General features: G+C 35.5%; 3 protein-coding genes across 5 annotated transcripts; 1 reads left to right on the top strand and 2 right to left on the bottom strand.

The window, feature by feature from the left end:
• Nucleotides 1-31,165: 31,165 nt before the first annotated feature.
• On the bottom strand, nt 31,166-79,012 carry LOC137405520 (nephrocystin-4-like). The gene is made up of 30 exons (XM_068091819.1): nt 78,869-79,012; nt 77,993-78,136; nt 77,651-77,829; nt 72,418-72,641; nt 71,026-71,216; nt 69,421-69,548; nt 65,459-65,597; nt 64,723-64,818; nt 61,845-61,982; nt 58,376-58,533; nt 56,771-56,851; nt 56,076-56,181; nt 54,049-54,204; nt 53,822-53,918; nt 51,817-52,015; nt 50,178-50,388; nt 49,688-49,831; nt 48,424-48,607; nt 48,089-48,229; nt 45,860-46,065; nt 44,363-44,441; nt 43,370-43,517; nt 42,290-42,378; nt 40,459-40,665; nt 39,960-40,216; nt 38,019-38,185; nt 35,627-35,742; nt 34,215-34,361; nt 33,890-34,043; nt 31,166-31,435 (listed from the first exon to the last, which is right to left on the bottom strand). Exons 1-30 carry the CDS (start codon nt 79,010-79,012, stop codon nt 31,312-31,314), a joined length of 4,554 nt encoding a protein of 1,517 aa, XP_067947920.1. The 3' UTR covers nt 31,166-31,311.
• Nucleotides 79,013-79,113: 101 nt separating this feature from the next.
• Nucleotides 79,114-119,544, top strand: LOC137403975 (uncharacterized). 3 transcript variants are annotated; one of them, XM_068090122.1, is made up of 14 exons: nt 79,114-79,161; nt 91,495-91,589; nt 94,951-95,100; nt 99,048-99,076; nt 99,634-99,680; nt 100,123-100,416; nt 101,786-101,955; nt 102,858-102,987; nt 103,132-103,310; nt 106,495-106,673; nt 111,653-111,810; nt 113,409-113,560; nt 115,313-115,405; nt 119,156-119,544. In XM_068090122.1, exons 2-14 carry the CDS (start codon nt 91,500-91,502, stop codon nt 119,201-119,203), a joined length of 1,719 nt encoding a protein of 572 aa, XP_067946223.1. In that variant the 5' UTR covers nt 79,114-79,161; nt 91,495-91,499; the 3' UTR covers nt 119,204-119,544. The 3 variants fall into 3 exon arrangements, with proteins under 3 accessions (XP_067946223.1, XP_067946222.1, XP_067946224.1); XM_068090121.1 differs by having other exon boundaries at nt 100,072-100,416; XM_068090123.1 differs by lacking the exons at nt 79,114-79,161; nt 91,495-91,589; nt 94,951-95,100; nt 99,048-99,076; nt 99,634-99,680 and adding an exon at nt 99,853-99,903 and having other exon boundaries at nt 100,072-100,416.
• A 4,355-nt stretch (nt 119,545-123,899) lies between these two features.
• LOC137404970 (androglobin-like) lies at nt 123,900-205,975 on the bottom strand. The gene is made up of 41 exons (XM_068091198.1): nt 205,650-205,975; nt 201,005-201,086; nt 199,753-199,800; nt 199,458-199,556; nt 198,611-198,691; nt 196,954-197,178; nt 194,907-195,046; nt 189,175-189,264; nt 185,555-185,720; nt 182,856-182,964; nt 181,665-181,801; nt 180,377-180,621; nt 178,712-178,847; nt 178,418-178,477; nt 177,439-177,585; nt 176,062-176,298; nt 175,327-175,431; nt 170,545-170,662; nt 169,527-169,707; nt 167,132-167,198; nt 165,468-165,552; nt 164,381-164,608; nt 163,759-163,873; nt 163,531-163,672; nt 162,485-162,652; nt 161,786-161,930; nt 158,564-158,629; nt 157,303-157,528; nt 155,666-155,855; nt 155,194-155,302; nt 153,230-153,419; nt 145,276-145,484; nt 145,034-145,095; nt 144,496-144,522; nt 142,303-142,486; nt 140,029-140,043; nt 136,957-137,180; nt 129,927-130,022; nt 128,450-128,646; nt 125,465-125,648; nt 123,900-124,297 (listed from the first exon to the last, which is right to left on the bottom strand). The coding sequence occupies exons 1-41, from the start codon at nt 205,973-205,975 to the stop codon at nt 124,085-124,087; spliced, it is 5,874 nt and encodes a 1,957-aa protein (XP_067947299.1). The 3' UTR covers nt 123,900-124,084.
• Nucleotides 205,976-236,965: the final 30,990 nt, after the last annotated feature.

Genomic DNA, 236,965 nt, shown 5'->3' with positions numbered 1-236,965 from the left:
GGCAGCAAAAATCAAGAAGGCTCCTCATTCATGTGACAAACAGAACATGAACAGACAAACAGCGTGAACCAGAAAGCACAGCTCACGGTTCAATTGAAGGCAATTCCGTCATGTGCTAGTTCTCCAACCAAGCGGCTCTAAGGTGCTGAAAATACTTTGAAGGACAAGGATTTTTATGAGATGTTCATCAGATGAGTTAATCAGTAACATCATATAAAGTTGCATGTCAGCTGCACAATAATCCAAAGAGAGGAGCTCACATGTTCTGGCTGGTTGAAAAAATCGTTGCTTCGTCAAACCTTGGTCTCACACCAACCAAAGACAACTTGTCAGATGAAGCTAAAGAAGGACCATAGAAGATCAGAGACTACTTACTGTTTATTGAGCAGAGACAGCGCGCTTCTAATTTAGCATAGATCCATGTTGCCAATAAGACTACCATCTACTTGGCTTACTCGAGCAGTCTAACAGTTGAAAATAAGGAAGTATGACAGTTTCCTGTGAAGAACGGCAGTCATTCAAACTGTTCCTTATTGTCATGCTGACCGCTCATTCTAACGGATTTAATGTTGATCATACAATTTACCCAGGAGCAACCAATCGATTGAGGGTATCATCATCAAGTTCATAAATATTTTCCACCTTTGATGTGCTGGCTGCACCTTTTTCAACTGACCTAACTTCGGAGTTTCTGCGGGAGATCATTGTTTTTTATGTCTATAAAGTGCCCTTTTGCCGATGCAACAACATCATTGCCACAAACAAATAATTTAAGAAGATCCAGGTTGATATATCGGCAATTCCAGGAAGCTGCACTAAATTCATGCAGGCTTCCAACATTTACTGGAATGCCCATTTAAGGCTAAATTCCCACAGTGCTTTAAGATCTGGGTGTTGCTCAGTTGCTCTTTGGTGTAGCTCTGATGAGCTACACCAAATGAGCTACACGAAACATGCAAGTACCAGAAATGGATGATTATTTGAAGTGGATAGTCGATGTTTAGGATCAGCTGCTGAATAAACCAATCATCAAATCATTCAAGAGATATAGATTGATCAACCACCTAGATGGCTCAGAGGATTGCAGAAGAAGATCTCAATCCAGATGAACCAATTTAGACTGAGACTTCTCAAGCAAGAGCAGGCATTACAGGTGAGCAGGAGCTTATTCAACAACTCATCCTTAATGTAACAGTAATCTACTATATTCACTAATTTTATTGGTGACTTTGTGATTACTTACCAGTAATCACTCAGCAATGATGTATTCTGCCAATTATTTGTATATAAATGTTTTTGATGTTTTTCTTATTAGTAACATATTTTATTTATAAATTCAGTCTAGCTCATTGAAAAATATGGCACCACACTCTAATCAAATGTCCCCTCTAATCAAACTATCGCCTGTCACGGTTGAGGTCTTTCCTCCTGGCAATAATCGAGAGTAAACTTTTCTTAGTGTTGTATGAAATATTTTTTTAAATCAATATCTAAAATTGAAGAAAAAAGCCAAGTCCTAAAAAGGTTTGTGTATAATAAGCAGGCATAAAATAATTAAAATCACATTCAACAATAGAAAAAAGAGATAGGACATAGTTAACATCAAGTTCATGTGAAAATTTTCAATGTGTTCTTGAATGGGTTCTTCATTCCCGATAAAGTATGACAAGATGCTCTTACACCAGACTGAGATTAAACATATAGAACATATGTTCACCACAGAGAAGTAAGCCAAACCTGGGTAACATACATGATCAAAACACATGCCAGAAAACACAGCCAACATCATTTGTAGAGCCAAAATGTTGGAAGACCAACAAAAGATAGCAAATCCATTTAAACCATGCCAGTTTAATTAGGCACTCAATGAAAAAGAACCCATCTCGACACATGAAGTATAGAATCAAAAATTCACAAAAGTAGCATCTCGATACATGAAATATCTACTTAAAGATCCGCTAAAAGTTTAGGAGCTGAAATTATATGTCATAATAATAAAATTTGAAGCAGCAAACACCGTCATTGATGGTTGCAGAGAGGTATTTGCTTGAAATATTGTTTTTTAAATAGTTTTCAGCAATAACACAGTTTACTACCTAAGCACAAAGTTTGAAGAAATTGCTTCAGTAAAAAATCTAAACATACCACATCATTATTTTACTTTTCTAATGGTATGGCAGAATCAGCTGCAAATATTGTCAATAAGATATTGAAGACTACGGCGGATCAATTAAAAGTAAAACAGGCACAATGACTTAGGATGATGGTACAGTGGCCAGAAGAAACTAAGATGGCACAAACTTTTCATCCTAATGATATAGTTGTGACACAAGGACAAAAACAAAGCTCATGACCCTGTTTTTGCCAGAGAATTCAAAGTTGGAGCGGCGAACATGGACAACCAATACTGTGAGTCAGGTGAACGCCAGAGCTGTGAATTAGAGATCAGGTAACATATTGGAGCCAATTTCCATTAAATCATGTTTTTGTGGAATGACCGAAGGAACATTGTGAGAAAGAACAGAGTAGACATTCAAGCACCACTACATCCCTAAAGATAACTTACTGGCCAATACCAATCACAGGTCACGACAAAAACCAAAAGGGAGCTTCTTCAAAATTTCTCATGAGCAAAAACAAAAACTAAGTGAGGCGATCGAATTGTCCTGAGTTCCAATACTATTGAATGGAAGATGTGGCAAGAGCAATTAAGTTTGTATTCCACTGTTCAGCAAGTTAAGCCGAACCATTATAAAAATGTTACATGTGATTCAGCTGATTGGAACAATCTACTTACGATGCTCAGCTTATATTATACACACCATCGCCAAAACACCAACAACTTCCGACACTTACATTACATACATAAAAATAATCATTTAACTAAATTCGATCGAATAGTGAGAGGAAATAATAATAACCTGTAACAAGAGGTAATGTTACCTTTAATACTAAAGTGAAGTTAAATGCTACCTCTAGATAAAACAACTTCTTTAGTTATAATGACCAAAATGAAGGCTTCTACCAAACACGCAACTTCAAGAATCCAACCCAGCTTCCTCTCACACATCAAACAACACTAATTCATGCCTCATTATCTAGACATATATAGAGCTGGAAATATAATTACTCTTCTCTAACTTTAAGCCAGCAACGTTCCTAATTATTTTTGAGCTTCCATAAAATCCTGCTTCGTAACTCCTTTAAAAGTGATTTAATACCTTGGCTGAGCTAAATAAACAAGGTAGTACGCGTATCTTCTCGCCGATGGTTACAAGCCAAAGTGTGTTAGCCACATCATCATATGTCTAAATACATTTTTCTATACTAATAGGTGTTTAGCTATTTATGAATAATATGTAATAAACAAAAAATCGTTACATTGTACAGTGCAATGTTACGTTCGTTGTTATTATTCGGTATTATGTAGAAATAATTGTGCTTCGGTACATTTAAAAATGTGCATAACTGAGCGCTAGTAATGAAGTTATTCGCACTCAAAAACTATAAATTATTTTGCCAGATTTACCTAAAGCTAATCAAGTTACGTTACATTAGATAATGATTAAGTTGCTCAAAAATACGTAGTCTGGACCCAATGAAAATGAAAAACGCAACAAAACATGAGATACCAAGAATGTATTTTGTAGGGAAATCCCAGTTTCGTTTCAGCGTTGCATCACGAACATTTGAGACGGATACTTGTACGCGATCATTCTATGGTCCACAAAATAACCAAAATATTTTACAAGAAAGGACAACTCAAAAATACCGACAAACGATCGTATCGTAGGTTTTTGCGTGAGAGATAGCAAGCAATACGTAAGCATATATATGTAGCTGTTTAAGACCAGGAACAGTGTTGGAATAACAAATGAAATTTACTACAACTGTAATCTACTTGCCCTGCCAAAATGAATAAAATAGAATAATCTCAGCAAAATTTGCTAGCAATGACTCAAATCGCAAAATCAAAAAGCCTCTGTCTAATTTATGTAACATAAATTACCAAACATGTGCTATTAAACCCTTGAAAAACTTACATGAGTTTTTAAAGAACATAAGAAAAAAAACGCGTTATTGATTTTCCTTGCACATCCTAATGGTCACAAATTCAAGCTGGTTACTTGGTGCTGTAATTGTCAGCAATGTTAGGCTACTTTCTACTGACTATTATGGCTAGTAGCACAGTCTGCAATATCAAAAATGTGGCAACGCAGAGTGAGTAAAAGATTTCAAGCTAACCCTTTACTTAACCACATCAAGATAGCTCCAGCATTTGTCAATATCAATAATATGTTTGTCTACGAAATTAAGTATATAACAATTGGTAATTTATAAGTAATAGTCACACCAAAAAAAGCAATAACTGTTTGATCAAACATCTACAATCTATCTGCTCACTTATCGCAAAATAAAAAGATCAATCAATGTCAATAAAATGTCAGGGTTGTAAAGGGGTCAAAGGTGTTGACTGCTTTGATACTTTCTCACAACTACTAGATTTACATCTCTCACATTGTTTTTCTTGCGCCAATTATGCAAATTTGGAATGTTGGCACATGTTAAGTTTGAGTTTGTTGAGTTTGTTGAGAAAACTCAACATGTTGAGTTTTCATGCATTTTATTTCAATAAGCATTTGCATGTTGCGGATTAATGCAAGCGTTTTGTTAAAAAATATAAGGATTTTATGTCAGAGGTCATAGCAGCACATTCCGAATTGGCTTAAGTGTAGAAGATGCTTAAAGTGGAATAGCTTGCGCAGTATTTTTATTGCACTTCATTTGTAAGTGCTGTTTTCATCTTTCAAATGAAACGTTCGATAAAAATTGGTGAGTGGCAAAATTTGGTTGACTTGCAGATTTTGCTGTTTACATTTAACGGATACACAAACTTTCAGATCAATTGGAAAAATAGTGTTTATGAGCTTTACTGCAGCTACAGCTAGTCTGCAGCTGCAGATACATCAACAATACCTCAACTTCCTTCTCTGCTGCGTAGACGCAGATATCTTTAACCACCACCTAGATTTGAACGCACTGATCCTGAGATGAGCATTTTTACCTGACATCAGCAAATTTTATTTTCCGACTTGAGCTAGAAAGTACATGAACTGTCTCAGTTTTAGATTAACTGTAACATGACCTACAGTTTAGAAAGTACTGTAGGCCTATCCAAATAATTGGAGAAAAACACAAGCCACCTGCTCACGATTAAAATAACTAATAGAATACTGGCTGGTTACTGCAACTCAGATTGTGATAGAGATGTGAACAATCGATAATGAAGTCTTCAAATTTGGAGATGATGAAACTGCTGGAAGCTGGAAGCCCATAATATCGCCTATTGTGGCGTTCTCTTCGTGCAAAGCTGCGTTGATGGAATTTCAGTCTCATCGTTCAAAGCTGCTAAAATCCTTCAGGTCTCTGAACTATATTACCATTGTATCTGTATGCTTGCTCACAACCTGTACTATACCAGTCGTTTTCTCTTTACAACTGACTCTAAAGCTAAAACTCTCTCTCACGCTGGCTCTTGCTCTACTCATAGACCTTTTCTCAATCTACCATTCCCAGCATCTACTTAAACACCTGGATATCGTCAGCCTTCGTACCAAGCATCAGAAGCATGTAGTCAGGCACCTGCTGACACCTGCTGACATCCAAGGAATCAAATACTTTAATCTATTTCGATCAGTCTCAAGGTGGCACCTGCTGTTGAGGCTAGAGTAGTCTGTGCATCACTGCGACGTCTCTATCTCTTGTAAATTGCCATGATTTTTACTAATATGAGCCCACTACTAGTAGCTACTACTACCACTACTAGTAGCTACTACTACCACTACTAGTAGCTACTACTACCACTACTAGTAGCTACTACTACCACTACTAGTAGCTACTACTACCACTACTGAGCTCATATTAGTAAAAACTATGCTAACTAGCCAACTAAGCTCTGCACTTCGATTAGCCAAGCTATTGTAAACACAGGACCTTTGTCAGTAATTTTTAGGATGTATTTTTTAGCAATTGTTTTACTTGACAAAAAAAATTCAATTCAACTAATAACAAATTTTTTCTAACCAGTCTCTAGTTTTATCTATTATAAAACTTATAATAAATATTTAGATATTATCTTATAAATCTATTACTATATAAAGTATAGTAAATAGATTTTTAAGTTTTATCCTCTAGTTTTTATGCCAAAAATTGATACCACACACGCACCATGCATTGCTATTACTCGCACTATGCTTGCTATTACTCGCACTATGCTTGCTATTACTCGCACTATGCTTGCTATTACTCTACTTCTTCAGAGAGCAATCAGCGCATTCAGTGCTGGTAGGTATGTTGTACAAAGGCAACAAAAATCTCACTGACTGTGTGATCAAGCCTCTATGTAAACTCTATGTAAACTCCATTGCTCACTTTGGCATGTAGGCTGAAACAGTTGGCAACAAAAAACTCGTTTTAAACTACTGTAGTTTACTAGATACACTAGAGTTGTTTCCTCTTGTTTAATGTTAAGACAACCCTTTCCATTTTTTGCTATTTCATAGCCACGCCTGCAGTTTTATGGTACTGTTATTAAAAACTAGCTACTGGGAATGGGGCGGGGTAATGTGATACCTTTTTTCTATTTTTTGGTAAGAAAAAATGGCGTGGAAGTGAAAACATATCTCTGCTAGTACAATCTTGCTTTATCGACCACAGCATAAACCATGCAAAAGACATACATGTAGATCAATAAATAGGCTTGCTTACAGTAAAAGGTTGTACACTGATAGGGATATAGCTGAAGTTATACGCCCACAGTGCACCGCTTACAAGTGATATAGGAAACACATTTAACATTATTGCATGACTGTAATAAAATATTTTACTGATGCTTTTGAGGCTTTTATTTGATCATGTTGAAATAAAAACAGTAAAGAATGTGCTGTAGTTCAGCGCAGTTAAAAGTCTGTTACATAACCTAGACATTCTTCAACTATTAGCTAGTAATATGTTTATATATTATATTAATTATTATTTTACTATATTATGTAACTATATTAATATATATTAACAAATATTAATTTGTCAGAATAACAATATTAGTTGAATGCCAGGCATCGCAGAGGTAAGAAAATAATTACTCAATGTATTTGAGTAACTTAACCTAGTACTTATGCTAGTCTAAATCTTTACTATAATAGGAGCTGTGAAGCCAGCTTGACACATCATGACATCAAGCATCATGGTCTTCAAGCGTAATCAATAGCAACTAACAGTATTTTCGCAAGCATACCATAAGTATATGCACAATTATACCGTAGTACGACAAAGACAATGTAGTGTAGCGGTTTAGCATGCCTGTCTACAGACCGGGAGGTTCATTTTTCGGGATGCCGGTTCATTGACCGAGAGGCAGGTTTTTCATGCTTAGATTTAAATCGCTTCAACTAAACACACTGACAGAATGAACAGATGACAGGAAGACAAATATTGAGATTTGTAGACATATTAATATAACTATATTTATGTAATGTTCTCAATTTGCTAGGAAGTTTTGTAAGCACCTTGTAACATGCAATTCTTTTGGTCACTTTTTCATTCTTCATGTTCAAGTTTTTCCTTTTGGTTTTCGATTGTCAATTTAAAGTCTTCTATCATAATGATCAATAATAATCAATAATCGATGTGAAATGTAGGAAACTTGTTTTAGTTTTCAGCACCCACAGCAAGCCTTGAATGTTCAAGTTTAATAGGCAACAAGACCCAGCAGTAAAGATCTTAGTTTTCTCAACAGATTTGGTGAGCTATACATGGTACAGTGTGATCTATATGCATGTATATAAACCTCAGTGTTTGTCTGTTTGTCCGTCTGTATTTCATATGTCCAGTTATAGTGATAAAGTTAGAGGAACAAAAAATCCATTTCACAATGACATGTAGCTCAAAACCTCTGGGTTTGCAGAGAGACGCTCTATCCACTAAGCCACACTGCCTACTCGCGATGCAATAGATTTCTTGTACACATAGTCATTACACCGGTAAAAATACCCATGCTAAAAGTGCTTGCAAAAAACGTTATTGGTTACTACTAGCACACTTGAAGAACATGATTGGTCGCTAAGAGAGATCATTAAGCGTAACAATAACATCTGGCTTCGCGGCTCTTATTATAGTAAAGATTTAGACAAGCCTAATTTACTAGCTTAAGTTACTCAAATTAACCAGTTTGCTGGTTTTGTCATTGACTAATTAGTCAACATAGCTAATAGCAACTACATTACCTGCCACTGTTTATAAGCTGTTTTTTATTACTAATGCAACGCTGGGTGTTCACCTAGTATTTACTATAATCTTTACAGTAATAAGAGCCATGTCTGTCTGTCTGTCCAAAGCCATGCTAAGAACAATAACAACCATGTCCGTCTGTCTGTCCAAAGCCATGCTAAGAACAATAACAACCATGTCTGTCTGTCTGTCCAAAGCCATGCTGAGAACAATAAGTAAAAATTGCCTCGGATGGGATTTGAACTCGGATAATCCATTTTGCCGACAAGCAGGCAATCAACTGCACTACTCAATATTCTTCTGGGTTGAAGAATATTTGTACATATAGTTATTACACCTGATGATCTCTCCCATAAGGCTGTGAGAGATCATCAGCTCATAGGGCTGCCAGTGTACTTATAGCTATAACATTTAGAAAACATATCTGTTCGTACCAATGGTGTGAGTGTGCATATAAGAAGCCTACAGTTTATTTTAAATGACAGGCGCATTACTAGTTCAGCTGACACAGTAAGTTAAACTCATGTAGCTTGAGTTCTAATGAAGTAGATCTGCTTAGATTGATATGTGGTACAAGTTGCATTTAACAAAAAATAGTTTTTTTTCTAAAATAAGAGTGTGTCCGTCTGTTTGTCCAAAGCCATGGTTAGATATAGGAAATAGATTGTACGGCACAGAATTTTAATTTGCACATCCGACCTCGCAGTAAAGCATGCTACCTTTTGCACCACGCAACCCCATTTCTACATTTTGGAATAATTTTATGTATAGTTATTATGATGATCTCTCATGGCACACTGAACTGTCAGGGTACTAGTTATCACTAGTTATCATGATCACCCTCGGAGCAATGATGTACCATTATTTGATGCCGGCAGCCATATACTATTAATAAAATTTTGTAGAACTATTTGTACCCAAATCTGATTTGATATTTGTGGCATTATTAAATATATTTTCTTATTTTTTCTTGTTTTGGAACTCAGTGTTGTCTCCTTGGTTTTGAGATGTCCCCAGTATTTGCTAATATGGCACCATATTAGATTGAATTGAAAGTGGAGCATTCTTGTCTTTCATCTTTTTAGTTTTGAAAAGAGCTAGAAAAATGTGTCTAGTAAAGAAAAGGCTTATAAACATAATGCATCAACATAATTGCAGACAAAACATTAAATATGCAATAAACACCATTAAGAATCCATCAAGCACATAACTAGCAAATGAAAATTCGTCAAATATTGATAACATTTTAGTAATTGCGATGCCTTTTAGAGAATGTCCATCAAGATGTGAAGATTCTGAACCCTGCTGAGCTATTGCTATTGAACTGTTCAGAAATGTTAGACTGCTTTAAAGTTTATATTTTTATTATTTCAATTAATCAACAAACTGAATATTATATAAATATTGTAATTTTTCTTAGGTAGCTGTCATAAAGAGAGTTGTCTGCACAGTACTACAAAGAAGGACGAATCTTGGATTAACGAACTCTGGTCATCTATTCAATTAACACTTACATGTATGTTTAAGTCACGTTGCAATTATACAGGTATGTGATTAGCCTTTCTGGTAACGCTGGTTTTTTGTGTCTTTGTCATGCTTATTTACTTAGCTTGTTTATACTAAATACTATAAATATATATAATAATATTTTATGTCAAATGTGGTTTCATTATTGTATTCAGTCAAATTTTAATATTGCGACTTTTTTTTCTTTTGGACTAGAACGTTTCTGTATTAGTACCAAACCTCTATGGTTTGGCTGCTTTTAAATTTTTCTATTGACTTTATGTAAGCCTTTGTGTATTGGCTTAACACTACTTGTTCTATCTTAAACCACCATATTTTGTTGGTTAATTAATAACAAACCAGATAGATGTTTATCAATATTTAGAGCTAAATGTAGCCACTTCAAACAACAAGCTATAGTTGGTAGAAAACAGGCTTATGTGAATTAAACTCAATCCTATTGAGAGAACAGGGGGTTGGTTTATGAAAGAGGTTCTATGAAGATTTGAGAGGCACGAATATTTTAGTTTTAGCGCGAACCATGTTCCTAATAGTTACTAATTCTTCGTGTAGTAAACCAGAATAGCAATATACCAGAATAGTAATAAACCAGATTAGTGATATACCAGAATAGGGATATACCAGAATAGTGATATACCAAAATAGTGATATACCAGAATAGTGATATACCAGAATAGTAATATACCAGATTAGTAATATACCAGAATAGTCATATACCAGAATAGTCATATACCAGAATAGTCATATACCAGAATAGTCATATACCAGAATAGTCATATACCAGAATAGTCATATACCAGAATAGTCATATACCAGAATAGTCATATACCAGAATAGTGATATACCAGAATAGTCATATACCAGAATAGTGATATACCAGAATAGTCATATACCAGAATAGTGATATACCAGAATAGTCATATACCAGAATAGCAGCATTCCAAGACTTCTCTTGGCTCTTCGTGTTCTGAGCCCCGGGTCAATTTCCTCTATTTGATGTATTTACTTTATTTGCTGTATTTACTCTATTTACTGTATTTACTGTATTTACTCTATTTACTGTATTTACTGTATTTACTCTATTTACTCTATTTACTCTATTTACTGTATTTACTGTATTTACTCTATTTACTGTATTTACTCTATTTACTCTATTTACTGTATTTACTCTATTTACTCTATTTACTCTATTTACTCTATTTACTGTATTTACTCTATTTACTCTATTTACTCTATTTACTCTATTTACTCTATTTACTGTATTTACTCTATTTACTCTATTTGCTGTATTTACTCTATTTACTCTATTTACTGTATTTACTCTATTTACTGTATTTACTCTATTTACTGTATTTACTCTATTTACTCTATTTACTGTATTTACTCTATTTACTGTATTTACTGTATTTACTCTATTTACTGTATTTACTCTATTTACTCTATTTACTCTATTTACTCTATTTACTCTATTTACTCTATTTACTCTATTTACTCTATTTACTCTATTTACTGTATTTACTCTATTTACTCTATTTACTCTATTTACTGTATTTACTCTATTTACTCTATTTACTCTATTTACTCTATTTACTGTATTTACTCTATTTACTCTATTTACTCTATTTACTGTATTTACTCTATTTACTGTATTTACTGTATTTACTCTATTTACTGTATTTACTCTATTTACTCTATTTACTCTATTTACTCTATTTACTGTATTTACTCTATTTACTGTATTTACTCTATTTACTGTATTTACTGTATTTACTCTATTTACTGTATTTACTGTATTTACTGTATTTACTCTATTTACTCTATTTACTCTATTTACTCTATTTACTCTATTTACTCTATTTACTCTATTTACTCTATTTACTCTATTTACTCTATTTACTCTATTTGCTGTATTTACTCTATTTACTCTATTTACTCTATTTACTCTATTTACTGTATTTACTCTATTTACTCTATTTGCTGTATTTACTCTATTTACTCTATTTACTGTATTTACTCTATTTACTCTATTTACTCTATTTACTCTATTTACTGTATTTACTCTATTTACTCTATTTACTCTATTTACTCTATTTACTCTATTTACTGTATTTACTCTATTTACTCTATTTACTCTATTTACTCTATTTACTGTATTTACTGTATTTACTCTCTTTACTCTATTTACTGTATTTACTCTATTTACTCTATGTACTCTATTTACTGTATTTACTCTATTTACTCTATTTACTCTATTTACTGTATTTACTCTATTTACTCTATTTACTCTATTTACTCTATTTACTCTATTTACTCTATTTACTCTATTTACTGTATTTACTGTATTTACTCTATTTACTGTATTTACTCTATTTACTCTATTTACTGTATTTACTGTATTTACTCTATTTACTGTATTTACTGTATTTACTCTATTTACTGTATTTACTCTATTTACTCTATTTACTGTATTTACTCTATTTACTTTATCTACTGTATTTTTTCTATTTACTGTGTTTACTCTATTTACTCTATTTACTGTGTTTACTGTATTTACTGTATTTACTCTATTTACTCTATTTACTGTATTTACTCTATTTACTCTATTTACTCTATTTACTCTATTTACTCTATTTACTCTATTTACTCTATTTACTCTATTTACTGTATTTACTGTATTTACTCTATTTACTGTATTTACTCTATTTACTCTATTTACTGTATTTACTCTATTTACTTTATCTACTGTATTTTTTCTATTTACTGTGTTTACTCTATTTACTCTATTTACTGTATTTACTCTATTTACTCTATTTACTCTATTTACTCTATTTACTCTATTTACTCTATTTACTGTATTTACTGTATTTACTCTATTTACTGTATTTACTCTATTTACTCTATTTACTGTATTTACTCTATTTACTTTATCTACTGTATTTTTTCTATTTACTGTGTTTACTCTATTTACTCTATTTACTGTATTTACTCTATTTACTCTATTTACTCTATTTACTGTATTTACTCTATTTACTGTATTTACTGTATTTACTCTATTTACTGTATTTACTCTATTTACTCTATTTACTGTATTTACTGTATTTACTCTATTTACTGTATTTACTGTATTTACTCTATTTACTGTATTTACTCTATTTACTCTATTTACTGTATTTACTCTATTTACTTTATCTACTGTATTTTTTCTATTTACTGTGTTTACTCTATTTACTCTATTTACTGTGTTTACTGTATTTACTGTATTTACTCTCTTTACTTTATCTACTGTATTTTTTCTATTTACTGTATTTACTCTATTTACTCTATTTACTCTCTTTACTCTATTTACTCTATTTACTCTATTTACTCTATTTACTCTATTTACTCTATTTACTGTATTTACTCTATTTACTCTATTTACTCTATTTACTCTATTTACTCTATTTACTCTATTTACTCTATTTACTGTATTTACTGTATTTACTCTATTTACTCTCTTTACTCTATTTACTGTATTTACTCTATTTACTCTATTTACTCTATTTACTGTATTTACTCTATTTACTGTATTTACTCTATTTACTCTATTTACTCTATTTACTCTATTTACTCTATTTACTCTATTTACTCTATTTACTCTATTTACTGTATTTACTCTATTTACTCTATTTACTGTATTTACTCTATTTACTCTATTTACTCTATTTACTCTATTTACTCTATTTACTCTATTTACTCTATTTACTGTATTTACTCTATTTACTCTATTTACTCTATTTACTCTATTTACACTATTTACTCTATTTACTCTATTTACTCTATTTACTCTATTTACTCTATTTACTCTATTTACTCTATTTACTGTATTTACTCTATTTACTCTATTTACTCTATTTACTCTATTTACTCTATTTACTCTATTTACTCTATTTACTCTATTTACTCTATTTACTCTATTTACTCTATTTACTCTATTTACTCTATTTACTCTATTTACTCTATTTACTCTATTTACTCTATTTACTCTATTTACTCTATTTACTCTATTTACTCTATTTACTCTATTTACTCTATTTACTCTATTTACTCTATTTACTCTATTTACTCTATTTACTCTATTTACTCTATTTACTCTATTTACTCTATTTACTCTATTTACTCTATTTACTCTATTTACTCTATTTACTCTATTTACTCTATTTACTCTATTTACTCTATTTACTCTATTTACTCTATTTACTCTATTTACTCTATTTACTCTATTTACTCTATTTACTCTATTTACTCTATTTACTCTATTTACTCTATTTACTCTATTTACTCTATTTACTCTATTTACTCTATTTACTCTATTTACTCTATTTACTCTATTTACTCTATTTACTCTATTTACTCTATTTACTCTATTTACTCTATTTACTCTATTTACTCTATTTACTGTATTTACTGTATTTACTCTATTTACTGTATTTACTCTATTTACTCTATTTACTGTATTTACTGTATTTACTCTATTTACTGTATTTACTGTATTTACTCTATTTACTGTATTTACTCTATTTACTCTATTTACTGTATTTACTCTATTTACTTTATCTACTGTATTTTTTCTATTTACTGTGTTTACTCTATTTACTCTATTTACTGTGTTTACTGTATTTACTGTATTTACTCTCTTTACTTTATCTACTGTATTTTTTCTATTTACTGTATTTACTCTATTTACTCTATTTACTCTATTTACTCTATTTACTCTATTTACTCTATTTACTCTATTTACTGTATTTACTCTATTTACTCTATTTACTCTATTTACTGTATTTACTGTATTTACTGTATTTACTCTATTTACTGTATTTACTGTATTTACTCTATTTACTCTATTTACTGTATTTACTCTATTTACTCTATTTACTCTATTTACTCTATTTACTCTATTTACTCTATTTACTCTATTTACTCTATTTACTGTATTTACTGTATTTACTGTATTTACTGTATTTACTGTATTTACTCTATTTACTCTATTTACTCTATTTACTCTATTTACTCTATTTACTCTATTTACTCTATTTACTCTATTTACTCTATTTACTGTATTTACTCTATTTACTCTATTTACTCTATTTACTGTATTTACTGTATTTACTCTATTTACTCTATTTACTCTATTTACTCTATTTACTCTATTTACTCTATTTACTCTATTTACTCTATTTACTCTATTTACTCTATTTACTCTATTTACTCTATTTACTCTATTTACTCTATTTACTCTATTTACTCTATTTACTCTATTTACTCTATTTACTCTATTTACTCTATTTACTCTATTTACTCTATTTACTCTATTTACTCTATTTACTCTATTTACTCTATTTACTCTATTTACTGTATTTACTCTATTTACTCTATTTACTCTATTTACTCTATTTACTCTATTTACTCTATTTACTGTATTTACTCTATTTACTCTATTTACTCTATTTACTCTATTTACTCTATTTACTCTATTTACTCTATTTACTCTATTTACTCTATTTACTCTATTTACTCTATTTACTCTATTTACTCTATTTACTCTATTTACTCTATTTACTCTATTTACTCTATTTACTCTATTTACTCTATTTACTCTATTTACTCTATTTACTCTATTTACTCTATTTACTCTATTTACTCTATTTACTCTATTTACTCTATTTACTCTATTTACTCTATTTACTCTATTTACTCTATTTACTCTATTTACTCTATTTACTCTATTTACTCTATTTACTCTATTTACTCTATTTACTCTATTTACTCTATTTACTCTATTTACTCTATTTACTCTATTTACTCTATTTACTCTATTTACTCTATTTACTCTATTTACTCTATTTACTCTATTTACTCTATTTACTCTAATTACTCTATTTACTCTATTTACTCTATTTACTCTATTTACTCTATTTACTGTATTTACTCTATTTACTGTATTTACTGTATTTACTGTATTTACTCTATTTACTCTATTTACTCTATTTACTCTATTTACTCTATTTACTCTATTTACTCTATTTACTCTATTTACTCTATTTACTCTATTTACTCTATTTACTCTATTTACTCTATTTACTCTATTTACTCTATTTACTGTATTTACTCTATTTACTCTATTTACTCTATTTACTCTATTTACTCTATTTACTCTATTTACTCTATTTACTCTATTTACTCTATTTACTCTATTTACTCTATTTACTCTATTTACTCTATTTACTCTATTTACTCTATTTACTCTATTTACTCTATTTACTCTATTTACTCTATTTACTCTATTTACTCTATTTACTCTATTTACTCTATTTACTCTATTTACTCTATTTACTCTATTTACTCTATTTACTCTATTTACTCTATTTACTCTATTTACTCTATTTACTCTATTTACTCTATTTACTCTATTTACTCTATTTACTCTATTTACTCTATTTACTCTATTTACTCTATTTACTCTATTTACTCTATTTACTCTATTTACTCTATTTACTCTATTTACTCTATTTACTGTATTTACTGTATTTACTGTATTTACTGTATTTACTCTATTTACTCTATTTACTCTATTTACTCTATTTACTCTATTTACTCTATTAACTCTATTTACTCTATTTACTCTATTTACTGTATTTACTCTATTTACTCTATATACTCTATTTACTCTATTTACTGTATTTACTCTATTTACTCTATTTGCTGTATTTACTGTATTTACTCTATTTACTCTATTTACTGTATTTACTCTATTTACTGTATTTACTCTATTTACTCTATTTACTCTATTTACTCTATTTACTCTATTTACTGTATTTACTCTATTTACTCTATTTACTCTATTTACTCTCTTTACTCTATTTACTCTATTTACTGTATTTACTCTATTTACTCTATTTACTCTATTTACTCTATTTACTCTATTTACTCTATTTACTCTATTTACTGTATTTACTGTATTTACTGTATTTACTCTATTTACTCTATTTACTCTATTTACTCTATTTACTCTATTTACTCTATTAACTCTATTTACTCTATTTACTGTATTTACTCTATTTACTCTATTTACTCTATTTACTCTATTTACTCTATTTACTCTATTTACTCTATTTACTGTATTTACTCTATTTACTCTATTTACTGTATTTACTGTATTTACTCTATTTACTGTATTTACTGTATTTACTCTATTTACTGTATTTACTCTATTTACTCTATTTACTGTATTTACTCTATTTACTTTATCTACTGTATTTTTTCTATTTACTGTGTTTACTCTATTTACTCTATTTACTGTGTTTACTGTATTTACTGTATTTACTCTCTTTACTTTATCTACTGTATTTTTTCTATTTACTGTATTTACTCTATTTACTCTATTTACTCTCTTTACTCTATTTACTCTATTTACTCTATTTACTCTATTTACTCTATTTACTCTATTTACTCTATTTACTCTATTTACTCTATTTACTCTATTTACTCTATTTACTGTATTTACTGTATTTACTGTATTTACTCTATTTACTCTATTTACTCTATTTACTCTATTTACTCTATTTACTCTATTTACTCTATTTACTGTATTTACTCTATTTACTCTATTTACTGTATTTACTCTATTTACTCTATTTACTCTATTTACTCTATTTACTCTATTTACTCTATTTACTCTATTTACTCTATTTACTGTATTTACTGTATTTACTCTATTTACTGTATTTACTCTATTTACTCTATTTACTGTATTTACTGTATTTACTCTATTTACTGTATTTACTGTGTTTACTGTATTTACTGTATTTACTCTCTTTACTTTATTTACTCTATTTACTCTATTTACTCTATTTACTCTATTTACTGTATTTACTCTATTTACTCTATTTACTCTATTTACTGTATTTACTCTATTTACTGTGTTTACTGTATTTACTGTATTTACTCTCTTTACTTTATCTACTGTATTTTTTCTATTTACTGTATTTACTCTATTTACTCTATTTACTCTATTTACTCTATTTACTCTATTTACTGTATTTACTCTATTTACTCTATTTACTGTATTTACTCTATTTACTGTGTTTACTGTATTTACTGTATTTACTCTCTTTACTTTATCTACTGTATTTTTTCTATTTACTGTATTTACTCTATTTACTCTATTTACTCTATTTACTCTATTTACTCTATTTACTGTATTTACTCTATTTACTCTATTTACTGTATTTACTCTATTTACTCTATTTACTGTATTTACTCTATTTACTCTATTTACTCTATTTACTGTATTTACTCTATTTACTGTGTTTACTGTATTTACTGTATTTACTCTCTTTACTTTATCTACTGTATTTTTTCTATTTACTGTATTTACTCTATTTACTCTATTTACTCTATTTACTCTATTTACTCTATTTACTGTATTTACTCTATTTACTCTATTTACTCTATTTACTCTATTTACTCTATTTACTCTATTTACTCTATTTACTCTATTTACTCTATTTACTGTATTTACTGTATTTACTCTATTTACTCTATTTACTGTATTTACTCGATTTACTCTCTTTACTCTATTTACTCTATTTACTCTATTTACTCTATTTACTCTATTTACTCTATTTACTCTATTTACTCTATTTACTCTATTTACTCTATTTACTCTATTTACTCTATTTACTCTATTTACTCTATTTACTCTATTTACTCTATTTACTCTATTTACTCTATTTACTCTATTTACTCTATTTACTCTATTTACTCTATTTACTCTATTTACTCTATTTACTCTATTTACTCTATTTACTCTATTTACTCTATTTACTCTATTTACTCTATTTACTCTATTTACTCTATTTACTCTATTTACTCTATTTACTCTATTTACTCTATTTACTCTATTTACTCTATTTACTCTATTTACTCTATTTACTCTATTTACTCTATTTACTCTATTTACTCTATTTACTCTATTTACTCTATTTACTCTATTTACTCTATTTACTCTATTTACTCTATTTACTCTATTTACTCTATTTACTCTATTTACTCTATTTACTCTATTTACTCTATTTACTCTATTTACTCTATTTACTCTATTTACTCTATTTACTCTATTTACTCTATTTACTCTATTTACTCTATTTACTCTATTTACTCTATTTACTCTATTTACTCTATTTACTCTATTTACTCTATTTACTCTATTTACTCTATTTACTCTATTTACTCTATTTACTCTATTTACTCTATTTACTCTATTTACTCTATTTACTCTATTTACTCTATTTACTCTATTTACTCTATTTACTCTATTTACTCTATTTACTCTATTTACTCTATTTACTCTATTTACTCTATTTACTCTATTTACTCTATTTACTCTATTTACTCTATTTACTCTATTTACTCTATTTACTCTATTTACTCTATTTACTCTATTTACTCTATTTACTCTATTTACTCTATTTACTCTATTTACTCTATTTACTCTATTTACTCTATTTACTCTATTTACTCTATTTACTCTATTTACTCTATTTACTCTATTTACTCTATTTACTCTATTTACTCTATTTACTCTATTTACTCTATTTACTCTATTTACTCTATTTACTCTATTTACTCTATTTACTCTATTTACTCTATTTACTCTATTTACTCTATTTACTCTATTTACTCTATTTACTCTATTTACTCTATTTACTCTATTTACTCTATTTACTCTATTTACTCTATTTACTCTATTTACTCTATTTACTCTATTTACTCTATTTACTCTATTTACTCTATTTACTCTATTTACTCTATTTACTCTATTTACTCTATTTACTCTATTTACTCTATTTACTCTATTTACTCTATTTACTCTATTTACTCTATTTACTCTATTTACTGTATTTACTGTATTTACTCTATTTACTGTATTTACTCTATTTACTGTATTTACTGTATTTACTCTATTTACTGTATTTACTGTGTTTACTGTATTTACTGTATTTACTCTCTTTACTTTATTTACTCTATTTACTCTATTTACTCTATTTACTCTATTTACTGTATTTACTCTATTTACTCTATTTACTCTATTTACTGTATTTACTCTATTTACTGTGTTTACTGTATTTACTGTATTTACTCTCTTTACTTTATCTACTGTATTTTTTCTATTTACTGTATTTACTCTATTTACTCTATTTACTCTATTTACTCTATTTACTCTATTTACTGTATTTACTCTATTTACTCTATTTACTGTATTTACTCTATTTACTCTATTTACTCTATTTACTGTATTTACTCTATTTACTCTATTTACTCTATTTACTGTATTTAATCTATTTACTCTATTTACTCTATTTACTCTATTTACTCTATTTACTGTATTTACTCTATTTACTCTATTTACTCTATTTACTCTATTTACTCTATTTACTCTATTTACTCTATTTACTCTATTTACTCTATTTACTGTATTTACTCTATTTACTCTATTTACTGTATTTACTGTATTTACTCTATTTACTCTATTTACTGTATTTACTGTATTTACTCTATTTACTCTATTTACTGTATTTACTCTATTTACTCTATTTACTGTATTTACTGTATTTACTGTATTTACTCTATTTACTCTATTTACTGTGTTTACTCTATTTACTCTATTTACTCTATTTACTCTATTTACTGTATTTACTCTATTTACTCTATTTACTCTATTTACTCTATTTACTGTATTTACTCTATTTACTCTATTTACTGTATTTACTCTATTTACTCTCTTTACTCTATTTACTCTATTTACTCTATTTACTGTATTTACTCTATTTACTCTATTTACTCTATTTACTCTATTTACTCTATTTACTCTATTTACTCTATTTACTCTATTTACTGTATTTACTCTATTTACTGTATTTACTCTATTTACTGTATTTACTCTAATTACTCTATTTACTGTATTTACTGTATTTACTCTATTTACTGTATTTACTGTATTTACTGTATTTACTCTATTTACTCTATTTACTGTGTTTACTCTATTTACTCTATTTACTCTATTTACTCTCTTTACTCTATTTACTCTATTTACTGTATTAACTCTATTTACTCTATTTACTCTATTTACTCTATTTACTGTATTTACTCTATTTCCTCTATTTACTGTATTTACTCTATTTACTCTCTTTACTCTATTTACTCTATTTACTCTATTTACTCTATTTACTGTATTTACTCTATTTACTCTCTTTACTCTATTTACTCTATTTACTCTATTTACTCTATTTACTGTATTTACTCTATTTACTCTATTTACTCTATTTACTCTATTTACTCTATTTACTCTATTTACTCTATTTACTCTATTTGCTGTATTTACTCTATTTACTCTATTTACTGTATTTACTGTATTTACTCTATTTACTCTATTTACTCTATTTACTCTATTTACTCTATTTACTCTATTTACTCTATTTACTCTCTTTACTCTATTTACTCTATTTACTCTATTTACTCTATTTACTCTATTTACTGTATTTACTCTATTTACTCTATTTACTCTATTTACTCTATTTACTCTATTTACTCTATTTACTCTATTTACTCTATTTACTCTATTTACTGTATTTACTCTATTTACTCTCTTTACTCTATTTACTCTATTTACTCTATTTACTCTCTTTACTCTATTTACTCTATTTACTCTATTTACTGTATTTACTCTATTTACTCTATTTACTCTATTTACTCTATTTACTCTATTTACTCTATTTACTCTATTTACTCTATTTACTCTATTTACTGTATTTACTCTATTTACTCTATTTACTGTATTTACTGTATTTACTCTATTTACTGTATTTACTGTATTTACTGTATTTACTCTATTTACTCTATTTACTGTATTTACTGTATTTACTCTATTTACTCTATTTACTCTATTTACTCTATTTACTGTATTTACTCTATTTACTCTATTTACTGTATTTACTCTATTTACTCTCTTTACTCTATTTACTCTATTTACTCTATTTACTCTATTTACTGTATTTACTCTATTTACTCTCTTTACTCTATTTACTCTATTTACTCTATTTACTGTATTTACTGTATTTACTCTATTTACTCTATTTACTGTATTTACTCTATTTACTGTTTTTACTCTATTTACTCTATTTACTCTATTTACTGTATTTACTCTATTTGCTCTATTTACTCTATTTACTGTATTTACTCTATTTACTGTATTTACTCTATTTACTCTATTTACTCTATTTACTGTATTTACTCTATTTACTGTATTTACTCTATTTACTCTATTTACTGTATTTACTCTATTTACTCTATTTACTCTATTTACTCTATTTACTCTATTTACTGTATTTACTCTATTTACTCTATTTACTCTATTTACTCTATTTACTGTATTTACTCTATTTACTCTATTTACTCTATTTACTCTATTTACTCTATTTACTCTATTTACTCTATTTACTCTATTTACTGTATTTACTCTATTTACTCTATTTACTCTATTTACTGTATTTACTCTATTTACTCTATTTACTCTATTTACTGTATTTACTCTATTTACTCTATTTACTCTATTTACTCTATTTACTCTATTTACTCTATTTACTCTATTTACTGTATTTACTCTATTTACTCTCTTTACTCTATTTACTCTATTTACTCTATTTACTCTATTTACTCTATTTACTGTATTTACTCTATTTACTCTATTTACTCTATTTACTCTATTTACTGTATTTACTGTATTTACTCTATTTACTGTATTTACTGTGTTTACTGTATTTACTGTATTTACTCTCTTTACTTTATTTACTCTATTTACTCTATTTACTCTATTTACTCTATTTACTGTATTTACTCTATTTACTCTATTTACTCTATTTACTGTATTTACTCTATTTACTCTATTTACTCTATTTACTGTATTTACTCTATTTACTCTATTTACTCTATTTACTCTATTTACTCTATTTACTGTATTTACTCTATTTACTCTATTTACTCTCTTTACTGTATTTACTCTATTTACTCTATTTACTCTATTTACTGTATTTACTGTGTTTACTGTATTTACTGTATTTACTCTCTTTACTTTATTTACTCTATTTACTCTATTTACTGTATTTACTCTATTTACTGTATTTACTCTATTTACTCTATTTACTCGATTTACTGTATTTACTCTATTTACTGTGTTTACTCTATTTACTGTATTTACTCTATTTACTCTATTTACTGTATTTACTGTATTTACTCTCTTTACTGTATTTACTCTATTTACTCTATTTACTCTATTTACTGTATTTACTGTGTTTACTGTATTTACTGTATTTACTCTCTTTACTTTATTTACTCTATTTACTCTATTTACTCTATTTACTCTATTTACTGTATTTACTCTATTTACTCTATTTACTCTATTTACTGTATTTACTCTATTTACTGTATTTACTCTATTTACTCTATTTACTCTATTTACTCTATTTACTGTATTTACTGTATTTACTCTATTTACTCTATTTACTGTATTTACTCTATTTACTGTGTTTACTCTATTTACTGTATTTACTCTATTTACTCTATTTACTGTATTTACTGTATTTACTCTCTTTACTGTATTTACTCTATTTACTCTATTTACTCTATTTACTGTATTTACTGTGTTTACTGTATTTACTGTATTTACTCTCTTTACTTTATTTACTCTATTTACTCTATTTACTCTATTTACTCTATTTACTGTACTTACTCTCTTTACTGTATTTACTCTATTTACTCTATTTACTCTATTTACTGTATTTACTGTGTTTACTGTATTTACTGTATTTACTCTCTTTACTTTATTTACTCTATTTACTCTATTTACTCTATTTACTCTATTTACTCTATTTACTGTATTTACTCTATTTACTCTATTTACTCTATTTACTGTATTTACTCTATTTACTCTATTTATTCTATTTACTCTATTTACTGTGTTTACTGTATTTACTGTATTTACTGTATTTACTCTCTTTACTTTATTTACTCTATTTACTCTATTTACTCTATTTACTCTATTTACTGTATTTACTCTATTTACTCTATTTACTCTATTTACTGTATTTACTCTATTTACTCTATTTACTCTATTTGCTGTATTTACTCTATTTACTCTATTTACTGTATTTACTCTATTTACTCTATTTACTCTATTTACTGTATTTACTCGATTTACTGTATTTACTCTATTTACTCTATTTACTCTATTTACTGTATTTACTCTATTTACTCTATTTACTCTATTTACTGTATTTACTGTATTTACTCTATTTACTCTATTTACTGTATTTACTCTATTTACTCTATTTACTCTATTTACTGTATTTACTCTATTTACTCTATTTACTGTATTTACTGTATTTACTCTATTTACTCTATTTACTCTATTTACTCTATTTACTGTATTTACTCTATTTACTCTATTTACTCTATTTACTGTATTTACTCTATTTACTCTATTTACTGTATTTACTGTATTTACTCTCTTTACTTTATTTACTCTATTTACTGTATTACTAACTCAAGTCAATACTGTTGTCAAAAATATAGTTGATAATATTCAGAAATCTTCCAAATATACTTTCTGCATAAAAGTACAGAAAACTTGACATCAGTGTCAGACATCAGTATCACTTATCAGCTGTAAATATTTTGCTGTCAGGTGACCTTGGTGACATTATCCGTGTGACATTTCTCTATAGAAGCAAACTAAAGTTGTCCGTTTTTGTTCATGATAATCTCAGGTGCACAGCTATTTTTAATTGTAGCCTGTTACAATACTCAACTTAAGCAGGAATGCTGTTAATGCCATTCATGATCCCGCTCAAGTTTACACTTAGAACTACAGGTTTACCTAACAACAACTTAACTAGAATGGTTGCAAAGTATATAACTTCTTCCACTTGTGTTGTAGCGATTGACAATACTGTCATATTCTGACCTGTCTTACTCGGTGTATGCTTGCTTTTCAATCTCACATAAAAAAGATGATTAAACGGGTCATTGCATGAGGTAATGGAGTAATTGATATAATCTGTAAATCTCTATATATGATCAGTCACAGCTAGACACTGAATGAGCATGTGCCTAGTAGTTCTTACTCTTAGATACTTATAAGAATGCTTGACAACTCTTTACACCTGTACCTTATGCAGATATAATACTTGTCTTTATTTAAGTTCAGGTTGAAATTTATTCTGTGACAAAAACCAAATTTGAAGCTTACAACAATCACAAACATGGACCTAGCCTATGTTTATTTTTAAAGTTTAGCGAGCTTTAGCGGGTTTCTAATTGTAGTTTATCACTTAGAGTGATCAACTTCTTTTTTACAATGTTTGATCTAGCAAAGCACACAAGTATTATCCTTTATTAGTCTTTAGTATTAGTCCTGTGTTAGTCCAGCTGTCCAGTTCAAAAAGAGTGGACGATGATTGAGCTGGATCATCACGTATCGTCCACACTTTTACGAAAAATGATGCTTAGACCTTCAATTATTTTTTCAGTCACACTAATTGTAGAGGAGCTGGAGCTGGATCCTCTATCTGTGTAGTTATGGTGCTGCGGAGTCACAGGGGACCACCCTACAGCAATCAATGTATATAAATATCAGTGTTTGTCGTCTGTCATTCGGCTGTCCAGTTACAGCGATTAAAAGATAGGAATGATAAACCCGCATCGCACTGCATTTGAACTCATCACCTCAAAGTCTACAGACAGGCGTGGCTAGTCACTATGCTAAACTGTCCTTCTCATCTGTAATTGTCTCATCTCATTGTCTCATTTGTAATCATTGCAGCAAGACAGACTTTATCTAGCCATTGCTTGCTTCTCATTTTATATTTAAACACCTTTAAAGTTGTTTTATTTTTTTTCTAAATTTATTTGAATTGTACGAAACACTTTTCTCATAATATCAAATTTAAAAATTAGAATGGCAAATTTTGTATAGATATGCTAAATAAATCTTTGCAGAAATTTATTTATTACCTGAGCAACACCGGGCATTCATTTTTTCTATCAATTTAAACCTCAGCTTTTGTTGTTCGTCTGTCTAGTTGGAGCATTACTTTAGCAATGAAGTTTAGGAATGAAAAATCCGTGTTGCCCTGACTTTGAACTCAGACCTTTCAGGTCTCCAGCAAACTAATCGACTACACTACGTTGTTTTTACCATCCAATGGTATAATTTGGCAAATACTTATGAATCGCTTGCAAAAATACTTTCCAGCTTTAAATTCATAATTGCATTATAGATCATTATGCGTAGTGTCTTGTCACAGTGTCACATTATGCTTAATGTACTGTCACAGTGTCACATTATGCTTAACGTACTGTCACAGTGTCACATTATGCTTAACGTACTGTCACAGTGTCACATTATGCTTAACGTACTGTCACAGTGTCACATTATGCTTAACGTACTGTCACAGTGTCACATTATGCTTAACGTACTGTCACAGTGTCACATTATGCTTAATGTACTGTCACAGTGTCACATTATGCTTAATGTACTGTCACAGTGTCACATTATGCTTAATGTACTGTCACAGTGTCACATTATGCTTAGTGTACTGTCACAGTGTCACATTATGCTTAGTGTACTGTCACAGTGTCACATTATGCTTAATGTACTGTCACAGTGTCACATTATGCTTAAAGTACTGTCACAAGCTGGCTTTAAATGTACGACACAGCTCTTATTACAGCAAGTTATTAGCTTTACTAGCTAATAACTTGTATTAGCTAAAAAGTTTGTTTTAAATTAAACTTAAATTAAAAAGTTTCTCAAATTCCTTGGGTAATTATTTTATTACCCATAATGCTGCAGTGAACTATTGCTATAATAAATATTTTTCATAGCTAGTTAGTCTATGCATATACATGCCAATATTATATACAATTTTGTCTCCCATGAGCTAAGTTAAGTGTAGTTACACAGTAAATTATATTTGCCCGAGTTCCGATTTAAACACACACTTTTAGTAATAGATTGATTAAATGGTGTAAATCATACATTTTGCTGTCCTTGTTGATGGCTGAAATGTTTCCTCTTGCACAATTACAGCGCAACCATCTTTACGAAGCATTCTACAATGGAAAAAGTGTTTGATTACTAATATGATAATGCTCCCGCCTGTGTTTCAAATTATGATAGTTGTCTGATGACATTTAACAACTAGAAAATATTAAACCTGTGAACTCTCAAAAACTCTGCAAGCTTATAGCAAATGGAGTGAAGCTCAGAACAAATTTGGCAGTCACACTAGAGTTGGAGTAAGTTTAACTCAAATATGCACATGTATCTTAACACCTCGGTTAGGCTAACGCTAACTGTTGATATATCATACTACTCACTTGCCTCTCAATTGACTCTGATAAGTTTTTGTTAGAGCGAAGAAGCTTGACAGCGCTCTGCTTTGTCTAAAAGAGCTGGCAGGGTTTTATAGGTACAATTACGTCATGTATTGACTTATTGCAATTGTTTTGAGTAGCTTGTGTCCCTTCACTTCGCACAGTACTTCCTGCTTGCTAACACCTCCCCTTAAGCCTTTTACATCAAGTTCATTGACCATAGTCTAAAAACAACCAATCAGGTTTTACTTAAGTAATGAGGCTAGCAAAGGTTTTCGAGGAGTGACACCAAAAACACCGCTCTTGTGTTTATTGTGCAAATCTCTGAACCAATCAAGCTATGTATCTCATTTGAAAACGTTCAGGTGTCAAGAAAACTTTGGCTTCAGAGAAATAGTCAATATCAATACACTCACAGCTAATTATTACCTTTTATAAGAAGTACATTCAAATTTTCTATTTAATACAATCAAACCTATTAATACCAAATACTAGAAACTAGCTTGTAAACTGATTCTGCTAAGTTTTACACATCTAAAGACGCTTTATTAAATATTTAGTATGGTTTATTTTAATTTAGTATATGGTGTTGAGTAGACCACTGTTTAGTATATAGTGTTGAGTAGACTACTATTTAGTATATAGTGTTGCGTAGACTACTATTTAGTATATGATGTTGAGTAGACTACTGTTTAGTATATGGTGTTGAGTAGACTACTGTTTAGTATATAATGTTGAGTAGACTACTGTTTAGTATATAATGTTAAGTAGACTACTGTTTAGTATATATTGTTGAGTAGACTACTGTTTAGTATATAATGTTGAGTAGACTACTGTTTAGTATATAATGTTGAGTAAACTACTGTTTAGTATATCGTGTTAAGTAGACTACTGTTTAGTATATAATGTTGAGTAGACTACGGTTTAATATATGGTGTTGAGTAGACTACTGTTTAATATATGGTGTTGAGCAGACTACTGTTTAGTATATGGTGTTGAGTAAACTACTGTTTAGTATATGGTGTTGAATGAACTATTGTTTAGTATATAATGTTGAGTAGACTACTGTTTAGTGTATAGTGTTGAGTAGATTACTGTTTAGTATATGGTGTTAAGTAGACTACTGTTTAGTATATAATGTTGAGTAAACTACTGTTTAGTATACGGTGTTAAGCAGACTACTGTTTAGTATATAATGTTGAGTAGACTAGTGTTTAATATATGGTGTTGAGTAGATTACTGTTTACTATATGGGGTTGAGTAGACTACTGTTTAGTATATGGTGTTGAGTAGACTACTGTTTAGTATATGGCGTTGAGTAGACTATTGTTTAGTACCTAGTTTTTGGCCAGCTTCTGTTTGATGAAGCAGAAAACAGAATTGTGTTTAAGAATGCTGCATTTCAACCTCAAACTTGCAGATGTCCAATTTTTTAAACATGATCCATGCCCCAATGCCAACTTTTGTTACCGGTGTTTGTTGTACTTCAGTACTTGGTAGCTACTCAGCTTCTTCTTAAAGTTCTTTTTGAGCTTTTAAGAGCTTCTTAAAAAGCTTCACATTTCCACATATTTTGCACCTACAATGTACAAATCTTTTGATACCAAATAATTGTAATGTGAATTTTGTTGCAAGATAACTTTTAAGTATTCTAAAACTATCTCATTGTTTCATCTCTATTCATGTTAAACTCTACACCTTCAGTGAAAGTCTGCTGTGAACTTTATGATTGCGACTGCTTCTGAATCTTTCACTGAATTCTCATTCGATGTCAGCGACAAATTTACACTTTATTTTCTAAGTAAAGTTAAAGGTGAAGGACATGTTATTAGTTGCAGGAGTTGTGGGATAGTATTGTATCACACAAGGCCTTTAGCTTTCAGCCATAATTAGTTTTTAACTTAGAGACAGTATAGAGTCTGATTGGTGGTATACAGAGCGTAATATCACTGATTTTTAATATTACACATTCTTCTTTAATCAAAACTTTGAACCACCAGCAGTTGATGTAGGCATTAGGCAACAACAATTTCATTTCTTTCAGCTGCAAGCCTTACATTGTTCTTAATCTAATGATCAACTGTAAGGTAATATCAATCAGTCAATATAATCAATCAATATCAATAGCCTTATTATTACTATAATACTCTATTGATCGGTACACTAACTTTCCCTTCTTACATGGAAATCTGTTGAGGTTTCCATAATCCATGGAAAACTTCACACAAGTTTTTATGACTCATAAAATCCTTGTGGAAAACGAATGTTTGTTAAAACATGAATAGATATGAAATGGAGGGATTTATTTTCACAGGCATGAGTTAGATGATTACTAACAAGACTCTAGTCAGCACAGCTAATATATCATGAGGACTTTTGAAAAATCAAAGTTTTTGATTGTGTATCAACCCTATAAACTATATGAACTGATCTATCAACTTATTCAAAGCTTGCTATTAGCTTTATGATTCCGTTGAAAGGCAAACAGGTCTAGTAAGGCAGGACAGACAAGGGCAGTATTGTCAATCAGTACAACACAAGTAGAGGAAACTATATATGAACTTTGTAAACATTTTAGTTAAGTCGTTGTTAGGTAAGCCTGTGGTTCAAAGTGTAGACTTGAGCAGGTACACGGATGCTATTAACATCAGCACAACTTCAGGCTACATTGTACAAGGCTACTATTTGCAATATTCTTTGCACCTGAGATTTTCCATTAAGAAATGCTGACAGTTTCAGTTTGTTTCGAGGGAGATATAAGTCACCTGATGACATGCTGGTCAATGGATCAATCAGGCGCAACACAATGGTTGATTAAAGAGTCTTTAAGAAACTGCAAGTGGTTGGAATAACTCTCAATATTGAGAACTGCGAATATGTAGTGTCGCAGATCACTTTTTAGGTGATGTTTTAGGTGATTTTAGCAGGAAAAATACAGTTGATCCGGAAAGCCTGAGGCTGTTGTCACGCTTTCTGTCTTTTCCAGCAGAAGATGAGTTTGATGATTATTACCATCACCAACAATCTTTTTGACAAGGTAATAATTAGTGTCGGAAGAGAAGTAGTAGAAAGAAGCAAAACGAGCGGTAAAGAAGCAGGTAGTTTAAAAACAGAACAATTATGAATGAAAGGGAGTACAGCGTTTCGAAAAGGTGGGTGATGCATTGTTGCCTTAGTTTGATACACATTGTCATGATGTTTTGTTTTGTACAGAATAAATTTTTTCAAGAATTAAAGTAGATGAATTTATATCACCGCGCAATAAAATAAGTACGTCGTCCCACAGAAAACACAGAATATGGTTTGTCCAACGTTGTATGTGATACATGTACATTGTATGATAACTCCAAATTATGCAACTAATAAAGCAAACTTGCTGTCTACTGATTTTCGCGAGCGAATAAAACTGAATAAAACGTGTCATGTATTACTCCGCAGCCACAAGAAGCATACAGGCCAAAAATATGACACAAACAAGCCAATATACGAAAGGTCTTTCTACCTCTCATATTTAAAAAACCTTTCGCAAGCTGAAGCAAAATAAGTCTTTCGTCAGTAAAGGTTCCACTATATACTGTATCGTAAATCTAGGCATGGACAAACAGTAAGGATGGAACATTACAAAGTAATTTTATTTGTAAATATGAAATGACAGATAGAATGAGCATGTAATAAATACAAACACTATAAACATTTAAATGCTGTCACGCTGACCTCTGATGAGAAGACTAATAGCTGATTACCCACACAATAAATACTAAAAATAAACATTAAAATCATAATAACTAACATCCTAAGGACTGCAGAATGTCAATAGAAATCATAATAACTAACATCCTATGGACTGCAGAATGTCAATAGAACTCAGACTGGGTTTAGATGCAATTGAGGAACTACTCAAATTTTTACAAGAACTCCAAATAATTTAATATTTTAAATACAGTCAAGAATATGTGTGATGGATAGCGGTATTTCTAAACAATATATCTGGAAACGAAAAGAACTGGAAGAACTTTCTGGAAGAACTGTTTAATCTTCATCTTCTTCAAGGATGTAGTTGACTTTCACAGAAAATGTCTCCTCATTCTTATCCTCATCATCATTGATAAAAACCAAGAGCTCTACAGAGCCTGTGGTTAAAGCTGGCATAAACCTGTACACAACATAAATAACATCAATATCAATAACAACATAGATAACATTGTTTATCAATATTTATAGTAAGATATAAGACAATATGTACACTTGTATTGTATTGGGCTTAGTGCAACCTGTGAGCACACTCCTACTAGCTCTTACCTACAGCCCGGTTGCTACTGTATATATTTAAACCTGAAAATACTGCATCAATTTAACAATCTAAAGTCTGGCCTCGAGACAACTCGAGGAAATTTTTTTCTAACCTGATCCTACGCCGAAGTAAACTTGTTTTTCCATATGTCCGGTTTACGTAAGATTACAAGGTTTCGGTCGCTCTGTGCAGTATACGTTTTTAGTAGAGTTCTGAAGTTTCATATCAATTGGATGGTTACTTCTTGAGACAAAAACTGAGGCACTTTTAGTCGGCTGAAAAATTGCTACTGACAGAACATCAGTTTCTAATGACAGACTGATTGAAATTCTTACTAATAAAGGATTAAAAATAGACAAAGGCTAGAAAGCTTCTCCTCAGCAGCAAGAGCTTTAGACTAAAACTTTGTTGTTCTATCCATAACAGATACACATTCTATCAGACTCAGTGTACTACAATCATTATGTTTCTTCAGATATCTCTGAAACAGTCCTTTGAAAGAGTGTAAAATACAAACTATTTACTTTATTTGTTTTCTGTTTTTTTTCTTGGAATTTATAAGCTTGGAGATTTAAATTGATACACAGTTGAAAAGGAATTGTGCTATTCTCAGTGATTGATACACAGTTCAAAAGGAATTGTGCTATTCTCAGTGATTGATACACAGTTCAAAAGGAATTGTGCTATTCTCAGTGATTGATACACAGTTCAAAAGGAATTGTGCTATTCTCAGTGATTGATACACAGTTGAAAAGGAATTGTGCTATTCTCAGTGATTGATACACAGTTCAAAAGGAATTGTGCTATTCTCAGTGATTGATACACAGTTCAAAAGGAATTGTGCTATTCTCAGTGATTGATACACAGTTGAAAAGGAATTGTGCTATTCTCAGTGATTGATACACAGTTCAAAAGGAATTGTGCTATTCTCAGTGATTGATACACAGTTCAAAAGGAATTGTGCTATTCTCAGTGATTGATACACAGTTGAAAAGGAATTGTGCTATTCTCAGTGATTGATACACAGTTCAAAAGGAATTGTGCTATTCTCAGTGATTGATACACAGTTCAAAAGGAATTGTGCTATTCTCAGTGATTGATACACAGTTGAAAAGGAATTGTGCTATTCTCAGTGATTGATACACAGTTCAAAAGGAGTTGTGCTATTCTCAGTGATTGATACACAGTTGAAAAGGAGTTGTGCTATTCTCAGTGATTGATACACAGTTCAAAAGGAGTTGTGCTATTCTCAGTGATTTCACAGTTGATTGAAAGTTGTTATTACAGTCTTTCATTAGAGAACTTGCTTGTGTATACATGGTTAGGCTTCCAAGTGTTAATCATGTAATAAACAGAAGAAGCCTTCAGAGCATTCAGAGGAATAGATATAAATAGCTAGTAGTGAGTTACCTAGTAGTAAATAGCTAGTAGTGAGTTACCTAGTAGTAAATAGCTAGTAGTGAGTTATCAAGTAGTAAATAGCTAGTAGTGAGTTACCTAGTAGTAAATAGCTAGTAGTGAGTTACCTAGTAGTAAATAGCTAGTAGAGAGTTACCTAGTAGTAAATAGCTAGTAGTGAGTTACCCAAGTAGTAAATAGCTAGTAGTGAGTTACCTAGTAGTAAATAGCTAGTAGTGAGTTACCCAAGTAGTAAATAGCTAGTAGTGAGTTACCTAGTAGTAAATAGCTAGTAGTGAATTACCTAGTAGTAAATAGCTAGTAGTAAGTTACCAAGTAGTAAATAGCTAGTAGTGAGTTACCAAGTAGTAAATAGCTAGTAGTGAGTTACCCCTAGTAGTAAATAGCTAGTATTGAGTTACCCCTAATAGTAAATAGCTAGTAGTGAGTTACCAAGTAGTAAATAGCTAGTAGTGAGTTACCCCTAGTAGTAAATAGCTAGTAGTGAGTTACTAAGTAGTAAATAGCTAGTAGTGAGCTACCCAAGTAGTAAATAGCTAGTAGTGAGTTACCCCTAGTAGTAAATAGCTAGTAGTGAGTTACCAAGTAGTAAATAGCTAGTAGTGAGTTACCCCAAGTAGTAAATAGCTAGTAGTGAGCTACCCAAGTAGTAAATAGCTAGTAGTGATTTACCCCTAATAGTAAATAGCTAGTAGTGAGTTACCAAGTAGTAAATAGCTAGTAGTGAGTTACCCCTAGTAGTAAATAGCTAGTAGTGAGTTACTAAGTAGTAAATAGCTAGTAGTGAGCTACCCAAGTAGTAAATAGCTAGTAGTGAGTTACCCAAGTAGTAGTCATCCAATTAACGTCTATTAGTTTTATTTGTTTTAAAATATACAAAAAAGGAAGAGAACTAACCGGAGGCCAATGACTCTCGTTTCCTTAGGATGCATGTCCAGTCGTGTCTCTTTGAACTGGAGAAGGTCATTGCGATTATTTGTCAGCACGAACGTTTTGGCTTGCGAATACGGATTCGTATAGCTTATTCTTTTGTTGCTCCCTTTGCCACCACCTATGCCATAGACATAAAACAATAAATAACAAAAGCATGATGTCTAGAGGTATGAATTCATGTCTATGTCTATAAGAATGATAAGGTAATTACATTAATAGGCAAGATCTGCAGCAAGCATTTAATCTTGCTCTAGGTGATGAGCAAAACAACAAGACATACTGCAGGTACCTGCTGGCAGGTGTAGCTCAAATGTTTTGCTGATGACAGGAAGAGAGCAGGTGACACAGATTAGCCAGTTTCTTATCAGTTGGTGGCACTCGATATCCACTATGTTTAAATAGAAGAACTTGCTGCCACTCTGTAATGGCTTCACTCCTAAATGTAAGAGCGTAATATATTAATGAAAACATGAAAACATACGTTCATGAAATATTAAAAACATACAATATAAGTGAAAAAATAGCAGGCTGCACAAGCATGGCTATGCCATTTTAGAAAGGCCACAATTGCAAATGTGTGAAGGCTTCATCTGTACCCAATTAGAGCAATTTAAAAGATTAAGCCTTTGTGTTCCCTACACAGAGGTATAGAATTAGGGTACAGATGAGGCCTTTAATTTCAAACTGGCCAATTGTACAGGCTCAGAAAATGTTTGGCACATTTTTGCCTTGATTGGAGTACACGAGGGTGTGTGATACCCGAGTCGCATAGAGTCAGCTGACAGCGGATCAGCACATATTGAGACCCAAGAGTTTTATAAATATTATAATGATTTTGGGTTAAGTGATTTGTATTGTTGTGGCAGAGAAATAATCTTTTACTAATAATGATATTAATAAATATTCTAATAATGGATCGCTTCAGAGCTAAATATTCATATATTCCACTAGCTTTTTCATTCCCAGTAAGATTTGATCAGCTAGAATACTTTGGAGATAGATAAAAGATGCTCCCTGCATCACTGCAGATCAATATAGAACAAATTGTGTACAAATCTAAAAGATTTGCAAATTAGTAATAAATAAGCTTTCTTTTTCCCTTTTTCCCTTCTGCCAGAGATTCACAAAGTTCGAAAGTTGAAAAACGTTACTTTTTCTCAAAACTATTAGGTTGCCCTGTTGACAACTGCTAGCGAGTACTGTTTCACTTTTAGTATTAAAATTTGGGACCCACTTGATGATGCTAAAATTGCAATATAGGTCGGGAGAAAGCACCGTACTTTTTATTTTCAAATCTTTAAATAGTACTTTTTTAAATGTAGGTAGGCCTGACTATACTTTCTAAATACCATAGAGCATATATTTGAGTGTCATTGCTATTGAACACCACCTCTAATTGAACATCACCTCTAATTGAACATCACTTCTAATTGAACATCACTCTTTAAGAAAGGATTGAAAAACAAAGCACTGCCTTCTAATTGATTGTCACTTCGTGAATTCATCTACTTTGGCAATATTTACAGCTGAAATCTCTTCATAAAGTGTAAGGGAAGAATGATTTACTGAATTGCACATGTATTTTTAGACACTAGAAAGTACACCAAGATTATTTGTAACAAAGTAAGTGTGTGATGATCTTCAATGATTGCAAAAATGAGGCTTGTCATAAAATGAGAAGACAACTCAAATATAGCATACCGACATAGAGCTCGTGGACAGCACCTGCTGCTAGCATAAATGGCTCATTGGGAGACACCTGCATTTGTTCTGCGTGCGAGGAGAAACACTGAACCAACCTCGATGACTGCGTGCCTCTGTAAAAAGAATACTAATAATTATCAATATATCTACAAAGATGGTATACTATTTGAATGGGCACTGGAATATTAAGCATTCTTAATATTCCTTATTTCTGTGTAGTTGTAGAAATGTTGATTTATACAGATGTAGGTTTTTCAAGCAGAGGCACCACACTTGTAATTTTTTGTCTGCGAGCTCAAGCAGAGCTCTTGTTAAAACAAAAATCAAATAGCTATATTTTGACCAATAAAAATGTAAAAAACAAAATCCCTACCAATAAAAATGCAGATAAAGACCTAAATCAATACAAACACAAAATTATTATTGCGTTATAACACATGGCAATATTCACAACCACACTTAATAGCCGACAGGATTACAGTCAGTAGAAATGCAGCAAACACAACCTTAACCAATGAATGTATAGACTATGAATCTTCAATAAAAAATTTAAAGCATTGAATAATTGTACCTTTGAAAAATGAAACATTCCGAGGTTGCTATATTGGAACACGACTCAGCCCCAAGTCTCTGACTACCAGTTCAAACTTGACTTCATCCAATCAATTAGACAAACACAGAAATCTCAATGTATGATGTATTAATACTGTAGCCGTGTTTGATTCAGCATGTTTAATAATATATTTTTTGAAATAGGAGATGTCTAAGGCTAGTCTCTTACCAACTTACAGTTATTTAAGTTGAACTATTCAATATATAATTAATACCATTTCAGACATCAAAAACTACTCTATATTTTCCTTTGTTCTACATTATCATTGCAGTTGGATATGCACAGCCTAACCTCAACACACTACAGTAAAACCTCAACATACTACAGTCGAACCCCAATATATACTATAGTCAAGCCTCAGCATAATACAACAAAACTTCAGCACAGTAAAAACTAAATTACTACACAATAACAGTCGGTAAACAGTTTTTTACGTTACTTTAAACGCTACTATACGGAGGAAGATGTGGGTGGGTAAAAGAGTGAGTGAGAAAAACATATGACATCATATGTCAGCTTCCTCTAACTAACGCTGATTATAAATTAAAATGACTGCATTTGTCCTATATTTTTCGTTTTATTAGTAATTGCTACCGTCTCTTCATATTCTTTTACTTTCAATGCTATAATATTACAAAAATTACTATGATTTTACAAAAAACAAAATTTTGCTCGAATTTTGCATGTATGTTAAAAGATTCGCATGGATTAAGCGAAGGTTTGACTCAAAAACAAACTGTTGTTACGGATGAGCTGCTTGAAACAGATTATAACAACAGAAAGCATTTACAAGAATTAACAGACACTTGAAAACAGTTAATAATAGCTAATGATTTGTTAAGATGCTAAGAATTGAGATGCTAATTGATACTAAGAACAATTGTGCACATAGTTATTACACATGACGGTCTCTCAGGGCACACGGGACTGACAGAGTACTAGTTATTTGAGTATATCATTTTTTCTACACCTAAATGGTCTCAAGAGGCCAAAAAAGCTCCACTAATTGTCGAGATAGAGTCCAAGATACTTCAAAAAGCATATTTGACTAAAGCTCTGTTTATGTTGAAATGTTGGATGAAAGCGAGGTACAGCATATTATAGACAGCAGTAAACGGCTTAAAACTGAACAGATCACAAAGAGTATAACAAACAAGAAAATGACAAAAACATGCCAGAAAAAACAAAGTGTTGAAGATGAAAGACAAAAGATAAAATAAGCAAAGACAGGGTTGAGTTTCAACAACCTCAAGATGAACATACCTAAAATTTCATTGGATTTTATCCCAAAGTACAAAGTATCGGTATTTTTCTATCTTTTGCGATTGTTTTGATGTTTGAGGTGATCCGACTGTCAGGATGTTTCAAGATTAAAATCAACAAAACAATTAAATCTGTTGAAATGCTCAGAACAAAAAAATGTGCAAAATGCGGTCACTAGTTGCTATCATTGCTATAGTTGCTATCATTGCTATCATTGCTATAGTTGCTATCATTGCTATAGTTGCTATCATTGCTATAGTGAATATCAGCTGACACGTTCAAGCTGCAGCACTATACGACTCTATTCTGTTGGTCTCTTAGCAACTATATTTAGATGCCATAATCGCGTTTTAATCTGAGCGTTTTAACCGTGATAAAGTTTTGTTGATTTTAATCTTGAAACATCCTGACAGTCAGGTCACCTCAAACATAAAAAACAATCACAAATGATAGAAGAATACGGATACTTTCTGATAAAACCAACTTAAGTTTTGTGTCAGTCATTAAGTATACCTGAGTATAAGACTAAGTCGGGTAGTCTGGCCCTGCACACAGCTCACATCCACCCTCTGCAAAGCGTGTACGTAGAACTGCCAGATTTGATCTGGTTTACTCATGAATGGGTCCGAGTAGATGCATATGAAAAACCTTTTTTGCTGAGGTGAAGAGCCAACAGCCGCCTGCAAAGACCAAATAAGAACTTTTATTTGCTGTAAACATTAAAGAGTAATAAATTTATAGCGCAAGTAAATACAGGAGCCAGTATTCATATCGATTATAAGCTTGTAATATATTAGAGCAAGACAAAGATAGCTCTTACAAAGTAGATGGCACATACTGGTCGTAAGTTATATAAAAGTGTTTCGAGCAGTGTATGTAATTTGAAACCATTTTTCAGTATATCTGAATAGGTTTGTTTTTGAGGAGAGAAATATGTGAGATATATTACTTAATCGAGCGAGTCTATACCTTGAATAAGCAACATCGGCAACAGAATTGCCAATGTTGATTATTCAAAGTATATTAACTTGACTTTAACTCGTATAACAACGTTGTACAAGTTAAAAGTTATGGTCAAGTGCTGCCAATAACTCCAACAGCATCTTGTATATCTTGTAATTTAACTAGATAACCTCATTATAACTCTGACTAATCTAGATAACCTCATTATACCTCTGACTTATCTAGATAACCTCATTATAACTCTGACTTATCTAGATAACCTCATTATAACTCTGAGTTATCTAGATAACCTCATTATAACTCTGACTTATTTAGATAACCTCATTATAACTCTGACTGATCTAGATAACCTCATTATAACTCTGACTTATCTAGATAACCCCATTATAACTCTGACTTATCTAGATAACCTCATTATGACTTTGACTTATCTAGATAACCTCATTATAACTCTGACTTATCTAGATAACCTCATTATAACTCTAAGGAGCATTAGATGTCTATTTATATTTCTTCTCCGTTGATAATTTTATAATACATGTATTGGTGGTTGTGCAACCAGGCTAAAACAATTGTAAAGCCATTCTAAAATGGGTTTGTAAGTACTGTAGTTAAAACACTTTCACACTACTGGTGGCTGAGTAATTAATCAAGTGTGCATTGTCTTCAATCACAAGAGCTAAGTGATATTAGACCGCTGAAGCAGCTACCTGAATGTTGTCTTAAATAATTATCCATTAATCACAAGTACCTTTATGAAGTCACAAGTACCTTTATGAAGTCACAAATACCTTTATGAAAACATAAGTACCTTTATGAAGTCACAAAGACCTTTATGAAAACACAAGTACCTTTATGAAGTCACAAGTGCCTTTTTGAAGTCACAAGTACCTTTATAAAGACAAAAGTCCCTTTATGAAGTCACAAGTACCTTTATGAAGTCACAAATACCTTTATGAAGACACAAGTACCTTTATGAAGTCACAAGTACCTTTATGAAGTCACAAGTACCTTTATGAAGACACAAGCACCTTTATGAAGTCACAAGTACCTTTATGTAGTCACAAGTACCTTTATGAAGTCACAAGTATCTTTATGAAGTCACAAGTACCTTTATGAAGTCACAAATACCTTTATGAAGTCACAAGTACCTTTATGAAGACACAAATACCTTTATGAAGTCACAACTACTTTTATGAAGTCACCAGTACCTTTATGAAGTCACAAGTACCTTTATGAAGTCACAAGTATTTTTATGAAGTCACAAGTACCTTTATGAAGTCACAAGTACCTTTATGAAGTCACAAGTATCTTTATGAAGTCACAAGTACCTTTATGAAGTCACAAGTACCTTTATGAAGTTACAAGTACATTTATGAAGTCACAAGTACCTTTATGAAGTCACAAGTACCTTTATGAAGTCACAAGTACCGTTATGAAGTCACAAGTACCTTTATGAAGTCACAAGTACCTTTACGAAGTCACAAGTACCTTTATGAAGACATCCTGTGGTTCACCAGTCTGGCGCTTGTAACTCTCACAGACCACACTCGCATCACTACACTTGACAAGTAGCTGGTTGTAACCACCCCGATCCATCAGACCTCCGACCATGTTCTGGAAAGGAGGGAGGCGAATGGACTTCTTAAGGAAGCTCTGCTCAGGCTGCTGGAATCTAAAGGTCTGATCAATGACATGCGGCTCTGGCTCGACCTTGAGAGCAAGGATGGCTATTAGCTTGTTGTCACCTACAAGTAAAAAGTAGTGGGCAGACGATAGAATGTGTGATAACTACCATAATAACCCAAGTATAATGCTCGCTTTTGCATCCCCAATTCCAACATCAAAACTTATGGGAGCCTTATACTTGAGCATGTCAAAAATGCAAAGTTTTCAATTTAAAAGTGGGGGAGTCAGTATACTTGGGTGATTACTGTAACCATGTCAAGGCCAAGTGTACAACAAGCCAAGCAGTGATAACTCCGCCTACCGATTGCATTGAAGTAAACCTTGTGCATCTTTGACTGCATAGTTTTGTTGAGGCCGGCAGCGTTAGTGCTCCTCATGGCAGCGTTGATGTCGGATGCACCAGGTGATTCAGGTGCGCAAGCATGGTTGGCCTCATAGCTGACGTATTTCATTGGAATGTAGACAGTCTCCTTTGGCCTCAAGAAAACTTGAGGGTCTCTCTTGGTTACTAGACGCAGAGAGAGCAGCCAATGTCAACATTCTTACTAGCTAACTAGTAACTTTTACAAACAACCGCTCTGAGAAAGTTTAACAGATTTGAGTAGACACCATCAATTTGAATTAATTTCTCACTATAAATAAATAAATGATATGCAAGCATCCATTAGACCAACAAACAAAAACGGTAGTGAATGACTTTATTAATCTTATCAAAAGATATAAATAACAAGTTAAACAGATGAAGTCTTCATGTGTTTGATAAGCAATAACAACTGCTGCTAAGATGCTGTCAGCAATGACAACTACTGCTAAGACGCTGTCAGCAATGACAACTACTGCTAAGACGCTGTCAGCAATGACAACTACTGCTAAGACGCTGTCAGCAATAACAACTACTGCTAAGATGCTGTCAGCAATGACAACTACTGCTAAGACGCTGTCAGCAATGACAACTACTGCTAAAACGCTGTCAGCAATGACAACTACTGCTAAGACGCTGTCAGCAATGACAACTACTGCTAAGACGCTGTCAGCAATAACAACTACTGCTAAGACGCTGTCAGCAATGACAACTACTGCTAAGACGCTGTCAGCAATGACAACTACTGCTAAGACGCTGTCAGCAATGACAACTACTGCTAAGACGCTGTCAGCAATGACAACTACTGCTAAGACGCTGTCAGCAATGACAACTACTGCTAAGACGCTGTCAGCAATGACAACTGTGAAATAATTGTACTCGGTCAAAACAACAAACCAATCGACAGTGAGGTGTCCAATTACCAATTTACGGCAAACTTCACCCGCCTTGTATATGACAAAATGCACCGAGTAAACTCTTTTTGGTTTTATTACAGGTAACAATAAAACATCTTAGATAGAAAAAACAGGACAAATTTCCAACGAATGATGGCGGGCATAGCAGCAGTTGAGCACCGAGTAAAAGATTAATGATGCCAACTTGAAATGATTTACATACGAATAGCCCGAGTACCATAGAGTATAGACTATCACTAACGCTGATGTGACCAAAAATATACCAAACAAGACACAAGTTCAGTTACATAGCACGTTTTACCACCATAGGCAGACTTGGTCTAATAACTTTAACAAGACGTAAAAGAGAGTAGGTAAAAGAGAGTAGGTAAAAGAGAGTAGGTAAAAGAGAGTAGGTAAAAGAGAGTAGGTAAAAGAGAGTAGGTAAAAGAGAGTAGGTAAAAGAGAGTAGGTAAAAGAGAGTAGGTAAAAGAGAGTAGGTAAAAGAGAGTAGGTAAAAGAGAGTAGGTAAAAGAGAGTAGGTAAAAGAGAGTAGGTAAAAGAGAGTAGGTAAAAGAGAGTAGGTAAAAGAGAGTAGGTAAAAGAGAGTAGGTAAAAGAGAGTAGGTAAAAGAGAGTAGGTCAAAGAGAGTAGGTAAAAGAGAGTAGGTAAAAGAGAGTAGGTAAAAGAGAGTAGGTAAAAGAGAGTAGGTAAAAGAGAGTAGGTAAAAGAGAGTAGGTAAAAGAGAGTAGGTAAAAGAGAGTAGGTCAAAGAGAGTAGGTCAAAGAGAGTAGGTAAAAGAGAGTAGGTAAAAGAGAGTAGGTAAAAGAGAGTTGGTAAAAGAGAGTAGGTAAAAGGGATGACGTATAAAATACCTTCGGTGTTAAACATTCCCTCCTCTATAGGAGTGTCCAGCTTGTAGAGCTGTTTGAAGTGACGCCACTCACGTGCATCAGTGATCACTCTATAAAAATAGTACTGTATCACTTTATAACAAAACACAGAAAATAGTCAATCAGAAAACGATGTTTACAAATACCAATCACGGCGTTTCCATGCTTTGAATAAGTTCAGAGTTGCTTCCACTCTGAATCATATAAACAGTAAATCGAAACGCATTCAACGCAGTTTCGCTTCGATAGATTTGTGCGAAGGTATTTTCTGCGAGAGTATTTCGACATGATAACAATACTCACTGCATATGGATCTGAGTCTATAATACTCGGCTAAGTTCTGCTCAGTGGAGGTAAAAATATTTTAGCACGCAATCATGCGGGTATCTGCTTCGAAAACATTCTATTGCTAATCACTACTGCTTCTGCTTGACTTTTAGCCATTCCATTCAAGGTTGACTTGCAACAAAATTCACATTACAGTTATTTTGAATCAAAAGATTCACCATGTCTTACTCTGTTGTGTTGTAGGTGCCAAATATGTGGAAATGTGATTACAAGCTCTTAGAAGCTCAAAAACGAACAATTAATCGCACCCATCATGAAAACGTGTAGTATTTCTGTATTTTGAATCTCAGTGTTTTCCCAGTTATAGCTACAAAGTTTTAGATTTGAACTCGCAACCTCCAGGTCTGCAGACCAGTAAACTAATCCACTATACTACGTAGTCTTTGCCATACTATTGCATAATAGGGCACATACTTATGTATCGCTTGCAAAAAATACTAGCATGCTTCAAGTTCATGATCGCATCATAGATGATTACGCGTCACGTGATGCCAGAAGCTAGTAGCAGATGTATGACACAGCTCTTATTACAGTAAGTTACTAGCTTAAGTTACTAGCTTTACTAGCCAAGTTACTCAAATTCATTGGGCAATTATTTTATTACACAACACAGGGTATTCAGTTAGTCCTTGATATGGTCATTGGTACATGAAGTGACACGCAAATGATTTTACAAATAGCTACAATCAAGCCGACCCTATATGTAGAACTCACGAGATCTCGTCGCAGTCGACCCGTATTGTGATAGTGGCCTCGGTATTATTAGGGTTGGTCAGCTGGTATTCCAAGAAATCTACCGTGCCCATAGATGGATGAATTGTGTGCTCGGTCGTTATAGCCTGATTTAACATGTTCTTAATACCTGTAATAGACAAGTTGATTAGTGTTGAGTAGACTAGTGGTACTAAGGCTAGATTGCAAACTTCTTGTCAGCTAAAGCTCAGAGATAAAAAAAACTTGTCATAAAAAACTTGCGATTCGCTGTCTTGTCAGCATGTTCTGAGCGTTAGAGCTAGAAATACATATTTCTGGGTTTATAGTCTGTGCGCTTTAGTCGATAATTTAATACTGTGCTCTATTTGTCTCCTCAAAACACTTACCATCAACCTTAAGGAGTGGTCACAGGATGGTCGAAATGAACTAAACAACGCAAACCGGCGTCGGTGTCAGTTGTAAACTCTTCGGCCGAAGACATTTCTGGCTAAAACAAACCATTTCGGACGTGCTCGTAATTTTGTGGCCAAATCGCTGCTCTTATTGGCTGGTTAAAATTCTGGTGAGCACGTTTCACATTTTTCCACACACGTGAGTTAAATTAAAAAAGTGTCAATCTTCAACCTGACGCTGACTTCATTCCTAGTCATATTCATAGGATGTACCGAATACTCTCTCTCTGTCTCATGCCTATCTCTTTGTCTGAGAAAGATGTAGGTGTAAACTAGAAAGCAAGTAAATGCAAGAATAATATCTATACCTTCATCAATGACATCCATTGTATCAATTTCAGACATAGACAGGAAGTGAAGTGATTTCGGCTGTCGTGTGACATGTGAGCTGAGCCGAACTGAAACAACCTCCGAACCCAACCAAACTTAAGTCGGTTCGGCCATCGTGTGACCACCTCTTTAGGCTGCGCTTTATTTGTCTCCTCGAAATACTTACCACCAATGTTAGACTGTGTTCTGAATGTTTTTATGAAATACATACCATCAGCTTTAGACTGTGTTCTATAAGCTTCCATTATTTTCAAATCACGGGCCCTCTCTGCTTTTTGGTGTTTAAAGCTCTATAAGAAACAAACACAAATTTAAATAAAAATTACAGTGTTTTTCAAATGAGTGAATCAGATAAGACTTCAAAAAACTGCCATTTCCTAAACACTTTCACAACTGTTACAAGATGTTCTAGAAAGACGCTATTCGGTGTCTTCCTATATAATTCCCGTACCAGATCCACTACTTCAATTCCACTGGCTAACAATACAAACCTATTTTATACTGACAAATATAATAATTTTTATATAATCATTTTTAAACTAGTGTAGCTTTGCTAGTCTTGCCTTGGCTCCATAACTCGCAAGAGATTTCCGCTTAAATACACCCTTAAAAACAATAGCTCTTTTGCTTGTGAGGAAAGAATTAAGCCATTTGAGACAAAGGGTCATAAATCTGTGCTCCAAGTTTCATATAGGAAACCTGTGATATCGAACTCAACAAGGTTTACATCTGCTGTACTCTGTCTTAATATATTTACCTCTGAGTTAAGGCAGTCCATATAACAGTTCTATTCACAGTAAACTAATTCGTTATAGGTGGTCCTCATGCAAACCTATTGTTCAGAGTCAGAGTCATCTCTCCTCCCCCTCTTTCTCCCTAACCTAATCTAACATGTTACAACCATTTCCAATCATAAACCTCATTTTATCTAACACTGAAACAATTTTCTTTAGAATCCCTGATTTTAGCCTCAGATAATACAAAAGGGTGTTTCAATGCAGTTATTTGTCTGGATACTGGACTAACAACTTATGTCACAGGCTACTGGACTAGCAACTCGTCATAGGCTACTAGACTAGCAACTCATGTCACAGGCTACCGGACTAGCAACTCATGTCACAGGCTACTGGACTAGCAACTCATGTCACAGGCTACTGGACTGGCAACTCATGTCACAGGCTGCTGGACTAGCAACTCATGTCACAGGCTACTGGCCTAGCAACTCATGTCACAGGCTACTGGACTGGCAACTCATGTCACAGGCTGCTGGACTAGCAACTCATGTCACAGGCTACTGGCCTAGCAACTCGTGTCACAGGCTACTGGACTAGCAACTCATGTCACAGGCTACTGGACTGGCAACTCATGTCACAGGCTACTGGACTAGCAAATCATGTCACAGGCTACTGGACTAGCAACTCATGTCACAGGCTACTGGACTAGCAACTCATGTCACAGGCTACTGGACTGGCAACTTATGTCACAGGCTACTGGACTAGTGACTCATGTCACAGGCCACTGCGACAATGGAGTCTAACCTCGGACCTTTGTTCACTCTCTATTTAGTTGAGCTTTACAATTTTGTAAGTTTTGGGTGAAGTCAAACCAAGAGGTGAAAACAAACATGGTATGCAGCAGGTAGAAACCATCAGTAAGTGTTTGTCAATAAGAAATTATTTTCGGTGAAATTCCCCAGCTGCGTTATTACCAGTAATGATTGGACAGCCCGATTCTCATCCCCGTTGGCTGTTTGGTTCATTTGCTCTCTTAGAGCAGCCATCCTAGCCAACTTTCTGTTTCGCTTGGCAGAACTCTGGTCATCCTCCATGTCATGATGACGAGAGTGCAAAAGAGAAGATAACTCTGTGTTTGTGTGAGCTAAATGGTCGGCCTTGGCAGATCGTCGGTGAAGTTCTAAAGATGTAGTACTCTATATGTTACTACGACATCAAGTAAAATAATTCTATATAATATTTACATGAATCTCAGTGTATGTCGTTTGTCTGTTTGTTGGTCTGTCATGCTTGTATCCAGTTATAATGATAACGTTTTAGGAATGAAAACATCCACTTTACATTGGATTTAAACTCGGAGCCTCCAGGTCTATAGACAGATGTTCTATCCATTAAGCTAAGTGATTATATTGTTACATATATAAAATGGTTGTGGTCATACTCATTACATCGGTTAAAATACACACACATTAAGAGCTTGCGAAAATATTATTGGCTACTGCTAGCATGCTTGAAGATCTTCATTGTGTGTGAAAGAGAGAGATCATGACACGTAACATCACACGTAACAATTACATGGCTTCATGGCTCTTATTATAGTAAAGATTTAGACAAGCTTAAGTTACTAGCTTAAGTTACCCAAATTAATTAATTTCGTAATTTTGCCATTGGCCAATTAGTCAACTTAGCCAATAGCAACTATATTACATGCCACTACTTATCCATCGTTTTTTTTATGTCATCAAGCCGTTTGCACATGCGCTCGTTCACGAAAAAGCCGCCATATTTGTAGAAAACGATCGTTTTTCCTTTAACCCTTTTTGGTGTTGTTTTGATACTATAATAAGAAAATGCAAACAAAAGCATCGTTTTCAAACATTTATTGCAAAAGCTTCGTCTTTTTAACGATAAAATTGTCTATAAAAATAGCCAAAAACGATAAAATGAAGTCACTAAAACCATGCTTTGAACAAAATATGAACTCGTGATCTTTGACCTGGTAGACTGGCATTCTACCCCTGCACCACTCATGCCACTTGCAATTTTCTGGAAAAATTGTGCAGGCAGTTGTTACACATGACGATCTCTCAGCAGACTACCAGAGTACTAGGACTAGAAATTCCACTGTCATACAGCCCACGACCAAAGAGATAATGGAAAAAAAGAAAGGGTACTGATGGTTGAGAAATGCAATATTAGCAGTCAAATGGCACTGCAGTGCAATAGGATAACTGCAATGGTAGCTGTAATGTACTGGGTGTGGGTGTTATTATATACAACAAACAGCAATAATGAAAGGAGAAGATTATATGTTTATATCTCTCCCCCTCCAATATGAGAAATGAATATTGGCCAATATTAGAAGTAAAATGCATTGATATTATTAGAATAACCAATATTATTATATAGTAATAATATAAAACCAATGCACAATTTTGTTTACATTTCAAAACGTCATAGCTAGCAATATCAAGAAGTGATATTTATGTAGATTTTTAGAAAATCTGTACTACGTAGTCATTGTTCTGTAGTCATCCAAACTTATAATTAAATATTGTAATAACCTCATAAGGATTGTTACAAAATAATCATCGTCATTTCCTTTACTTACACTGCGTTGGACATCAGTTAGAATACCAAAGCACTCAAGAGTGTCTAAAATGTCAGTTACTTTGAAATCGGCAAAAATGAAACTTTCATGAAATGATTTCAGTACTATGTTAATTACAGAAACCTTCGGCCATTCGACAATGCTATAGACTGGTGAAATGTGCACGTTATTTTTCCGTGAAATGCGCACGACTTAATCGTTCTATTCTCTGTCGGTCGGCGTTTCAATTTCCGGTCTTAACTTTTATTAAACCAAGCTTGTCAAGCGTTTTGTGAAAAATTTCAGCCAAATTAATTTGTCTATTTGTGTATAATCCGATCAGATGGTTAAGTTTTAAGATAATGCCGACGGTATACAAAGACTTGGTAATATATTTAAATAGGCTTATGTGTTTTGTATCGTTATTATACTTTAACGACTCTACAAAACGATGGTTAAATTTGTTGAAGAGATTTCAAGACAAGGGTTCGTCTCATTGTTGATGAATAATTTTCGTAAGTTGTGTGCACATGCATTTATCATAAAAACTCTCAAACTTCGCATCCGCTTGTTTGGACGTGGGATTATATAAGGGTTACGGGGCATAACTAACCTCCAGTATTCTGTATGTTACTCAAACTTCCTCCAGTGAATGATCCTTGCATTTCTCCTTTCTCAGGTTTAATCACGGAGCTGGCGAGACTGTTAGGAAGAGTTCGACTTTTTGGCAGGTATTTCACGTCTACTGGATGCCCTGTTAAAAGATGCAAGCGTGTTGTCACTGACAGTTGTCAAGTTGTCACTGACAGCTGTCAAGTTGTCCTTGACAGCTGTCAAGTTGTCCTTGACAGCTGTCAAGTTGATACTGACAGCAATGCTAAAAACGCTTAAGAAAATCCATAGCAAATCACTAGAACAATATCACTTGAGCAAGAAAGTACAACATACCAATATTAGCGAGCCTCAGATGCAATTTGCCCCTAAGTGAGGTATGAACTCCTATGGGACGTACGCTCCCTCCCCGTGATAGATCACCAGTAAAGCTGCTGCCTCTCTCCTCACTCACCTCAGAGGCCATTATGTCCAGCTCATAGGTGACCTGCACACCTTCCCTGCCTTGCCGACACAGGTGCTACAACGCAGCATCGAGCAACTGTTTAACAACCCACCAATAGCATACAGTATGAAGTTACGGCTGCCAGTGTTTTAAATAGAGCATTTTCTCATCAACTAAAATCTGATTTATACGTGTTTCAAAATACAGGCAATTTAAAAAAGACAACACATTTCATCTGACATGAGAGTTTAGATATTCTGTACTTATACGCTAAGTATGTGTCACTATAAATATCCATATTGCAGCGGCATGCTTACAGCTGATGTAAACCAGTGCCACCGTATCAAGTAACAAACTCTGTGAATTTTAGTACTAGGAACAGTCAGCCATCATTCAGATTATCAGTCTTCAGTTACAGTATTCTAATCATATTCAATGTCTTACAGCTTTCTCTTTTTTATTCTGACTGTCACTAATTTATATTAGATAAAACTTGTTCAAAGTTAAATATGTTGGTTTCCAAGAAGGCAGACTGATATTTTGCCTACATGTAGTTATGTTTTCTTCCATCTGTATAAACCTTACATTGGCTCCTTACTAACCTCTTGCCTTCATTCTAGTTGAGAGGCTTTCTAGTTGTTTAGTTCTAGTTGTTTAGTAATGTTCAGACATATCTTGTGATACACTAAACCTTTTTTCTAGTCCTCTCTCAGATGCAGATTGTTTCAACATCTATTGAAACAATCTCTCATCTTTATGTTAGAGAAAAATTATGTTATTTCTTATTCTTCGAATAATTTCCTAAAACTGAAAGGGGATATATCTATGCAACATGAGAAAATCTACAATATAATTGTTGCCATTACACTTACTAAGTATGCCTTTTCCTTACCTATTGATACGTACCTACTATACGTACCTTAGAGAAAGAGTATTGCTTAAAGAAAAAAATATCTATTATACAGCTTACTTATCATGCCTGGCAATAATATGTAGATGGTCTATATATTAATCTGGTGTGTGTAACACTTCTCTGCCGTTAGTTTGAGAAAAAAGAATGATATAAGCAGGATTCGAACCCACGATATTCTGTATTGTAGACAAGCCCTCTGTCACAGCACTATTCAAGCATCGAGTGTGTATAAACAACCTTACCTTGAGTTCCACGGCTGCAGAACCTATGAGTAGAAGAGAGTCACCGTCCCAAACATCAATATGTAGTGTTTGCTGAGAAAGATGTCTAACAAACAAGCTACCTTCACCAGGTTTCATATGCGTTGGGTCAACTATGTACTTTATCTGCAATAACAAGGGTAATGAAAGGTCAACTATGCACTTTATCTGCAATAACAAGGGTAATGCAGGGTCAGCTATGTACTTTATCTGTAATAACAAGGGTAATGAAAGGACAACTATGTACTTTATTTGCAATAACAAGGGTATGGAGGGTCAACTATGTACTTATCTGCAATAACAAGGGTAATGAAAGGACAACTATGTACTTTATCTGCAATAACAAGGATAATGCAGGGTCAACTATGTACTTTATCTGTAATAATAAGGGTGATGAAGGGTAATGAATGAATGCTGTTACAATTCAATCATCTGTATTTGTGGGTAACTCAAGTATTGTCAGCCTGTGTACCTGGTAACCGGCCGGGCCTTGTTTCATCTTGCCATCGGCAGCGAGTCTACGAAGGATGCAAGGCTGGGCAAGTCTGTCAGCGGTGAGCTGTTGTTCAGGTTCGGCTAGAAGCAGCCTCTCCGTTGTTATGTGTGGAAACTTGTAGAATTGGAAAGTGAAAAAGACTGTAGAATGGTTCTCCAAGCCTCCTTCAGCTCTCATCACTGACATCCTACAAAACATACGGTTTCAACCTGATGTAAGCTTTTTAGCCTTTTTAGCTTTTAGCCTTAACAAATATCTGAAATTTTATTGGTCATGTTGACAGCAATTATCCCGACACAGTGTAAGCAGCTAAATGGTGAGTAAAAGAGGACCATCCACAAGAGCAACATTTTGTTGCTGAAGAAGTGCTTAAAGAGCTGAACTTGAGGTTTGCGGACAGTCTGGAAAGAAATAAAAACCTTTCACCTTGACATAAACTGAATCGTGTGAGAATAGACAAGACCTACAGTTAGGTGTCAGGAAATTAACAGAATGGCTATTACTAGACACATTTAGCCGTCTGCTTCCACTAAGCAACTACTTGATTGGTGTATGACAAAGTCTCCGAATGGTGACATTAAGTTAACTGTTTAACCAGTCAGATTACTGAATGCTGCTAGTATTGACTGCACTGTCTAGCCAATCAGGTTACTGAATGCTGCTAGTATTGACTGCACTGTCTAGCCAATCAGATTACTGAATGCTGCTAGTATTGACTGCAGTGTCTAGCCAATCAGATTACTGAATGCTGCTAGTATTGACTGCACGGTCTAGCCAATCCAATGAGCTAAACTGAATACGAATGCAGAACAATAAATAAAAACTAAAGAAGTGCTCTCAAGATGTAGCTGGTGCATTGCCTTAAACTAGTACAATATATGAAATCCACTACACACAGTATATGGAACGCACTACACACAGTACATGGAATGCACTACACACAGTACATGGAATGCACTACACACAGTACATGGAATACACTACACACAGTACATAAACAGTACAGTATATCAATGGGTGCAGTATCAATCAATTAATTTTTAATTCATTTAAAAATTAATAAAAATTGTACAAGTATAGAAAATAAAATATACAATATATATAAAATACACAAATCTCTTGTATAATCCGACCCGGTAAAATTCCTCAGTGAGCATCATTGGGCTAGAAGCCGTCACAGTTCCCTATTTTCCTGTTACGTTTTGCATCACATAAAACTGCAATGTGCTTGTGACGCCCTTTATTGTGTTCCTTCATCGCCCACAACCCTCGAAACTGTCCATTGAACGATTGAAAAGAGAAAATATTTACGATTAAAAAGTGACATTATTAGATTGTCTTATTGAGTTTATTACTTTCTATTTCACTTATCGAGGGAAGAGAATATTTGGGTCAAATGCAGGTAAGAACGTGGGTCAAATAGTGGTAAGAATGTGGGTCAAACGCAGGTAAGAATGTGGGTCAAATACAGGTAAGAATGTGGGTTAAGTCAGATTGATGATGAAAAAAGTTGGCACAGAAACTAGACAAAGCCAACTAAAATGGAGTTGAAGCCTTAGGACAGGGGAAGAGGTAGTTCAGCTTAGAAAATAAGTACAAATCTGCGAATAAGTACCTGGAGAAGGCGAGGAACTGGAGTATGAGTTCATTACACTGCAGCTGGTCAGACTCTTCCCGTGCCATCACAAAGTTTAAGTAATCATTAGGATTGACAACTTCCGCTTCCTGTTTGTGTCGGTCGAGGATCGGTGGAAAGTTAGCGGCGTAGAGTCTGGCATACGCAGCACGAGATAATCTTGAGCCTGTGTTGCTGCCTGAAAAATGAGCAGACAATTTCAACCTTACATATGCAGTTGGGTTCCCTACACATATCCCTCTATGGTACACTCCCTATTCATATCCCTCTGTGGTACACTACCTATTTATATCCCTCTGTGGTACACTACCTATTCATATCCCCCTGTGGTACACTCTCTATTCATATCCCTCTGTGGTACACTACCTATTCATATCCTCTAAGGTACACTCTCTATTCATATCCATCTGCGGTACACTCTCTATTCATATCCCTCTGTGGTACACTACCTATTCATATCCCTCTGTGGTACACTACCTATTTATATCCCTCTGTGGTACACTACCTATTCATATCCCCCTGTGGTACACTCTCTATTCATATCCCTCTGTGGTACACTACCTATTCATATCCTCTAAGGTACACTCTCTATTCATATCCATCTGCGGTACACTCTCTATTCATATCCCTCTGTGGTACACTACCTATTCATATCCTCTAAGGTACACTCTCTATTCATATCCATCTGCGGTACACTCTCTATTCATATCCCTCTGTGGTACACTCTCTATTCATATTCCTCTGTGGTACACTACCTATTCATATCCCTCTAAGGTACACTACCTATTCATATCCATCTGCGGTACACTCCCTACTCATATCCCTCTGTGGTACACTACCTATTCACATCCCTCTGTGATACACTCCCTACTCATATCCCTCTGTGGTACACTCCCCACTCATATCCCTCTGTGGTACACTCCCCACTCATATCCCTCTGCGGTACACTACCTATTCATATCCCTCTAAGGTACACTACCTATTCACATCCCTCTGTGATACACTCCCTACACACATCCCTCTGTGATACACTCCCTACACACATCCCTCTGTGATACACTCCCTACAGATATCCCTCTGTGATACACTCCCCACTCATATCTCTTTGTGGTACACTCCCCACTCATATCCCTCTGAGCTATACATGTACACACACAAAATCTGTTGTTAAATGGAGTACAAGAAAAATCTTTGAGGCCTGCAAGCGTCTATAAACTTGGGAGTTGTTCTTTCTACAGCATTTCAGTTGATATATGATCGATGCGGTAATTACTCTATCGATCCAAGTACAACCTATTGATAACTCTAATAAAAATACGTTCAACATCTACAAAGATATTAAACTACAGTTTTCAATGTTGTCAATAAGCCATCTACCATTTCATACCCAATAATCGTGGAAACTAACGTAATAAACGCTGAGTGATTAGAGTTCAAATGAAATACCTGTACCCCAATGCAAACCCTTTATGCAGGGAATTCAAGAGTCTACTTGGACATGGTAGGTCATTTTACTAGTATTCTATATAAAAAGGCACCAGCTACCATAACAAGGCTATGAAACAAGAACTCGAGCAGCAAAAATAACTCGATAAACTGGAAGTTGTTTCTGCCTCAAACTGCAGCTACTGCAGCTACAATAGCACCGACGTGCTCAGTACGTGTTCCTGATGGTATCATGCTTCTTACCAATACGCTTGCAAGTCGCGCTTCACTCGAGTGCAAACGGTCAACTTCTGTTCTCAACCGATATAATCTTTCATTATGAGTTATCAGAGACATTAAACTCGTAATTACAATTCTATCTTGCATAATTAAAGATAACTGCGAATATGAAGCATGATTGGACCATCTATTGCCACAAGAAAAAACGTAATTGGAACAGCGAGTAGAGGAAGACACACACATAAGCTGCTACTAAAATATATTTAAAACCTCCTTTGCTTAAAATTGGCACCTAGGGCACTGGCCTTAAACGTAATACCTGGAGGAACAGCCATGATAGTGGCATGGACTGGGGTGAATGGCAGCTCCTCCAACTCTACATCACCACCAGCTGAAGGATCCCCGGCCGTAATAGACTATACAAAAAGAAACTATGTGTCTTTAACATGGATAAAGAAAATGTTTAAGCATGCAAGATAACTCCCAATATGAAATGATAACTCCCAATATGAAATGAGTGCCACATGTCCAACAGAATCAACGTACATTGGAAAGATGTCTTATTTCCATAGGATAGCCTACTGGTCCTGTATGATAGCCTGAAGGTGGTGGGGGAAGTGACATAACATGCCCTTGATATTGTTGCATCTGCATTTGTTGCTGTGAGTAGGCAGGATCCACTTGAGATTGATAAGGTGAATACTGGAACAGATCAGAAAGTTAAGAGCAGCAATATTTTGATACTAAGTAAATATCAGCACTGCTGACAAGGAATAAATATCAGCACTGCTGACAAGTAGTAAATATCAGCACTGCTGACAAGGAATAAATATCAGCACTGCTGACAAGTAGTAAATATCAGCAATGCTGACAAGGAGTAAATATCAGCACTGCTGACAAGTAGTAAATATCAGCACTGCTGACAAGGAATAAATATCAGCACTGCTGACAAGTAGTAAATATCAGCAATGCTGACAAGGAGTAAATATCAGCACTGCTGACAAGTAGTAAATATCAGCACTGCTGACAAGGAATAAATATCAGCACTGCTGACAAGGAGGAAATATCAGCAATGCTGACAAGTAGTAAATGTCAGCACTGCTGACAAGGAGTAAATATCAGCATTGCTGGCAAAGAATAAATATCAGCACTGCTGACATTTACTTCTTTTCAGCAATGAAGCAAAGAGCCAATGAAAACATTTTGTTGGAATTGTATAGCTGGTCAAACACAACCGTCATTGCAGTGTTGTACTCAACTCAGCATATGACATGTTTTGTCTTACATCAAACTCAGTATTGGTATAAAAAAGGAGCGATCTTAACAGTGGACACACAGTGGACACACAGGGTCACTCATGTCAAATTTAAAGGATTTCATCCAAAAGTATGTATACTTTCTATCATTTGCAATATTCTTTGATGTCTGAGGCCAGTATGTTTTAGTCTGAGAACAGTATGTTTCAAGTCTGAGGCCAGTATGTTTCAAGTCTGAGGCCAGTATGTTTCAAGATTAAAATTGGCAAAACTTGATCACAATTAGAATGCTCAGGTAAAAGGCGTACCAAGACTTCCTAAGTCAGTAGTTAAACAGTATATGTATATATATTATATATATATATATATTATATATATATATACATGTATATATATATATTTATACAGTTTATAAGTGATAACTACATGGTCTCATTGGCATTAGATTTACATATGCATTTGTATGCATTATGCATTATACATATGCATTAAAGTATTTTGAAAAAAATAATGGTAAAATTCCTAACTAACCTATTTCTAGATATTTTGAGCTATTATTACATGTATATCACAAGGTATCTAATGCTATACTTAAAGTTTTATTCCAACCATCAGTAACAAAACAAAAAAAAAATATGCAAACAGAGACTCATAACCATAGATATAGTAAACCATAGATATAGTAAACCATAGATATAGTAAACCATAGATATAGTAAACCATAGAAATAGTAAACCATAGATATAGTAAACCATAGATATAGTAAACCATAGATATAGTAAACCATAGATATATTAACCATAGATATAGTAAACCATAGATATAGTAATCCATAGATATTGTAAACCATAGATATAGTAAACCATAGATATAGTAAACCATAGATATAGTAAACCATAGATATATTAACCATAGATATAGTAAACCATAGATATATTAACCATAGATATAGTAAACCATAGATATAGTAAACCATAGATATAGTAAACCATAGATATATTAACCATAGATATAGTAAACCATAGATATAGTAATCCATAGATATTGTAAACCATAGATATAGTAAACCATAGATATAGTAAACCATAGATATAGTAAACCATAGATATATTAACCATAGATATAGTAAACCATAGATATAGTAAACCATAGATATAGTAAGCCATAGATATAGTAAACCATAGATATAGTAAACTTTTATTATGTTAAAATGATACCATGTTTATAATACAGTATTTTAAGCAGTACAAGTGTAAGTTCAAACCACATTCAATGAGTACTTTTTTTCTGTAGAGACAAATAAGAAAGGTGAAAAACCTGCTGTGGCTGCTGTTGGTAAAGTGGTAGAGTGGTACTCGGATACTGAGCAGACGATTGAGGGGGATAATTCATGCCTCCAATAGAAGACGGTGGCCTTGGAGACCTGTATAATGCAGAAGATACTAAAGAGCTCGCTTGACTATTAATCGTCAGGAGTCTCACATAAAGTCAGCCTTCATATATTTCATCTTAGTTTAGCTGATAAACGCGCGTTAGAACTATTATAAACCATCTGAGTGATCGAGGTGAAGAGGCAACAGGACAACCACACTGAGGCAGAGGAAAAAAGAGATGCAAACACAGCACTCGCATGCATTGCTGCACTATTGAGTTCAAGATAGATTTCCAGCGAGTGCAAATGCCATACGTAACACAGTGATCAAGAAAGCGATCAAGAGATGATAACTCCCAAAGTTATATTTACCCAAAACAGTCTGAACTGCTATGACAATATAAACCAAGCAAGAGATACATTCAATTTAGCATAAAAAAGCTTTCAGCTGTAAGCTGATGTTAGAACACAAGCTAAATTTTGGGTATTTTATTAGGGTCTTCATATGCAGTAAATACTGCAAAGCGATCTCAAAGTGCGAAATTGCGACTATTTTAATAAGCGTGCTTAGCCTAGAATCTATGGCAGCTGCAACATATGAGACAAACACAGCCTCGATTAAAGCACTGCAGCTACATACTGAGAGGGTGGCTCTACAAGAGCCCGTCTTTCATGGCTAGGGCTAGACTGAGAGATTAAGCTATGATGCTTTGGTGAGCCTCTAAAACATGGACAGAACGTTTAGTTACTTTCAACTTGTCAAAACTACTGAGCTAAGACAGTCTCTATGACAGATGGAATCAGACAAGTGACAGTTTCTATGACAGATGGAATTAGACAAGTGACAATATCTTAAAACTGGAAAGCCTGAAAGGCAAGCTGACCTACAGTTCTGTATATAAAAGCAGTAATCCTTGACAGTGTACAATAACAAATCTAAAAATATGACCATAATATGTTTTTGTATAAGTAAAAATCTGTTGGTCTGCCATCTCTATGTTCAGTTATGGCAAGCAAAAGATAGGATTGAAAAACCTGCATCGCGCTGGATTTCAACTCTGAACCTCATAGTCTACAGACAGGCGTGTCTAACCATTATGCTAAGCAATCCTCATTCTCAATTATCTTATCTATCCTTAGAGCCATTGCGGGTTACAAGCTAAGTACTTCTTATTAATTAGTATTATCTTTTGTCTGTTTTTCTTTTAGAAATATTTTTTAAAAGCCTTATAACCACTGCCTTTTTTTAATTTGTCATTTTCAAATGTGCCATTAAATGACTTTAAATTCTGGTTAATTCTACAGGCAATCTAATGGTAAAAATTGTATATGTTAAATAAAAATAGATCTTCTGTGCAAAACTTTCTTATTACTCAAGAAATGCCAGGCATTCATCTACATAGTCTATGCGATAGTTTTTACTATAATAAGAGCCGTGTTCCATCAGTCCGCCTGAAACGACGCTAAAAGAATTAGGACAAAGACTTGCACAGGAGTGTCTGATGCCCATACGTTCATTACGGTTAAGTGTTATCATCTGCACCCCTCGACCACCTTTCCATATCTAAGAATACTTGTGCACATAGTTATTACACATGATGATCTCTCACGGTACACAGGACTGCCAGCTACTTGTATAAAGTATGTTTTAATAAAACATGTTCACCCTTCATATAGGCTGAGGATATGCCCCTGTTGGTGACTAAGCCATTATCAAAGCGCATAAATACTAAATGACCAGTGTGCATGAGGGAAATTATTACAGATTCATATGACAACATATATGTGCAATGCTAGACTAAGCTCTACCACTTTACCTGTCTATTGCGGGGCTGACCTGAGCCGAACTACCTAAATTGGTAGCCGACCTAATCAAAGACCTGTCACTGCAAGCATAGTATCGGATGTGAACAAGAAATTGTCATAGCAACTGCTAACATACTCTAAATGAAGTGGTCATCAGGACACCCTGAAGATAGTCATTAAAAATAGCTATGATTCTTGGGTTAAAAAAAGCATCAGTCAATCAGTCATATTGAGAAACAAAATTAGACACCAAGATACATATCCTTTGTTCCAAGACTAAACCAGGACTAACAGTGCGGGTTCTAAACAATGCGTAGCTACAACTGGATCTTACCAGAACGATCAAAAAACAAAATTATGAAAAATGGCAAAGGATGTCACATTCTCTGGCAGCACTATGGATGATTGGTGAAAGACAAACATGATGAATGAGCTCTACCTGGGGGTGGTAGGAGCGCTGATAGGTGGTTTTCCAGTTACCGCTCCAGCAGCCGATCTTAAAATGCTTTCCGTATAAGCGCTTGTGTCCGATACATAACCTCCGGTCTGGTATGGAACGCTAAGAGTGTTTCCCGTTTCCTCGCCATGCAGCAGTTCCTGTAAACCCATGTTCAAACAATTAAATAAAAGTCCTATATCTTTTTATCCTTACTCCTGACATTGAAGACAACTGCAAATAGAGTGTCAGTTGTTTAACCACAGCCATATGAAACAACATGTTAAGAGTGTCAGTTGTTTAACCACAGCCATATGAAACAACCTGTTAAGAGTGTCAGTTGTTTAACCACAGCCATATGAAACTTGTTAAGAGTGTCAGTTGTTTAACCACAGCCATATGAAACAACCTGTTAAGAGTGTCAGTTGTTTAACCACAGCCATATGAAACAATCTGTTAAGATTATGTTACTCTCAAATCTTTACAGAAAATCCTTGAACCTCATGCTATCATCAGCTTTCTCGCAACTGATTAATGTGTACATATATGTTGCGCAACAACTTAAAAACCATCTACGATTTCAACCAGTTATTTGATGACATCTGTTACTTGCTGTAATCTTATGGGCAAATTATCAGATGGTTTTTATTCACTTTTTGTGGCACCATAAAATATTTTTTTTATAAAAATGATTGTGGACTGCCCAATTAAAAATATATAAAAGTTGTTTCCTCACCCCGGTTAACCCGTATGGGTGGTAGTAGTTTCTGCTCTAACTTGGGTATCCTACCAGAGACCTGGGAGTTTAAGCAGTTGCCTCAAGATCTTAGCTGTTCCCAGTAGGGCACTTTTCTGCAACTCACCTGAGTTGATTGCTGTTGGTATTTGGGCAAGCCACATTTTTATATAAATATATATATATTTATATATATCAATATACATATATATATATAACTAGCCAAATGCCTGGGGTTGCACAGGTATTAAAAACAGCTTATAAACAGTGGCAGGTAATGTCTAGTTGCCAACTGCTTGCTATTAGCCTGGCACAATGCCAATGACTAATTTGAGTAAGCTACTGTCCGTATTGCCAAACTTACTAATAAGAGCCATGAGAGCAAGCTTTAGTAACGTTGTGTGCAATGCAGAATCGCTATGCATATTTTAATCTAGATGGTGACTCATGTCGTCCTATGAATCCGTTGCATCTCGTGTAGCCTAATGAATTAGCCTTCTGCAATGCGAATGGGAGGTTCAGAGATCAAATCTGCGCTACGGATTTTTTATTGCTAGATTTTAATCCCTATAGCTGGACAGACAGACAGACACCGGACGATGACAAACTTTGAGATTTATATATATAGATAAATATATAAATCTCAAAGTTATCATTCTGGAAAAATTTATAAAGATATATATATTTCCAGAACGATTATTGCTTCTACTAACAAATCAGCGATGAGTTCAACACAACTAAACCATAGAAAATTGCGGTGAGAGACAGGAGATTTGACTTTATTAGTTTAGAAGATCAAATCTAATTTCAATTTAAATTGAGATTAGATTGCAATTATATCTTAACTCTTTAGGAGTCTACAAATACATTGACTAAGTTTTTATACAGCGGTAGTGTAGTGACACCTGGGTACTTTCATACAGGGTAGTGTATTGACACCTGAGTGCTTTCATACAGCGGTAGTGTAGTGACACCTGGGTGCATTCATACAACAGTAGTGTAGTGACGCCTGGGTACTTTCATACAGGGTAGTGTATTGAAACCTGGGTACTTTCATACAGCGGTAGTGTAGTGACACCTGGGTACTTTCATACAGGGTAGTGTGTAGTGACACCTGGGTGCTTTCATACAGCGGTAGTGTAGTGACACCTGGGTGCTTTCATACAGGGTAGTGTGTAGTGACACCTGGGTGCTTTCATACAGCGGTAGTGTAGTGACACCTGGGTACTTTCATACAGGGTAGTGTGTAGTGACACCTGGGTGCTTTCATACAGCGGTAGTGTAGTGACACCTGGGTGCTTTCATACAGCGATAGTGTAGTGACGCCTGGGTGCTTTCATACAGCGGTAGTGTAGTGACGTCTGGGTGCTCCAGTGCCAAAGTCTTGCACTGGGCTGACAAGCAGATCATGTTTCCATATAGCACTATAGTAGAACAATGTTTGTACGCCGCCTTTTGTACAACATGAAGCCTTTTTGCTTACGAGTCAACAAGAAAGCAAGACCTGCGCATGTGCAAGCACGATGCCGTTGGTCGCTAAAGCCGTTTCCATTTCGCTTCCGAACAGCGACACTGAATCACGACAGAATGAGAGCAATACAGCTGTTTCCATGATGTCGTTGCAGCACCATATGGGGGTGTCGCTACACTATCACTGTATGGAAACTTAGTAAATGTGTAGCATTATTTACAAACATGAATGCAAGTGCTTCTGCTACATAACAATCACTATGTTTCCACCGTGCAAATGGTGCGCATGTTGAGTTGTGATAAAAGATCTTTTTATCTTTTCTTTATATTTGTATTTATACTTTTTATCTTTGTAGAATTCCGTATATTTCCTTATATATTTGTTAAAAAGATAAGGAATTCTACCCCAGAGGTCACAGCGGTGCACTTGTGTCTCGTAAAATCGAAAAAGGAACGACTGAAGTTTCAATGTCTAAAACAGAATAACTTGCTCGCCATTTTCTTGCACATCTTTTGCAAGCGTTGTTTCCATCTTTCGCATGAATGAAACATTGGATAAGAATTTGCGAGTAGCAAAACTCGCTTGACTTGCAGATTTCTGTTGTTTCCATCTTTTGGATGACTTGCAGATTAACCGCGTCATGGAAACATATTGATTTCTTAACATAACACAACACCAACATGCACCAACACCGAGGCGTTGGTGCATGTTGGTGCATGTTGGTGCATGTTGGTGCATGTTGGTACATGTTGGTGCATGTTGGTGCATGTTGGTGCATGTTGGTGCATGTCTGCATGGCTCTTATGAGAAAGGAAAGTGGAAGTTCCTATTTCAAGCTGATTCAGAAATGTACCATCAGCCCACTAATGGTGGTCTTTAAATCCTGCAGCATCTGTTACATGAGCACACAGATGTGTAGTTGGAAGCATTTCAATGTATTTATATAATAATGATATAATTTTATTTCGAGTATAAATAGTAAAATTGCGTCACTTTTTACACACGATTTGAGAAATTTTTTTTAAAAATACCGGTTTATTTTACATAAACAGTTTTGCAATAAAATTTAGTATTCAAGATTGAAGCAGCCACCGCACTCCTTTTTGACCAGAAAACCTGACATTTAAAACAAGGCGCTTTACAAAACAATAAGAAATGCTGCAGCGCTTAACGATCCTAATCATAAGTTGTTACAGCAAAGGTGAAAGTGAAAAGGTGGAAAGTAAAAACAGTTTCCACAATATTGAGGATTCATGGCAACAAACCTTTTTTGCGTCAATGAATGTGAAACCCATCGTTCCAGTCATTTCTTTGATCGCTGACGAGCTTTCCATATCAAACGGGGGCAGCTTATAGGTGAAGGTCTGGTCAGGGTTTGCCGTAGGACCTCCCACAAAAGATAACTAAAATTTAATCAAATTCAAGCCGCCTAAAAACCACAGATTGTGAGATTGTCTGCAAAAATCTCTTCAAAACCAGCATGAAATCAATTGAACTCCTTTTGACTGTAACATCTTAATGCCTGATGAAAAACCATCGACTTCAGAAATATTCAGGTACGTTTGGGAACTCAAGGGTTAGTTTTCATAATTTACCAAAAGGTGGTAAATGTTTGTCAGTCAATGACAAGTTGTAGTAGTGAGTCACCAGCAATTGTGAGTGAGTCACACGCACTTGTCGATAGATTGCTGTCAATGAGTCCCGAGTAGTTGCCACAGAGGTAAGAGTTCTTGTCAGTAAGTCACAGATACATGTCAGTAAGTTACAGTTGCTTGTCAGTAACTTACAGGGGCTTGTCAGTAGCTTACAGGGGGCTTGTCAGTAGCTTACAGAGGCTTGTCAGTGAGTCACATATGCTGGTCAGTAAAGCATAATAACATCTAGTCAAGAGAGCAATGACCCTAAAACAGCAAAGCTGGCAGGCGATGCAGTGTTTTGTAAATGACAGATTTTGTTATTTCATCTGAAAAGATAGTGTATAGACAAGATATGAATTTGCCATGCCAATAGCCAAGCTACTAGCTACATAACATACAGCAATACAAATCTGCTGCAGAAAACATTTACATTAGTAACAAGATAAAAAGAGCTAGGAAAACAACCTAATTAATAAAGTGTTAGTAACTGTCAAACTGTACAGTAAATAACGATGACCAGATAGATGCACATTAGCATAGAAAAGACAAGTACGTGTACATTACATCTGTAATACATCTGTACATATACCTGTGAAACCTACAGAAAAATGATAATATACTCCTAAGAAGTTTGTGTGATGGATTAAGGCCACTCTAAAATTCAGCATTTCAACAAAATCTTAGTCATTCAGGTTATTATATTCATGCAAAAGAAAAGCAATCACCAGAGGAACTGAGTGCCTCTTAGAACCAGAGGAACTGAGTGCCTCTTAGAACCAGAGGAACTGAGTGCCTCTTAGAACCAGAGGAACTGAGTGCCTCTTAAAATCAGAGGAACTGAGTGCCTCTTAGAACCAGAGGAACTGAGTGCCTCTTAGAACCAGAGGAACTGAGTGCCTCTTAGAACCAGAGGAACTGAGTGCCTCTTAGAACCAGAGGAACTGAGTGCCTCTTAGAACCAGAGGAACTGAGTGCCTCTTAGAACCAGAGGAACTGAGTGCCTCTTAGAATCCAAATTACTTGCGAGTTTAACATGCAAAAAAGTTCACTTCACGGCAAATGAAATGAAGCTTCAAAAATATGGAGAGTTTAATATTTCAAAAATATTAGAGTTTATGTGTAGTCAACACTATAGAGTTTATGTGTAGTCAACACTATAGAGTTTATGTTTAGTCAACACTATAGAGCTTATGTGTAGTCAACACTATAGAGTTTATGTGTAGTCAACACTATAAAGTTTATGTGTAGTCAACACTATAAAGTTTATGTTTAGTCAACACTATAAAGTTTATGTGTAGTCAACACTATAGAGTTTATGTGTAGTCAACACTATAAAGTTTATGTGTAGTCAACACTATAAAGTTTATGTTTAGTCAACACTATAAAGTTTATGTTTAGTCAACACTATAGAGCTTATGTGTAGTCAACACTATAGAGTTTATGTTTAGTCAACACTATAAAGTTTATGTGTAGTCAACACTATAAAGTTTATGTTTAGTCAACACTATAAAGTTTATGTTTAGTCAACACTATAGAGCTTATGTGTAGTCAACACTATAGAGTTTATGTTTAGTCAACACTATAAAGTTTATGTGTAGTCAACACTATAGAGTTTATGTGTAGTCAACACTATAGAGTTTATGTTTAGTCAACACTATAGAGTTTATGTGTAGTCAACACTATAGAGTTTATGTGTAGTCAACACTATAGAGTTTATGTTTAGTCAACACTATAAAGTTTATGTGTAGTCAACACTATAGAGTTTATGTTTAGTCAACACTATAGAGCTTATGTGTAGTCAACACTATAGAGTTTATGTTTAGTCAACACTATAAAGTTTATGTGTAGTCAACACTATAGAGTTTATGTTTAGTCAACACTATAGAGCTTATGTGTAGTCAACACTATAGAGTTTATGTTTAGTCAACACTATAGAGTTTATGTGTAGTCAACACTATAAAGTTTATGCTTAGTCAACACTATAGAGTTTATGTGTAGTCAACACTATAGAGTTTATGTGTAGTCAACACTATAAAGTTTATGTTTAGTCAACACTATAGAGTTTATGTGTAGTCAACACTATAGAGTTTATGTGTAGTCAACACTATAGAGTTTATGTGTAGTCAACACTATAGAGTTTATGTGTAGTCAACACTATAAAGTTTATGTGTAGTTAACACTATAAAGTTTATGTGTAGTTAACACTATAAAGTTTATGTGTAGTCAACACTATAGAGTTTATGTGTAGTCAACACTATAGAGTTTATGTGTAGTCAACACTATAAAGTTTATGTGTAGTTAACACTATAAAGTTTATGTTCAGTCAACACTATAAAGTTTATGTGTAGTCAACACTATAAAGTTTATGTGTAGTCAACACTATAAAGTTTATGTTTAGTCAACATAAACTCTTCCCATATATTATAGGCCATCAAATGAAAGTTGTCAAAAACATATTGCTGAGCTTGAACTAACAATATGCATGACAAAGCAAAAAAGCACTTACTATAGTCTTTTCCCCAGGTGCTGGAGGCTTGGTGAAGGGTGACCAAGCAGTCCATCTCACAGTGACTGGAAAACTCTGCACCTTATTCATTGACAACTAAAAATAATGTAATGATTTTTACAATCATTTGTAAATAACCTCTATGTACGTCTATTTGGATTTACAGCTGCCTTTTCAAAGTTAACTAACATAAATTTAAATCAGTTTAATATTATTGATGAGACGTTTAAATTAACGTAACCCATAAAACAGGTAAAGATAATCAGGGTTGGCCGATTAAAATCATCCTAAAAAATCATGTTTGATGATTCTTTGATCGGTTTGATTTTTTTGATTTTTTCCATGTCAAAAAATGGGACTTATAGAGGGTTTACTGTGAATATGAACTGCACAACTTGGTCACAATCTGAAAAAAAAGTTCAATAAATTAAAGTGATGCAAAGTTGTTATGTTGCTAATGGTTTCATGTGGCACACTTTAACAAAACAAAATAATATTATGTTAGCGATTATGAAAAAAAGTGGTAATTGATGTTTTCAAAAGTCAATTGGAATAAAAAAAATCTGATTTAAATAAAAAAATCTGATTTTTTGGATTTTTTTTCAAAAATCATGATTTTTTCCAACTCTGAAAATAATATCATGTGTTGCTCCAAAACACAAAAATACGATTATTGGTCGAAGATAAACAGGGGTTGCCCTCTTTGGAGATATGGAGAGGAATGGTACACTCTCACCTGATTAGAGGTTTTGACTACAGGCTCGGTTACCATGTACTCTAAGGTAAACACAATCGTGAACATTGGATCATATACCATTCCACTAACAGGCACTCTGTCACGCAGAACAAATGTAGTCCCAAGATTGGCGCTGTTCCTGTAACAATACAGGAGTAAGCAACTTTAAGATAATAAAAGATATGCTAAGTTCCTTAGTTAAACAATGCAACTAGCAGAACACAGGAAAGCTAAAACATCAAGTTTTTTAAAGCTACAGAAAAGAATGTCATTTTTAGAACCATGCGCCTTCTCAGGAAGTCTAGAGTACTGAGGGCCGCTTTGAGGGCAGATATAACGCAGGGATATGCAAATAAGCTGTTTATATTTCAAAGTTCGCATATTTGAATGTAAATACTGGCATCTACCAGCTTACCAGATATTCTGTACTGCTTCACATATATCTTCTAATAATGTTCACATCTTTTCCATAAATAATCCGTGATGAAATAAAACTTACACATGCAGATTACTAGGCTGCATTTTAAATATATAAAATACGGCGTACATTATACCACATTACATTCTATACCCACATTACACTTTATACCCACATTACACTCTATACCCACATTACACTCTATACCCACATTACATTCTATACCCACATTACACTCTATACCCACATTACACTCTATACCCACATTACACTCTATACCCACATTACACTCTATACCCACATCACATTCAAACCCACATTACAATCTATACCCACATTACATTCTAAACCCACATTACATTCTATACCCACATTACACTCTAAACCCACATTACACTCTATAACCAAATTATACTCTATACCCACATTATACTCTATACCCACATTACATTCTAAACCCACATTACATTCTATACCCACATTACACTCTATACCCACATTACACTCTATACCCACATTAGACTCTATAACCACATTACATTCTATACCCACATAACACTCTATACCCCCATTACACCCTATACCCACATTACACTCTATAACCACATTATACTCTATACCCACATTAAACTCTATACCCACATTACACTCTATACCCACATTATATTCTAAACCCACATTACACTCTATACCCACATTACACTCTATACCCACATTACACTCTATAACCACATTATACTCTATACCCACATTAAACTCTATACCCCCATTACACTCTATACCCACATTACACTCTATAACCACATTATACTCTATACCCACATTATACTCTATACCCACATTACACTCTATATCCACATTATATTCTAAACCCACATTACACTCTATACCCACATTACACTCTATACCCACATTAAACTCTATAACCACATTACACTCTATACCCACATTACACTCTATACCCACATTAGACTCTATAACCACATTACACTCTATAACCAAATTATACTCTATACCCACATTATACTCTATACCCACATTACACTCTATACCCACATTACATTCTAAACCCACATTACATTCTATACCCACATTACACTCTATACCCACATTACATTCTATACCCACATTAAACTCTATAACCACATTACACTCTATACCCACATTACACTCTATACCCACATTAGACTCTATAACCACATTACACTCTATACCCACATTACATTCTAAACCCACATTACATTCTAAACCTACATTACATTCTATACCCACATTACACTCTATACCCACATTAGACTCTATAACCACATTACATTCTATACCCACATAACACTCTATACCCCCATTACACTCTATGCCCACATTACACTCTATAACCACATTACACTCTATAACCAAATTATACTCTATACCCATATTATACTCTATACCCACATTACACTCTATACCCACATTACATTCTAAACCCACATTACATTCTATACCCACATTACATTCTATACCCACATTACACTCTATACCCACATTAAACTCTATAACCACATTACACTCTATAACCACATTACACTCTATAACCAAATTATACTCTATACCCACATTATACTCTATACCCACATTACACTCTATACCCACATTACATTCTAAACCCACATTACATTCTATACCCACATTACACTCTATACCCACATTACACTCTATACCCACATTAAACTCTATACCCACGTTACACTCTATACCCACATTACACTCTATACGCACATTACACTCTATACGCACATTACATTCTATACCCACATTACACTCTATACCCACATTACACTCTATACCCACATTAGACTCTATAACCACATTACATTCTATACCCACATAACACTCTATACTCCCATTACACTCTATACCCACATTACACTCTATAACCACATTACACTCTATAACCAAATTATACTCTATACCCACATTATACTCTATACCCACATTACACTCTATACCCACATTACATTCTAAACCCACATTACATTCTATACCCACATTACACTCTATACCCACATTACACTCTATACCCACATTAAACTCTATACCCACGTTACACTCTATACCCACATTACACTCTATACGCACATTACACTCTATACGCACATTACATTCTATACCCACATTACATTCTATACCCACATTACACTCTATACCCACATTAGACTCTATAACCACATTACATTCTATACCCACATAACACTCTATACTCCCATTACACTCTATACCCACATTACACTCTATAACCACATTACACTCTATAACCAAATTATACTCTATACCCACATTATACTCTATACCCACATTACACTCTATACCCACATTACATTCTAAACCCACATTACATTCTATACCCACATTACACTCTATACCCACTTTACACTCTATACCCACATAAGACTCTATAACCACATTACACTCTATAACCAAATTATACTCTATACCCACATTATACTCTATACCCACATTACACTCTATACCCACATTACATTCTAAACCCACATTACATTCTATACCCACATTACACTCTATACCCACATTACACTCTATACCCACATTAAACTCTATACCCACGTTACACTCTATACCCACATTACACTCTATACGCACATTACACTCTATACGCACATTACATTCTATACCCACATTACATTCTATACCCACATTACACTCTATACCCACATTAGACTCTATAACCACATTACATTCTATACCCACATAACACTCTATACTCCCATTACACTCTATACCCACATTACACTCTATAACCACATTACACTCTATAACCAAATTATACTCTATACCCACATTATACTCTATACCCACATTACACTCTATACCCACATTAAACTCTATACCCACATTACACTCTATACGCACATTACACTCTATACCCACATTATACTCTATATCTAGATTGCACTGTACTCTATACCTAGATTACACCCTACTATATACCTAGATTATAATGTACTCTATACCTAGATTACACTGTACTCTATACCTAGATTACACTGTACTTTATACTTTGACTCTTACCATGCATATATATATATATATATATATCTATATATATATATATATATGTATACATATATATTTATTTCATAAGTGCGTCTGTGAGTTAACAATAGACTAGCACTAAGGAGGAAGGAGTCGAAGCGCTGAGATGTAATGCTGTAGCAAGGAATGCAACTAGCTCATAGAATGAACATGGTAACACCAAGCAGTATTAAACACAACTTACGACTTTTGATACCTGTGATAAGTTGCAAGTAATAAATTAATCACCTAACTTGTACAGGTTAAAGCAAACACACAAAGAGAAATAGATGATGATCAAACCAAAACTCAAATAGTTGTTAACAACATTGCTTTCAACATAAATGTTAGCAGTCATTTTATGACATTATTATGAAACTGTAGTAAACCTTGCAATAGCATGTGGGTCCAAAAATGTTGAATATTTTGTCAAACCACTGCTTCAACTATCGACGCTGCTAGTTTTACATACAGTGATGTGTGGGAAGATGTGCGTTGAGGCTTTCTGATGGATGACCCACGCCTCTGGGATAACTCCTGAGGAACCAAATGCGCCACCTCCGGTTTCTCCACATAACAGAATCCATTGTGCACGCCAATCTGACACACAATAAAAACATAATGTGTAACTCTAAGGCTGCATCATAAAGGTCATGAGGTCATTGCATGCTCCGTAAGTGTCAGCCACAGTCGGTGGCAGAAGTCAAGGAGTTTCCACTAGTAAAATATCAGCTAGTAGACAGCAGCCTGCAACCTTCAAGAGCAGGTATCAAACAGGCTGTCAACAGATACAACTAATTTTGGAGTAGGGTCTATGAAAGGCACTTCATGCCAGTTCACACATAACTCATACTGACCATTGAGTCTATAAAGGGCACTTCATGCCAGTTCACACATAACTCGTACTGACCATCGAGTCTATAAAGGGCACTTCATGCCAGTTCACACATAACTCATACTGACCATTGAGTCTATAAAGGGCACTTCATGCCAGTTCACACATAACTCATACTGACCATTGAGTCTATAAAGGGCACTTCATGCCAGTTCACACATAACTCATACTGACCATTGAGTCTATAAAGGGCACTTATAATCTATATGTCGTATATAAATTTCAATGTTTGTTGGTTTGTAGTGCCTGTGTCCAGTTATAGCGATTAAAGTCTACCGATGAATGACACTGGAACTCAACTTGTGACACTCAAACTGCAAGACCACAAACCAGTGTGCATAGTCACCAGGCTAAGCTATCCTTAACATTGTCAACTATTTTATTTATGCTTATCGCGATTGCAGGTTACAAGTTATTTAAATATGTACCAATTATTATTACCTTTTGCGCTTGTTTTTTTTCAAATTTTTTTAAAAGCCATTTCAAAATCCATTACTTTTTTTTATTAATTTGTAATTTTCAAATGTGTCATTCCTATTTCCGGTTCTTTACGTTTGCACTAGTATTGAGAGGTACCAGTATCTTTTGTTCAAAGTTTTGATGGATAGCTTCTGCTGCAGCAGCACCCTTTCTTACACATACACTTCTATGCACCAATTGTTATTGTTGATTCTAAATATTCAGGATTTTTATTTTGTTTTCCCTGCTTGTATTAATTGTATCAGTATCAAATCATTTTTCATTGTAGCAAAACAGACTTTATCTAGCCATTAATTGCTTATTATTATTTCACATTTAAATACATTTACAGTTGTTTTATTTTTTATCTAAATTTATTTCAACTGCACAAAATACTTTTCTCAAAATATCAAGTTCCAAAGCCATATTGGTAAATGTTGTATATGTTAAATAAAAATAATTTTCTTTGCAAAGACTGTTATTACCTATTATTGCAATGCAGGGTATTCATCTACCTAGTTACATTATAATTGTTTAATTTATAATGGCATCAATTAATTTTAATCTAAATCAGCTCTTTCTTTTATATTTATGTTGCTTATATTTTGAAAAACTTCCACTTTAAGGTGATTGTAAGGTGAGACTTAATTGTATAGCTAAAAGCATTGGTTGAACTTTCAAAAAATATTCTCATATAAAAGTTTAAAATGAAAGGGAACCTACCATTAAGCGACGTTCCGCTATGCAGACTGTACTGCCATCAGCCACGGTGTTGTCCCTGTTGAGGCGATCCTCGTTGAGCAATAAGACGAGTTCATCCTCAAATTTCTCAATGTTGGGGTAGAGGGTGACAGAGACCTTGTCCAGAAAAGATTTCATCGATTTCAGGAGCCGCGGCTTTTTAAAACAATCCTCTGCAAGGAGGATTTCAGACTTTCAGAGAGCCATATAACTATTATACAACTGCCATTATTAATATTATTCAAACAGCTAATTATTATACAACTAATTAATTATACAACTACACACCAATCAGAAAAAGCCTACTAAAGTTGCTCAGCAACCTTCTGCTTTAATAAGTACATACTTTGTGTTAAGATTTATATGGTCGGGTTATATGGTCGGGTTATATGCCAGGCTTATTTATATGTGGGGACTTATGGCACTTATATGTTGGGACTTATGGCACTTATATGTGGGGATATATGGCACTTATATGTGGGGACCTATGGCACTTATATGTGGGGACTTATGGCACTTATATGTGGGGATATATGGCACTTATATGTGGGGACCTATGGCACTTATATGTGGGGACTTATGGCACTTATATGTGGGGATATATGGCACTTATATGTGGGGACCTATGGCACTTATATGTGGGGACTTATGACACTTATATGTGGGGACCTATGGCACTTATATGTGGCGATATACAATATAAATGTATTTCTATTAAGATTACTGTATCAATTAACCAACCTCAATGTACAGTATGCTATACATTGAGTACAGTAGTACAGTACACAGTAGTACAGTAGCTACAAAGTACATTCAAAGCACAAGTAGAAGACATGATTACCTTTGAGATGAGCTTATACAGCTACACAATGATTCAAGGCTAAAGATTTATTTGTCGATGTATCCCTCAACCAGTGTTGGCCAAAAATGGCATCCAGCTACCCTTTGGTGGCCAAGAAGTGTTTAGCGTTGTTACTGTGTTTCGTGACCACATATCTCTGTTTCGCCACGATGGTGCAATTAACAACTAAACCAAGGAACTGCCTTAAAATGCTCAGGGCATTAGGTGTGCTTCATCTCAAGAAGAACTTTGATACTTGCAGAACTTGCAGGTAAATGCCATTGTCAAAGTTCGCATTAACTTTTGTTGCTTTTTTTTATTACTCTGTATGAATATAGGAATCTTCTCAATATAGTAATTATTATCAACATTAAAATTTACCAATGGTTTCTAACTTTCTTTGGCAATAGATATTTTGAATTCCGCAACGTGGGCCGTAGTATAAAAAAGTTGGGAACCCATGTCACAGACAGCGCTGATACTTAAGCAAACAAGAGGTTGATCAGTCAGAGAATTCTACCAAAAAGACTCACTGACTGCAGAATCACTGTGTATAGAATCAACGACTCCTGGCACTATGTCATTTGGTCCGATAATGACATTCTCTGGCAGCAGGTGCTGAATCTTGAGAAGAGACAAGCTGGTCATGACGCTGCATGACAGAGTGCAACCCTGAGCTATATGTAGACTCTCATGTTTTTCAATGGGCTCTTCCAAAAATAGGAGGCTCCTCACTGTTCCGTAGTATACATTCAGCCTGTCAATATAGAGCAACGACTTTGGAGTTATCCTGCCTTAATATTAATTACTGGAGTGTTTGGTATTGCGTACAGGTGTTTATCCACAAAAAATCAACAATATATATCCTTGTCAAAAATAAATCACTTCTTTGAGCATGAATTTTTTGCTTTATAAAGATGCTAAAAAAATGCAGCACCTACTTTCATGATCATCATACTGAAGTTCTTCGACAGGTTACTTAACCCTTGATCCACATGCACAGTTCAAAAACATAAATTTAATGTTGTGAATTGTTTTCTTTCGCACAATGTAACTATTAAGCATAGAGCAGACCACTCTTTGCCTTACAGTCACACTTTATCGCCGCCCAGTGTTTTTCCATAATAGTATGTCTAAACTCTAAAGCATTATTTTAAAAACTGTTCAGTTTAAATGCTAAGACGACAAATGAAAAAAATCTCTGGAAGTCTATTAGTAGCTATCCAACTCGCCTGCCTAACTAGCCAACACAAGCCAATAGTATGTAGGGTATACACTAGTACATCAGTTAAAAGCGCATAACAACGTTGCTTCACACATAACGAATACCGGCTGGCCTCATTAGGTGAATGCTGACGTTGCACAGGTAATGAAAACAGTTTGTAAACAATTACAGGTAATGTAGTATAAAGGTAATGTAGCAGGTAAGGTAATGTTTATAGGCTGTTTTTATAACTCATTCAATGCAGGGTATTCAGCTAGTACTGCATAGATAGCACTAATATATACTATATCTAGTATACTATATATATAGTATACTATATACATGTATAGTAAAATATATATAGTATACTACATACATATATATATACATATATACTATATATAGTATACTATATATAGTATACTATATACATGTATAGTATACTATGTATATGGTATAAAGTATATATATAGTACACATGTAGTATTAATATTATATATACAGTAGTATATAAGAAACTTTTTGGAGCTGGGAAGGTCTCTGAACACATATATAATAACAAGACAGAGACAAAGTACAGGAAGCTCCGAAAACCAGCTAATAGTCAGGAATGTGATAGGTAAAAGCAGACTGAGACAAATTGAAAGCCTTAGGGCTATGAGAATAGAGAGTAACCTTAAAGATAGGTTCGAAGAAAAAAAACTATAATGCATTTAGCATTTCGTCTGTGAAGAACAATTGATATATATATATATATACAGGACAGATAGCGCAGTTGGTAAGGTATCGGGACCGTGATCATTAGGTCCTCGGTTCAAACCCCAACAACTGCACTTTTCTGGTGGTCCTTGGACAAGACCCGTGCTTGTATAATGTCTACAACCTCTATGATGAGTGCAATAACCAAAGCCATGCCGGCTCGGACGTCGCCCGATCAAACAAGGTCCGCGCTGCCTGTAGCTGAACCTGGACAAGGCAGTGAAAAATGGGCTACTGGTTCAAAACGGATGAAATGGACTCGGACTAATAACACGGACCTCATGCAGTGCTACTTTATGAGTGAACCTCAAAAGTGGGGCTATATGGGAATTGATGCGGCAACTGTGGATAAACATGCGCCCTGAATTGCCACTAACCGCTAAGCAACTTGTAGCTCAGAGGAGTAACATAATCAAGCGGCACCTCATATCAGAACTTGAGGTAGATGAAATTAGGGAACAGTTCACCCAAGTAACCTCAACCAACGAGGAGTGCATATCAACACACACTGTCACGCATACACGATCATGTGTTGACTCACGGGTTGAAGAAGACATGCACTTGGACCTTGACCCAAGAGTGAGAGAGCTTGCGGAAAATATCATCAACAAGATGTCAGCTGCTAATGATTATGGAAGCAGGGTACCACTACGAAGAGTTAGCAAGGCCATAAGAAGCTGTTAGAAGACATTAACTTGGCACTGGTGACGATCTCAACTGGATCAATAAGTGAGACTAATGCCTTAATCTACAGTACAGCAACTGTCATCTTGGAGGAGATGGATATTAAGCCAATGCCAACAAGGCTTCAAGCCATTCCATCCTGGCAGCTGAGGCTACAAAATAAGATCAAGGACTTGCGCAAGAAAGTTAGTAGGCTCAGTGAGAGATCTAACCACAGTTTGGAGCGTCCAAAAAGGGAAGCCACAACAGCAGCTCTAGAATCTGCCAAACAGCAGCTAGTAGCACTCTCGGCATGACTGAAGCAGTACACCAAAGAGCGGGATAACAAGAGAATGAACAAACTGTTCATCATTAATCCATCTAAAGTGTATTCCCAGTTCAAAGGTGAACTGCAGAGGCCAATGTCTGAGCCTCCCTGATCTAGCACTTCAAAGTTCTGGAAGGACATCTGGGAGAAAGAGACTACTCATAACACCGCTGCAAATTGGCTGAAGAGGCTTAAAGAGAACCATCAACACACTGTGGCTCAGCAAGGACTCACCATCAGCAAAGAAGACATCAAGTGCAGAGTGCATCGTATGAAGAACTGGGCAGCACCTGGCCTTGACATGATTCAAGCCTTCTGGTTATTGGCTATATAGGTTAAAGAAATTGACATCACTTCACACTAGAATGGCTAAGCAGATGGAATGCCTAATAGAACAAGGTGATCATCCAGAATGGCTGACCAAAGGACGAACTGTACTTCTGATAAAAGATCCAAAGCAGGGGCCGATTCCCAAAAACTATCGACCAATAACGTGCTTGCCCACCACTTGGAAACTGCTCTCAGGAATAGTTGCAGACAAACTGGAAGAGCACATGAGTCACTATATGACCAGTGCTCAGAAAGGAATTGGGCGCAACACCCGAGGAGCTAAACATCAGTTACTGGTGGATCGGACGGTCTGTCAAGACAGCAGGAGAAGGCAAACCAATCTTGCCATGGCTTGGATCGACTACAAAAAGGCCTATGACTCAATTCCCCATAGTTGGATACTTGAGTGCCTCAGTATGTACAATGTTCACCCTGCTCTTGTGGCATTCATCAAGATGTCAATGACCAAATGGAAGACGGAACTGGAGGCTAATGGCAAAAAATCTGGCGAGTGTACAAATTATGCGAGGCATCTATCAAGGTGACTCCTTATCACCGCTGCTTTTCTGCATATGCCTAAACCCTCTAAGCAATATGCTGGAGGAGACTCAATATGGGTACCAGTTTAAGAGTGGCACCAAGATAAACCACCTCTTCTACATGGATGACATCAAGCTGTACGCTAACAAAGAAAGGGACATTGATTCGCTAATACACCTCACTCAGGTATACAGCAAGGACATCGAAATGACCTTCGGTATTGAGAAATGTGAAAGGCTAATTCTTAAGAAAGGCCATTCTATGCTCACAGATGGCCTAAGAATGCCAAATGGTACCATCAAAGATATAGAAGAAGGGTACAAGTACTTGGGGATTATGCAAAGCAACATCAACCACGAAGCCGAGGTACGTCACAAAGCCATTACCGAATACAAGAAACGCCTTTGGCAGGTCTTACGAAGCCAGCTCAATGCCAAGAACCAAATCATGGCAATAAATACCTACGCACTGCCAGTAATAAGATACCCAGCAGGCATAATAAAGTGGACTGAGGAAGCCATCAAAGAAACAGATATAGCAACTCGTAAACTGCTGACCATGCATGGAGCACTCCACCCAAAATATGATACTACTAGATTGTATCTCGATAGGAAAGATGGCGGTAGGGGACTCAAAAGTGTACAGCAGACAGTGAAAGAGGAGGAGCAAAGCATCAAAGCATATGCAGCCTCCATGGCCATCTCAGATAAGTTGCTAACTGAATTTCAATCGGCTGCTCTTACAACGGACCTTCGCCCTGATGATGAGGAAATTGACTGGCACACGAAACCTCTTCATGGTGCTTACCACCAACAAATATCTAAGGTTGGCGATCTTCACCAGACATATATGTGGCTGAACAAAGGAAACCTAACGGCCAATACAGAGTCGCTAATCATGGCAGCCCAGGAGCAAGTGCTCCCAACAAGGCAACTCCAAACGAAAATCTATCACACTAGAGACGATCCTAGATGCAGACTGTGCAAAGATGCACCTGAGACCATCCAACACATCATCAGTGGATGCAGGCAGCTAGCAGGGAACGCATACACTGAGCGGCATAATCATGTCGCAGGTATTGTGTATAGAAGTCTATGTGATGAGTATGGCCTTAATAAACCACAACACTGGTGGGAAGCTCCTGGTAAGGTGAATGAAAATGACCGCGCTAAGATCCTCTGGGACTTCTACATCCAAACTGACAAGCATGTCCTAGCAAACCAACCAGATATAGTGGTGGTAGACAAGGAGATAAGAGGGCTACTATAATAGATATAACAGTACCCAATGACTACAATATAGACAGCAAAGAAAAAGAAAAGGTAGAGAAATATCTCCCTCTTGGAGAAGAAATTGAAAAATGCTGGAATGTAAGAACAACTGTAATCCCAGTAGTCATTGGGGCACTGGGCGCAATAACACCGGCGCATAAAATGTGGCTTGCCCAAATACCAACAACAATCAACTCAGGTGAGTTGCAGAAAAGTGCGCTATTGGGAACAGCTAAGATCTTGAGGCGAGTGCTCAAACTCCCAGGTCTCTGGTAGGAGACCCGAGTTAGAGCAGAATTTACCACCCATACGGGGTATCCGGGGTGAGGAAACAATTTTTTTTTATTTTATATATATATATATAGTAAAATATGTAAAGGCTAAAAACGAACATTTAACAATGTATCATGAAGTGTACATTGTTAAGGAAAAATGAGAGAAAAGCAAAATGAAGGTGAAAGATGCAGTATAGAAAATCTAGAGCGCTCAATGGCGCTCTTGAGCTGTGAACGCCTTCAATATTTTTAAAAGTATACAAGATGAAATAGATAATGCAGAATGTTGCGTTTTGCATAAAACCAAACTAAAACAAAATGACCGGCTGCGTTGATTGCTACAAATAACAGAATGTACACCTTGTCCACGCTTGTGTAACAACAAACAACACGTACCTTTCAACCTTTGGTTCACGATTAGCGCTAACATCTAGTACACTGTCTAAGGCAAATGGGTGAACAAAAGTCCACCCCTTGCTGCACCGTTTAGACCGGCCTTTATGGTTCTCAACAGAAATCAGCTCAAAAACAAGAAGTACATTGACATCTTTGACACCGGTATAGAAGTAGACATTCTAAAAATGATGAATAAATTAGAATTTATTGTTGACAGATGGATATGTGTTTCAAAATAAAGGAAGACCACCAATGGAGTACTGTACTCGTTGACATACTTACTTTAGTTTACAGGTAGAAGGTCATAGCGTTGTGATATATTTTCTCTAGCACAATGGTTACCTGGTTTATAGATAGCTTGTGCTTCTGGCCAACAACTTTAGCAGAGAGAAGTGGTCCTGTCCAAGACCGCCCAAAGAACTGCTTGTAAGCGACATCAAAAAGTGAGATGCGAAGCTGATACTCATTCTTAGGACCATCAGCCTTCTGAAAATATATATATGTAAAAGGCATGAAAGCAGAAACATCCTAAAATGCATGGCTTTTATGTTTTTTAAATACCTTTTCTGCAACAAATTAAAATTTGGACATTTGACCACAACTTGATTTACTAACTAGTAAAAATTTATAACACAATTCTGGCTCGCTAAATGGTTAACAAATATTAAAGGTTTTCAAATATATAAATACAACGTTCAACAATTTAAGATACAAATAAAAACAAGACCTCGTCAGTGCTTGATACGTTTTACGCTTAATTTTTAAACCTAACAAAGCTTGTCATCAATAAATCTTTTTGTTAACTTAGAGATCCTTTAAAAAAATTTATTTAAAAAGCAGTGTCATTTTTTTTCTTTTGCACTTTAAACAAAATATGATCAATTTTTTGAAAATAATGAATAAACTTGAAGAAAGCCCTATTGATTATTTTTAATTGGAGTTTTAAAACATTCACCAAACCTATAAAGTACATTCTTGATAAACAAAAAGTAAAAAAGATTTATGGCAAAACGATGACAAACGTCTCTATTGCCGCATCGCATATAGAGCGTGACACTATATGTACATACCAAAACATGCTGATCATTAGATGTAAACTATTGTAAAATGAATTGGTTGAATGCTTTAAAATTGATAGGCAACATGAGCCGGTACGATTAGCATCGACAAATACGAGATACATCTTAGTAACTACAACCAGACACCGAAGTTATTTACCAGTTCAATTCCATCAATGTGTTTCAATGCAATGCAAAATGGAGTAGGATTTGCGCTTTCTTTTATAATGCGATCATAGGCAGGTGGGAGAACCACATTTTTTGCAAGAAAATCCTTCCACGCTTTTGCCTTCACGCATTCCATTGCAGTGAGCCGCTTGTTGTTGCAAAGGACGCATTCTCAGCTCCGCAGCAAAACGCTGGTGGTCTCTTGTTTAAGAGGCCCTAAAATAGTTTTAGTTTTAAATGTGTTGACCGTATCGTTAATTAATGCGTCAAGGAGTGCTTGAAGGAGTAGGTATCCATAATCATTGCAAAATCATTCATCGGTGCAATTGTAAAATCACATGGCTGCTAATGGTGCATCTTCAGCATAATTTTAATGACAAATGTTACATTATAATGTAATTTAATTATTATAACTAACAAAAAAAGACCTAGCGATCGGAGGGTCCCTTTCTTGCTTCTCATGAGGCTCTAGGGACTAAACATCATCCAGATCCAGATAAAACATTAATTATTTATTATAATATAATAAACTTTACCGTATTACTGTGCTGTTTTCAAAAGATATGTGAGTACTGTTATATGCTCATTGAACTTTATCATTACGATTGGTGATTAACGTCTGCCATCGACGTTTATGGGAGTTATCGGCTAGTTTCAATAAAATATATACCCTCAGTTACCTAATGGAATGTAAACAGACGCATACCAATGTCTTAATAACCGTTTTGCCCTGTTATGAGTGGATGTGTATATCATAAAGCCAGGAATTGTAAGTTAATAATGTTATATTGTATGAACTGTAATGAACTGTATGCATAGGATGTGTGTAAGCAACTGGCAAACATAGCTAGCCCAAACATAGCTAGCATAAGTAATCTTATAATAATAGGATAAGCTGACTCGGCTACTGTAGGGCTAGTAGAGTCATTAGCATTCAGTGGGAGCACACACTGACATCTTCCTCTTTTAGTTGTTGTTACAATTCAAACTGCTCTAAAATATCACAAGTCAGACACTTACAGAAAAATAACATATCTGCATAACAGTTTAAATTAATAGAAGTTGATTGCAAAACACAATTGTACAAAATCTGATTCTTTGTAGAAATTGACTCTTAGTCCAAAACCACACCAAAAACAAAACATGATTTTTTTTAACTAAAAAGACACAAAAATCTAGTGGATGTAGCTTACAATAATTGTCCAAATCAAGAGAAACCTAAACGAGTGGGTGGTTTGGACACTCTTCCCGACCTAGTGACAACTGAGGAAAAGCTTGAACTCATTTGATTAGGGTTGGTTGCACCTGTCGATGCAGGAGTGGCGGTGCCACTCTGGTCAACAGAATTGGGAACAACAGCTAACTGACTTTGCTGAGCAGACTGGACCGGAACCAAAGTTTTATCAGAATTAGTACTTTCAACCAGTTTCTGTTGTTTATCAAGGTTATCATTAATCAAGGTTCTATCAGAATTAGTACTTTCGAGTCTCTGTTGTTTATCAATGTGATCATTAATCGAGGTTTTATTATAGGCATGAGAAGATCGGTTAGGTCTCAGAGATTTTATGTTGCGCCTGAAAACTTTGCCATCCGATAATTTGATGTAGTAACTTCGAGGCGTTTCCGCGTGTTAACAATAACACCTTCTGCCCACTTTCTATGGCCTAGTTTACACCAAACTTTCATTCCTACGCAATACTCAGTGGGAAGGGTAGCTGTGTTGTTCTGAAATATAGCTTGTGATTGTCTTTTAACAAAGCGACTGTGTATTTCCCCTAGACGTAGTCCTTGAGGCTTGAGTTGGTGGGGTAGGCAATGCAATTGTTCTCTTAAATTTCGAGCCTGTAGCAAAACTGCTGGAGATGGGAGTTGGTCACCCAATGGAGTTGACCGTAATGTGGCCAAAACATCACACAATGTCTGACCAGATATCAACGCCTTTCTGAGGCTGTTTTTGATGGTTTGATTCATGCGTTCGGCCAACCCGCTAGAGCGTGAATGATAGGGAGAGGAAGTTATGTGTTTAACGTCATTATCCTCAATGAAGCATTTAAATTCATAAGATGTGAAATATGACGCATTGTCACTGACCAAGGTTTCAGGCCGACCAAAGTCGATGAACTGCCTTTTTTGGTAAATCTATGACTTCTAAAGACCGAGAAGTTTTTAATTGATAGCAGGCTGGCCACTTCGAGTATCGATCTACTGTTACCAAATAATCGTTGCCATCGAGGTGGAAAATGTCCATACTAACCGATTGCATAGGGTATTCTGGGATATCATATGGTTCAAGGCTATACTGACTGTTCGATCTCATGTATTCTTGACAAACAGAACACGATTCTATCAAATCTCTAATCTGACCTAAATAGCCTGCCCAATAAACTGCACCTTTGGCTCGCTCAGTACATTTACTAACTCCCATGGGACCAGCATGTATTTGGTCCAACACCGTTTTTCTCATTGCTATAGGAATAACCATCTGGGCCCGGCACAGTAACAGGTCATTATGCATTGTGAGATCAGATTTTACATTCCAGTAAGGTTTTAGTGGCTCAAGACAAACATGTTTAGTAATTGGCCAACCATGCTTTATGTATGACGCTAGTATCTGCATTGTGGGATCTAGTTTCGTTGCCTGACTCAACTTTTCCTTGAACAGAGGCTGTGTGATAATGCCTGTGGTTATTGAATCAATCTGATCATGATCTAGTGCTTCAAGTTTATTAGCCTCAGCACCGTAGCTCGGAAAAAATGCACGTGTCAACGTATCAGCTAAAATTAGGTTTCTACCTGGTTTATGAATTAAAGTGTAATCGTATCCTTGATTGCGTAGTCTCATACGCATCAATCTAGGGCTAAACTCATTTAAACCCTTTTTCATAATTCCAATTAGTGGTAGATGGTCTGTTTCTACCATGACATGCTGCCCGTATATGTACTGATGAAACCGCCTCAGACCATATTGAATCGCGAGGAACTCCTTCTCAATTTGCGCATCTTTTCTCTGTGTTTCCGTAAGGGAGCAACTGGCATATTCTATTGGTTGGCCTGCATGCATTATTACTGCTCCCATGCCAAACTGACTGGCATCAACTGATAGGGTAACTGGCAATTCTGGATCAAACATTTTTAGCGTTGGGCTAGATGATACGAGGAATTTTAGTTTCTCAAACGCCTGCTCAGCTGCTTCGCTCCAGGACCATTCTACACCTTTTTTAGTTAGCTCGCGCAGTGGGGTGGTAACTTCCGACAGATTCGGACAGAACTTAGCTAGATATGTGGCCATTCCTAAAAGCCTACTGACGTCATCTTTACACTCTGGTTTTGGCATTTTTGTAATTGCCTCCACCTTACGAACATCGGCCCTGATAGTACCATCGCCTATAACGTGACCTAGATATTTCAACTCAGACTGCCTAAAATGGCATTTCGACTCTTTCAATTTCAGATTACAATCCCTGCATCTCTGCAATAGCAACTCTAAGATTTTATCGTGCTCGGTTTCAGTCGCTGCATGAATCAACAAATCATCTACGTAGCATTCCACTCCTTCAATGTCTTCAAATAATTCTGACACGGTTCGACAAAATATCTCAGGACTAGAGGATATTCCGTAAGGCAATCTAAGAAATCGATATCTAGAAATGGAGTAGCAAAAGTCGTCAACAAACTGCTAGCCTCATCTAATTCAATCTGCAAAAATCCTGAGGTTGCATCTAACGTAGTGAATACTCGAGACTTTGAAAGTTTAGCAAATATTTCACTAGCTGTTGGTAATGCGAAATGTTCGCGTTTTAGATTTTTATTTAACTGTGTAGGGTCTAGACAAATCCTGAGTGACCCGTCAGGTTTCAGTATGTTTACTATAGGGTGCACCAGTCAGTTGCTTGTCTTACTTTAGCTATTGTGCCCTCACTTTCCATATATTGTAACGTGAACTTTAGTTTATCCCTTAGTCTAAATGGGACCCTCCTAGCACTTTGTATAACAGGCTGAGCATTCCCTTTTAGTTGCAAAGCATGCTTACATGGCAACCTGCCAAGACCATTGAACACATCAGTGAATTTTTTAGCTACCCTATCTGTGATGGAATCAGCCCTATACACCAACCCAAGCTCAATGCAACTGGGCAGCCCCAATAAAGTTGCCATGTTTGTATCAGTTTTTACGACTATAAACTCCACTGTATGATACTTATTGCTAACATCCACCAGTAACATAGCCTTGCCTAATACATCAAGTGCATGTCCACTAAAAGACACTAATGATCTAGCATGCTTGACAATTGTCACCTGACTTACCTGACTACATTACATGATGCTCCCGTATCCACTTTTAATCGTAATAGCTTACCATTGCATTTAGCATTGATTGTCCATTCTCTTCCGTCATTGATGGCAAATGCAATGTCTCCGGTATTAACGTTGTCAGGTTCCGATACCTCATTGGCAGTGTTGTTACTGTTATTTCGTGAAGATAAGCATGCAGTAGAAAAGTGATTTTTACGGGAACATTTCCTGCACACCTTTCCGTAAGCTGGCACCTCCCTCGTTGTTGTTCCATAGCACAGTATTTACAGTTCTTCATCGTTTGTAACGGTCCAGTTCTATATTTTCTATCCGATTGTAGGTTTGGGCTCTTGCTCTGTGACAAGGATACTTTCTGTTGTGGGGGTACGACACTTCGTATGGCATTAACACCATCTGTCGGGTGGTTCACTTCTATGAGGTATTGCGTGGTAGCCTCTTTATGTTGGCATACTGAGATAACCTCTTGTAATGTAGGATTGCCTGGCAAGTTGAATATATCCTCACGAACCAACTTAGACGATATACCTGCTACAATTCTGTCCACTAGCGCTTTGTCTTTCTCATTAGCATGGAATTCACAAGTTGTGATGAGGTCTCGAAGTGCTGTCACAAAGCTTTCAAATGGCTCGCCTTGCTTCTGAACTCTGCTGTGAAATTTGAATCGCTCAAAGACTGTCTTTACCTGGGGGTTGAAGTGTTCAGTGAATGCTTTCTTTACTTCTGCAATGTCTTTTCGGTCTGCTATGTTCAGTGTTCGAAATATTTCTTGGCCTTGTGCGCCAAGCAGTGTCAATAAAGTCGCAACTTGTATTTCTCCATCCTTTTTAGTCTTTTCTGTTGCTATCATGTAAAAATCATATTGCTCGAGCTATGCTTTCCAACTTCTACTAGTCTCGCTGGGATTGTCTGTAGAATTTACAAAACTTGCCGGCGGCTTGAGCCCTCCTTCTGCCATGTTTTCTTTTCGTTCTCCTCAAAAATCCTGTCCTGACACCATATCATAAAGCCAGGAATTGTAAGTTAATAATGTTATATTGTATGAACTGTAATGAACTGTATGCATAGGATGTGTGTAAGCAACTGGCAAACATAGCTAGCCCAAACATAGCTAGCATAAGTAATCTTATAGTAATAGGATAAGCTGACTCGGCTACTGTAGGGCTAGTAGAGTCATTAGCATTCAGTGTGAGCACACACTGTGACAGTGTAAAAGTTATAATACGCATAACTAATCCAAATCCACGCACAACATCAGTGTTGAATTTTCATTGCCATTTCATTCTATTTTGACTATGTTCAGTTTATGTACTTTTGCTTTGTCATGTGGGAATTAATTTAATTATTACTGGTTCAGGCACAAGTGAAGGTGTTAAGCTATTGTAAGCAATACTAATATTTATCAGTAAAAGGTGCTTCGTCATTCTATAAGTTCAACAATTAAAATACCCAACCAACCAAATTCTAAACAATGATATTAAGGACAAAAGGTTAAAATAGCAAACAAAAGTTACACCCTTACTCGAACGGTTGTCCATGTTTGCTTGCTCGGAATCGTACGGCTGCGAGTTTCAACAGTCAAACGAGAGTCTTGGCAGTCTTTATATGTAGAGGCTTGGTAGTTGCGATAGAGAAGTACAAAAAAGAGGATCAGCTGATGATGGAGAAGGAGGCTCCATAGGTAGAGAAAGGTTAGAGGCTCAAGAGGCAGAGGGAAGAGAGAGGGTGTCTCCAGAGGCAGAGGAACGCGCCTCAGCAGGTAGAGGGAGCCTCAGCAGGTCTTTGCGAGATAGATAGATTGACCAGCCTTGAGTTGTTGGAGTTGTTCTCTTTTCTAGATGACTCTGTTAGCCTGTGAGCAGGTGTTTAGACGATCAGGTTCTGTTCTTTATGTCACATAGGGTTAGCAATTGAGTGAACTTGTTTTAAGTACGTTCATAAGAGTATAATGATTGGAAATGATCACTAACTCTAATTGTCTTGGTCATGTCTGGTGCAGGTCTGATATTTTTTAATGGTTTTCTGGTATGTCAATTGATGTACCTTTCTTCATGGGCTACTTTCACAGGAGGTTTTTAAGCTGCTTGTAGATGAGTATATGATCACTATCTTTATCGCTGTTCCTCTAATGTATTAGGTGTCATGTTCATTGTAATATTGTGTGTCTCCGGAGTTCAGGCGTTTCTTCATTATGCTATTTGCTTTTGCAAATACTTTTATACAACAGCCCTAACTAGCTGGTTGAATATGGGGTAAAGCGCTTTGACTGGCCTGTTAGTCACATGGCTAAGTAACCAGAATCACATGGTATCATTAATTCTTTAAAGTTGGCTGACTCCTAATGCTTATCGATACAGAGCCGACTAGCCTAACAAATGGGATCGAAATTAATCATCATTGTGAAAAAGAATAGCCTGAGCAAGCATGTACACGTAACTTATTATTGTAGTTATTATTATTGTAGTTATTATTATTGTAGTAAATTCATTCATCTCATAAAAATACACTTGCCAAAGATGACATAATTTTAGCCTGAGCATGGCTCTCTTGGGGGGGGGTAGAAAAAAACCCTGGGATACATAGCAACACCTGGGGAAGACAACTGTAAAAGTCGACTTCTGCAGTCGCTAATATCATAATCATTATTTCCGAAGGAGTATCATGTGACGGTCTTATTTATGATCTACGCGAGTATTATGTATTATTTTTAATCTGAATTGGCAGCAAACAAACGCAGGTTGGTAAGTATGAAATGTTGGTTGCATAATAAATCAATCACAGAAGTTATATTATTTTATATGTTTAGTTAATTATGTTTTGATTTAATTATAATAAAATATTAAATAAATTTTCACAATAACAATACAAACATAGCAAACGAATAGCAATAAAGCAACAAAAATGAATCACACACATTAATCACATCACACACAAATCATCACACACTGCTGGTAAAGAAAAGTTTATCTAGTAAAAAGTAATCTCAGTTTTATTTTACTCGCAAGGATTGTGATTACTCACGACAGTTATTATGAACAACTCGGACCTACCACTGCAAAACGGTGCCATCTGAAAGCAAATGCTTTTTCCGAAGCCAGTAGGAAGAACTATAAATTGGTCAAAACCTGCGATAATATGTTGTAAAGCTTGAGACTGTTCTGGTCTCAGTGAGACTATGCCTAGCTTTGATAGATGATTTTTGAATCGCTCCATTTTTTATCAGTATATGAAATGAAACTGCAAACATGAAAACGCAAGGGAATAGTAACATATAGTTCTTATCGTTTTGTTATTAAACGGGGTATTATGTAATCACCCAGCCTATCAAAAACATTGGGCCTTTTACTAGATCAAGTCACTTGACCGTGATGATAAGCTTTTAAATGCGCTACATCAAATACATCGTGAGATCTGAATCTATCGACACGCTTCCATTAGTATCTGTCTGAACGTCATATGTGTCATATGTCGCTCTTTTTGCAGAAGTTATCTTACCTTTTTTTCGCTGTGTCCCAGGCTCTCTTTCTCCCCACCTCCAAGAGTTGCTGACATGCCCAGGCTAACATTATCCCGAAGTCCGTAAGAGTAACAGAACACAGATTGATTCTAGTCGATTCCGTAGTGATGTGGATTTTAATGACTTGATCGTTATTAGTTAAAAATAATATATATCGATATAAATAGCTAATGTTCTCAACTCCATGCTGCCAAAGGGTAGGCCCCTTTAATTTGGAAAGTGGAAAATTGGAAAATTTATCATTCATCCACTGAACAACAGGTAGTTGCAGTACCTTTGCATATTTATAAACAGTAAATGATAGTAATTTACCATCGTGGAAGGGGTAATGCACTAGCAATAGGACTGAAAAAGGAGATCTCAACATCATGAGAAATCTAACAAAATGGCTCAAACACAAAGCTACCTCTTTTACATAATAGCGACCCAAAGTATTTGATAATTCATTTAAAAAAATCAGAGACCAATCAGACACGATAACAAAGTTTTAGTTTTTAAAGAAAATATTTTTAGTTTCTGTAACACCCACATTTTATCTAATTACAATACAATAGTTGCTCGGATGTTGGTTTCTGTAACACCCATGTTTTATCTAATTACAATACAATAGTTGCTCAGGTGTTGGTTTCTGTAACACCCACATTTTATCTAATTACAATACAATAGTTGCTCAGATGTTGGTTTCTGTAACACCCATATTTTATCTAATTACAACACAATAGTTGCTCAGATGTTGGTTTCTGTAAAACCCACATTTTATCTAATTACAATACAATAGTTGCTCAGGTGTTGGTTTCTGTAACACCCACATTTTATCTAATTACAATACAATAGTTGCTCAGGTGTTGGTTTCTGTAACACCCATATTTTATCTAATTACAATACAATAGTTGCTCAGAAGTTGGTTTCTGTAAAACCCATATTTTATCTAATTGCAATACAATAGTTGCTCAGATGTTGGTTTCTGTAACACCCACATTTTATCTAATTACAATACAATAGTTCTCAGATGTTGGTTTCTGTAATACCCATATTTTATCTAATTACAATACAATAGTTGCTCAGGTGTTGGTTTCTGTAACACCCATGTTTTATCTAATTACAATACAATAGTTGCACGGATGTTGGTTTCTGTAAAACCCACATTTTATCTAATTACAATACAATAGTTCTCAGGTGTTGGTTTCTGTAACACCCATCTTTTATCTAATTACAATACAATAGTTGCTCAGATGTTGGTTTCTGTAACACCCGTATTTTATCTAATTACAATACAGTAGTTGCTCAGGTGTTGGTTTCTGTAACACCCATATTTTATCTAATTACAATACAATAGTGGCTCAGATGTTCGTTTCTGTAACACCCGATTTTATCTAATTACAATACAATAGTTGCTCAGGTGTTGGTTTCTGTAACACCCATGTTTTATCTAATTACAATACAATAGTTGCTCAGATGTTGGTTTCTGTAAAACCCACATTTTATCTAATTACAATACAATAGTTCTCAGGTGTTGGTTTCTGTAACACCCATCTTTTATCTAATTACAATACAATAGTTGCTCAGATGTTGGTTTCTGTAACACCCATCTTTTATCTAATTACAATACAATAGTTGCTCAGGTGTTGGTTTCTGTAACACCCGTATTTTATCTAATTATAATACAGTAGTTGCTCAGGTGTTGGTTTCTGTAACACCCATATTTTATCTAATTACAATACAATAGTGGCTCAGATGTTCGTTTCTGTAACACCCGATTTTATCTAATTACAATACAATAGTTGCTCAGATGTTGGTTTCTGTAACACCCATATTTTATCTAATTACAATAGTTGCTCAGATGTTGGTTTCTGTAATACCCATATTTTACCTAATTACAATACAATAGTTGCTCGGATGTTGGTTTCTGTAAAACCCACATTTTATCTAATTACAATGCAATAGTTGCTCAGGTGTTGGTTTCTGTAACACCCATATTTTATCTAATTACAATACAATACTTGCTCAGATGTTGGTTTCTGTAACACCCATATTTTATCTAATTGCAATACAATAGTTGCTCAGATGTTGGTTTCTGTAACACCCATATTTTATCTAATTACAATACAATAGTTGCTCAGATGTTGCAAAAGAAGTTTAGCAAATTTTGCTGAAATTGATTTGATACAATTACTTAACATTGAAAACATTTCTCGCTTCTAGAAAAATAACAATATCCAAATTAAAACTAACAGCATTCTAATTTATAAGTCAGCTGTGTTATTGTTAAAGGCTGGCAAATAGTTTCGTTTCCAGCTCAAATCTTTTGTTGAGACAAGAAGGTGGATACATCCCCAATATTCTGCAGGCCACTAAACTGTGTTCTTGGTCAGTTTCGAGAAAATTTTATAAAATCTGGTGGAACCATAGTAAGACTTTCATGCAAAATAGCCATACGGGTTTTCATTTGCTAAATAGTGTTAAAATATTAAGGAGTTCTGGTATTTTTTAATGTATTTGTTAACTACTTCACTTTGCCAGTTTCTATTAATTATTTTACATGTAATTGTGTAAAGGAAACCTTGATCCCGACCAGTCTGTGACTTTATATGGTTGGAAGTTGAAGCACTATTTATTGCCACCGACTTTGTACATTAGCTATAACGAATAGTCCTAGCTTGTACATTAGCTATAACGAGTAGTCCTAGCTTGTACATTTGCTATAACGAGTAGTCCTAGCTTGTACATTAGCTATAACGAGTAGTCCTAGCTTGTACATTTGCTATAACGAGTATTTCTAGCTTGTACATTAGCTATAACAAGTAGTCCTAGCTTCTACATTTGCTATAACGAGTAGTCCTAGCTTGTACATTAGCTATAACGAGTAGTCCTATCTTTAATGTTTCATATATTTGTATATAAATACAATCATAACACAAGAAGCAAGTGCAATAAACAGGTGCAGCTATTATATTTTCCATGGGTGAGCGTTGTCTCTCTTACAAAGCTCTATCTTTTTTGTTTGGTCAGTTGGCTGAAGTCTAGCTGGTGGTGTACTCAGAGAGCTTGTTCTGCTTGACAGCGATGTTGGCATGGCTGCTGCTGTCAGAATTGTGTCATTTATTAGATTTTGTTGGCGATTGTTTTTTCATTTACTAGAGCCATCTGAATTTAGTGGTGGAATAGATTTTTCTTTTTAGCATCTCTCAGTTTTTTCTGAAAGAAAAATAGTCAATGAATTTGTTGCAAAGTGCAGCAAAATAGCCATCATATAACATGTATCAGATTGTGCCCCTCGTTTGATCAGATTTTGAGAAAAAGTTTAAGAATAGCTTCTCAAGCTTAGACTGCATAATCAAAGATATTAGTACGTGGAAATGTCACGCGACTACATTGTAGACAGCGGACATCTTTATTGCAAGTTTTACCTAGATGACAATAAATTAAGTTGTAAAAATAATTTAGGAGTCATAGTTAGAATATTTTGCTGCAACCCGGTTGTCAGTGATTGACTATTTGGCGAGTATATATATATATATATATATATATATATATATATATATATATATATACTGATGAAGAAGAAGGTTGCAGTTCACTAGAAGAGAGTGCTCAATATTAAAATAGAGCATTTATTTAAACTATATTAAGAACTGAAAACTTTTAAAACATTTTACAAATTAAAGTTTCATGGTTGCTACCATTCATCAGGTAAAATTAAAATGAACTGAAGCTCATATGACTGTACATAAAAACACATCGAGTAGCTTAACGATAAAGGCCAGCTACATATACGGTAATACAACAATTTAATTGGTTCATGTCACAGCATTGCAAATTAAGTGCTTATTTGAATGTCTGCACTTTGACACAAGCTCGTTTCTTGAGTTTAAGCTTGCAAGCTCAGGTTTGTATAAAATGAAGTATTTCTCCCAAATACACAAATTACAGCGTTTACTGGTCTTATTGTAACTACTCGCTTTTTTCAATACTCTCCACTTGATGTCGTACTGGATGGATCGATCTTTAAGCTGCCATATATAATTACTTAGTTCTGTTGAAGTTCGTTTTGATGGATTGTGGAAGCTGGTACGATGGTTGTAATAGCTTTTCTTTTCTTTCTTTTTCTTTTCTATATATATATATATATGGGAGAGTTAATCTTAATACTAGCTGTTGATTAGTGACACAATGCAGCTGGAGAAATTAGTGGATGCATATTTCATGAAATATTATTAAATATATTTATTCAAACAAAATGAGTCATTAGTTTTAATTGTTACACCGTGAAACTAAACAACTCAATATCAAATAATTCCTGGTATATGCGAAGGCTAAAACGTGAAACAACCTGCATAAATTATTTTGACGGTTCAATTTGTTTTTCGGCGAGATTGCGGTGATGTAAACAGATTATTGCAAAGTCTAAATATATGGTATACCAATGAAACAGTATTAGTTGACATGCATGCAAGTTTTATGGCAACTACATGTATATGTACTTCTGTATGAGTTTTAAGATAGCCGCTAAAAAGAAGTTGCGTTGTGAAATGCTAGCATGAAGGCATGTACAAAAATAACATCATCAAGAGTTTAGGACATTTTACACTGTTATGAGCTTCATTCATCGCATTCACTTTGTATGTTGAAGCTATCTGTTTAAACACAAATAGTGATTTACTAACTGTTTCTTAATTTCACGGACTTGCATATAGGCTATACATGTATATTTAAATCACTTGCATGGAGAAATAAAATTTCATTTATCTAAATGCACTAGGATTTGTTGTATTTACCCTTAATAATTCACAGAGAAGATGAGTGATGGAGAACTGGCATTCGCTGACTCGGATGAAGAGGAAGAGGAGTTTTATGAAGTCGACAAGATTGTTGATCATAAAACTGAGGTGATGCGTGAATCTTATATGTGCATTAGAACTTACCAGAATTGTTACCAATATTTAATCTGTAAGTAGAGACCAAAGGCTTACAAAAATTAAGGGCAGTTCTTTGTTGAGCTGCAACCAGACTTCCGCAGTTGATCCTTGGTCAACTTATAATTATGGTATTCAATTTCGTCACTTACATTCCCTATATCTAGCTCAAAATGTGAGAATCCAACAAGAAGTTGCTGGCTCACAATGAAATTGGTGACTTCAACCGTCACGCAACCTTTTCACCATTGCGTAACCAGCTGTTATCAGTTTTGTAATTACCATTGTATTCCTTAGAATACTCAAAATTCTTTCTTCTGTAATCTTTTTATACACGGAAAGGGTTGACTTTTCCTAAATTATATAATTAGTTAGATACAGATATAGTAAGTTATCTAATATATTAGATACAGTATATAGAAAATTATACAATAATTATATTACGTATAGATATATTAAATTATATAATAAATTAGATATATATAAATAAAGTAAATTATATAATATGTATAATAATATATAAGATGTAGCATAGTACTTTTTCTTTATGCGCCTGAAGCTGAAACAAAACATCCTCTCCACAATGTCAAGGTCATGTCAACACTGAATGACTCAATAAATCGATAAACTCTAATACAAATACCTGTTAAGTCATCATCCAATGTCTTAACATATTGAAAACAAATAATGTTATAATGGACAAAATATTTCATTATTCGAATGTCTTTTAAAATAGCTTTTAACAGTTAAAATGCATCAATACAGCTTGATAATCACTTTAAACCAATTAGATTTATTCTATGCGCTAATGTATGCAAAATCAGTGCATCGAGCTAGCTGTTTAGACTTAGCGTTAGACTAGCTGTGCTACCCGGCATTGCCCGGGTATTAAAATGAGCTTATAAACAATGAGAGGTAATGAGAGTTGCTTGTCACTTGCTATTAGTCTGGCACATTGCCAATGGGTAATTTGAGTAAGCTCATTAATAAGACCGCTTCTCCTGATGTTACACCATCACGTTGTGTCGTGACAAAGAGCGGTAGTGTATTTGCTCCCATATAGCGGCGTATATCGCCAAATGAATTCATCAACTGGTATGGCTGAATTGGTAAAGCATCGGACTGGTGAAGTGGAGGGTCTGAGATCAAATATTCTGCGATACGGATTCTTTATTCCAAGATATTAAAAGCTATAGTTGGACAAACGCAGACACATGTACACAAACTTTAAGAATTATATATAAGATTTCAAGTAGTTAAAAATTCCAAGTTAATTTTGTATTTACACTGATTCATTTGTCAGAAAAGACATCGTAAGTTGCATAGGAAGTTACTAAGTAGACTAATTAGAGTTTCTTGACAATTGGCTCATTGATATGAAGTCTAAGCTGGTTTTCACAATCCATAGAGCTAATCAAGTTCAAAGACACATCAATCATACCAAACTTTAACTTTTGCTGCTTATAGCTGATCACTCTGTCTTCACGCCTTATCTTCAACTAATCCTAATAGAGATGTTTTCAACATTCTGAAACTAACTGATGAGTGTGTCTGAGTAGTTCAAAAAATCAATAGATATTCAAAGGTTGACTTGTTACTCACAAGTTTTATGCTTGCAAAAGGTGGAAGCGGCTCTTGCAAATAATGCGCAAGAAAATGTCGCGCAAGCTATCCCATTTTAAACATTTTCCATGCTTAAGTCATTTTATTTTGAACGCGTGCTACTAGGCAAGACAGGAGTGTCCCCTATGACCTTTGGCATAGAACTCCTTATCTTTTTTAACAAAGCCACCTGCGTTAATGTGCAACACGTGAATGTCCATTGAAACACTTATCACGCAACAAGTCAACGTGTGCACAACTCCAAATTAGTATCATCTGCGCAATAGAAACACCGTATGCGTCTATGAATACTTACTTTCAATACTCTATTGTAATTCTCTATGCCTATGTTTATGCCTTTAAGTTTGTTTATAAACTATTATTTACAATCCTGTAGCTCTCTGGGCAAGGTTGAAACTTTCCTTAGGAGTTAAGCGTTGATTCGTTTTGAACATTAACACTAAAAATTAACTGGCTAAATGAACAATGGGTTTTAATAACATTTCTGCAGTTTTTGTTGCGATTTCCAGTTTCTGGTTGTCTCAAAAATCTAAACATTTCAAATTTAGTACTAGTCATCTTCAATGGGCTACTAATGATAACTGTACAGCTATTCCTGCTATATTCTCTTCAATCACTGCAGAGGGATAAATATATGTATATCCCGCATATTGTATTCAAGTATAGTCTACGTAACTCTTTTGTAAGCTGCAATTAGACTGACCTATATGCTTTTGAGTAATTCTATTGTAGATCTCAATTCGATTGGCTTTAATCTGTTGGGTAACTTTATTATGAGCCATGATTAGACTTGTAATTGAGTAATTTTTGTATGACCTAAAATCATACCAAGTTGTGTAGCTCTATGTTAGTCAACCATATGTTGTCTTTTTATTCACTCTCAGCTACTAAAAAAATACTTAATTTGGCTGGCCATTACTACCAGCAGAGTATTTACAAGCAGAGCATGCTGGGAGATTAAGATGTGTCCATTATTTAAAAATGACTGATTATTGCTTCATGATTTGCAGCTATTTATGTATTTAAATTTGTTTATGATTTAGTTTCTTTCACATACTGTTTTCCTGAGGCTATGAAACATTCTCTCAGGCTTTTCAAGCATCATTGAAAAAACTAGTAAATATTTGTGTGAAGTAAGCGATTTTGGGATAAATCCAAATAGTTTAGTGAAAGTGCAGGTTTTTAAAATAATCGTCTCTTTATTATCTCTTCATTTTTGCGGTTTGGAGCTTCATCTGTATGTTTAGTAGAGGTTCTTTAGCTACTATTCGATTACCGAATGTTAGTGACAGGGTTCACAGGCAGCAGTAAGAGTTGCTTCCTCTTGTAAATTACATAAGAACTAGTGGCAATTATATTATTGCCAATGCAAACGCTCTTGCCTGGTTTGGTTATAGTTTCGTTTAAACAGTTTTTCAATGACGTCATAATACTTCCATTAACAAGCACATTACATTTCGCTCAAGTATTTGACAATTTAGATGAGGTAATTTTCATTCTACCCTTTTATGTTCAAAAAATATTAAGCCATATCTTATTTATTGGTCTTTAGAATCTAATCATTTTGCATGTTGCTTTATCTATAGAGCTTTATTGGTTTCATTACCTTCGGCTCTTATCTTCATGCTTTTGGTTTCACTGGTTTCTTCAGTTATGAGATATTGAAAATGGGTTTCGTTTTTGATAAAAGAAGCCGTAAATCTTTACTCAGGGAAAGAAAACATTCTACAAAGTACGATGGAAGGGTTATTCTCCAAGCCAGGATACTTGGGAGCCACAAGATCATCTCGGGGAGGGTTGTGATGAAGTGATCGCTGCCTATTTTGATTGGAAAGCGGCGAATGTCAAGAACAAGCATAAGGTAGGTTCAGATACACTGCTGCCTTTACTAAGGTAGCTCTATATGCCGGCTCTCTCAATATTATACTGAATGCATTATTCTAGGCTGGTAAGGATTTATAAATGTAAAGAAGTTGCCAAACGGCAGCCAGTACTTTCTGAAGTTCATAATTGACGGTCACACCAGTTATGAACACCAGTTATGAACACCAGTCATGAACACCAGTCATGAACACCAGTTATGAACACCAGTCATGAACACCAGTTATGAACACCAGTTATGAACACCAGTTATGAACACCAGTTATGAACACCAGTTATGAACACCAGTTGTGAACACCAGTTAGATCCCAATACAAGCCATTTCCTGCCCTATTGTAGTTTAGAGATGAATTCTCACAAAATTTTAGACGGTTCATCAGAAAATATCAGTTTATTTCCATCTTTCGCGATTTTTTTTATGTTTGAGCTGGTCTGACTGCTAGGATGTTTCAAGATTGAATTCAACAAAAGTTGATCGAGGTTAAAACCAGGGTTGGCTCGGTTTAAACCAATGGTTTAAACCGAGTGGTTTAAACTAGAGATGCCCCGATTCTAATTTTACCAGCCGATTCAGATACCGATTCGATATACTGATTCTCATTGAAAAATAGTCCGATTCAGATACCGATTCAGATCTTTTGGGGTGCATAGATTAATTGTTAATTTTATTATGTAAATATAATGCAAAGAAAATATAAATCTTGATGTATTCTTTGTTTGTATTTATGGAAAAAAGACATACATGTATATACATTCACATACTGCCATACCGTGCATCTAGTAACAAAACAGTCCATGGTTCTTGAAATCCGTTGTTAATAATGGTAATTACTGTTAGTGGTACAGCTTTATCTGTGATAATTAAGTCTCTCTTTTACTGCTGAACCAACTGCTGCGCCTGTACAAGTTTAGAGCAAATAAATGTTCTTTTAATTACCGCTCGTGATTCAATTATCCCAGTGAGACGTCTTTATCTTGTACCACCATCGATGTAACCAGTAGTACTGAAGGCTCACTTGCCACAGATGATGGAGGACAAGCTAAATACCGATAAGCCACGGAAGTTATTTTATTCAATACAAATGATACATCATATAGTCAGGATCAAGAGAGAGATAGATAACTTTATGCATCGGCTGCTCAAATTACTTTCGTAATGCTCGTAAATAGAAACATTACACCGCATTCTTGTTTCCCATGATTGGCTGCAATAAATCATATCGCTGTAATTGGGAAATACCGCACTTTGTGATTACGTCCTGACTAAAGCCAAAATATTCCTCAGCTGTGTGGATGTTTATTACGCTATAGCCATGAAATAGATTGTGTGACAGGCTCGGAATTCATTAGGTAAAAAGAAGGAACTTGCAGCTGATAATTTCTTATTAGTCTAGTAGGCTAAAATACGGTTTTCTGCTAAATAGTTGACCTGTAAAAAGTATTTGAAGTTTCCGATTTTTTAAGAAGAGATCGGCCGATACCGATTCAGATACTTAACACCCATATCGGCACCGATACCGATTCCGATATTAGAATCGGGGCAACTCTAGTTTAAACCCCGTTTAAACCAGCCCGAAAAAACTGTTTTTATGGTTTTTTCGGTTTTTTCATTATTTTTTGTGAAAAACAATATTTTAAGCTCCTAGCGGTTCATGTGCGGTAGAAATGCAAATATATGTAATTATCAGCTGTGGAAGTTTATTTAGGACACAGTAGTAAATTGATGGCAGAGCTCAAGTTGAAACTACATGAAATCCTAGTACAACAATGAATTAGTGAATTTCATTTTCAATTGGTTTTATCAAGGGATATGATGATCTCTTTACTGATGATATATAAAAACCATGTGAAGTATACTAATCCAATCATCGTCTCTAATAATGACTGAATATTTTCTCAAGTCTGGCCAGTGAGAAAGGATTGCTTATAATTAGAAATTAAAACAATAAAATCCTTTTGGGCAAAAGCTTCAAGTTTGCAAACTAATATTTCATTTATTGGGCACAAGCCAAAGTAGTTGGATTGTTAGAATTCAGTTTATCAAGTTTTTTGTGTTTTGAAAAGTTAAAGTTGTGCCTCAAATTTCCAACATGCCTCGCAAACAGGATCCCGTTTGGCAGTTCTTCACTCGAACTGCAAAAGGCAAAGGTTTTAAGGCAAAACGTAATAGGTGTGCTGTCGTAACGCGAGGTCACGCAGATAGGCTTAAAGCTCACATAGCTAAATGTCAAACTGAAAACACCAATTTAGACAGTGATGCTAATATTCAGGTGATAGAAGTTGAGTCATCTGCCACTGCTGCAAACACTAGCAATTCATTTGCATTATGCTCTGCTCTACACTACCACATGACTAATCACTTGGAACGAAGTTCCTACTTATACATAGAGCTGTATGTAAAATATTCACTTTATGTGATAAGATTTCTGCTCTGTATTTTATCGTGTATTTTATCGATCATGTTTGATTTAAGACCCATTCTGAAATTTCCATGTTTTCTCTCTTTTTTTCCCATAACAACTCCCACAGTACCATCTTTAACAGATGATTCCACATATGTATGTTCAATACTCAATCATGCAGCTATAGTAAGTGATGTTAATTAGACTTAAAATTGCAAAAACCTTGGTAAAATTATAAAAACCATAAAAACCTGTTTAAACCATAAAAACCGGTTTAAACCAAAAAACCTGGTTTTTTCATAAAAACCGTGGTTTTTTCCAGCCCTAGTTCAAATACTCCGATCAAGCGAAAGTGCGAATATGAGATCTGTAGTTTCAAAGAGACCGACAGAATAGAGACTCGTAATGCTGCCGTTTGAACATAATAAGCTTGAGCTATAACAACCATAGCAACTGGTGACGCAATCTTGCATGTTATTTTTTCTGAGCGTTTTAGCCGCGACCAAGATTTGTCCATTGTAATCTATAAACATTTTTTTAGTCAGATCAGCTCAAACATCAAAAACAATTGCAAATGGTAGGAAATTACAAATACCTTCTGTTAAAATAAGTTCATCTTCAAGTGCTTTTGCTATGATCTGACTCATGATGGACTATACTTCATTGTCGCCCATCCCTATATATATAGTACGGCTTCATTGTCGCCCATCCCTATATATATAGTACAGCTTCATTGTCGCCCATCCCTATATATATAGTACAGCTTCATTGTCGCCCATCCCTATATATATAGTACAGCTTCATTGTCGCCCATCCCTTTATATATAGTACAGCTTCATTGTCGCCCATCCCTATATATATAGTACAGCTTCATTGTCGCCCATCCCTTTATATATAGTACAGCTTCATTGTCACCCATCCCTATATATATAGTACAGCTTCATTGTCGCCCATCCTTTTATATATAGTACAGCTTCATTGTCGCCTATCCCTATATATATAGTACAGCTTCATTGTCGCCCATCCCTTTATATATAGTACAGCTTCATTGTCGCCCATCCCTATATATATAGTACAGCTTCATTGTCGCCCATCCCTTTATATATAGTACAGCTTCATTGTCGCCCATCCCTTTATATATAGTACAGCTTCATTGTCGCCCATCCCTTTATATATAGTACAGCTTCATTGTCGCCCATCCCTTTATATATAGTACAGCTTCATTGTCGCCCATCCCTTTATATATAGTACAGCTTCATTGTCGCCCATCCCTTTATATATAGTACAGCTTCATTGTTGCCCATCCCTTTATATATAGTACAGCTTCATTGTCGCCCATCCCTTTATATATAGTACAGCTTCATTGTCGCCCATCCCTTTATATAATTTTAATATTGCATTTCAGAGATATAATAAACATATTTCTTTATTGCTGTTGTTAGTTAAATTACGTACAGTATCATAGAGCTTGTCTTGTATCAGGTTGCTTTCCCTAATTTTTTTAGAAGTATTCTTTCTTTTGTAGAAAAAAGGAGTTGTACCGGATACTTCAAGGTTTGTCTTTGTCAAATCCACTAGTAGAGTTAGTGCAGATTTTTATAATATTTCTTATCTCATCTATATCTAGGTCATCGTCGATTTTTACTCAATTTAGGTCGTTCCTTATTTTTTAGAATCTTCCCATAAAACTAGAACCTTGAATAACTGCTGAACCTTTAAATATAGAATGAGCAAAGGATTGTTGACATTGTAAATCAATGGAATTTGTTGACAAGCGTGAAAAGTGGGCTCTCTAGTTTCTGAACACGTTTCGATTTTTCATGGCAGTTAACTCTAAGTTATAAACATTTGTTAATCACAATATTTTTGATTATATAAAATTTCATCTGCAGTTATCTTTTCTAAAGATTTTTAATCTCTGTTAAGTATATCTTCAAAGTATGCAAAAGCAGTTTGAGTCGTGCGGCTGTTCTATTGACTGAGACAAATTATCTCAACGAAGTTGCAAGAATAACCTGAAGTTGGATAGTCCAGGTGCTAATGGGACTGATGCTAATAGAAAATTTCCTTCAAGGCGGTCGGTATTGTTCAATAGGTTTTTGTCTCTTTAGAAATGATGGAAAAGGGTTGAAGAACAGTAAACCGGTGCCGCAGCCAGGTTCGTCTTCTTTTTATCTCCAAACATTTTTAAGAGCAGTTTTTAATTTGCACATTTGAAGTTTTAGCATGTATTAGTTGATTGGCAGGAGACCCGCTAATACAGCCACCGGCAAGTTTGTCGGGACAGGAAGCCCATAATATTGTTTATTGGCAGCCCATGGCAACCGACTCTTATCATTTCCAGTTGTCGATGCTCAGCTGCTGGTTCCTTGATTATCGATGTAGGTTTATGCAAAGCAGTCTTGTATGGTATATGCAGTCATGTATGGTATATACAGTCATCAAAGGTCTAACACATCGGGTCAATCTATGCTGAGAGTCTGTAGATCAATAACACCATATAGCTTGTCTAATATCCTTCGCTGTTGTTCATCACAACTGCTTCTCAGGTAATAAAGTGGGGAGCAATGGAATAACTCCAACCGCTCCATTTAATATAGAAAAAGCATCGACTCTCATTCAAGAGTTTAACCAGACGAGCATCTCACAGGATGAACAGGATAGGAGCAAAACTTTACTGAATGCTTCTACGAACAGCGTCGAACTGTCTATCTTCAATAATCAGACTCCAAACAAAGGAGAACAAATCTCACTCAACAAGTTGAAGGCGGAACAATTGAACATTTTAACATCTCGGTCAGAGACAGACACTAGCATGATGGAGGACAGCGACACGGCTGGTGCTGACTCTATAGAAGATGTGTTCACTGTAAACCCGTCAACACCAGTTTTTCGTGAGCATTCCTACTTGCTATTTGAGATTGTATTACTATTACTATAGCATTCCTACTTGCTATTTGAGACTATTACTGTATTACTATTACTATAGCATTCCTACTTGCTATTTAAGACTATTACTATTACTATAGCATTCCTACTTGCTATTTGAGACTATTACTGTATTACTATTACTATAGCATTCCTACTTGCTATTTAAGACTATTACTATTACTATAGCATTCCTACTTGCTATTTGAAACTGTATTACTATGCTTTGTGCGGTCGTCGTTTGTGCACTTCTTCAGTGTGCTTCCGTCGGCTATTGGCTTCAGTGTGCTTCCCTCAGCTATTGGTTTTTTTCAAGTTGTTTTCAATCCTATTAGTATTGTGAAGCTTGTCTACTATATTAGAAGAGCTGGTGCCACTCTAAACACGGTTTTCTTACATAGTTACCAAAGGTGTTTTGTATTTGGCTTGGGAAGTATGACGTTGCTTTAGAACCAGTACATTATGATGGTTGCGAGCTGGGAGCAAAAACAAATTGGCTTGAAATTAGAGGCACTCTAAGGTGCAGTATATCAGTATTACGGTAGCATAACCATAGATCTGGTTATATTAACAATGGTACATCAATTGGCACCCGTTAGCTAATAGAAATTAAACTATGTATGTACTGTAAAACTAGAGCTAATGGCGAATTATACTGCGCCGAGTTTGCAACTCGAGTTGTGTAAATGTAACTCGAGTTGTACAACTCGAGTTGTACAACTCGAGTTGTACAACTCGAGTTGTACAACTCGAGTTCATCAAAACCCAAGCCGAGTTCTTTCAACAGCAACTCGAGTTCAACAACTCGGCTTGAGAACATCTCATCTCATTGTTTCATTTTCTCTAGCTATATGGAATTTTTTTCGGTGCATCATTAAACGCCGTTGAACTAATTTCTATGTTCATTTTCGGTGTTCATTCAGTTTCTTGTCAGGTTCTAGAGAGATAACTCTTTTTTTCATTTGAAAAAGAAGTTGCCTGGCTCCCACATAGATTGTTTTTTAGTTTGCTTCTTACATTCTACAATTGTTTTTGTTTCGTTATATTTATAGAAATAAATATGCGCAAATATCACCAATATATATAATTTAAATGTGTATATATATTTAATTTATTATTATTAAATTTCTGTAAATGAGACACCCCAATTACTCACTTTGCTTTTTTTACAAACCCGTGTTAGATTTGCGTAACATAACTCGAGCTCATTAAAAACCTAGGCTGAGTTGTACAACTCGGCATTTCGAGTTGTACAACTCGAGTTGTGAACACGCAACGCGAGGCACTGTAAGGCGCCATACCGTATCACCTGTTCACCGTGTCATCTGTTTGTAGAAAAGCAAGTTGAAAATGAATCTCAATGCTGCCATCAAGCAGAATTTCAAAGCCTCAGGGCTCAAGAGTATGATAAGCTCTCTCGTCATTATGAGACTGGGTCAGATGCAGACATGGTGACAGATTCGAGGAAGTGCATTACAGTGCTGATGTCACAGCTGTGTGATCCAGTAAGTTAGCTACTGAGTGATACAATATTAAAAGTTGAAAGGCAAGATTCCAGTTCTTTTTAAAGTTTTAGCTCTTGCATTGTAAAGCTGACGTATTAGAATTTTTTATACCAATTGTCATATATACATGAATGTTAAAATATGCTTTTACCAAACTTGGATAATGTGTGGCCTGATCTTTGCATGTTACAAACATTGCATTTGGCAAAGCGTATGCCATAAGTTTATGGGACATTGTTGCATTTATTGTGGATACTATCTATAGAATACTACTGTATCTATAGGATATTACTGTATCTATAGGATATTACTGTATCTATAGGATACTATTGTATCTATAGGATACTACTGTATCTATAGGATATTACTGTATCTATAGGATACTATTGTATCTATAGGATATTACTGTATCTATAGGATACTACTGTATCTATAGGATACTACTGTATCTATAGGATACTACTGTATCTATAGGATACTATTGTCCCTATAGGATACTACTGTATCTATAGGATATTACTGTATCTATAGGATACTACTGTATCTATAGGATACTACGGTATCTATATAATACTATTGTATGTATAGGATACTACTGTATCTATAGGATACTACTGCATTTATAGAATATTACTGTATCTATAGGATACTACTGTATCTATAGGATACTATTGTATTTTTAGGATACTACTGTATCTATATAATACTACTGAATCTATAGGATACTACTGTATCTATAGGATACTACTGTATCTATAGAATACTACTATAGGATACTATTGTATTTTTAGGATACTACTGTATCTATATAATACCACTGTGTCTATAGAATACTACTGTATCTATAGGATATTAGAAACTAGCATTGTTTCTTACAGTTGAGCTCTAAATTTTCTCTGCAGAGTTGCACAAATATGGATGGGATATTTGAAGAAATAGAAGCCTGTGTTTCTCGCTGGTGTAAAAAGGCTCGTCAGCAACTGGATCCCACGACGATGTCCTTGAGCACTGCTCTGCTCGTTGTCAGCGAGGGTAGGAACATGAAAATTGGTTAATCCCATTGCTTATCTGGTTACTCATTACTGACGCTAAACTTAGTAAAAGCAATCTCACCGAATGAAAACAAGTAAATATTAGTTCGTAAAGGTGGACAGCAAACCATTGTTTATTATGTAGCCGCTATCCTAGCCAATCCGCACATCTACAAAGATGACATCAGCAAAGCCATTCCCGGTAATTGGATGCCACTGCACTTTGCTGCCGCCAGGCACAAGTTTGATGTTTGTGACTGGATATTGGAGCAGGGCTGTTGGTCAGACACTGTCACCATCAATCAGGAGACCCCTCTCACCCTGGTCAGTATTGCTATTGCTATTACTGCAATGTTTATTCTAGCCGACCAATAATTGTAGTGAACCAATAACTCCAACAATTGTCAAACTTGCTAAAATTGCTGGAAAACTCCTGCTAGGCAACGCTTAGAGCAGTAGATAAACAGTTCAACCTTGTTACCACTCATTTCTATGGGTGGGTCATTCAACTCTGCTATCACTCGTTGTCAAGAGTGGACAACTGCGGTTTTTTTCACAATCGTCGCGGCTAGTGGTAGGGTCAGCAACTATAATACTAATTGTAGTGGAAGGACAATTCCAATGGAAGTAACGCTATTTTGTTTGAACTGTTGCAATGATGGTAACAATTGTAATGGCAAAACAACTGTAGTGTTAGCAGCATTGCCTTCATTGATTCATAGTTTGTTTGTCTAAAGTTGTACGGTACTAATGGGGTTAACCTCTGGTACAGTGGTGACCTGAATTATGGGACCGTCTAAAAATTATTTTCGCGTTCTTTGCCATTTATAGCGTAAACTCATTTTCTTTGCTATCTCAGACCATACATACTCTATATATTTGATAAGTAAGTTTTCTAGACAATCTGTCTGCCACCAACAATATTCTCAAGAAATACACACTATTTACTGGGCACCCATTTTATCCCATCCTGTGATTGATAATAAGTGATTGACCAACCACTTATTATCATCCACTTATTATCAATCAAATTATCTTGTTTTTGCTTCGTACTACGTAAAAAATTCCATCTAACGTAGTGTCAAGTCAGCCGAGTTCTCTAATTCGATTTGAATGGTAGCCTATCTTGCTGCACTCGCGAGAGAAAAAATGACATGCATATAGCGTCATATCTATTATCTATACAACTTCCATAACTTTTTAGTTCATCATGATAGATCGTCAGATGTGTCAACAAAACAGAGAATAGGTTGCTACACAATTGTTCATAAATATTTAGAGGCGATCGATTGGTGCAGGTGTTACAGTGTCGGTCTACCAATGTGAGTATCACGAATTTCAGTATCATCAATAGCTCTTTTTTATCACAACCTTGACCCCTGAATACGGATAGACGACGCACAGGTAGATGCCGCTCTTTTTGTAGTGAAAATATATTTTTGTTTTGTTTCATAAAACAAAAAGGCGTATAAAATATTTTTTATTAGTTGTACCTTGCCGAATAGACTTGGCTCTCTAAAAAAAATAAACAAATCATTGTAAATGGGCGTCGATTGGTTTGACAAACTATGGATGCGCACTCCCCATCATCTGATTGTAAAATTACCGCAATCACAGTCTGTAAAACCAGTGATAATGATCATAAAACCAGTCAAGTTGACCAGAAACAGGAGAAAAGTTGTCGATGTGAACCAAAAGTACCACAGTTATGGCCCACAAGTTAAAAAGTTATGTCTAGTTTTTCTTTTGAATGGCCAAAAGGGTGAGTTTAGATCTTGTAATGGATTAAGCAATTTACATGTATTTACTGTTTGTATAACATAACATCCCTATAACGTAGACAGTCCTGGGACGGATTATTCACATTGTATGAGCGTCTACTGTAGTTAAATGTATGTTCAAAAACCAGAGTACGTCTGGCCAATTTTGTTGATGAATATAAACATTGTTTTGATGATCATGTTTTGTTGATGATCGTATACTCAGTTTTTTTGGATTTCTTGTCATAATGTGCAGATACCCCTGTGTTACACCAAAACCAGGATAAAAAGGCAAATATCAGTTGATATATAATAATATTCATGTATATAACATCCTTAGACTTCTATTGATGTGCATATTACCATAACTCATTATAATAAATTCTCAATAAACTTCATTCATTCATGGCCTTAAATTCTTTCATATTTAGTTTGATTAGTAGAGTGCCTTCCTTCTTACCACGGAAGTGGCGTATACTCTTAGCAGGCTTCCAGAAACACCCTTAATGAGCCTCTGGTCTCAGGTTATATATTATTCCAAGTTTGTTCAAAAAATAAGCTGCAAGTTGAAGTGTTTTTTGCAGCTACTCTATGCGAACAATAGATGTGAACAATAGATCTATGCGAACAATAGATGTGAACAATAGATCTATGCGAACAATAGATGTGAACAATAGATCTATGCGAACAATAGATGTGAACAATAGATCTATGCGAACAATAGATGTGAACAATAGATCTATGCGAACAATAGATTTCACTCAAGTATTTTACCTATTCTATGGGAATTCGCTGCCTGAAATTATAGCATACAGTTGTCCCAACTATTATTATAAAAAATGGATTTGGATAAGCATTAACATAATACATGTATGTTCTATCAACTACGATTCCGTGACAGTAAGTTGTCTGTTCTTGTTATATTTGGTGAAAAGGAGAGGAAACAACTTTTAATCTCAAGCTTTATAACTATTAGTATGCATCTACAAATACTTGCTATGTTTATGACCAGATCATCAAACTTTTACGTGAATTTAATGAAAAAGCTTTTGCTGAGAACAGATTACAACTTTTTTATTAAAAGTTAGGCTTTTACTTGTAATGAAAATATTTTATAAATAAAGTCACCTTATTGAATGTCCTTCATATGTTGCATTGAGAAGACGAGCGTGTACCCAATCAATAACAAACTGATTACATATTGGAAAGCAGGAGTTCCCTCATCAAATTAGTTGAGGATCTTATTATTTTATGTCTAAACTAGCATTATAATTTTGCTCACTAAATAGAAATATTGCATGTGCCAGCAAAGTTTAATGCACGTTTATTCAATTCAATTGGGTTAGACTATAGACTCTAGGTTTCCACAGTTTTTTTGTATAATTAACATCTTTAAAAGCGGACCAAATATATTATCAGCTTATGTTTATCACATACCTAAACTTGATGGTTTCTAATCTGGTGTAAATCTTTGTTTTTGCATTTGACACCACATGGTAGCTTAATACATTTTTATTTCTTTTGTGGCATCATATTATGTAAAAGATTTTTTTATAAAAATGATTATGAAGCACTCGATAAAGTATATTTGTATAAATTGTCATTCGCCAATAAAAAGCTATTTGTAACTAAATTGTGCAACCAAAATTTGCATGCTTTATCCCTCTTATTAGAAATTTTGAAGTTTGAATTCCTCTATACAGGTACAATGGATCACTTCTTTATTCCTCAATCTCTTAATGTTACAGACACTCAAGAGCCCAGGCCGAGATGTTGACTGCGATAAGATGTTACACTTCGTCACCAAGCTCGTCTCTGAAGGAGCCAATGTACTTCGTGAAGATTCTTCTGGCACATCTCCAATTGCCATGGCGATGAAACATAAATATACTTCCATAGTCAGCATACTCACTGCCCAACATCAAAGGTCTCTTTCTCTAGTTTATTACCTTTATTAGTATCAGTTTATTATTATTAGTCTATTACCTCATTAGTTTATCTAGCTGAAACTTTTCCCTGTTTATTAGTGATTTCAAAAAGAGACGTCTGACAGTTTCTCAATTTTTTAAACTTTAAAAACTAGCAGTACTAGTAGCTAGCAGTACTAGTAGCTAGCAGTACTAGTAGCTAGCAGTACTAGTAGCTAGCGGTCTTGAGAGATCGCCATGTGTAATAACTATGTGCACAATTATTCTGAGATGTGGAAAGGTGGTCGAGGGGGGCAGGCGGTAGAATCCGCCATCCTTGGCTGGGAATCCGAACATGTGGGCTTGATTCCTGTTCTGTATAATATTTTCTCGTAAAGTTCTCAGCGCGGCTTCGGACAGACGTGTATCTTATTATAGTAAAATCTGTGACAAGGAGTTTCAATTGCTGCGTGTATCAATATCTCACCACCAGGCCAGTTTTCCTTTGCATTCTCTCGCAACAGTTTGTTACTAACATTAGCTACTGTGTTCACACTCGTTGTTTTGGTGTAGAACAGGTTATGTAGAGATTATTGTTGGGTTTAAGTCTAGTTAGCTGGCCTTGCAGTTGATGGCCATCTGCAAAGGTGAATCATTATTAAATGTTTACTATAATAAGAGTCGCTTCCATCCGTCTGTTCAAAGCTATGATTGGCGGTTAGGAAAAAGATTACATCATACGGTATTCAAACTGTGACACGCAGCTTGGTAGACTGACAGTCAAACCTTTGCTGATCGGCAGCCTCCTCGCACTGGAATAATTGTATGTATACTATGTATAGAGAGCAGGCGAAGGGAGCTGCCTTATAGAGAGCAGCCGTGACCTAGTGGTCTAGATTGTCTGACCTACAAACAACAGATTGGGGGTTCAATCCCCAAGAAGGTCACTAGTGGTAACAGGAATGACATTCAACCTTAAATTTCTCTCTACAACTGGGCATGTTTCCAGTCGGAGAGGTTCCCTTGCCACAGGATTCAAACGCGTCCAGTCAGCATAATAGCAGCTGCTATTGTTTGTGTAACAACGTGCACAACCTCTGCTAAGCTCACACAGTTGCTTACACACAATTGCCCTCGTGGTCGTCACACGTATGATCCATGTGCATGGCCGTCAGATTATTAGTTATATAATAATACTCAAACAGGTTTATCAGTTATGAATCAACTAGTTCACTTGCCAAAGTATAAACAATTATTATTTACGCTACATTTATAAACACTAGTACCCTGAAAGTCTAGTGTGCAATGGGAGGTCGTCACACGTAGAGTAATTACGTAATTGCGTGCATGCATACGGCCATGCACACGGATCATCTATATATAGTTGTAATAGATGAAATTCAGCATGAAACGGATATTTCATTCCTAAATTTTAATAGCTATAGCTGGATAAACTGATACACATACCTAAAAACATACCCCCCCCATTTGCTTACACACACGCTTACACACACTAACTTTGAGATTTATATATATATATAGGGGAGAAGTGGGTAATGTGGACAGTTTATCTTTTCGTTACAGTTACCACTATTCTATTCACTTTAGAATACTCTAAATTATATCTTTAGCTTGCAGAGTTTTTTGGCTCTCTTTTCTTAACTGCATGTTTTGTAATACAAGCAATAGTTTTTCCAGAATCCACCATATCGTAAACCACAAGATTTTTCACATTACCCACCATCGTTGGGTAATATGGACAGGTGCACTGGGTAATGTGAAAATGTCTTTTTTTGTCAATAAAAGTAAAAAAATTCTCAGATATTTAACTAACTACAAGTAATATATGCATTTAGTTATATTCAATTTAACGTAAACTGTACAAGAATAATTCAAATCTGACAATATAAGATAATTCTAGTAAGTCATGGCAATAACTCAGATTGTCTTTTAGTGTTGTTGGTATAACAAATTATGTCTATCTTAAATTGAATGCTGATGGCTTAAAACCAAATATGAGTCCACTTCTGGTTCTTTCTGTATTTCCCTGTGACAGCGGCTTAGGTAAAACTAATTTGAGCTGGCTGCGACTCACATATTTACAAACTGGTAGGTCTGGCTTGAATAACTTCCCACTCCTGTGCCGGTAAAAGTCTACTTCCAACTCTTCAGAGGCAATAGTTTTAATTAAATTAAGGCAATTAATTTAACATTCTTTTTCTAATTACAACATTTTAAAAAACTCGTGTCTACTAATCACAATCAATAGATGGTGCAAAACAACATTCACTTTTGCATTCGTAATTATTGGCAAATAATTGTTGAACTGAAAAATTTACATGTAGGCTACATACATTAGTAAATTTACTAGTAAGCCTAGTAGTAGTAGAACTTAACAATTTAAACTTAACATGGAAACTAGCAAATTAAGCAGTTTATATCATATGCCTTGCAGCACATGGTAATTTGGACATGGTATAACGGTAATGTAGACATGTCCACATTACCCCATCTTATATATTATTACAAATTTTGATAAACCTCAGTCATTGTCAGGAGTTGCCTTCTGACAATCAATAGAGATAAACAGCACAATATGCTTTGTTTGTGTACATATTGCCTCAAACGTTCCAACAACATTCACACTACGTAACCCAGGTAGTAAAATTCAATTAAAAATTATTATTTGTATGATAAATATTAAGATGTTTCTAGATTGATGTATGGTGGATAGAGACTTCCAAATTAGCATGTGGCTTCTTCTAACATGAAAAGGAAAGGTTTTATAATATGAAACAAGGGGAATTGGTTATAAACTTCAGCTAATAAATCAAGTGTCAACATTACCCAGCTGTCCACATTACCCACTTCTCCCCCTACTGGCTGTGCTACCCGGCGTTGCCCAGGTAATAAAATGTCTTTGTTCAAAAAATTGATTTGTGTTTAACATAGAACAACGTTTGTCATTCTAACTGTCCAACTACGTATCATGAGATAGTGTTTTGTGTAATGAGAGTTGCCTGGCAGATCGCCAATGTAAAATTTTAGTATGCTAACTAATGACAATCACCCTGCTTAGTACGCAAAGCCATTGGGTATTTGCTCTCATATAATGACTTATATCAGCAAGCTTGCAACTCAGTCTCGCGTGCCTAATGGGTGCCTAGTGGGTGCCTAGTGGGTGCCTAGTGGGTGCCTAGTGGGTGCCTAATGGGTGCCTAGTGGGTGCCTAGTGGGTGCCTAGTGGGGCTGAGATCAATTCTTCTTCGGACGGGTTCTTCATTCCAATATTTTAATAGCTATAGTCGGAGGGACACACATACACACATACTTTAACAGCTATAGTCGGAGGGACACACATACACACATACTTTAATAGCTATAGCCGGAGGGACACACATACACACATACTTTAACAGCTATAGCCGGAGGGACACACATACACACATACTTTAACAGCTATAGCCGGAGGGACACACATACACACATACTTTAACAGCTATAGTCGGAGGGACACACATACACACATACTTTGAGAAATATATATATATATAGATAGATACATACATAAGCCTATTTGATGTTGGAGCATCACGAGCCATGTTTAAAAGTTTTGCACGTTCTTTTTAAAATGTTTGCTCGGTCTCAAGATGCGAAGTAGTAATATTGCCTGCTTTCCAACAATAGCAGAAACTTTACGTAATGACATAGCATAGGTTCCAGCCAGCTATATCAGCAATGCGTCAATGGTGAAATTCGAACTATAGCTGAGTTCTTTCCATCCAGTTCAAGCATGTTTTGCGTACATGTATAGGACTTGCAATAAGCTAATATAAATGTATGTGGTGTGATCATGTGATCATAGTTGCACAAATTGTTATCTTCAACCGTTAAAAGAAGGGAAATGTTCAGAATTCAGCTTAAATAATCATTAAAGATCACAATTTTAGAGGCTGTTTACAGCTGTTTGGTTCGCATGTTTAAAATCAGGACATGTGAGGATTAATCGATATATATCTCAGTGTTTGTCTTTTTTAAACCCTGCGACTAGCTACAGCAATTAAAATGTAGCAATGAAAATTCCGCTTCGCAGAGGAATTCATCTCAGTACCTCTGTCTGAAGACCAGCACTACATTCATCTACACCACTACATTACGATCGGTCAACTGGCTCCAACGATGAATGACATTAAATGACATTAAATACATGTAGGTAAAATACTAACACTTAAAGTGCTTAGGATTATTAACTAGCACAGTTTATTGTTACGCGTAATGTAACTATTATTAATCTGGCTTAAAACACAGCTATTGTTTAGTAAAGATTTTGACTACTAGGTTATGAGGTAAGTTACTCAAATTCATTGGGTGATTATTTTATTATCCGTGCAACGCCCGGCGTTCACCTAGTTTATTCAAGTTATGGCTATTGACTAAAATCACAATGAGTGTCCAACAAAGAGGTCCAGTTTATTTTTTTACTGCTTTAGATGTATCGTTGTCACATATTGTCCTACTCGTATTTGGTTATTCAAGTTCTTGTCATACACGCGTGTCGCACGACATATTGCTGTCACGGTAGACACATTGCTGTCACAGTAGACACATTGCTGTCACGGTAGACACATTGCTGTCACGGTAGAGACATTGCTGTCACAGTGGACACATTGCTGTCACAGTAGACACATTGCTGTCACAGTAGACACATTGCTGTCACAGTAGACGCATTGCTGTCACAGTAGACACATTGCTGTCACGGTAGACACACTGATTGTTGCCATGGTAGGCACATTGCTGTCACAGTAGACACATTGCTGTCACAGTAGACGCATTGCTGTCACAGTAGACACATTGCTGTCACAGTAGAGACATTGCTGTCACAGTGGACACATTGCTGTCACAGTAGACACATTGCTGTCACAGTAGACACATTGCTGTCACAGTTTAAATGGTATGCTGGCACATCACTGGTTAGCTACAATGTTGTCATATGTCTCAGGCTGCAGAGCCATACGAGCTCTCTCATTGCCAGCCATCTCAAAGCTCACTCTGACAATCTCTATCTCAAAGAATACTTTCTTGAGCCTCAGTTGATCACACAACCATCGGGTGTTACCTACATCATCCGCTTCAAGTTTAAGGAGCCCACTGAGCAGGGTATGTCTCCCTATAGTGTTATGGTATAGTTACACCTGTGTCTTATTATGTTCTATTATAGTTACACCTGTATCTTATAGTGTTCTATTATAGTTACACCTGTATCTTATAGTGTTCTATTATAGCTACACCTGTATCTTATTGTGTTCTATTATAGTTACACCTGTATCTTATAGTGTTCTATTATAGTTACACCTGTATCTTATTGTGTTCTATTATATTTACACCTGTATCTTATAGTGTTCTATTATAGTGACACCTGTATCTTATAGTGTTCTATTATAGTTACACCTGTATTTTATAGTGTTCTATTATAGTTACAACTGTATCTTATAGTGTTCTATTATAGTTACACCTGTTTCTTATAGTGTTCTATTATAGTTACACCTGTAACTTATAGTGTTCTATTATAGTGACACCTGTATCTTATAGTGTTCTATTATAGTTACACCTGTATCTTATAGTGTTATATTATAGTTACACCTGTATCTTATAGTGTTCTATTATAGTTACACCTGTATCTTATAGTGTTCCATTATAGTTAAACCTGTGTCTTATTGTGTTCTACTATAGTTTCACCTGTATTTCATAAGGTCTTATTACATTGTTTACCAAACCTCAAACAAGGTACCCTACAGGATGAAATTATTCGCGGAGTTAAATTACACGAGAATTGTTTTTTCATGCATATTCGCGGACTAAATTATTCGCGGATGAACACATTCGGGAATAATTTATTCGGTGAAAGCAACTAGCAATAGAATAAAACTTTCACGTGCGTATACCACGTGTTTAGTTTTCTGTTTTGCTAAGAAATTTATGTCGATCATGTTAAGCTATAAGTTTTTGACTGAATCCAGAAGTTTTCATGAATATTTATCGATTTGGAGGCCTTTGGTGAACCAGCAAATTGTAGTAAGTTGTGAGTTTTTCAATGTAAAGAACTGCAGGATAGATTTTTGCGATGATGGCGCCTTGCCGAATTCCGAATAACTTGTGACAACCTTGAATAGTTTTGTAAAGAAGTGTGATGCCTTGGCAATGGGCTTAACTCAAAGTCCCAACGATGATTTTAAAAGAGTTTGGAACTCAGCTACATTTACTAACTCTGCCTGGCGACTAGTATTTAATTCGAGGTAGTAGTTATTCTCCTTTGGGTTAAAAATAAAACCAAGTATTCGCGGGTTTTAATAATTCACGAAATTGACAGTACACTAATTAGCGAATTATTTAATCCATGAAATAATTTCATCCTGTAGGGTATGTGATTGGTCAAATTTCATCCTGTAGGGTATGTGATTGGTCAAATTTCATCCTGTAGGGTATGTGATTGGTCAATAGAACTCTTGAGAAACATAGAAATTTGGTAAAACAAGTAGTATTCGCTGATATTTCATTCTGTCTCATTCTTAAATGCAGTTATTTAGCTGGAAGCCCTTTCAGTCTGTAAGGCGGTCTATGTGAGAATATGGTGCTATGAATAAAACTATAAACAGTGTCATAGATGTAACACATTGGTAACACGCTGTTTTATTGGTGCGGAGGAGACACAATCTGTGCTAGTGCATTTTTTAACTCCATGTCATTCCTCCTTGTAGTTGTGGCTAGATTAACTGTGGCCTACTACGTTCCTGCTGAAATGAAGTCTGCCTCTGATATCTCACAAACTCCAGTTACGTTAACAAGTTCTGGTCCATTTCCATTTAAAACTATTCTACTTAATGGGCATAATATTCGACCTACCGAAAGCGTAAGTACACCCGCTGTGTACTAGAAAATATCAATCAAGTTATCGCAAGTTATCAATACTAGTCAGTTATATTTAGCGTACTAGTCAGTTATATTTAGAGTACTAGTCAATTATATTTAGAGTACTAGTCAGTTATATTTAGAGTACTAGTCAGTTATATTTAGAGTACTAGTCAGTTATATTTAGAGTACTAGTCAGTTATATTTAGAGTACTAGTCAGTTATATTTAGAGTACTAGTCAGTTATATTTAGAGTACTAGTCAGTTGTATTTAGAGTGCTAGTCAGTTATATTTAGAGTACTAGTCAGTTATATTTAGAGTACTAGTCAGTTATATTTAGAGTGCTAGTCAGTTATATTTAGAGTACTAGTCAGTTATATTTAGAGTACTAGTCAGTTATATTTAGAGTACTAGTCAGTTATATTTAGAGTACTAGTCAGTTATATTTAGAGTACTAGTCAGTTATATTTAGAGTACTAGTCAGTTATATTTAGAGTACTAGTCAGTTGTATTTAGAGTGCTAGTCAGTTATATTTAGAGTACTAGTCAGTTATATTTAGAGTACTAGTCAGTTGTATTTAGAGTGCTAGTCAGTTATATTTAGAGTGCTAGTCAGTTATATTTAGAGTACTAGTCAGTTATATTTAGAGTACTAGTCAATTATATTTAGAGTACTAGTCAATTATATTTAGATGTAAAAACAGTGGTGGAGGTCAATATTCAAGCCTCACCCATTGGCCTCATTTGCATCTCCAGTATGTGGCTAGTTGGAGCAGTTACCGGTAATATGATTGGGGAACTGAGATGTTATTAAAGGTTGACTTGCAATAAAATTCACATTACAGTTTTTTGGTACCAAAAGATTCACCATGTCTTACTCTGTTGTCTTGTAGGTGCCAAATATGTGGAAGCGTGATTACAAGCTCTTAAAAGCTCAAAAAAGAAAAGCCGCCATAGATTGGAATCTCTTTATTTCTCTGACGTAGCCATGAAATTTGGTTATTGTCTTGTCATGTGATGTTCTCACGTGAATTGAAAGGCCAATAAAAAGCTCAATATAAAACTTACCGTAACATTAGTTAATGACAAACACTTCAGGTTTTACCGAACACCCGTATCAAATATAGATGTTCGCTACTGTACAGTTTTGTTTCGGCATTATTCAATCGTCAAGTCGTAATCTGATCATGTGACCCAATACTTCGCAAATAATTTCTGCAGCACTTTTCGATTATCACAAATGACCAACAGGCTCGTCATGATTATCAGACAATGATATGTACTCCATCAAACTAAGGCTAAAAAATTAAATGAATTTTTACGGTGAGTTATAGGATATAACTACTAAAAGTGACAGCATTACGGTGATGATAAAACAGACGCGTAAGAACAATAGACATAGTTTTATTGAATGCGTGAAGTATATTTGTGAAAATATTTCGACGAATAAGGTTGCATGAAAGTGAAACAGAAACCATCTCTCACAACTACATCACATTTGAGCCGTTTTGGAAAGAGAATCCAAACTACGGCGGTCTCGTGTGACTGCGATTTTCTGTTCGTTTTTGAGCTTTTAAGAGCTTGTAATCACCTTTCCACATATTTTGTACCTACAACACAACAGAGTAAGACGTGGTGAATCTTTTCATATCAGATAACTGTAATGTGAATTTTGTTGCAAGTCAACCTTTAAGTCTGTGCAGCCAAGTCATGTCTTTTCATATCTGTAAAATTTTATTTTTCCTTCTGCAGGAGTACATGAGTATGACACTCCAGTCGCAGCTGGTCATTGGCAGCAACATCCTCGAGTTGGAGATGATCGACTACAGTGAGAAGAAGTTGCTTGTTAGTATTTCACATGTTTAAATTTGAATATGCTTAGTAGGACCTGAAAGATAGCAAAAGTGTTTAAATCAGTCCAGAATTAAACTCATAATGAAAATTACTTTTAATTCGACAGAAATAGGAATGTGATTTTATTTTTATTCTGTTCGCTCTTCGTACGGATACAACCCAAGTTCATGTGAAGTAATTGGGTACCAGTGTGTTATGAGGCAGTTCATGTGAAGCAATTGGGTACCAGTGTGTTATGAGGCAGTTCATGTGAAGCAATTGGGTACCAGTGTGTTATGAGGCAGTTCATGTGAAGCAATTGGGTACCAGTGTGTTATGAGGCAGATCATGTGAAGCAATTGGGTACCTGTGTGTTATGAGGCAGATTACCTAAGTTCATGTGAAGTAATTGGGTACCAGTGTGTTATGAGGCAGATTACCTAAGTTCATGTGAAGCAATTGGGTACCAGTGCGTTATGAGGCAGATCATGTGAAGCAATTGGGTACCTGTGTGTTATGAGGCAGATTACCTAAGTTCATGTGAAGTAATTGGGTACCAGTGTGTTATGAGGCAGATTACCTAAGTTCATGTGAAGCAATTGGGTACCAGTGTGTTATGAGGCAGATTACCTAAGTTCATGTGAAGTAATTGGGTACCAGTGTGTTATGAGGCAGAATACCTAAGTTCATGTGAAGCAATTGGGTACCTGTGTGTAATGAGGCAGATTACCTAAGTTCATGTGAAGCAATTGGGTACCAGTGTGTTATGAGGCAGATTTCTTCACATATAATCACCAAGTTTCCCGGCATTTGAATTACCGTACTTTTCGGACTATAAACCGCACCCCTATATAAGCCACATCTGCTTTATTTTCGAAAAACCGATAATTAAACAATACCTAGGCCGCACCTTTGTATAGGCCGCAGAATTCAGGACGGTGCTTTTCAACACGGCAGCAACTTTGCTGTTTAAAACGGAACAGTGTCTAACGGTATTTTCGTATTAACCAACGCTTTTTAACCTAGTGCCTAACGGAACAGTACCGTTAGGCTTTATTTCGTATTTTCTTTCATCGCTAAAGGCGCACTAACCGTAGATTATGGTTAATGCGCCCTAGTGGTCAAAGAAAAAGCCACAGAATAGCCGCACCCTTATATAAGCCGCATGGCTCAAATCATCACACAAAAGTGGCAGCTAATAGTCCGAAAAGTACGGTATTAGTCTTCAAATTTGCTAAAATTTGCTTGTCATTAGCTGTTGTCCGTGTCAACTAATGAAATAGCAACATAATCAACCATAAATATAGACCCATCATATTTAACTAATAGCTGATTTTCTCAGCGCTGTAATTACAATAACAGTAAACAGTAAAAATAACAGTAAATATGAGACCCTTTCGTAATCCTTAAAGGTTGACTTACAATAACGGTAATCAGTAAAAATAACAGTAAATATGAGACCCTTTCGTAATCCTTAAAGGTTGACTTGCAACAAAATTCACATTACAGTTATTTGGTATCAAAAAATTCACCATGTCTTACTCGGTTGTGTTGTAAGTGCCAAATATGTGGAAATGTGATTACAAGCTCCTAAAGGCTCAAAAACGAAAAGCCGTCGTGGATTGGAATCTCTTTATTTCTCTGACGTAGCCATGAAACTTATTTAATGTCTTGTCACGTGATGTTCTCACGTGAATTGAAAGGCCAATAAAAGGCTCAATATAAAACTTATCGTAGCACTAGTTTATGACAAACACTTCGGGTTTTACCGAAGACCCCGTATCAAATATAGATGCTCGCTACTTTACAGTTTTGTTTCGGTTTGGTCGTAATCTGATCATGTGACCCAATACTTCGCAAATAATTTCTGCAGCACTTTTCGTTTATTACACGTGACCAACAGGCTCATCATGATTATCAGACAATGATATGTACTCCTTCAAGCTTAAGCTAAAAAATTTAACGAAATTTTACGGTAAGTTATAAGATATCACTGCTAAAAGTGACAGCATTACAATGACGATAAAACAGACGCGTAAGAACAATAGACATGGTTTTATTGAATGCGTGAAGTATATTTGTGAAAATATTTCGACGAATGAGGTTGCATGAAAGTGTAAACAGAAACCATCTACCACAGCTGCGTCAAATTTGAGCCGTTTTGGAAAGAGAATCCAAACTACGGCGGTCTCGTGTGGCTGCGATTAACTGCTCGTTTTTGAGCTTTTAAGAGCTTGTAATCACATTTCCACGTATTTGGCACCTACAACACAACACAGTAAGACATGGTGAATCTATTGATATCAAATAACTGTAATGTGAATTTTGTTGCAAGTCAACTTTTAATAATGTTTGTTTATCCATTGACTTGGCTGACTTTTGCAAGGTCTTTATTTGCGATGTTATGACTGAGTTTTTGTTTCAATGTCAAATCTCGTGTTTGTCTGGCTAAATCATTAACTGCTGTTGTTAATGATTTGGTGCTGCTTCGTTAGTAGCACTTTGACTAAGTGAGACAGTAGACTCACATGACTCTAAATTCTCATAGACTCTAAATTCCTTGGGTTCAAGTGCTTGCTGAGCAGGGCTCTAGCCTACTCCTCATTCTAACAGTTCTGAGCAAAAGCATCCCTCAGTAGAAACAGGAAAATTATGGTTTATTCAGTGACTTACAATTCACATATTTTTATTGAGTAAAATAATATAGCCATTACTTAATTTACTTTCATTAATTCTGATGTTGAATGGTGGTAGTTTCACAGTTGTTATTAATTGTACAATCATGTGCAGACAACTCATTGTACTGGGTTTTACTGTAATTCCTTGAAGTTACATAAAGCAATATTTGAAGTTGTTGAACTCATGCTAACAGCTAATAAGTCGGTCATAAGAACTTCAGGACATTTTAGCACTACTATTTTATACCAAAGAATTTATTTATACTCATGCATTAAATAAATAACACGATGATCATAACAAGAAAATGCAAAAACACAATTTTATAAGTTTGTAAACTTTCACATGTATAATATCTTTTTCTTTGTAATACATAAAAATATTTACACTTACTTTACCAAAATTTGTTTGAGGGATCTTGTGAACTACATCTGTCAAATTCGTAAATGCAGCCATCATTGTAAATGTAGTCATTATTGTAAATGTAGCCATCATTGTAAATGTAGCCATCGTTGTAAATGTAGCCATCGTTGTAAATGTAGCCATCGTTGTAAATGTAGCCATCGTTGTAAATGTAGCCATCGTTGTAAATGTAGCCATCGTTGTAAATGTAGCCATCGTTGTAAATGTAGTCATCGTTGTAGATATAGCCATCATTGTAAATGTAGCTATCATTGTAAATGTAGCCATCATTGTAAATGTAGCCATCGTTGTGAATGTAGCCATTATTGTAAATGTAGCCATCATTGTAAATGTACAAATTTTCCTCTTTTACGTAAGATTTGCTCAGTCATAGATCACAATGAAGGAGGGTTAAATTCTGAACTTGTAACCTGAACCAAAAATTTTCACGCCAAAAGGTTCTGCGTTAGAAACCTGCGCCAAAAAGTCCTATTTTTGTAATAAGTTTCCAAACAGACTGACTCCTTTTCCAAGCAATCTAAGTTGTTGATTTCTTCAATAAATTGTTTGAAAGTTATGTGTCACGTATATGTAGATCAACCTCATCCCTCCCCTTAGCAGTGGCTTTAAATTTTACGCATTCATTCAGTTCCTCGAGTTCACTTCTCATCCGTATATTTGCAGGACTCGGCCATTATATTTGGATGTCTGATAGGCAGGTCCACATCCTAGTTTGAGTCAGATGTATTTGAGGTGCTGTGAAAGGTCGTCTTTTTTGTGTTTATGTCAACTGACATGATGTCAGCCCATTTTTGGCCAGTAGTTCCCTAAGTATTAGCCCTCTAAGTGTCATTACATATATAAATATGTATTTGTTTTGCTTCAGCTGCCATTCATTTAGTGCAACAGTTAACAGTATATTATTATTATTCGTATTATTCATATACAGCTCGTGTTTACTTTTGTTATTTTGGTTTTCTATTGTAAGCTTTTCTTTATAATGGAATTTATTTTCTGTTAAATCGCCTAATACATTTTGACAATCATCGGAGTGAATAAATGTGGTCTCATGGTTTTAATGTATCAGCTTGTGTTGTTTGATAACATGAATCGTTTGTTCTTGATTTGCAATGATGGTTATTATTAATGACCTGAGTAAAAAGGCAGCATTTTCAACTACAAGACGCTCGAGGCCATTACCTGTTGGGTTTGGGGTGTCAGCCTACTACAAACTGAACAGACCACTGTTCTTCTTAAAGCATTGTATGTCCTGAAATACAAGTTCATGGTAAAATTACTGCATGATTTCCTACGGTTATAAATATGCAAAATCACATGCTCCAAGTGTTTAAGCAATGCAAAATACGGAAGCGTATTATTACCTCTTTTCTGATTCTTTTGTGGCTAGTTTGAAAAATATATCTGGTTGAAATGAAATTGTTGCAAATAATATAAATATATACATAAATGTTTATTGATACTGTAGGTTTTGAGTAGTCCAACAAATTAGACAAAGTACAGAGTGTAATTGTAGAAATATTTACTCGGACATCTGACAGATTTGAAGCAAAGTTATTTCGTGTACCAAACTGACCATAAAAACAGAAATGAAGGCAAGGTTTTTGGAAGATGAAGGAGACCTATTGATGAACTATGACCTATTTTCTTTTAGCTGATAAAGCAAAATAAATTAGGTCATAGTTGAATATAAGCTACAAAACTAACAAAAGGAAATTTAATGAGCTGATGAACATTGTAGTGCTGACTGCTGACAGCAAAGCGTGTAACATCACAGTATCATTGGAGTTGTCACACCTTTATCTACCGTATGTTTTTTAATTTGAAAAGGCAACTACTGTATTTAAAAAACTGATCAGCAATTTTCTCATATTAAGAATGCACTTGATTGGACAAAGTTTTCAGCCATCATCCATGCCGCCTACTCAGCTCAGACACACCCCAGCTAGCTTTCACTTCAGCTTATCAGAAAGCTGAATTAATATATGAAAGAACGTTATGTCTCTTTGCTGGTTTCACTGATTGAATACCATCAGACAGTATGGTTAGCTATAATAACTGTAATAGGGTTAGAAATAGCCACACAGAGGATTATTATATTGTATTAGCTTTTGTAAGGGCATTTTGTTTTGCTTGGCAGTAGTTGGGTTTGTAGAGGCTCAGAAGGGCTATAAGCACTCGTAAGTACCTTTTACTGCGCAAAAGTCGAACATTAGGATAAATTTTGCATTTTATTTTTTGCAGTGAGAAAGTTTTACTCTGTGCTCTGTGGCTATATGTTTCATGATTAGTTTATAATAATACTTTTGTTCAGATATCAGATTCTTGCTGAATGTCAACTGATGCTATTCCTCTTTTTATGAGAGGGTAATACATAATAATAATAACACTCGGAATACATAGTAATAGAATAGTAAGAATAATTGTAGTAATAATGATAGTTTTTAATGATAATGATAAATGCTGCTCTTGCACCAATACTCCGCAATGTTATTAGATTAATAATTTTTAAAACACTCTTGTTTAACTTATGCAATAATCCCGATCTCTATGATTTCATTCTTTCAGCATGTAACGATAAACATCATTTCGTTGATGACGACAATGCCAATATGCAACTTACACATACATGTACACACTAAATCTTTTTGCAGTTTGGTCTTGTTTTTGTATAATTGTAAAACCTGCAAAGCGACTGCCTAGGTTGTCTCTGAATTTACAAGTTATTGTCAGCCCCATCATGATAAATATTCCATATACAAAGGAATGGTTTTTGTTTGTGGTGCTTCATCATGTAGACTAATCTCAAAAGCAGGGTTTGTCCCCCCTTACAACAGTGGCTCCGCTAGAGGCAACACAAGTAAGAAGCCGCATTGGCCCACATTGTTAGCTGATTTAAAACACAATAGATTTAATGTCACTTTTCAGTAGTTATACATAAATAAAATGTTTCCGAGAATAGCCTCTATAATTTCAGCTTGTCAGTTCACTGTTACAAAAATTAATATATAATTGACTAAACTATATTTTCTGCAAAGCAAAAGTTAGCTTTTTTTGTTTGCCTTAGAAATGCTGTCTGCTAAAAGTTTCGTGGTGATTTTGCTGAAAGACAGACGAGTGGTGAACCCCAGTTTTGTTGGGCTTTTGGTTGTCGAATTTGGCAAAAATGAAGGTGCTCTGTCTAGATTGTAGCTGCCAACCTTGGCCTCAGATGCTTAGTATGGGATGATCTTTTTTAGGCTGAAGTACTGCTAGAGAAAAATGGTAAACTTACCTGCATAGGTAGCTACGCTGTGCGATTATCAACAACACATCGTGTCCTTATTTCTGTCAATATAAATTGTGGAGGCAACTCTTAACAACTGAAAGCGCCATAGTGTTTTTAGCGCCGAGTATAGCCAAAAAGGTAGAGATAGGGTAACTCTAAAACTCCAGCTGATTTATGAATCTTTCTGAACTTGCTCATGTTTTTGAAATCTTGCTATTTCGTGTTCAACAAACAATAGATTTCATAAAACCGACAGATTTTTATCCCAAGAAATGCCGAATGTAGACAGTATTACCTTTGCTTTTATATAAGCTGGAAGTTCACAAAATAATACATCTCTTACATTCTTTGAGAGAAGTTAACCACACATAAGTGATGATTACAGGTAACACTTTTTGTGGGTAGCTATTCCATTATATGTATCAAAGTGCATTGTTGAAGTAAATCAGATTAACTTTGATAAGTTCTACTTGTGCATGCATTGCCGGCAGTACACACTTTACCTTTTCGTTGTACTCTAGGTCTCTGGTCAGATGTTGCGAGATGAAGTTTTTGAAGTCTTCTAGTCCGTGGTAAAGCTAGTAGAAGCACCAAAGGTTAGTGCTGTTGCATTGTGTGAGGGCTCTATGAAACAATTAAGCTAAAGCACATTTTCTTAACTCTTAATAATGTTAAAACAACTTACTCCGGACACAGGTGCCGTGCCATGCTACAAGCTCTGCTAATATTTACTATAACAATTAGCGTGTTCACCCATCTGAAGCCACGCGAAGAGCGTAAAGAAAAATGATTGCAGCGCACAAGATCGGAACTTGAATAATTAATTTCCTAGCCAAGCATACTACTATCTGCACCACTCAACCACCTTTCCTCAACCACCTATTACACATGACCATTTCTCACGACGCACAGACCTCTTGGAGTCTAGTTTACACTAATAAAAGTCGTGTCTGTCGAAAGCCACGATTAACAATTGGGCAAAAGATTTTAACATACAGGAATCAAGCTTCCGACTTTTAGCATAGTAGCCGACTTCTTCAGCAACCACACTTCTTGACTATTGGCACAGTAGACGACTTCTCTAGCGACTGCACCACTCGACTATTAGCATAGTAGACGGCTTCTCTAGCGACTGCACCACTCGACTATTGGCACAGTAGACGACTTCTCTAGCGACTGCACCACTCGACTATGGGCACAGTAGACGACTTCTCTAGCGACTGCACCACTCGACTATTAGCACAGTAGACGACTTCTCTAGCGACTGCACCACTTGACTATTAGCATAGTAGACGGCTTCTCTTGCGACTGCACCACTCGACTATTAGCATAGTAGACGACTTCTTTAGCGACTGCACCACTCAACTATTAGCACAGTAGACGACTTCTCTAGCGACTGCACCACTCGACTATTAACATAGTAGACAGCTTCCCTAGCGACTGCACCACTCGACTATTGGCACAGTAGACGACTTCTCTAGCGACTGCACCACTCGACTATGGGCACAGTAGACGACTTCTCTAGCGACTGCACCACTCGACTATTAGCACAGTAGACGACTTCTCTAGCGACTGCACCACTCGACTATTAGCACAGTAGACGACTTCTCTAGCGACTGCACCACTCGACTATTAACATAGTAGACAGCTTCCCTAGCGACTGCACCACTCGACTATTGGCACAGTAGACGACTTCTCTAGCGACTGCACCATTCGACTATGGGCACAGTAGACGACTTCTCTAGCGACTGCACCACTCGACTATTAGCACAGTAGACGACTTCTCTAGCGACTGCACCACTCGACTATTAGCATAGTAGACGGCTTCTCTTGCGACTGCACCACTCGACTGTTAGCATAGTAGACGGCTTCTCTAGCGACTGCACCACACGACTACACGCTAAGATCGGTGAATGATTGTGCGTATGGTTATTACACCTGGTGATCTTTTAGGTTACTAATGCAAAATGATCACAGCGATTCCTAAACTCATAGAAGAGAAGTTGCATACTCTTCATAGCTGAGTTGAAGATGACTGAGCCAAATTAGATCATTTTCACTGATCCATAGACTTGTTCATCACTCGTAAATGCCATGAGTTTATGAACTTAAACTGTAATCAATAGATATATTGAGCACAAAATGACTTGATATAATCAGCAGCCTGTATACTGTTGCAGCTAGCAAATACATAATAGTGTTTCAAATGGACGGATTATGAAAATAAAATACACCAGTACATATATATAATAGCACAAATATGCTAAATAGTCAGGTTTTCTATGGGCAGCTTGTGTAAAAATCCTAGCAGTTTTATCCGTTCAAATTTATTTCTTTTTGACAGACTTTCCGCTAGCCTTAGGGCTCTTTTTACCACTTTTCTTTCCTTTTGGTGATGGTGCTGTCTTTTCAGCTTCAGCTTTCAAGGCCGCTTCCGCTGCCGCCAATTCCTCCAGCCTCTTTCGTTCTGCTTCAAGATATTTCTGTCGAAAAGCTTCTCGAGGAGCATTGATCTCTGCTCGCTTTTCATCAAGTTTGGCCTAAAGACATAGAAGATGAATTTATATAATACGCTGCCGCAAAATATGATCTAATATAATTATAATATAGCGTGTTGATAAAAAATATGAATTTAAGTGGTGTGTAGTAATGATGGATAGACTCGTATGACATGCTGCTGTGACATGCTGAAGATGACCTTACATGACAGACAGTAATATAGAGTGGATTTGTGTGACCGATGATAGTTTTTATTAGTGGTTGAGCCTAATGACATGTGTAATCAAAGTTGTCTTAATACGATCGTAAACATTTAAGATGGAAAGAACAACTCCCACTTTTACTGAGTGAGACATGCAGTCCAGCTAGTGTTGTTTACAAAATCAATATGGAAGCAATAATTACTCAACAAGATGCCAGTTACCGAAGCCATATTCATGGATCATAGTCTAAGAAACGTGTCATAAAACAAGCTGAAATAATATGGGTGACAAATACTGACTATCAACCTGCTATACAAGGAGCGATTGCAAAAGAATATAAGATATAGCAAAAAGAAGGCCAGAAGTACAAGGTTCTTGTACAATGTGAGAGTAGAGACGATGGAGGGAGGGGTTACGGTTAAACTGTATGAGGCCACGGTCTAGTACAATATAAAATGAAAGAAAGAAGAACCATACTAATTGTTAAAAGGAATTTAATCCTTTTGATATCTCTGGGTGAGCTGGCGCATGGCCAGCACTCGCGTGTGTCTATAAGTGTCCACCCTCTCCTAGAGACAAACCAACAATAATAAGACAATTACAGCCAGAGCAAAAACCACCCTCTACTAATAGAATAACCAGCCACAGTTTTATGGGGATGTGGAAAATGATGCCACACTAAACTGCTTTTTTATGAATACAGTGAAACCCTGACATCTAGTCAAATCTCTAAATTATACAGTACATACTACAGTCAAACCCTGACATACTAGTCAAATATCTACATTATACAGTATATACTACAGTCAAACCCCGACATACTACGGTAATTAAACCCTGAAAATGCTAGTACAACCTAGACCAGTATCATTAACTACACTGGCCCTCAGCATAACTATGACCAATGCTAATCAAATACTTGGGCATAGTGAGGGAAGAACAAACCATGGGCAGGCAACTCCTCACTGTCATCCCATGAACTGATGTATTTAGGTGCTGACATACCTGTAGTCTTTCACATTCCTCTAGCTGCTCGATTTTAACTCTGTTTCTATCAGCTCGGTCATCTTCTCTCCACTTTTCAACTCGTTCCCTGAAGATCTTGTATTCATGAACCTCTCTCAATCGTTCCTCCATCTGCCTTTGTTCCTCTGCCTCATCCTTATACCGTGGCGTGTCATACATTTTCCTAAACGAACCAGTCTTTTGATAAAACTATTGAATCAAAATTGGTGAAAATAACATGCATAAACATCAACGAAGGAAAACATGAAACACGAAGTTAAAAAGTACACAAAAAGAGGTTCAACAGGTAAATTACTATTTCAAAATAAAACTTGATACACTAGTATATGTTATACTTAATGCTAGCTATAACAACTCTTCCCCTTGAGATACATGTTATACTCAATGCTAGCTATAACAACTCTTCCCCTTGAGATACATGTTATACTCAATGCTAGCTATAACAACTCTTCCCCTTGAGATATATGTTATACTCAATGCTAGCTATAACAACTCTTCCCCTTGAGCTACGTGTTATACTCAATGCTAGCTATAACAACTCTTCCCCTTGAGATACATGTTATACTCAATGCTAGCTATAACAACTCTTTCCCTTGAGATATATGTTATACTCAATGCTAGCTATAACAACTCTTCCCCTTGAGATACATGTTATACTTATAGGTTGACTTGCAACAAAATTCACACTACAGTTATTTGGCATTTAAGGTTTCACTATGTATTACTCTGCTGTATTGTAGTGGCAAAATATGTGGATATGCGATTACAAGCTCTTAAAAGCTCAAAAACGAACAGTTGATCGCAGCCATCGCAAAACCGCCGTAGATAGGAATCAGTTTATTTTTCTGACATAGTCATTACATTTGGTTATTGTTATGTCACATGATGTTCTCACATAGATTGTAAGGCCAATAAAAGGCCCAATATAAAACTTCTCGCAGCACTAGTTTATGACAAACACTTCGGGTTTTACCGAAGACCCCTTATCAAATATACAGAGATGTAGATGCTCGCTACTTTACAGTTTTGTTTCAGCTTGGTCTAATCGTCTAGTCATAATCTGATCATGTGACCCATAATTCACAAATAATTTCTGCAGCATTTTTCGATTATCACAGGTGATCAATAGGCTCGTCATGTTTATCAGACAATATGTACTCCTTCGAGCTAAGGTTGAAAAATTAAATGAGTTTTTACGGTAGGTTATAGGGTATCAGGGCTGAAAGTGACAGCATTACAATGACGATAAAATAGATGTGTAAGAACAATAGACATGGTTTTATTGAATGCGTGAAGTAAAAATGTGAAAATATTTCGACGAATGAGGTTGCATGAAAGTGTAAACAGAAGCCATTTTGTACAACTACGTCCCAATTGAGCCGTTTTGGAAAGAGATTCTAATCTACGGCGGTTTTGTGATGGCTGCGATTAACTGTTCCTTTTTGAGCTTTTAAGAGCTTGTAATCACATTTCCACATATTTTGCACCCACAACACAACAGAGTAAGACATGGTGAAACTTTTGATATCGAATAACTGTAGTGTGAATTTTATTGCAAGTCAACCTTTAATGCACGGGTACTCCAAGCGTTGCCATAGGCGACGAAGAGAGAAGGGCATATTAAAAAAAAACACACCATCTCATTCACTTTTAGAAACCCTCTCAATTGAAAATATACATCAAATAACTTAAAAACCAAAAATCCCACCACTTAAAACACTCACTTTTACTAACAAAATACAACTTTCAAAAGTCACTTTGCAGGCGGAAACGAGCGTCTAATGTAGACTTTTGAATATTGGAATTCGATATATAAGAGCTACAGGAGAACCTTACGAAATGAACTGTCGACCCGTCACTGGATTGGTCACAAACACGTATTTACCAAATGCACAGGCTGTTTGTGGCTAATCTAACGACGAGGTCAAAGGTTCATTTCATAAGCTTGTCCTGCAGCCGTTATGTATCGAATCCCGATATTCAAAGGTCTACATTAAACGCTCATTTCCGCCTGCAAAGTGACTTTTTATTTAAAGTTGCATATTGTTAGTAAAAGTGAGTGTTTTAAGTGGTGGGATTTTTGGTTTTTAAGTTATTTGATGTATATTTTCAATTGAGAGGATTTCTAAAAGTGAATGAGATGGTGTGTTTTTTTAATATGCCCTTCTCTCTTCGTCGCCTATGGCAACGCTTGGAGTACCAGTGTTTTAATGCTAGCTATAACTTCTTCTTTCAGAGAGATTATCAAACTCTCACATTCACTCGTGTGACATGCTGCGAATTTTTGTCATATTTTTCATCTTCGTAGCATGTAAATGGTTTAAAATGTCGAATCTTTAATTCTTTGAAGCGATTCAAACCTCCATTTCAAGGTGGTAATTTTGAAAACAGTATCAACTACGAAGTACTTCGTATGATGTAAACATCAATACTCGTATTATTGCACAAATCTGTGCGATCGGAGGTAGGATTTTCATCGTCTTCATTATTGACGCCCTTACAGCATCCCTACTCTGTTTTTAAAAATATTATTTCCGAAATAAAAAATATTGAACTCCGAATTTGAAAGAAAAATTTTCTACACGCTTCGACATTGACATGTGACCTTGGACGCATTCTAGGAGTGTCAGCCGTGATATAAAACATGCGCCCAGTTGTAGATAAAAGCGCAACAGACTAATATAAAATATGCAAATTTGTGTGACAATTTCTTCGTAGCAAGTGAACTCGTCAGCTCTGAACAATTGGGAGTTGTGCAACTATTCCTCCGTATCATGTAAATACGTCCTCCTCATTCCTACGATTAAAACCATAACTTCGAAGCTCAAAAATTCGTAGCATGTAACACTAGTGATTGATTGCTTATGAATTTGAAACCTGCAAACAAATATCCAAATTTGTTCCCCAAAAATTACGCAGCACAAGGAAAAAAACAAATAATGCCATGAAAAGCTATAGAGGTACCTAAGGAATGGTGTTACGTCTAGTGGCTGTAGAACTTCCCTAGGCTTGGGACCAGCAGGAGGCTGGAGCGTGTACACAGCCTCCTCCTCAAAGTCAATAGATTGAGCCGTGGCTGGTGGCTTAGTCTGCTCCTGATCATCCTCATCAGACAGTTTAATCATATGAGACTCGAGATATCTCTGTCTTGACTGTAGCGCCTGAAGAACATCCACAATTATGTTACTCACTAGTACAGTCAAACCTCTACTTACAAGTACAGTCAAATCTCTACTTACAAGTACAGTGAAACCTTTACTTACAAATACAGTGAAACCTTTACTTACAATTACAGTAAAACCTATACCTATAAGTACAGTCAAACCTTTACAAGTACAATCAAGAGCAGTGCGCCCTCGCCGTACGATTTTAATCTGTTCCAGGGTTGGCATCGTATAGCGAAAATGTGGTATGCAGGGGTATAGAAACCAATAGTAATTGTATAATGCAAACATCCCTGGCAAAAATCATAAAAATTTCATATACATACAGTACACATTAAAAATTAGTAACAAAATAGTATGTTAACCTTAGTAACTATAGTTACCTCTAGTAACTTTAATGTATTTATTGGTTATGATCTGCAATAAAATGTAACATTACATTGTACTATGTGCAGTACGTACCTTGGGAGTTCTTACATTTGAAGCAGACGTATAAATAATGAATTTAACTTAAATGAAGTTATCTTACTAAACACATACTTAGAGCTAAGTTTTAGTATTTTTAACTATTTTACTGAACTTCAACTTTTTCATTGCTAAAACTTTAATACTTATCAGTTTTTGGCTTCGTTTTTACTGTAACATAAAGCCTACCTCATTAAAACCTTTTTCAACCTAATTCGACAAGAACGATGATGTTCTTGAAAATGTTCTGTTTAATAAGTGATTAAGTGAATGTTTGTTAGCAGACTAAAAGAAGTTGTCTGACCCCTGACTCTCTGTTCGAAGAGATCGCACCTCCAACTTTGTTACTGGTCTTAGAGGGAAAATATTATCGCGTTTCACAAGAGGAATGCTGAACTGAGAGAAATTGGTCATCGTATCTCTTTCAAGCGTTGTGAGAAGGTTTCTGGCGAATGGCATATCGGCATTTTTGTCATTTCGACATAATAAGCACACCACCGACTGCCACCATAGTGTTCCACTCTAAAGGCGGAAAAATCGTATAAAGAGACATCGTAACCCGAGGGCACACTGTTCTATACTTGTAAGAGGATTTTGCTGTAATTATTAATTAGAGGTTTGACTGTATAAGCTGCAGATGGTACTTAGTCTATGGTACAAGCTTTTAGTCTGAGCAATAAGATAATAGTAGAGAGTCGAACCATTGAATCTGATGATGCTAATAAACTGATACGATTCTGAACAGGATTTTGATAAATAACAACAGAATTTTGTTATAAATTTAAAAGTTTGATGCTCCTGTTGATACTAACCTTGGCAGCCCTTCCTGGCTCCGCCTCTTCCCAGGCACGCTTCATAGCTCTTATTTCATCAGCCCTTTCTGTGTCTTTCTTTATCTCAAGCTCTTCCTGTTAACATCAAAATCTCATCTGTCAAAGAATTCAAATTTATTTCATAAAACTAAGTTACAATTGACTTCCTACACTATACTCCAAGAGAGAAATAACTAGAGGATGATCAGTAAACATACATGTATGTTGCAAGAGACAACTTCAAAAAATAAAAACAAATGATTGGAAAAAACTGACTTTAAGACTATTAGGAAAGATCACACACAATTAATGCAAATTTAAATTTCAAAACTGTTTTGTTATTGAACATTTTCATGAGATGATTTTGATATTAGAATCAGTTATTTGAATGAATCGGAGGAATGCTTTGGACAAACCTTTGAAGTGGCTAATTGAATACAAGGATCTTAAGCTATGACAGAAACAGGAAACAGTAAACAGGATAGTCGAATCAGCAGTAGATACAATTTGTGCAAAAGAGTAAAGAGTGCAAGAGAATTTACCTTCAACCTTCTGCCATGCTATTAAATAAGTCATGAACAAGACCGTATATGATATAGGTAATGGAGACATGCAACCAGATCTAAATAAGGCTACAAGTTTCATAATGCGTAAGATTGTTAAACGTTTGGATTTCCTGCTACAACTATTTGCCTGACCAGTTGACAAGATAAAACTGCTGACATCTTCATCACATTAAACTGAGATAAAGGAGAGTGAGAATTTCATAAAATTCTTTTGAACATACTAAGGAGGTCTGATGACGTCATGAGTTTCCGTAACAGCGTAAATATTATATAGTAGGTTCGATGATGTCAAGAGACTCTATGTAACAATGTATATATTATATAGTAGGTCTGATGATGTCAAGAGGCACTGTAACACTGTATATATTATATAGGAAGTCTGATGATGTCAAGAAACTCTATGTACCAATGTATATATTATATAGGAGGTCTGATGATGTCATGAGATGCTGTCTTATTACATATTTACTATATATTATATTTGATGTTAAGCATATATGTAGTGCATGTACTTAATAGTATAACAATGCGAGGGTGTGCATTGTTATACCATTAAGTACAAAAGTGCTATCAAATGCTGTCGTACAATTTACTTGACATCTTGACAAAATTAGTATCCTATAGTACAGCGTATTAGTATCCTATAGTACAGCGTATTAGTATCCTATAGTACAGCATATTAGTATTCTATAGTACAGCATATTAGTATTCTATAGTACAGCATATTAGTATCCTATAGTACAGCATATTAGTATCCTATAGTACAGCATATTAGTATCCTATAGTACAGCATATAAGTATCCTATAGTACAGCATATTAGTATCCTATAGTACAGCATATTAGTATTCTATAGTACAGCATATAAGTATCCTATAGTACAGCATATAAGTATCTTATAGTACAGCATATAAGTATCCTATAGTAAAGCATATATATATGATATTTTATGTCGCTGCAACAAAATTAAGTTGAAAAAGAGAACTCAAAAAATCTGCGAGTTGAATTTATGAAAATTAGACGGTTTTTGACTAAAATTTTTCGCGGCAGCTACAACGTTGTTGCCAAATTTGCCAAAATCATCAGTTTTGGTAAAATGACGGTGAATAGTGGTGTAGAGACAGTGCTTACAACATTCTCATGAAGAGAACTCGGCGCATGCCTGCATGTTGTGAATATATATACTGTATATATATGATATATATTGTATATATACATACATATACAATATGAATAATATACAGATGCTAGCTGTATTATCTGTTGCTGTGTAGTACATTAGCAACATAATTTTAATGGCTGCATACATTACGTTGATGAAAATTTGTAAAATGTCAAAGATTTTCCAACGAACAGGATGGTTTCAGATCCTAAAAAGATGACACTGCTAGAAGTTAGCATCAGTGTTTCTGTTTAGCCATAAATAATCCAAAGAAATTATTATCTAAAGGTGTTAAAAGGTACAGTAAATTACACCGAGATGCCAACTCCTAATTATGACTATTGCTTCTAATTATTGATTATAGCAGCTACGTGTATCAAAATTTGCTAATATTCAGAGATGATAACTCTCAATTGAGTTGATGGTGATCAGTGACCATTACACAAACATTGTAGTGTTTATATTTAGGATATCGAGAAGCTTTATGCGCGCGTTTCACTGAATGGTGTTGTCCTGATGCACGAAATACATGAAACGATTTGACTGTTTACAGAAATTACTGCAAATATGTACTATGCGTGGTTATCAGAAAACCGTGAGCTTCTTTTAAAATATTTTCCAATGATGCGGTTTGTAAATTGAAGTGCAAGAAATTAAGGAATTGTTTGTTTTATTAGACAGAGATTCTTTTTGTTGTCATTAATCAACAAAAACTAACTTATTGACAACTGTTAATATATCCATGAATATAATATAACGAAGTCTCTTCGTAGTACAAAGTGATTTATATTGATGAGCTAGCGGTACAGGAAAATTAAACAAACATTCTGGTTAGTTGCATAATTTATCAGAATAGCAACTCTCAACGTTTTAAAACTTTGAAAGCGGGCAGTAAAACATTTTCATGGCATGATACCTAAATTAGACACATTTTGCAAAGTTTAAGAATGAATAATTAGAGAGACACTATATAGGAATGAGAGTTATATAGGAGTTATATAGAGTAATAGGAACATAGAAACTTATGTGTAAATGTGAGCCGAGAAAGTTTCATTATTGGATAGAAACATCTTTTACTCAGTACAGTCAAACATGGATAACTCGCCCACGGATAGCTCGAACACATGGTTACTTCGAATGGTTTCTTTGGTCCGTTCCCATGTAATGATAAATTGCTATAGAAAACTCGACCTCAACTCTGTTAACTCGAACAGTTTTTTCCCAACGGCGACCGAAACGGTTGTTATCGCTTTAGAAAATCACTTTATTCCAAGTCATAGAGGTAAACCTCAACTTTTCGTAAATCATAGGCGTCGTTATTACCACCGTCGGCAAAATATTTTTGTCAACGACTTTTCTAAAGGTTTGGTGAATTTTGACTTTTACCAAACATCCACTTAGCGATCGCCTTTCTGAAGCATGGAAAAGTGAGGTGACCTTTGCATAAACTTCAAGAAAACTCGGCAAAATTGATCTTAGTTAAAACGCTCAAAAGAAAAAGATGTCTTTTCTTCTGAGCATTTCAACAACAATCAAGTTTTGCCAATTTTAATCTAAAAGACGTCCTGGCAATAACATCACCTCAAACAACAAAAGAAATCTCAAGTGATAGAAAAATCTCCTATACTTTTTGATAAAAAAGTTTTAAACTTTACATTAGAAGCATTTAATTTGAAACAAGCCATTTATGCTTTTGATTTCTATTATAGGTTGTATATGTGCATGTATCTACTAGTAAATAAATAAATGCACTTGTGACCGTGCTCTGATAACTTGAACGCTCTGATAACTTGAACACTTTCGCTCGGCCCCGTGAAGTTCGAGTTAACCATGTTTGACTGTATTTGTTGTTTTGCTCTGCTATATTATATTATATATTATCATTCAATTAAATATTCTCATTTGTGGTTTAAAAACCTTTTAATTATTATATGATGGTCATAGATTCACACCATGGCTTCTCATAGAATTATTTCGCTAAATAGCCATTCCATGCAATTAACACTTTAATGTCTATGAATGCTCTCCAGATGAGGCATTGTTATTTATTCCTGCCTACATCCATATACATTTTTGCCAACAAGTAAACATAAGATTTTGAAACATTTTTTGAAAAGAAATGTTATGTATCTGCAAACATGACAAGCTGTAGTGTTAACAGTTTGCCTCCTTTTGATTCGCATATACAAGCAAGACCCCTCTTCCTAAACCATGTTAACAGTTTGACTCCTTTTGACTCGCATATACAAGCAAGACCCCTCTTCCTAGACCATGTTAACAGTTTGACTCCTTTTGACTCGCATATACAAGCAAGACCCCTCTTCCTAGACCATGTTAACAGTTTGACTCCTTTTGACTCGCATATACAAGCAAGACCCCTCTTCCTAGACCATGTTTACAGTTTGACTCCTTTTGACTCACATATACAAGCAAGACCCCTCTTCCTAGACCATGTTAACAGTTTGACTCCTTTTGACTCGCATATACAAGCAAGACCCCTCTTCCTAAACCATGTTAACAGTTTGACTCCTTTTGACTCGCATATACAAGCAAGACTCCTCTTCCTAGACCATGTTAACAGTCTGACTCCTTTTGACTCGCATAGACAAGGGAGAACCCTCTTCCTAAACCATGTTAACAGTTTGACTCCTTTTGACTCGCATATACAAGCAAGACCGCTCTTCCTAGACCATGTTAACAGTTTGACTCCTTTTGACTCGCATATACAAGCAAGACCCCTCTTCCTAGACCATGTTAACAGTTTGACTCCTTTTGACTCGCATATACAAGCAAGACCCCTCTTCCTGGACCATGTTAACAGTTTGACTCCTTTTGACTCGCATATACAAGCAAGACCCCTCTTCCTAGACCATGTTAACAGTTTGACTCCTTTTGACTCACATATGCAAGCAAGACCGCTCTTCCTAGACCATGTTAACAGTTTGACTCCTTTTGACTCACATATACAAGCAAGACCCCTCTTCCTAGACCATGTTAACAGTTTGACTCCTTTTGACTCGCATATACAAGCAAGACCCCTCTTCCTAGACCATGTTAACAGTTTGACTCCTTTTGACTCGCATATACAAGCAAGACCCCTCTTCCTAAACCATGTTAACAGTTTGACTCCTTTTGACTCGCATATACAAGCAAGACTCCTCTTCCTAGACCATGTTAACAGTCTGACTCCTTTTGACTCGCATAGACAAGAGAGACCCCTCTTCCTAGACCATGTTAACAACATCCAATTGAAACACCTAGAATTCCTCTTTAACTGATTATCATTTTGAAGATCTAAGCTTATAAGTTCCAAAGCAAAAAAACAGAAATCAAATAGTTCTTATTTCACACTCTTTTAAAGAAGTGATATTTTAGATGTAACTGAAGTAACATAGTAACTGAGTCTGATAGAGTCTGATAGAGTCTGTATCTGTTATGAGTAGATAAACAATATGTTCAGGTATAAAGCTCTTGTTTCAGAGGAGAGAAACTTTCTAGCTTTGTCTATTCTGATCCTTCATTACTAAGAATATCAATCAGTCTGTCGTTAGAAACTACTGTTCTGTTGGCAGCCATTTTTCATTTGTTGATCGGTTAGAATTGCCCTCAGTATATCAAATACTCTCACAATATCTCAAGAACTAATAATCCAATCAACTTCAATTGGCAATTATACTGAATATGTGTTATATGAATATGTATTACACCCACAATGAGCAAAATCTCATAATCTTACGTAGCCAAAAAGTTTAAAAAAACAGCGAAACTACCCTGCCAAGTTTGCTCAGGCGTCGGATCAGGTGGTAAAACAACTCCCGAATTAGCTCAGGCCCGGACTTTAAAGTGTTAAATAGAAGGTTCTGCGTGTCAAATGGCAGCATTTAATTCAAGGATGAACCAGAAAAACAGAAAATTTTAACCTTTGTATCGAAAAAGAGTCCTCTCCGACTATGCAACTGATCACAGTGATTTCAATGAGATGAGAAGAGCAGTTTAGGAGTCAGTCATCATGTAAATTTGCAGCCAGACAAACAGGCAGACAGAATTTTTTTGTATAGTGGATAGGGTCGTGGTGATGATGTCATGCGACTGCAGAAATGTACATAATTATTCTAAAGGAACCTGATCACGCCGCGAGACTTTACTAAAATTAGGATCTTATCCAGAGAAACTCCTCAAATGTCATCGGAATCTTGCAAATAGAGAAGACCAACTTCTCTATAAATCAATATTGATCAGTAAGAACTATAATCATCATTATAAAGCTGTTTAATTTATAGTCAATCGCAAGAAGAAATGCACTCTCCATGGAAGTACAAGCATCCTTGGGACAGCGTGTTAGGTTTGGATAAAGCTCTGCTATCGCTATTTAAAAGGATTTGCTTGAAAAGTTGTTCAAAGCAGCCAATGAGGCTCAAAGATGCTTGTACTTCTGGGTCTGATCAGAAGGGAGTTTGCAATGAGTTCTGATTAGGTGTTAGTGTATATTATGGAAACATTGAGAAATGGGAACAGCTGAGTGTATAGGCAACAGACAAAGGAAAGGGATCACTGGTCACAAAAACCGATTGGAGCCTATTTTGAACTTACGACTGGGTTTTCGAGCGGGTCAGCTGGTTTTGGTGCCTTTTTATTGTTGGACGACTCTAGTGGGTGCTATTAAAATGCCGGATTAACTGTTATCATAATGCGATGGAACCAACTAAAGTGCTGGTTAAACAAGGCGTTGGCTTCATGGTGTCAGACATGAAATGACCATACAGCTATTATTGATAGAATGCAGTTCTTACAAAAAGCAATTCAAATTCTATGTAAGATAAGGAGGGAATGTCACTTGTCCTTGAAGGAATAAAATATCGACATCCTACATTTCTACTAAAGGTAACACAATTCCTAATAATATATAAACTGCCAGCCTGAATTGTTTTACATTACTGACTGCAAGTGTTGGCACAGTGGTAAGTGAAACCCCACCGCGATGCGCCATCTTGCGCCATGGAAACAGCCGTATGCAGAAATCTTTGTTGTTGAATCGCTCTAACCTATCAATTTTTACTTGAAACTGAAAATGACAGAAGAGAAGGTCGTAAGACCTCGCACAACCATCGCTCTACAATAAACCTGCTTGTCGACCCGGCATAACACTTTGGCACTGGCGACACCCGAGGGGTGTTGCCACATCCCCCCCCGGGTGTCGCCACGCTTTCTCTGTATAAAAACTTAGTGATAGTGAACGTAAATGAACCTGGTGAGCGCAAGAACGAATGACTGCTTGATTAGGGTCAGCATTGAAAAGTCACTTACAGCAGCGGGTGCATCGCTGACAACTCGTAATGTCCAATGAGGCTTGCCAAGATCAAATGACACACTTGCAGGACGAGATGCACCACCAGATGTTTTGGATTTGTCTCCCTTGTCTCCCTTTTCCTTGCCTTTGCCTTTCCCACCTTTAGCAGTTCCTTGTGGAGTCTTCTGCTCTTTGGCAGTTTGACCGGAAGGAGACTGCTCACGGTCTTTGCTTCTTTGTACTAGAGACAGAAAATAGATTTATTTCAACATTACATAGGATTTCCAATCAGCATCAAGCAAGCATCAAAATGAACATTCCCATTGTACATCATTTCCTGTTTACTGTAAATTTCATCAGACAGGGTGAGTCAGCGAACAACAGCTGCTACTATCTGTCTGTCCGCTGCTGTCTGTTACTATCTAGTCATAGACCATCCTCATTCAACTCAACTTGCTAGTAAAGCAATAACTTTCTGATTAACAGAGCTAAGAGTAATAGAAAACCACAGGAGCACACAAATGCATTGTAGTAGGGTATAGAATAGCATAACATTTGTAGCATATGAAGCACACAGCCATAAATTGCAGCATCCTAGAGCAAACTATGAAAGATCATGGACACTTCTGGTTGTGCAATGTAGCACACTACAGCAAACTATGTTACAAGATCACACCATGTGTCATGTTTGAGTATGCCATAGTGCAATGAGGCACACTGTGGTTGGCTATAGCACACTGTTGTTCACTGTAGCTCACTGTTGTTCACTGTAGCACACTATAATTCACTGTAGCACACTATAATTCACTGTAGCTCACTGTAATTCACTGTAGCACACTATAATTCACTGTAGCAAACTGTAGTTCACTCTAGTACAATGTAGTTCACAGTAGCACACTGCAGTAAATTGTAGCACAATGCAGTTTACTGTAGCAGTGTGCTACTGTTGTTCACTGTAGCACACTGTAATTCACTGTAGCACACTGTAATTCACTGTAGCACACTGTAATTCACTGTAGCACACTGTTGTTCACTGTAGCACACTTTAATTTACTGTAGCACACTATAATTCACTGTAGCACACTGTAATTTACTGTAGCACACTATAATTCACTGTAGCACACTATAATTCACTGTAGCAAACTGTAGTTCACTCTAGTACAATGTAGTTCACAGTAGCACACTGCAGTAAATTGTAGCACAACGCAGTTTACTGTAGCAGTGTGCTACTGTTGTTCACTGTAGCACACTGTAATTCACTGTAGCACACTGTAATTCACTGTAGCACACTGTAATTCACTGTAGCACACTGTTGTTCACTGTAGCACACTTTAATTTACTGTAGCACACTTTAATTTACTGTAGCACACTATAATTCACTGTAGCACACTGTAATTTACTGTAGCACACTGTTGTTCACTGTAGCACACTGTAATTCACTGTAGCACACTGTAATTCACTGTAGCACACTGTAATTCACTGTAGCACACTGTAATTCACTGTAGCACACTGTTGTTCACTGTAGCACGCTATAATTCACTGTAGCACACTGTAATTTACTGTAGCACACTATAATTCACTGTAGCACACTATAATTCACTGTAGCACACTATAATTCACTGTAGCACACTATAATTCACTGTAGCACACTATAATTCACTGTAGCACACTATAATTCACTGTAGCACACTATAATTCACTGTAGCACACTATAATTCACTGTAGCGCGCTATAATTCACTGTAGCACACTGTAATTCACTGTAGCACACTGTAATTCACTGTAGCACACTGTAATTCACTGTAGCACACTGTAATTCACTGTAGCACACTGTTGTTCACTGTAGCACACTGTAATTTACTGTAGCACACTATAATTCACTGTAGCACACTATAATTCACTGTAGCACACTATAATTCACTGTAGCACGCTATAATTCACTGTAGCACGCTATAATTCACTGTAGCACGCTATAATTCACTGTAGCACGCTATAATTCACTGTAGCACGCTATAATTCACTGTAGCACACTGTAATTCACTGTAGCACACTGTAATTCACTGTAGCACACTGTAATTCACTGTAGCACACTGTAATTCACTGTGGCACACTGTTGTTCACTGTAGCACACTATAATTCACTGTAGCACACTTTAATTTACTGTAGCACACTATAATTCACTGTAGCACACTATAATTCACTGTAGCACACTGTAATTCACTGTAGCACACTATAATTCACTGTAGCACACTGTAATTCACTGTAGCACACTATAATTCACTGTAGCACACTTTAATTTACTGTAGCACACTATAATTCACTGTAGCACACTGTAATTTACTGTAGCACACTATAATTCACTGTAGCACACTATAATTCAATGTAGCACACTTTAATTTACTGTAGCACACTATAATTCACTGTAGCACACTGTAATTCACTGTAGCACACTATAATTTACTGTAGCACACTATAATTCACTGTAGCACACTTTAATTTACTGTAGCACACTATAATTCACTGTAGCACACTATAATTTACTGTAGCACACTATAATTCACTGTAGCACACTTTAATTTACTGTAGCACACTATAATTCACTGTAGCACACTGTAATTCACTGTAGCACACTATAATTTACTGTAGCACACTATAATTCACTGTAGCACACTGTAATTCACTGTAGCACACTATAATTCACTGTAGCACACTATAATTCACTGTAGCACACTATAATTCACTGTAGCACACTATAATTCACTGTAGCACACTATAATTCACTGTAGCACGCTGTAATTCACTGTAGCACGCTGTAATTCACTGTAGCACACCATAATTCACTGTAGCACACTGTAATTCACTGTAGCACACTATAATTCACTGTAGCACACTATAATTCACTGTAGCACACTATAATTCACTGTAGCACACTATAGGTGAATGTGACACACTAAAGCGTATTTACAACGGTAATACCATTCCTAGTAGCTAGATAAAGCCATTGTCAATGCTGAAATGAGCTAGCAACTATATATTAGTAGAAAACTAGCTAATCTTTATATTAGAGCATGACAATGCCATAGCATCTACCTTCATCATAGTTGGCTGCAAGACATAATAATTGATTAAGAGAAGGGCATGCATATCTCCCCGCTCCTCCCATTTCTGGTAGGAATAGGTAAGTAGTGGTCATTACGATAGATCAATAGTCAGGTATTTGAAATACCTCTCTGTAGAGCAATTCACTTAGTAAGACAGAATACAACAGAGCTGAAACATTCGATAATAATCATTCACGTATTATATTAAAATGTAATGCATCGTATTATGTTGCATTAAATTGCATTAAATTACATTATTCTTCTCTGCAGCATAACTCACTACACATATTTTAGCAAGCTCAATGAAATTCTTCAAATCTTGTTAATTATGTAATTTTTATATTCTATTGTATAATACAAGTCAAAAAGCGTTTTGGGTGAACTTGACAAAACACACCTTCTGTAATAGCATTTAGATATACTGTAAGTTTAACTCATTTATCTTAAAATGTGAAAGCATAAACTGAGAACAAGAAACAGAGCTGAATAGCCTCAGTTCCTAATTTAAGAGATAGGCACCTTAAATGAACTAGCATGTTTGCATGAAGCACCGCTGTGTCATCTAGTTACTGCACAATAGCCATAGAACTTGTGGTTACAAACATGAAATCACATGAACTGCTGACTTCACTGAGTGATATGAACTGCTGACTTCACTGAGTGATATGAACTGCTGACTTCACTGAGTGATATGAACTGCTGACTTCACTGAGTGATATGAACTGCTGCCAGAAAATGATTTGAAGCACAAGAGACAACTTCCCCTGAAGCGTCACAAGATCAACTAGATTGGACGAAATGTCATAAAAAGACCAGAAGCAGCTGATGAGATAAAAGTGGGCAGTGTAGCTAGTAGCCTGTTCTCTCAAAAAAAGAGGGTGATTCAACTAGCAGCTCGGTCATTGCACACAAAAAACAAGGAATGCAGGCTAAAATGCAAGTAAAAATTAGTTTTATGATTACTCTAATGAGTTATATAATTAATGTTGGGCTTTTCATTTTAACAACTTTCAAAAGTGAGACAACCTAACATGTTTATTGGGTTAACAACCTTCAACGTGTTTCCTTTTTCCTAGAAGCATCTAGAAGAAACAAACAAGACTGAAAAAACTTTAATTAACAATAAACGGAACAATATAGCGTACATAACACAAGTTTAAAATTAGCAACAATTTAAAGAACTGCGAAAAGCTACAGACCCTGCAGGCTAGCAGCGCCATGAAAAGATGTGACAGCGGTAGCGGGTGACAGGTTGGTGACATCTGATAGCAGCTTCTTGGGTGTGAATACTATGAGAGGTGAGAGTGTCAGACAAGGTAAGAACTTAGAACGCTGGTTGAACAGTATCTACCTACTCATCAATTATTGATATGAATTTCATTTAGGCTCGCAAGAACAAGCCAAAGATTATTAAACACAACTGTAAAACCAGTTAATGTTGGCAGAGACCGATAAAGACACAAGATACTTGTTACAATAATTCTCATCTGTTTCCAAAGTTCAACTTGTTCAGCGTCAATGTGAACCGTAGTAAACCGTAGCATAGCCATTCCCTGAACCGGCCCATTCTGGGCAAACTTATCTTAATGCTTAAAATTTTCTTTTTGTTGTTATTTAAAGCTCAAAAACAGGCAACTAGTGTGAATCAGTTTGAATCCACATAAGAGGGACATGCCCATGTAAGCTGAACATACCCAGAGAAGGAGTACATGCCTACATAAGGGGCCCGGTGCCCATTGAAGGAGTACATGCCCACATAAGGGGCCCATACCCTTATAAAGAGTACATGCTCACATAAGGGGCCCATGGCATGGGCCCCTTATAAGGGCATGGGCCCCATGCCCTTATAAAGAGTACATGCCCACATAAGGAAAGCATGCCCATATTAGAAGTTTTAGTTCTCATGAGTTCATGTTTAAAACGGTTGTCTAGACCACTTAATAAATTGTGATGACTCATATAAGGTGACAAATTCATATAAGAAATGATTGCCCATATTAGGACATTAGCATATGAACAGTCTTAAATCAGATTGCAACTTGTGAGTATTAAAGCACCCAGATAGATGCAAATATAAAATGCACACATTAATGGGTACCAGACTTTAGCTATCCATAAAGCTATCCATAAAGCTTTTTAGTTCTTTACAGATGGACATAGAGACAAGATGTTTCTAAAGTTGCATTTGTTTTTGGCCTCATGAAGAAGTTTGCTTCTGGTGAATACTAAATTTTAAACTTCTAAATGAGGGACAAAGAGATACCTTTGAGCTCTTCTCTCTCTCGTTCCTTGAGCTCTTGAACAAATGCCCACTGATGTTGGTTAAGGGGCCAGCTATTCCTCAGCACCATCGCTTGTATGACGTACTTGTGTGGTCTCACTTCGCCTTTCAATTCTCCTCTAGCTTCCTCTTCCTCTTCTGCCGATGCTCTGCTGCCAGCTCGTGGCTACAACAGTTTGTTAACATAGTTTAAAAGAGTTTCATTCAAGTACATACAGATTGCATTATATTCAGATTACAAGATAGCATGTAATGACATAGCATTACTACATGATAGTACATTACTACATAGTGTGACTACATAATAGTACATTACTACATAGTGTGACTACATGATAGTACATTACTACATAGCGTGACTACATGATAGTACATTACTACATAGCGTGACTACATGATGGTACATTACAACATAGTGTGACTACGTGATGGTACATTACAACATAGTGTGACTACGTGATAGTACATTACAACATAGCGTGACTACATGATAGTGCATTACAACATAGCGTGACTACATGATAGTACATTACTACATAGCGTGACTACATGATAGTACATTACTACATAGCGTGACTACATGATAGTACATTACTACATAGCGTGACTACATGATAGTACATTACAACATAGTGTGACTACCTGATAGTACATTACAACATAGTGTGACTGCATGATGGTATATTGCAACATAGTGTGACTACGTGATGGTACATTACAACATAGTGTGACTACGTGATAGTACATTACAACATAGTGTGACTACATGATAGTGCATTACAACATAGCGTGACTACATGATAGTACATTACTACATAGTGTGACTACATGATAGTACATTACTACATAGCGTGACTACATGATAGTACATTACAACATAGTGTGACTACCTGATAGTACATTACAACATAGTGTGACTGCATGATGGTACATTGCAACATAGTGTGACTACGTGATAGTACATTACAACATAGTGTGACTACATGATAGTGCATTACAACATAGCGTGACTACATGATAGTACATTACAACATAGTGTGACTACCTGATAGTACATTACAACATAGTGTGACTGCATGATGGTACATTGCAACATAGTGTGACTACGTGATGGTACATTACAACATAGTGTGACTATGTGATAGTACATTACAACATAGTGTGACTACATGATAGTGCATTACAACATAGCGTGACTACATGATAGTACATTACAACATAGCGTGACTACATGATAGTACATTACTACATAGCGTGACTACATGATAGTACATTACTACATAGCGTGACTACATGATAGTACATTACTACATAGCGTGACTACATGATAGTACATTACTACATAGCGTGACTACATGATATGCTCAAATATTAATATGCAATAAAGTTGAGTTGAATCTAACAACTATAGTTTTCATAATGCATTCAATTTATCCTCTATATAAATCTTAGTCTGTGTACTGTATGTCCAGCTACTGCGATTAAAATCTAGTAACAGAAAATCCACATCCCACAGGATTAGAACTTTGAACTACCAGTTCACCAGGCGACGATTTAACCCTTAGGCTACATGGGATACGACAAATTCATTGGGCCGATGGTCAGTACATCAGTTAAAATACGCATAACCACGCTGTGTTATGGTGCAATGTCACTAAAGCTTGCTCTCACGGCTCTTATTAGTAAGTTTAGCAACCCGTATATGAGGTTACTCAAGCTGACCATTAGCAACTACATTACCTGTCACTGTTTATAAACTATTATAAATCTTGAATGAATGTGTAGCATAAGAAGTAAGAAATGTTTTTCAACAATCTGTTTTAGCCATACCTGGAGCTTTCAAATATTTGGATTATGCATTGAGCCGACACACACAGAAATAAACAAATACTTTCACCTAAAAATGCTGATTAAAAATCAATTTTCTATGCAAAAACTTTTTTATTAGCCATACAATGCCGGGCATGAACTAGTATACATATACAAAAGAAAACATCTCAACGCAAGCAGTGTGAAGTTATGAATGAGCAAGCTATTAACCAGGTCCTCCTCTGTCAAGCAGCCTGTGCTGCCTTAGTTTGGCAAGTCAAGGAAAGATTTAGGAGAAAACAGAAGAGTAGGCTATGGCATGCAGTAAGAGTAGAAATATTAGCATGGGAAACTCTATGCTCATACCGGCGATATTCTTGACATCTTTCTCATCTGTAGGCAGCAGTTTAAGTTTGATAAGAGTTAATATTATGGAGAATGTGAAGCTAGTAAATTGCTGTCAGTAGATACAGATGTATTAGTAAAGGCTAGGAAAGGGTTACTGATAGGATAGCATAGATTTAGTAAGGAGTTGCTTTGGGTTACTAATGGACTAACAACTGGTTATTTTTGGGTTACTAAAGGGCCAAAAAGAAGGTAGTAAGTAGTTAGTTTGGAATTAATAAAGTTCTACCAAGGGGTTAGTGAGAGAGAAATGAACAGCCGGTAGATGACTAGAAAGGCACCTGATAGTAACTAGTAGCAGTTGGTGTGAGCTTGTAACTATCTTATGAGAATAGAGCCACTCCCTACATGTGCAGAAAGAGCTGTCTAACATCACAAAACATCTAATGCAGCTGGGAATGAACTAGGCCATCCTCAAGTTGAACACATCATAGTTGGGAGACAGACATTAGCCGGGGAACATGTGAGACTTAGACAAGTTGGGGGTGACGATACTCACCGAATGATTGGCTGACCCAGGTTTCTTTGCGGTTACCTGTTTGCCTTTTCCACCCTTGTTGGCTACAAACAATATTTATGTCCAAGATAAAACATAGTCACCTAACACATCAAAGGAGGATTACATTACAATGATCTCTATGTGTATGGCTTGATTAAAAACTTGTATAGCTGATACTAAATATCAATGTTCAAAACCTCAGTGTTGAAATAGCTGGTACAATGCCGGTATTGTTAACATACATCCTCTAGAGCCAGGCCTCTTCTCCGCATCCTCGGCAGCGAAGTCTTTTTGGAAGATGACAGAAGGCAGCACGACATGACCTTTGCCAATGGCGGATATTAATTCTTCCTCGTGGTCGAGCACTTGGAGCTTGATGTAAACGTCTTGTTTAGATGTATTCAGCTGCAAGCTCACAAGATGCTTGTCTTCTGTGACCTTTACGATGTACCTGCGATACAACAACATGTACCTGCGGTACAACAACATGTACTTGCGATACAACAACATCAGCACATGCTACAGTCTGTCAGAATAATGCCTTTTACAACAGATTTTAATTTTGCAACCATCGCAGTTACTGTTGTTCTGCGTGTGCAACTGTTTGTCTGCAACTGTTGTTCTGCCTGTGCAACTGTTTGTCTGCAACTGTGTTACCTTGTCAACTACTGCATATATTGGCTTATGTTACAAAGCGTTCCACGCAGTGAAATTGTAGCGACACCGGTACAGTACAGTGCACCAGTACTGAAGCACTATGCCAGACCAACAAGAAGATTATGTTTCTATAGGGCACTGTAGTAGAGCGGATGGTTGAGCGTTTCAAAAGCAATAATTTCTAAATATGAAGTAACGGGGGAAGCAAGACCTATGCGTACACACAAGTGTGACGCCGTTGGTTGCTAAGGCCGGTTTTATGGCACAATAATAGCCAAACACACTGGTGTTCCGATTCCAAACAGCGACACTGAATCAAGACAGATATTACAACAGCGTCATGTAGGGGTGTGTGGCTACGCTGTCTGTATTACAACAGCGTCATGTGGGAGTGTGTGGCTACGCTGTCTGTATTACAACAGCGCCATGTGGGGGTGTGTGGCTACGCTGTCTGTATTACAACAGCGCCATGTGGGGGTGTGTGGCTACGCTGTCTGTATTACAAGAGCGCCATGTGGGGGGTGTGTGGCTACGCTGTCTGTATTACAACAGCGCCATGTGGGGGTGTGTGGCTACGCTGTCTGTATTACAAGAGCATCATGTGGGGGGTGTGTGGCTACGCTGTCTGTATTACAACAGCGTCATGTGGGGGTGTGGCTACGCTGTCTGTACTACAGCAGCGTCATGTGGGGTTGGGGTGGGAGGTGTGTGGCTACGCTGTCTGTATGGAAACTTAGTATATGTTAATATGCAAGCTAATGCAGCAGATAATGCAACTAGGAAACCAAACTAGACATTTAGATAACAAATTCTCATTCATAAAAAGTAGTTGAGATATGTGCATTCATATAAAGTAGTTGAGATATGTGCATTCATATAAAGTAGTTCAGATATGTGCATTCATATAAAGTAGTTGAGATGTGTGCATTCATATAAAGTAGTTGAGATATGTGCATTCATATAAAGTAGTTGAGATGTGTGCATTCATATATAGTAGCTGAGACATGTGCATTCATATAAAGTAGTTCAGATATGTGCATTCATATAAAGTAGTTCAGATATGTGCATTCATATAAAGTAGTTGAGATATGTGCATTCATATAAAGTAGTTGAGATATGTGCATTCATATAAAGTAGTTGAGATGTGTGCATTCATATAAAGTAGTTGAGATGTGTGCATTCATATAAAGTAGCTGAGATATATGCATTCATATAAAGTAGTTCAGATATGTGCATTCATATAACGTAGTTCAGATATGTGCATTCATATAAAGTAGTTGAGATGTGTGCATTCATATAAAGTAGTTGAGATGTGTGCATTCATATAAGGTAGTTGAGATGTGTGCATTCATATAAAGTAGTTGAGATATGTGCATTCATATAAAGTAGTTGAGATATGTGCATTCATATAAGGTAGTTGAGATGTGTGCTTTCATATAAAGTAGTTGAGATATGTGCATTCATATAAAGTAGTTGAGATATGTGCATTCATATAAAGTAGTTGAGATGTGTGCATTCATATAAAGTAGTTGAGATATGTGCATTCATATAAAGTAGTTGAGATGTGTGCATTCATATAAAGTAGTTGAGATATGTGCATTCATATGAAGTAGTTCAGATATGTGCATTCATATAAAGTAGTTGAGATGTGTGCATTCATATAAAGTAGCTGAGATATGTGCATTCATATAACGTAGTTCAGATATGTGCATTCATATAAAGTAGTTGAGATGTGTGCATTCATATAAAGTAGTTGAGATGTGTGCATTCATATAAAGTAGTTGAGATATGTGCATTCATATGAAGTAGTTCAGATATGTGCATTCATATAAAGTAGTTGAGATATGTGCATTCATATAAAGTAGTTGAGATATGTGCATTCATATAAAGTATTTGAGATATGTGCATTCATATAAAGTGGTTGAGATATGTGCATTCATATAAAGTAGTTGAGATATGTGCATTCATATAAAGTAGTTGAGATATGTGCATTCATATAAAGTAGTTGAGATGTGTGCATTCATATAAAGTAGTTGAGATATGTGCATTCATATAAAGTAGTTGAGATATGTGCATTCATATAAAGTAGTTGAGATGTGTGCATTCATATAAAGTAGTTGAGATATGTGCATTCATATAAAGTAGTTGAGATATGTGCATTCATATAAAGTAGTTGAGATATGTGCATTCATATAAAGTAGTTGAGATATGTGCATTCATATAAAGTAGTTGAGATATGTGCATTCATATAAAGTAGTTGAGATATGTGCATTCATATAAAGTAGTTGAGATATGTGCATTCATATAAAGTAGTTGAGATATGTGCATTCATATAAAGTAGTTGAGATATGTGCATTCATATAAAGTAGTTGAGATATGTGCATTCATATAAAGTAGTTGAGATATGTGCATTCATATAAAGTAGTTGAGATATGTGCATTCATATAAAGTAGTTGAGATATGTGCATTCATATAAAGTAGTTGAGATATGTGCATTCATATAAAGTAGTTGAGATGTGTGCATTCATATAAAGTAGTTGAGATATGTGCATTCATATAAAGTAGTTGAGATATGTGTATTCATATAAAGTAGTTGAGATATGTGCATTCATATAAAGTAGTTGAGATATGTGCATTCATATAAAGTAGTTGAGATATGTGCATTCATATAAAGTAGTTGAGATATGTGCATTCATATAAAGTAGTTGAGATATGTGCATTCATATAAAGTAGTTGAGATATGTGCATTCATATAAAGTAGTTGAGATATGTGCATTCATATAAAGTAGTTCAGATATGTGCATTCATATAAAGTAGTTGAGATGTGTGCATTCATATAAAGTAGTTGAGATATGTGCATTCATATAAAGTAGTTGAGATGTGTGCATTCATATAAAGTAGTTGAGATATGTGCATTCATATAAAGTAGTTGAGATATGTGCATTCATATAAAGTAGTTGAGATATGTGCATTCATATAAAGTAGTTGAGATGTGTGCATTCATATAAAGTAGTTGAGATATGTGCATTCATATAAAGTAGTTGAGATATGTGCATTCATATAAAGTAGTTGAGATGTGTGCATTCATATAAAGTAGTTGAGATGTGTGCATTCATATAAAGTAGTTGAGATATGTGCATTCATATAAAGTAGTTGAGATATGTGCATTCATATAAAGTAGTTGAGATATGTGCATTCATATAAAGTAGTTGAGATATGTGCATTCATATAAAGTAGTTGAGATATGTGCATTCATATAAAGTAGTTGAGATGTGTGCATTCATATAAAGTAGTTGAGATATGTGTATTCATATAAAGTAGTTGAGATGTGTGTATTCATATAAAGTAGTTGAGATATGTGTATTCATATAAAGTAGTTGAGATGTGTGCATTCATATAAAGTAGTTGAGATATGTGCATTCATATAAAGTAGTTGAGATGTGTGCATTCATATAAAGTAGTTGAGATATGTGTATTCATATAAAGTAGTTGAGATGTGTGTATTCATATAAAGTAGTTGAGATATGTGTATTCATATAAAGTAGTTGAGATGTGTGCATTCATATAAAGTAGTTGAGATATGTGCATTCATATAAAGTAGTTGAGATGTGTGCATTCATATAAAGTAGTTGAGATATGTGCATTCATATAAAGTAGTTGAGATATGTGCATTCATATAAAGTAGTTGAGATATGTGCATTCATATAAAGTAGTTGAGATGTGTGCATTCATATAAAGTAGTTGAGATATGTGCATTCATATAAAGTAGTTGAGATATGTGCATTCATATAAAGTAGTTGAGATATGTGCATTCATATAAAGTAGTTGAGATATGTGCATTCATATAAAGTAGTTGAGATATGTGCATTCATATAAAGTAGTTGAGATATGTGCATTCATATAAAGTAGTTGAGATGTGTGTATTCATATAAAGTAGTTGAGATATGTGCATTCATATAAAGTAGTTGAGATATGTGCATTCATATAAAGTAGTTGAGATGTGTGCATTCATATAAAGTAGTTGAGATGTGTGCATTCATATAAAGTAGTTGAGATATGTGCATTCATATAAAGTAGTTGAGATATGTGCATTCATATAAAGTAGTTGAGATATGTGCATTCATATAAAGTAGTTGAGATATGTGCATTCATATAAAGTAGTTGAGATATGTGCATTCATATAAAGTAGTTGAGATGTGTGCATTCATATAAAGTAGTTGAGATATGTGCATTCATATAAAGTAGTTGAGATATGTGCATTCATATAAAGTAGTTGAGATATGTGCATTCATATAAAGTAGTTGAGATATGTGCATTCATATAAAGTAGTTGAGATATGTGCATTCATATAAAGTAGTTGAGATATGTGCATTCATATAAAGTAGTTGAGATATGTGCATTCATATAAAGTAGTTGAGATGTGTGTATTCATATAAAGTAGTTGAGATATGTGTATTCATATAAAGTAGTTGAGATATGTGCATTCATATAAAGTAGTTGAGATATGTGCATTCATATAAAGTAGTTGAGATATGTGCATTCATATAAAGTAGTTGAGATATGTGCATTCATATAAAGTAGTTGAGATATGTGCATTCATATAAAGTAGTTGAGATATGTGCATTCATATAAAGTAGTTGAGATGTGTGCATTCATATAAAGTAGTTGAGATATGTGCATTCATATAAAGTAGTTGAGATATGTGCATTCATATAAAGTAGTTGAGATATGTGCATTCATATAAAGTAGTTGAGATGTGTGTATTCATATAAAGTAGTTGAGATATGTGTATTCATATAAAGTAGTTGAGATATGTGTATTCATATAAAGTAGTTGAGATATGTGCATTCATATAAAGTAGTTGAGATATGTGCATTCATATAAAGTAGTTGAGATATGTGCATTCATATAAAGTAGTTGAGATATATGCATTCATATAAAGTAGTTGAGATGTGTGCATTCATATAAAGTAGTTGAGATATGTGCATTCATATAAAGTAGTTGAGATGAGTGCATTCATATAAAGTAGTTGAGATATGTGCATTCATATAAAGTAGTTGAGATATGTGCATTCATATAAAGTAGTTGAGATATGTGCATTCATATAAAGTAGTTGAGATGTGTACATTCATATAAAGTAGTTGAGATATGTGCATTCATATAAAGTAGTTGAGATATGTGCATTCATATAAAGTAGTTGAGATATGTGCATTCATATAAAGTAGTTGAGATGTGTGTATTCATATAAAGTAGTTGAGATATGTGTATTCATATAAAGTAGTTGAGATATGTGCATTCATATAAAGTAGTTGAGATATGTGCATTCATATAAAGTAGTTGAGATATGTGCATTCATATAAAGTAGTTGAGATGTGTGCATTCATATAAAGTAGTTGAGATATGTGCATTCATATAAAGTAGTTGAGATATGTGCATTCATATAAAGTAGTTGAGATGTGTGTATTCATATAAAGTAGTTGAGATATGTGTATTCATATAAAGTAGTTGAGATATGTGCATTCATATAAAGTAGTTGAGATATGTGCATTCATATAAAGTAGTTGAGATATGTGCATTCATATAAAGTAGTTGAGATATGTGCATTCATATAAAGTAGTTGAGATATGTGTATTCATATAAAGTAGTTGAGATATGTGCATTCATATAAAGTAGTTGAGATATGTGCATTCATATAAAGTAGTTGAGATATGTGCATTCATATAAAGTAGTTGAGATATGTGCATTCATATAAAGTAGTTGAGATATGTGCATTCATATAAAGTAGTTGAGATATGTGCATTCATATAAAGTAGTTGAGATATGTGCATTCATATAAAGTAGTTGAGATATGTGCATTCATATAAAGTAGTTGAGATATGTGCATTCATATAAAGTAGTTGAGATATGTGCATTCATATAAAGTAGTTGAGATATGTGTATTCATATAAAGTAGTTGAGATATGTGCATTCATATAAAGTAGTTGAGATATGTGCATTCATATAAAGTAGTTGAGATATGTGCATTCATATAAAGTAGTTGAGATATGTGCATTCATATAAAGTAGTTGAGATATGTGCATTCATATAAAGTAGTTGAGATATGTGCATTCATATAAAGTAGTTGAGATATGTGCATTCATATAAAGTAGTTGAGATATGTGCATTCATATAAAGTAGTTGAGATATGTGCATTCATATAAAGTAGTTGAGATATGTGCATTCATATAAAGTAGTTGAGATATGTGCATTCATATAAAGTAGTTGAGATATGTGCATTCATATAAAGTAGTTGAGATATGTGCATTCATATAAAGTAGTTGAGATATGTGCATTCATATAAAGTAGTTGAGATATGTGCATTCATATAAAGTAGTTGAGATATGTGCATTCATATAAAGTAGTTGAGATATGTGCATTCATATAAAGTAGTTGAGATATGTGTATGCTGCTTGTTAAGGTTAATATTTCAGAATTTTGTGCTTAAAACTAACCGCTATAAGCTAATTTGTTGAAGACCTCTGAGATAAATGACTCATCAATATGTTTCCATGTTGCGGATCATATGGAGTTGTGCGCACATCGAGTCACCTTGTGATAAGTGGTTCAATCGACGTTCACATGTTGCGGATTACCACGAGCATTTTGATAAAAAGATACTGATTTCTACAGCAGAAGTCAGAGGACATGGTGGCGCATTGGACTGCTCAAATCAAATTAACTAGCCTGGCACTTTCTTGCACATTATTTGCAAGTGCCACTTTCATATTTCGCAAACATCAAACGTTCGGTAAAAAGTTGTGACAAATCAAACTCGCTTGACTTGCGGAATTTTGCCCGTTCCATCTTGCAGACAACTATTGTGGGTTAACTATGGCATAGAAGAATAGTGGCAGTGGGTTAACTATGGCATAGAAGAATAGTGGCAGTGGGTTAACTATGGCATAAAAGAATAGTGGCAGTGGGTTAACTATGGCATAGAAGAATAGTGACAGTGGGTTAACTATGGATTAGAAGAATAGTGGCAGTGGGTTAACTATGGCATAGAAGAATAGTGATAGTGGGTTAACTATGGCATAGAAGAATAGTGATAGTGGGTTAACTATGGCATAGAAGAATAGTGACAGTGGGTTAAATATGGCATAGAAGAATAGTGACAATGGGTTAACTATGGCATAGAAGAATAGTGATAGTGGGTTAACTATGGCATAGAAGAATAGTGATAGTGGGTTAACTATGGCATAGAAGAATAGTGACAGTGGGTTAACTATGGCATAGAAGAATAGTGAGAGTAGGTTAACTATGGCATAGAAGAATAGTGACAGTGGGTTAACTATGGCATGGAAGAATAGTGACAGTGGGTTAACTATGGCATAGAATCATAGTGATAGTGGGTTAACTATGGCATAGAATAATAGTGATAGTGGATTAACTATGGCATAGAAGAATAGTGACAGTGGGTTAACTATGGCATAGAAGAATAGTGACAGTGGGTTAATTATGGCATAGAAGAATAGTGACAGTGTCAAATGCTTGACTCACCTCAGCATAACACAATTATCCTGAGGCAGGTAATAATCACGAATTTCTCTTGTGTGAAATGAACTTTGCACTTCTGTTCGTGAAGGAGCAGGAATTGGCAGCTGCGCCATTGAGCCAATCAGTCGCATCTTCCATTTGTTGCCGACTATCGGGAACTCAGTCGTCCTAGCCTCAGCCACAAAGGTGTAACCTGTAAAGGCACGTCTATGACACCTCCAACAGTTATAATGATTGAAAAGCTCTGAAATTCATCCTTTCGACTCGCTAATTGTGGCTATCTTATCACCCTTTTAAAATTAAAGTTCTACGGAATATGAAAATATTATATAAAAAACCTTTGAAAATGTTAGAATTTAATTATAGAGAACCATTCCTACATTGTAGAGCACTATTCCTACATTCTAGAGCCCTATTCCTACATTGTAGAGCACTATTCCTACATTCTAGAGCACTATTCCTACATTCTAGAGCACCATTCCTACATTTCATGAGCTGCCTGCTGCTGGCTGAGTAGCAGGCAGCTCATGAATAATAAAACTCACAGATTTATCATTGTAAAATGCTTGCCTAAAATTGCCAGATTTTTTGTCTTGCAGGTTTAACTACAAATCATATATACTGATATAAATCAGCTTTGCTAGCCCTCTTGTAGCAGGGACTAAGATCAAAAACTGGCAATAATATAAATAGATAATTATAATATATATTGTAGCTATATTAATAGTATTATAAACATTAATAATATAAATAATTATATTGCAATTAATATAATAATTTATATTATTAATATTTATAATAATATAAATATTAATACTAGAAATTCCACTGTCATACAGCCCACGACCAAAGTGATATTGGAAAAAAGAAAGGGTACTGATGGTTGAGAAATGCAATATTAGCAGTCAAATAGGATAACTGCAATGGTAGCTGTAATGTACTGGGTGCGTTATTATATACAACAAATAGCAATAATGAAAGGAAAAGATTATATGTTTATATCTCTCCTTCTGCAAAAAGAGAAATGCAATATTGGCCATTAGAAGTAAAATGCACTGATATTATTAGAATAACCAATATTATTAATATAGTAATAATATAAAACCAATGCACAATTTTGTTTACATTTCAAAACATCATAGCTATCAATATCACGAAGTTGTGATATTTATATAGATTTTTAGAAAACCTGTACTACGTAGTCATTGTTCTGTAGTCATCCAAACTTATAATTAATCATTGTAATAATCTTATTAGAACCGTTAGAAAAAATATCATCGTCATTCCCTTTACTTACGCTGCGTTAGATTTTGAGAAAATCTGTACTACGTAGTCATTGTTCTGTAGTCATCAAAACTTATAATTAATTATTGTAATAATCTCATACGAAAATGAAAAAATTGAAATCGGCAAAAATGAAACGATTTCTGTACTCCTATGTTAATTTCCGAAACCTTCGGCAATTCGACAATGCTATAGACTGGTGAAAAGTGCATGTTATTTTTTCGCGAAATGCGCACGACTTGATCGTTCTCTTATCTGTCGACCGCAGTTTCCATTTTCGGTCTTAACTTTTATTAAACCAAGCTTTTCGAGCGTTTTGTGACAATTTTCGTCCTAATAAATCTGTCTATTCATGTATAATCCGATCAGATGGGTAAGTTTTTCGATAATTAGTAAAGACATTCGATAGTAAGAATTGCGATAATTTACAAAGACTTGGTAACATATTTAAATAGGCCTATATGTTTTTTGTATCGTTATTATACTTAAACTAATCTACAAAACAATGGTTAAATTTGTTGATAAAATTTTCAAACAAGGGTTCGTCTCATTGTTGATGAATAATTTTCATAAGTTGTGTGCACATGCATTTATCATAAAAACTCCCTAACTTCGCATCCGCTCGTTTGGTCGTGGGACAATTATAATATAATATAAATAACATATAATTATATAAAGTAAACCTTTTTTATTGCGCTTGTAGACATGTGGAGCAACCTTTTGGAACACTCGTGGAATATCTTCACCTGTATCATTGTCGACAACCCTAAGTAGGCAGGTGTTGAGCCCTCCCTAGCAAAAATATTAAACAAAATGTAAGAATAGGTTAAATATAGAGAATATATAATCAATTTTCTGACAGACAAAACATTAAAAAGACTTGACAAGATAAAGGCAGAAATGAGCAGTCAAAGGAAGAGGACAACTCCTGACTAGTTTTATTTGGAATATCCATATCATCATAGATAACTTAAGATCTTTATAGATAATCCAACTATTTACATATATATAAATACGTATGAGTCATGCATACATCGCAACTTCCTGTAACATGAATATAACATATGAGTCATGCATGCATCGCAACTTCTTGTAACATCAATATAACGTATGAGTCATGCATCAACCTAGTTAGAAGTGAAATAGCTTCAGTACCTGGATGTACATCTTGGGCACACAGAGAGTTTCCTCTGTAACATAAAATATTTCGCGTAGCACAATGAACCAAGTGTTTGCAGGTTGGTCCGGGTAAGTGCCGCTATAGTCACTATATGTAATCTTGTTCCACTCGTCCATGTAAAACGGGTACTTGGGCATAATCTCTGGCTCAGCTTTGAAGAACATCCTATAAATCATGAAAGAAGGTGGCATGCAATATTCGCAATAGAGCTACCATTTACAATAGAACTACCATTTACAATAGAACTACCATTTACAATAGAACCACCATTTACAAGAGAACTACTATTTACCATAGAACTACCATTTACCATAGAACTACCATTTACAATAGAACTACCAGTTACAAGAGAACTACCATTTACAAGAGAACCACCATTTACAATAGAACTACCATTTACAATAGAACTACTATTTACAATAGAACTATCATTTACAATAGAACTACCATCAAATACCAGGTTTATCAAGTTAAAACTTTGAAACCTGAGTTAATTCAGAGAGTTGTTTTCCACCTGCTCCTACACACCCAGAGTAAATTCGTCTATAGAGTTTCGCTTTGCTTTTTAGTACTTCCAGTTTACGTAGAATTATGAAATTTTGCTCATCTTGAGTGTAATATATTTTCAGTATAATTCCAAAGTTTCAAGTTGATTGGATCATTAGTTCTTTAGATATCGCTAAACTACCTAATATAATGAAGTACTTTTGAGCGATAGAAATGAAAAATGGCTACTGACAGAGTAGTTAGTAATGACACACTGATTCTTAGTAATGAAGGATCATAAATAAACAAAGGCTAGAAAGTTTCTCTCAAGAGCAACAAGAGCTTTATACCTGAACATATTGTTTATCTACTCATAACAGATACAGACTGTATCAGACTCAGTGTACTGCAATCATTATGTTTCTTCAGCTATCTCTAAAACAACTCCTTTAAAAGAGTGTAAAACAATCTATTTACTCTATTTAGAACTATTTACTCTATTTGAATTCTGTTGTTTCATCCAACTTGTTTTCTACAAGTTTTAAGCTTCAAAAAGATATTCAGTTCAAAAGGAATTCTAATTGCTTCCACAGTCAATGGGAGGTAGTTAATGTTTTAATTAGACATCAGAGTATTAAAACAATACGAGTTCCTGGTAGGAAAGTTCCTTAAATGATGTATAAGTTGGCCAGCAAAGACCATAACCAAAGTAGATATGAATAATTGAAGGTTAAAAATATGGTGAGGTTATCATGATGAGTTGCATCTATTTTTTATATTTTTTCGGTCCATAAGACATGATCTTAGGAGAAGCAAAATTTACAATTCCTGTAGCTGTTGGAATTGTCTACTCCTTTTACTATAGCCTGTAAGGCAAACACAAACCCTAGTTTAAAAATCAATCAGTCGGTCAGTAAAAGAGACAAGAAAAGAATGTGCATTCTAATGTCCGCTTTTAAATATGCCATGTCTGTTAGAATCATCTACTCCTGCGACAAAGAGCCTAATGGGAAAGCACAAATCCAATTTCATAATTCATTTAATCCTACATGTAGTTCCTCGTATGAGAGAACAGAGGATTAAATGTTATCTATTCAATGCACTAATATACACATAGACTGTGTACCTCAGAAGGTTCAAGCCAGCTACTTCAGCTTGTGGTTCCAGGGCCTGAGAGATCTTGAGCAGACACTCGTATGTCTTCTGGTGAATCTCATTTCCAGGAGTTTTGGCAGTAATCAGTCTTCTCACAAAGTGACCTTTCCACGACCTGCTGATTTTTACTTGCGCTAGCATTTCTTCTGTAGTTGGTTCATGATCAACCCACCGATCAGCAACCTTTTCTACTTCCCCTGACATAGAGTATTATTCAAGTATTCACCAGTAGATAACAAACAGTTATTCGAAAAATCGAGCGGAAACTGGAAATAGTTGGAATAGGTAAACTGGCAGTCCTACAGTGAACAAGAAGCTTTAGAGGGCTTTGCTTATTAATTTTTCATTCATAGCATCTTTTGATTTATTCCAAAGTTTTTACACTTTTGTTGTGATTTAGATTAAAACAGCTTTTAAAAAATTAAGTATTTGCAATATTCACTCTCAAAGATGCTTTACTCCTAACGTTTTCTTGCCAACTGTAGGACCTCTAAACATCCATCAGATAGCAACAAAAAAAGCTGAATGCCAAAAAATAACAGATAAATCAGAAACAAATTGTACAGCCTCAGCACCGACCCTTACCCACAATTGTGGGCTCTGCTGCTACTGCCTCGGCAACAGCAAGCAAACTGTCCAGCTTTGGAAACCCTCCTATAATCATACGCCTCAATCCCTAAAGGCCAGAAGGTTCTAAAGCTAATCAAAACATCATCTCAACCTTGAACTTTTATCTTTATCAATAAATGCTATAAAGGATTGGATATGTTTGTGCAAAAGATTGTTTTAATGCTATGCAAATGAATCCTGAAAAAAGTAAACTGAAGGATATTTAGTAAACAAACTAAATTTGCGCCAAAATAAAATATTAAAAAAAACATTTCCTTTGCGAAGTTGCAAGTCCAATATGCTCAGATTGAATAACGCAAAACTTAGGTTTCATTTCAGCTTTCAACAATTTTGATAAGCTATCAGTTGACAAATCTACATACGGCCATTACTAGATACATACGGCTATTAATAGATACATACGGCTATTACTAGATACATATGGCTATTACTAGATACATACAGCCATCACTAGATACATACGGCTATTACTAGATACATACGGCTATTACTAGAAATATACGGCCATTTCTAGATACATACGGCCATTACTAGATACATACGGCCATTACTAGATACATACGGTCATTACTAGATACATACGGCTATTACTAGATACATACGGCCTTGCTTGTTTTTATCCTTCTTGTCTTTAGCTGATCCACGGTGACTCGTACTTGCACCAGTAGCTGTAAATTCAACAGAGCTTTATTCAATAACTACATGTAATCGAGACAGTGGCAATAATAGCGAAAAAAGCATAACTCCTAACAGCAAATATAAAACAGAGTTTGAAACTAGTGAATGCTTTCTGTAATGAAAGGTCAAGGTCAGAGGTGAACAGAAAACTAAGAAACAAAGCATACAATCATCATTCGGGGCTTCAGTAGGACGACGTTTGGTAGGTGTTGGTTTATTAGAGAGTGGTTCTGAGGAGGGAGTTTTGGGTACACTCTTAGCCGATTCTATTGCAAAAACCAAATCTTTAATATTAGTTTCATAAACACAATCGAGTAAATCTCTATGAAAATTATTTCTCTGTTGCAAGTTAATTACTTTCAACTATACATTAACTACTCTCAACTATACATTAACTACTCTCAACTAACTATACATTAACTACTCTCAACTATATGTTAACTACTCTCAACTATATGTTAACTACTCTCAACTATACATTAACTACTCTCAACTAACTATACATTAACTACTCTCAACTATATGTTAACTACTCTCAACTATACGTTAACTACTCTCAACTATACATTAACTACTCTCAACTATACGTTAACTACTCTCAACTATACATTAACTACTCTCAACTATACGTTAACTACTCTCAACTATACGTTAACTACTCTCAACTATACATTAACTACTCTCAACTATACGTTAACTACTCTCAACTATATGTTAACTACTCTCAACTATACATTAACTACTCTCAACTATATGTTAACTACTCTCAACTATACATTAACTACTCTCAACTATACGTTAACTACTCTCAACTATACATTAACTACTCTCAACTATACGTTAACTACTCTCAACTATACGTTAACTACTCTCAACTATACGTTAACTACTCTCAACTATACATTAACTACTCTCAACTATACGTTAACTACTCTCAACTATACATTAACTACTCTCAACTAACTATACATTAACTACTCTCAACTATACGTTAACTACTCTCAACTATATGTTAACTACTCTCAACTATACATTAACTACTCTCAACTATACGTTAACTACTCTCAACTATACATTAACTACTCTCAACTATACGTTAACTACTCTCAACTATACGTTAACTACTCTCAACTATATGTTAACTACTCTCAACTATACGTTAACTATTCTCAACTATACGTTAACTACTCTCAACTATATGTTAACTACTTTCAACTATACATTAACTACTCTCAACTATACGTTAACTACTCTCAACTATACGTTAACTACTCTCAACTATACGTTAACTACTCACAACTATACATTAACTACTCTCAACTATACGTTAACTACTCTCAACTAACTATACGTTAACTACTCTCAACTAACTATACATTAACTACTCTCAACTATACGTTAACTACTCTCAACTATACATTAACTACTCTCAACTATACGTTAACTACTCTCAACTATACGTTAACTACTCTCAACTATACGTTAACTACTCTCAACGATACGTTAACTACTCTCAACTATACGTTAACTACTCTCAACTATACGTTAACTACTCTCAACTATACATTAACTACTCTCAATTATACGTTAACTCCTCTCAACTATACATTAATTCCTCTCAACTATAAGCTAACTACTCTCAACTATAAGTCAACTAATAAATAGAAAGATATATTCTTGGCGTATAGCAGCACAGGAGAAGTCAAAACATCGTGAAACAACATAAAACCTGAAGCATATAAATAAGTTGTTGGTTAAAAGGACAGTAAAAGGATGAATACAGTTGAATCAAAACATTCTCACATGGGAGTGAACAAGGCACAAAATTATTTACACTGTGGATCCTGCTTTGAAATATGCATAAGATTCAGTATTTAAACCAGCCTTTTTGTACTATCATTCACTAGCTACTAAAAGCTTGCTTCTAAACAGTGCATTTGTGAGCAGAAGGCTGCAGGGCATGTTAGTCAGCAAGTGATGTAAGCCTGGCACATTCTCAACTCTACCTTCTATAACATAATAAAAAAGCATTTAGATAAAATGGGAACATTTGAAATAGGCTATTATATAAATTGGCATTTTGTTTGAGCTAAGGGGCTTGTGTTCATAAATTTGGGTGCAAATAACCATCAAATCATTTAATATTTAATACTTTTGTCACCTGGAGGATTTTATAAAGAAAATCTATTAACTCAGAAAGCATCTAACCTTTGTGTTTTATTATATTATTATATGGTATTATCAGTGTAATGCATTTTGATTTTATATGCTCTGAAGAGTAGGTATGTAGGCTTTACTAATGGGTGCGAGCAGCACGTTTGCAACTTCAAACAAAGTTTTGATTAAAGTGACAGTGATATGCTGAGCCAATTTCCATTCAATACAACTAGTTAACAGGTTTTGGAAATGCTAGGTGTATGAGTAAAACTACAAAGAAATTTAGCATAGGAAATAAGTTTATATCAAGAGGCAGTGGATACGAGCATAAGATAGCAGAAGGCATGCACTACTGACCAGCACTCGAGGCAGTCATAGTTGAATCCGCAACTATGCTCGCCACTGTTTTAAACAGAACAAAAAGAGGAAATTGAAAAGGAAGGACTGAAACCAAATTTGAATTTGGAGTTAAAAGAAATTTGAAATGAATATGAAAAAAGTTAACAGACTGATTTTTATAATTTACAAGATTATAAAATCAATCAAATACTTTAAAGGTTTATACTAGTATATACTAGTTTATACTAGTATAAACTAGTATATACTAGTCTATACTAGTTTAACTCTTTCTTCACACACACGAGTCAGAATCGAGCTTTTAAACTAAGACTATGTCACAACAAACACCTTCACTAGGCAACACCCAAATGAATGGTCGGGTTCTAACAGCAGGAACTTGAAGATTGGAAGAGGATACGGTACGACTGTCAGCATTTACTGATAATAACGGCTCTGGTGCCATATTAGGACATTTAAAAAACAGGTGCTTATAACAATAAAAACAGCTAGGACAACTGCTTGTCATCTTCATATTGCAAATAAGGCATTGTGCCAGACTTGAAACATGACAAAAAGATGCTTGAGCAGTGAAATCTGATATGACACACTCATCAGCCATCACTGAGTGATGAGAGAATATGACCTCATACCTGGTCGACTCGCTGATGAAAGCCCCAGGATATTTGGAGTTGTTGCATCCATGAAGAGAGCGCGTAAGGCAAAAGCAGTCTCTACTGTTAACATTTCCGGTGGCAGGTTTTTTCTTATTGTGCTGTAGAGGGCCTCCATGAACACCTGATGAGCCATAACTAGCATTAAATATTTTACCAAATGATAAATCTCAACAGAAGAATTGCTATTGAGCAGGTAAACCTGCAGATCAGTTTTCATAAGCCTTGGGGGCTGCATTTCAGCAAAAAATAATCTGTCATATTAGTTGTAATGAAATTCGCATTAAAAATAAACAAAGAAAAACCTGTTGGAGCTTATAGGGTTAAATTTTAAAATATTTTATGTAAAAGTAGTTTTCTATCATTTGAGAGTTTGTTTGTCATTTGATTTGACTGCCAGCATGTTTCAAGATTGGAATTGATAAATCTTGATCGCGGTTAAAACACTCTGTATTGTATTTAATCCTAAAACTTCCTGATAGTCTAAAATAACACAAAATACACCTAAATAACAAATAAAATATCAAACTATTATTTCTGATAAAATCTTTTAAAATTCGATCCTTTAAAATGAACTCAAGCATTATTTCCTGCAAATAGTGAGAACAACTTCTTGAGAAACCTTCTGGATGGCTATATAAACTACTTGCAATAGATTCTCATTGGAGCCTGAGTTACCTTATAATGATGGGTTTTCGACATTTGTTTCTCATTTCTGTAAGGGCAGTGAATCTGCTCAAAATGATCCCAAGCTTTGATAAAAGCTTCGACGTCATTGAAGGCCTGCATGCACTTGCATAGATTTTGCATGATGCTAACTGCATTGTCCTTGTACCTGAGACTTTCCTGGAAATGTGGAATAACATGAAATAAACCGTGAGGAGATGTGAAATCAAGAAAAAAAAACAAGATGGCTGACACAAGATTCACAAGTCTTTCTAATATTTCCTTCACAAACTTCATAGGCGCCTGATGAGTAAACTGTTGTAAATTTTGTCGCAAATAAAAAGAATGAACCACATTATTATGACACAGCAAGCCCAACCTCGTCTGCTATCATAAAAAGTAATTGGTTCATGCAGGCTTGCAGAAGTCAGCAAAAGGCGCTCTGTAAGAGAGATACCCAAACAACGCTGACATAGTAAGAGAGATACCCCAACGACAATGAATTAGTAAGAGAGATACCCAAACAAAGCTGAATTAGTAAGAGAGATGCCCAAACAAAGCTGAATTAGTAAGAGAGATACCCAAACAACACTGACATAGTAAGGGAGATACTCAAACAACGCTGACATAGTAAGAGAGATACCCAAACAATGCTGACATAATAAAAGAGATACCCAAACAACGCTGACATAGTACGAGAGATACCCAAACAAAGCTGAATTAGTACGAGAGATACACAAACAACACTGACATAGTAAGGGAGATACCCAAACAACGCTGACATAGTAAGAGAGATACCCAATCAACACTGACATAGTAAGAGCGATACCCGAACAACGCTGACATAGTAAGAGAGATACCCAAACAGCACTGACATAGAAAGAGAGATACCCAATCAACACTGACATAGTAAGGGAGATACCCAAACAACGCTGACATAGTAAGAGAGATACCCAATCAACACTGACATAGTAAGAGAGATACCCAATCAACGCTGACATAGTAAAAGAGATACCCAATCAATACTGGCATACTATATCCTAATAACGCTGACTCACAAGTTTCAACTTGGGCATAACGTCTTCTTCATCCCCGAAAGTGAAATCTGTCGTGGAGACAAGGTTGACAAAGTAGCCGAGAGGTGCGGACATGTTGAACTTCAACACGTGACGTCCAGCCGGAAGGGAGAGCGCAGCTGACCTTAAATTATGTAAATTAATTAAGCAAAACACATTGCACAGTTTTCAAAAAGGTTGGAAGTATGCTAAGTATTATATAGACAATACCTATTGGCTGTAGTTCTTATACGCAGAAGAGGTTGACCAATAGCAAGAGATTTCCACGAGTGAGGCTCAGCTGTTAAGGTGCCATTTGTTATTGGTGGTCGTTCTTTTTCCCACACTATAAGACAATGAATCGGGTTAGGAATCGGACTAAAGATTGCCAATAACCTCTAAGAAACATTGTAACAATTGTATGACTAACAAAGAATGGACTAGCAATGAACAAGAGTGTACATGTAACTCTTTATGGCATAAGAACATCAGTCATAACAATGCGAGAAGGCAATGCTTAAAATTGTACGTGAATAAATTTTTTCACAGCATAACAGGGCAACTCTCAAAATTGCAAAAATAAGTTCATCGATTTTTGAGTTGAACTTTCATAACTGGAAATAGAGCAAAACAAAAGTTTTAAAAATGATGAGTTTGTTTCAGGTGAATGTCATTGATTATACACTTCAAACATTACATAAATATTTTAGCGAGCATGCAAGCTTAATTGTCAATGACAATTTAAGATGGGAACGCATTGATAAAAATCTGTTAAGCCAAGCACTTGGAGTAAACTTGAAGTGAGCTTGAACAAAGGATAACGACCTAGAATAGCGGTCAAGTATAGACTGACCTTCCCCAATTACGCTGACGACATCAGAGGCAGGGTGCTCGGCGGTGCCAGGAGCTTTGTCTGGCGTTTTGGGATCTTTACTCTCTTTGCCAGCCTTGGTAAGATTAGCATTAGAGGGGTTGGAGTTGATGGCAGAAGGGGCTGTTGGTGCAGGCTGAGCAGCGTCAAGCCATTGTGAGAATGAGGTGAAGGATACAATAATCTCTGTTGGCTGCAAACTGTCTACAACTGTAAGATCAAGCATTCTCAATCAGTCTGAAACATAAAAAGATAAGTATGTACTCTGACAGATGATAACTATAAGACACCAAGTACTCTGATAGTTAACAACTATAAGACACCGAGTACTCTGACAGTTGATAACTATAAGACACCGAGTACTCTGACAGTTGATAACTATAAGACACCGAGTACTCTGACAGTTGATAACTATAAGACACCGAGTACTCTGATAGTTGACAACTATAAGAAACCGAGTGCTCTGATAGTTGATAACTATAAGATACCGAGTACTCTGATAGTTGACAACTATAAGATACCGAGTACTCTAATACGGTATTTGACAACTATAAGACACCGAGTACTCTGATAGTCGACAACTATAAGACACCGAGTACTCTGATAGTTGACAACTATAAGACACCAAGTACTCTGATAGTTGATAACTATAAGACACCAAGTACTCTAATATTTGATAACTATAAGACATCAAGTACTCTGATAGTTGATAATTATAAGACACCAAGTACTCTGATAGTTGATAATTATAAGACACCGAGTACTCTGATAGTTGACAACTATAAGACATCAAGTACTCTGATAGTTGATCATTATAAGACACCAAGTACTCTGATATTTGATAACTATAAGACATCAAGTACTCTGATAGTTGATAATTATAAGACACCAAGTACTCTGATAGTTGACAACTATAAGACACCAATAGCAACATCGAATGCACAGTAATACCGCCATCAGCAACTAAAAAATCTAATTAGAGTTTTTCACAATACAAGACAGTGTATAATAGAAAAGGTAGATCAGAAAATGTTTTTTAAAGAGAATTAAAGCTAGCCAGAGTTCTCACAAAGAAATCGTGGTGCTTCATCATTGTAAAGCACAGGCTGAACTTTCTTGTCTGCTCGTGAGTTGACTGGCTGGTGAACAGCACCCTACAAGAGAGACGAATATGATGAAATAGGAGCAAGATAAAGAGGGAGAATCAGTCTTATCAGATAGTGTAGTGTGGTTACTAGTGTGGTTACTAGTGTGGTTACTAGTGTGGTTACGAGCGTGGTTACTAGTGTGGTTACTAGTGTGGTTACTGCCAACAGAGAAAAAGATGAAAATAATGACCCGAATTGTCCGTTAAAAAATAAGTGCGTTACGTAAGAAGACTTCGTGTTGAGCAACACGCAGCCATAGCCTAAGTTAGCATGATTCTTAGCCTTAGCTCAAAAATATATAATAATTATAACAAGGACAGGTAAAGCAACCTTCCAGCTAATTATCTAGCTATTAATAAACCTAGCCTTAGATCTGCAAGCCAAGATAAACACAGAGACATCAGATATATTTAGCACAGTCAAAGGAATTAAACTAAGAAGTTTGAACGCAACAGGAAATAGGAAGTTGTTATTAATTGACAGACCTGAGCGGTCGGCGCAGAGCCGAGGAGAAGATATTTTTCTGTAAACATCTATGAGACAAGATACTTGATCAATGAGTTCAGGCTATGACACTATTTTAGTACAATCATTGATTCTGCGCAATTTATACAAAAAAGCTGCCCAAGGGAGACAATTACAACATTAGACTAATAAAACTACTCAGAGAATGCAAGTACTTTTTAATGCAATGAACAAGTGGTAGTATTGTTTTCAAAATAAAAAGAAACTTTTGACATATTTTCAATGTAAATAATTATAATTTATAAGGAACACTTTAGCAGCAGCAAATCAGCAGATACAAGTAGAGGTCACATCACAGATGGACTATAGCAATACCTAGTCCAATTAATCTCTTTGTATGATAGAGAGATTTTACCAATGACCGTACTTCACAATGACTATGCAAGTTGTGAACTGTAATCCCATTGGCTATTGCAAGTTGTGAACTGCAATTTCCTTGGTTATTGCGAGTTGTGGTCTGCAATTTCATTAGGTATTGGAAGTTGTGAACTGCAATTCCATTGGCTATTGCGAGCTCAGAATTGCAAAAAATAGAATAAAAATCTGCAAATTAATAAAAATTGACAAGTAATTTTATTCAATTTTATTAACGCACTGCGATTAAAGTTCTCACAAACGTATCTTCACAGAAAGGAATGTGAAGCCAGGAAATGACCGAAAAACTCATGTCAGCTCTCTGACTAACTTGACTATTATTTGATAATTTTAAATGTCTAGCAAGTTGAATATTTTACTTGCAAAAGTTTTACAAATTCTGATACCAAGTCTGAAATTAAAAGTTGAATGAACGTTTCGTAGGTCAAAGTCTTTACCTAGTACACACTGCTGACAGTACCAACAATTCACACGACCTCTTTACTGATTGGTGTATATAGTGTGAGAAACACAAGTGACCTGAAATGAAATCACTGCTTAGAATACAACTATGTATTGTCATCTCTTTTCATATAAGTCTGAAAATAAGTAAAAACAGATTTACCAAGTTACTCTACAACAAGCCGACTAACAGCAGTAAAATTGTTAAGAAAGACAACTTCTAAATTGCTTCAGTAAGAATTACCTTCAAATTGTCCGTATGCTGTGCTTTGTGAGGATACGTGGCAGGTTTGTGGTAGACAGTCAATGTCCTGTAAGATGTGACCAACCAGCTAATTTATTGTTATATTCAAATTTCATATATTCACATACATGTGTATAGGTAGCTATAGTTCTATATAGAAATATAAAGATACCTATATACAGTCATCTCTCAACATACGAGTGCCCCAACATTCGGGAAAATCGAGATATGAGCAAAATTTCGAGCAAGTTTCTGACTTGAGGTCCGAGAAACCTTTGAGATACGAGCCGGTTCTTGATGGCCACTAAATATTCAAGTATGCGAAAGGCCGTTTTCGAGAGCAAAATTGCGTAGTCATTCTCGTCAAATCAGTTTGAACAAGGTTTTGAAAAGGCCGAGTAAACGTTATAGCAAACGGGAGGCAAAAAGCGCCAAGCCAGAAAAGAATAATCAAAAATTAAAATGACAAAATTAAAATTTAGTAAAAGATTAGAACATATTTTAAGTGTGTGTTCAGTAAGCTAAATTCAGTTTAGTTAATTTCAAAGTTTATGTTTTGTCACGTAGCGTCACAAAAGTCTAGTGTACCGAGCGCATTGCTGTCAACTCTCTCTCACATCGCCGTTAGCCGCTAAGTCTCCCGAGATAAGAACTCCATACAGTACTAACAATAGTAAAGTTACAGTTTATTGCAGATCATAGCTACTAAATAGGTATTTATTATTTTGTGAGAGTAGGTAACGAATTACAGCAATTAAAAAAACATTATTCCTGTAAAATCCTGTGTTTAGGTGGTTTTTCATAGAATGGGAATGGATTAATTGGCCTTTTGTTATTTTTTATCGAAGATATAGCATTGAGATACAAGATCAGTCCCAGAACGCATTAAGTTCGTATGTCGAGGTATGACTGTATCTATATAGCTATATATTTATAACTATTTATCTACATAGCTATATAGATAGATGTATAGCCATACAGATTTGTGTGTCTGTTATTCTGTGATTCAGTCTTTATCCGGGAAAATAAATAATAGTGCTGTATTTAAATCTATTAAAATCTATATCTATTAAAATCTTGGAGTTAAAAGCTCACATCTTGCTGGATTTGATCTTACGAAAATTGCAACTGCAGGTTTTGAACCACGCATTTAGCCATCAAGCTAAGTTATTCTTATATATATATTGCTCCTATCGTACACAATATACGCTTTTCTCGATTGTGCACGCTAAATGACGTATTAATTGAAAAACTCTATGAACTCTATGAAACACGATGCTTTTTCACCCTTGTCATATTAGGGCCTTACTTGGGCTAATTTGTTTTTCCGCCAAATGATATCAACAAAAAATTACCTCAAAACTTAAAATTTGGCGATTGTATCTCAGTTCAGCGTCACTCGTTATGTTAAAACCGGGTTCGCAAACAGATGAGTGGTAAAATTGTAGTTAAAGGTTTACTAAAATGTGTACTAAAACTTCCTTCAAGTATGTTTTTAGTAAACTAAATTTGTTTAAGTTAAATTCAGCACTTATGTTACACGTATGTCTTGAAGGTAAGAACTCTGCACATAGCACATTGTAATGTTATATTTTCTTGCAGATCATAACCACGAAATGCAATAAAATTATTGTAGGTAAATATAGTTACTAAGGTTAACATACTGTTTTGTTACTAATTGTTAATGATGATTTTGATGATTTTACCGGGCAGTGATTGCATTAGATAATTACTCTAGGTTTCTATACCACCCTATACGGCCATACGATATTTTCGCCTTATGATGCCAACACTGAAACGAACTAAAATCATATAATCGTATACCAAAGAAGATTTTCATTGTAATCTTAGCAAAACAGATTATATTTAGTCATTATTTGCTAATTATTTGACATCTACATTTAAATGACTTAACAGTTTTATTCTTCCTCCTAATTTATTCCAACAAAACATTTCTTTCAACTGTAAAGATTTTGAAACTTTTTACTAAAAAGTTTTCAAAACCTTTTCAGTTGTTTTCTTTTTTTCTCAATTCATTTAAACTGCACAAAAACACTTTTCCCATGATATGAAGTTTAAAAGTTAGAATGGTAAATGTTGTATACGGTATGTTGGATAACAATGAATTTTCTGTCGAAAGACTTTTTTATCACCTGGGCAACTCTGGGCATTCAGCTAATATAGATATGTAAAAATAAAGATGTATATCTATAAAGCTAAATAGATAAATATATAGCCATATAGTTGTATGTCAGCTATGTAAAGTTATAGCTATATCTTTACTTAGCTATATCAAGATATAGCTAGAAAAACCCACAATTCTAACAAAAACTCAAAGAAAGGTACTGAGAAGTGGCCATAAACACCGATGATAACTAGCCAACCCCGAACATACTTGAAACATTTGCAGAAGACCTCAAAGTCCATCCACATTTGCTTCTTGGCTTCTTCTAGTGCAGCAACATCTGGAGACTCCTCATGAGCAACAGATGCGCCGGGCTCGCTAAAACCTCCATCTTCTCCCTGAGGGGTCAATGGTACAATGTCTCCATCTGCTGCATGACTCTCAGCTTTGCCTGTATGTACAGTATGTACAGTATATACAGTATTTACAGTATGTACAGTATGTACAGTATGTACAGTATGTACAGCAGTCAAAACTCAGTCAAAGTCATTACTGGTACCCTTCATAGCTTTGTTAACTTGAAACACATAATTTCAAGTATATAAATTGATATATTGAAATGAACATATTTTAATCAGTACACACAATTAAACCTCTATACATGAAATATTATAATGCGGGAAAGATTCCTGCATTATAATGCTGGGCTTGATTTATTTCTTCCACATCCTCAAAACTTGTCAACAAATATTTATGACAATATAATATGTGCAGGTATTACACACACATCATTAAAATAAAGCGTTTAAAAAGATGTAAAAATATATTTATTAAGACCATGTGTATTTATATTTATTTTTTAAGATAGTATTCTTTATTAAGGATTCTATTTAACAAAACACACAAATAAATCACAAACCATAATTCCTACCACTTCCATTTAATAATTCCCACCACTTCCATTTAATAATTCCCACCACTTCCATTTAATAATTCCCAATGCTTGCATTTAATAATTCCCACTGCTTCCATTTAATACTTCTCACAACGTCCATTTAATAATTCCCACTGCTTCCATTTAATAATTCCCACTGCTTCCATTTAATACTTCTCACAACGTCCATTTAATAATTCCCACTGCTTCCATTTAATAATTTCCACTGCTTCCATTTAATACTTCTCATAACTTACATTTAATAATTCCTATTGCTTCCAATTAATAACTCCAGACTTGACATATTTTTTAATATTTTTAGCAACTATCCTAATAAATCATGTTAATTCTTACTCTTGATATCCGATTTAGTAGTTTTGGCTGAATCTGAGCGTTCCTTTTTACCTTTCTTATCTTCCACCTTCAAAGCATTCACGTCTTTTTTGCCAGATTTTAAGGCAGCAGATGCAGCCTATCAACAACATTAAGGGGGACAAAAGATTGTAGACAAATGTAGAGAAGTGTAACCAGGCAATGCACGGTTTGGTAAAAGGTTTGCTAAAAGCCACTTAAATCAAGTTTATAGAGCTAAAACCAACAGAAATGCATTCGTCAAATTGCTGAGGCAACTGAATAACACACAGACAAGAAAGGAAAGCAGATTAATAGGTTTACTCGTAAGACATTGAAAAAAAATTTGTAACAAGCTGGGTATAGACCACACCCCCTACTACACCACACCCCCTACACCAATTATGCTCTTCTTTCTCAAGAGCTTCTTATGTTGTGACAGCTTTCACCAAACCACAGACATTTGAAGTAACTATGCATATAGACATCTGAAGTAACTATGCATATAGAAATATTTGTCTAGGGCTTGTATACACCTCTAATGATTTTTTTATATTCTGAGGCAGAAGTAGTTGACACAAAACTTAAGAAAAAATAACATTAATGATGAAAGAAAGTGTATAACAGGGCTGAGAATGACGGATGGTAAGTTTAAAAGGATCTACAAAATGACCAAAAAGGTACATCATAACTCAATAGATGAACCGTTTGATAAAATAAAACAAACTCCAACTCCTTAGAGTCAGCTATACGCAGCCAGTAATGCTGCCAGTTGCCTAGAGCTGTCCTTAGAGTCAGCTATACGCAGCCAGCAATGCTGCCAGTTGTCTAGAGCTGTCCTTAGAGTCAGCTATACGCAGCCAGTAATGCTGCCAGTTGCCTAGAGCTGTCCTTAGAGTCAGCTATACACAGCCAGTAATGCTGTCAGTTGCCTAGAGCTGTCCTTAGAGTCAGCTATACGCAGCCAGTAATGCTGTCAGTTGCCTAGAGCTGTCCTTAGAGTCAGCTATACGCAGCCAGTAATGCTGCCAGTTGCCTAGAGCTGTCCTTAGAGTCAGCTATACGCAGCCAGTAATGCTGTCAGTTGCCTAGAGCTGTCCTTAGAGTCAGCTATACGCAGCCAGTAATGCTGCCAGTTGCCTAGAGCTGTCCTTAGAGTCAGCTATACGCAGCCAGTAATACTGTCAGTTGCCTAGCGCTGCCCTTAGAGTCAGCTATACACAGCCAGTAATGCTGTCAGTTGCCTAGAGCTGTCCTTAGAGTCAGCTATACGCAGCCAGTAATGCTGCCAGTTGCCTAGAGCTGTCCTTAGAGTCAGCTATACGCAGCCAGTAATGCTGTCAGTTGCCTAGCGCTGTCCTTAGAGTCAGCTATACGCAGCCAGCAATGCTGCCAGCTGCCTAGAGCTGTCCCTAGAGTCAGCTATATGCAGCCAGCAATGCTGTCAGTTGCTTAGAGCTGTCCTTAGAGTCAGCTATACGCAGCCAGTAATGTTGTCAGTTGTCTAGCGCTGTCCTTAGAGTCAGCTATACGTAGCCAGTAATGCTGTCAGTCGCCTAGAGCTGTCCTTAGAGTCAGCTATACGCAGCCAGTAATGCTGTCAGTTGTCTAGCGCTGTCCTTAGAATCAGCTATACGCAGCCAGTAATGCTGTCAGTTGCCTAGAGCTGTCCTTAGAGTCAGCTATACGCAGCCAGTAATGCTGCCAGTTGCCTAGAGCTGTCCTTAGAGTCAGCTATACGCAGCCAGTAATGCTGTCAGTTGCCTAGAGCTGTCCTTAGAGTCAGCTATACGCAGCCAGTAGTGCTGTCAGTTGCCTAGAGCTGTCACAAACTAACACTTTGAACTTAAGGCAATGACTAGTAAACTTGCAGAAAAACTCGGCATTTATTCTAGTCAAGTCTGACCCATAGACATGGCTCAATCTAGTGGCACATGTAGCGTACGCTAATTAAATGTATGGATATCAATGTCATTCAGATGTCTATGATTTATAAAGTCAAGATTCACAGACACATATGTATCAAGTATAAACTGGACAGAAAGGAAAATTACTGGCTCCATGCCGGAGTGAGAAAATATAGGAACGAGTTACCTGAAAGGCCAAAACAGTTTGCACTCGATGGGCGATGTGTTTCAATGTTAGCTGAAATAGCAATGAAAAGCAACCAGAAGCAGAAGAAAAAATAAGCGAATAAAAGAACGTAGCGCAAGGAATTGACTTACATGTCCCGGTACATGAAGGACAATAGATTTAGGAGCTTTTTCCTAGATGAAGGAAGGGGGTATATCAAGCACCCGCGTACAATCACAAGCTAGTTTAGCCACTGAGTTCTTTTAACCTTAAAAAATTGCTAGTTACATTTATAGTAACTTGTGGAGTGTTTTAAAAGAAATTGCAACCCAAACGTAAAGCACCACAAAAAACTGATAAACTGTGTGAAAAGAATAGCTAGAGGTCTCTACAGACAGTGAAGTTGGGCATGTGCTTTGGACCTCGTGCGGGTTCTAATCTCTCAGTCTAAGTTTACCTCATTACTTGGAATGGTAATGGATACCACTGAATCATTTTCTACTATTCGAACCTATCCAACAAGGATACAAGATTAGGGCAACCATCAAAAAGAAAACCTAGAGTTGTGCACTCTCAAACAGTGAGCACACGACTTCTTAATTGAAATAGAAATGAATATACATTTTTAAATCTTCAACGTCAACATTTTAATGGCAGTACATAAATCACTTATTTATAAAATTCGTTTAAAAATTTTGATAAAGAAGTTGAAAAATTTTGTAAAACGGCAAAAAATAATTTTTAAATATATAAATCTATTACAACAAACAACCTAGGTGTACTGTAACTTCAATTTGTAGTTGGCTATGTTAACCTATCTGAGCACATAATTACAATAATGATAAATAATGATGTTTTTAGAATATTTAAACTACTTCATTTATGTATCAGCAAAAATGCTGAAATTGGTGTACAGCAGGCAGTTGTGCAACTAACCATGACAATGGTTTTAAGTAAACCTTGAGTAAAGGTCATTATAGACCACCTATGTAATAGAACAACCTTCAGTAAAGGTCATTGTAGACCACCTATGTAATAGAACAACCTTCGGTAAAGGCCATCATAGACCACCTATGTAATAGATCAACCCTCAGTAAAGGTCATCGTAGACCACCTATGTAATATATCAACCTTCAGTAAAGGTCATCATAGACCACTTATGTAATAGAACAACCTTCAGTAAAGGCCATCATAGACCACCTATGTAATAGATCAACCTTGAGTAAAGGTCATCATAGACTACCTATGCAATAGATCAACCTTGAGTAAAGGTCATCATAGACCACCTATGCAATAGATCAACCTTGAGTAAAGGTCATCATAGACCACCTATGCAATATATCGACCTTGAGTAAAGGTCATCATAGACCACCTATGCAATAGATCAACCTTGAGTAAAGGTCATCATAGACCACCTATGTAATAGATCAACCTTGAGTAAAGGTCATCATAGACCACCTATGTAATAGATCAACCTTAAAGGTTGACTTGCAACAAAATTCACATTACCGTTATTTCGATATGAAAGGATTCACCATGTCTTACTCTGTTGTGTTGTAGGTGCAAAATATGTGGAAAGGTGATTACAAGCTCTTAAAAGCTCAAAATGAACAGAAAATCGCAGCCACATGAGACCGCCGTAGTTTGGATTCTCTTTCCAAAACGGCTCAAATGTGATGTAGTTGTGAGAGATGGTTTCTGTTTACACTTTCTTGCAGCCTTATTCGTCGAAATATTTTCACAAATATACTTCACGCATTCAGTAAAACTATGTCTATTGTTCTTACGCGTCTGTTTTATCATCATTGTAATGCTGTCACTTTTAGCACTAATATCTTATAACTTACCGTAAAAAATCGTTAAGCTTTTTAACTTTAGCATGAAGGAGTACATATCATTGTCTGATAATCTTGACGAGCCTGTTGGTAACCTGTGATAATCGAGAAGTGCTGCAAAAATTACTTGCGAAGTATTGGGTCACATGATCAGAGAACGACTTGATGATTGAATAATGCCGAAACAAAACTGTAAAGTAGCAAGCATCTATATTTGATACGGGGTCTTCAGTAAAACCCGAAGTGTTTGTCATAAACTAGTACTACGATAAGTTTTATATCGAGCTTTGTATTGGCCTTTCAATTCACGTGAGAACATACGTGATAAGACGATAACCAAATTTCGTGGCTACGTCATCAAAATAAAGAGATTCCAATCTACGGCGGCTTTTCGTTTTTGAGCTTTTAAGAGCTTGTAATCACATTTCCACATATTTGGCACTTACAACAGAGTAAGAGATGGTGAATCTTTTGATACCAAATAACTGTAATGTGAATTTTGTTGCATGTCAACCTTTAAGTAAAGGTCATCATAGACCACCTATGTAATCGATCAACCTTGAGTAAAGGTCATCATAGTCCACCTATGCAATAGATCAACCTTGAGTAAAGGTCATCATAGTCCACCTATGCAATAGATCAACCTTGAGTAAAGGTCATCATAGACCACCTATGTAATAGATCAACCTTGAGTAAAGGTCATCATAGACCACCTATGTAATAGATCAACTGAGTGAATACCATCACAGAATAGTTGTGTGATGAACCATTATAGCGCAAAAACCCAGTTTTGCTAGAAATAAGTAAAAAGTAGCTGGGCTAGAATACAGTTCAACTCAGCGATCAATGCTGAAGGCTGCAAGGCTAGTTTACTCACCTCCTCCTTTTTGGCTGGTTTCTCAGAAGTAGGCACTGATAACTCCTTCTTTCCCTTGCCGGCCTTACTCGTCACATTTGACTTGGCACTCATTGGTTTTTCATTCTAAGGTCAAGGTAATTATGGTTAGACACAGACTCAGGTCAAAGGTCAAATAATTGCTGGCCTATAACTTGACCAAAAATATGCTGAGAAATAATTTTCCAGTCCGCTACTAACAAATTGGGCAGCATAACTGCAGTTGTTAATCAGCATAAATATAGTTGTTAACCAACGTAACTATAGTTGTTAACCGAGATAACTATAGTTGTTAACCAGCATAACTACAGTTATTGACGAACTTGCTGAGACAGTCAATTTAGATGCACTATTGTAAGTGAATCCAAACATAATACCACAATTACAATGATAAAATAAACAAGTATATAATAGATATAAAACTATAGACAAGACAATGAGGAATAGCCAATAATAATGACAAACAGATGGAGGAGCAGGAAGAGGTGGATGTAAAGCCTGGTTTCCATATGACAGCACAATGATCGTGCGCAGCCCAGTGATCGTACGCAATGCATTTCTTGGGCTGCGATGCAGTGTTTCCATATCGCGCGTAGGCACCACGCTTGCGTTGGACAGGGTGGGTAATTTCCTTACTTTTTTGTAGGAGAGACCTATTTCTTCGGAAAAACAGTCCTCCGTTGCGATAGTGCGCTGTCATATGAAAACCGGGCTTACTGTTTCGCACGGGAGACCGATTTCCTCAGAAAACAGTCCTCGATTTGAATTGTGGGATAGGTTGAAAAGGTCGAGCGATGTATTGTGGGATACATCATCGCGGGCACTCGTCGCAAGGATCCATTCTGTTGGATCCTTGCGATCAGCGTACGCACATCGCGCGATCGTTGTGCGTTGACGTTTCCATATCACAGCCGGCCTACGCACGACGTCGTGCGCCTTGTTGCGCGCCTTGCGCTGTCAAATGGAAACCAGGCTTAAAGGTTAGTACAAACAACACATTAAAGGTTATATTATGCCTGCTACCAGGGTTACATTATACCTGCTACCAAGGTTATATTATGCCTGCTATCAAGGTTACATTGTGCCTACTACCAAGGTTACATTGTGCCTGCTACCAAGGTTACATTGTGCCTGCTACCAAGGTTACATTGTACCTGCTACCAAGGTTACATTATGCCTGCTACCAAGGTTACATTGTGCCTGCTACCAAGGTTACATTGTGCCTGCTACCAAGGTTACATTGTGCCTGCTACCAAGGTTACATTGTACCTGCTACCAAGGTTACATTGTGCCTGCTATCAAGGTTACATTATGCCTGCTATCAAGGTTACATTATGCCTGCTACCAAGGTTACATTGTGCCTGCTACTAAGGTTACATTGTGCCTGCTACTAAGGTTACATTGTGCTTGCTATCAAGGTTACATTGTACCTGCTACCAAGGTTACATTGTGCCTGCTACCAAGGTTACATTATGCCTGCTACCAAGGTTACATTATGCCTGCTACCAAGGTTACATTATGCCTGCTACCAAGGTTAAAATGTGCCTACTATCAAGGTTACATTGTGCCTGCTACCAAGGTTACATTGTGCCTGCTATCAAGGTTACATTGTGCTTGCTATCAAGGTTACATTGTGCCTGCTACCAAGGTTACATTATGCCTGCTACCAAGGTTACATCGTGCCTGCTACCAAGGTTACATCGTGCCTGCTATCAAGGTTACACTGTGCCTGCTACCAAGGTTACATTATGCCTGCTACCAAGGTTACATTGTGCCTGCTACCAAGATTACATCGTGCCTGCTACCAAGTTTACATTATGCCTGCTACTAATAGAAACTTTCTGTAGTGCTAAATGCTTAAGAATTCCTCGTGAGCTTAAAAAATTCTGAGCTACTAGTCTGAAAAAACCGATGTATAATGCAAATTGAAAATTAGCCTTGAGAGAATTCGACTACGATAAGTTCAAGGTTTCATATAATATTTGTTGGGCGATGGCGTCAGAGGCTCGGAAGCCTTGACCTAAAATAAAGCTCTACATAGTGAGATAAAACGGTGAAAACAATGATGAGGTGTCCGGTGGATACACAGAATACCTCAGCTATGGATATGAGTGAATTTCTATGGCCACCAGCTAGAGATGACTTTCTCTCAGAGCCAACATTTGATTGGCGATTAACAGGGGAGTTGGAGACGGAGAGCAAGCTGCCTCGCCGCAAACAGCGAGCATTGACAGAACTTGGCTACAAATGTCGTATTTAAAGGTGTTTAGACTCTGCAAGCATAATTATGACAGAGGATACTATATATAACTAAAACTATCAATAATAATCTACCCCTATTACCGGCTATAGCTTTTTAGTTGCTCTACGAGGTAGTATAACTCCACGAACATAACTTAACACACCACAAAGGTTAGGTGCATTTTAACTGTGAAAGGCTTAAAATGATTAAATAATTAATAACAATTACAATATCGCTCTGACTCCATGAAATACGATGACTCATCATTTACTCCCTGTTTTGTACTCCCTGTAGTTCTCTTTATCACTTGTAGCAGTTATACTTGTAAAAGTTTCAATTTATCTCGCGCACTTTAGCTAGGTGAGGTCATTAAGCATGACCAGAGGCAATTGTGACTTATAACCGTGACCTGAGATAAGTCAAGAGGGCTCAATCTGGAATCTCTAGTTCACATCAAAAATACAAACTAAACTGAGAACTTCCTGTTTACAAGTTCTTATGATCTACCTAAAACACTCAAATGTTTACACAATATGTCAACTTTTGCAATCAAACGGTTTTGTTTTATCTATCAAAAAGTGTGCAACACATCATAGCACCAAAACTAACTTACTACAATCTAAAAAATGAGCATTACCTTGACCTAGGCAGTCATATAGCCTACTACCAAATAACCATATCTATGAAAGACTATTTTGAAGCAAAAACAAATATGTAAGGCATGAAATAGGGGACTTTTGAGGGAATAGAAAGTGACCAATGATATGTTATATGAAAGGGCCAACAGGATTATAAGAGAGCTTTCGGAAGACAGACAAGACAGATACATACCCTCTTAGAGCCCGTTGGCTTAAGAGTAGATGGTGTGAGAGGTGGGGTGTCCTGTATAGTCTGCCACAGCAAAAAATCACTCAGGAACTCAGGGTAAAGCATGAGGGCAATTGCTGGTTACTTTACTTTCTGTTATTCATGATGACAAAGTTACAATAATAATTTTAGTCTGAGCTTTGACAACCTATGGAATAATCTTAACACATGTTAACATATGTTAACATGTATTAATATATGTTAACATATGAAAAAATATGTTAGCATATGAAGAAAAAAAAATGGAATTACGCTTACCTCGAGTTGGTCACTTTTCAAGTGTCTGGTGGTAGTTAGTGGTGAGGGGCCAGTCTCATCCGCCTCCAAAATGGACTCGACGTTAGAGGTACCAGGTCTAGTACCACCTCTTTCCAGCACTGAAGGAGGTCTGTGCCTGCAGCCAAAGCAATACGTTGATTGCAAAAATGGGCACACCACCGACCCTTCTCAAATCATGAATGTCTACATGGCCAATCAGCAAGCATATACAATACTAGCAGCCAATACTAGAGCAGCTTGAGAGATAAATTTTGACATAGCCTCAGAGCCTAAATTCGCATCAAGGGTATTACCAATCAACAATTACTTTTAGCATAGCACGTGAAGCCCAGTCAATGACAGGACAGCTGTAGAGATAATGAGCAATGATATCTAGATAAAGGTGTTATCTATCGAATAGGGTTAAGTCATGCAAAATCAAGAATAGAGATCAAAGCAAAGAGCTAATATGTCTGAAATAATGAAAGGGAATATTAGCAAACATCCAAATCTAGTAAAATAACTATGAGCAAAAATAGTTTCATGTATTTATTGGCACAAACTTCAGGTCTACGATCAGCACAGAGAACTTACAGGTGCAGAGAACTTACAGACACACAGTTTAATATATGGAAATGAGCCAAAATTGCATATTTCATTAAACATTGGCTTTCTGTCAGTTAATCTCTATTTGAGATTTACAGAAAACTTTTCAAAACTTCAGACATATTTAAACATGGAGAGAGGCAGACTTGCACGGGGACAAACAGCAACATAGATACTAACTCTGGTGGGGTGGCACTTGGTTCATCGCTGTAACACAACATAACAACAGTAACTCACACACACGTTACGCACGGAGAGAGAAAAGGAAAGGCTGAGAGGGGAGGAGAGGTAAGAAAGACTGGAAAACATGGTAGAGAAATACAAGAACTTTGAGTCAAGTTGTCTCCACCTGAAGGTATGCAGCCGAGCAAAACATGGACTAAAAGCAATGAACGTCTCACGCAGGTAAAATAATCATGTCATATTTGCTTCCTTCCACACAGGAGGCAAATATGATGGATATGATAGGAGGCATAATTCTTACATCTTACATGACTCCTTAACTGGTAGCATAATGACAATGCAATCAAGACGACTCCAAAACACACTGTCCTTTTTAATTCTTTACCAAGCAAGTTTATTTTTATAGTTTGCCCCCTGTAGGCGAATCAATTTTAAAGAAATGGCTGTTATGTTTGGCACTCACTACTTTGGGCGCAACTCAAAGTCCATTTGTTTGATCATTATGAACTACGCATATGAAATGATCAGTAGAAATTCTCTACTAAATGGTAGTAATAATGACTAGATTACATCAATAAACAGGTAAATGAACTTTTTTAGAAAAATGTTAGACATGAACATCGTCACACCTGGCAAAGAGTTAAAAGACTATCTTTGGTTGCCTCTTATATTCACCAACTCCAGACACTTTTTATCACTTCTACCTGTGATCTACCTGCGAGAGGCAATCGATGAACTTGGTTTACATCTAGTATCATAATATCAAGAATTATTTAGAAAAGTATATTTTAGGTTGACGGTAGACTTAGTACCTGATATAAAAAGCATTTTTAGGGAGACGTAACCGGTATAACCCATTAAGTTACTGTATCTTACGTGTCTGTAGGTATTGGTATAGGGCTGACTTTGTAGTTGATAAAAGGAGAAGTGATCTCAATGCATTGAATGGGTTTGGGAGGCTCCGGAACTGCCCGTGGTTCATCAGACGGTGTCTCTTTGGGCAATCTCGGTCTAATGAGCTTCCACTGAGGTATAACTTCTTCAGGGGGAGGGCGCTCTAGAGGACAGTCTCGTGTCTGTTTGATCCAGACAGGATGTGGATATTGGTGCGAGATGTTGTTCTACATACATTAGATATAACTCAATCAACTGATCAACTGGTGGGTATTAATATTATAATGGGTAATAGCGGGTAATACTTATTATACATATTATATGTATGTATAATATGTATAATAAGTATGCAAGACATCCACTTTATCCATGAGGAGAATCTTTTTGCGTATATAATGGAAATCTCAGAATAAACACGCTATTTATACATAATTCAAAATGTGTTATGTATTTATTAAATGAAATATGACAATATGCACATCAGTGGAAAGCGAAGGTTGTTCTACACACGTATACTATTAAATATCAACTTAAATTTGCCTTTTTATAGTAATATATAGTAGGTCAGCCCTTATAGCCAATCACAGGATGAGGTAAAATGGGTGCCCAATAAATAGTGTATATTTCTTAAGAATATTGTTGGTGGCAGACGGAGTGTCTACAAACCTTACTTATCAAATATATAGAGTATGTCTGGTCTGAGATATAGAAAGTGGGTTTATAATATAAATAGAAAAGAAGATGAAAATAATTGCTAGGTGGTCCCATAACTATAATCCCCACTGTACATGTGGAGAATCTTTCTACGATATAACTTATCATTTAACCCTAACAGACAGCAACTAGTAAAAATGTTTGAATGAAAGCTATATTCATAGAATCAATGCAAAACACTCAAACCATTTTTGGAAATATATATATATATTCAGCGCTATCACACTCAATTGTGAACACAACTTCCATCTTTACAAATATATCAGCAATAATAGAAATTTTAGTTACTATCAAATATGGAAATAAGCTAAATTTAGGTTATGACAATTTTGTAACTCCATTCAATCAAAATGCACTGACAGCGATTGGGATCCACTTCTCCTTGAACTCTGACCACAGAACTGCTGGAGTTTTTCATATCTAGTATTGCATTGATGCTAGAAATTCCACCAGACAAGCCAAACAACCGGTGAGACTACATAAAAGCGTGTTTGATCATGCTAGAAATACTGATTGCATCAACAAAGGTAAATTGGTTGTATACTGCAGCACTCACCTGCCGCAACCTTTCGGAGGTGTCAGCCATTTCTCCGAGGGCTGATATCCTTGGAGGATATTTAGCAACATTAGTAAATGAAGCGAAAACTGCCATTTCTGGGTGGTCCGGTACTGCCACCTCATCTGGCTTAGCGTCTAAAAGAAACAAACTCTCCATTCAAACACAACCCGACAATATATTGTGTACAAGGACTACTATGAGAATATACTGAGTACAAGGAATACTATGGGAATATACTGAGTACAAGGACTACTATGAGAATATATTGAGTACAAGGACTACTATGAGAATATACTGAGTACAAGGAATACTATGGGAATATACTGAGTACAAGGAATACTATGAGAATATACTGAGTACGAGGACTACTATGAGAATATATTGAGTACAAGGACTACTATGAGAATATATTGAGTACAAGGACTACTATGAGAATATACTGAGTACGAGGACTACTATGAGAATATATTGAGTACAAGGACTACTATGAGAATAACTCAAACTAATCTAAATTTACAAATCACAATGTTTGTCTGTCACGAGATAGCGATAAAATTTTAGTAACGAAAAAATCGCCTCTCCGAGGATTCGATCTCAGAATTTCCAGTTCTGCAGGCATCCAGCTTCCCAATTAGAGTACGCCTTCAACTGAACATATTGATCAATAGTAGCAAAAATATTCATTGCATCGGTTAAAATACGCATGACGACATCGTGTCACACGCAACAATTACCAGTTGGGCTCACAACCTCACTAGATGAATTCCAGGCGTTGTGCGGGTAATAAAAACAGCTTATAAACTGTTGCAGGTAATGTAGTGTAAAGGTAATGTTTATAAGCTGTTTTTTATTACCCGTGCAACACAGAGCATTCGTTAAAAAAATTGTGCTGCGTGGGAATCAAAGTTGATGATTCGGGTTCCCAGCCAAGCTTGCTACTGCCTGCACCACTCGACTACCTTTGCACATCTAAGAATAATTGTGCACATAGTTAGTACGCATGATGATCTCTGATGACTCACAGGACTGCCAGTGTACTAGTTGTTGTAAAAATAGATAATAGTTAACTAAACCAATCGAGAAATCTTTTAGCGAACAATTCAAAAGCAGTAGCAAGTGTTGATAACGTGACACATGAAGGCAGGTGCTGCAACTGTGACACAGAAGAGCAGGCGATATAAGACTCACTGTGCTTTTCTTTGTCCTTGTCTTTGTCCTTTTTATCACCTTTGACTTCTTTTCCTTTTTCCTTGCCTTTTGCAGTCTTGACTTCAGGTTTGTCCACTCTCTTTGCATCCTAAAAAATATGACAACTCCATATAAGAGTAAATATGGGCTTACTACCTAGTTTCACCGCATAAGGAGATACGATGTTTAGAGACCTTTGCTAGCACATGTACAGCCATACCTCAACATATGAGTCTGTCATACGAGAAATTTGAGAAATGAGGAGAGTTCCGAACAAAATTTTGCCTTTAGATAAGAGACAAATTTGAGATACATGTTTACGAGACGGTTGTTGATGCAGCCACTAGGTGGCTCCATACGCGAGAGGCTGCTTTCAAGAACAGCATCAATTGCTCTTTCTCGTCGAAAATGAAAAAAGTTTTACTAAGGTTGGCCAAAATTATAGCGAAAGCGAAACAAAAAGCGCCAAACCAGGAACAGATAATAAAAAATCTAGACAATGACAAGATTAAAGGTAAGTTCAGTAAAAGAGCTTTGAGCGTGTTTTTAGTAAACTAAATTCCTTTAAGTTAAATTTAAAGTTTGTTATATTACGCAGTACAAAAGTCTAGTGTACCGAACGTGTTGCGGACAAGTCTCTCTCATGAAGTTAAGAACTCCATCTAGTACTGTAAATAATAATGTTACATTTTATTGCAGATCACAACTACTAGATATTTCTTACTTAGTGAATGTAGATGGTAAATTACAACTATCAAAAACACAGTTTTTCGTCGTATTATCCTTTTTAGGTGTTTCAGAGGGTGAAAACCTACTAATTTGTATTTAGTTAATTTATATAGGGAAACTGATTTGAGATAAGAAAGAATTGACATACGTCAGTCCTGGAACACGTTAAACTCTTATATCAAAGTTTGACTGTATAATACTATTACATTATCGTAATCATTTGAATATCAGTTTGGACAAAATTTCATGCGTGGAACAATGACAAAATACGCCATAACAAAGTGCTCTCTTATCGATGGTGGATAGATTAAAAACAACAATTCTGCAATTTCTGCTTCTTGCAGCAGTCCATAATGTACTTACAACCTAAGTTTGCAAAAGTTTGCTAAAAGAACTGTCTCGCTGGCAGCGTGCATCAGAGTTGCTAGTTAACGGGTAGCTAGCAATCCTAAAATCTTTTATAGAATCAAACATAAATAATTCCACAAACGTCTGTTGTATACATTACATTTCAATTTTTCATCGTGCTCATTAAGCATGAGTTAACTCAAGTTAGTAAATGCACATCGTTACTTTAGGATAACTGATGCAACTAGGTCGTTATATACTACTCAAACATCTGGTGTTAAATTATCATTGTTTGTGATTTTACGAACTGATCAGTCAGTGAAACTGAATAAAGTTTTTCAAATTCATTTTCAAACAGATAGATATACTGTTAATGCTTCCTGATAACCAATTCATAAACAGTTCATATTCTGATAGTGTCCATGAATTTTCTTCTCACACTTAATATATATACAACAGCGTCTATAATTGGAGATTGGCTATGAGCCGGCCATGAAGGTCATTATTCGACCTTGAAGCTCAGCATCTGACCTTGAACATCGGATAAACAATGACTAGCTGGTAATAGTATTGTATGTCCTTGAATAGCGTCAGAGAGTTAACAATACATGATTTTGTGAGAGGTTTTACAATCTCTAATTACCAGCTACTACAATTCCATAAATGAACAGCCAATGGCGAGTCATTATCGCTTGTCATTACATTTGCCCCTTTTATTAATGTTAACATACGGTCGGTCGTTCATAAAACCATTTAGAAAAAGCGGCAGTTGTGGCCCAGTGGCCTAGAGCGCCTCATCTGTGAACATCAGATTGGGTCGGATTCCCAGGAAGAACAGTGGTGGTGGCAAAAAGAGCGATTGCCCTTATATTGCTTCCTTTGCTAAACCCATAAATCTATTTTGTCTTTATAGCCACCCAAATTCAGAACAAACTTTCTTGTTAAAAAAAGCATCATTCTAAACAAGAAATGGCTATTGTAGGAATGAGTTCTTCATAGCCATTGGATGTTTTATAAATTATAACAATCAAACATCAGTGACCATTTTTGTAATTCAGAGGTTGCAAATACCACTATTGTGTATCCATTGAAGTCGTCTCCTAATATCGTCTAGTACAGCAATTTCTATTCGCTTTTATCTCTGAACCCTCTACGACTGATGAGGGCCTCATTGCTTAGAATGAAATAAAAAAGGCCCAAAACAATAATGAACAACAGTCTTATTCAGAATATATGAAAACAATGTTATCGGAAGGTCATTCTAAGGAGAGTTTAATGTTTTCACACAGCAACATGTAAAAAACTCACTTTATGGTCTGTGACTACTTTCCTGTCTCTTTTCTGCTATTATATGATTGACATGTCGTTCATTTTGGGTGAGCACAATGCACAGATTATTTTACGGAATGATGGCGTTACAATATTTATTTTTTATGTACAGCAGAGATAAAAATTTGGATTCACAAAGGCAGGTTGTAGCGATGAAAAATACACTTTCTTCATCTGTACAATTGATCCCACGAACAACAGCTCGACCCTTAATCAGGAAGCCCTGGTCTAGTGTGAACCCGCTTATAAAATGATATGGAGATATCTCCGCCAACACTGAGAGTTGAACTGACCTTGAGAGGTTGCTCTGAAACAGCATCATCTCCAAGGCCTGACTCAGGCACTGCGGATTCAGGTTTAGGCTCTGGCTCCACTGGCTTGTCGACGGGTAGTTCCGGCAATTGGAACTTTGGCACTATGTTTCTCAGAAGGCTCCATATCTCATCCAGATGGCCATACCTGACCGGAGAAAACACGAAATTAGATGAGTCAGAAATAATCTTATGGTGCCATATGACAGCATTTCTGCTACATTCTATAGTTACAACTGATTGAGTTAAACACGGTGGAGAAATATGTTAGAAAGCAGAACATTATCAGTGTAAAAACAAAACAAGATGGCGCACCAACCACTTCCTAAAAACTGGTTCACACTATATCGTCATACATCAGCGCTGTCCTTTTGGCAATTTTCTGTTGAAAACGTGTGCCATAAATCAATGGCACTATCGAGGCAGTGCGAATACATCGAAAAAGATTTCAGCTGTGAGACTTCCCCGATAGTTCGCCAACAGTCTGTACAATGTGCACCGCTTCAGCAATGATGATTGGCTGACGCGGATCACTTAATTTTTGTTATAAAAGTAGCTGCGGGACTAGTATTTCCATCACCACATTGTATAATGAGAACGCTATGCCACGGACTATTTGCTGATGTACCCTAGGACACTTATATTTCGCTAGTATTTAGTTTCGTGAGTAGCATACAGAGTAAAATTTCGCTGCAACTTAATTTCGCAGCTCTGATGAGTGCGAAAATATAGTGATGTGAAAATAAATGCAGTGGAACAAACATCATTAGATTCCTCAGGTCCAGTTCACTGGTACGAAATATGTTTCAATTTGGGACTACAGTAGTTTTCAGACTATAAAACGCACCTCTATATAAGCTGCATCTGCTTTATTTTTCAATAAACGATAATAAAACAATACATAAGCCGCACCCTTGAATAGGCCGCAGAACTAAGGACTATGCTTTTTAACGTGGCAGCAACTTTCCTGTTTAAAACGGAACAGTCGAGAACGGCACCGTTTCGTATTATCCAACGCTTTTTAAGTTAGTGCCTAACGGGACAGTACCGTGAGGCATTGTTTCGTATTTTCTTTCACCTCTAGAAGCCACTAATTGGAGATTCCCGTTAGTGCGCCCTAGCGGTGAAAGAAAAAGCCACAGATTAGCCGCACCCTTATATAAGCCGCATAGCTCAAATCAACAGAAAAAAGTAGCGGCTAATAGTCCGAGAAGTACGGTAGTTTTTATTTGTGAACCACAGGTAGAAATGTGTAGGCGATATCAATAATGCAATTTGATAGCTTGCTGCCATTTGTTTCCTGGACTATCAATGACATCGAGGTCCCTGACGCAGTGACCTATGTGGTACCCATATTAGAATTCAAGTATTTATAACACGCGGTGGCCATGGCTCCAGGTTGTTATTGCTTCGGGTTGGTAATAAAATTCATCACCACAATAATTATTATTCAATTTTATGACTTTCCCTATTAGACTGTCATCCTCATCAGTTACAAATTCAATGACTAAACTAATATCATCATCTTCCTAATTTGTCTAGGCTTTTCCAAAAAAATTATTATCCTAATTTGTTTGGCCATGCTGCTCAGTCGGTGTATTAGCTATAATGAGTTTAGCAAAAATTACCCAATGAGCCAACCACACACGAAACTTGCCTGCATTTCTAATATGACGATTTTATTGTGAATATCAATGAACAAAGCCATTTAATTTCGCGTTTTCGCTTGTTCGTTATGATAGTTTAGTTTCGCTCATGAAATTTTCGCGAGAGTATGCTGCCGCGAAAATGCGAAAGTTAGATGCCGCGAATACATAAGTGTCCTAGGGTAAACATGGATGGGTTTGTGATAGTCTGAACATTGTTATTAGAGAAGATCACCAAAGTGTGAACCAGCCATAAAGAGCTGGTAGTCGCATAAAATGAATGCAAAGACGTCATATGAACAGAGGTAAGATAAAAGCAGAACAGATCAAGATAACAGAAAAGAGAAGCGGTAATGTCAATGAGTACCGTGCCATGATCGCATCAACCATCGGGTTTATGACGATATCTCGATGGGATTTCAAGTGGCATTCTCCAGCCTTATCCTTTTTCTCATTACTATTATTGTTGGACCTGTTGCGTCTGCGTTTTTTTGGCAAGATTTCGTCAATACTAGCGACAGGAACTACTGGTTTCTCATCTAGTACTTTACATTTGTCGACTAATACGATATCGGTGCATTCTTTGATGTCGGACGTGTGACATACACATCGGCATATGATGTTGCGGCGAGGGTCACCAACAAGTATGTACTCGGGAAGGCGTGTCACAGCCTCCCTTGTTTCTCTCGTAACACCACTCAGTGAACAGCAAAGTGATTGGTATCTCTCTGGCTCTGTCTCACGTACAGGAGTCTTTGCCTTGACCCAAGCGTGCTTTGGTCGGTTCACGAGGTATTTGATGGAGAGATCATAGTTGAGCATTACTAGAGAATGGCTTACACTGTACTCCCAACATTCAACTGCGTGATCGGCATTGTCTTTCGGTCGCTTGTCAGAGTTCCAAAAGCCAGTCACTCTATTGAATATCTCCCTGAGAAGGTTAGTTGGAAGAGAATTAAAGATGTAACATGGAGTCTGAGATGACATGCTGGAAATGGGTCAGCCACACACTCACTAGATGATATAGAAAGCAAGACTTTCTCAACAATAGAGCAATTACAAGACCTTAAAGTTTGAAGTTGAATTTTCACAAAATTTTAGGAGATACTATCAGAAAGTATCAGTAATTTTTATTATTTGCGATTGTTTTGGATGTTTGAGATGATCTGACTGCCAGGATGTTTCAAGATTAGAAATGACAATACTTGATCCCAGTTAAAACGCTCATCTATATATATATATAAACCTCATTGGTTGTCTTTTGTTTTTGCCATCCATGTCTCTAGTTATAGCAATTAAAATTTATCAACGAAAAATTCACTTGGCTGAGGGTTTGATCTTGGAACCACCAGTTCTAAAGACCAGCAGTCTAAGCCGCAACACTACGATCATTTAACTGATCGTAGAGTAGCGATGAATGATTGTGATGACTCATTACATCAGCTAAAATGCTCACACTTGAACTGCTTGGGGTCATTAACTAGCACTGTTGTTTGTTAAAGGTTGACTTGCAACAAAATTCACAGTACAGTTATTTGGTATCAAAATATTCTCCATGTCTTACTCTGTTGTTTTGTAGGTGCAAAATATGTGGAAATGTGATTTCAAGCTCTTAAAAGCTCAAAAACGAACAATTAATCGCCGCAATCACGAAACTGCAGTATATTAAATGCAAGATGCAAACATGAAATGTTTGCATCTTGTGCCAAGTATGAAATGTTAGATAAAAATTTGTGAGCAACAAAATTCGCTTGCAGTTTCCATCTTGCAGATTAATAACCCGAGCTAGCAGATTCACCTCGCCATGGATACATAGAAACTGCAATCACTAGCTAAATATTGAATCTTTCACATGACAATGAAAAGCTAGCGTGAAATGTAATAAAGTTCACCTTGTAAGAGTTATACCGTGTGTAATCAAGATCATTAGAACAAGGACTTAGTCGTGATACTCACTGGAGTGGGATGGTCTCAGGGAGCCAGCCTTTAAGGCAGTGTATAGCACTGAAATCTCCAAACTCACAACAGTTATTCCCTCCATTGTAACTAAAATGGAAAAGCTTACCTTCAATATGTATACTACATCGTAAGGCTGTAACAAATAATATAAATAGAAGCTAGTACCGGAGTAGCCTCAAGTGCTGTGAGAGATCATCAAGTTCTAAAGACCAGGAAAGCACAGAGAATAAGTATGTGTATAATAATTCTCAGTTAATAGCGCACCGGGCGGCAGAGCCAAATGTCGCTGATTTGAATGATACATGATGGAACACTTCTCCCGACACTCAGCCGTAACATTGAACAGGACACAGCTCTTATTATAGTAATGATACAATCGAATCTTTAGCTTGGTAGTTACATTCAGGGCATACCACCAGTGGGATCGCAGGTTCAAACCCATGGTGTGGCAATATTTTTCTAAAGATGAGCTGTCAACACTTGCACGTATCATCTGTATCGTATCGTCAAGCATTGCAGAGCAAAACGAAGCTGCTATAAAAATACAGATTGAGCTAGTCAAATGTGGCAGGTCATTGGCGGCACTTAAAAAGGCATCTTGGTGAAGCGCTGTGTACATGCTAAGCAGTGTTTTATTAGTGAATAAACAGCTTGTACTGGATATCATTTAAACTCCATTCAAATTACATCGCAATTTACAATGTATGTTCACAGACACGGATATCAGGTAGAATGTATGTTCACAGACACGTATAGCAGGTAGAATGTACCGTACGTTCATAGGCACATATATCAGGTAGAATGTATGTTCACAGACACATATATCAGGTAGAATGTATGTTCATAGACACGTATATCAGGTAGAATGTATGTTCATAGGCACATATATCAGGTAGAATGTATGTTCATAGACACGGATATCAGGTAGAATGTATGTTCACAGACACGTATAGCAGGTAGAATGTATGTTCATAGGCACATATATCAGGTAGAATGTATGTTCATAGACACGTATATCAGGTAGAATGTATGTTCACAGACATATATAGTAGCTTTTTTTCGCAGCTGCTTCATCTTAGCGCTGCTCTCAATACAGCTTATAGCAGCAAAGTTTGTCCGGCCAAAAGCTTATTATTTTTTGTCCATTACAAAGTAGAACAGATGGTAGGGATTTATTTGATGAATGGCCAATTTATTTTAAAATGATGGCAGAATTTATGGTAGAGGAGAGAGCTGGTCTACCGGCAATATTCAGAAAATCTAGCTAGGATACTCGATGACACAAAAATTCTAATGCAAACAGATAGCAAAAGCCCTTGCTCAACTTCCTGTGACCTTGCTCAACTTCCTGTGACCTTGCTCAACTTCCTGTGATAGTTCACATGACCTTAACAATAATCTATATATATAATTCAACTTCCTATGATAGTTCACATTACCTTAACAATAATCTATATATATAATTCAACTTCCTATGATAGTTCACATGACCTTAACAATAATCTATATATATAATTCAACTTCCTGTGATAGTTCACATGACCTTAACAATAATCTATATATATAATTCAACTTCCTGTGATAGTTCACATAACCTTAACAATAATCTATATATATAATTCAACTTCCTATGATAGTTCACATAACCTTAACAATAATCTATATATATAATTCAACTTCCTGTGATAGTTCACATAACCTTAACAATAATCTATATATATAATTCAACTTCCTGTGATAGTTCACATGACCTTAACAATAATCTATATATATAATTCAACTTCCTATGATAGTTCACATAACCTTAACAATAATCTATATATATAATTCAACTTCCTGTGATAGTTCACATAACCTTAACAATAATCTATATATATAATTCAACTTCCTATGATAGTTCACATAACCTTAACAATAATCTATATATATAATTCAACTTCCTATGATAGTTCACATAACCTTAACAATAATCTATATATATAATTCAACTTCCTGTGATAGTTCACATAACCTTAACAATAATCTATATATATAATTCAACTTCCTGTGATAGTTCACATAACCTTAACAATAATCTATATATATAATTCAACTTCCTATGATAGTTCACATGACCTTAACAATAATCTATATATATAATTCAACTTCCTATGATAGTTCACATTACCTTAACAATAATCTATATATATAATTCAACTTCCTATGATAGTTCACATAACCTTAACAATAATCTATATATATAATTCAACTTCCTGTGATAGTTCACATGACCTTAACAATAATCTATATATATAATTCAACTTCCTATGATAGTTCACATAACCTTAACAATAATCTATATATATAATTCAACTTCCTGTGATAGTTCACATGACCTTAACAATAATCTATATATATAATTCAACTTCCTGTGATAGTTCACATAACCTTAACAATAATCTATATATATAATTCAACTTCCTGTGATAGTTCACATGACCTTAACAATAATCTATATATATAATTCAACTTCCTGTGATAGTTCACATGACCTTAACAATAATCTATATATATAATTCAACTTCCTGTGATAGTTCACATGACCTTAACAATAATCTATATATATAATTCAACTTCCTGTGATAGTTCACATGACCTTAACAATAATCTATATATATAATTCAACTTCCTGTGATAGTTCACATGACCTTAACAATAATCTATATATATAATTCAACTTCCTGTGATAGTTCACATGACCTTAACAATAATCTATATATATAATTCAACTTCCTATGATAGTTCACATGACCTTAACAATAATCTATATATATAATTCAACTTCCTGTGATAGTTCACATGACCTTAACAATAATCTATATATATAATTCAACTTCCTATGATAGTTCACATGACCTTAACAATAATCTATATATATAATTCAACTTCCTATGATAGTTCACATAACCTTAACAATAATCTATATATATAATTCAACTTCCTGTGATAGTTCACATAACCTTAACAATAATCTATATATATAATTCAACTTCCTATGATAGTTCACATGACCTTAACAATAATCTATATATATAATTCAACTTCCTGTGATAGTTCACATAACCTTAACAATAATCTATATATATAATTCAACTTCCTGTGATAGTTCACATAGCCTTAACAATAATCTATATATATAATTCAACTTCCTGTGATAGTTCACATAACCTTAACAATAATCTATATATATAATTCAACTTCCTGTGATAGTTCACATGACCTTAACAATAATCTATATATATAATTCAACTTCCTATGATAGTTCACATGACCTTAACAATAATCTATATATATAATTCAACTTCCTGTGATAGTTCACATAACCTTAACAATCTATATATATAATTCTCAAAGTTTGTTGTCTGTCGTTCAGTCTGTCCAGCTATAGCTGGTTACTATCTAGCAATGACAAATCCGTATCGCAGAAGCTTTGATCTCGGAAACTTCCGTCCACCAGGCGATAATCTAACCAATCAAGCTACGCGAAATGTAACGGATTCATTAGGATATTTCATTTGTTTTCTGGTCTAAAATACGCATACCCGTCCAACACCAGGCATTCGGTAGTATTTACTATAATAAGAAATGTGTCTATCCAAAGCCACACTTAGGTTATCATAAAAAAATTGCCTAGCACAGAAACCGAATTCAAATATTCTGCTTTGCAGGCAGGTACACTACCAACTCAGCAACTCAATCAACTGCTACATCAGAGAATTATCATATGTACATAGTTATTGCACATGACGATCTCTCACAGTGCACGAAACTGCAAGCTACTAGTTGGTTTTAAGTTACACTGTAACTTCAAGAGGTTGTGACCAGTGGACAAGAGGTTGTGGCCAGTGGACAAAAGGTTATGGCCAGTGGACAAGAGGTTACGGCCAGTGGACAAGAGGTTATGGCCAGTGGACAAGAGGTTTTGGCCAGTGGACAAGAGGTTATGGCCAGTGGACAAAAGGTTGTTGCCAGTGGACAAAAGGTTGTGGCCAATGGACAAAAGGTTGTGGCCAGTGGACAAGAGGTTGTGGCCAGTGGACAAGAGGTTATGGTCAGTGGACAAGAGGTTATGGCCAGTGGACAAGAGGTTATGGCCAGTGGACAAGAGGTTATGGCCAGTGGATGAGAGGTTATGGCCAGTGGATGAGAGGTTGTGGGAGAAATGCAGTAAATACTAGTGAGCTCTGCATGAACTTTTACAGGAAGTACCCTGGGTTTCAGCTGTTTCTATGAAATGAAGGAAAATTCTAACCGCTAAAATAGCCCTAACTTTATAGACACAATCTAAATCCTTGAGATGTTTACAAGTAATTTGAAATCATTGAATAGAACATGCGGTTGTGTGCAGAATTATGGCCTCGTGTTCGTGGTTAATTAAAAAAATTTTTAATTTTATCTGTAAGCGCATAAATCTATGTATTATTATTTTAAAGCCTAAAGTGAAACTTTTATCTAATTAAACAAAAATATTTTGTTCTTTGACTACAAAGAGTTAGAAGCTAAACTCAGCTCAAATCACAAAACTTGGAGTAAACTTGTCAATCATTGCATATCTCTAAAGAGGTCGTGTTCTTCTACAAAGAATGCAGGAAACACCTGACCAGTTTAGTGACACTGTAAAAATATGTTAAAGCAAAGACATGACTATAAATGTTGGTTCGAACCGGAATGACTTCAGAATTATTGGCAACTCAAGACATGTACCAGGATTTTGTTGAACAAAAGCAATAGAGTTCAAATATATAGTTTCAATTGCATATTTGAACTGCTCACAAATTCTGGATAAAATGATATATAAAGTTGCTTAGTTCTGGGGATTTTCAGCGGAGCAACCTCAAATGAAACATAAGTTTAGGGGTTTGCCATGTTTTTGCAAACACTGCAACTCGATCAGCATTGGTTAGACCGAGTTGAAAAGTTTGACAAAAATACATTGCTGTAGGCACTATACAACAGGAGTAATACATTGCTGTAGGCACTATACAACAGGAGTAATACATTGCTGTAAGCATTATACAACAGGAGTAATACATTGCTGTAGGCACTATACAACAGGAGTAATACATTGCTGTAGGCACTATACAACAGGAGTAATACATTGCTGTAGGCACTATACAACAGGAGTAATACATTGCTGTAGGCACTATACAACAGGAGTAATACATTGCTGTAGGCACTATACAACAGGAGTAATACATTGCTGTAGGCACTATACAACAGGAGTAATACATTGCTGTAGGCACTATACAACAGGAGTAATACATTGCTGTAGGCACTATACAACAGGAGTAATACATTGCTGTAAGCATTATACAACAGGAGTAATACATTGCTGTAGGCACTATACAACAGGAGTAATACATTGCTGTAGGCACTATACAACAGGAGTAATACATTGCTGTAGGCACTATACAACAGGAGTAATACATTGCTGTAGGCACTATACAACAGGAGTAATACATTGCTGTAGGCACTATACAACAGGAGTAATACATTGCTGTAAGCATTATACAACAGGAGTAATACATTGCTGTAGGCACTACACAACAGGAGTAATACATTGCTGTAAGCATTATACAACAGGAGTGTCTCTAATACGGCTAATCCTGCTAGTATTCATTATCTTTAGTTACAACTCTCGAGAAACTCAGTTATTTAAATGTAACAAAGGTCAGCCTACAATAACTCACTCTAGTGAAGCGACCTTGACTAGAGCCTTAGTGAGTAGGAGAGGCCAGAGTTCATTACCCAAGGCTGTGAGAGGAAGAAGGGGTTTCTCATCATCATTAAAAGGCATCAGGTCATCGACGACAAGCTTCCTCCAGTGACCCTGATACACAAGAGAGCAAGTACTCTTAAACTGCAGATTGTTATAGTCTATTTGTTAGTCTATATTTGAAATATATTGGGAGTGTTTGACACTCAATTGCTTAGCAGCCATTTCGATCAATCAAAGAATCCTAGTTTTCCATTTCATTCAATCACAATTTTTGGTCACAGCTCTGCAACAATTTATCTTAACCTAATATCCTAACCAACCATAGCTTACTAGTTATATCACCCAAACAATCACAAGTCACCAGCTTATTGTCCCAACTAATCACAAGGTAAAAGCTTAGTATCCCAGCCAATCAAAAGTCATCAGCGGGCCACATTCCGCCCACCTTGTAACCAGATCTGGCCCGCAAAATCATTCTACATTGTTGTTATTCGTGGCCCATCGATATGAAGCGCTGATGACATAATACTGCACAGAACTACAGATCCCATAATGCAACGCTTCAGCTGCCTTGCTGCATACTTTTGACCTTTATTTGTCAATTTAACCTGAAAGAATAACTGCCACGAACAGCTTTCATTGTTTTTTTATAGGTCACTTTCTCAAATTAAAGATTGGTCCACTAACTTTCAAAGTCATTTTTGTTTTTGAAGACTTTTTACGGCGATTCAATATGGGTGTCACAAACGACGCAACAAGCCCCGCCCATAAATATGTGACGTAGCCTAGCTGTTTAGGGACAGAAGTTGGGGATCTTTAGTGCGATCTAGAATTATAGAGATGGGTGTCTTAAACCCATTATTCTCTAAATTCAGCCTTCAAAATAATCTGTCTTTTCTGAAAGGTAGATAAGCTATTGAACATTGCTTGTAGCTAGTTACTAGATGTTGTATAGGCTGAACGCCGAGAAAAGTTAGCTCAAAAAAGCGCGGGATTTCATCTCAAGCTTGCGTTGTTATTGGGGTCAATTGCAAGCTAGGTTACGCCACAAAATTAACGATATGTGCTATGTCACCAACGCCTTCAAAATGACATCATTTTAGAGAAAAAATGCAAAATAATCTCAAAACTCTTTGCAATTTGTTTATTGAGGCAATAAATATGAAAAATAGTGTAACCATAGTGATCAGAATAGTTGATTTGCTATTTGAAATTTCTACTTAGAGGATTGTGGCAGTTATTGTTGAAGTTTGTTTCAGAATGATATTCCTGTTTATCTTTATCCATATTTATGTTAAAAAAACATCTAGTTTTAGTGTGTTCAATAAATGTTTATTCTGGTCGGCCCGTGACCTAATTGTGTTTTGAATTTTGGCCCCTTGTACATTTTAGTTTGACATACCTGCTCTAGACCATGTGAACCAACAGTCTAGACTCTAGACCATGTGAACAAACAGTCTAGAGTCTAGACCATGTGAGCCAATCAGTCTAGGGACTCTAGAGTCTAGACCATGTGAGCCAATCATTCTAGACTCTAAACCATGTGAGCCAATCATTCTAGACTCTAGACCATGTGAGCTAATCATTCTAGACTCTAGACCATGTGAGCAAATCATTCTAGACTCTAGACCATGTGAGCCAATCATTCTAGACTCTGGACCATGTGAGCCAATCAGTCTAGGGACTCTAGAGTTTAGACCATGTGAGCCAATCATTCTAGACTCTAGACCATGTGAGCAATCCCTCAACAAGCGTAGCTTCCAGCAAAGCTATGCATGTTTTTTAATTAGTTTGTTTTTAATGTGTCTGGCAAATGAACCGCGACCTGTTGTGTGCAGGTCAGACGTTTCTAGCTACTAGACAATGGCTGCTCTCTTGTCAAACTAGTCAAGGATTGAATAAATCAAGCCTGAATCTTTTACAGCGGTTATGGCAATTTAATTTAACAAACTAACCAATATAAATCAGTGAAGTCAAAGTGCCATGTACATAATTTATAGTTATAGAGCATCGCTCACCATCCACCATAGCCTCACAACATATTTGCCATGAGGATTCCAAGCGGGCATGGTAGGCCCTTTCCCTATTTTATTGATAGCATAGATATGATCCCATGGCCTCCAACTGTGAGTTGTCTCCTCAGTCTGTCCAGCATTGTAAGCATCTGATCCCGGTTCAGGAGGTGCTTTCGTCTCACTCATTCGCCAGAGAGCAAGCACTTCACTAACTATGAACCTTATGAGCTGCAAGTGACAAGACACTGGGTCAGACCTGTCAAATAGTCTCAATAGTTGTTAAAGGTTGACTTGCAACAAAATTCACATTACAGTTATTTGGTATCAAAAGATTCACCATGTCTTACTCTGTTATGTTGTAGGTGCCAAATATGTGGAAATGTGATTACAAGCTCTTAAAAGCTCAACAACGAAAGCTTTCACAGTGTTCTGTTTTCCGCAGTCAGCTCTGGTTCGCATTAACGATTTTAAGTGAAGTATTGCTGGTTACCATTGTTACAGGTGTCTCTGACGAATAAACCAGGATATACAATGTGTTCATGATACTAAAATAGTTGGATCATCGAATATGACTTGAACATGTGTCGATCAATATGTATACAGAAATTCATCGCATTGGTTGACACCCCATCAAATGACCGAATCCTCCATGTGAAACCTTTGGGTGTGTTTGAATTTCTTATGCAGGTACACAACAAGTGGTGTTCGAATTTCACTCTTCATAATTTTACGAGAGCTACGCTAGTTTTTGCCTTGATTGAGATACACAACGACAACCAATTCAATAATCAGATGATAATCAAGTTAGTTCGAGTCGGTCGGCACGCGTAATGATCGAAAACATTGGCCTAGTATCTTTATAAATGTTTCAATGTTTATAGGTTACAATATCTAAACGCTGGTCTTATAGCAAATTCGCATGATGTATGCCAAACATGTTTTATTGAATTTATTGGCGAGTCATCGATAGAGAACTACTGTGTCAGTATCATGGGGAGGTAACTCTAAGTTAATGGCTGTGCGCATCTAATAAAAGGCTTAAAGGTTGACTAGCAACAAAATTCACATTACAGTTATTTGGTATCAAAAGATTCACCATGTTTTACTCTGTTGTGTTGTAGGCGCCAAGTATGTGGAAATGTGATTACAAGCTCTTAAAAGATCCAAAACGAACAGTTAATCGCCGCCATCACGAAACTGTCGTAGTGGCTTGTCTGAATCTTCTTGCTGCAGAAGGTTCAAACAAGCCACCGAAGATACAGCTTCAAGTTTCAGCAAACGAAACTGAGTCACAAAAGTAAGAATTGGGCTCACTACAATCAGTTGATATGTCTTGTTTGGAGAGATCTTTAGAAGAGATCTTCATAAGCAAACACTATAGCTGCTTGCGTAATTCGTTGCGAAATACCATAGCAAAATAAAATTACAATGGATCTATAATTAATAGAATGACGTCAGATTTAATAACAAACCAATCAGCATGTAAGCTGTTAAAATTTTCTAGAATATTCCTAAAAACACAGCTTAGATATGCTTGAAGAGATGCTTTTCAGACTGGTTAGAAAACACTCTTGATAGCCAGTTTGAACTGGCTACAAACTATAATCGGAATTCTGTTTAAAAATCACCTCGGAAAGGGTACCAACTAGATATGTCTCACCTCACTTTCACAGCACGCCTCATTGCAAGATAGCAAATCAAACTGCAATTGGCCTTCATCCAGGTCCACGACAGTCGGAACCTGCAAGAAATACATAAGGGAAAAATTGGTGAGTCATCAAATTAACATACCTTGACAGATGAACAGATCAGAGTGTGGGTCATGTGGGTAGGTATAACCTTTTTATTGGCATCAGTAATCATCAACAACAAAAAATTTTGTACCATACCGAAAAAAAAATTGAAAAAAAAGACAAAAATAAGGAATTATTGAGTGAGTTGAACGAAAGCTTTTTAAAAGTTGGTAATCTAATAGTGTTGTAGAGAAGTCAGGATAGTGAATTTTAGGTTGTAGTAACAGAAAGTTCATCAACTGAAACATACGATGGTGGATGTGGTATGTTGGTATCACGGAATAGAATACGATGTTTGTCATATGTGTGGAAGGATAAATACAAATATGTTGGCACAGAATATATCAGAAGCACAGTGACAGTTCCGCAGTTCCATCTGCATTATTTAGTTACATCTCAAGCATTATTTAGTTACATCTCAAGCATTATTTAGTTACATCTCAAGCATTTCCAAACAATTTAGCGAGTCAAGGAAGGATAAATACAAATATTCTGGGCAAAATTTATGCAGTATTTTAACACAAATGCTGAAACGAGCCTGGGATGATGCAATACGTTCAAAGACTGTGATTTAACCATAGATATATCTATGGATTTAACATATTAAATATGAGGAGCAACAAATGTACCAAACGCTTGATGGTTTACAGAACCACTTTTCAAAACGAAAGAGAAAACATTTGTAGAAGTAGCATAAGGATGAGCAGGCCGTACCTTATCAATCATATACTCTTGTGGTCTTTTCCAGTGAGTGACTCTGAGAGACGCCGGCAAGTCTAACTTGCCTTCTGGATCATCAAAGAAATGCTGTACCTACAACACACATTTTTAAAGACTCCTACCTTATTGTGGTTTTACCCGTTCGAAGATTTCGTTTCATTTTTTTTAACCAAATTTGCCTAGCATAAACGTTGAATAACAAAAACTGATGATTTTAAGCTATCCCTAGCATCGCCATTCTTGCTAAATACCTTCCCCAGAGAGATAAATAAAGTTTAAATGGACTCACCACTGGCGACTTGCCTTTTTCCTTTTCTTTTCCCTTATGCGCTGCATCCTAATTCACACAAAGTAAAGGTTTATTATCATCAATGGTGAAAATAAACAAGAGGCACACAGTTCTCTGGCTTTGGATGCAAATAAATCAAAGTGAACTCAAGAAGCCAAAAATTATAGTCTCCACAGACGTGTTGCTAGTAAATAGTGATAGAGTGATGGAAAGCGCCAGATAGCTCAAAAGAAAAATCGTTTTTTCTGTGCATTTAACTGATGTGAAACTTTTCAGCTCACCTCGGCCATCTTGGCAAGGAAGTACTGTACAAATCGAAAAAACCTTTACAACTCAGAAGAAGAAAAGAAGCACGCAGAAACATAATCATGCAAGTAATAATCAATGGTAGAATTCAAATGTTCAGCGATAAAAGCGAATGGATCAAAATTTGACATGAAAAATCTCTAAAAATTATTTTAATTTAGTTTGCGCCGAACTTTGTCCCGATTCCATATTTGTTTAAAAATCAAATGCTATTAAAAAATAATGTTGAAATAGTTGGGATTCCCAAACCATGAACTAAGGTCACACAAAGTTATTTAGTGGCATAACATAAAATTATGGAGTGCATATCATTACCTTAGACAAAGATGTGCCACTAGCACCCTGTATAATAATGGCATAAGTTGGAAAGCATTTCGGTTTGAAAATAAATTATTAACAGAGAAATTATTGTAAGAAATATGAACCAGTTAGTAAGCTTATCAACCAGTTAGTAAGCTTCAAATGCCAGTAGGCAATGACGTTGAGTCAGCATTGTTGCCCAGGTAGGCTATTCTAATAATATCTATAGCCGGAATTCAGACAGACATATGGACATACTTTGAGAAATATATACAGTATAATACACTGTATATACTATACGTTCCCTACTATATATATATATACATATATATATATATATATATATATATATATATATATATATATATATATATATAGTAGGGAACGCTAGTTTCCTTAGTTAGGAAATCACAACAAATTCATTCAAGCAAATATAGATCAATGCAATATTTGCTGTAAGCAGATGTAGATCTGCTCTCATCAGATGATATCTTTCTAAATGTGAGTCACTGATAACTGAGCCTGATTTTCTCTAATAATGGATATCTTTTTGGGTAGCTAACAAACATATTTATTGCTGCCTCCACGTGTGATTAGCAAGCCTTTTAAAGAGGGGTGTCTGACAATTCACATAATAAAAACTTACCCATTTTTCTGAGTTGACATCTGAGTCACTCCATTCTGGCCAAACTTGAATCTTTTTTGGTTGATTTGCTAATGAAGCCGCTCTAAAATAGAACAATGCACAACCAATTAAAAAAATTTGAGACAAACTATTCACAGCTTAATCTATAAATACGTATATTACAAGTAAAAACAGATGTTGTAGCCTTATCTCAAAATAAGCCTTACTCTTCCAGTTGCGGAGGTAGAGGTTGAACGAGTGTTCGTTTACCGGAAAGAGCCTTGGAAGAACGACGACTAGCCATGACTGAGATTAACACTTTCAAGTAAGGCTCAACTCAACAACTGACCAGAGGTATCGCATTGCCTAGTTACAGACAATTCAGTACCAAAGCAAATAATGAAGTTTTGTTTACTCAGCATAAAATGAGGCACATTCTTTTTAAGAAGTTCTTTTACAGCTCACATATGCAAACATGCGACAAAGCAATTCATTTGTAAACGGGCTTGAATCGAAAGGGCTTGCAATTACCAGCAAGTGGCAATACCGAGCAATTTTTATTGTTTTGCAGAAGTGTGCATAAACATTATAAAAAGCAAACCAAAGTTTTTACTCCTCGCCGTAGAAGCATTTACATAGGTTACGTCGATAAATAGTTTCTTCGAAAAAAAGTTGAAAATGAGGTTTTCTTCATTTTGCTACACTATTGAAATTTTAATAACAACATTATAAAGAACACTCAGTTTACAAAAATAGTGAGTAAGAAGTATTTAAGTTCTGACAAGTCGAATTTTTATCGAACAAATCGTATCAGAACAAGCGTGGGTCATCGTTTTTACGGGGCTTGGCTTCATTTGTTGTGATGCAGTTTGAAAAAACCTACTTTTTTCAATTTAGACTAAAAGTTTAGCACAGATCATTTGTGAAAATCATTAAAACAATCTCTACCTACGTACTGATTTGTATCAAACTCATTGTCGTAGCCCCCGCGAAAGCTTTGTTAAAGTGGCTGTAATTTTTACACGGTACCATAAAATTGTTTGGATATCACCAAAATTGTAGACATACTCATATCCTCTTGCTGCTGAATTAGATCTAGATTCAACACGTCGTGGTATTTTATTTGGCATTGTCCTTGAACAAGCTTGGTTGCTAGTTAAAAGTGGAGGAAAAACACGATGCAGCAGCCATGAGGAACGTTGCCCAGTAATATTAATACAAACATTACACGCGTGCGCGAACAAAGCCCGCGTAGACAAATCGTAAACACATACCATCGCATCGGATAAATAAATTGTGAACATAAATTAAGCAGTGGTCATACAACTCCCGCTTTAAGGGTTGACAGGCGAATTAGTTCAGGCTTTTGGAGTTAGTTGGATTCAGAAAAGAACCTCCATATATTTTCATCCCACTTTCTCAATTGTTTACCTATTTTCAAGCTTGCTATAAATTTAAAATTATTAAATCATGAAGCTAGTACAAAACAACAATAAGCGCATTTACACCTTCACACTTGCAGGAAAAGGTTATAATATAACCTTTTCCGTATTTTATTACATTATTTATTATTATATTATCTTACATATTATGTTACTGAAACATTAAATTTTAATATCTAATCTGAATGGTATAGTTGAAAAAGCATTTTACTCACTAAAACCTTAAATTGTTGAACCATATTCCAAATATTGACAAAAAGACATTTTGAAAAGACAGGAAAATAATCAGCGCACAATAACTACTAAACAATATTTAATCTAACCAACGGTTTAAAACATTCATTAATGAGTAGTAAAAACATTTAAGCAAGAACTTTTAGGCCCTTATGATGTTAATAAGGTAAAAAAGCCACTGTGCCTTTAGGAATGGTGATAAACTGGAGAACATCGACACTACAAAGTAAAAACTCAAGCTATAAATATGGTTTGATGAAAATACTCAAGAAACTCAAGCTAATACGGTCGGTTACACACAAACACCGTACAAGCTGATATAAGTGCATATACCTAAATGCACTTGAAAACTATTTTACTCAGAGATTGTAATCAGCTGTATGCATATTGACTGTTAGTTGGTAGACTTTGAGTATATATGTATACATGTATATGGTATCTTAAACAAAATACCATATAGTTCAGGCATAATGTTAAACCTACATTAAGTTGACATAATTAAGTAGCTAATTAACAGTAACACTAAATACTGTAACCAATTTATATCTGCTTCAAAATGTTGAAAACAAAAAGGCCAAGTAGATTATTCTAGAAAAAACATGACTGATTAGCACATTAGTAAATTTAATTGATTTAGCTTATTAGTTGTGTATATGACTAGCCGTTCAAGAAAATGTGGAGACAACCTACGATGAATTTAACTTCGACTTAAGGAGTTATCGGTACTATTGATGTTGGTTGGTACTTTTATTATTCCTATTTTACTGTCATTCTGTTTATTATATGTAAATAGTACCCTGGCGGTCTGGTGTGCTGTGAGGGATCATCAGTTGTATCAATAAAGCGCAGAGAACGACTATATACACTATAATAAAGCACAGAGAACGGCTATATGCACTATAATAAAGCGCAGAGAACGACTATATGCACTATGATAAAGCACAGAGAACGACTATATGCACTATAATAAAGCACAGAGAACGACTTTATGCGCTATGATAAAGCGCAGAGAACGACTATATGCACTATAATAAAGCGCAGAGAACGACTATATGCGCTATGATAAAGCGCAGAGAACGACTATATGCACTATAATAAAGCGCAGAGAACGACTATATGCGCTATGATAAAGCGCAGAGAACGACTATATGCACTATAATAAAGCGCAGAGAACGACTATATGCGCTATGATAAAACGCAGAGAACGACTATATGCACTATAATAAAGCGCAGAGAACGACTATATGCACTATAATAAAGCGCAGAGAACGACTATATGCACTATAATAAAGCGCAGAGAACGACTATATGCACTATAATAAAGCGCAGAGAACGACTATATGCACTATAATAAAGCGCAGAGAACGACTATATGCACTAAAATAAAGCGCAGAGAACGACTATATGCACTATAATAAAGCGCAGAGAACGACTATATGCACTATAATAAAGCGCAGAGAACGACTATATACACTAAAATAAAGCGCAGAGAACGACTATATGCACTATAAAAATTTGAATATGTATAACTCTCAATGTTTGTTTATCTATCCGTCCATTTGTCCAGTTATAACAATCATGTTTTAAAAAGGAAAAATCTGTGAACTGGATTTGAACAACAATCCTCCAGTTTTGCACACAGGCATAAGTCCAATACCATACACTGTCCAACTGATTATACCATAGAATAAATTGGGCGCTTACTTATTACACATGCCAATCTTTCATGGGTTCACACTCAACACTGGAGCTAAAAAATGTGCAAAGCCATACCAGAAGAAAAATGTAAAAATGTGTGCCCATACATTGCCATCACTTTAAACCTGTCACAGGCACAGCAGCCGATACAGTATGAATTACACAGATATAAACACAGTACACAGAAATAAACAAAACATTTTCATTTAAAAGGTTCAATATGAAATGTTGTATACATTGGTTACAAATGAATTTTGTTTGCGAAATTTTGTTAATACCTGGGCAACGCCCGACATTCAACTAGTATATATATAAATCTCAATGTTTGTCTGTTCATCTGTTTGTCTGTCCATCTGTTTGTCTGTCAAGTTTTAGGAATGAAAAATAGCAACATCACTCAAGTTTTAGGAATGAAAGATCCACAGCGCATTAGATTAGAACTTCCAGTTCTGTAAACAGGCATTTATCTAATACACTATACGGTTCAACTAACTATACTATGAAATGAATTAGACAAATACTTATTACACATGCCAATCGTTCATGGCTTCACACTCAACACTGCAACTAGCGTTATACGTGAAGCCATACCGGAAGGGAGATGTGTACCTATATGTGAAGAAAAATGCTTAAACCTACATGACCAGCAAGACTATTGCAACCAACAGAGAGCTTTAATAGGCACAGCAGCTGGTACAATATGAACTATACAAAAATAAACACAGTACACAGAAATAAACGCAGTACACAGAAATAACAAAAACACCTTTGTTTAAAAGTTAGAATGGTAAATGTGATAAATCGTGATTAAAAAAGAACTTTTTGTGCAAAACCTTTTTTACTACCCGTGCAACGCCGGTAATTCAGCTAGTTCTAAAATACTTAAAGTATAACAATTAGCGAATGCTAAATGCTGCGGGTTCAAATCTCATATAATGAATTCCTTTTCTTCAATTTTCGAACGGCTTCGAATGGCCACGCCTCTTATTGTAGCATTCATGTTGCTACTTTTGTTGTCGATGTTTTAAGCTTCTATAACTGCAAAGATAGACAAAGAAGGTAAAAAGTCCTGTAAATGCTGTGACATATAATCACTTGGTGTTAGCTCTGACAGAGAAACCCCCTTATGAAGCCCATGATTGATAATGCGTGAATGACACACCTGACGGCTACTTTTACTCTATTAATACTCTATGTTTACCTAGACCATAATAGTTAGCGCGAGTGTCTCAACTGCTTCTACCAGAGTTTAACTAAACACAGCTAAAACTTAATAAAATAACTGAGCTCACTCTTTCATGTTGGCTTGCAACAACTTTGGATTGTGTCTTTCCGCTTTGGTCTCTACCCTTAGCAGTGGTTCAGAAGGCTCTGAGAATTCATTAACTGATGAAACACCCAGCCGCGAGTCGGGACGAGACTTGGTCCCCCCTTGCACTGATGTACTACCGTTCATTGTTAAAACAATGGCTTCATCGGGCATCTCAGAGATAGATGGATACCAGCGGGTCACTCGGTGAAATGTTTCTCCAAGACTTAAACTTTCTCTGAAATCTTTACTTTTCTTTCGCATGCCCTGCGCTCGAGAAGGCTGTAAACTTCTTTGGCTCGCACTCATCGTCAGTCTCTAGTGGTCGTGTCACTCGACAGTAATAGTTTAACTCTCAAGTTTGGTAGTACACGGAAACAAAGTATTTAAGCCTATCTCTGTGATTAAGATAGCAAACTGAGTACGTTTCTATGCAAAGACATGCCGCCACCTCTTTTCTGATTCTTGTTTAACAAATAAGCTATTGTTTCTTATCTAAGAAAGCGGAGGGGCAGCGAATCGCCTGCCATATAGTCAATAGTATTATTGATTCTCGCTCAAGTCGTTTGTTACGCGTACTCAGGTATATACTAGCTGCCTTCAAGGCTCTGCCAAAACTCGCGACTGATGAAGAAGTTGTCTTTTCTTTTACAGTATTTAGTTTTGACCTTAACATGAATCCATCTTGCTAAAAGGCTGAATCAGTCTAAACTAATGATGAAGATATCTTGGGAAATTGTTCTTAGTTGTATTTGCCCTTGTACCCTGCATTATATATTTATATTATTTATATACATTCAAGTATTAAAACGTTTAACAATTTATATTTTGTTCTAAGTGGTCTCCTTGCCAACCACTCCAACCCATATTTCGGTGGTCACCATGACCCTTACATACTTTCAGTTTTACAAATGGACACAAACAGAATGAAATTCAATCTTATTCATAATTGGAAATCTTTCTCGGTAAAGATACAATATTTAATTGAATTGCAGTGCCTCAATAGATGCAAGCATTGTTGCAAACATCATCTGCTAACAGCGCCAGCTAACAGCGCCAGCTAACAGCGCCTGCTAACATTGCCTGCTAACAACGTATGCTAACATCGTCTGTTAACAGCGCCTGCTAACAGCGCCTCCTAACAGCATCTGCTAACATCGTATGCTAACATCGTATGCTAACATCGTCTGCTAACATTGTCTGCTAACATCGTCTGCTAACATCATCTACAATGTCGTCTGCTAACATTGTCTGCTAACATCGTATGCTGACATCGTCTGCTAACATTGTCTGCTAACATCGTCTGCTAACATCATCTGCTAACATTGTCTGCTAACAACGTATGCTACCAACGTATGCTAACACCGTCTGCTAACATCGTCTGCTAACATCATCTGCTAACATTGCTTGCCAACATCGCCTGCTAACATCGCCTGCTAACATCGTCTGCTAATATCGCCTGCTAACATCGTCTGCTAACATCGTCTGCTAATATCGCCTGCTAACATCGTCTGCTTACATTGTCTGCTAACATCGTCTGCTAACATCATCTGATGTTTTGTGATTATATTAAAGAAAGGTGGTATAACAAAAGAAAGGTAGATCTAAACTATCACAATTGCATACCTTTTAGGTTGGCCTGGACTGTACTCTGACCTTGAGCTGTGTGGTGAAACAAAAGCAGGAGAGCGATTATCTGAACGTTCTGGAAATTTTGTGCTGAATTTGATAGTCATAGTTATAAGCGTAGAGGAAAGACTAGCAGACGCTCGGATGCACTGGAGAGTGAAACAGTAAAACGCTAGGAACTTTAAGTTGAGACAAGTTCTATTGATAAAAATTGATCGCAAGAACTAAGCTGTACTAATTCCCCGGGTGCTATTAACTAGTGATCATATGAACTAGCCTTCGTATCTCACAGACAATAGTGAAGCATATGGTAAACCAACCCAACCTCGAGAATAGAAAGTCCCCTGGTCCTCAGCTTTTGGAAAGATGAGGGAAACAAGGACTGCTGGGGGGTTATTGTAAGATGTCTTCAATATACTAAGTTGACATCAAAACAGATATCTGATCCAAACAGTCAAACTTTTAGATTTTATGACAAAGAATTGGTAAATATCAAAATTTCCACCAGGACAATTTAGAAAAAAAACGTTGGTTAGTACACCTACCCAACAACAACCTACTCCATGCCCTGATATGAACAATAGCCTTAAAGGTTGACTTGCAACAAAATTCACATAACAGTTATTTGATATGAAAAGATTCACCATGCTTACTCTGTTGTGTTGTAGGTGCAAAATATGTGGAAAGGTGATCACAAGCTCTTAAATGCTAAAAAACGAACAGAAAATCGCAGCCCCATGAGACCGCCGTAGTTTGGATTCCCTTTCCAAAATGGCTCAAATGTGATGTAGCTGTGAAAGATGGTTTCTGTTTACACTTTCATGCAATATTATTCGTCAAAATATTTTTACAAATATACTTCACGCATTCAATAAAACTATGTCTATTGTTCTTACGCGTCGGTTTCATCGTCATCGTAATGTTGTCACTTTTAGCAGTGATATCTTATAACTTACCGTAAAAATTTGTTTAATTTTTTAGCCTTAGCTTGAAGGAGTACATATCATTGTCTGATAATCATGACGAGCCTGTTGGTCACCTGTGATAATCGAAAAGTGCTGCAAAAAATTATTTGCGAAGTATTGGGTAACATGATCAGATTACGACTTGGCGATTAGTCCAAGCCGAAACAAAACTGTAAAGTAGCGAGCATCTATATTTGATATGGGGTCTTCGGTAAAACCCGAAGTGTTTGTCATAAACTAGTACTACGATAAGTTTTATATTGAGTTTTGTATTGGCCTTTCAATTCACGTGAGAACAACACGTGACAAGACGATAACCAAATTTTGTGGTTACGTCATCGAAATAAAGAGATTCTAATCTACGGCGGCTTTTCGTTTTTGAGCTTTTAAGAGCTTGTAATCACATTTCCACATATTTGGCACTTACAACACAACAGAGTAAGACATGGTAAATCTTTTGATACCAAATAACTGTAATGTGAATTTTGTTGCAAGTCAACCTTTAAATAAATCATTAGACACCAATGGACACTCCACTCATTTCCCCTTTCTCCCTTTATCAGCTCTGCAGCTATCTCTGCAGCTTAACTCCAATTGTGAATTTCTCTATTGGTAGAGCAGTTTAAAGAACGTCTTTATTAAACCATTTCCATAAGAGGTCAGTAAATTGTAGCTTTCTAAAACATAGTTTAGTTTTATCGCTGTTTAAGTGTGGCGATTATAATATAGTTTCACACAAATAGTCGTCATCACACTAGAGACTCCTAAGAATAGTCGTCATCACACTAAAGACTCCTAAGAATAGTCGTCATCATACTAGAGACTCCTAAGAATAGTCGTCATCACACTAGAGACTCCTAAGAATACAAAAGAGAGATTAGAAGGTTAGAAACTCTATATTGCTGACAGGTTGAAACTGCCCAATGCCTCAAAATATTTGTACCTCAATTTTTTCTTTGAAACCTGCTAAAAATTGATCTAGAACGCAAAAACTGAAACAACAGATTGTGGTTCAATTCCCAAGAAAGGCATCCAGGAATGACATCCAACTATAAATTGATCTCTGCAACTGGGCATGTCTCCAGTCATTGCTCGCTTCCCTGGCGACTGTCCTCAGGCATGTCCAGTCAAGATCACAGAGTCATTGTTTGACTACACGTGCATCGTCTGCTCGCAGTAAGCTGACAGGCATCCTACTTCATCTTCCATACTCAATACACTCAATATTACCTCAGTTGTCTTAAATGTTAATAATATTGATGTTAAGAATTAAAATTTAACATTTTTAACTATACTTTATGAATTACAGTAGGTTAACTGTTGCACCAGTTTGCGGTTGTCAGTATTTGTCTTTCTTTGATAAGTTTTAGATTTGAACATCTTTTATAAATGTATGCATTTGTACCATTTTTATGCCTCTATGTGTGACCTTTCAACTATGTGTGACCTTTCAACTATGTGTGACCTTTTGACTATGTGTGACCTTTCAACTATGTGTGACCTTTCAACTATGTGTGACCTTTCAACTATGTGTCCCAAATAAAAAGACCTTAACTGAATAAAAAGGAAAAAAGGAATACCTTTGGGTAGCCAGTAAGTTCAAGGTTATTTAAGTAAGTTCAAGGTTATTTAAAACTTTTCCTTAATCTTTAGGATCTCCTCAATGAAACATATAAAACTAATTGAATTTTTTTCAAATCAGCAATAGTGAGGATGAGAAAATACTTTTTAAAATTTTGTATAGTTGACGGAGCATAACTTTGAAGTACCTTGATCTTGTCTTTCCTTTTTGATGAGGGTGTTTATCCAAACTATCTCTATGACTTTCCCACGACGCCGCTACTAGCGACAAGGTTTTGCTTCCGCCCGAACTCCTCCTTCGCTCCTTCTGCTGAGGAATAAACAGCTGCGAGTTCTGCTCGTGCGTCATCGTAACTGGAGAGTTGCTAGAATACTTTGGACTTGTCATTACAGCAGGTTTCTAGAGTTGAGCCGATCTTGACACTCGTGTAAAAACTTGTTTCCGTTTTAGTTTTTCCACAGGATTCGTGATCTCTAACAGACTATATACTAAATAGCCAATTTGAAGTGGACTACACAAAATCTTCACAAGCCAAAATTGATTGTTTCGAGGAAATCAATTTTAACTCACATCTCAGGTTACCGAGATAGACAGCCAGCGTGTGTGAGAGTGAGACTCGGGAAAACTGCATCTGAGATGTTGTTCATCTGCACTTAGAAACGTCCATTAGCAGTCAAAGGACTTGTATTTTCTTATTACCACTTTGTTGGTTTTGTTAATGCCTCGAATTGATCACTGCATAGTTTGTTTGTTTCCACTGATTAATGGTTGTGTTTAATGCTTCAACATTGTTCACTGAACTGGAGAACATTGCACAATCAGCGCGTTGGAGTAGCTGCCACAAGCGTATATCCTTCTCAGAAACCATTAGCATTTTACCAGTTTGAGATTTATCCCCCTTGCTTACAGAATTTAGGTTAGTTAGTTAATGGTCCTTGATATTCTTCCTAAATGTTTTAGTTAAACCATGTGCTATCAAACGAAATGACACAGAATGACAATATAATGCAGTAATGCATATAATTAATGTTTCTAAATTATTTATGCCCTCACAGTAAAATCTAGGTCTATTATGATCAACGCAACACAGAATTGCATGCAGGATTCGTAAAAACACACACAAAGGTTATTGCTGCATTGTGACGCCTTGGAACAATTGTGGCAGCCCAGGAAAACAATCACTTTGTGTAGGGCTTGAACCTGTATCATTCTGATTTGCAACAGGCCAACTGTAATAATAAGTCAAATTTCTGAGCTGGAGAATATTTGTGCACATACTTTATGACCCAAAAAGTAAGCAGGGATAATGCTATGGATGACACACCTAACCATCTCTCACCACTCACATTCATGAGACCTACTATTGCTCTGCATAATTGTTTGAGCAGCCTTGGCTGATTGGTCAACAAATAGCTTGAAAGCGTGACCGGTAGACCAGGTTACAAGTGAGGAAAAGACTTAGATCCTTGTTTATACTAGGTACGCAAACATATGATGGTCATGCAAATGTTTGTATGGTAAAGATAAAGACAGCGTTTTAACATTGTTATCAAATGTCAGTTTATCACAGGCAACATTCAGACAGAATAGCTTGATATCATGTCAACAGACAACGTCATTATGCTAACACATGGTGACCCTCCATAGCAATATGACATGACTCCATTCCGTAGCGATATACGAGACTCCACCCCATAGCAATATGACATGACTCCAATCCATAGCGATATGATATGACTACATCCCATAGCATTATGACATGACTACATTCCATAGGGATATGATATGACTACATTCCATAGCAATATGACATGATTACATTCCACAGCAATATGACATGACTACATTCCGTAGCGATATGACATGACTACATCCCATAGCAATATGACATGACTCCATTCTGTAGCGATATGACATGACTACGTTCCATAGCAACACTTTGTTGCTCACACACCCCTAGCCACGCCATGATTATCTCTATGACCAGTGATTCTTTCTAAGGCTATTGCATTGCTCTATGGCCAGTTCCTAGCTTATAAGATGTTTTCAGGGCCAAACTTTATGATCCCTGGCTATAATTGTGTGAAACTACATGTATTTCTTTTCATTTAGTCTATAAGTCTTAATTTTCTGTCTCAGAGCGATCGTAACCTTGTGTTCCCTACACATGTACCAGCTTTTCTCAGTCGCATAAACATCATACAGTACTAACATCAGATGTAAAAAAAGCTTGAATATAATTCATGTTTATGCGTCAAAAGTAAAAAACTATTGCAGAAAACTTTTTTATATGTTACAGTGAGATTATGTGACCGAAGGGTAACAGAAGAAAGGCTATTTTGAAACAATCAAAATATTTGTGTTGCTTGACGGCGACTAAAATGTTTGATTAAAATAATAATATAAGTTAAATGCTGAGAAATTAATGGTTCACCAGTGAAATGACAAAGAGAAATATATGTCTATACCTGCTACTCTGGCGCAGAGAACTCGATGTCCTAGGTCTACTGGTTGGAGTCAGCCGTGTGTTTTCATCGATGACATTGAGCCGAGATTTTTTAAACTGAGGACTAGCCATACCGCTATAAACTATACTCTCCTTGATCACGCTAGGTCTCCATAACCAGCATAGACGATATACCTATGCCAACTACTGAATACTCTGGCTCACTAAATCCTCTGCAAGTCAGCTAATGACTATCTCGAGTGAATAGACATTTAAGTTATTAAATTCATTTTGTCAGATTTAATACAAAGCGCTAATATTTACTTGTTTATATTCCGTCAATAAATAACGATTATTCCATATCTGCTAGCGGTGAGGTTGGGCTTGTTATGTTAATGAGCAAATGCAACCCTGACTAAATGTCCATATATTTCGCTTAGATAATCGCCTATGTGTATATAAGTGACACGCTATGCATACAATTTACACGAATTGACAAGTGAGAGCTGATGAGCGTATGTTATCTTTAATTTAAATTACACATGAAACCACAAGTGTCAAAACCGTCTCATGTTTACATCATTTATTGAATACAGATATATCTGACAAGTGACTCAGACAGACAAGTGACTCAGACAGACAAGTGACTCAGACTGACAAGTTACCCAGACAGACAAGTTACCCAGACAGACAAGTGACTCAGACAGACAAGTGACTCAGACAGACAAGTGACTCAGACAGACAAGTGACTCAGACAGACCAGTGACTCAAACTAACAAGTGACTGTATCATATGTGTACATTGTCAGGAGAATCATTGTTGTATCTTACAATCTTCTAAAACTGGAGAATTTGTAATACGCATTTATTGACAAATAAGTTTGATCGGACTATTTTAGCCAACCTATATGACCTATTTGGAATAACAAAGCCAGTTTCATTGAACAGTTTACAATTGACAAATTTGATTTTATTCGCCAATTCGTAAAACGTAAAGCCAATTTCATTGGTTGGTCTATAGTTTGTCAAAGTGCCACCATTGGTCAATATTTAGTTTATAGAATCAACTCAATTAGTCAGTTTGGGCTTAACATTCTTAACATGTAGCGACAAGTGACAAGTAGCGACAAGTGACAAGCTCCTGTTGATAAAATTGTCACATTTTCCATTCTGCAACAAAAACCAACATTTGTCTATGTAGGCCATGGTGCAAACTTGTTTTAGCGAATTGTTTTTTTCTTTGAGAAGATATGGCAATTCATCCTAGTAGACAACTTTTTTCATGATTTTCAACTCAGATCGCGTCTCCAATTTGCCTGACCATCCATTACATTCCTACTTCTTAGAAAGTCGACTACACCTTATACCAAACACAAAAAATTTACATTATAATATATAATAATATATTATATATGTATTTATAGAACAGTGTTATGCAAACACAGCTTTTTCTTTCAATAAAAATAATTTACTTTACTATTATTTATTTTGTGTTTTTGTCTCGCGGTCTAATTTGGTTAAAATAACCTTGACTAGGGATAATAAAGGTTAGATCCATCCCCATCCTGGATTAATGTCTTGTAGTATTAGTGAAAAAATATTCAATTATATTACAGATTGTTGTGATATAACAGCATAAACGCTGCAACAGTCAAAATTTAAATTTCACATACCTTACAAAAGTAAATTCAATTTTTTTTTGTTATAGGGCCTATTTACTGTGAAACGTTTTTGGATGCAGAGCTACTGCAGACAATGGTGTGTTACCATGGTGATAGTCATTACTTGTCTCAACAAAATCAATGTCTTTTTTGTCTTCATCTCATGATCTGACGCTCTTCTAACCCAGCTAAGTTCTTTTTTGCCATGAATTGTAGAAAATACATTTAATCAGGCAGCTTATATAGTCAACAGAAAAGAGCTAATGATCCTGCCTGTGGTTGCCAGGGGTTAAAAGATTTAATTGATCCATCGATCTTTGTCATAATGCGATACTACGTTTATGAATAACCTTAGCATGTTGAGGCCCTAAATAAGTCGGGGAGTTGTTTTTCCAACAAATCATTGGCCTGATTAAACTTGGCTTCATAGTTTTGCTCAATTTTTTTGTATTTCTTGTTTACGTAGGATTATGAAATTTAGTATGTACCAAATAAGGTTTTCGTCTAGTTCCAACATTTCAAGTTGATTGGACTAGTAGTTCTTGAGATATCGCTAAAATGCTGAGGGCATTTCTAAACGACCAAAAAGTGAAAATGGCTGCCAACAGAATATAGTTTCTGATGACAGTCTGATTAAAATTCTTAGTAATGAACTTAAAAATAGACAAAGCTGAAATACAAATAGAGAAATAGGTGGAAAGCTTCTCCTCAGCAACAAGAGCTTTACACTATAACTTCACGCTATAACTTTTTTCTATTCAGAAAAAATATACATACCCTATCAGGGTCAGTGAAGACCCTTGATAGGGTCTTCACCCTTGACCTCTTGATGTCTCTTCAGTTACCTCTAAAACATCACTTCTTCGTAAGAGTTTGAAATACAAACTATTTTTGCTATTTGATTCTGAGTTCTACAAGTTTGAAGCTTCAATATAATGTTCAGTTGAAAAGGATTTGTGCCCTTCAACTCTCTCTCGCAATTAATGGAACCTTCAACTCTCTCTCACAGTCAATGGAACCTTCAACTCTCTCCCACAGTTAATGGAACCTTCAACTCTCTCTCACAGTTAATGGAACCTTCAACTCTCTCTCACAGTTAATGGAACCTTCAACTCTCTCTCTCTCCCACAGTTAATGGAACCTTCAACTCTCTCCCACAGTTAATGAAACCTTCAACTCTCTCTCACAGTCAATGGTGCCTTCAACTCTCTCTCACAGTCAATGGAACCTTCAACTCTCTCCCACAGTCAATGGAACCTTCAACTCTCTCTCACAGTCAATGGAACCTTCAACTCTCTCCCACAGTTAATGGAACCTTCAACTCTCTCTCACAGTTAATGGAACCTTCAACTCTCTCTCACAGTCAATGGAACCTTCAACTCTCTCCCACAGTCAATGGCGCCTTCAACGCTCTCTCACAGTCAATGGAACCTTCAACTCTCTCCCACAGTCAATGGTGCCTTCAACTCTCTCCCACAGTCAATGGTGCCTTCAACTCTCTCTCGCAATTAATGGAACCATCAACTCTCTCTCACAATCAATGGAACCTTCAACTCTCTCCCACAGTTAATGAAACCTTCAACTCTCTCTCACAGTTAATGGAACCTTCAACTCTCTCTCACAGTTAATGGAACCTTCAACTCTCTCCCACAGTTAATGGAACCTTCAACTCTCTCCCACAGTTAATGGAACCTTCAACTCTCTCCCACAGTTAATGGAACCTTCAACTCTCTCCCACAGTTAATGAAACCTTCAGCTCTCTCTCACAGTTAATGGAACCTTCAACTCTCTCCCACAGTCAATGGAATCATCAACTCTCTCCCACAGTCAATGGAACCTTCAACTCTCTCTCACAGTTAATGGAACCTTCAACTCTCTCTCACAGTTAATGGAACCTTTAACTCTCTCTCACAGTTAATGGAACCTTCAACTCTCTCTCACAGTTAATGGAACCTTCAACTCTCTCCCACGGTTAATGGAACCATCAACTCTCTCTCACAGTTAATGGAACCTTCAACTCTCTCTCACAGTTAATGGAACCTTTAACTCTCTCTCACAGTTAATGGAACCTTCAACTCTCTCTCACAGTTAATGGAACCTTCAACTCTCTCTCACAGTTAATGAAACCTTCAACTCTTTCTCTCACAGTTAATGGAACCTTCAACTCTCTCCCACCGTTAATGGAACCATCAACTCTCTCTCACAGTCATTGGTGCCTTCAACTCTCTCTCACAGTTAATGGAACCTTCAACTCTCTCCTACAGTCAATGGAACCATCAACTCTCTCTCACAGTTAATGGAACCTTCAACTCTCTCTCACAGTCAATGGAACCTTCAACTCTCTCCTACAGTTAATGGAACCTTCAACTCTCTCTCACAGTTAATGGAACCTTCAACTCTCTCTCACAGTCAATGGAACCTTCAACTCTCTCCTACAGTTAATGAAACCTTCAACTCTTTCTCTCACAGTTAATGGAACCTTCAACTCTCTCCCACCGTTAATGGAACCATCAACTCTCTCTCACAGTCATTGGTGCCTTCAACTCTCTCTCACAGTTAATGGAACCTTCAACTCTCTCCTACAGTCAATGGAACCATCAACTCTCTCTCACAGTTAATGGAACCTTCAACTCTCTCTCACAGTCAATGGAACCTTCAACTCTCTCCTACAGTTAATGGAACCTTCAACTCTCTCTCACAGTTAATGGAACCTTCAACTCTCTCTCACAGTCAATGGAACCATCAACTCTCTCTCACAGTCAATGGAACCTTCAACTCTCTCTCACAGTTAATGGAACCTTCAACTCTCTCTCACAGTCAATGGAACCTTCAACTCTCTCCCACCGTTAATGGAACCATCAACTCTCTCTCACAGTCAATGGAACCATCAACTCTCTCTCACAGTCAATGGAACCTTCAACTCTCTCTCACAGTCAATGGAAAGTTGGTAATACAATCTATGATCAGGGGACATGCTTGTACATACAAGACTAGGTTTGTAAGTGTTAATCACTGCTATTACGTCTCTATATGCTAAATTTTTATTTTCAGCTTTCTGAATCGTTTGCTTCTTTCAACTGTTGTAATTAAATAATGGGAGCATCTGGGGGCAGCATTATCCTATTGAAATTTAAGTAAACACGCCTATTCATCAGCTATTGCTGCCAGAGCTGTCATGAGCCATCGTTAGCTGTTTTTTCTAAACTGCTTGCAGCTGATACCTGACTGTATCACATGTAGCACCTCTCAATAACTAGTCTGCAGAAATTAGTAGGCAGCATGTTTAAAAGGAAGCGTAATGAAATGTAATTAAGAGAAAATTTTCTTTACCATAACTTTTCATATTCTAGAAATTATTTAGATGCTGTTGGTATTATCTTAAAACACACAGCGTTCTAATCCTATGTCATTGTGATACAGGCAGTATCAACAATTGTTAGCATTGTCAGTCATGAGTACATAACTCCATAATGATCACAATTTTAACGAGGAAATATATCATGTTAAAGCGTACAAACAATAATATAAACATACTAAAACAAGATATTACTGACATTTTGTAGCCTAAAGACCATTTTTCAACACACAGACACAATCATCTTATTGTTAGCGATCAAACATTAAGAATTCGTTGACGCTGCATAAAAATTGTAAAAAGATCAGCACAGACAGGTCTAAGAGGAGGAGATAATTACTGCAGTCTAAACACTTTTTTATTACATAAAGCAAGTATTTATTTAGGCTCTAAGGCTCTGAATGTGCTCTGAGGCCTCTGACTTGGCGCATAAATCTCATTCAGTAAATTGTTGAAATACTATCATATGAGTCCACCTCTCCAAACAGAGCATTTGGCCCTTGATTGTATTCTGTTTATATAAACAAGTATGAGAGTTCTTCTACTTTTTTAGGTACACAGGCTTTCCTTTGTTTGCTGTCTTTAATATGTATACTAAATAATAGGGGTTAAACTTACTTGGCAGCTGTCAGCAATGTAACACTATCTTACACAGAACCAAAAAATAAGATTGGTTCATGTAATTATTTACATCTGTTTGCCATATGCATGCACACCTTACTAGTCACTATTTATACTGATAACATAGTGAGTACTTACTCATAACCTAGTAAGTACTTACTCATAACGTAGTGAGTACTTACTCATAACGTAGTGAGTACTTACTCATAACGTAGTGAGTACTTACTCATAACGTAGTGAGTACTTACTCATAATGTAGTGAGTACTTACTCATAACATGGTGAGTTCTTACTCATCACATAGTGAATACTTACTCATCACATAGTGAGTACTTACTCATCACATAGTGAGTACTTACTCATCACATAGTGAGTACTTACTCATAACCTCGTGAATACTTACTCATAACGTAGTGAGTTCTTACTCATAACATAGTGAGTACTTACTCATAACATAGTGAGTACTTACTCATAATCTAGTGAATACTTACTCATCACATAGTGAGTACTTACTCATCACATAGTGAGTACTTACTCATAACCTCGTGAATACTTACTCATAACGTAGTGAGTTCTTACTCATAACATAGTGAGTACTTACTCATAACATAGTGAGTACTTACTCATAATCTAGTGAATACTTACTCATCACATAGTGAGTACTTACTCATCACATAGTGAGTACTGACTCATAACATAGTGGATACCTACTCATAACATAGTGAGTACTTACTCATAACATAGTGAGTACTTACTCATAACATAGTGAGTACTTACTCATAACATAGTGAGTACTTACTCATAACATAGTGAGTACTTACTCATAACATAGTGAGTACCTACTCATAACATAGTGAGTACTTACTCATAACATAGTGAGTACTTACTCATAACATAGTGAGTACTTACTCATAACATAGTGAGTACTTACTCATAACATAGTGAGTACTTACTCTTGAACTGCTTTGAGTAACTTCCTCGCGCTTACTGGCTTTACTCGATCGGCAGCATCCTTTGTGCTGCTCATTGTCGGAGTTACGCTGTCTCTCGCTTTTCCTGCTAGCTTTTTAAACATACTTGAAAATATCTTGCAAGGAGATATTTAGCAGATCGTACCTGCTGCTAACTATGCCTCTCACATCTTTAACAAACCACAAATAACTAGAATACAATTTACAATGTTTCCACTTGGCCATTCATTTTCAATAGCCTATTATTATTATTATTTGTCTATTTTCAATAAAAACAATCCAAACATAATCATGGCTGGACAACCCTCTGGCTATTGTGGAGTGTTTGCTATTGGTCAGCTCTTGTCCACGTTGCCTGGCATTTGTTAGGTCAGTGGATCAACAATACTCAGTAATTCTTAGCTTTAATAGTAGTCAGCACTTTCTACTGAATGAGCTTTCCTTCAACTATTTATTGTACGGCAGCTGAATAGAGATCATATCTTTTATACACAACTGGACTAAGTATTGTTGATAAAGCAAAACTTGTGGCAAAACTAAGATTTTTGAGATAAGATTTAAGTGAATGGGTTTGTAAGTTACCATGGCATAATACATTTGACATTTAAAAAACATCGATTCATTCCAAAGGTGTGGCTGTGAAAAACTTGTCATCTATTTAAATGACAGATGCACCACTGGTTCACTCCGCAGAGAGCCTACTGATTTAGCTTGAGTTCTAAGGAAGTAGCTCTGCTTAGTTAAATATATGGTACAAGTTGCGTCTAACAAAATAACTTTTACTACAAAAAGAGTCTTGTCCATTTGTCTATTCGATCGTCCAAAGCCATGTTAACAGTCGGTAAGCATGCAACCATATGCACCACTATAACTCCTTGCTAGAAGGTGGAGTAATTGTGCGAATAGTTAATACGCATGATCTCTCAGAGCTCACGGGATTACCAGCGTACTAGTGTTTTGATAATAAAACATAACAGCTGATGTGTCAGCTTGCTGAAGAGCTCACGGTGTTGAACTTTATCTAACCTAGATATAATTCTGGCTTGTTGGAACAACTAATCAGAAATCCCATACCTAACCTAGATATAATTCTGGCTTGTTGGAACAACTAATCAGAAATCCCACACCTAACCTTAGTTCAAATGAGTAGAACTGGCAGGAAGTTGTCTTTTATTAGCTACATATTAGTGCAAAACCAGTCAACTCATGAGAGAGCTTAGGCAGACCAGCCTACTTGTGACACAGCTTATACAAACAATGCTAACACATCTTTGCCTAGTTGGCTCACAAACCGGAAATTTATGTCTTTTAAGAACCTGACGAATTGATGTACTTTAAGAAGAGCCAAAAAGCCAGCAGCTGGCGATACTATAAGGTTATGTTTGTCTGTCTTTCTATTTGTCTGTCTGTCTGTCTGTCTGTCTGTCTGTCTGTCTGCCTGCCTGTTCCTCTGTTACGGCTGTTAAGGCTACAAGTGGTCACAGTGATCCGTCAAGTAAACTGAAGAACTCCAATACTAAAAATAATTACTGCAATATGTCAAGCAAGCTTTAGGACCCTAAGGCTACGAGCCTCCTGAGATTTTATGATTTTTTCAAGTCTTACAGCCTTAAGCAAGCTCTTTCACATTAGATCAGACTTAGAGTTCTAAAGTATATTCGATGACAAGAGAACAAGCTTACATAAACTATTATTTCTTATGATTTTGTGCAAAGGTATTGTAGAATACATGAAATGTTGCTAGATGAGAGAAACACGCATAGCAATAGTTTTTAACATTAATTAGCCAACTATGAAAAAAGGATGTTTTACCCTCTTTTTTCACACAGTTTGCTTTTTTGAACTTTTTCATTTTGTTCTTTTCGTTTGAGTTTCTTCATTCTTCTCACGCACACTAAATATTTCATTTTTACCCCTCTTCCATTTTGTTCTTCCCTCTAACTTCTGTCAGAAGTTTCATAGAGAAAAGAACTTTTACGCTTTCTATATTTTTAAAACTCTAACAATCACACCAAATTCACTTACATTCTGCCTATGGTAGTTCCAGTAGATTTGAATGTTCTTTTAAGAGGATTAGCCGAAGTTGACATATTTAGGTCTCCTTAGCCATCCAACTAACTAGACTAACAAACGCACACGAACTAGAAGTTAACGAACAATCTTAAACAAACTTAGCTAACAGTCCAAAAGGTTTGCTAGCAGCAAACAAACACCATTTGCACATCAACAATTCATACGAGCACTCATTACTTCCAAGGCAGTCTTTGTTCTTTTAACTGAGCAATTATTTGTAATGCTTCGGTTGCCAGACTGCATTGGTCAAGCTGAAAGACCGATTATTCTGCGGGTTCCGTAAAGAAAATTATCCATTTGCTTTCGAATTGATTGGTCCATTCAGAGTGAGAAATGTGCAAATTTAATTCCGATGGTGCTTTGATTTAGTTTTGCTTCCACATCCGGTTTGTTACTTGATTTAATAATCATTCAGTTTTGTTTGCCAATTGGGCAACAGTGAGGTCTGAGAACTCTTCAATCCAAGACTAGATTGCAGAAGAATGAGTTTCAAACCAAACCTCTATCCTTTGAATTCAGCCGCATAGCATAGGCTTAAAGTCAAACAGTAACTTTGGAGTTGCCTTATTACAAACAGAAACATTGGCTATTAGCCAATGCTTGGGTGGCCTGTTTCCAATGAATAATATTATTTGGTGTACAGCCTGTTGAGAGCATAGACTGCATCCTTAAAACTTGCAGTAGCTAACAACTAAGTACAAAATATTCTTCAAATTAATGATAGACTTAGCTCCAAACTTTGCGTTGAGCACTCTTTATTAACTATACGTATAAATATTAAAACTATATAAATATATATGTATACTAGCTGTGCTACCCAGCGTTGCCCAAGGAATAAAAAAGTCTTTGGACAGAAAATTGATTTGTATTTAACATATAACAACATTTGCCATTCTAAGTTTCAAACTACATATCATGAGAGAAGTGTTTTGTGTAGTTGAAATAAATTACGAGAAAAATAAAACAACTATAAAGATTTTAAAACTTTGCCAAACAACTGTAACTTTCAAGTTATTAGCCAGGCACAATGCCAATGGAAAATTCCAGTAAGCTGCTTAATAAGTTAGGCTTATGGCTTATGGCAGTAAACCATGACTCTGCATTGTTGTCTAGCAACAGCTATTCTAACAATAGCTATAGTCGGAATGACAGACAGATATACGATATGCGACATACGACACACAGACATACTTTGAAAAAAAAAATGTATACTGGTATATACATCCAGATTGACAAGCATGTCCGAGCAAACCAACCAGATATTAATAGTAGTGGTGGACAAGGAGAACAAGAGAGCTACTATAATACATATAACAGTACCCAATGACTACAATATAGCCAGCAAAAAAAAAGAAAAGGTAGAGAAATATCTCCCTCTTGGAGAAGAGATTGAAAAATGCTGGGATGTAAGAACAACTGTAATTCCAGTAGTCATTGGGGCACTGGGCGCAATAACACCGGCGCATACAATGTGGCTTGCCCAGATACCGACAGCAATCAACTCAGGTGAGTTGCAGAAAAGTACGCTACTGGGAACAGCTAAGATCTTGAGGCGAGTGCTCAAACTCCCAGGTATCTGGTAGGAGATCGAGTTAGAGTAGAAATTACCACCCATACGGGTTAACCGGGGTGAGGAAACAATTTTTTTATATATATACATGTATACACGTTTATATATATACATGTATATATATATGACATATACATGCAATGTTTCTGTTTGTAATAAAGCAACTACGACAAAAATATATCTACCGCTTAATGTATATACATGTATATAAATAACCCTTCTTGCAATGTTTAAGTCAAAGTTTGGCAAATAAATAAAGAATATATTACGAGTAATTGAAGTAATTGTCCTCTTGTTGTATAATTTGATAATGAGGCAACTCATTATCGCAGTTCACTAGGCTTAAACCAACATGTCTAAAACCATAATTTTAAAAACTGATTGTAAATGTAATTAAGAGCACAATAAAAATCTTGATTGTTATGAGATTTTTAAAAAAGGTATAGTTGTCACCATTCTATACCCTACAAGTCTGAGACGTTGCAAGAGAAAGCGACTACAGAATTACCACAAAAATTTTATTTTCACTCTCACAAGAACCGTGTCTGTCTGTTCAAAGCCACAATTAGAGGTTGGAAAAAAATTACATCATACAGTATTCGAACTCATAACAATGAAACTTTAAGCAATATAAACACAAACTACCACATTACTTAGAATCCAGAGCCTATAATAATTGTTGAGGATGAAGGATGAAAAACCAGACACTCAAAAGTTATGGCAACATTACATTAATGGTCAATTACAAACCTATGTTAAGAGTTATCAATATTAGGAAACTTTTGAATCTCTGTGCCAAAAGATAGTGAACTGTTCACTAATTAAAGCCAAAAAATAGTTTTTAAATTGATTGTTTAAACGCGCTGGCTGAGACAAAAGCTATGAGGCTAACTGGTGTATGATAAACGATGAGAATAAGTTCAGCAGCATAACGCAATTTGCTTTAGTTTGCAACCAGTGTGTGTATAGCATGTATGGCATGTGTGGCAGGTGTGGCAGGTGTGGCAGGTATGGCAGGTGTGGCAGGTATGGCAGGTATGGTAGGTGTGGCAGGTATGGCAGGTGTCGCAGGTATGGCAGGTATGGCAGGTGTGGCAGGTATGACAGGTATGGCAGGTGTGGCATGTATGGCAGGTGTGGCAGGTATGGCAGGTATGGCAGGTGTGGCAGGTATGGCAGGTGTGGCAGGTGTGGCAGGTGTGGCAGGTGTGGCAGGCCATGTCATTTTGATGCACTAAGCTCAGCCCTCTCGAGACAAAACTTAGTTTCAGTGAAATAAGTTTGACAGCAGCTTAAAAAGTTAGGTAGTTCCACATAGTGTAGGTTCATATTACTGACTTTAATTAATATTATAATTATGTTTTAAAGACGAACATGAAATTTCTCCAAATAACAAATAAAACTAAATCATTTTCTATTGGTCTGTGCATAGCCATCTACCCATGTCTGGCTAAATATGGCTGTATATTTTTATTCAGGTTTAGTTTAATAACAAACCCTATGAAAATAAGCTCTTCTATTCCTTGTTTTGCGTTTTTAATTTAGAAATGTTAAATAAAAAAAGTAAATAAAATCAACAAATTATAGTAATAATTTATTAATATAATAATACATAATAAGTAATAGATAAAATTGCTTATAAAACAATGTGTTAAAGTGTAGAAGTTCAGCTTTGTACAAGGTCATTTTTAAAGCTAAATGTATGGACACCTTCCCTTCCTTTGCATAAACAAGGATTTTCAAATGACATACATACAGTGTATATACATTAAAAGTCAGCCACACATAGTCCTGGTGGACAAGAAGGACTAGAAGGCTATTATAATACCTATAGCAGTATCCAATGACTACAATATAGCCAGCAGAGAAGAGAAAAAATCGATAAACTCTCCTACTCGAAAAGGAGATTGAAAAATGCTGCCATATAAGAACAACTGTCATTCCAGTAGTCATTGGAGTACTGGGTGCAATAACACCTGCATGTCAAATGTGGTTTGGTAAAATACTGACAACAGTCAACATAAGTGAGTTGCAAAAAAGCACGCTATTGGGATCTGGTAAAATCTTTGCGGTGAAAAATGGAAGATTTTGGGCTAACAATGAAAAATGGCATGTTGGTATTGCGCTAACCCTGTTTGCGACAGCAAGGATTATCATCTCTTGTAGAAAGTACACGATAAAGATAAGTTTGCGTGTAGACTGCATCCTTTACAGACTCCTGACACTGGTTATGCACTGTATTGTTGAGCCTTTTATGTAAACACTTTGAAGTCTAAACTTGTATAGGCAAGAAAACATCCTGATCCTAGGCCATATTAACAACATTCTATCGACTGTGAAAGCATTCAGGATAGCACAACTCCCTTTTAAGTGAGTATAATTTTGAAGCTACAAAATTTGTATATAGAACTCAAGGAAAAAACAGAAATCAAATAGCTTTTTTCACACGTTTTCAATGAAGTTATGTCTTAGAGTTAACTGAACAAAATATTGGTTGATATACACCGAGTCTGATAGAGTCTCTATTTCTATGAGTCTGATAGAGTCTCTATTTTTATGAGTCTTATAGAGTCTCTATTTCTATGAGTCTGATAGAGTCTCTATTTCTATGAGTCTGATAGAGTCTCTATTTCTATGAGTCTGATAGAGTCTCTATTTCGATGAGTCTGATAGTCTCTATTTCTATGAGTCTGATAGAGTCGCTATTTCTATGAGTCTGAGAGAGTGTATATCTGTTATGAATTAAAAAACAAATAGTTTTAGTGTAAAGCTCTTATTGATGTGGAGAGAAACTTTCCAGCTTTGTCTATTTTTCATCCTTTGTTACCATCTATAACAGTTCTATAAGTTAATTGATCAATTTGTAATGATGTAAATATGATTGAAAACTGTGGATTTCAACTTGAATAGCATGAAGATAGCTCAATTTGTGTAGCCAATATATATGTCAAGGTAACGCTCTATCTCTCCTTTATGATGGTTGCACAGTGATTGCCGACACCATAGGTTGAATTTTAGATGCGTATAACTGTAGATGTATAACTAGCATTATTATTGCATTGGTAAGCAACAAACAGATCTTTTCATTACATGCTCGAAGAAACAATAAAAAATGAGAAGACAAAAATCAGGAATTATCAAGTGAGATGAACGAAAGTGTTTTAAAAATTGGTAATCTAATAGTATTGTGGAGGAGTTGGGACAGTGAATTGAAAGTTGTAGTAACAGAAAGTTCATAAACTGAAACATACGGTGGTAGATGTAGTATGTTGGTGTCACAAAATAGGAAATGATGTTTGTCATATGTGTGGAAGGGTAAATACACATATTTTGGGCACAGAATATATCAGAAGCACAGTGACAGTTCTGCAGTTCTATCAACATTATTTAATTACATCTCAAGCATTTTCTAACAATTTAGCAAGTCAAGTTGAGTATCTTCTAACTCCGCCCACCACACACAGTCATGGTTTGCATTTAGTAAGTGCCAAAAGTTTAACCAAGTCAAACATTCCAATCTGTATCTATGTTTTACATACATATTCCATCAATCTTTAGCCGGTTTTGAGCTTTAACATGAACCAATGAGAAACAAGCATTAGTATATGGATAAACCAGCTTCTCAACTGTTTTAAAGAGTGTTTTTGCAACAACCTCTGGTACGCACCCCCCCCCCCCCTCTGACTGCATATCCGAGCAAACAGGCTGCAAACTGTTAGTCAAACTCACTCGCAGCCAACCTATCGATGAGCACGGCACAGCAAAATGACTTACGTTCGTAAAGGCATTCCAGCGCTTGACAGACGACTTGCCTTTTCACCTTTGCCTGGTTTTGGAGTTGCCATAGGCAATTTAATCGAAGGAAAAGTCTTGCTGTATGGCTTTAGCCGTGTCGACAGATGCTACATTAACTAGCGGATACTCCGGTCGTGAACGAGTTGCTATGCTAGTTACTATTGTTTGTGTTCATACAAAGTCACAAGTAGTACAACATTGCAAACAATGCATTTTCTTTGTTGCAAATTATAAAATGGATTGAATGCATTTCTTTTTCAGAAGGTCGTAAAGCGTTAAGACTACTCGATGTTACTGTTTAGTTTAAATGGCAGTATATATAATATAACAGATTAGGTGGTTGGAATTTGTTATAGCAATCATTACATGCATTGCTGGACTTTTCAACTTACAAAAAACAAAACATCGATATGTTCATTGACGTACTAGCTTATAGCGAGACTATAGAAGTAATGCGCACAAATATTCAAGAACTGACTCTTCGTGTTAATGTGTTGTATAATCCGTACCCACAGAATATATCAGAAGCACAGTGACAGTATATCAAAGCCCCAAGAGGCAATCACCAGAAGACTTTGCTCACATGCCTGACCAACAATTAGATGTATACATTTTATATTTGTAAACAAATTGATCAGTGTCAGTACTTGGGCTAAGAAATTGACTGATACCATAAATGATTGTTTAACTAGCAGTGTTGTAGGATGCCACCTTATTGCGTTGCTATCGAACACACTAGCCTGTTGTCTACAGTAGTATCAGACATTCCTGCACTTGAGTGTCATCCCAAGGAGGAGCTGAGCTTAATTCACGATAGAATCATCACTCGTGTCATCATGATAGACTAAACTGTGAACATCGAAGATGTTCCACAGATCAGTTACTACACTAAAGTAGACGACGATGACAACGTTCATATTACATGATATATAACAAAATATAAAATATTTTCAGGTGCGAATCTTGCATAAACAATTATAAAGAATCAAATTAATATGAAAACAAAATTAAACTGAAGGAATTTATGATATAATTTTAATGCATGTTTAACTAAACTTTCACGTTTTAGAATTACATATAAAAACGCAAAAGTAAAAATCAGGGGAGATAATTCCTATGCAACGTGACGAACCGTGCTACTAATAGTAGAAAAGGTTGCGCCCACCTCGCGTACAATTTACTTACGTTTCTTCCTTTCTACACTGTAAACATTACTGATTTGGCCACTCCCCTCATGCAACGCATGAACCTTTCAGATTTAAGAGCGATTTGTCGTATATTGTACACAGAGAGTGTAGAGTTTGTATTTTTATAACAAACAGTAGTACTCTCTATTGTGGAGAGTTAGAAATATGAGTGATTTTGCTGTTTGCTAAATTCTAAGCCATATAGTGAGTGATTTGGTCAATGATACCAGCAGTTTTTCTACAGCAAAAATTTAGTTGATACAGCAAATGGTTGATCCGATGACTCCAAACAAGTGTTGTCAAAAAGTTTTTCTATTTGTTTTCCACTGCATGAATGTTTGTTTTTTTAAATTGTTTGCATGTTCAAACATAATTACGCAATATGATATTATTCCTCTGAGCTCTACCTGAGCGACTGACACTGAACTTATTTGCTGCGCACACTAAATCTGGTAGCAGTCGCAATAGGTTTTAGTGTAGTGTACTAGGCGCAACAGAATAACACCAGTTGCACAATTTGCACAATTTGCGCAAGGCAGGACAACTCTACACCAATTAGTTAGACTGAGCCTCTGAATTAGACAAAATCGTGAAATTGGAATTACTCAGAGGGTGGTGGGAATAGAGAACATTGATCTAGCTGTGTGATGGAATAATTGTTAAAAATCAACAGTGTCAATGCGTAGCTTAACCTACCTACTGCTTATTTGCGTATTGATAATACAAAACTTACTATTTATGTAGTACTGTAGTGTCAATACCTGCATAGACCTAAAAGTGTAGGTAGCAAAGTAATATAATACTCACATAGACCTAAAAATGTGATACAAGCTTTCAAAGAAGTAAACTTCAGCAAAGTCAATGACAAAATTGCCACGCCAATGTGGGAAATCAGGTATATTTTGGAGTTGCCTATTCATGGTTTGTGATAACCTTTTATGTAGAGTTTAGTTGGACATGTTGGTTAGCAGGTTTTCCTTTAGTATAATTTAGCATTATTTGTAATGTTCATTGATGTAGCTTCACTCACAGCAATAAATATAGCAAATTCTTTTAAAAATATGTTATTTTTGGTAATTATAACTGCCATGAAAAAACTTTTGAATTAATCTTATGAATTTAATAAAACAAAAAATGTTTAGACTTAGATTTAACTTCATAAAACGAAACAAGCTACTTTTGTTAGTAAGAATTGAGCTAAAAGTAATAAATAAGCATTGGATTCTTCCACATTGATGTATATTTGCTGTGACTATCAAAATACAACTACAAATATCTTATCTAAGATTACTGCATTTGCAGTTCGTCAGCTGAAACTGTTCATGCTTCCTATTGCTTCTAGTTTGGTTAAGTTTAGGTTAGTTTGTCTTAAAATCTCAAATTTAGCAAAAAGTGTTTTTCTTACTTAAATAGCCTATTTTAAACTTGTACGTTTAGTTTCTGTCAAACTTAACTGCTTGCCTAACATATATCTTGAGAGCTAGATAAAGTCTAGATGATATAGACAACCTCTGGCTTTAAACTTACAACTGTGAGTAAAGTCAAAAATTTGCCGCGAGGTGATCTTCTCTTACCATCTAATACTCATGTCGTACTACCTCTCACCTTGCAGGAGCGACTCTTCCTGCCGTCAGGAAGTTCGAAGATTTCTTTTTAAGAGACAAGAAGAGATAATCTTGAGATGAACCCTTTGCTGTCCTTTCTCTGCAGGTCGGTTTCGTTCCCAGAGGCGAGTTAGCGCGACTTCCACTTCCAGCTGATTCATCAGCGGTAGTGTATCCATGCGTCTTTTTCATCATAATTAGTGACTTCGCAACAGAGCTAAATCTTGTCGGCTTTTGACTATTAATGTTAGTCATATCGTCTTTGCGCATTTTCAAAGAAACATAAAAAGCTCTTTTGTGTAGAGAGCGAAACTATCTCGTGACTTTTAAACACAAACTGGTGCTGCTTTCGGTTCCACTGCTAAAATCTGCTGCTTTGAGTTGGTTTAGAACAAACAACTTCTGGTCGAGTATGTCTTCTACCAACTACTGTTCTGTTTCTATCAACAGCAGTTGCTATCCGATCTTTTGCTCGACCAAGACTATATTGAAATGTAAGACAAGTTAATTACGCTGATCTATTACAAGCCTGCGCATTCTGCCGTGTGTGCTGTTCTACTCACCAGTGTTTGTTTTCCTGACACATTATTCACACTTAGCACGACCAAGCTTCTCAATTAATTTATCTCAAATCTCAAGACTCTGCTGTCAAGTCGTGAAACACAATATTTAAAACACAAACAACTTTGAGAAATGCTGATCTCATGGGGTGTAAACGGAGCTAAAGGAGGCAGAGCTTTGTCTGAGTTTTACCTTAAAATACATTACAATATACTCACTACATAGACTATAATATACTCACTACATAGACTACAATATACTCACTACATAGACTACAATATACTCACTACATAAACTATTATATACTCACTACATAGACTATAATATACTCACTACATAGACAATAATATACTCACTACATAGACTATAATATACTCACTACATAGACTATAATATACTCACTACATAGACTATAATATACTTACTACATAGACTATAATATACTCACTACATAGACTATAATATACTCACTACATAGACTATAATATACTCACTACATAGACTACAATATACTCACTACATTAGACTACAATATACTCACTACATAGACTACAATATACTCACTACAAAGACTATAATATACTCACTACATAGACTATAATATACTCACTACAATAGACTATAATATACTCACTACATAGACTACAATATACTCACTACATAGACTACAATATACTCACTACATAGACTACAATATACTCACTACATAGACTACAACATACTCACTACATAGACTACAATATACTCACTACATAGACTACATATACTCACTACATTAGACTACAATATACTCACTACATAGACTACAATATACTCACTACGAAGACTATAATATACTCACTACATAGACTATAATATACTCACTACAATAGACTATAATATACTCACTACATAGACTATAATATACTCACTACATAGACTATAATATACTCACTACATAGACTATAATATACTCACTACATAGACTATAATATACTCACTACATAGACTATAATATACTCACTATATAAACTATAGTATACTCACTACATAGACTATAATATACTCACTACATAGACTACAATATACTCACTACATAGACTACAATATACTCACTACATAGACTACAATATACTCACTACATAGACTACAATATACTCACTACATAGACTACAACATACTCACTACATATACTATAATATACTCACTAAATAGACTATAATATACTCACTACATAGACTACAATATACTCACTACATAGACTATAATATACTCACTACATAGACTACAATATACTCACTACATAGACTATAATATACTCACTACATAGACTACAATATACTTACTACATAGACTATAATATACTCACTACATAGACTACAATATACTCACTACATAGACTACAATATACTCACTACATAGACTATAATATACTCACTACATAGACTACAGTATACTCACTACATAGACTATAATATACTCACTACATAGACTACAATATACTCACTACATAGACTATAATATACTCACTACATAGACTACAACATACTCACTACATAGACTACAATATACTCACTACATAGACTATAATATACTCACTAAATAGACTATAATATACTCACTACATAGACTACAATATACTCACTACATAGACTATAATATACTCACTACATAGACTACAACATACTCACTACATAGACTACAGTGTACTCACTACATAGACTACAATATACTCACTAAATAGACTATAATATACTCACTACATAGACTACAATATACTCACTACAAAGACTATAATATACTCACTACATAGACTACAACATACTCACTACATAGACTATAATATACTTACTACATAGACTATAATATACTCACTACATAGACTATAATATACTCACTACATAGACTATAATATACTCACTACATAGACTACAATATACTCACTACATAGACTATAATATACTCACTACATAGACTACAATATACTCACTACATAGACTACAATATACTCGCACCAACATTGATACCATTCCGATAAAAATTAACAGCTAAGCTTGGCAGAAGGACAAGTTCTACAGACATTCAAATATTTTTGTTTGGCTGAAAGCCTTTGTTCACATTTTCGCACGTGTCACACCGTGCAATCATAACAAACATCTGCGATACTTTGATGGATAAAAATAAACACCTTCTCACATTTCTTGCCTTAGCCAAGTTAGTCAAAATGACTAACTTGGCGTCCATGCATAATTATGCAGGTTACAGAAATGTAGTGGCACCCACCGGAAACATGTTAAAGGTTGACTTGCAACAAAATTCACATTACCGTTATTTGATATCAAAAGATTCACCATGTCTTACTCTGTTGTGTTGTAGGTGCAAAATATGTGGAAAGATGATTACAAGCTCTTAAAAGCTCAAAAATGAATAAAAAATCGCAGCCACACGAGACCGCGGTAGTTTGGATCCTTTTTCCAAAACGGCTCAAATGTGATGTAGTTGTGAGAGATGGTTTCTGTTTACACTTTCTTGCAACCTTATTCGTCGAAATATTTTCGCAAATATACTTCACGCATTCAATAAAACCATGTCTATTGTTCTTACGCGTCTGTTTTATCGTCATTGTAATGCTGTCACTTTTAGCATTGATATCTTATAACTTACCATAAAAATTCGTTTAATTTTTTAGCCTTAGCTTGAAGGAGTACATATCATTGTCTGATAATCATGACGAGCCTGTTGGTCACTTGTGATAATCGAAAAGTGCTGCAGAAATTATTTGCGAAGTATTGGGTCACATGATCAGATTACGACTTGCCAATTAGACCAAACTGAAACAAAACTGTAAAGTAGCGAGCATCTATATTTGATACGAGGTCTTCGGTAAAACCTGAAGTGTTCGTCATAAACTAGTTCCGATAAGTTTTATATTGAGCTTTTATTGGCTTTTCAATTCACGTGAGAACATCACATGACAAGACAATAATAAATTTCATGGCTACGTCAGAGAAATAAAGAGATTCCATCTACGGCGGCTTTTCGTTTTTTAGCTTTTAAGAGCTTGTGATCACATTCCCACATATTTGGCACCTACAACAGAGTAAGACATGGTGAATCTTTTGGTACCAAACAACTGTAATGTGAATTTTGTTGCAAGTCAACCTTTAAGAACAGTACTTATAAGGGAGATAGTGAAGATCCACTGAGTGATTCCAAGCAGTTCACAAGCAAATTCAGCCGTATTTCACATTCAGAATGTTGGTCAGCCAATCGTTTCTAAGATCTTTTTTAACACTCTTTGTATTACTGGACTGATAACTCCTAACTTGAATGTGGTATTAAGATAATAAATCCTCTGAGATTCAAATTCAAAGACACAGACACAAATAGCAGGAAGCGGTTCAACAGCTTTAAGTAGCTCTTGTCGTTCATTGTTTTGCGTGCAAAATGTTAGCCCAACTTGGTTAAGATTGCATAGTATTTGCCAGAGCTCATAGATATGGAAGAGAATAAAAAGGTTAGTGTGTGGTGAACAAAACTTCTGTTTCACTGAGGTCAAGTTTTGGTTCAAGTTTGTACGCAACCAAAATATAACACTGATTAGACCATAAACCCACTTGCTTCCAGAAACTATAAATATAGTTTACTTCCTATAATGTAGAATACTGTTTAGGTGACTGACTTCAGGACAAACACTGTATTCCCTCAATGCATCAGAAAGTTTTCATTTAACTTTGGATTTAGATCACAGTTGTATCAATTAATTATACGCTGTGAACATTGCAGAACTATTGCTCAACGTTGCACTCAGATCTGTATGACTAGTGTGATAGATAAAAGCACAGCTTTCAAGTGTAGGTCAAGGTCATTTACTTACCTGGTCACCACACTCCCCAAAGCATGGAACGATATCCTTTTATGCCCGGTTGAAGCTGAAGAGCGACTACTTGCATTTGCTGCCGGCATCAGTCAACAAAGCTGCAATGCAATATATTTATTGCTCTTGACACCTGCTTAAATTGTCAGGTTTTCCCACCCAATAAAAGTCGAAAATATATTGAGCTGAGACGTAAATACAAATATTAAGTGTTTTTAAACACAGTCACACCTGTTTATGAATAACACTACCAACTCACGCGTACAACTTGGAGTTGGAGAGTTTTCAGAAGCTGATATAAGTATGACTCCACCTTTAGTGAGCTAATGAGCAAAATCTCTTCTTCACTATGTACGCTGAAAGCGTGTCACAACGCATGGCAAAGGGTTTAGAACGTTAGCGACTAAGGAGGGAATTCGCTCATGCTATTTATGTGCCAGCTTTGTACCGTAACCCAGCAAATTCAACAACAAAAGAGAAAGGAAATTCACTATTCCTTAATACTTGGTCTCGCCATTGATACTCCGTAATCACCGGGTAGTCTACGCTAATAAAACTATGTTGCCGAAATCAGCATTTAAATGTTAACAAAAAGCAATGAGCTACGCCGTTTTATTGTCTCAGAAGTGGAAACCAATTAGGGTTAGGACAATGAACATCATCTCATAACATTGGAACACAATTCGTAACATGGTTTGAGTGGCAAGAGGTTGTGAAAATGAAATTACAATGGTACAAAGAAAACATTCCCAAGTGACATCGGCAGTTGTTCATGAATGTTTCATAACTGATAGACCAACGACGACATTCTGTTAACACTTCTGCTTGTGATAATTAGGCTTTCTCCATAGATATCAAGGAATATCTTACTATCGAAAACTGATTGATAGCTCAGAAGACAGGGTGATTGATAGCTCAGAAGACAGGATGATTGATAGCTCAGAAGACAGGGTGATTGATAGCTCAGAAGACAGGGTCATTAACTAGTCATACCTGACTTTTACTAGCACTAGCTCATTTACTCGAAAGAGTTTGAATAAATTTTCACGTTGGCAGTTGCAACTATACTATCTGAGATTGATCTCAGATAGTATAGTTGCAACTATACTATCTGAGATCAATCTCAGATAGTATAGTTGCAACTATACTATCTGAGATTGATCTCAGATGAAAAGTATGAAACCATATAAATGCTCATTATATATGTATGTTGGCAGTATTTATGTGAAGACATCATTTTATACACCACATTATTTTCTATAGTTTACATTCATGGCTAAGAAGGTTTCAAGGTTGAGTAAATTATGTCAAGAACAAATAGACATAATGGAATAGCTAATATTATGCATGATGTCATGCCTGAGGCTGAGGGGTAAAGTCATTATTTAGGTGCTTGGTTTATTATTTAAGTCATCATGGTTCTTGTTGCTTTATTTAGGTCATCATGGTACTTGCCTCATTATTTAGGTCATCATGGTGCTTGCTGCATTATCTAGGTCATCATGGTGCTTGATGCATTATTTAGGTCATCATGGTGCTTGCTGCATTATCTAGGTCATCATGGTGCTTGATGCATTATTTAGGTCATCATGGTGCTTGCTGCATTATTTAAGTCATAAGGTTGCTAAACCATAAAAATCTCTGTCATCACTTATTATTATCTATTCTTGTCCTTTTTTTAACCAATATTGTCAGCGTGTATGTCTTCATCTTGCTAGACATTTCTAAGAGCTCCACTATGACAGCAAAATCAATTTTAAACTAGACATCATAGATCTAATCACAAGTCAAACGTTTTTATTATTAGAGCCAAATGAATGGATAAGAATGTAGAACAGAAAATGATCATATACTTTAGCGCTCTTACCAAGTCAGTAGTGCTGCTGTAGGAAGGTGCATGAATAGCCCCACTCTTTTCATCTCTTATGAATTAAGAAACTTTGCAAACAAACTCTTTAAGTTCTTTACATGAGGCTTTTAAAAGGCAAACAGATGATGATAACTGATACAATATTATTTGCTAGAGCTCTATTTCAAAGGACGATAATGAATATTCGCCTAACTTTGCCGAAGTCGTTTTCACATGCCATAAATTTGTAATAAAATCTGAAATGCTGTATAGCTGTAGCAACAGGATTGGAGATGCTACTCAAGTAAACAGACCACAATCACGGGCAACTCCGCTAAAGTAACCTGAAGCTGTTTGTCTCGGCAAGCGTGCTCTACAATTTTTGCACTCTGCTAATAGTTTGTGCATGATCCTAAGTTCTCTAATCATATATGCCATGATACACAATTTAGCAGTAAAATGCTAAATTGTGTATCATGGCCGCACACTATTGATTTTGTATGATCGATGTTACTCATACAATCTTATCACTAGTCATTTAAATATGAACTCTTATCACTAAACTAATGCTAATGGAAATAATACCAATATAAAGCTTCAGTTTGATGTAATTGTTATCTTTATAGATTAACCCAGTTCAGAGATATAAGACTTTGAATGAGATCCCTTCTTGGAATGGTCTGATTCAAACAGATGCATGATTTGTAATGTATGTGTAGTCGTACATGAGTTTATAAGCGATAAATATATGGCTTCTTCTTTAGCCAATCATCAGCCAGAAATATTTATATAGGTCATCGCTAAATAAATGTAATCGTTACCAAACTAGTTGCTTGTGATGTCAAAGATTTTCATCATTAGAGAATTCTTAGAGAAGCAATGGGACATTTTTGAATCGTTAACTAAACGATTTTTAAGATTATTAGTTTAATTAGGTGTTTGCCGAAAGAGTTGTGTGCTCATTTCTAGAAGTAAACTAAAATAAAAAGAGCACAACTCCTAATTTCATATTATATTCACGTTATAACCATGGCCAAGCAACTGCATAAAATTTACAAAAAAGAATTGTCTGAATTTTTTTAAAAAATAAAAAAAACTTGAAATTCACTTGGAGTGTAGTCTATATACAGCGCTTTGTCTTATTTGGTAAGTTTTCTACCAGCTGAACACTGCCAAGCTCTAAGGCTAAAGAATAACAGAATTCTTTCGGTAAATGAATAGTGAATCATCTTTACTATAATAAAAGTTGTCTGTCCATTTGTTCGTCGGTCTGTCTGACACTACACGTAATTAAAGGTTAGAAAAACATTCTATGCAAGGGATTCAAACTTTAATATGCATCTTTGCAGACAAACATACTACCAACTGCGACACTGGACCACAGCGCTCCTTCGCACAACAATTGTGCAGGTGCTGATTACACATGATCTACCGGTATATATTGACTGCCAGGGGCCGGAGTAAGTTTAGTAATATCTTCAACAATCAAAGTTAGCCACCATAGACCTATTAACTATACTTATACACTATAACTATGTATAGTTAATAGGTCTATGTTAGCCGCAGTCATTTGAGC

Source organism: Watersipora subatra, chromosome 9, assembly GCF_963576615.1.
Source record: "Watersipora subatra chromosome 9, tzWatSuba1.1, whole genome shotgun sequence".
Classification (NCBI taxonomy): domain Eukaryota; kingdom Metazoa; phylum Bryozoa; class Gymnolaemata; order Cheilostomatida; family Watersiporidae; genus Watersipora; species Watersipora subatra.
Note: the sequence above shows the minus strand (reverse complement) of the source record. Positions and strands in the feature narration are given on the sequence as shown.

What these genes read in the sequence shown, in the direction of transcription:
- LOC137405520 (XM_068091819.1), bottom strand. Translation starts at nt 79,012, where the DNA reads ATGGAATGCGTGAAGGCAAAAGCGTGGAAGGATTTTCTTGCAAAAAAT. An exon ending in TCTGAGGCTCGCTAATATTG is followed by an intron (nt 48,230 to 48,423) that starts GTATGTTGTACT and finishes ATCTTTTAACAG; the next exon opens with GGCATCCAGTAGACGTGAAA. An exon ending in GGGCTGTCCAATCATTACTG is followed by an intron (nt 44,442 to 45,859) that starts GTAATAACGCAG and finishes TGTTTCTTATAG; the next exon opens with AGCTTTAAACACCAAAAAGC.
- LOC137403975 (XM_068090121.1), top strand. Translation starts at nt 91,500, where the DNA reads ATGAGTGATGGAGAACTGGCATTCGCTGACTCGGATGAAGAGGAAGAG. An exon ending in TAAACCGGTGCCGCAGCCAG is followed by an intron (nt 99,681 to 100,071) that starts GTTCGTCTTCTT and finishes ACTGCTTCTCAG; the next exon opens with GTAATAAAGTGGGGAGCAAT. An exon ending in TCTGCTCGTTGTCAGCGAGG is followed by an intron (nt 102,988 to 103,131) that starts GTAGGAACATGA and finishes TTTATTATGTAG; the next exon opens with CCGCTATCCTAGCCAATCCG.
- LOC137404970 (XM_068091198.1), bottom strand. Translation starts at nt 205,975, where the DNA reads ATGAGTGCGAGCCAAAGAAGTTTACAGCCTTCTCGAGCGCAGGGCATG. An exon ending in TCGGTCTCCCGTGCGAAACA is followed by an intron (nt 175,432 to 176,061) that starts GTAAGCCCGGTT and finishes CCTTGACCTTAG; the next exon opens with AATGAAAAACCAATGAGTGC. An exon ending in TACTAAATCGGATATCAAGA is followed by an intron (nt 169,708 to 170,544) that starts GTAAGAATTAAC and finishes CTGTACATACAG; the next exon opens with GCAAAGCTGAGAGTCATGCA.